Source organism: Pan troglodytes, chromosome 12 (genome assembly GCF_028858775.2).
Source record: "Pan troglodytes isolate AG18354 chromosome 12, NHGRI_mPanTro3-v2.0_pri, whole genome shotgun sequence".
In the NCBI taxonomy this organism is placed as follows: Eukaryota; Metazoa; Chordata; class Mammalia; order Primates; family Hominidae; genus Pan; species Pan troglodytes.
Genome location: NC_072410.2, coordinates 110,955,877 through 111,221,769, shown reverse-complemented (window position 1 = coordinate 111,221,769; position 265,893 = coordinate 110,955,877). Strand labels below are relative to the sequence as shown.

General features: G+C 46.3%; 2 protein-coding genes and 1 long non-coding RNA gene across 40 annotated transcripts; 1 reads left to right on the top strand and 2 right to left on the bottom strand.

The window, feature by feature from the left end:
- Positions 1–4,257: 4,257 nt before the first annotated feature.
- On the bottom strand, positions 4,258–16,316 carry NTSR2 (neurotensin receptor 2). The gene is given in 5 exon segments (XM_003949755.5): positions 4,258–4,645; positions 4,647–4,815; positions 6,136–6,226; positions 8,060–8,333; positions 15,617–16,316. Coding segments are annotated over 5 exon segments (1,233 nt in total). The 5' UTR covers positions 16,241–16,316; the 3' UTR covers positions 4,258–4,570.
- Positions 16,317–23,644: 7,328 nt separating this feature from the next.
- Positions 23,645–174,406, top strand: LPIN1 (lipin 1). 36 transcript variants are annotated; one of them, XM_054678261.2, is made up of 23 exons: positions 23,707–23,828; positions 59,829–59,885; positions 112,529–112,729; positions 114,739–114,834; positions 118,357–118,664; positions 120,596–120,721; positions 123,070–123,174; positions 126,550–126,676; positions 129,225–129,531; positions 130,852–130,945; positions 131,913–132,103; positions 134,101–134,194; positions 135,407–135,476; positions 138,722–138,799; positions 138,928–139,020; positions 142,422–142,501; positions 149,926–150,052; positions 151,442–151,590; positions 152,096–152,182; positions 162,101–162,253; positions 166,467–166,581; positions 167,394–167,497; positions 171,628–174,406. In XM_054678261.2, the coding sequence occupies exons 1-23, from the start codon at positions 23,748–23,750 to the stop codon at positions 171,785–171,787; spliced, it is 3,003 nt and encodes a 1,000-aa protein (XP_054534236.1). In that variant the 5' UTR covers positions 23,707–23,747; the 3' UTR covers positions 171,788–174,406. The 36 variants fall into 36 exon arrangements, with proteins under 36 accessions (XP_001160223.2, XP_063645359.1, XP_009440292.1 ...); XM_009442010.5 differs by having other exon boundaries at positions 123,067–123,174; XM_001160223.7 differs by lacking the exon at positions 138,722–138,799 and having other exon boundaries at positions 23,645–23,828; positions 123,067–123,174.
- Positions 65,933–70,307, bottom strand: LOC104004881 (uncharacterized). 3 transcript variants are annotated; one of them, XR_010149191.1, is made up of 4 exons: positions 69,551–70,284; positions 69,136–69,211; positions 68,384–68,551; positions 66,302–66,907 (listed from the first exon to the last, which is right to left on the bottom strand). It is a non-coding gene; the product is annotated as an uncharacterized LOC104004881 (long non-coding RNA). The 3 variants fall into 3 exon arrangements; XR_001715255.4 differs by having other exon boundaries at positions 66,492–66,907; positions 68,427–68,551; positions 69,551–70,307; XR_008546360.2 differs by lacking the exon at positions 68,384–68,551 and having other exon boundaries at positions 65,933–66,907; positions 69,551–70,307.
- Positions 174,407–265,893: the final 91,487 nt, after the last annotated feature.

Genomic DNA, 265,893 nt, shown 5'->3' with positions numbered 1-265,893 from the left:
ATACAGTGCAATTCCATCACTGTAAGAATCCTTCACATCACATGTTTAAAACAACACCCACCTCTCTCCAGGGCCCCCTCCCCACATCCCAGACACTTGGCAATCACTAATATCTTCCCCATTTCTATAATTTTGACGGCTACTATTTATTGAGTTGTTTTGGGTGCTAGGTAATACAGTAAGGATTTTTTCATATTCCTGATACCAATTGATTCTTAAAACCCAGCAGATAGTTGGCTGGGCGCAGTGGCTCATGCCTGTAATCTCAGCACTTTGGGAGGCCAAGGCGGGCGGATCACGAGGTCAGGAGATTGAGACCATTCTGGCTGACACGGTGAAACCCCGTCTCTACTAAAAATACAAAAAATTAGCTGGGCGTGGCAGCGGGCACCTGCAGTCCCAGCTACTTGGGAGGCTGAGGCGGGAGAATGGCGTGAACCTGGGAGGCGGAGCTTGCAGTGAGCCGAGATCATGCCACTGCACTCCAGCCTGGGCAACACAGTGAGACTCCGTCTCAAAAACAACAACAACAACAACAACAACAACAACAACAACAACAAAACAAAATAAAACCCAGCAGGTTGTTGTGATGACGCCTACTTTACAGAAGTGGAAACAAGGCCCAAGGAAGTGAAGGGATTTGTTTAAGTACTCATCCCTGGGCCCGGCTGACCCCAGGCTCCTGTCTCTTTAATCAAGGCTCAGTGTTACCACCTGGGACAACATCAGGGGAACGAAATTCCTATCTGCAATTTGTTATCTCAAGATTATACAAACAATATTATGTCAACACATGAAAGAAAACTGGTTTAGTGGTTCTTTTTTCTCCATATGTTTCTGCGTCTGCTGCGTGCCCCCAATTATTGTGCCTGGATGGTGTGATGAAGAGGACAGCCACTAGCACTGTTCTGGGGTCACTCATACCTCTTTAGCAAAGCCCCCACTTTTATTTTTAAGTGCTTCATTCTGACCTTCTCTCTGTATCTGTGTGATGTGTACATAATATCATAATTTGTCTTGTTTTCTTTCCTAGTCATATAATCAGAATATGCTTATGTTGCTAAATAAACTTTATAATTTATATTTGTTAAGGACGACCTAATAATTGGGATTTGATTGAACAAGGGCATTGTGATTCACTCAGCTCCATAATGTTGGTCCTCGAATCTCTTGTCATCTTTCTTTTTTGAGATAGGATCTCACTCTGTCGCCCAGGCTGGAGTGCAGCAGTGCAATTACAGCTTGCTGCAGCCTCAACCTCCCAGGCTCAGGTGATTCTCCCACCTCAGCCTACGGAGTAGCTGGGACTGCAGGTGTGCACCACCACGCCTGGCTAATTTTTTGTATTTTTTATACAGGCAGGATCTCGCCACGTTGCGCAGGCTGGTCTTAAACTCCTGGCCTCAAGTGATCCACCTGCTTCATCCTCCCAAAGTGCTGAGATTTCAGGCATAAGCCATGGTATCCAGCCTGTTGACATCTTTTGCCATCCAGCTCCTGGGCAGCAGCATGATGTAGAGGCTGAGCACTGGCTCCCAACTCCCAAGCCTGGGCTCTACTCCTCGAGTTACCAAGTAGCAGGAGAAGAACGTTGCTTAGCTTGTCTTTGCTTCCGTTGCCCCATATGTGAAGTGGTGATAGTAAGAGCAGTTTTTACTGTAGTGGCTGCCGTGAAGATTAGGCAGCGTAAGAGATTTATGTTGTTGAACCAGTGCCTGCTCGTAAAGGCCCAAATGAAGAATGTTGCAATGACTCTGTGTGCACACAGAGAGGACTTTTCTTCTTTAGCAAATTTTATCAAAGTAAATATCCAGGAGTTGAATTACAGGGTCTAAGTTTCCGAGCACTTTATGGCTTTCAAAATATATTGCCAATTTGCTTTCCAAGAAGGTTATTCAGTTTCCTCTCCCTCTAAGACAGGAGCACACTGAGGTCACCCAATATTTGTTCTGGTCATTGACATTTTTGTTAATACATTGCCCATAAAATGTCACGTATTATTGTTTGGGCTGCCATTTCTCCAGGAACTATTGAGGCTGAGCATTTTCCTCTTGTGTGTTTCTTGGCCTTTGGGGTCCTGGTGTTTTGCCTAATGATTTGCATGAAAATTTTGGATAATATATAAAGTAGCTCATCTGTGTTTCTCAGTCTATTATTTACATTTTGTTTCTCTTGCTGCTTACTGTACTTTGGTAACATGTAGCAGAAAAAGTGTCCCTCATTCATATAATCTTTTCGAAGGGACACTACCAGGTTTTACCCAGTTTGGGGTCTAGGATGATGATGACGACAATAATGACAACTAGCATGTATTGAGCATTTACTATGTGCCAGGCACTGTGGTAGGAGCTTAACATTCTTTATCTTATTTAATTATTATAAACTTATTATTAGGTACTACAGATCCACAGTCCCTTATCTGAAACCCTTGGGGCCAGATGTATTTTTCAATTTGGGTTTTCCATGTTTGAGAAAAGTAACATGGGATATATGCCATATATTACGTAACACCCTTAGCAGGGTCTTGGGAGAATACCCCAAATCAAGCGCATTAACATTTCTGTAGACACACACACACACACACACACACACACTCACACACACAAGCAAAAGAGATAAATGAAGATTACAAATTGCTTCAAATTCAGATCCATTCTTGCTGACCTGAATTATTGTTTTTAAATAGCTTAAGAACTTTCTGCCCCCACCAGTTTCGCGGATGAAGACACAGGCTCAGGGAGTTGAACCTGCCCAGGGTTCCCCTGCTCCCAGTGATGAGGTCGAGGAACCGGCTCTCCCGGCCCACGCCCCGGACCTCGCCCAAGCCTGCTTCCCGCGCCGTCTTATCTGCGTTTGGACTGGGAGCTGCTTCTTGCCTTTCCTGCTTCCTGGACGTCTCTGGAGCATTGGCTGGGGAGCCGCAGCCACAGCCTTGACCCAGGGCCTCCGAAGCCGCGGCTTAAACGGAGGTTGCACCATCACCGGCTGCGGGGCCGGGCGTGCTGGGCCTCACCGTTCCCAGTGCGGGTCTGAAGCTGCTTCTTCCTCCATGAACACAGTGAGCCCGTGGCCTGCCCGTCAGAGCCGCCCTCTCTAGGGGTCCCCACGCCAGAGCTGCTGTCGCTCCTCCTTTCCAGGTGGCATGTCCTCGCCCGACGAGGCCCACGTGTGGGTGCCCGTGGTGGTCCTAGCCCGGGATGGCTCCGTGAAGGGGGTATGGTCGTCACCTCTGGCCTCTCCTCAGGGGTTCTGGGGCTGGGGTCTGGAGAACAGTCACCTCCGAGTTGTGCAGAAGCCACTGCCGGCTCGTCTCAGTGTCCCAGCCCAGGAGTGTGTGCATATGACACGTATGCATGTGATGAGTTTACATGTGGTGTGTGTGATGTGCATCTGATATGTGCTGTAGGTGTAATGAGTGTGTATGTGACATGTGTGCACGTGAGGTGTGACAAGAGTGCATGTGCCGTGTGTTTGTGGTATGTCTGCATGTGATGAGTCTGTGCATACTTGTGTGATGGGTGCCTGTGTGATGTGTGTGTGATGAGTGTGTGTAGCGTTCATCATGGGAGTAGGGGGTAGGGGACGGGTCAGGAGGTGGACAGAGTCTAGGGAAGCGTTGACGCAGTTCATCAAAACGAACCTCTCCTTGGTGCTGTGTCCTGCACCCATCTCTCTCCTCCTCCCCTCACAGGCCGGTACCCTCCCCTGTCTTTTGCCACTGCGTCCTCTGCACTCAGGGAAAAGCACCATTGCTCCCCTGGCCTCAGCCTTACCGCCTCGAGGTGCAAGGCTGGCGGTACAAAGTGGGCCTGGCCTGTGCGGGCAGTGCAGGGACTGAGGCCTGCTGTCAGATGGGCAGAGCCTGCCCTGATGAAGAGAATTAAGATTCAACTCTTGTCCAGCATTGCGCTGGCCAGAGCATAACTGGGCTGCATGTGCCTCGTGGCAGAGTGTGCATGGCCGTTTCCCGGCAAGCCACATGGGCTGGCTTGGCCAGAGGCAGGAGGGGACGCCAGCAGCCCACTGGCTTTCCAGAGTCTGCAGAAGCTGCTGTCAGTGTCAACAGCTGCTCCCTGCCTGGGAGAGAATGGAGAATCTTACTACAGCTCACGTGAGGCACTGATTTGGTCAGCTTCTGGGGCACTGCTGATTTGTCATTTGAGGAAATTTATAGGACACCTGAGCATAAAACTACAGAAGAGTGTTGTGGGCTTTCAGGACAGCAGGAAAGCAATGATGATAGCCGTGCAACAACAGTAACAACAGAAATCGTGCCAGCAAAAATTTATTGAGCATCTACTACGCACCAGGCTCTGTGCTAAGCACTTTAGTCTCAGGCAACACTAAGAGATGGGTGCTGTTCTTTATCTCCACTACACAGACGAGGGAGCCTGAGGCTAGGAGGGGTCACGTGGCTTCCCTGCGCTTGATGGTTCTCAGCAGAGCTGGGGTTGACAGAAGTCGCCCCGGCTGCGAAGCTTGAATGATTAGTGATAAGGTTGCTCACCTGCTTTGCCAGGTGACTAAGCAGCTGGTCATTTTGCTTGTTCTGTTCATTCTTGCGTTACATTCAGGTCCGGGTTTCTGGGGGATCCCCAAAGCCTGAAGCTGTATCCATTAGGGTGGGACTCTGGGGCTTCGGGGGGTAACCGCTTCATGGGGTGGTGCTCTCCACACAGGGAGCTGACGGCTTCCAGGAAGAGTTTTCTGAAGGAGGAGGACACGGTGTTGTAGAGAAGAGGAGTCACAGCTGAGCTGACGTAGAAAAGTGTGTTGGTCACCATGTAGAAGTAGTGGTAGAAATTGTACAGTGGGCTGCAAGAGAAACCCGGAAGCCTGGTTAGAGGACCTGTCACCTCCTCGCAGTGTCCACTTCCTACTGGAGAATGCCTCTCCTCCAGAGGGCTGCATGACGAAGCCTATTTTCTGCTATCAGGAAGCACAGTGTTTTTGTTTGTTTGTTTGTTTTTGAGACGGAGTCTTGCTCTGTCTCCCAGGCTGGAGTGCAACGGCATGGCTCGCTGCAACCTCCGCCTTCTGGGCTCAAGCAATTCTCCTGCCTACAGTCCTGAATAGCTGGGACTACAGGCACACACCACCATGCCCAGCCAATTTTTGTATTTTTAGTAGAGACGCGGTTTCACCATGTTGGCCAGACTGGTCTTGAACTCCTGACCTCAGGTGATCCACCTGCCTTAGCCTCCCAAAGTGCTGAGATTACAGGCATGAGCCACCGTGCCCAGCCAGGAAGCACAATGTAAATTCCATAAATGTTTTGTCACCAGCAGCTGACGCCCTCCACCCAGCCTCTATGATCTGCCATCCCTGGCTGTGGTTCCTGGTCACCTCATGGTAAGGTGACACTGCTGACTGACAGGGGCCATCTGTCCAGCCACTGAGGCCCCAGGTGCCCCAGGCTGCTGCATGTGGTCAGGAGATGTGGCTGCACTAAGAGCTGAAGGTCCTTCTGAGGAGCCGCACTTCTTGCTGCAGGTTCTCTGCAGTGGGAAGCGCTTGGCACGAGCTCATGTTGCCTGCGCAAGTGTAAGGGGTGCTGGTGCCTCCTGAGGAGGAGGCATCTGTCACATGGCTCTTTCTGTGGAGGCTTCCTGGGACCTCGATTCTTTTGGATGTTTGATTCCCACTTATGATTGGGGCACAGTGATTTCTGAAAGGCAGATTATGAATTCTCTCATCTTCTCCAACCATGTCATAAAAGGGGGTGCATGTCTTGGTCTCTGCCGAGGGGACCTTTGTTGGCTCCTGGGGTCGCACCTTTGTGTCTTCCTCACACTCTCCTTGGAATAGGAGAGGAAGGAGAGAGAGAGGAAGCCTCAGAAGCATGGCCCGTGCTCCCTTTTCCCAGGCTGAGGCTTCTCTTTCTCCTGTAGTGAGAATCCCACAGTCTTGGCTAGGCCTCTCACGCACACGGCCTTACCAGGTCAGATACAATGTTCTGTTCCCCATCCCTGGCTGGGAGATTTCAAGGCACAGACTGCACGGGACCAGGTGGAATGCGGTCCAGGATTCCAGAGGACCCAGCAATGGAGGGTCCCTCTGGAGAGCAATGGAGACCCCAGGCCTAGCCCAGTTGGGCCCCCTCCCTGTGTGCTAGGGTCTTTCTGCCACACTCACTCAGTCCACGCGTCATCAGGTACGTAGCAGTACATGAGCCTGCGGGCGTGGTACGGCAGCCAGCAGATGACATACATGACCACGATGGCTCCTGCAGAGCATTGGAAAGGGAGAGACAGCGCCAGGAGAAAGCAAACACATTCTCAGTTACACCATTGCAAAGGGAGGCTGATGCCCGAGGGGATAGCAGCATTTCCCTCTAACTTGGTCCTGGAGTCAAGGGTTGGAAGGAGGCTTTGAGGTTATCTGATATATCCCGACCTGAATCTCTTCTCAAACCTCATGTGATCCTGTCCTCTGGATAAGTGTCCACTCTGGCCATGACCAGGACACAGCATGCTTCTAGGACCTCTTCCTGGCCACTAGAATATATTCCCAACCCAGGGCTAGATATCCCTACCAGGTTATCTATCTGCATGTACAACAGAACTGTGTCTTTCTTGGGCCAGGCACGGTGGCTCATGCCTGTAATCCCAGCACTTTGGGAAGCCGAGGCAGGTGGATCAGTTGAGGTCAGGTGTTTGAGACCAGCCTGGCTAACAGGACGAAAATTAGCCAGGCGTGGTGGCAGGTGCCTGTAATCCCAGCTACTTGGGAGGCTGAAGCAGAATTGCTTGAACCTGGAAGGAGGAGGTTGCAGTGAGCTGAGACCACACCACTGCACTCCAGCCTGGGTGACAGAGCAAGACTCCATCTCAAAAAGAAAAAAAAAAAATGAACTTGTGTCTTTCTTGACTTAGAAAGCCTCTTGCTCCTTTAGTCCTTTCTCTGGTTAATTTACAGCACTGCCATTCATCTGGCACTCAAGCCATAAGCCAGAGACTCCTATTTTTCTGTTCCTTTCTATATCCAGTCTATTGAAAAGTTCCTTCTTAGCATCTCTCCTCTGTGCTTTCCCTGCTCTCACTGCTACCTCCCTAAGAGACTCTTACCACCTCTGTACTGGACTATGACGAGTTTCCCAACCTCCCACCCCTTCCCTCTCCTGCTTCTACTCTGCTCTGACTGGCAAAGCCATCATCTAGCCCAGGGTAGCCCCTGGACCAGCAGTGTCAACATCAGTGAGAAGCCTGGTAGAAGTGCAGAATCTTGGGCCCCGCGGCTTGCATTTTACAACTCTCCAGATCATTCTTAACACACACTGAAGTTTGAGAGGCACCGTTTAGCCCATTCTCCAAAGAGCTGAGCGCAATAGGTCTCAAAAGCAAATCTCCCGTCACTCATGGACATCAACTTTTTCAATGACTGACCATCGTCCATAAAATGAAGTCTGACACCTTCATGTGCTGACTTTGTGTTACTTATCACATCACATTGCACTTAGCTCTTGCATCTCTGTCCATACACAAGACTGTGACATTGATGACAGCAGAGGGCCTGTCTTGTACTTGATCCTTCCATACCCTAGCTAGTGCCTGGGTTATGGTGGGTGCTTGGAGAGACCTCTGCTCTCCTGTGCCTTTTGGAGTTTCTCTTACAAGGCCAAATTTTCCCAGAGACTTACAAAACAAGAAAGCAAACAGATCAGTGTTGTAGGAGGGAAAATGGAGTTTGAAGGGACTGGATTTAGGTACCCAGCCCATCTGAGAGTCCACAATTTGCAGCCGCAGTCTTTAACCATAACTGCTCCTCATGTTCATCCACACCGCCAGACTCACTGAAAAGTGGTCAGGTCTCTGTTTGCCTGTGTGTGCTATTCCCTGGAGCAGATTGGAGGCTTCATGTACAGAATTCCTATTCTTTCCTTAATTATAGCACTGAACCCTACAGGAAGTCTGTTGGTTATACAGTTCCCCTGGGGCATAGGGTAAAGGAAGCCTTGAGAGAGGTAGTGACTTGCTGAGGTCACCCGGCCAGGGATTGGTGGAGGCAGCCCTGGAACCTGGGCCCCTTTCTTCTGGGGTGATGTTACAGAGGACTTAACTGAGAACCTGGACGCTGCGCTGGAGGCTGCGGATCTGGCGCACGTCTTTATGTCTCACCAGGCTGACCTGGCCTCCCTGGATAAAGGTCTTCTTCCATACGATGAAGCTGAGGAGACCCTCCTCACTCAGCAGCTCCAGGCGGCTGGGGGTGGAGCTGCCCGGGGTAGAAGTGGACGGCACGTGGGAGCAGAGGGCCAGCAGGTGGCTCACTGTGACCCCATTCAGGAAAGCAGTTAGTGCCAAGGGGAGCACGAAGGACACCAGCACATTCACCTGTGGAGGTAATGCCAAGGGCTATGGGGCAGCGCCAGGGCCCTGCGGCCCTCACCATCTGGCTGTGCCCCAGGCCCGGAATCTGCATCAGCAGAAGGAGCGGCAGAAGGGTTAGAAGATAAGGTTGAGAAAGTTCTCAAAAAGTGAGGAGAGAGAAAATAAAATTTCGGATTAGTGTAGGATGTTCATAATAGGGGTTCCAGGAAGAAAAAAAATAGAGAAAACAGAGGGGAGGAAATTTTATTTAAAAATGCATTCAAGCCGGGCACGGTGACTCACGCCTGTAATCCCAGCACTTTGGGAGGCCGAGGCGGGCGGATCACGAGGTCAGGAGATCGAGACCATCCTGGCTAACATGGTGAAACCCTGTCTCTACTAAAAATACAAAAAATTAGCTGGGCATGGTAGCGGGCACCTGTAGTCCCAGCCACTCGGGAGGCTGAGCCAGGAGAATGGTGTGAACCCAGGAGGCGGAGCTTGCAGTGAGCCGAGATCATGCCACTGCACTCCAGCCTGGGCGACAGAGCAAGACTCCGTCTCAAAAAAAAAATGCATTCAAGAAAATTTTCCCAAAGTTGAGGAATCTGAGCTTCTAGACTGAAAGGCTGCCCGGGTGCCCAGAAGAATCGATGGAAATAGACTCATAGCAAGTCTCATTCTTATGACATTTAGCATCTTAGGTATAAAGAGAAGATCTTGAAAGCTTCCAGACAGATAAAACAGGTCACATAGATAGGATGGAAAACCAGAATGACATTCACTTCTTAAAAGCAATGGTGGAAGCTAGAAAATCATGAGCAGTGCTTTACAATTTGTGAGAAAAATGGCTTCCATCTTAGAATTTTATACCCAGCCATATTATGACAAACATGAGGATAAAAGAAAACAATTTTTGACATGCAAATTCTCAATTTTTTTTTACCCTCTATGGACCCTTCCTCAGGTCTCAGGAGATTAAAAGAACATGTTCTAGACAAATAAGGTTATAAGCCAATAAAGAGGAAGACCTGTCATTCAAAATGGGGTATCCTACAGAGGACCCACCGAGGGATGGAAGGGAGCTCCCAGGGGGCCCCCGTGCAGATGACACTTCCCTATGGTCCCCCTGTGCACCAGAGAGCAACCAGTGGGACTGGAGCAGGAGACCAGAGAGCTCCAGGGAGAACTGAAAAATAAAAGATGAAACTGGTAGATTATCTAATGGATCAGAACATATTGAAAGGGCATTTACGCTTGTGATAGAGAAGCTGAAAATGAACTACAAATAGGTACTTAAAAAACTATGCAAATGAAAAACAAGGCCATACATTATTAACCGCAAAGAAAACAAAAGTCCTTGGATTAGAAAGAAAATACAACACATGGGTCATTTGTGAAGAATGTTTACATAGTCACAATTACATAAATACTGAACATAAATTTAACCCAGCACAGGGATAGAATTACACTGGAAGGAGGATGGGGCCAGTGCGTGTTGAGGTGATGGTGACAGAAGGCAGGGACAGGAATGTGGGAGAGTGAAATGCTCATTTTCTGTAGATATAAGACAGTGGATACAATTTAAAACAGAAATAAAGCTAGTATGCTCTTTAGAAATACGGAGGCAAAGAGGACAAGCGACAAGAACACATGGTATTTGCCTCTCAACTAGAGAAATAGAGAAATGAATGAGAGTATGGAGAATGATGGGATTGCTGTTTTCCATCACACACCTTGGGTTATCATCATTGATACTATGTGACTTAGAAAAATGAATTTATTTATATAACACCCTGTGTTTTAAATGTTTACTTTAAAAAATTCAAAATCAATGTGTTCTAGGGTTTCCCCTCATCAGTTCTAAGGCTCTCTTCCACCTTTCCCTTAGCAAACATTTTAAACACTGAGCATTTTTTTTTTTTTTTTTTGAGACGAGGTTGCCCAGACTAGAGTGCGGTAGTGCAATCACAACTTACTGCAACCTCTGCCTCCTGGGCACAAGTGATCCTCCCACCTCAGCCTCCCGAGTAGCTGGGACTACATGCATGTGCCACTACGCCTGGCTAATTTTTGTATTTTTTGTAGAGATGGGGTTCTCACTATGCTGCCCAGGCTGGTCCTGAACTCCTGAGCTCAAGCAATCTGCCCACCTTGGCTTCGCAAAGTGCTGGGATTACAGGTGTGAGCCACTGTGCCTGGACTAACTGAATGATATTTAATACCACTTTAAAATCAGTATGAACTATCTGAATTGGACCCTGTGCCTTTTTATGGAGTTATCATTCATGCCTTTTTATCTTAATGCTTGCTCACAAATCAGCAACACTGAGGGAAAAATAAAACACTACCTGTGACCATCAATTTAGTTTGTTGAGGAACCAAACAGGTTTATATCAGTAATGACATACTTAATTACTCTCAATTTGTAGCTTTAATACCAGTCAAGACAAAGATCAAAATTAAAAATATATTTATACATTAGTAATTAATCTTTGGGAGTTTTAAAATCTTTCTGGGAAAACTATAGTTTTTCGTGCTTTCAAAAACTGTAAGCAATTTTCTTGGACCAAAAAAACACTGGTTAATATGAACAGTGAATCAACTCACTGATAAAATATTAGAATCAAAATAATCCTAATTTGAGTCTGGTTATTTTGTTGTGTTAACATACACTGTATGTTTCAAGTGAAACATTTTTAAACGCACTATTTGTCAAAAGATGCTGTTAGACTGACAGAATTCATTTCACAGCTTCATTGCCCTGGCCAGGTTGAACCATGTCAAGGAAACTGTGAGCAGCATATTCAAAACACAAACATTGCTTGGCACTTTGGCGCTGGTTTTTTTTTTTTTTTTTTTTTCAAGCTTGTCTCCCAGTTAGGAACAGCCTGGAAGTCACTACTCCGGACTGTGACAAGTGGTGGAACCCGGCTCCCAGGCATTGTGGAAATACGGTTCATTGTCACAGCCACGCCAGGCCTCAGCGGAGAACTGCACAGCCAGGTGTGAGCAGCAATGCGCTGGCTCTTCTGCTGCAGCTGGGAACCGCATGCAGGCAGCTGGGAGGTAGATTCCTGTACCTGCTGCTCTGTGCTTAGTGCTGGCTTGTCATGGGGCTAAAGGTTACTAGTGTGGATGATAAAAAATATTCGTTCTGACATTAGTAGTTCTGCAAATACACACGCTATAGCCCATGTATCAGCAGCTCTGGAATAATGTCTTGCCTCAATAAGTAGCTCTGGGACTCGGAATGTTGCAGCTGCTAGATCCAGATCTGCCCAAGGCTTCAAAGGTGAACAAAAAAATAGAGTGCCACTCATATCAGTGATTTTGACTTGTCTTTACTCAGGATCTTTACTCATAGTTAAAATATTGGCAGGTTCTACATAACCTATGCAACTCCCAGTGGTCATGCAGGCAGCAAACTGCATCTAGGATGGGAGGTGATGATGACCTCACTATCCCCCAAGGTAACTGAGCTGGCTTCTTATTTGTTAGTAGCTCTGCACCACTAGATTATAAGTCAGAGGTCACACAGAAGCCCTACTTCCATGTCAGCATGAGACAGAAAGACTTTCCGAAGAGGGAGGGCCCGTGGGTGCTCAAGCTTGTGAAGGAACCACCTTTCCTCTTGGCTTTGTAGACACGACCCCAAGTGCCTCAGCCTACTTTGTGGTCCTCAGATTCAAACAGGTCCTCAAGCGGCTCCCACTTGCTGGACAGCTTCAGTTTAAAGTCACAGTCCATGGTCACAGCCTCTGAGGCCAAGAAACCAGGTCAAGACTGCAGGAAGGCACGCAGGCGCTTTAGCCCTTGGAATCCTGCTACCCAGCAGCAACAGCAGGACCTGAATCGATGTGGCAAAAGGAGGATGATACCCCTTGGTAGAGCTGAGGTACCAAGTGGCAGTGGGCCAGAGTGTTGGGGAGGCCTGGGAAGATCTCCTGGGCAAAGAGAGCAGAGAGATGAGGTTGTGGGTCTCCAGCTGGTCCTCCCCTTGCCGGTCCTTCCAGCTGCTGCCCCAGAGGCCACAGGGACAGCTACTGTGGGGTTCCTCATCCTAGCAAACTCTCACACCCCTTTGCTTACTCATGCTCAAATTTTTAAAAAATGTACGTATATAACTTTGTTTAAATAGTAAAGATGTTTTCAAAGCAAAAAATAAAATAAAAATAAAATAAAAAACAACAAACAAAAAGTGAATCTAGGCCGGGCGCAGTGGCTCATGGCTATAATCCCAGCACTTTGGGAGGCTGAGATGGGCAGATCACGAGGTCAGGAGATCAAGACTATCCTGGCCAACATGGTGAAACCCCATTTCTACTAAAAATACAAAAATTAGCTGGGCGTGGTGGCACGTGCCTGTAGTCTCAGCTACTCGGGAGGCTGAGGCAGGAGAATCACTTGAACCCAGGAGGCTGAGGTTGCAGTAAGCCGAGAATGTGCCACTGCACTCCAGCCTGGTGACAGAGTGAGACTCCATATCAAAAACAAAACAAAACAAAACAAAAAGTAAATCCAGAGAAGGCAAATGGAGCTGAGTTATTAAGGAGAGGCCAGGGGTGGAGGAAGGAGGGAGCTTGATGATGAGTGAGGAGAGGGAGGGAAGGAGAAGGGCAGAGCAGGCAGGGAGGGAGAGAAGACGGGACAGGTGGAAGGCCCTGATTCTGATTCCTGTGAGCCAGGCACTGTACCAGGTTGGGAAGGGAGAGCTGGAGTTAAACCCTCAGGTGGGAAGAAAAGGCAGGAAAGGAAAGAAGGTGAACGTTTGTTGAGGACCTGCAATATTCTGGGCAATTCCACATGATCTCATTGAATTATCACAGAGGATGCCAGCAGCCATGTTCTTGCCCTGTGGACAGACCTGGGCATGTGAACCCTACCCACAGACACCCAGAGGCCTCTTTCTGAGTCTGGGAAGAGCAGGAGAGAGAGGGGCTCCTGGGAGCCCTGAGCCCCTGACTCTGACCTGAGATCTCGTCTGCCCCAACATCCTTGCTTCAATTTTTTATTTTGGCTGAAGTTGCCTCCAGTTCTGTTTCCATCATTTGCAACATAGAGTTCTGACTACACCCCTCTCCAGCCTCTTTCCCCTTCCACAATGGCTAGATTTTTTATTCAGAAACAGATTATGAACTTTTAATGTTTAATTTTTATTTTTTGAGACAGGGTCTTGCTCTGTCACCCCCGCTGGAGTGCAGTGATGCAATCATGACTCAATGTAACCTCAGACTCCTCGGTTCAAGGGATCTTCCTGCCTCAGGCTCCTCAACAGCTAGGACTACAGGCATGCCACCATGCCCAGCTAACTATTTTATTTTTAGGAGAGACAGGGTTTCACTATGTTGCCCAGGCTGGTCTCGAACTCCTGGCCTCAACTGATCCTCCTGCCTTAGCCTCCCAAAGTGCTGAGATTACAGGCTTGAGCTACTGCACCGAGCCTTATAAACTTTTAAATGCGAAGTTCCATGTAAAATAAACAAGGAAACAAATAAATACATCTTCCTTAGGCATTTGGTCCCTCCATCTTTCTCTCCCTCTCTCCAGGCCAGATCCCACCCTCCATACTCCACATCCACGGGAGACCTGTGTCCTGCTTCCAGGTGAGCATTGGAGCCCCCAGACCCACAGGAAAATCACTGCAGACAGTTGCTCATGGCAGATTCCATGTGATGAGCAAGGGATCTCTGGGCTGAGCCTGTCAGAAAGGAACTAGGGGAGGAAGATGTTGTTTAAAGAAATAAGAGGTGACAAGTTCAGTGGAGAGAAGGCCCTGTTGCCAGGACAGCCACTCCACAGAGGTACACTTCTGAGGATGACTCGGTGGCCTCTGTGGATTCCGGGGGCGGGACTGTGGGGCATGCTCAAGATCTGGAAGGATTCTGGCCATGGAGAGTCCCTCTCCCCTCCACAATGTTTAGATTGAATGGAAACAAAGCGGCTCCACTGAACACCCACAAAATCTTAAGACGTTGCCTGCTCCATGGATTTCTCTTGGTCATGAATGAAAAGCAGGTTGGTGAGTGAACACCTTCCCTGAGGCCCTTCAGTCCTCTACCCCTGCCCAGGGGATGGATGAGCAGACACGAACAAAGGTGGGATCTTCAGGAATGAGGAGAGGGTATAGGAAGAGAGAGGGGACTTTAGCGAGGGCCCTTCGACTGTGTAGGCAGGCTGGGCTTCCATCTGCAGGAGGCAGCTTAACATGAGAGGGAGCCTCACCTGGGGATGTGCCACTAAGAAGCTGCTTAGGAGACTGCTTAGGACGAGTCCCCTAAGCAGCCTCTGCACCCTCCATGTGCCCTGATGAATTCACACAGTAAACTCTCCCACATACCCTCGTGTGCCAGTGTGCAGAGAAGGGGTCCTGGCTCCACCCTGCTTTGTTCCTTTAGGTTTCCTGGAGGCCCAGCAGGGCCTGGAGGGGCCTGTGCTTTCTCAGCCTTTCCCACTTCCCCAATGTGCTGGATACATGAGATCATGGTCTAATGTGACTAGAGCAAGCGACCAGAGGACACTGGCTTGTAGAACGATGCGGAAATGGAGACAGACACTTAAAAAGGTGAGCATCACTTTCAGAAAATGCATTGTGAAGTGCTGCAAATACATCACATGCTGAGAGAATTCAAAAGACAGGGGAGAGTCCCTGGAGTTGGGGAGGAGGTGAGATCAGAGCTGCACTTTGGGGAATAAGAAGTGTTGGAATCAAAAGCAGAAGAATGAGCTTTTGACTTAAAAGCCAGAGGCTGGGCATGGTGTGGGGTTCGGGGAAAGTGGGAGCAAGAGGTGTGGGGGGACAAGTGGCCTGGGGGAGGCAAGGCTGCCAGGGGGAAGGTAACAGCAAATGAGGTTAGAAGCCTGATCAGGCCTCTGGAAGAGAGGACGGGGGTGCCTTCCCCGTCCCCACCCTACCTCCAGGGAGGTCCTCTCCAGAGCCGTCTGGGGAGCTCGTTGGAACACAGACTTCGGGCTACTGAGGCAGGAACCTGGGTGGGTCATGGACTCCGGATTTTCACAGGCTCTGCAGGCAACTTTACGCCCAAATGTCTGAGCACCACTCTCCCAAGAGTGGGAACATTGACTCTGGAGTTAATTTTGAATTGAAATCGGGACTTCTCTCAATGCTTCACTTTGGCCACGCCTCCCTCCTTCTAGTAAAATGGGACGGAGCAACGAGACCCAACTTGCTGGGTGGTGGCGAGCATTAGAGTCGAAAATGTCTGTTCCCCGGGGAGAGAGGGTTCCCTCCTCCCAGCACCGCCCCCCCACCCCCCTCCCCCGACTCCCGCTCTCCACTCCCTTACCTGGATAAAGACTTGGAGCGCGGTGCGGCTCACCAGCACCGTGCACACTCGCGAGGCGGGCTCCGGCTCCCCGTCCGCCGTCTCGAGTTCGTGCTTCTGCCCCATGATGACGGCCATGGGCAGGGCGAGGCCGAGCGAGGCGGCCCACAAGAGCGCCACCAGCCGCCGGGTCCGGCGCGGCGTCAGCAGGCTGCGGGCACGCAGGGGCTGGCACACGGCTAGGCAGCGCTCGGCGCTCAGGCCTGCCACGCTCAGCACCGTGGCGTAGGCGCACAGCTCGCGCACGAAGTAGTAGCCGCGGCAGCCCAGGTCGCCGAAGACCCAGGGGTAGTGGAACCACACGAAGCTGTAGAGCTCCACCGGCACGCCGACCAGCAGCAGCAGCAGGCCCGCGAGCGCCAGGCTCAGCACGTGGTGGCGCAGGCGCCCAGCGCGCCCGGCCCGCGCCTTCAGCACCACGTGCACGGACAGCGCATTGCCCGCCGCGCCCAGCGCCCAGATGAGTGCGTAGAGCGCGGTGAACAGCACCTTGGCCCAGAGGCGAGTGTCCACGCCCAGCCGGGCGTCCAGGCTCAGCCCCGGGTTGGAGCTGGGCCGCGGGGGCCGCGGGCTGCTGGTTTCCATCCCGCTCCCGCGGCCGGCGCTCCCTCCCTCTCACTGCCCGGAGTCTGGGCGAGCTGCCTGGTTAGTGAGCACCTCCTCTTCTCTGAGAACCTCTAGAACTGGGAGGACACGCCCCCGAAAGGGTGTCCCTGAGCCAACGTGGGACCGCTAGTGCCAGCCCGTTAGCGTCGGTCACACGTCTGGGTTCAGTTCAACCCAGGGAAGCGCGTGCTGGTGGAAAGGGGGTTGGGTTCCTTTAGGGGCTGATAGTCCTGAGTTGGGCCGAACTCCACCACTTTCGAACTTTGTGAACTTGGGCAAGTTTTTTAACCTCTCTGAATCTGGTTTTGCAACTTTATTATCGACACTGCAGAATTTCTGGGAAGATGAAATGAGCGAACGTGTGTGTGGAAGTTTCTACCTGCAGCATAAATAGACATGGTGCTTTCGTCTTGCGCCTTGGCCCTTGTGTTGCTTTGTGTGTGTGTGCAGCTCGGGAGAGATCTTGGGAAAGACTTTCCCAGCACTTCAGCATTTTGTTATTGTTCTTGCTAAAGGGCTGTTTCAATGCCATCCTAAGAGCCCCAGGAAGCTCCTTTGTCACTGAGAATACATCCTCATGGTGCCACACTTTCCCAGTCCTTTGAGAGTGTCATTCTCGTGGAGCTAGGGGATGAAGTGAGAAGTGTTTTTAGCATGTTTTAAAACCTTTCACTTTTCTAAATTCATGCAGAACACCCGAACTTTAGAGCTGAAAAGCCCAGAGGCCTTCTCATTTCATCCAAGAACCCCTGGTATTTACTGGGGGGCAGAATTGAAATTGGAACCCAGGGATCCTGACTTTTTTGTCTTCAGCAAAGTTATTATGGCCCGGTGATAATGAGTTTAATCTTCCATGTGGGCATATAACCATATCTACATTGAAATTGAGATTATGTAAATATACTTTTACTCTGCACAATAAATTTATTGAAATTATAAGCATTTATTGAACGACAAGAATCATTAACAACCAGGGCTGGATTCTTAGGCATGTGACTGTGTTTTTGCACAGGGTCCCATGCTTGAAAAGGCCTTGTCCTGAGTCAAATGCTGTTGTCATCTGGGAATTCTGCATCATTTTTGAACAAGGAACCCTGCAATTTCATTTTGTATAGAGTCTTGCAAATTATGTAGCCAGTTGTAACTACAAATGAGAACATCCCACAAAGAAAGTAAATTGAGCAGAAGTGGTTAGACATATATTCAGTCTGATGTGTTTTGCAATTGAGGAACAAAGAAAGGAAGAGGGCTTTCTTTGTCAGAATGTGTGATTTTTTTTAATGGTTTATAGCTCCTTCCTAAATGGTATTTTGAAGTTTTAATTGTATTTATTTATTATTTATTTTGAGACAGAGTCTTGCTGTGCTGCCCAGGCTGGAGTGCAGTGGCACAATTTCTGTTCACGGCAACCTCTGCCTTGAGGGTTCAAGCGATTCTCGTGTCTCAGCCATTCAAGTAGCTGGGATTACAGGTGTACACCACCATGACTGGCTATTTTTTTGTTATTTTTAGTAGAGACAGGGTTTCACCATGTTGGCCAGGCTGGTCTCAAGCTCCTGGCCTCAAGCAATCCACCCGCCTCAGCCTCCCAAAGTGCTGGGATTACAAGTGTGAGCCACTGTGCCTGGCCCTGAAGTTTTAATTTTAAAAGAAAGGTCGTGTCCACTTAATTTCTTGTGATCTTAAGGAAATTAAGGGATGAATCAAGGCCCTAAAACCGTAGGAGAGATGATGAAATTGCTGGGCAGTGGAGAGGCTGTGGTGACGCACAGTGCTCGTTTCTCTGAAATCATTGTTTAGAATAATTTTATATGGGCCGGGCGTGGTGGCTCACGCCTGTAATCCCAGCACTTTGGGAGGCTGAGGCGGGTGGATCATGAGGTCAGGAGTTTGAGATCAGCCTGGCCAACATGGTGAGCCTCTGTCTCTACTAAAAATACAAAAATTAGCCAAGTGTGGTGGTGCGTGCCTGTAATCCCAGCCTCTCGGGAGACTGAGGCAGGAGAATTGCTTGAACCCAGGAGGCGGAGGTTGCAGTGAGCTGAGGTCGTGCCACTGCACTCCAGCCTGGGAAATAGGGCAAGACTCTGTCTCAAAAAAAAAAAAAAGAATAATTTTATATGGTATCTTACAGGTTGAAAAGCTTTTAATGAGTTAATAAACTGCTACAGACCCAACTGTCTTTTCTATATAGAAGTCTCAGTATATGATGTGAAATCTGAGACAAAATAAAAAACATTTGTCACGACCACTGCCCAGCTCTGTCCCTGTTTCAGCTCTGATTGTCCAAAGACTCCTTGGAGGAGAGAGGGAAGCCCATGTGAACAGGCAGCAGAGAAGTTTGTGTACAATATATGATGTTTGGGGTTGATAAATTATTTCATAATAATTTATTTAATATCAAGCAATATATGCCTTTCCTGTCTGCTTCCTCTTTTCTGTTACTCTAAGCGATGAAGTGTATCATGCTTCTCCTTTTGCTTTTGTGCCAGCAACTCAAAATTAAATGTAATATTTACCCTGGTATCCTAAAGGTTAACATTTGTGCTTTTTCTTCTTCACATGCATAAAATCACTTCTGCTGCATATGGAAGTACGATGGTCATTTCAAAGGAAAGCATTACACTTGTCCAAGTCACAAGATGAACTTGCTGCTTTTTCCTTGGAATACTATTTTTACTTGAAAGTATGACTGCCAAACTATGGTTATTTAGGCCTGAGTATTTGGCAGATATTTTCTTAAAAATGAATGAAGTAAGCTGGCACTCAGGGAAAATAACAGAACATATTTTGGTAAATAAATTTGTAACATTTGAGCTTGCAAAAAGAAATTAGAATTTTGGACCATTGTACCTGCCATTATGAACTTGACAGTTTCCCAACATCCAAAGACTTTATTAATGATAACAATGGTGATATGAAATAATGTGATTTTTATATAATGAAATGTATCAACAGTTGGATGATCTGCATGGCTACTAGATGAACTGGTATTTTACAAATAACCAGTGTGTGAGGGTATAAAATTGCGCATGAGTAAAAGATCTATTCAAAAGGGAAAGTAGACCAGTGGATTTTAATGTAACTGATTATGAAAAATTCATCAGTATAGTTTCAGTTTCCATATTGTAACAACCTTTAAGAAACCACTGCTTGTCAAATTTGATGTAATATCAGAGAAGAATATCCACAAGTATCTGAAAGATTATTAAAATATGCCCCCAGTTTTTCAAGTATATGTCTGTGTGAAATTGACTTTTCTTCATATACAAAGTCAACCAGTGCATAATATTGGAACAGATTGAATGCAGAAGCAGGGAATCAGTTGTCTTCAGTTTAGCCAGACATTAATGAGATTTGCAAAAATATGAAGCAATACAATGCAATTTTTTTAACTTGGAAACATGGTTATTTCTAATAAAAATGCATTGTTAGCATGTAATGGTTTTTTTAATGAATTAAAAATATATACTTAAAAATTCTCAGTTTTAATTTTAGAAAGTATAACATTTTTGTCTCAGGACCCTTTTATACTCTTAAAAGTGACTGAGGACCCCAGAGAACTTTTGTTTATGTGGGTTATATCTATCAATAGTTATAGTATTAAAAGTAAAACTGAAAACTAAAACTAAAAAATTTGAAAACTGTGAGATTACACTTAAGTTTCCACATCAAGTTTAAGGATTCCATATGGATGAATGTTAAACAAATTTTTTGAACAAAATAACCAGTACCAATACATTCTTAACTTTTTAATGGGTGTATTAGTTTGTTTTCATGCTGCTGATAAAGACATACCCGAGACTGGGTAATTTATAAAGAAAAGAAGTTTAATGGACTCACAGTTCCACATGGCTGGGGAGACCACACAATCATGGTGGAAGAGCAAGGGATGCCTTACATGGCAGCAGACAAGAGAGAATGAGAGCCAAGTGAAAGGGGAAACCCCTTATAAAACCATCAGACCTCTTGAGACTTATTCACTATCACAAGAACAGTATGGGGGAAATGACCTCCATGATTCAATTATCTCCTGCCAGGTCCCTCCCACAACACATGGGAATTATGGGAGCTACAGTTCAAGATGAGATTTGGGTGAGGACACAGCCAAACTATGTCAGTGGGTTTCATGTAGCTCATTAAGGCCTGTAGGGAAAAGGTAGGTTTCTGCTTCTCTTTGGAAGAATCCTCCAAGTGCTTAGCCTCCCAAGGTCTAGGTTGGTGTGATGCTGGGCTTGCAGTCAGAAGAGGTGAGGACAGGTCTTGGCTCCTGCTGCTCATTTGTCTTATGGCTTGTGCAAGTCACGCAGCTTTTCTCAGCCTTGGTTTACTCATCTGAAATGGAGGGGTGATAAGACTACTATCTGCTTTTCCTACCTCATTGAGTTAGGGCAATGAGCAGATAAGAATCACAGGGATTGCTATAATCCCAGCACTTTGGGAGGCCAAGGCAGGCGGATCACCTGAGGTCAGGAGTTCGAGACCAGGCTGGCCAATATGGCAAAACCCTGTCTCTACTAAAAAATACAAAAATTAGCCAGGCACGGTGGTGCACACCTGTAATCCCAGCTACTCACGAGGCTGAGGCACAAGAATCGCTTGAACCCGGGAGGCAGAGATTTCAGTGAGCCAAGATCACGTCACTCACTCCAGTCTGGGCGACAGAGCAAGATTGTCAAAAAAAAAAAAAAAAAAAAAAATCACAGGAACTGAAGCTCCTTGGCTCCTTGGCTGTTACTTACTTCAGGGAGTTAAACCTTTAATGCCTACACGGGAGGGAAGCCCAAAGATAAAGGGGACAGTCTCTAGTCTTTCATGTGTGGCACTGTTAGGGGTGGCTGCGTTTTCCAGAGGGAGCATCAAAGACATGTATTGATGCCTTCTCAGGACAGCTCTAGGTAAGCATTCTCTATCATGTAGAAAGAGGAGAATTTTCTTTGTATTTTCTGCAAGTGGGCGTCTCCAGACAGGTCAGGGGAGGACTGGAAAACGCAGTGAACGTGGAAGTGAGGGAATTTAGCACCATCGAATTGCCGAGGGGGTCCCCTCAACAGGCGTGTGCAGAAGGCTGAGAATTTCTGTCTTCACTAGGGGATAGGGGCACAATGACTGCTCTGCTCCCTGTTTGTAAATCTCATTCATGGTCACAAGAACTTGACGCCCTTCACAGAGAGTATATCTATGCACAGGTGCTCTGGGACTGGCTCTTGCTTCTACAATACTCATCAGAGCCTAATGTTGCCTCTGAATAAGAATAAAACATCATTTGTGTTTGCACTGATTTCAGCCTGTATTGGAAGACTGACCCTTGATATTTGCCACTTTGTATGCAGAATCAAAGCCTTGGCTTTCCTGTTCAACTGCTGAGCAGGCAGCTACCTTCCTCTGTTTCTAATTCAGCAGAGAATAATTAGAACTACTCAGTGCCGGAGGACTCTAACAGGTGTGGGAAGTTATGGAGAGCAGCAGTTCTGAGTCCAGGGATGTGAGAGCTGCTCTATTTTGGGCAATAGCGTCAAGTATTACAAGGCTTTCTGGCTGGCCAGGGGGTGTCTGGGGCCAGGACCCCGGGTTTCCTATTTGCTTTGTGTGCTCTGGGTCCTGGCCTTCTTGTATTTTGCATGCAACCTTTCATTAAAATAACCTGTTCTATAGATTGAGTTGTGTTCCCCAAATTAGTATGTTAAGGCCCAAACTCCCAGTGTGATTGTATTTGGAGTAAGGGAGTAATTAAGGTTAAATGATGTTGTAAGGGTGGGGCCCTGATCCCATAGGATTAGTGTTCTTAAAGAGGAGACACCAGAGAGCATTCTCTTCCTCCCCTGTCCCCTCTTCACCATGTGAGGACATGGTGAGGAGTCAGCCCCAGGAAGAGGGCCCTCCCCAGCACCCCACCACGCCAGCACCTTGTCCCTGGACTTCCAGCCTCTAGTACAGTGAGAAAATGAATTCCTGTTGCTAACCAGTCTATGGTATTTTGTTACGGCAGCCTGAATTGTCTTTGACAGTTACTAATCCCTATGCAGCTTTTGGTCTGATGCCAACACGTGGACTAGAGAGAATATTTAAAAATGCAGAGGTAATTCCCTCTTTTCCTCACTCCAGGATTGAGTCACAGGAAGATTTTCTGACTCAGAGAAGCAGAGTTTACCTTCATAGGAACAACAGAGATGTGTGTGTGTGTGTGTGTGTGTGTCAGAGAGAGAGAGAGAGCGAGCGTTCTCGATGAGCTCTGGCCTCCACAGAGCTTGGCCGGTGGTGGAAGGTGAGTGAAAGGAGAGAGAGTTCCAGTGTTTGTTCCTCTGACTGGGTCCCTCTGGGCTGATTGCCATGGGTCAGCTGACACCCTTGACACCCAAGGGCCGCAGGGTGATCCTCTCCTCCAGCCACTCTTTGGTGTGTTAGTTTTCTAGGGCTGCTGTAACAAATTGCTGGAAACTTAGTGGCTTAAAACAATACACGTTTATCACCTGATAGTTGAGTAGGGTAGAAGTGCAACCCGGGTTTCACTAGGCTGAAATACAGATGCTGGAAGGATGCGTTCCGTTCTGGGAGCTCTAGGGGAGAATTCATTTCTTGCCTTCTCTGCTTCCTAGAGGCCACCTGCTGGGATTACAGGCGTGAGCATCCGCACCCGGCATGCATCTTCAATGTCTAGCACAGGTCCTGATATGTGAGAGGTATTCACCTGGAGAGCTGTCGTGATGATGGATGGGGCTGAGTGCCTGCAGGTGGCCTTGGGGCCCGCTGGGAAAGAGGGTCCAGAGTGGCGTGCCGTGCTCAGGGCCATGTGGGGAGTGCAGCATCGCGCTGGACCCAGCTCTCCTGATGCTCTGCGGGGTGCTGAGGCGATGCAGAGAAACAGAGAGGACTCCAGAACCTTTCACGTGAGACAGTGGTAGAGTACAAAGTGGAGGAATTATTGTCTAGAAAGCACCATTTCCAGCACTCAGCACGAGAGGTGGTCTTTCCCTCCACACCTGCCACCAATCTCCTCTGGAGACAGAACATCCCAAGACAAAGAGAGGATAAATCTGGAAACAAGTAGAGCAGGAGAAAAGCAACCCGGGAACTGTGTGGCCTCGGGGAAGTTATTCAATCTCCGAGCCCTACTGCCTCTGAGGAGCTGGAGTGGGGAGGGCAGCGTACACAGTGCCCCGCGGCTGGCCGGCAGGGGTCATTCCCCCCTCTCTAGTTTCCCCTTCACAAAGTTGACAGAAACTGGCATCTTCTGGAAGCTTTGCATCCTGGATGTTGTTTGTCAGCTGGTCCCCAGGTAGGAGAGGATTTGCAATTCAACACTCTGCTCTTTTGCTGAGCCTTGTGACTTGGCCGGGGCTCCCGGGACTGGTGTAAAGGGAAGCACCGCCTGCCCAGGCTCCGGTGTCGCCCAGCCCAGCCTCCCAGCTTCTGAGCCGGTGTTGCCGGGGGACATTTCTCTCCTGATGCTGGGTGAGGAGGCAGACAGCACCCCACAGGGCGGGCCATGGGGGAACAGGACGGCATTCACAGCTCCAGCTGGGAGACCTCGCAGGGCAAGAGCTCCCCAGACTCGGCTTGGTCATGGGTAAGGGCCGGCCATGTGGCCATCTGCAAACACAGCCCCTGCTCTTCCTCCTTCCATCCCGAGGTGCCTGCGTACTGATGGGACCCGGGGAACATTTGCGCCCAGAGCGCCTTGTTCGGGATGGGTTTGTGCATTCACGCTTCCCCAGATAGGTGACCGGCCCAGCTTGCTCCTCACAGGCTCCTCTTCAGAAGGCTGCATTTATAGAGGAGGCTGTAGAACTTATTCAAGAATTAAAGGCTTTTTTCTTTTCCTTGGATGGAAAATGCATAGTGATTGCTTAATCTTCAAAATGGGACTTCAGAGCTTCGTGAGTGCCTCCAGCCCATCAGGCACTGTGCTGGAATGCCCTTGTCTGTCCAGTTTGTGTGCAGACCAGGAAGCGAGGTGTGGAGAGTTGAAGGGACCCCTCCAATGTGGTCATTTAACCAGTGCTGTCTCCAATAATATGTTGTGTGTGCTGTGGGGCTCCTGCGGACCCCAAAGCCAGCGGCTGTCCCTACTGCCCTTTTCAGATCTCATCCTAGCAGCCAAGGCTTTTTTGCTGTTGTTGCACAAAAGTAGTTATTTTCACAAAAAAGCCCAAAGCAGGAGTGGAGGGCGTTCGAATAACCCTGAGTGGCAGTGAGTCCCGAGGGTAGGGCCTGGGCTAGAATTCAGAACCCTGCAGTTTCTTCCAGAGGCCAGGGGGTTGGGCTGCAGTGAGGATAATGTGTCAAACCACTGCTCCAAATGGTGCGTCGGGGACACCTGCTGTGGTCCTCAGCTGCAGAGGCTGAGATGGCAGTGAGAGAGGGTTCAGCATGCTTAGGGGGCAGGGAGCCCCGGGGTTTTCTGCATCCTAGGGGGATAGAGTGGCGAGGCAGGCCAATCTCCCGCTGCTGGACCCCAAGCACTTGTCGCCTGTCACTTCAGTCAGCTCCATCCTCAGGGCAGCGCCTTCCTGCAGGGACAAGAGGTCCTTCTGGGGCTGGTGTCCAGGCGGCAATGCAGTGAGGGTTGTCTAGGGAGAAAGGAGGCGTGGATCCTGCTCCCACCTCTGCACTGTTTTGCAGCTTGGCCCTTTGGGCAAGTATTTCCTGAATGGACCGGAGGCCTGCAGGGGAGAGACATCAGGCTGGTCCACAACATCCCTCTACATGATGGGGACAGGAGCAGGACCTTCTCTCGGGGGCCCGGTGCAGGTGAATGACACCCACACTCAGATTAAGTAGACCATTTTTGTGGTTAGTCAGGGATTATAATGGCTTTATCTTGTTTCCTTTGCTGGAATGTCTCTTAAGTTTGCCCGGTGCTGACTGAGAATGGCACTCGCATCTTCCCAGTGGGCAGGTGGGGCTCTTATGAAGCTCTGCCTCATGTCCCGCAGGACTGACTCTCTCACCAGCCTGAGACGCAGGTGTTATTATCATGGCATCTCTCTCACACAAGCCTGGCAGGTGGGGAGCACAGCATTGCTATTCCCATTTGACAGCTGAGAAAACTGAGGCTATGAAGTTGGGACTTTTGCACAGCACCTTGGGAGGGGAGTGGTGGAAGATGGGGAGAGGAACCCAGGCCTCCTGGGGCCCAGCCCAACCCTCGTTCTCTCCTGCACCTCCCTACAGATGTGGAAGTTTGGATTTAATACTGATTTAATATTATGTCTGTTTTCTGCTTATGTTTTATTGGATATTAATTATTTTTCTGATTATAAAAGCATGTTCATTGTAGAATATGTAGGATATACAGGAAAGTTTAAATAACATAAAAGCCTGGGGACTTTGTAAACAGAGGTGGTGCTTCCTTCACCGAAGGCTCCTTGTAATGAAGCTGCAGAGAGGATGTCAAACCTGCCACGTGTCCCCTTGTATTCCATCGCTCTTCCAACCCCACAACCTTCCTGTGTGTTTGATAAACGCTTGTTGACAGATGGACGGGATACTAAGCCCCAGGCTAAAACCCTCAGCAGGCCCCTTGGCTGATCCACCGTGGTCTAGATTCCCCCAACCCCTGCCCCGCGGTCTCTGTGCGGTGCCCATGGCCTTTTGCCTTGGGGGAGGCAGGCCTCCATGGCTCTGAAGGGTGATGGGGGCCGGGGGAGTCTGGCCTGCTTCCTCTCAAGCTGCAGAGCTGGCTTCCTGCAAGGCTCTGCTTCTGAAGGGGCCTGGTGGCTGTGGCCTTGGCTCAGGCTGGTGCTGCACCTGGAGGAATCTGGCCTGCTTGCTGAAGGGTGGCTGCAGAGCCGTGAAACTGGGAGCGTCACTGGGAGTTGCTGCTGGGGACTGAGTCTGGGACTAGTCCTTGGATGGCAGGGAGGGCTGGGCCCAGAGTTGGGGCTTCAGCAAAGAAGAGGAACTGGGACCTAGATCAGGCAGGCCCCCGATGGACTGACAGCAGTCCAGGAATGCTGAGGGGGGATGCAGGAGATGTGGGTGGGAGAGGCGGGAGCTGCGACTGCCCTCGCCAGAAGCCCAGGCAGGGCTGGCTGGCTTCTGGGAAGCATAAAAGTGGCTCAGCCACCATAGGGCTGTTTTCATTCCTGGGGCTGGAAAATGGCAGCTGGCAGCAGCGTGAGCCCTCGGAGGCACCTGCTAAGTTGGCAGCATCACCTGTGCTGTTGGCCATGGCCATTCCCAGAGACTCTGGGCTTGGTCTCTGCGCCACAAGTATTTCTGGGCCCTGAGTGTGTGCAGAGCTCTGTGGTGGGGTAACGGGGCGATCTGGGGGCGGTGTGTGTAAGGCCTGGTCTCTCCCTCCTCTGCAGGAGGTCAAGGTGGAATGGGAATGGGTGGGGCTGCAGCTGGCAAGCCACAGAGTTCACAGGGCACAGGTCAAGAGTGATTCAGCCTGGCAGGGCCGGAGGAGGCCTCTCTGAGAAGCTGGCCTTGGAGGAGGAATAGGATTTCAATAAACAGAGCTGACGGGGGTGGAGCTTTCCAGCTGCGGGGTCAGCTTGAGCAAAGGCTGGGGAATGAGTACAGTGTGTTCCCCTAAAGCTAAGTCTGCCGGGGTTGTTCCTTGGGGCGTTGGGACTTTATTTTTTTCTTAGTTAGGGTGTGTGTGGTGACATTCGTCTTGGTCAGGCACCCTGCCTATGAAAGATAGCAGGCAGTCACGGGCTGAATATGTAAAACCCAGACTGAAGGCCAAGGTTTGGGGGCCACGAGGCCTGGACTCACACCCTAGCATTGTCAGTTACAACTTTTGATTTGCTGAAAATGTAGTTGTCTCATCTATAAAATGAAGCTTATAATACCTAACTATATACTACTCACAGGTACTTGATAAATGGTAGCTATTATTAATACCAGCACTACACCTGAAAGCAGATGGCCTGTGGTGACAGGCTGGACTGCAAATACAATGGTGCCAAGACACTGAATCCCTCTACACTGGCCCAGCGGACTCAGAGAGCACTGTAGGGGAAAATGCATGGAGCCAGGTCCTGCATTCATCTCTGTATGAAGAACTCTGAGTTCAGTTTTCCTTTAGTCACGTAGCTTGGCATTCAAGGCCCCTCAAAGGCTGGCCCCACCTCTCCGCCTGATATGGTTTGGATGTGTGTCCCCCACCCAAAGCTCCTGTTGAATTATAATCCCCAGTGTTGGAGGAGAAGTTTGGTGGGAGGTGATTGGATCATGGTGGACGACTTTCCCTTTCCTGTTCTCATGAGAGATCTGGTTGGTTAAAAGTATGTAGCACCTCCTTCTATTGTCTTCCTCTTCCTCCTGCTCCGGCCATATAGGACGTGCTGGCTTCCCTTTCCCCTTCTGCCATGATTGTAAGTTTCCCGAGGTCTCCCCAGCTATGCTTCCTGTACAGCCTGTGGAACCGTGAGCCATTTAAACCTCTTTTCTTTATAAATTACCCAGGTTCGGGTATTTCTTTATAGCAGTGCGAGAACAGGCTAGTACACCCCCGTCGGCTCTGTTCTTTCCTTCTACCACGTCCCCGTGCTGCCCCTGGGACGTGCTGAGCCAGGCGTGTTAGTTGGGTCTCCAGGGAGGTGACCATTCAGGACCCTGGACCCATTTTGTCACCTCCAGTCCATGTAGGCTTGGGGGTTGGACTTGGGGCCCCATCTACTCAGAGCTTTTGTTTGCCACCTGGGTTCATTTGGCTTCACCAACCAGAGGCCTGAACAGAGGCTGGGCGACGTCCTCTGGGGCCCCTTTCTACAGGGACCTTTGGAGCGCACGCCCCTGACGGTGGCCGGGTGTGGAGACAAACCCAGGGAAAGGGTCCACTTCTCCTATACCGCAGACCCCCTGAAATGCCTGTGTGGGCTGCCCCCTGGTCCTGGGAGGGCTCTCGGGAGGCTGCTACCTCTGGCCGGCCTGAAGGCACTGGCGCCTGGCGTGTTTGTTGTGGGTGAGATGGAAACAGAGAAGAAAGCTGCAGGCCTCCGTGGGGAGCGGGGCTTTGGGCCTCTCTCTCCTCTCAGCGTCCTGGGCTTGCCCCACTCCTCCTGCCGGTGAGCCGTGGGGAGGCCTTGAGCGCCCCCTGGAGGTGACACTCTGCCACTACACATAGGAAACCACCTGGAAACCCAACCACAGTGTCTGATGTGACTGACTTTTCTTAGTGACAAGAAATTAGGATGAGCACGAGCAAAGTCGGTGGTCACAGGGGAGCAGCCAGGCCAGTCCTGCTTAAACTCCTGCTGTTACATGTTTGCGATTGAACTCGTAGCAAGCTGCCGATGGAACACATCCTGCCTCCGGCACAGACGCCGATCTTCAATCCCTTCTCCCCAGCACCGGTCACAGCCCTAGTCATCCTTCAAGGCCCAGTTCAAATGCCTCCATCTCCATACCATTTCAGTTCGTGGTTGGGGATAGGAGCTCCCGTCGCGATCGTCATCTTTCTGCTGCAGACAGATTTTGTTTCCCTCTGTAAAGTTGGAGTGCAGGGGACAAGGCTCTGAACATAGCATTTAAGTGACAGAGATGGTTGTGGTCATGTCCCAGTATGTATTTATCTATCTCCTGCTCCAGTAAATGTCACACTCCCCGGGGCAGCGAGGGTGTCACCATCTCGGTGTCCCCACAGCACCTAGCACAGTCTCCCAGACTGCCCGATCCAGGGCAGACCCTTAGCATGGGAACGCAAGTCCTTGTTTGTCCGGGTCACTCAGGTTTATGCCTATTGTCCTGTAATTATTTATGCACCCTCTTTTGCTGTCATGGGTGTTGGGTTGGAACAGTCACCCTATTTAGCACACACCTATTAAGCCAAAGCACCTCAGTGTGTAGGCTTCCCTCACCCAAACCTGTTCCCAAAGGTCCTTTCTCACCGGCTACTTGGGGGGCCCCAGTAATCTTCCCGACCCCTCTGGTCAGGGCCAGAGTGGGGAGCAAGTGTCTAAAGCAAGGCCTTCAACAAGGTCCCTTCCCTGAGAGACTCAGTTTGTGACGCTTGTGATTGTGAAGCTCAAATGGGTTATGTGACTCCACATAACTCTGCAAACTGTGGTGCGCCCTATTATTGCCGTTTAACTTGTCAGTGTCGGTTCTGCACCCCTGCAGGCTCTGTAGGGGCTGGAGAAGAACACTTGATTTGGAATTTCGGTAATAGCCAGCGAGCTAAGAACCACATAAAATAATACAGATCATATAAAATGCGTCATGTGTCATTTTGTCTTCTGATATTTAAACATGCTCAAGTGTATGGTAGAGAGTGTGAGAGAATGGGCTGAGCTGGGCTGGGTATACTTGAAATGATGACTCCAGACATAGGAGATGGGAGCGGTTGAAGGGAGGCAGCCCATGAGTCGCCCTTTGGGAGCAGATGGCCTGGAGTTGAACGTGAGGGATGGGGATGAGGGACTGAGAAGGAAGAAGAGAAACAGGGAGGTCTGAGATGGCTTTTACTCTGGGAAGTAACGGGTCCGCCCTTCTTTGTCCCTGCCTCCTGCCTCCTCCTGGACTCTATGCAGAGGAGAGAAGATGGGGCGTGGCTTCCCCCCAGTGCTGTGGTCATCGAGGTAAGCAGATTTGCCCTGCCCTGCCCTGCACTGCCTCTCTGTTCCTCCAGGACGGCTGGTGTTTACGTGAACATCCTGCTGCACCTGAGGAAGGGACAGGTGTGGTGAAAGCCAGGCTTTGTCATCCAGGTGCCCTGGCTTGGAATCCCGGCTCTGCTGCTTCTAAACTGAGCTGTGACCTTGCCCAAGTCGCCTTGAGCCTCTCCCAGCCCTGGGCTCATCATCTTTAAACTGGGGCTGATGACACTGCTTTACCAGCCCAGCATGGGGGTGAGTGAGGTGAGCTCGGAAGAGTCTTCTTACTTTTCTCATAGCAGCTGCATGAAAGGTGGATTGGAAGAAGCTGCCAGGCAAAGTATCCATTTACTGAAAATTCAGTGTGAACTGTACAGTCTGTGAACCTCTGGCAGGTATCACGCTGGCTCTTGTGATCCGAATGGCAGCTCTGGGTCTGAGCTGGCTTCTGGAGCTGGAGCCCCCACCCTTCCCAGTGCCAAGGCTGCTTCTGACGTAGTAAGCAGGTGTGTCTGCTAGAGCAAGGGCCAGCCAGGGTGATGGACTCTCTTGTCTCCTGGGCTCAACCAATCCTCCCACCTCATCCTCCCAGGTAGCTGGGACTACAGGTGTGTGCCACTGCAACCAGCTAATTTTTTTTTTTAAAGTTTTTGTAAAAACAAGGTTTCTCTATGTTGCCCAAACTGATCTTGAACTCCTAGCCTCAAATGATCCTCCTGCTTTGGCCTCTCATAGTTCTGGAATTACAGGCATGAGCCACTGTGCCCAACTCTCTTGTTTTTGAAGGAAGAACCAGGGTAACACAGAGCTGGAGGGTGGTTGGCATGGAGTATTGGTGCCAAAGTTTTCACTGACCCGTGGTGAACAAAGAAAATAAGACAATGTTGTGGGGTAGCTATGTTCATGTGACTTGGCCCATTCAAATTCCCTGGGAAAGACTATTATTTATCCTGGGAGAAGGCATTTTCTATTTTGGGGAGGTTAAAGTATCTTTTATGAAAAGAAAAATACTTTTCTTCCCTCCCTCCTTCCATCCCTCCCTCCCTCCCTTCCTTCCATTGTTTTTCATTTTTTAAGATTAAAAGTTGACAACCTTATGTCAGTTACCACGCATGCTCCCTGAAATGAAAATTGTAAAAGATTATTGTCTTTTCACTCATTTGCTTATTCTAGTAATAAATATTCACTAGGCGACACTGTGGCCGGCACTCTTCTAAGCACTGGAAATGAGCCGTGAATAAAACAAACATCCTGCCCTCCTGGAGCTTACAGTCCAGGTGGGGGAGAAAAGAATAAGCAAGTGTCTAAGTAACATGCATGTCAGATGGGGAGAGGGGTTGTGGAGAAAAAGAAAATGGGGAAAGGCAACGGGGAGCCCGAGACGGGAGGATGACATAATTTTCAATGGGGAGGTCACAGAGAAGGTGACACGTGAGCAAAGACTTGAAGGAGCTGAGGAGTGAGCGGAGGCCTCAGGAGGTGTCAAGGGTCCTGAAGCTGAAGCATCTTGGCAGGTTTGAGGAACGCCAAGAGGCCAGTGTGGCCAGAGCTGAGAGGACGGGAAAAGTGGGAGGAGATGGTGTGAGAGCGGTGTGGAGGCTGGCGGAGCACAGGCCAGCATGGAGGCATTGGCCTCGACCCCACCTTGGGGTGTCATGTTAAGGGGACCCACCTCCTGGGCTTTCGGGGCAGGGCAGACCTGATGGACCTGTTGGGAGGCTGTTGCAGTAATCCAAGCGGGAGGGGATGGTGGTTTGAACTAGGTGGTAGCAGAGAAGGGTTTTGAACCATTTACTCGAATAAACTCTTTAGAATTTTATTGTGCCTCAGTTTACCTTTTAACAGAATTCAGATGAGAAATCTAGGCTGGAGATACAACTTCAGTCCCTGAAATACAGAGTTTAAAAACTCCAGATCTGGTGCATCCTTTTGTTTTAGAGACGGGTTACCGAGTCCCCCCAGAGGGTAGCAGGTGTCTTTTCTAGGCATGCCTATGGCAGAGCTAAGACTAACAGTCACTTCCTGATTTCCCATCGAGGAATGTGTGTAAACTCAGGTACCATTTTGAACTTCCCTTTGCATTTAGATTTGGAATACACTTGGTCTTGTTTCTCTTTCCAGAGATTTCCCTCTGTTTCTCTTTTCTCAGCCCTTCACATTCTCCCCGTGCCTCTGCTTATCCAACCCCATTTCTTCTTTTGGGGTTGCACTCAATTGATAGAGCACTTGGACATCCTGGGAGACAGACTGCCACCACCAATGTCCAGTGACCCTTCCAGGCCTTGTGTAAGTGCAGCCTTCTCCAGCCGCCTGGAAACCCCCCAGCTGGTGGGATGCCTACATTCTCAACCACACAGCAGCTCGCTTTTAGAATTTGGCCCCTACTTTCTATTGTGGTTATGTTGGGATGGGCCACTGGCACATAGCAAGCGCCTGGAACTTGCTGAAGAAACAGATGCAGGAATGAAATGACCAGGTGAGCGTGCCTAGGTCTTTGGTGAGCTTTGGCCTGTTCTGGGCTTCATCAATGTGCTGAGGATCCCCGACCCCGCTTTTGGCACTTATCATGTGATCACCCACAGCCCCTGGGCTGTCCCTTTGAGAAAGCCCTGCCCAGTGTGGGTGGGATGTGCCTGGAGAAGGGGGAACCAGAAAGTGGGTGGGCCCAAGGGCAATCAAGAGGTGCTCTGTAGTTAGCCCCCAGGGTGAAACGGCAGAGGAGGGCTAGAACGCTGGGTTGGACGGACTCCGGGAAAGATGGAGGCTGGTGGGGAAGGACGGTGCTGGAGGGTCTGGCACACCTGAGGCCTGTGTGTATTGGCCCTGGACAGAGGTTGTGTGGTGACTTTTGTGGATGGGTTGTCCTGGTTTAAAGGGACACGAACAGGGTGGGTAGCCATGGCCTGGGCACCACGGGCAGAGCACACGCCCACGGGAAAGAGCACTCTCCTTCTCATGCGAGTGAGCAACGAGATGCCTGTGGCTGTGTTCCGAGGGGGTCTGACGCTCACCTTCTGCTCTCATCACCCCTATGTGAGGACCCATGAATACGCCCCTCACAGTGTTTGCAGTTGGAATGTGTGTCCATTAGTGATTAATTGATATGGGTCCTTTTGTGGGTAAGCAGAGCCCAGGCACTCACCTTTCCTCTTCTGCCCCAGCTGCTGGGGGCAGAGTTTTGTTTGGTGCTCAAAGGCAGGATTATCTGTGGTCTAGATTTCAGGAATCATTCTCTCCACTCCCTCCCAGCATTCTGAATCCTGCTCCATGTCATAGCTTTTGATCCTTTTTTTTTTTTTTTTTTTTTTTTGAGATGAGGTCTTGGCGCGTTGCTGAGGCTGGAGTGCGGCGTGATCACAGCTCACTGCAGCCTCGAATTCCTGGGCTCAAGTGGTCCTCCCACCTCAGCCTCCTAAGTAGCCGGGACAACAGGTACACACCACCATGCCCAGCTAAGTTTTAATTTTTTTGTAGAAATGGGGTCTTGCTCTGTTGTCCAGGCTGGTCTTGAACTACTGTCTTCAAGTGATCATCCCAAAGTGTGTGAGCCACTGGGCCTGCTCCTGATCCTGATATGTTTTTAAACAATTCTATTACCCAGTTTTGTTTTTCATCATATGCTTCTTGAGATCCTTCTAGGCCTTGATAAAGTATATAAGAAAATAATACTGAAAGTTTGAAATAAATACGACTGTGAGACTCTTGTAAGCTGCTCTGCGGCTGGGCTCAGGGAGGGGCGGGGGGATGTGATATCTCCTATAGCATGGACAGCAAGGCAGGGACAGGGGGCTTTGTCTCTGAACTTGGGAAGAGTTTGTTATTACTAGGATGAAGAGAATGAGACTCTGTAGAGGGGAGAATTGCATTTAGTAGGAGAGAAATACAGAGAATCTGAACAGTTCAGAGAATCTGGCTCTATCCCTGACCATGTGGTTTTGACCAGGCCTGCAATACATTTGTAGCAATGACACCTTCCCCATAGGGCTGTCCATAGACTGCGTGAGACCCTGTGTGGATGCTGCAAGCACAGGGGTGCCCTCAAAAGTAGCCAAGCTCACCAACACTCACGGGGGAGGCAGCATTGGAGACCAGCCTTATCAGGTGGGTGGCTTGTGACATGCACTTTTGTGAAATGAGGCCATGGCAGGGCCGCAGCTAAGTCTCTGCAGTTTATGGTCTGCATGGAGTGCTGGCCGAGAGGACACTGGGGGCTGAAACCCAACCTGTGCTTGACTCATCACGCCCTCCGGGCTCTGGGACTGAAGCTGGCTGGGACAGTGAAGGGGAAAGGGCACCTTGTTGAAATTTGTCCACCCAGAGGTCCTCTTTGTTAATTCTGCTTGGAGGGACTCTGAGGGTCAGTGGTGGCCCAGGGAGTTGAGCCTCTCCATAGTTCTCAATGCTTCACTCTCCGACGCGGAATTCTTGTTATAGCTGAAAATATCTGCAGGTCCCTGTCTATAAATGGAATAAGAATGGAGCAACTGCTGGAGATGAAAGGACGGAGAGCTTGGAGCCCTCCCTTCTCAAGCTTCCTTTCTTTTTCCTACATCAACCCTGCCACCTCCTTGCCAGCTCCACCCTCCCTCTCCCCACAGTCACCCCAGGGCTCCTCGCAACATCCTTTGAAACTCCTAGAGTTTCAAAATACTTCTGGGAAGTAACCTCCCAGAGCTACCACTCTGGAGTTGCAGGCTAGAATTCTTTTCAGAGCAGCACGGAGTAACAGTCTTCAGACTTCAGGACTGAGACTTTCTGCATGGCGGTGGCTGGGAGGATCCAGTTTCCACGCCCTGCTGTATTTTTCAGGCCCCGCCTGTTCCTCATTTACCCCGTAGAAGTGCAGCCCTTCGCAGAAACATCTTGCGGTCGCTCGGGTCCCGGTGTCCTGGCCCAGAAATACCCTCTAGAGGGCGCTGTCACGCTGAGACCCGGGACAGGACGCACCGGCGCGAATCAGGGCCCCTCGCCACAGGGGAGTGTTGACAAATGGAAAATGAGTTAATACATACAACATTTTCAGCCGATAATAAGAGAGTTTTGTTGAAATTCTTGAGTGAATTCTCTTTATCTAAGGATAAGGTGATTTGAGTTTCAAAACAGTTCAAAATAAAGGAGAAAGGGACTTGGCTAGTCGGTTTCTTCACCTGATTTGACCCAGGCAGAAATTGAGTTATTAATAGCCATTTGATAGGCACTTCGCAGTTAATGGTGAAGCAAGACGGGATCAAGTTCTAGTTTTTACCCAATTAGAAATGCCCACTGGGTGAGAGGTCACCAGATAGAAAGAAAAGGAACAGTAAGTCTTCTATGCTGAACACTGAATTTGAGCAGCCGACTTGTATAATGGTATTTTGCAAACACGACTTATTCCAAATTTATGGATAATTCAAAGTGCTTCGAAAATGAACAATGTCCAGGTTGATTATTGTTTTTGTTTACTGAGTGCTCTCTCTCCATGCCAGGGCCCTATGAGACATTTTCCATATTTTGTCCTACCGATCCTTGTAAGAAACACACAGGTGATTCTTAGCCTCAGTTTACACATGGAGGAGCTTTGAGAGATTAATGAACTGCTCTGGTCGTTTCAAAGTATTCTGATTTTTTCGCATGAATTGCTGATGGCTAAGGCTTTGCCATCTGGAAGTTCTACAATGGACTTTTGAGGCTTAGTATATTTGTCTTCAATATCATCTTGTTGGTTTTAGACCTGACAAGGTCCTTTCAGATTTTGATTTTGTTATCCAACATACTGATTTTGTGACTTTTAAAAATCTGACTGGCTTGCTTTCTTTTCTTGACTTCTGTTGAATTTATAATTTTAAAATATAATTTTTCTATCCTCTTTTCTGTTTTTGCTCAGTTAATTCCATAATCACAGAACAAAATTATATTCTTTTAGTGGTTCTCCTTAGCTTTTGAAAACATACCTATAGGCTGGGCATGGGGGCTCATGCCTGTAATCCCAGCACTTTGGGCCGAGGCAGGCAGATTGTCTGAGGTCAGGAGTTCAAGATCAGCCTGGCCAACATGGCGAAACCCCATCTCTACTAAAAATACAAAAAAATAGCTGAGTGTTGTGGCAGGTGCCTGTATTCCCAGCTACTTGGGAGGCTGAGGAGGGAGAATCTCTTGAACCCGGGAGGTGGAGGTTGCAGTGAGCCAAGATCGTGCCATTGCACTCCAGCCTGGGTGACAGGGTGAGACTCTGTCTCAAAAAGAAAAGAAAAGAAAACATACCTGTATAACAAATATTGTCTAACACAGTTTGAATTTATTTATTACTTCTATACTCCTGCCAAACAGGGCCTAGGCCTCAGCTCACTTTGAAAACCATTGGGTACACCCCTATTTTATTAGTCTTGTCCAGAGTTTTAGTTTTTGTTTTAAAGAAAACCTAAAAATTTCAGTTATTGTTTTCAGTAAAAAAAAGAAAAATGTTAATTATAATATGTCCAACCTCTTGTATCTTTATCTATACTTTTTGCATCCCAAACCTTTTGTCTCAGTTCATGATTTCATGGTTCTTCTAGGGATGGTCTATGGAAGACAAATTCCTTTAGTTTTTGTTTATCTGAAAATGTATTTTTTTTTTTTGCACTTTCTTTTCTTGAATGGTGGTTTAGCTCATTATAAAATTCTAGGTCAACAGTTGCTTTCCCTCAATATTTAAAAAAGCATTAGTCTTCCATGAGACATTTAAATATTATCCTTTGCCATGTGTGCTCTGTGTTTCACTGTAATGTGTAGGTGTAGATTTATTTTTATTTACTCTTCTTAGTGTTCAGAGTCTGCTTTTTTACTCATCACTCGTTCATCAGTTTTGGAAGATTCTCAAACATCTTTTCAACAACTTCTTCTTTGTGATCTCCTTAATTCTCCTTTCTGGCACGATTAGACACAAATTTGAACCTCACTGTATCCTCCATGCCTCCTAGCTGCTGTTTTACTTCTTTCTTAATCTCTTTGACTTGCTGTGCCTGCTGGATGCTTCCTTACTATATTTTACTTCATTAATTCTCTCTTTTATGTTTCCTGTTAGGTTTTATCTACTATATTGATATTTATGTTTTAATTTCAATGACTATGTTTTTCATTTCCAGTATTTCTAATAGATTCTTTTCCTTTATTTCATTGTTTAATTTTTGATATGTTTCTGTTTCATAATTTCTCTTTTTAATGGAGGTTATTCCTTAATCTGTGTCTATATGTATCTCAATTATTCTCATTTAACAGTCATTATCAGATTGTTCAATAACCTGATAATGACTGTTAAATGAAAATAGGATACATCATGATGTAAGTCTATATTCCAAATATTTATTTTGTGTGCTGTCCTTAGCATTAGACATTTTGCTTGAGGGCTCATTTTGAGTGGATTTAAAAATCTTGTTGTGGTTTTTTTTTTTTTTTCTCTCCTTTAATACCCCTCACACCAACTCCTAGTCCTTTGTTCTCTAGCAACAAGGCTGGGTGATTTGAGGGTCCACCCTCAGTCCTGTGGTTTGTAGTTGCCTCCCCAGGTCCCGGGGCACAGTCCAGAGCCAGGCCTTATAACAGCACTTCCAAGCTCCCGTCTTATAGTGATATGGGGAAATCTGGGCTCTGAACGAAGCAGCCTTTGGTTTCCTTCCTGCTTGAAAGGTTGGGTCACTTTCCTCTATTGCCTTGGCCCTAAGCAGTAGGGCTGCAGACATGTTTAAGCCTCTTTTCACCAGCATAGGAAATCCCTTCCCAGGATTACCTTCAGTGTGAAGCCTGGCTCCCGTGTCCCATCTATGCTTTCCTCCTCAGGTGCTGACCTCCAGCCATTACCTCTTTCCAGGCCAGAGACTGTGCCGGGCCTGTGGCTTCAGCTCCATTCACTATGCACACTTCTAATCTGTCTTTGGTTCTTGCACACTGACTGCTGTTGGAGCCCTGCTATGTCATATTTGCTTATCCATTGATATTCTGTGGGCTTGGATCAGAGGGGGTGATTCAAAATACAAGTTCACTATACCATCTTGACCATGAGCCACAAGCATGCTTTCTCTCCCACTTCAATATTGATCAAATGTCTAAGAAGGAAAGAAAGAATAGAGCCAGTGGCCTGGCATGAGAAGCCTCCATCCAAGTTGATTTCCATATTTCTTAGAAATAAGAATGTCTAAATGCTGTGCTTGATACACTATTACCCAACCCAGGTTATCCAACTATCCTTTAGAGCATCATGAAAGATCTTATCAAATGCTTCTCTGAAACCCTGACCTACAATGCGAGTGTGTGTGTGATTCCCTTGATTTGCCAATCTAACTATTCTATGAAAATGGAAAGCCTTTTCCTTAGCAGAGTTGTTACTGTGAGTTCTGGGGGCTGTCACTTTCTTACAGGCTGTTACCCTAACCCTAACCCTTGTTTTCCGATCTGAAGAATGACTCACTTGGGGGAACCCAGGATGAAGTCCACACACTGAACGTACCTTGCTGTGCATCCTAAGGAAATGCTGGCATATGTAAAGCAAAAAGGCATCTGTCCTTACTGCCCCAGGGATTTTGAATATTTTTGCTTTCTGTGAAAATGCCACTAGAAAGTTTGGTCCCCTTTCCTTCTTGCCTTGGCTCTGGCACATACTGGCTGTGTGGCTTCAGTAAGTCACTCTGTACTTGGGTGGCGTCATCTGTAAAATGGGTTGCTGTGCAGATTAAACAAGGCAGTGCAGTGGTTCCCAAATACTAGAAACTCCTGGGAGCTTTGCAATGTTCCGGGTTCTACCCCTGTTGATGTTGACTCAGTAGATTTGAGTGGGGCCTGGGAATATGTAACGCTAGTGAATTCTTCAGTCGAATCTGATCTTGTGGCATAAGTTTCTAAAGTGCTTAGCAAATAGTGCTTAGCAATAAGGAGCACGATACGTGCCCTACACATGCGTCCACCTCCTTCTTTCCTTCCCCACCTGCTGTCTCCTTCTCTGCTTTCCTCCCAGGTACATGGTGCTCTGGGTGTTCCCAGTTTGTGTCACAGGAGAAAACCATAGGACAAAAATCATTTAAATTGCCCTTCTCCAGATGTTTTTGATAAAAATAGTCAGAAAAAAGGACAATGCTTACCTCAAAGTTTTCATTTAAATTCTACCTCCGGATATCAGGCCTATCCTCTTCCCTTTGTTAAGCCCCATGATACAGAGATAAATAGGATTCTGGCTCTGCCCCTGAGATCTTAGGAATATATTTTCAGCCTGAGAAATTTAAGGCATTGAGGCCAGCTGAAGTTGGAGAGAAATATTATTTTTGGGTAGGGACTGGCCAAATCCTACCCTAGAGGCTTTCTCTAGACTTGGGCCCAGTTTTGATTGGAAGGAAGATTCAGGGTCATTGTGACAGACAAGATGGGTCCGATAGGTGGAGCTAGAGAGTCGGAGAAATAGAAAAGGCGGGGCACTCGTCCTCAGGGTCCCAGCAAGGCCAGGTACAGTCGTGGTCCAAAGGTCTGTCAGAATCACCTGAACAACATTTTTTTTTTTTTTTTTTTTTGAGATGATGGAATCCTAGGTCCAACTGAAATTTCTGGCATTGAGCCTTGGGCATGTTTAGCAAATTGCCCATGTGACTCTGATGTTCAGCCAGGCTTGGGAAACACTGATCTACAGATCCCAGAATTTTCTAACGTGACCCGGGCACTCTGTTGAAAGATCTGGTCAGCAGTCTGAGCTGGTCTAAATCTAGAGCCCTGCACTATTCGGAGGAGCTAATGAGAAGTGCTGACTCCCAGGCCCCACCTTGGACCTGCTGAATCAGAATCTGCATTCTCAACAAGCACCCCCTTCAGTGGTTCGTAGTTTCCTCGTGGTGTGAGTGGTCACCTGGCACAGAGCTTCTTGTTTATATCTGAAACTATCCGTACCATGGGCACTCCCTGAGACAGGGATCACATTTTGCCCTTGGCACCTCTCTGAGCCTCAATTTCCTCATCTTCAATGGGGGTGGCAATGATATTTGCTGTACCTCCCTCTCAAAGTTCGTAGGGGTACTAATGTCTGACTCCCACATTAGATTGTGAATTCTTGGGGGCAAGAGCCATATATGTGTGTGTGTGAGTGTATATATATATATATATATATTTTTTTTTTTTTTTTTTTTTTTTTTTTTTGAGATGGAGTCTTGCTCAGTTTCCCAGGCTGGAGTGCAATAGCAAGATCCCGGCTCACTGGAACTTCCGCCTCCTGGGTTCAAGTGATTCTCCTGCCTCAGCCTCCCGAATAGCTGGGATTACAGGCCTGAGCCACCACATCTGGCTAATTTTTGTATTTTAGTAGAGGTGGGGTTTCACCATCTTGGCCAGGCTGGTCTTGAACTCCTGACCTCAGGTGATCCACCTGCCTTGGCCTCCCAAAGTGCTGGGATTACATGCGTGAGCCACCATGCCCGATCAAGAGCCATATATTTTTAAAATTTCTGCATGCCCAATGCCTAGCATTGCATGAATTAGTCATTTTGGCACAGAATGATAGAACCCTTGAAACAGAAAAGACTTCATAGATTGTACAGAATAATCCACTCCAAGAATGTATGAAGAAACTAAGGTGAGGTTTAGGTTGTTATTGTTACTCGAGCCTATCTGAGAGGCTCATGCAAGGATTCAAAGAGCACGCCACCATGGCTTCTAGTCTCCATGATGTCCTTCTTCTTCCTTGACTCTTCAGAGCTCAGCTCTGCTCCAGCATCTTGGTAAAGCTCCTCTGACCCCTCTGGCCACTGCCACTTCCGTGCCCTCTGAACTTCTGCAGCATTGAGTGTCTGTGTCACGTGTTTGCCTGCAAATCCTGGGCTGGTTTCCTTGTACCTTCTGTCCTTGTGTATGTATCTGAAGCTTGCAGTGCTATCTCATAATGCACCTACCAAGTTCTCTGAAGATGAGTCCATGGTCCTTGGTGTACCCCCATCTGCTTCCCAGCCCAGCACCTAGCACAGGGCTGAGCACATGATAGGCATGGCTAAGTTTTAAAATATCTGTTAATTTTATACTCTGGGTTCTCTTCAGATTGCATGCATCTTTTGCCTTTTACTAAACATCTGTTAATTTTGTTAAAATATAAAATCTCTCACACATACAAAAGTTATAAGAAATAATATAAAAAATTCCTGAATCCTCACCACTACGTTAAGAAATATACAAGCAGTATTACAGCCGAGGTTCTCTATGAACCCATTTTCTCCACCCATTTTTCTCAGCATCCATGAATCTCGATGATCATCCATCATCTGGGCTGTCACATGGCTTCTTTGGTGCTCCTGCCCATGAAATAAATACCTGAAAACCAAGGCCCCGGGTGGTCATGAGGCTACAGTTCATTCAATTCAGTCACTGCAGAATATTTATTGAGAGCCTATGATGTGCTGATGACTGTGCTGGGAACTTGGAGTACTTTGGTGAACAAATCTGACAAATATAATATATCGAACAAAACAACTCAAAAGTAAACACCGCCTTCATGGAGTTCACATGGTGGGCAGTTCATAAACAATTAATATAGTAAATATGTAAATGATAGAACATGCCCAAGGCTAAAAGTGCAATGGAAAAAAATGAATCAAGGTACAAGGACCAGGGATTTGGACAGGGAAGGGCCAACCATGGTCGGCAGCTTCAATGAGTAGATGAGATCTGAATGAGACTTGGGAATGAGGGAGCTGGCCATTTGATTTTGGAGGAAAGGAGTTGCAGGGGGAGGAAAAGCCAGTGCAGAGGCCCTAAGGCGGAGTATTTGAGGAATATGAGGAGCTCAGCATGGCTGGAATGGAGGCAAGAGAGGGCATCTGGAGATGCAGTCAGGGTATGAGGGGCAGGGGAGGAGCAGATTGGTTAACTTCAGGTTCTTTCCTCACATGGGTTAAAGCAGAGGGGATCTCCCTATTACGCCAGCTTAGGGTAGCTGGGCCCCTTTTGACTGATTGCTGTGAAATTCTGTTTTTTTGTTTTATTTTTGTTTTTGCGGGTGGCCAGAGGGAAGCTGGCCTGTTTAAGGATTTGGCTATCATCTCTGTCTTGATTTATTGGCAGGTCAGATCTCACAAGGAAACAGCTTAGGTTTTGGTTTGGTGAGTGGAACCTTAGCATGAGTGACTCCATTTTGGGTTGGTCTGTTGGGACCTAGTGCAGGAGCTCAGTCCAAATCAGTATCCTCCCATAGATTTTATTGACCACTATAAATGTGGTCTGAGTTTTGAAGTGTAACTGATAAAACATGTTTCTCCTCTCTACCCAGTGGCCAGGCCCCTTCCCACTGCTGTGAGGTCGGCAGCGTCCTTCACCATCCTATGGCTCTGACAGTTGCTGACTCTCCTTTTTTTTTTTTTTGTTTAATTTTACTTTAAGTTCCGGGATCCATGCGGAGAACATGCAGGTTTGTTACATAGGTATACGTGTGCCATGGGGGTTTGCTGCACCTATTGACCCGTCCTCCAAGTTCCCTCCCCTTACCCCCCCACAAACAAGCCCCAGTGTGTGATGTTCCCCTCCCTGTGTCCATGTGTTCTCATTGTTCAATTCCCACTTATGAGTGAGAACATGTGGTGTTTGGTTTTCTGATGGGGTTGCTGACTCTCGAATGAGCTGCTCGAGGGAAGGATAAGGTGCAGTTCATGCCAGAATCCCCAGCTTCCCATGCAGGCTGGGGACATAGTGGGTGCTCCTGAAATACTGGGTCACTTGAATTTGATACGATGTATATATATTCACCTCTAGTCCATAGGTGCATATAGTCTATATATTAAAAAGACATTGGATTTTGACTTAAACTAGATGTTTCTCAAGCAGCACCAAGACGGTGCTAGAGCCTGGGATTGGTCAGAGAATTGGGTCCCGGTCAGAAGTGAGTGGGGATGGCTGGCGAGCAAGGTGTCTGTAGGGCAGCTCAGGGTGTCTGATGAGCAGACAACAAACTTCTGTCCTGCCCCGAGTGCTGAGGAGCGAGGTGACTGCCTACATGGTGATGCAAAGATTTGGGCACGCTTCCGGCTTTCAGGCCAAACAACTCCTCGCTTGCTCCATGGCACCACTGATCCCAGCAGTGGCCCGAGGGAGCTCCTTCCTGCTGCTTCATGCTCTGACACCTTTGGGGGGGTCATTTCCCCACCACGTGGGTCTCCTGTCAGCCTCGAAGTGTCCTGCACCCCTCCCTGGCTACGCCCAGGCGTGCCTCCCCTGGCTGCACCTCCTCTGCGCTCCTGCCTCTCTCTGTTCTTCTTTAGAGTGGTTCTGCACGTCAGCAGCATCTGTGGTGTGGGCCTGGGACCCTTCAGAACAGGGGCTCCTGCCCAGCCTCTGGGTCCCCCACCTCTGGCCCAGAGAAGGCTCTTTGTTCCTCAGCCCCAAGCTGTATCTGGTGAGAAAAGACGCGTAGTCCCGGAGCTCAAGTTCTGGGAAGGGCAGTGCCCTTTTCTGTGGGGCCCTGGGCTTGTTCTGCATTGTTTCTAAGAGGAGCTGCCACTCAAATAGGCAGCCCTGCAATCGGAGGGCTGCGTGCTCCCCCTGACCAGCCCCCAGCTGCTTCTGGATACAACGGCACTACCCAGATGCTTCCTGGCCTCGCCCAGCTCTTGTGCTCCTGGCAGCCCTGAGCTCTGTCTTTGCTCCAGGCTGGAACAGCAAGCAAGCAGCTCCTGGTGGCCTGTGGCCAGTGCAGGAGGAACAGGAAGCAGCCCCCGTGGGCCACTGTGGGGCTGCACCAGGAGCTGTGCTCGGCTCCTGCTTCTCCCTGGTTTGGCCTAGAAGCTGGAAGCCTGCCCGAATCTGTGTGTCGTGTCTTGGGAATTCATCCCTTCCTCCCTAGCACTTGGGTGCCCAGTGCTTGCTGAACCATGGTGACCTGCTGACTCCTTCCCTCGCCTGCCACTGGTAGTGACCTGACCTGGGGACAGGGAAAGGACTCCCATTCATTGGCAGGGTGAGTGGAGAAGTGCTTGGTGGGCTGGTTTTGCAGCCACTGAAAACCTGAATCACACCTAGTCATCATGTTGGCCTTGCTGGTGTGTGAGTGCTGGCAGAGTCTGGGTACCAAACGCCCCGGGCCTTGTGTCCTTCCCCATTTACAACCCCCTCCTCCCCATCTCACCAGGCCAGGGAACAAGCCCTACCGCACATTGCATGGAAGCGAACGTGCTCAGAAATGCAGGTTCTCCCGAGGGGCAGCCCTCAGTCACAAGCCAGACTAGTCACGCACCCCCGGCTGTGGGTGGCTTCCTGACCCAGAAGTGCCCAGTTTTGCCTGCAGTCCTCGTGGAGCCGGTGGTGGTCAGAGAGTTTCACTGTCTCCAGCGCTGTGTTGTCATTTCTGCCAAGCGATGGGCCCATTTCTGTCTAGAGCCCCTCTCTCAGGTCCTGATCCTGCTGGGATGTTGGTGTCTGTGACCCAGAATAGCTCAGTCAGGGGTGTGCGGGGTGGCTCCGGTGGCCATCCTCACTTGACGTCCTGGCAAGCCCTGACTCAGGCTGTCTGCTGTCCCCTGGCCGGGCCCAGATGAGCCGCACGTGGCCCTCATTCCTGACAGCTTTGCTGCAGGTTGCAGCTGTCTCAGGAGACCAGATGCTTTGGGAGAAGGCACTGGATGTACTTGAAGTCAAGGGGCTGTGTCCGAGTTCTGTATTTAAAAATCCTCTTTAGAGTCAAGGCTTCTGTGACTGGCTGCCACGTCCCATGCCTCTTCCGGGAAAGGCAGGAACAGCACACAGTAGCAGGGACAACACCACGTGGCTCCAACAGTTTCAGAAACAGCTGTTTCTTCATGTTCCTGGTGCTATTTCTGCAGAAGAACCCACTCACGTGTGAGCTGGTGGATCAGGCCCAGGTTGTTAAAAGCTGGTCTTCTAGATTGCCCGACACCATGCCTCTGAACACGGAGTGAATTCCTTTCTTCCGCGTTATGAAATACACAGTGTTTTTATCGGGACTCCCGCTGCTGGGCACTTCTATTTAAACAGAATAAGCTTTGTTGATTAGGGTCCTTCTCATGTGGAATCTCTGGTATTTTGGACAAGGTCAGGGCTTTGCACATTTTGTGAGCAGAAGGTGGGTCAGGGAACTTAGGAGTCTAAATGATGCCTATCAGCTCTCTCTCTGGTGTGTCAGCCTGAGCCAGTGGTTGGCCTTGGGCCCACTGCCTGAGCTCACACCCCTGCCTGTAGAACTTGTGCCTCCTTCAAATCAGCGTCCCCTTTGGGGAAAATATATGGAGGCCATGAATCAAGCTTGGCCAACCAATGGTCCGCGGGCCGTATGCAGCCAGGGATAGCTTTGAATGTGGCCCAACACAAATTCGTAAACGTTCTTAAAATATTATGAGATTTTTTGCAAAGAAACTCAGTTTCTTCAATTAAAAAAAATGCAATTTTATTTTGTTTGTTTAGCTCATCAGCTACTGTTAGTGCATTTTATGTATGGCCCAAGACAATTCTTCTTCCAATGTAGCCCAGGGAAACCAAAAGATGGGACACTCCTGCTATAAATCAGTAACGGGTCCTCAGGAACTATTGAACCCCCATTTACATGCAAAATGTTTGTACCTGTTAAAATAAATCCACATAAGGACCTTTCTAGGGAACACTTTCTTGCTGAGGATAAGTCCTTACATGTAGTTGAAAACAGTGAGATATGTCATAAGTTGATGTCAGGGTCGACCCACAGCTTAGACTTGACCGGCGCCCTGATGTCAGCGGGTATGGGTATGGAGTCCCTGGGGGGGGCGTGCAGAAGAAAGAGCAGCACAGGGAGGAAACAGACACCAGAACGCTCACCTTTTATGGTGCTAGTGTGAGTCATGGGAGCACCTTTCCTTCTCGGTATGGCTTCGACACCTGTTAGATGCAGCCCCTCTCGTGAAGCCATGTCGCCGAGGAAGCATGAAGATGGTCTTGGGTATCGGTTGACTGTGTGCAGTCACGCCAGCCACTCACTGTTTCCTTAGACATTCACCATCGGACGAAGGGTCACTGAGTGACCACCGTGTGCTGGGCTCTGAAGAACAAGAAGCCTGAATCTGGGGCTGCTCTTAGGGAGCTCCCAGCCTAATGGGGCACAGGCAAGCAAAGTGATATAAGCGAGGGCAATAGAAATGACTGATACCGCCTGCAGGAGATGGGCTGGGGGAGGGAGAGGAGCCGGTTGGCTGGACAAACGGTAAGCTGTGTGGCTTTGGGAAAATTACTCAACCTTTCTGAAACTCAGTTTCTTCAATTAAAAAAAAATGGGATGTAATACCCACAGCATTTGGAGAACTAAATGAATTGACTCTGGGAAGCACCTGGCACAGCCCCTGGCACATGGTAGGTGTGTCTTTCTGTGATTGTTATTCTAGGCAGAGGAAGCTGCCTGGTGGCCATCTGTCTGCCTTGGTGCACAGGGTGAAGTCCCTGCAAGTGAGCCCAGTGGCCTCTGATAGCCATCCACGTGTCAGGTATGACTCAGGTTCTGGAAGGCCTGTGTCCATTGTTCATGGTCACCTGCAATCCAAGAACCCACTCTTTCCCAGGTGAAGCCTCAAGAGTCTGCCCAAGTACAGAAACATAGCTTTGCATCCCAGGGTACTCTTAGACTTAAACAACCTCAGTCAGGTGGTGCAATGCCCAGTGCCTATGGGGCATCTCCCATCTGGTGTGAGCTGTGTATTAAGGCTGCCCAGAACACTGGTTTGTGTGACCCTCACAACCTGTCTCATCCTGACCTCTGGTCCATTGCACTATTTTTCATTTTCTCTCTCTCTCTCTCACTCTCTCTCTCTCCGTCTCTCTCCCTCTCCCACTCTCCACCCCTATGGGCCTTAGTGCCAGCCCCAGCGCAGGCCTCCCTGCCTCTCTGGAGGCAGTATCACAGACAAGGAAGGGTGAGGGCCTTGGGGTTGGACAGGCCTGGATTCAGTCTCCACTTGGCCACTTCCACAGTGTGTGGATAGGCTGTATGAAGCCGCTCTGAGCCTCAGCATCTTCATTTCCAAGCTGATGCTAATTAAACGTCCCCCTGGGGAGAGAGAGAGGCTGAAGGAAGGTATAAGTATACATGCCCAGCACAGCACGGAGCACACGATTCGTCCTCGCTCTGTGGCAGCTGTTGTTACCCACATCCCTCCACCTCCCCAGAGCCACTCCATACGCCTAGGCTCCCAGACAGCTCCTCTGCAACCAAGACTTGGGTCCTTTGTCACTGTCCTGGGCGGGATACCTCAGTGGAGCCCTCAGTTCTCAGCTCTTCTCCTGAATCACAGAGTCTAATCTCTGCCCAGCCTCTCCCTTCCTTGGCCCTGCTCCCACTCACTCTGTGTTCTGGTGTCCTCACTGGCTATAAGGCCAAGGTTATTCTTGTCTCCTTGAAGCCTTTGCTTCTTGCCACATGCTCCCTTGTCCTCCTGGTCAACTCTTACCTGAGCTCTTCCCAGATGTCTTCCCTGACCCCTCCCCACCTTTCTCTAGGAGGTTTTTCCCCTCCTGGGTACCTGGCCCTTTGTTTGTGCCTGCATGCAGCACGCATCATGTTGGTTTACAGATGTTAGTTTCTGCATCTGTTTTTCCTGCTTGGCTGTGAGTAACTCAAGTGATCCTGTCTTAGTTATCTTCGTCATTGCCCCACTGATGAACTCAGTGCCTAGCACAGGTCATGACACCTGATAGATGCTCCATGAATGTGTGACTGGACTTGCCTAATCCAGTCCCTGCTGGTCTCTCTGCTCTGAACCGTGACAAACACTCATGCTTGTCACAGTGCTGGCCCAGGTGCACACACAGTAAACTCTCAATACAAACGAGTTAATGCATCATACTGTTGCTATTTAGTTCTATGTTTCAGTAGTAGTAGTAATAAAAATATGACATTACTGAATGCATACTATGTACTAGTTTCTATACTAAGTACTTTACCCTCATTCTCACTTAATCCTTGCGATAACAGTACATCATCATCTCCATTCATGAAAAATGTGAAGCAAAGAAAAGTTAAATGACTAGGTCGAGGTCACACAGATAGTGCCTAGTGGGCCTAGGATTTGAGCTTAACCAGTCCGATTCTAAAGCCTGTGTGTTTAGATTACAGAAAGCTGCTGGTATTATCCGTGGGTGTAGCCAGGGCTGACATGTCCTTTCCTACTGGCTGAGTGTCTGTTTGGTTTGGTCCGTGCCTGTGCAAAAACTCTTCCTGAACTATTCTGTCTAATCCCTCCTGCGTATGTCAACTTTCTGACGTCATCGTGCTCATCTCTGCTGAGTTCTGCCTTCTGGTCTTGTGGCTGTCGGATGCCAAGTGTCTTAAGAGTACTAGAGATTTGTTTTAATTGGGTGTGGGAAGACAGACAGGAAAATGACTTTCACGAAGGAGGAAGTTTGTGGTGCTCACAGGTCCCTAAAGACAGGAGGCACGCCACGTCACACAAGGCCACATGGGGAAGCACTGGGTTGGTCACGAGGCAGAGAGAGCAAAGGGAAAATGTGGACAAGAGTCTTTATTGTGGTTTCTGTGGAAAGGAACAGGTGAGGCAGGGTAAACGGGCTTAGGGCTGGCTAGTCTGAATAATTTCAGTGGGTTCCGGAGTACACAGGCTGTCCCTAGTTGTCTGATCCCAGGCCCTGGGGTGAACAGCACAGTGGATAGTGGCCCAGAGGGTGACGTCCTGACAAAAGAGGTGATTGGGGTCTGGGCTCTGGACTGGTTGGTTTGCATGTGAAAGGTGCACTCACAGACAAGGCCTGGCCCTGGGAAGGTCTGTGGGCCAGCCACACCCTGGATAGCAAAGCATCAAAGTACGGGAGGTAAAAAGACACAGGTAATATGTGAGACAACGCGGATGCTTGAGAAAGGGAAACCTTGACTGACTTGTCATGGCCTAGCTAAGAAGGAAATCTTCATGCATGCCCAGGAGGCTTTTTGCAATAAGGACTGCACAAAGAATATGCACTATGCTAACGGTAATGTTAGCAGGGCAGGCTGGGTCAACCTCCCCTTGCTCTGACCTCAGGTCACTCTCAGTCTCTATCTCTCTGTCTCTGCTTCTCTGTCTCTCTCTGTCTCTCTGCCTCTCCCTGTCTCTCTGTCTCTCCTCACTATGGCACAAGCTACTCTTGTTTGCCAATCATTTTTATTGCCCTTCTTCTCTCCTAACTCTCACATGGATCCTTTTCTGAGTCTCGCCATAGAGACTTGAATATCTCGCAACTACCTTATCTTCCCCGGGGGACAGATGGAGATGGAAGTGTGGATGACCGCCTCCCAGGCTTGGATATTTCTGCAGCAGGATTTCTCCAAAATGAGTTACCTGACATGCAAATACCACTATTTGCTCGGTAAGAAAGGGTTTCAAGATTAGAGGTTTTGGCAAATGCTTCATTCTACATTCCCTGTTAGAGACTGACAATGTAGTGATGTAATAAAGGCATTGAAAAACTACTAGGGAAAAGCCATCTTTATCTCTGTTTTATCTAGTGTCTCCAAATGTACCTGACCCACCATGGAACTGGTTTTTGCATAACACTTACTTCTAACCCATGAGAAATCCTCTGGGAGCTGCTGCCTGCTGGGGGGATTGGAGTAGGGATAGCATGGATCTGAGTTGCCCACTGCCTGGCTCATAGTGACCAATCCTAGGCTTAGAGGGCAGAGGTTCAGGGTGCCCAAGGAGCCTGATGCAACTGCCCTGAGAATCCTGGGGTCCAATCTTAACCTGTTCCTCAGTCATACTTTCTCCTTGTGTAGACACATATACATGTGCATACATCTCTGGTCTGCACTGGCTCTTTTCATAAATAGGCAAGGAGGTGATAAAGCAATAGGATTAGATTTTATACAGAAGGACTTGCCTCATTATTTTGCCATAAATATACACACAAACGGACACGTATCAAACTCATGGAAGTACAAACTGTATAACAGGCAAACTCATAGACACTTGCAAAAATAGACACAACTAGTCTGTCCTCATCATGATACAAATATATAGATGCAGTTATACACAGAAACACACAAACTAGACCTGCCTCCCTTCCTCCTCCCCCCACATATGTGTTCTATTCTAATTATCCCTCCAAAACAAACTGACTCAAGATTTAGTGGCTTAAAACAATAATTATTTTATTATAGCTCATGATTTAATGGGTCAGGAATCTGGGCTCAGCTGGGTGATTTTTCTGTTCCTCATGGCATTGACTGAGATGACTCTGCGGTATGTGACTGGTGGATGGGCTGGCCTGGAAGGGTCAGGATGGCTTCCCTGACCTGACTGCTGCCTTGGTGGGGGTGGCTGGAAGGCTCACCTGGGACCATTGACAGGATTCAGCACACAAAGCCTCTCAGGCTTGGCATCTCATGGTAGTCAGACCTCTTACCTGGTAGCTGGCATCCCCCAGAATGGGGAGGGTGCTTTAGGCTTCTTATGACCTAGCCTCAGAAGATGAAGAATGTCACTTGTCCTGCATGTTATTGGTCAAGCAAGTCACTTAGGTTAGCTCAGATTTAAGGGGAGAGTTATGAGACTTTATCTCTCAATGGAAGGAGTAGCAAAGAATTTGAAGCCATCTTTAATCTAATATATGCACACACATGCATCTCATGTGAAGCTTAAGCCTTCCATATTGAACTCACTTTTGTGGTTGCATCTGGGCCTGAAATAGTGGCAACTGTGAGGCCCCACCCGGGGGAGGCAGAGCTGGGTAGCACATCACCACCCTGGATTGTGACGTGTCCAGTGGGATATGAGGCTTGGGTAGGAGCCCGCACTGGAGGTCACTTCTAATGGGCAGAGATTTCTATACTGGGACTTAAATTCAAGTCCCTTCCACATACTAAATCTAGTTATATCTAGGGTCTCTTCCATGTGGAGTGTCCATGAAGTCTGGAATCAAAGATTGTGCTAGATACTCACTAGAATCACAGAATGTTCTAGCAGGAAGCACCATGCATCCAGCCCCTCATTGTACACTCAGGGACAATGAGGCCAAGACAAGGGGGTAAATGTCTCACAGTCACACAGCTGGGATCCCCAGCCCTGGGTCCTCTATCTCCCCGGGATCCCCTGCAGGGCTCTGCTCCATGGAGTTTCCTCTGCCGGGGATCCTGCTATCTGAATACCTCCAGAGGCCACACACACTTATGTGTCAGATGTCTGGGTGAACACTGGACACTGGGGACTAGATAGTCACCACTGGTCAATGGCGAGGCCTGGAGGAGCTCACCTCTCAAAGTGGCCAGGAGGACATAACCAGGAACAGGGGAGAACTTCCACATGTTACTTGTGGGAACTTCCACTGGTTACTGGCCACAGGATTGATCAGACAAAAGCCCAAGGCATGAGGCCCCTTGAGGGCTGCAGAGATCAATACCACCTTCATCTTTTTCACTGGGAAAATTTGATGAATAAAGCCATCTCCAGCCCCCTCCCATAAATAGTAGCCTGAAATGCAGATGGTGTGGTGTTGTGGCTTTGAAGTCAGTCAAACTTGGGTCAAATCCCAGCTCACCCATCCCCCAACACTTTAGCTGGGTTGCCTCGGCCAAGTCCTTTGACCTTCTGAGCTCAACTGTATATTGAAAAAAAAAAAATCACCTTTATTTTTCCATTCAACAAGTGCTTATTGACTACCGTGTGCCAGCCACTGCTGCAACACAATGATGAGACCAACAGGCACTGTTCCTTTTGAAGGATGCTGTCATCAGCTGAGTACACAAACAAATGTAAATTTGCAAACTGCACTAAGTGCCATGAAGGAGCTACAACAGTGCCCTGTGAGAGGGTGCAGTCAGGATGTGAGCAGGTTGAGGAGGCCAGGGACAGCCCCTATGAGGAAGGGACACTTGGCTGTGGCCTGGGGGGTGAAGAGAGGCTATCCAGTGGAAGCGTGTCTCGGACAGGGAGAGTAGCATGTGCAAAGGCTGTGGGGCTGGATGTAGTAAGCTGAATAGGAGGGGTTGAAATGCTAGTGTGACTGGGCCAGAGAGATCAAAGGGAGCAAGTGGGAAATGAGACTGCAAGTGTGGGTGAAAACTGTTCACCAAGTTCAGGAGGGTTTAGAAAATTGTATGCTTTTTTTATATTTACTTCTAAAAGCAGTGGGAAGTTATATAATGGCTTTAATCATAGAGGTGACGGATAGGGTTTGGCTGTGGTCCTATCCAAATTTCATCTTGAATTGTAACTCCCACAATTCCCACGTGTTGTGGGAGGAACCCGGTGGGAGGTAATTGAATTATGGGGGCAGGTATTTCCTGCACTGTTCTTGTGATAGCGAATGAATCTCGCAAGATCTGATGGTTTTAAAAATGAGAGTTTCCCTGCACAAGCTCTCTCTTTTCCTGTCGCCATCCACTTAAGATGTGACTTGCTCCTCTTTGCCTTCCAACATGATTGTGAGGCCTCCCCAGCCATGTGGAACTGTAAGTTCATTAAACCCCTTTCTTTTGTAAATTGCCCAGTCTTGGGTATGTCTTTATCAGCAGCATGAAAACGGACTAATGCAGTGACATAACCAGATTGTGTTACAAAAAGAAGACTTTGGCTGCAGCAAGGCGAGTGAACTGCAGGGTGGTACAGGGAGGTGTGGGCAAGCCCATTAGGAGGCAGGCAGAATAGTGGTCCCCCAGATGCCCCATCCTCATCCTTGGAACCTGTGAATAAATTACATTGTGTGGTAAAGGAAAGAATGAGGGTTGCAGTTGGAATTAAGGTTACTCATCACTGGCCTTAAAATAGGGAGATTATCCTGGATTACCTGGGGGGGCCCAATGTCATTAGATGAACCTAGAGAGTGGTCAGAGGTGCACACATTAGAAGCATTCAACCTGCTCTTGCTATCTTGGAAGATGGAGGAAGTATTATTAAGCTCATTTTATAACTGAAGAAATGGAACTTCTAAGGCATAAGGTGCTCAAGACCTACTCAAGACCAAGCATTATTAAATATTATAACAAGGGCTTAGATCCAGTTCCCTTGAGTATGAATTCTCTTTCCATTGCCATGATAATCTGGGGAACTCCCACCAGGTTAGAGCTGTGTGACCTTGAGCAAGCACTTACCCTCTTGGAGCGTGGGGTGAGGAGGTGGTCTATATCTGGGGGCTCATTAACTAAAAGATGTTTCTAGGTAATCTGACAGGTTTTTGAACCCCCTAAAATGATGTGCAGGTTTCTGGGTGAATGTGCATTTTGTGGAGAGAGGATTCATAGCTTTTATCAAAATATCAAAAGGGCCAAAAAGAGCTCTTCCTCCCAGCTCTAAAACTTTATGACTGTCATTAAAAAGTGGAAATAGCTTTGGTGAAAGAGCATGGGTACTGACTAAACGTTACCTTTGTAGCAGTTAGCCATACAGCACCTCTTAGAGCCTGTTACACATGAGGCATTATCACAGGTGCTGGGAGTATGGCAGGAGAGAAAGGAAGGTCCTATATTTTAGTAGGAAAAACAGAAAACAAAGAATAATGACCTAACGTCAGATACTGATAAAGTGCTAAGAAGAAAAAGACAGCAGGGTAAGGAGATGGGGGATGATCAGATGGACCAAGGAAGTTCCTTCCAGGAAGGGTCACTGGAACAGAGACCAGCATCAAGTGAGAGAAGGAGGCTTAGGGAGAATCTGCCAGGCGGAGGAACAGCTCATGCACAGTCCCTGAGGTGGAAGAAGCCACCATGGATGATGAAGAGGTGGCAGGAGGTGAGTCCGGAACCGTGGCCAGACCCCCTGAAGCCACTGCAGTGCCCTGGAATTTACTGAGTAGACCGGGGAGCACGGGAAGTTTTGAGCTGAGGAGTGGTGTGATCTAACATTCCAGAAGGTTCCTCTGGCTGCTGTGAGGAGCAGAGCTGATGAGGAGCAGAAACAGACTGGCTGTGGAGCCATTGCTGGAGCTGCAGGAGAGAGCAGCGTGGCTGGGACTGGGTGGTGGGGCATGCACGGGGAGAAGTGGTCGGGGTCCCCCACTGGAGGTGGAGCTGCAGGATTTGCTTGTGACTGGATGTGGCTTGGGAAGGGAGAAAGGGAGTGGCCGGGGCCCGTCCCAGCCAAGCACTGCTGCTTCTGTGAGCACCACAGGTGCTCACCTGCCTGCTGGGATGGACCTTACCATTGAGCCAGGCATGATTACTTCCTTCAAGTGACTCTTCTGACGTGTTTCAATGATGAGTGAGTGGTTTCCGCTAATTATGACTGAGTAAGCCCCTTAGAGAAGCCTGGCTGGACTTCAGGAGTTTCATGTGAGAAGATCCTGGGGAAGTGAACTGAATTGGGCTTGACTGAGAAAGATCCTGAGTGATGATCACAGTTTCACATCAGATCCGCATCCGAGACCAGCTGTGTCAGGCAGTGGGGCAGCAACCTTCACCTAGACCCTTGGAGGTCATCTCTCCTAACTAACAGGACAGAGAAGGAGACTAGGCCCTAAGAGGAGCAGTGACCTGCCTTCAGCCAACCAGGGAAGGGGCATTACCCTTCACTGTCGGCCCCCCCACAGCTGGAATCCAGCAGCTTGACTCTCATCAATTTCACTTTTTGCCTACTGCACTGTGGCCTTCTCTTTGGAATGCTGAGTCAGCACAGAGGAGGGTGATTCTTTGCCAAGGGGGAACTCTGAGAAGGCCCCATGGAGAGCTGGTTTTTGAGTCATGGAAATGACTCCAAGGACAGATTTCGGTGGAGGGTCAACCTTCGACTGGGAGGAAGCAGGGGAGCCTAGTCACTGAGATGGGAGCCCTGTACATGTCCCTGGAGTGGAGAGTGAGGCATGGGAGAGGAGCTGAGGCAAGGGGGCAGGCAGGAGTGGATCACGCAGGGCCATGCATGCCAGACCTGGGCCTTAACTCCTGGGCAATGGGGAGCCTTGAAAGGTTTTCAGCGGGGAATGATGTGGTGTGATGTGCTCAATGGAGCAGGAGGCACAGGAGATGGAGACCAGCTGTGTTGCACTTGGCCAGTTAGGTACCCTTGCTTTGGTATAATCCAGGCATTTGATACGTAAGAAAGCTGACCCAAAGAGGGGGAAAAACTTGCCAAAGTCACCCAGCAAGCCAGGGTTAGAGTTAGAACCCAGTTTATCCACCTCTCAATGGGAGGAAGGGAAGGTGATGATGATGATGGTGGTGATGATGATGACGATGATGATAACGAATATATATTGAGCACTTGACATTAAGTATCTTCTTTAATCCTCACAAGGGCCCTATGATAAAGCTACTACTATTATTATTGTTATTATTGTTCCCCTTTTATAGAGGGGAAATGGAGGCTCAGGAATATTAAATGAATTGCTCAAGACCACACAGATGGTAAGTGGTGAAGCCAGCATTCTACCCTAGATCATTCTACACAGTTTGACTCCAAAACCCATGCTGGGGACCACAAGTGGTTATCTCATCAGATTTGCCAGAACTGTCCCAGGAGAAGTCCTCATACATAAAACATCATCCCTTTCACCCCATCTCCCCCCTACTCAGAGCAAACCTTCCTTTATCCTCTTCCTTTATCTCAACAGAGGGTACCAGGCTACCAAAGAAAGGGGGTATCATTGTTGGAATCATGGTGTAGGAGGGTGTATGCATGTAGATGCAGAATTTTGGAGATGAAAACCCTTAGAAACCACTGAATGTAACTCGAGCCTCTGTTAGATGGAAAAACTGAGACCCAGAGAAGGGCGGTACCTTGTCGATGCCTTGCAACAAGTTAGCGACACCAGCGCTAAAGCCTGGATTGCCTGATCCCCAGGCCAGGGTTCTCCTCTCACATTTTGGACAGTTCCCACACATTCCTGGAATCCTCCATTGGACTGCGAATGGGTTTTCCCATGAAAGCAGACTGTATAAACCAACCATAGTGCTTTTAGGTCCCGAGTTATATGCTGCCATTGTTTCTTCAGTAATGCTATAGTTTTCTCTGCCTCTCTTGTCCTGGAAAAGCTGGCTTTGGTAGTACCATTTCTATGTGAAAATGTTACCCTGCTTTTACAAAAATCTACAAATGAACGTTGGACAACCCATTTGTAAACTGGGAGCAGCCCGCGACTTTGAGCCTGATAATCTGGAAACATTACTCTCTGAATTCTCTCTTTTCCTTCTGTGTTTGTGAGATTTCTGCTGTTTAAATCTTGCCCCATCAATGAAACAGCAGCAAGAGCTTTGGAGTCCCACAGACCTGAATGTGAATTTGGACGTAGGCTCCAGATATGTGACTTCCAGCAAATCATGGCAAGAACGGTAGCAGTGAGCCCAGCTACATGAAGATTACAAGGAACTGTGACCTGGGTCTTAATCTTAATGAGGCTGTGATGGGAATTCAATTTCAACTTCATTGAGTATCTGCCGTGAGCTGGTCACTTTCAGGTACATTTTCCATCTGACTCTCATAGCAGAACTTACATAGCAGAGTGAGATTATCTTTCTCCTACCCTTATAAGGGTAGTAATCCAATTTCTGAAGGCTCCATCTTCATCACCTAATCAGCCCCCACCTTCTGCAAGACCACACCTCCAAATACCATCACCTTAGGGATTACAACTTCAATATATGCATTTATGGTGGCAGGGGTGTGGGTGGGGACACAAATATTTAATCCATAGCAGTCACATAAGTCTATGTTAAATGAGAAAGAAAAGGAAGAAAGAAATCAAGACAAACAATAGAGTTGAGAAGGAGGTTAACACAAGCATGTGTTTCATGGAGTCTGACTCACACCGAGAACAGGAATGTGGCTCTGGCAGCCAATGCACTGAACAAGGACCTGAACAGTCATACAGCTCAAGGTTCAAGCAAGGTGGAAGCAAACCAGCTGCTCTGAAGATGCTCACCTACTTCTGACCTTGAATCTTCCACTTCATGACCTTCATCCAGGAGTAGCCACTGACATCTGTATGGTACGTTACTGTTTTCACAGTATTCTATCTTTTGATTCTCACATCAGTTCTATGAGGTAAGTATTTGATTGTTAGCCTTTCTTTAGAAATGAGAATATTGAGGCTTAGAAAGGTAATTTCTTGCCAAAGGCCACACAGCTCCTAGTAGAAGAACTGGAATTCAAAGCCAGGTTGATTTTTGGCTTCCACCGTGACTGCCAACTGCTTGATGCCAGAATCCAAATGGCTGAGCTTCACACTTTATGTTGGAATTTTGAATTACAACAAATAGTTGTGGGCAGAATGAGCCTATTTTCTACTTTGCTGTGAAAGAAATTATTGTTGAAATATACTGGGTCACCATTTTTGGTGTTCTTGTGTTTATATTTAATCTCTGAATTCAAACCGGACTCTTGGGGGTCAGAGATATTGCTCCTCTGGCAGTGCAAGAATATATCTTGTATTTGATTTAAAACTTCATTTTGAATCAGGGCCAAATCCAAACACTGTGAATTTAAACTGCTGGCAGCCTTCCTAGCCTACCTCGTGAGTGCAAAATCAATCCAACTATTGTACACAAAGAATTCTGGTGCCCGTGTGACTGTGTTGGTGGCCCCTGAAGAATTTGAGTTGGATGGTCCAGAATATCTGTACCCAAGTTGCATGACTTTTTGCAGCATGCTGAAATATGCCACAGGAGCTGAAATAGAAGCAGCAACTGGATTCCAAGAAGTGTTTCAAATGCATTGCTCAGTTGAAATGAGGACTTCATTAGCTGCCATATTAAGCAACATATAGATGAAGAAATCAATGGCCTTACCCCTGCTCCCCAGCAAGGATCCAGATTGGATACAATCCTATAACACACATCTGCCTTCTTTCCCTGGTTCTGTCTTAAAGGAAAATCTATCCTTTTTATTTTGGATGTGGTTCCAGGAGACTAGAATATTCCTCCCTAAATTCATCCCTCTTGCTTTCCTAATTTAGTGAATGATATAATCATCTACCTAGTCACCCAGACTAGAAACTTCAGGCATCCTTGAAAATTCCCTGTACTTCAACCCCCCCAATCCAAGTTGCATATCATTTCCTGGTGATTCCATCATGTGGTTGTGTTCAGAGCTCATCTTCCTCTTTGTCCCACTGTCATCACCTTGGTCCATATCCCAGCCATCCTTTGCTAGAATAACCTTCAAATTCACTTCTCTGCCTCGAATCCATCCTCCATGCGGAGGTCAGTGTGGTCCTTGTAAGACACAGATCTGATCATCCCTCTCCTCCTCTGTAATCCCCAGTGGTGCACAGTGACTGCTCTCACACTGCTCTGAGAGCCTCAGGTTTTCTGTAGCCAAGACTCCAGGCCCCTTCCCCATTTGACCATAGCCATTTCCCTTTTTTCTAATTACATAATGTGCTCCAGCAAGAGTTGTTGTTTGAGGAGGGCATTCTTAAAAAAATGAAACTGGCCGGCTTAGAGCACAAGGCCAGAGGTCCTCCTGGGAGCATGCGAGGCCTTCGCCATGCCGGCCTCACTCACCCCTGCCTCCTTGCCCCCTGATCCCCCCGGCATCCCCTTATGCCCACTGCATGTGCTCAACTACTCTGGAGTCATGAGGGGCACCGTGCTGTTCCCAACACATGTGTGATGACTTTGTTATTTTGAATATGCTCTCTGCTCTGCCTGGAGCGGCCTTTCTTGTCCTCTCCTCTCCCAGAGTTCCCACTCACCCTGCAGAGGCAGTTCAACTGTCCCCTCCTGCAGAAGGCACGAACCTTCCCTACATTCCCCACAGGCAGATGCTTGGCTGCCTCCTCTGTGCTCTCTCTGGACCCTGGGCATATCTTGATGGTAGCCCTGGCCACAGAGATCTTTGTTACTTGTCTTCCTGCCCTCCACTAGCCTATGAGTGACTTACGGACAAGATTTGCATCTCATTTGTTGCTGTGTTCCCAGTACCTAGCGAAGTACATGACCCCTAGAGCTATTCTATGTCATGATGTAAAGCAACACCATTAACTAACAGTCAGTCAACAAATATGTGCTGGAAAAGCTAAGTGGGTAAGATGAATATGAGGTGGGGTGCAGGGCCAAGGAGGGACAGGACAGGGGAAGAGGTTTAGGGGCTTCTGGGGCTGTTTATTCTGGGCTGCTGGCAGTTGAACTCAGAGCACACATGTTTTTGAGTATAATTTTAGTAGAATTTTAGGCCTAGGACAATACATCCCTTAGGAAGACTGGGCCTACTCCCTGTGCCCTTTGCGTAGTTCTAACTGGGACACTTGTGAGAAAGGACTACTGCATATGTCCTACCTGCTAGGATAACGCCACGCCAACAGTCCTAATAGCTAGTACCTGAATTGGGCTTTGCCCTTTTGCCTAAATGAGCTCACTTAATGCTCACAATAACTCCTGTCACTTGGCAGGGCAGGGGTTATTGTTACCCACATTTTACAGGTAAGAAAACAAGCCCTGTGGCTAAGAAACAGCAGAGGCAGCACTTGAGTCATGTCTTCTGCCTTCCAATCCCATCATTTTCTCATGCAGCCTGACCTTCTTATACCTTTGTCAATAGGATCCATGTGCTTTGGGGAGGACATGAAGATGGAGAAAGAGTGAAAGAGTCAGAGAGACAGGGCGTTTCCAACCTCATAACGCACCCTATGTAATTGACACATCATAGTTGAATGTGCTCAAAGAAAAGACACCACATTCTTTGTGTTTGTTTGAGATGGATTTTCACTCTTTTGCTCAGGCTGGAGTGAAGTGGCACTATCTCGGCTCACTGCAACCTCCGCCCCCAGGGTTCAAGTGATTCTCCTGCCTCAGCCTCCTGAATAGCTGGGATTATAGCTGCCCACCACCATGCCAAGCTAATTTTTGTATTTTTAGTAGAGACAGGGTTTTGCCATGTTGGCCAGGCTGATCTCAAACTCCTGACCTCAGGTGATCTGCCTGCTTTGGCCTTCCAAAGTGCTGGGATTACAGGCATGAGCCACTGTGCCCAGTCACACATTCTTCTTATTAATTTAGTTTTTTTTTAAATTGACATATAGCCTACATACCACCAAATTCACCATGTTCAAAATGTAGAGTTCAGTGAGTTTTTAGTATATTGGCAAAGTTATGCAACCATTACCACCACCTAATTCCAGAACATTTCTATTAATTAATTTCTAATGTTTTTGTTTTTCAGATTCCAATAATGAGAGACCCTGGGTGGATTCGAAATGTATGGTCTTCAAACATTAACGTGAGTGCCGCTGTGATAGAATGTCGTTGTTATGCTTTTACATTTTAAGATTAGAGAAAATACTCCATGTCCAACTGTGGTTTGTCGCCATGGCTATCTGCAGTCTCCAAGGCAGGCCTATTCCTTTCCGCTGATGCTTTCAGAGATTGCCCGCAGCACTTGCTGGATGCTTGATTAGCTCCCCATGGAGCTGTGAACATTTTGGCTGGTTTCTAATCTCTTCTTCCTGAGATGAATCCTCCTCCAGGCAGAGAAAGGAGTTTGTCACCTCCCTGATTAAAAAGCCTTCAATGGCTCCCCAGTGCCAAGAGGAAGAGGTCTGCATTCACACTCATGCCATTGGTTGCCTTTACTGGACGATCCTTACCGCAAATGCAGTTGCACATGACTAATGAGAGCCCTTGCCTCACGCCCCGAGCCCCTCAAGGCCCTTCCCCAGATTCTGCCTCTTCCTCCCACCGCAGCCTCTTTGCTTTGCACCTGGTTCTCAGGCTTTGGTGCAGCCCCTTCAGCATCTCTGGGATTGTTTTTCATGCTTTGCTCTCTGTCTGCCCCCGAGGCTGTCTTTTTGGCTCTTCCTAGACCCCATGTTCCACAGCCCAAAGGCCATCACTACCCTCACTCCTCAAACTCTCTGAGCCACTGTTGTTTGGGTGGGGGGATATTTTGTTTACACCCTCCCTCGCCCCACTCCCAGAGGTGGTCCCAAACTCTGTCTCCTGTTCCTTTCTCCTTGGGCCTTCACCCTGCCCTGGAGCTATAGCTGAAGCTTCAGGGGCATCATGTAATTTGCTACAGGCCCACAGATCTTACCCCTGAGATGCTTCCACTGTGGGGAAGAGGCTGGAGGCAGCGTGTATGGATAGGGAGGCTCCAGAGGGGCTGTGGAATGATCCAGGGTAGAAGTGATGACGCTGGAATGCTTAGTGTCCCTACTGTGGCCTGGTCCAAGCCTTGTGGCTACGGAACAAAAGTAACACTTAGTCTCCACCCTCGGGGAGCCCACAGTTAGAAAGGGACACTGAAACAGAGTGTGGACTAAGGATTTGCAGAGGACACCTGAGGCTCAGCGCGGCCGCAGGCAGAGTGAGAGTTCGTCGTTGAGATGAATCCAGAGGCGTCAGTGACATGGATGAAGAAGGCTGCAAGGAAGGCCTGGCCTGGGCACTCTGTGAGGAGCAGAAATTTTATTTCCAAGGGGATTGGCAGGGACTGGGGCCAAATGGAGGCCAGGAATCCTGAGGAGAGAGCAGTTAGTGGCAGTTATGCCTGGAGGGAGAGAAGCTCCGCTCTGTGAGAAGATGCAGGAAATTGAAGTAAGTGACCCCCTTCACCTGTGGGTGGGAGCGCAGGCCACATAGTCATGGAGGCGGCCTCGGGCAGCTTCCCGTGGTTCAGTCCCATTCTCCAGACTGTGGGGCAGGAGCCCATGGCTACCATGTTTCCACCCCAGCTTCTGGCCCCATGTGCAGGACACACGAGAGGCAGGTAAGGAAAGGCAATCCGCTGGCCTCCATCCCCACCCTGCACAGAGCTGGGCTCCCAGCAACACAGGGAGCTCAGGACGGGAGGCGCCAAGCAGGAGGCTCCTGCTTCAAAGGTGAAATTACAGAAAGCGTCCGCCATCCATGGTAGGGGTGTTGGATCAGGAGTGCAAAATCTGGGTCATGGCTCTGCCACTTACAGCATGTGTGACATTGAGCAAGTTACCTGACTTCTCTGAGTTGCATTCCACATGCGTACAGCAGGATTTCAGTGAATCGTGAGCAGAAAGTGCTTGCTGTCCACCATGGGCCTCATGGGAGAGGAGAAGTAGGGCTTGTATCAGCTTGTGTGGGTGGGGGGTTCAGAAGCAATTTCAGAAAAATGCTTCCAAGAGAAGGTGAGTGTTCTGCAGGGTATTGAAAGAGCCATACCAGTTGGCCAAGCACAGAGGTAAGAAACAGCACAGTGTCTTTGAGATTTGGGGGATGTGATTGGAAGAGGGGATGAAAATGGAGGAGGAGGATGGGTACCGATGACCAGGAGGCCTCGTCTGCTTTTCTGAGGACCTTGAACTTTATCCTACAGGTAATGGTATACAGGGGGCCGGGGCAGGTGGATTGAAAGGCCCCAAGCAGGCAATGTCCCCTCCAGATCTGCAGTCTTGTGAGAGTACAGCTATAGGGGTGGACCTGGAGGCAGGGGGGCAGCTTGGGGTCCACTGTTAGCCTGGCTGAGTGTGAACTGCTCATGGAACTTCCCAAGGCAGGTGACCAGCTGGCAGTTGGATGCATGGTCTGGAGCCAAGGGACAAGGTCTGGGCTGGAAACACCGAACTGCAGTCCACAGTGGACGGTGCGGTTCAGGTGTGCAAGGTGGACAGACTCACGCTGGAGGGCGCATGGCATGGGGAGGTGGCTGGGGCATCAGGCAGGCTTCCAACCCACACCTCTCCTTCTATCCCGGCATTGATCATTGTTGTGTCCCGCTGTCCGCAGAAGGTAGGTTCCTAAATTCCAGGAATGTTTAGTAATGAGAAAACCAAAAATGAGGAGGAAGGGCAACAGGGGCGAAAGTAAGACTCAAAGTCTCTCTCTCCTCCTGCTCTCCCTCTCCCTCTCATTCACTCTCTCTCTCCCAGTCTCCTCTCTCTCTCTGTCCCTCTCCCTGACACTGTCCCCCTCTCTCCCTCCTTCCTAGTGACTGTGCCACTGTACTAGGCACTGGGGACACAGTGATGAGTGTGTCATGGTTAGTCTTTTCCTTCTGGAGTTCACCAAGCAGGGGAGGGGGTAGTGGGATCATAATGATGGTGCCGTGTGTCAGGTGCTATGACAGGGTTGCCTGTGGACTTGTGAGTGCAGAGAAGCCAGTGATTAATTCTCCATGGACTGGAGACATGTTTGAGGGAAAGTTTTTCTAAGAGGTCAAGCTCTTGGTTTGAAGAATCTAGCTGTGAAATACAGAAACTCAACGAAATACACACTCACCAACCCACCTCCCCCCGCTCTATCCCCAAACAAGATTCAAGACAGCAAAAGACCTGGAATGCTGGGACAATTTGCTACACCAGAAGCAACACCATTCACGTTGTGCCTCCCTCTTGGCTGATGTGTACTTTGATTGCGACATTTCTAATAAGAACAACAATTCCCAGAATTCTAGCTTATCCTGGCCCAGTTACTGGAAACCATATTTTGCTTATTTCTTTTATTTCTTGTCTTTAGGTTGGGAAAGGACTGGACCTAAATTTTAGTTTTCTTGGAGGGAGCATGTTTTGTCGGGGGAGGAAGTGAAACTTTGTCTAGATTTACATTTATTTTTGAAACATGTGATCAAAGCGATTTATGTGGCTGGTTCTATAGAATCAACTGGGAAATACTGGCTCACAATGAAGGCCACAGTCTCCTGTTCCTACCCAGTTAATTGATGCGTCTTTGCACATTGCCCTGTGGATTCACACCTGATAGAGGAGGGTCTGGCTGATTCTACAGAGCATCATATGCCAATGATTTTCTTTCTCATACTCTAGCATTTATGTGTAATCTCATCATATTTTAGTTTGTTCTATGTTCAGATACTGCCTTACTTGTAAAGAGTTTTCTTGGCGGGGAGAGATATGGGGGGTGTTTTTCCTGGAGGTTATGTTTGCCTCTCTTTTTTATTGTTAGAAGAAATACCACTACCTGCCCATCCCCCCTACCCTCCAAACACAGAATGTCCTTAAACTTTTGACATTAGCCTATCACGTGGAAATCATCGCATTCTTTATTTTTAAGCCTGTAACCTTGTTACCATTGGGATCTATTCCTTCTATTTGGATGACCATATTTTTCATATGGCTTTTAGAATTTTTAAAAAAATTTATTTAGCAAATCTTATATACCACAAATCAGGTGATAGGTTTTTTTTTTTCTAAGAGCATTAGAAATAATAACTCATTTATTCCTCACAACGGCCTTCTAAGTTGGTCCCATTATGATTTCTGTTTGAGAGCTGACAAACCAAGCACAGAGAGGCTGAGTCATTTGCTCAAGGTCACACAGCTAGAAAGTGGCAGGGTTAGAATTCAAACCCACAGATGTCCAGAGACCTTGTTCTTAAGCACTATTCTACCTCTACAAGAAGTTGCTCTCTTTCAGTAGTTTCTAGTTCTTTCCATTGCTTCCTTGCTTTTAGTGCCTTTATCACACTCTCTAGTTTCCCCAGACTGACAGCTCCCTGTGTAGGTAACCCTGTTTTCCCAGGACCTCTCTCCAGGAGATCTCTCTCTTCCTGCTTGCTCCTGAGTCCTCCCACAGAGCTGTCCTCTTGGGAGGTCCTCACTGGAGCCACTGTGACCGGATTGCTATTTTCTTCTTTCTTAGTTTCCTCTTTTACAATAAGCAAAAGCTGGAGTACATTTCCAGGTAACCTCCCAGGAAAAGGGGGTCAGGATATATATATATATATTTGAGATGGAGTCTTGCTCTGTCGCCCAGGCTGGAGTGCAGTGGAGCGATCTCAGCTCACTGCAGACTTCATCTCCTGAGTTCAAGTGATTCACCTGCCTTAGCCTCCCAAGTAGCTGGGATTACAGGTGCCCATTACCATGCCCAGCTAATTTTTTTTGTATTTTTGGTAGAGACAGGGTTTCACCATGTTGGTCAGGCTGGTCTCGAACTCCTGACCTCAAGTGATCTGCCTGCCTCTGCCTCCCAAAGTACTGGGATTACAGGTGTGTGGAGATATACTTTGAATGCTTGCATGTCTTAATCTCTAATTTGGCTTCACATTTGAGTTGGGTTGAATTTAGAATTTGAGGTTGATGTTCAGTTCTCACAGAATTTTGTACACATTGTTCCATTACCTTCTAGCAGCAAATGTTCCTTCTACGCCTGTCTGGCTTTAGTTTCTTTGTAGGTGAGCTTTTATCTTATTTTTTCCTACTGGAAGCTTTTAGGATCTTCTGCTAACTCTTTGTGTTCTGAAACTTCACACTGATGTGCCTTGAGGTAGCCGTTTTTCATTCATCTGCTCAGAACTTAGTCTCTTGGGGGACAATTCCCTTCTCCTCTAATAGATATCAGCTGATGAGATATTCCAAGAGATGAAAGGAAAATGGAAAAACAAGCAAAGGGTGGTGGCTAAGGATGCAAGGAGTGGTTCTCTATCTCTTTTATCTTCTATTGCCCGACTTTTTTGGTCTGTGATTTGGCAGATTTTGTAAATTTCACTTTCTATTGTTATTATTTTCACAATCCAAATTGTTTACTTTTCAAACTTCTTTTTTTGTTCTCTAATTATTTCTTCTTTACAGCATTATTCTGTTTTTGTTTTATGAATGAAATAGCAACCCAAATCTGAGCTTCTGATCTGGGGATTTTTTTTCCTAGTAATTTCTCTTCTGTTCCCTTCATTATTTTTATTTATTCTGGAATTGTTTCCCCTGTTTGTTATTTTTCCTCTTTCACATTGCAGGGTTTCCTCAAATGCCTGGCACTTTGTGGTTGTTTTTATTTAGCATGGACAGGATAAAAAGCTTGCCTGGAAGATCCAACTGGTAGAGTTCATTCTGGAATAAAAAGTCCAGGAGCTGGCTGTTATCTGGGGCTCCTGAGGCCAGTGCCTGCTTGAGTTCTGTAGGCAGATGGGCCTCTCCCTCACTGAAGCCCCCTTTGCAGGAAGTCCAGGGTATAGCTTGCTCTATGTTATTTTAGTCAGACTTTCCCTTTGCTTTCACTTTCCAAATTTGATGAAGTATCTTCTCCATTGAAGATGCCCCTCCTGTTCTTTACATTGCTGTGAGTTTTAAATTCTGAAGTTTCCTTGAAATTTAATGAGTTATCTGGAGTAAACGGAAAATAAATGCATGTTTGTCTCTTGCTCCGTCTGGCATCTGCCCTGGGGTTTTCTTCCTTGCCTAGCATTGTTAATGGAGCTCTTATGCAGGTGCCCCTTAACAGTCACTGAGCTCTTATCTAGAAATGCACTGTGGTGGGCCTTATAACCAATTGCTTCTTTTTTTTTTTCAAAGCATGAATCATTGTGGCATGGATTAGCGACAGGCACTAGCACAATCAGATACAACAATAATGCATTTAATTGGAATCGTATACAGAATGGTCATTTTTTGTTCAGTGAATTCTGAGTTGTGAATAGAAACGTTGTATGAATGGTTCATTTTGGTGTATATTTCCAGTCCTCCCTTTTATCATTCCCTTCTCCCACCCCAGTGGGCAGCTTGCTCCGACTTGCCTGTCCTCCTTTCTCTTGCTGGAGACATTATATATTTACTAGCTCTTGTATTCCTAGACCACAGAAGTCTCTCTTAATTGTTTACCCCTACTGTGCCTTGCATCCTAAAATGGCCCACAATAAAGGCAGTGATACCTTTAACACCAGTATCTGCCTAGTTCATTTATTTTTATGATGATGAGTATATTTTAATTACAGTTTATTATTTTTATTATGATGAATATCTTTTTGCAACCAGACATGACCCATGATATGGTATTTAAGCATTCATTTAAAAATTTTTGTTGAGCACCTATTAAGGGCCAGGCACTGCACTAGATACTTAAGCAGAAAAGGTCTCTTCCCTCCTATAGCATCTGTCTGCTGGGAAGTAATTCTACAATAATTGTATGCACAAATGGAATGCTTTAATATGTAACTACTTTGAATAAAAGATATGTGGAACAGCCAGGGTGTCTAACAGGGAGAACTGACATAGCCGGGGAGGTTGATGATGCTCGAACTAAGGTTGAAGAATGAGTGGCTGTTGACCAGGTGAAGAAGGGGGAAGATCCATGTTGAGGCTGAGCTTGCACAAAGCCCCTGTGGTAGAAGGGAACAGAGCAAGCATGAAGAAATGGAAGCAATGCAGTGCGGCTTAAGCTTAGACCTGGGGAGAAATGGTGGAGCCAGGTCAGCGGTGGCTGCCGACATGTGGTCAGATGTTGGATGCTGGAGCTGGAGCAGTGTGTGTGTCTGGCAGAGTGATGTGTGTCGTTCTGAAGCTCTCTGGCTGATCCAGCTGTCTCCCGAGGATGCTGCAGCTGAGTTGAGCAAAGACCAAGCAGATGTACGGCGTCAGGTTAGGCATATGAAGCAAGGTGCGAGAGAAGAGAATTCAGACTGAGTAATGTTAGGACAGGGCGAGTCCTTGTCTGCCCACGCCCTGCTCTCTGACTGCCTCCCTCTCTTCCATTTGAGATTCCAGAAACTCCCAACTGATTCCTTATCTAGACTGTGCTGTACTCTGCTTAGAACTCCCTCCAATTGGGTTAGCTGTGCCTGAATCTTCACTTCCACGTCCCCAGGGGAGGGAGAGGAGAAAATATTGGGTGGGATGTTACCTATTTTAAAATCAGGTGAATTCGCATTAATTCCTTCTTATGAAATGATATCAATATCCCTTGAGATGAATAGAGATGCGCTGGGGTATCTTGGACCTGAGATTGACAGTTACTGTACTGCATGCGTGTGTGTGTGTGTGTCAGGGGTGAGGATGCAAGATGATCTGTGCCTGTGAAGTCACATCATAGAGATGCTAATTATAGGCCATGGCTAAAATGTGTCCTGGTGGTCCTCTGTTTCCTATTGTGTCACTTTCCAGTGTGAGGACCGAGTTCCCCAGGTGACTTGTGCAGGGTCTCATAGTAAGGGACAGAGAACTAACCAGAACCCAGGTCCCCAGTTCCTCACACCCTGTCCAGCACACCCCAGACTCCAGAAAGACTTGTGGGATTTTTTTTTAACTGGGTCTATATCCTCACTGTTCTAGGAGGAAAAAACATTGAGTTTGGTTGAGGCCCAAGGCAAATTTAATGTGGAGATTGGGGACAGACACTTTTCCTCTGGTGACTTGGGTCACCTCATGGACAGAGCCTGATGTCTGGCCCATGGGCAAATCTACAACTCAGAACCTTCAGACAGAGTCCTCCTGTCCCTTCTCTTCTCATGGGACAGAAGCCCTGGTCATGTAGAAGGGTGACACAAACCTCCAAATGTGGAGAGGATTCTCTAAGCAGGGTGGGGAGGGGAGAGGAGAGGAGCTAATGCCAGCTCAGCACAGAGAAGTTCAATGGCAGCTCTCGGAAGCCAGACTTGCCCATCTCTGCAACAACCATCATTCATCTGTGGTTGCTCAGGGTGGGAGACAGGAAGCTTAACACAGAATTATCCAATTGGTTTTGCAAGAGATACAGTAGTTCAGTTTGGAAGGCAGAGAAAAAGAAGGAGGGAGCTATTTCATTGATTTATGGCTGGATGGAGCATTGAAGGAATCTAGCTCCATTTGCTAAGTCATGTTCAAGACCCCTCCACAGCCCCTTTCCAATTGAGGGTGCAGCTGGGGGCTTCCAGATCACCTCTACGCAGGGCTGACTTACTCATAGGTCCTTTTCATGGTGATCCCAAATCCACCCAGCTCCATCCTTCCTAGCCTTTGAGATTACAGACAAATGTAATTCTTCCCCTGAATGCCAGCCCTTAGACACTAGGCCTCCACATCTCCATCTCCCATTCCTCACACTGGGTTTCCTTTTGCAGATTAAGCAGCTTCAGATATCATACTTAGACCATGGTTTGGTCACCCCTTTTGTCCTGGGTCATTCTCTTCCAAACAGGAGATCCATGATTGTCCCGGCTCTGCAGTGTAATGGCCAGTAGGGACTGCAGTTTGTCAAGGGTGGTATGACCTGCAGAGAAGCCCAGGGGAAATGAATTCCTTTGTTTCAGGCTAATAGGTGTGTATTTGTGCAGCCCAAGATCACAGGGTTGGGAAAATGCAAAGCTACATGATTTTACTCTACTAAGGCTGGCGGGAGTGTTACATAAGCCAGAATCTTGTAGCCCATTGAACATGCAGGCTTCAGTAACACCCCTTTCAGTCTCAGTAGAATACTGTACACTTTTGAGGATGAGAATCATGATTTCAGAAGCAAGTGAATGTTTTTTAGCTCCCAAATTTTAATAAGGAAGATCTGAAAATACTACAGAAGAGCCTAGCATTTAGAACAAATGATTGGTGAATATTTTAGGAACAATCACACTCTCATATAGGACAACTGAATGTGCTAGATTAGCACATGACTTAAAAGGTGCTGTTGCATAATAAAAAGTCAACAAAGCATGTGCAAATCCCACGCTGTTACTAGAACCTACTGCCCTGCCTTTGAACATTAGAGCATGCTTTGTAGGACTCTGCAGTGAACACACATCTATCCAAGGTACCATGAACTAGAGACAAAAGAAAAAAAATCTCTTCCCTGTGAGAATTTACCTTCCAAATGTGGCTTTTCCATCAAAGTTCAAAAGCACTGTTCAAACTGGGGAGAGGCAAGGCAGGTTTTGTATGCCTGGAAGATCAAGAGAGTTGGCTTGACTCTGCATTTTCCCAAAGAGTGAGATGACCCATGGTTCATGAACTGATATTTCTAAGTTGCACCTTCTTTCCTGAATGTAGAGATTTGGTACTAGGCATAGTGATTGTGCCTAAGTCTTGCTAATGAGAAGAAAACCCCCTCGAATCCTAAGCATCTATGTAAAGACTGGGAAGGCGGGCTGGGTGCGGTGGCTCATGCCTGTAATCCCAGCACTTTTGGAGGCTGAGACGGGCAGATCACAAGGTCAGGAGATCGAGATCATCCTGGCTAACATGGTGAAACCCCATCTCTACTAAAAATACAAAAAATTACCTGGGCATGGTGGCCGGCGCCTGTTGTCCCAGCTACTCGGCAGGCTGAGGCAGGAGAATGGCGTGAACCCGGGAGACGGAGCTTGCAGTGAGCTGAGATCTCGCCACTGCACTCCAGCCTGGGCAACACAGCGAGACTCCCTCTAAAAAAAAAAAGAGACTGGGAAGGAGGAGCACAGGGATGTTCCTTGCTGTTCCGTGAAAAGTTTGGGCTCCCAGGGTCACACCTGAGCAGACTTCTGATGCTTAAGTGGCAGTTCCGTCATATTTTAAAGGATTCCATTCTGTTGAATAACTTTCCATTTTAGCATGTTAAAAACTTCTACTTTTAGTTGATTGGACAATAATTCAAAAATTGTGTACTGTAATTATTCTTCATTTTATCCCTCTGATTTAGGCATTTCAAAGAGCTCATATATAGGGGCTTGATGCCTTTTTTATTCAACAACATTTATTACAAAAATCTCAATATCAAACTTAGTAGATACCATCAAATTTCCGTATTCCCTCCCTCAATGTTTTTCTCAGTTTGTTGGAGTGCAGCATTCTGAATTAAAAATCTCTTCTAGTTAGCTTGCTATGAATTCAGAAATCAGTGGAGAAATTTGATTTCGTGAAAGAACCTGCCCCTGCTGTAATCCAAGCCTTCTATCGGCCTCTGGTGTGGACCAGGCTCAAGTCTGAATCCAGGGCTGGTCTCCTGCGTGCCCCCTCCTGAAACCTGGCTCACTCCTCTTCATCTCTTTCTCTCCTCCTCTGAACACCACCAAATGCTGATGTCATAGTCCCCGTGGGGGGCATCAGAATCCTGCCGCCCAACAATGGCCTTTCCCAGGAGAGCCCATGCGCAGGGCATGGATGAAAGCAAGCTGGAGAGGGAGAGAGGATGGGAGGCGAGGAGGCAGCCTGAGGGAAGGAACAGGAGGGAAGAGAGATGAAGGGCAAGACCAGGGCCAGCCATGCCTGTCCTAACAGCAGCCACCCAGCAGTGGCCCAGCCTGCTGAGAACTAGAAAATCAGAAGAAAAAGGAGAATCCACCAGGAGACCCAGGTTCCCATGAGCAGGGGCCTTTATCTGAAGTTAATGGAAGCTGAGCCAGGTCCTGACAATGTGCCTTCTGATGGGGAGATGAGACTTTCCTCTGAAAGCTAAGGTAAAGGGCAGGCAGGGAGGGTGGGGAATCACGATGCTTCCAGAGCTTCCCGGTGACACAGGTCAATGTGTCCCCCATCGGGCTTCTCAGGCCCTGGCTTGCTGAAGGGGGCAGTGACTGGAATTTGGGGAGACTGGAGCTGTGCAACAAGACAGGGAGTTTTGATTCTGTTTGCTGGTTCGCTCTGGGCTTTTAGACAGGTCTTGCCAGCTTTTCAGTGTAACTGGATGCTTTCTCAAGGAATTCTTGTAAGAATGATAAACTATGGTTCACATTTATAAAATTCTAATGTAGACAATAATTTTTTCCCCCAATATTTTATTAACATGGGGAATGCGTGGCCGGGCGCGGTGGCTCACTCCTGTAATCCCAGCACTTAGGGAGGCCAAGACGGGCGGATCACAAGGTCAGGAGATCGAGACCATCTTGGCTAAAACAGTGAAATCCCATCTCTACTAAAAATACAAAAAATTAGCTGGGCGTGTTGGCGGGCGCCTGTAGTCCCAGCTACTTGGGAGGCTGAGGCAGGAGAATGGCGTGAACCCAGGAGGCAGAGCCTGCATTGAGCTGAGATTGTGCCACTGCACTCCAGCCTGGGGGACAGAGCGAGACTCCATCTCAAAAACAAAAACAAAAACAAACAAACAAACAAACGTGGAATGCTAAGGAATTGCCATTAGATGCATGGGCCAGCCTGTGATGTTGAGAGTATTTTCAGGGACAGGGAACTCCCCAAGTTGGATCCTGACAGGAATCCTCAGAGCCTAATTCCTTTTAGAGGGATGAGAACAATAGGTACCGGAACTTCAATTCCCAAACCAGGACTCAGAGAGAGCCCACAGCACGGTTGGAAGTAGGCGACATCTGTCTCTGGGCCCCCTCACCCTTTCCTGACTTGATCCTCTTTCCCTCTCCATGGGAAAGAGGGGTCCCTAGAATTTTATGTAACCCTGGGAACCATTAATCATGTAAAAACAATCAGCAAACACACATTTATAGGAAGCGCAATTCCATTGGGATTTTAAAGTCATGGATTTTTTTGTTTGTTCTGTTTTGTTTCTGAGTTGGGAAAAGGTGGCTGTCAGAGACTTTTCGAAACAGCCAGCCAGTGTGGTCTGACACTCTGAGGCTCCTGGCAGGGAAACACGTGGGCACAATCCCGGAATCACTTTTTTCTCCCTGGATTTCTGGCCCTTCTTTTATGGATGAATGTGGAAACAAATGAAGATTCAGCTTTCCTAAATCCAAGAAGGACATTTAAGAGATAAAGCTACAAGGACTCTCATCTCAAAGGGCGGGATCAGGAGTTAACGCAGGGCAGAGAGGCTACTGTGGCCCCACCTTGAGCCTGTGTGGTGACTGGCGGCGTTATTGCTGGAGTGATCCATTCTCATAGACTCAAGATGATGGAAATGCACTGTCCCTTCATCAGTTCTCCATGGCAATCAATTCACGGTCATAGCTTGACCTGATCGCCAAGCATCTGGACCATCATAGAAGCCCTTTCTACCTCAGCTGCTGCCCGGCATATGAAATGTCCGCCATAGCCAGATTCATTTAATAAAACAGAGGTTTCATAATGTTTTACTTCCTGCTTAAAAGCTTTTAATGGCTCTCCCGGACCTTCAGGACAAAACGCTAACTCCTTAGGCTGCCATCTGAGGCCATGACGAATCGGTCTCCGTCTGTCTTCCCATATTAACACCTCAACAAACCCATAGGGCTGTGTGATAACCTGCAAGTGAATCCTAAACACGTTTTGAACTTTCCCATTACCTAAGGTTTGCTAAACGTGTTGCTCCACTGTTACTCCCAGCCACGCTCTCCCCGGCCCCCCATCTCTTCTCTGCTCATCTGTCCTGGTTGTCGTCCAAAGCTCCTCCAGGTCTGGATCAGATCCCATCTGTTTAAGAGCAGCCTCAGCCTCTCTTCCCACCCCAGCACCCTCTCAGCCCTCCTCCCCCTCCCAAACTCCTCGAGCCTCTGGGACTTTAGCAATCATGTGATAGTAGGCATATGTGGCAATGTTGAGCCAGTTATTATTTTTTTAAAATAAGCCATAGAATTGATTCAAATGTTGCCAGTTTTTCTACTAGCGTAGGTTTTCTGGTCCAAGATCTGATCTACGATCCTCAATGTAGCGAGTTGTCATGCCTCTGCAGTCTCCTCCAAGCTGTGACATTTCCCTGTTCTCTCCTAGTCTTTCATGATCTTGACACTTTTGAATCGTGCTTGTCAGTCATCTTGTTAGAGGGTCCCCCAATTCAGGTTTGTATAATGTTTTCACGATTATGCATTATTGGGATGAAGGCCACAAAGGCACGTGCCCTTTTCAGTGCCTGTTGGGCACATGGTGCAGACATGCCATGCTGGAGTTGTCAACCCTGAACACTTGATTAAAGGGGTGTCTCCCAGGTTTTCCACTGTGATTTCCCTTTTAATCGCTAGAAATGTTTGAGACTATGTTAATATCCCCTCTTTTCTTTACCTTCGTCCATTCGCCTTAGCTTCCCTTAGTGGATCCTGCTGCAGTAGTGATTAATGGGGCATTCTAATGGTGATTTTCTGTTTCCCTCTTTCTTTCTACATGTACTAACTGGAATTCTTCTTTAAGGAAAAGTAGCTTCTTCACCATTCATTGTTTTATTCAGTTATTATTTACATCAGTATGGATTTATATATCTTAAAATTTATTTCGGTTCTAATCTAATCTCCTGTGTTCTTTCAACATCTCTGCTCGCTTGTTTCTTTTCTTTCCTTTTTGGCACCTCCTTACCATAAGATCCTCCAGGCTCATGTGGCGTTTTGTCTACTCTGGCCCTGGAATCAGTCAGTTCTCCAGTGATCCTTTTTATTGGAAAACCAAGACGTGGGGTGCTTGTGTGCTCACTGCTAGTGGGGTGTCACTGTTTCTAGTCCCTCTCAGTGGAAAAGAGAAAATATATTTATTATAGGAACCATGAATACACACATGCACCTCTACTTTATCCATACATCCGTCTTATCTATTATCTTTCTATATTTTAAAGTCCACGAGTTTATATCTGACTCCAATTCAGACCACAAGGTACATTCACTTTCCCACTTTCCTTATTTGCAACTTCTTTCTCCAACAGTGAGAAACTCTGCTTCTATTATCTGAAATTGATTTGCTTATTTTTTCAATCCTAGTACCCAAATAAAGTACAGTTAGCCCTCCATATCCACCAGTTCTACATCCATAGATTCAACCAACTGCAGGTCGACAAATACAGCATTCGTGAGATGCAGAATCTGCGGATGCGGAGGGCCGACTTTTTGTATCCAGGGATTTTGTGGGTTTGCTGTACAGTTTTTTTGTCTTCCGCCTTATGGCACCCAGTTGAAACACTTTTTGCCAGAGTCACTTAGGCCAGCTCCTTTCTACTCTGCTCTCCTTTGTGTAGTTATGAGATTCATGTGTGATACCGAGAGATTCACTTGTCAGTCTGCATGCCATCTTTACTACCACATCCCATTTGGTTTTTAACATTTATATAACAGTAATATTCTTTGTAGTGTAGGGTTCTGTGAGTTTGGACCAATGCATAGAGTCATGTATCCACATCACAGTTCCGTGCTAATATTTAAGGTAGGTTTCCTGTAGACATTATACAGCTGGGTCTTGCTTTTTTATCCAATCTGACAATCTCTGTCTTTTAACTGGTATATTCATTGTGATTTTTGACATAGCTGGATTTAAATCCTCTATCTTACTACTTGTTTTATTAAAAAAAATTTTTAGACAGAGTCTCATTCTGTCATCCAGGCTAGAATGCACTGGCATGATCTTGACCCAGTGTAACCTCCCCCTCCCCAGGTTCCAAGCAAGCCTCCTACCTCAGCCTCCCAAGTAGCTGGGACCACAGATGCATGCCACCCCACCCGGCTAAGTTTTTGTATTTTTGGTAGAGATGGGGTTTCACCATGTTGCCCAGGCTGGTCTTGAACTCCTGAGCTCAAGCCATCTGCCTCCCAAAGTGCTGGGATCACAGGTATGAGCCATTGCGCCTGGCCTAGCTGTTTTATATTTGTGCTATCTGTTCTTTGTTTTTTTTTCTCTTTTTTTCCCTTCACTTGGGTTAACTAAATACTTTTATGATTCTATTTTATCTCCCTGTTGATTTATTCTATATATCTCTTAAATACTTTTTAGTGATTGCTCAAATACCTCTAATTCATATCTTTAATTATAATTTATCTTAAAATATGTATAAGTTCCTTGTAGATTCTGGATATTAGACCTTCGTGAGATGGGTAGCTTGCAAAAATTTTCTCCCATTCTGTAGGTTGCCCGTTCACTCTGATGCCAGTTTCTTTTGCTGTGCAGAAGCTCTTTAGTTTGATTAGATCCCATTTGTCAATTTTGGCTTTTGTTGCAATTGCTTTTGGTGTTTTAGTCATGAAGTCTTTGCCTATGCCTATGTCCAGATCGAACAATAACACATGAACACAGGGAGGGGAACATCATACACCAGGGCCTGTCGGGGAAGGGGGGCAAGAGCAGGGAGAGCATTAGGACAAATACTTAATGCATGTGGGGCTTAAAACCTAGATGATGGGTTGATAGGTGCAGCAAACCACCATGGCACATGTATACCTATGTAACAAACCTGCACGTTCTGCACATGTATCCCAGAACTTAAAGTAAAATTTTAAAGAAGTGGAAAAAAGTATAATTTACCTTAAAATAATACTTATAACACTTTATGTAAAGGGGGAAGACCTTACATTCATATATTCCCAAGTCTTTCCTTCAATCCTGTCTGCTTTTACTTTCACATATGCAGTTAACATACAGAGCATTGCTACTGTTTTTGCTTTAGACCTGGGATTGGTAAACAATGACACATGGGCCATATCTGTTCTGGCACTTGTGTTGTATATCAAGTCTTACTGGAGCAAAGTTATGCCCATTTGGTTATATCTTGTCCACAGCTGCTTTTGCATTATAATTAATGGCAGAGTAGAGTAGGTGCAACAGAGACCATGTGACCTGCAAAGTCTACAACATTTGCAGTCTGGCTCCCTTATGTGGTTTCTGATGAGAAGTCTGTTGTAATTCTAACCTTGTTCCTCTATATAATTTGCCTTTTCTCTGGCTGCCTTCAAGATGTTCTCTTTGCCTTTATTATTTTAATTTCAAATATAAAATTTTGTGTTCATTTAAATTCATTTTAATTTTATTTTAATTTCAAATAGAAAATGCCTCTGTGTGTGTGCATGTGTGATTGTGTGCTGATATTTAACTTACTTGGTTGTTTGGTATTCTCTGGGCTTCTTGGACCTATAGTTTGGTGTCTGTAATTAATTTTAGAAAATTCTAGTCTATTATTTATTTTTAATTTATTTAGGCTATTATTTTAGGCTATTTAATAAGGGTATTAATTATTATTTATTCCACCCTACTCATTCTCTCTTTCTCTTCTTCTCCTTAGATTCCATTTCACGTATGTTGACATCGACCCACAGCTCTTAGATGCCCCATTCCTGTTTGGTTCCTTTTTTTGTTCTCACTCTGTTTTCCTCTGTGTTTCAGTTTGGGTAATTTCTGTTACCTACCTCCAGCTTCAGTGATTCTTTCATCCCTGCACTGAGTTTCCTGAGGAGCCCGCTGAGGCCGTTGCTCACCTTTGTTAGGACAGTTTTGCTTCTGACATTTTGACTTGGTGCTTCCAGTTCTCTCCATGCCTCCTGTGAAGGTTTTCATCTGACCCCATCTACTGCACACCTCATCTCATCTGTTACATTGTATACCTTATGCAATTAGAGACATCAACGTATTAAGCATAATTTTCTTTTAAAAAGTCCATGTCTGATAGTTCCAGCATCTGTGTCATAGCTGAGACTAGTTAGTATTGCTGTCTCTTGGAAGTGTGTTCTTTTTGCCTTTTTCTTCACTTTATAATTTTCTTTTGAAAGCTGGACATCTTGTGTAGAACTGTGGAAATGAACATCATTTTTTCTTCCCTCTGGAAATGGTGCTGTTTCTGCTTTTTCTACGGGTAGGCTTTTGCTGTTGGGGGCTTGAGTTACTCTAGGTAGAAGTTGGGCTAGGTTTGAAGTTCATTGTTGCTATTGCTGCCCTCCGTGCAGCACAGCCGTCACTTCCTGCGGAAGTACCTCATATTTTAGGGTGCAGTTTGGTTTCTCAGAGGAATACCTGCTTGACATCAGCTTTGGACCTACCCTCTGCACCACACCTTGGAGAGTGTCTTTCTGCATGTCACTCTCCTGTTCTGCTGCTCTTGTTCTAGTCAGCTTGATGATGTGGGGTGGGGAGGGGCAGAAATTCTCTGCTGTGCTGATTAAGACTCAGCGGTAGGCAGGCACCCTGCCCTTGGTTTTCAGAGGGCTGACTTCCTCAGTGTTTTTGCTCCTGCAGTAGGTTTAGTAACAAACACAATTAAAAAAAATTATTTTAAGTTCCGGGATACATGTGCAGAATGTGCAGGTTTTTTACATAGGTATACATGGGCTGTGGTGGTTTGCTGTACCTATCAACCCGTTATCTAGGTTTTAAGCCCTGCATGCGTTAAGTGTTTGTCCTAATGCTCTCCCTCCCCTTGTCCCCCACCCCCTGACTGGCCCTGGTGTGTGTTGTTCCCCTCCCTGTGTCCATGTGTTCTCCTTGTTCAACTCCCACTTATGAGTGAGAACATGCAGTGTTTTGTTTTCTGTTCCTGTGTTAGTTTGCTGAGAATGATGGCTTCCAGCTTCATCGATGTCCCTGCAAAGGACATGAGCTCATTCTTTTTTATGGCTGCATAGTATTCCATGGTGTATATGTGCCACTTTTTCTTTATCCAGTCTATCATTGATGGGCATTTGAGTTGGTTCCAAGTCTTTGCTATTGTAAATAGTGCTGCAATAAACATACATGTGCATGTGTCTTTATAGTAGAATGATTTATAATCCTTTGGGTATATACCCAGGAATGAGATTGCTGGGTCAAATGGTATTTCTGGTTGTAGATCCTTGGGGAATCACTACACTCTCTTTCACAATGGTTGAACTAGTTTACCACCAACAGTGTAAAAGCATTCCTATTTCTCCACAGCCTCGCCAGCATCTATTGTTTCCTGACTTTTTAATAATTGCCTTTCCAACTGGCCTGAGATGGTATCTCATTGTGGTTTTGATTTGCATTTCTGTAGTGACCAGTGATGATGAGTTTTTTTTTCATATGTTTGTTGGCTGCATACATGTCTTTTGAGAAGTGTTTATTCATATCCTTTGCCCAGTTTTTGATGGGGTTGTATGGTTTTTTTCTTGCTTGTAAATTTAAGTTCCTTATAGATTTTGGATATTAGACCTTTGTCAGATGGGTAGATTGCAAAAATTTTCTCCCATTCTGTAGGTTGCCTGTTCACTCTGATGGTAGTTTCTTTTGCTGTGCAGAAGCTCTTTAGTTTAATTAGATTCCATTTGTCAATTCTGGCTTTTGTTGCAATTGACAAGCACAATTTTTAAGTAATGATGAGTTTATGTAATATCTTGCAATATGTGCAACAACTTTGATGTGGTGTGAACATATCTGTTATTTTGTTGTTGTTGGAGGTGGTGGTCGTGTGTATCATTAATACTATTGCCATTTGTTATCTATATTTATAACGGAAAGAAATACTGCATTTCAGTTAGAAGTTAGTGAAATTAAGATGTAATTTTCCCACATCCAAGTTCATGCTTCTGCTTTGTATCTGTGGACCCTTTGGACTTCCGGTTCAGAGCTATCTACTCTAGATTATAACATCCTTGAAGTCAGGGACTGACAGACAGACCTGGGCTTTATTCCCAGCTGTCTTTGTTTTCTGTGTGACATGTGTTTCCTCATCAGGTTGTAGAAATAATAATAGTACTTACCTAATGAAGTTGCTGTAGGATCAAAATGGTTAGATAATGTCTGCAAAGGGTTTGGAAATACCTATTCCAAAGCAGTATTCAATTAATAAAGGTAAGCTCCTTTTGTAAATTGCTGTCAGGCCAAAGGACCACCTGATAAATGGCAATGTCATAATAAAATCCTGCTGGTTGGTGTCCAAGATGCATGTGTCTTGTGCCACATTACACTGTGGTGAAATATGCCTTATTACCGATACCTAAATAGATACTCCCTAGTTTAAAAAGAACAAAAGAGCTGGTCGTTGTTCTTGTGTAGAACTTGAATTTCCTGATGGACTGTTCCAAAAACAATAACCAGAATTACAAGTGTCCATTTCTTTCTCTCTCTTTCTGTGTGTGTGTGTGTGTGTGTGTTTGTATGGGGGCCAAACCAAAACTTGTCAGGTCCCTTGGACCAATATTTCCACATATATTTGGAAGGAAAGTCATGGGGGAAAAGACTGGATGGGGGGAATTGCTGGGGTCAATACCTGGCTCTTCTACCTTAACAATTCCATTCCCACTCCCCAGAAATGTTTATTCTCCACTCAGAAAAATGCACCCCATGACCTGTCGGTTTAGCAACCACTTGATCTAATTTGAATATGTGTCCTATGGTTTCTACTCCCTTCCCCCTGCAGCTGATCCAAGTATTCCTTTTGAAACTAGATAGGGTGTTATTTCCAAGCAGGATTATGGGAAATAGATTTTCTATCTTGCTATGTTCCCAGGAATGTTTTAACACCTCATATACATTGGAGCCTGGGCAGATGAATCTGGTTTTAGTGTGGCAATATGAAAGTGTATGGACACAAAGACACACACACACCCCTAACACTAGTTGGCCTACACAATCATGCATTAGTATTGTCCTATACACACATAATAATTGTCCAGTTGCATGACTCTATACTGTGTTTTCTTTCTCTCTCTCTTTTTTTTTTTTTTTTTTTTGACAAAGTCTTGGTTTTGCCCAGGCTGGAGTGCAGTGGCGTGATCTCAGCTCACTGCAACCTCCACCTCCTGGGTTCAAGCAATTCTCCTGCCTTAGCCTCTCAAATAGCTGGGATTACAGGTGTGCACAACGACGCCTGGATAATTTTTGTATTTTTAGTAGAGACAGGGTTTTGCCATGTTGCCCAGGTTGGTCTTGAACTCCTGGCCTCAAGCAATCTTCCCGCCTCGGCCTCCCAAAGTGCTGGGATTACAGGCGTGAGCCACCGCACCCAGCTACTGTGCTTTCTTTCCAAGGACCGGAGGCCCACAGCCTTTTGGCACTCTCCGCAGAGCAGCACATTGTGAGCACCCAAGTTCCATTGTACGAAAAGCAACAATGAAAGGAATCCAAGAGATCTCCTTGACACAATCAAACTGAAATTCAATGCGATTAAATGTCTTGACAAAGTCACACAGCTAGTAAGGGACAGGGCTGGGACACAAAGCCAACCTTTCTGATGTCAAATCCTATGTTCTTTCTCCCGTACCACACTTGATGATTCTACACAGGAAAGAGTATTGTGCATTTGGCCATGAATCAAAACAGACCAGTTCGTATTAAATTAGAGACCTTCATTCACATTGCAGTGTGACATTTCGAAGCTACTGTTAGAGCATGAGGGACTCTAACCAATGACCAACTTTTCTTCTGTCCTCACTCACACCCTTTGAGAACACATAGGATGAGGGATGGATGATAGTAATAATAATGAGCATGAGGGACTCTAACCAATGACCAACTTTTCTTCTGTCCTCACTCACGCCCTTTGAGAACACATAGGATGAGGGATGGATGATAGTAATAATAACGTGACAGAGAGAAACTCACCCTTTTTTATAGCCAAGCAAATACAACCCATTGCTTACATGTTCTGAAGATAAACCATAACTACTCCTCAAGTAAGAGCACTTGACGGCACCCTTTATCCTTCTCAGTTCATCTTGAATTCACCTGGTAATCTGCATTAGCTAATTGCTTTTACCCAAGACCCAAGAGGGAAAAAAAGTCCATCTAGACAGGAGATAGTTTTGCATCTTGGAGCAAGTCTCCTGCCAGATAGGCTCTCTTTTACCTTCTCATGGAAGTTAGGAGATGGGGTGCTGTCTTCCCTAATGTTTACATTTCAAAGAGGCGGCCTCCAGGTCTCTTAGGAAACACTCCTGAGTTTTACAGGTGGCCACAGGCTTATTTAGCTTTTCAAAAGATTTACAACATCTCAAAGGGACAGAGAAAGAATTTACAATGACACGTGTCCTATAGTAAATGCTCTTAGAGAAGGGGGAGGAAGGCAGTTTCTTTCCCTTATTGCATGAGAGAGAATGCAAAACATTTTTTTGATTTGCATTTACCCTTGCGTTAGAAAGGAACAGTTACGCTACAGCTGCACAGCTCCTTTGACGAGACAGAAGGAACAAGGGATGCAGAGACCAGGTTATTCAGAAAGTGTTCCTGGCTGGGCGCGGTGGCTCATGCCTGTAATCCCAGCACTTTGGGAGGCTGAGGCGGGCAGATTACCTGAGGTCAGGAGTTCGAGACCAACCTGGCCAACATGGTGAAACCCCGTCTCTACTAAAAATACAAAAATTAGCCGGGCATGGTGTCACACGCCTGTAATCCCAGCTACTTGGGAGGCTGAGGCAGGAGAATTGCTTGAGCCTGGGAGGCAGAGATTGCAGTGATCTGAGATTGTGCCACTGCACTCCAGCCCGGCCGACAGAGTAAGACTCTGTCTCAAAAAAAAAAAAAAAAAAAAGTGTTCCCATGGTACCCTTGGAGGGGGATAATGTTCCTCTTACATCTTTGATGCTCCTTTTAGGTGTATGTGGTTTTGTTAAGTATTATATTAATGTTATGCTTTAGGTTAAAGGAAAATTCAATTTTGCTTTCCTAAGTACACAGGAACATGTATTTGAATCTAGGAGATTGACAATAACTCTCCTAAGTGTCTTGTCCCTTTCCTGTGATAGCTTAGCTTAGCCAATCAACCCATTAGTCCTTCAACAAGTCTTCTGAGACCTTTCTGTGGGTCTGGCATACACTGGACATTGTCGAATAGGGGAAATGTGAGACGAATGAAGTCCTCAAGAGTATAGTTACTCTCCTCACCAACCCCAGGTTCTAGGTCAACGATGAAAGGGGTTGTGTTAGGCTCTAGGCAACAGGCACGTGCCAAAGTGAATGGCTATAGGCAAACAGCATTTACATTCTTCCCATGAAATGATATGATTTGTTAGCAAATTCAGTCTTTTTCTGCTTTCCTAATTCATTCTTTAGAGCTGATAAATGGTTATATCACTTAGCACTGTAGATTTTATCTTAACAGGGTTCAAAGGTCTATCTGCTGAGGCATTTAGTGGCTGAGCTATGACTCTGGGGGGCTGGCTCAGGTGTCCTAGTACTGTCACAGGTTGCACAGTGTCTTCTTTGCAGAAACCTGATTTTATTTGGAAGTCAGCTTCCCTCACTGAGGCCAGACACTGATCACTCAGCTGACTGACACCTTAGCTTTGGGGTTCCAGTTTCTATGGCTGGTTGGTGAGCTCTGTGTTGGGGCAGCCTGGGGAAGAATTGAGCATTGGGATGCCTTCAGTCTAGGTTGATTCTGTGGATTTGAAACCAATTTGATGCCCTTTGGGATGCGAGCATCTTTTCAGGTCTCTTTAGAATGCTGTCTTAGGTCAGGCTGCTAGAACACATATCATAGGCTGGGTGGCTTAAAAGACAGAAATTTCTATCTCATGGTTCTGGAGGCTGGACCTCTGCCACCGGGGTGCCAGCAGGGTTGGGTTCTGGTGATGTCCACTTTCCTTGGCTTGCAGACAGCTGCCTTCTCCCACTGTCCTCACATGACACAGAGTGAGCTCTGGTCTCCTCCTCCTCTTATAAGGGCACAAATCCCATCATGGAGGTCTTGCCCTCACGAGCTCATCTTAACTTAATCACCTCCCGAAGGCTCCACCTCATCATAGCAGCACAGTGGGGACTAGGGCTTCAACAGATGAATTTTGGGGGGCACAAAGATTCAGTCAATAACAGATGCATTTCTCAGTTGAAGCTAAAAAGCAATTCCAAAAATGTTTTCTTCTTTGGTAGATTCATCCAGTATACACTGCTATGACCTTGCCAATGATTGAAATACTAGAAATTTAGAAATATCCATTGCAGTCACTGTCCCCAGTCCCCTAAGTGGCCTCATTCCTGCCATCTCATTTCTTCTCTTAGATTTGCCCCCTTCCCTTTGCAGCCCTCTCCATAAGCCAGCAGGTCCCTGCTCTGCTGTGGCTGGTGTCTGCTCTGATTGGCTCATGTTCATGGCATGCCTAATAGTTTGAATATCATCCCTGGGACTGGCAAAGGAGGCAGTGTGGACTACAAGGCTGGGGAAAGCTGGGAAGAAGGATGAAGCCTGGAGTGCCAAACACAGATGTGCTGATCTGAAGTGTATGCCAAAGGGCATCACTTTTATAGGGAAGTGGACCAGGAGGAGAGAGCGAGGTAATGTCAGATTAGAAGTGAGGGTGTGACATCTACAACCATCTGATCTTTGACAAACCTGACAAAAACAAGCAATGGGGAAAGGATTCCCTATTAATAAATGGTGCTGGGAAAACTGGCTAGCCATATGCAGAAAACTGAAACTGGACCCCTTCCTTACACTTTATACAAAAATTAACTCAAGAAGGATTAAAGACTTAAACATAAGACCTAAAACCATAAAAACCCTAGAAGAAAACCTAGGCAATACCATTCAGGACATAGGCATGGGCAAAGACTTCATGACTAAAGCACCAAAAGCAATGGCAACAAAAGCCAACATTGACAAATGGGATCTAATTAAACTAAAGAGCTTTTGCACAGCAAAAGAAACTAGCATCAGAGTGAACAGGCAACCTACAGAATGGGAGAAAATTTTTGCAATCTACCCACCTGACAAAGGTCTAATACCCAGAATTTAAAAGGAACTTAAACAAATTTACAAGAAAAAAACCAAACAACCCCATCAAAAAGTGGGCAAAGGATATGAACAGACAGTTCTCAAAAGAAGACATTTATGTGGCCAACAAATGTATGAAAAAAAGCTCTTCATCACTGATCATTAGAGAAATGCAAATCAAAACCACAATGAGATACCATCTCACGCCAGTTAGAATGGCGATCATTAAAAAGTCAGGAAACAACAGATGCTGGAGAGGATGTGGAGAAATAGGAACACTTTTACACTGTTGGTGGGTGTGTAAATTAGTTCAACCATTGTGGAAGACAGTGTAGTGATTCCTAAAGGATCTAGAACCAGAAATACCATTTGACCCAGCAATCCCATTACTGGGTATATACCCAAAGGATTATAAATCATTCTACTATAAAGACACATGCACATGTATGTTTATTGAAGCACTTTTTACAATAGCAAAGACTTGGAACCAACCCAAATGCCCATCAATGATAGACTGGATAAAGAAAAAGTGGCACATATACACCATGGAATACTATGCAGCCATAAAAAAGATGAGTTCATGTCCTTTGTAGGGGCATGGATGAAGCTGGAAGCCATCATTGTCAGCAAATTAACACAGGAACGGAAAACCAAACACCGCATGTGCTCACTCATAAGTAGGAGTTGAATAATGAGAACACATGGACACAGGGAGGGGAACATCACACACTGGGGCCTGTTGGGGAGTGGGGGGCTAGGGGAGGGATAGCATTAGGAGAAACACCTAATGTAGATGATGGGTTGATGGGTGCAGCAAATCACCATGGCATGTGTATACCTATATAACAAACCCGCACGTTCTGCACATGTATCCCAGAACTTAAGGTATAATTAAAAAAAAAAAAAAAAAAAAGAAGAGAGGAGGGTGTGAGTCTCCCCTCTGCTGCATGGCTGCTGACTCATTTTCAGGAGCCAGCACCGCTGCTGGGGAGTCCCACTTCTGGTCCTGATGCAATAACAGGGAGCAGGTTTACCCTCCTGTCTTAAAAACAGCCGGAAAGCTGGACAAGTATCTGAAACAACAGTTAGTGGACACTGGACAATAGGCAGAACAGGACAGGGATTCCTGGGAGAGGGGAAGCAATAAGAGCAGCCTCAGAAGTGTCCAGCTCAGCAGTGCCAGGAGAGGGAGCCCAAACAGAGCCTGAGGGCCTGCCCAGCTCAGGAGATGGAGTGTGGGCTTCCGGGAGGCCAAGGGAGCTAGAATTTGCAGGGCAGAGATCTGCAGAAGAAGGAGCCACAGAGAATGGTTCAGAGATCTGCAAGGAGTGCCTTGAGTCTTCAGCTGAGTACTGGTCTGCACATGAATGTGGGGAAACCACCAAGGAAGGAGCTTGCAGGCAGAACGATCTCCAGAAATCACTCAGACCTGGGGATATTGTGTGTCTGTGAGAGCAGCTTAGAAATAGATCCCTAAATTATCTGATAGTCTTCCTTTCAAAAAGAGGCGCCTACACCTACCTCCCTTGAATGTGGGCCGGGCTTACTAATGTGCTTCTAAAGGACAGAATGTGGTGAAAGTGACGGTGATGGTTTGTGACTTTAGAGACTAGGGTGTGGAAAGCCTTGTGGCTCCTGCTTGCTCTCTCTTGGGTCAGCCCCTCTGGGGAAGCCAGAAGCTGTATTGCTCAATCAGCCTCTGGACAGGTCCATGAGGCAAGAAATGGAGCCCCTGGCTACAGCCACGTGAGTCACCGTCCTGGAGGCAGATCCTTTGGCCCCAGTCAGAGGGCTCCAATCCAGCCATCACCTTGACTGCGACCTCACGAGAGAGCTTGAGTTAGAGCCACCAGCTGGGCCACTCCTGGATTCCTGACACAAGAAACTGCAGGGAATAAATACCTGTTGATTCAAGCTGCTAAGTTTTGAGGTAAATTTTATGCAACAAAAACTACATTTCCATCAGCCAGACTGGGAAGACCCCCTAAAATTCAGGACATTGAGGAGAAAAGTAGAAGAGAATTGCCTCAAAGAGGTGACAAATTAGTCCTAAATCAAAGGCTGTTCTGGATCTGCCGTAACAATGTTGAACATCAAGCCTCAAAAAGATCAAACTAATGGTAAGTAACTTTACTGCATCTCAGAACAAAGCACAACACTGTTTAAAGGAATATAATAAAATCTAGCCACCAACAGTACAAAACTGACAATGTCCCGTGTCCAGACAAAAATACTGGGCTTGCAAAGAAGCAGGATAATATGACCTAGGATCTGGAGAAAAATCAATCAATATAAACAGATCCAGAAATGACATTCATGATAGAATTAGATGAGGGTGTTAAAACAGCTACTATTTATATAACCATATGCGAATGACATTCAATGTAAACCCTTTGTATCAGGATTCTCCAGAGAAACAACCAAAAAAGATAGATACAGATATAGATAAATGAGAGGGGATTTAATTTGGAAATTGGCTCACATGATTATGGAGGCTGAGAAGTCCTATGATTTGCTGTCTACAAGCTAGAGAACCAGGGAAGCTGGTGACATAGCTCAGTCTGAGTGCAAAGGCCTGAGAACCTGAGGGGCCACCGGTGCAGGTCCTGGAGTCCGACGGCTGGAGAGCCTGGAGTGCTGATGTCCAAGCGCGGGAGAAGGAGGGTGTCCCAGCTTCAGAAAAGGGAGTGAATTTGCCTTTCCTCGGCCCTTTTGTTCTATTGAGGAATTCAACTGATTGGATGGAGCCCAGCCTACACAGGTGAGGATGAATCTTCCTTCCTCACTCAGTTCACTGATCCAAATGCCAACCTCTACCAGAAACACACTCAAAGACATCCCCAGAGACAATGCTGTACCAGCTATCTGGGTATCCCTTAACCCAGTCAACTTGACACCAAAAATTAACCATCCCACCCTTCAATTATAACTTCCCAGCACTTTGCAAGGTCGAAGCAGGCAGATCATTTGAGCTCAGGAGTTCCAGACAAGCCTAGGCAACATGGCGAAACCCTGTCTCTATAAAAAAAATACAAAAATTAGCTGGGTGGTGAAACTCTGTCTCTATAAAAAAATACAAAAATTAGCTGGGTGTGGTGGGACTCATCTGTAATCCCAGCTACTTGGGAGGCTGTGGCAGGAGGATTGCTTGAACCTGGTAGGTGGAGGTTGCAGTGAGCCAAGATCACCCCACTGCACTCCAGCCTGGGTGACACAGTGAGGCTCTATCTCAAAAAAAAAAAAAAAAAAAAAGGAAGAAAGAAAGAAAAGAAAGAAAGAAAGAAAGAAAAGATCTTCTTATCAATTGATATGGGGTTAAATAATTGGGGGATAAAAAATTTGAAGCCATCTTCCCAGAGATGACAATAAACAGAAATAAACAAGTGAAAACCCAGAAGATCTGTGGCTGCTAATCAGAGGAAGCAGGTCTGAACAGGGAACCACTTAGCTGTAGATACCAAGCAGTGTCCAACAGGTTGCTTAGCAGAGGCATAAAATCATGACTTTTCTCAGGCACTTCTCATAAATTTCTTCCCAGAGCAATCAGAGATGCTGCATCCAGTTTACTTATTCACAATTTGGGCACGAAAGAGATCTTCCTCAAGCCACGGAGAAGACAGGCTTGATAAGGAGCAGGACGGCCTTCACAGCAGCACAAATGGGAGGCCCTGTGAAATTCTCCCTGGAAGGCAGAGCTAAGAGATGTCAGCCCTGAGGCTTAGCATCCCCATAGAGGGACTGACCAGGAGCCCGGGAGTCCTGCCCCAGCTGTGTCCCTAAGTTGCTGGGTTAACCTCTGTAGAATGTGAGGATGGCCTGGTCATTTTCATTCTCGAGAGACACTGGAGAGAAAAAGAACATTTTGTGAATGATGTCGTGTGTCCACAGGTAACTCTGAAGCGTGAGCTGCCAGAATTCAAGGCCACCTGCTTAACAGAAGACAACTAGAAACCTCATCCATGAGCATAGTAAGCACTGCTGTTCAGTAGTTCTATTACTCTTAAGGTGTTATGACCATTAGATAAATAATATTGTTTGGCAACTGCAAGGAAAAGAACTGCGTAAATTGGTTCCAAACATTGCCACTCGAGCTCAGGAGTTTGAGACCAGCCTGGGCAACATGGTGAAACTCTGTCTCTATAAAAAAAAACACATCCTGGCTAACACAGTGAAACCCTGTCTCTACTAAAAATACAAAAAATGAGCCAGGCAAGGTGGCCGGCGCCTGTAGTCCCAGCTAGTCAGGAGGCTGAGGCAAGAGAATGATGTGAACCTGGGATGCGGAGCTTGCAGTAAGCCGAGATCGTGCCACTGCACTCCAGCCTGGGCAACAGAGTGAGATTCCATCTCAAAAACCAAACCAAACCAAACAAAACAAAAATTAGCTGGGTGAGGATGTTGCCCAGGCTGGTCTCGAACTCCTGAACTCCTGAGTTCATTCGTCAGTGATAAGTCCATACAATCACTGAGTGGTAAGAGCTTGAACTGGTAAAGTGATTTGATATTTTATTGGTTATCTGGATCCCAATATATCTCATTTAATTTCCCCCCAAAGCTGCTGAGATGGGGATGGTTATCTCTGTTTAACAGCTGAGGACGCTGAGATTCAGACAGCGCTCAGCCATGTGGCTGAGCTGGACTTGAATTTGAGCCTGTTGGATTCTGAACCCTAGACTTCGTGCACCTGACCAGGTTGCCTATTATTAATGGAGAAGATCTACAGTCATGTGCCGCATACCAATGTTCTGGTCAACTACAGACTGCGTATACGATGGTGCTCCCATCAGATTCTAATACCGTATTTTTACTGTACCTCTTCTATGTTTAGATAAGTTTAGACACACATACTGACCCATTGTTTGCCTCTCTGGGCCTCAGTTTTCCTATCTAAGGAAAGGGGGACTCTTAAGGGTTTTCTACTTCTGAGCTCTCCTTAGCATTCTGTCTGTGTAGCTGTTTTCTTAGCACTGGAGAATGTGAGACTTGAGATGTGCTGCTTAAGGCTGTGACAGCCCCACACTTGTTTAGCAAGGTCATGGGTCATGGCGACTCAGAGGACTGACTCACGGTGATATGCAGGGTCTTTTTGTTCCTCCTGGAATTAGAGCCCACTGTAACAGTCCACACTTCCCAGCATAGCAGCCACTGTTTCTAAGTAATGGAGTTCTCTCCTCCCGTCCCTGGTCATGTTGAGGTCTCTTTCCCTGTCCGCTCCTCGCACCTTGGTCTCTTTCTTCTTTCCTGCCTCTCTGCTGTTCTGTGTCTTAGCCCCGCTCATTATGAATTGTTCCCACTCTGACCAGAGGAGAAAGGGTGTTCCAGACCCCCTCTGGCTTCATCCAGCGGGAGACAGGCATGGGGCTTGCTGTGAGCTCCCGAGCTCCCCCGCCCACCAGCGGCCAGCCACGGCCTTCTTTCAAGCACCTGTGCGTGCCTGACTGCTGTGCATGTGCTGCTGGCTGGCCCGTGGTTCATTCTGCTCCTTGACACCTGGCCTAGATTTGCCTAGGTCGGTGCCTGCTTAGGCCACCAAGGTCAGGTGAATCCTCTTGCTTGGGGACAGGGCAGGTCAAATCCTGCATCAGTGCATGGCCCTTCAGTTCACAGCGGCCTGAAGCACTGTGACAGTTTTTACGCGATCACAACCCAGACTGTGCACTCCCTGAGGACAGACACTGTGTCTGGTCTGCTCCCCTTTGTAGCCCCCAGTGCTCAGCCTAGGGCCTCCAAGATGCTCCTGTGTGTCCAGCTGTCAGCCTTTATCACTCTGCCACTTCCTATGCCTCAACTCTAATCTGCAGGCCCTGCCCTAACTGTGGAGTGGGCCTCTGGATAGCCCGGGTGACCGTCAAAACCTTCTGTGCTTTGGTTCCAGCTGTTTGCTCTCCGAGGATCACTGTCCTCTCCCTGCGGAACCCAGAACCTTTTACATCTGCCTCTTCCCCATGAAACTTCCCTGCTCAGCCAGCCACAGCACCCAGGGGGCCCCATTCCACCTTGGGTGGATTCCCAGGCTGCTCTGTTCCCTGCCACCAAGGTAGTGAAGCGGCACCAGGTGGCCCCTGGTTCCCACCTGGTTCTTAAGAGAGTGCGCAGGACAAAGTCACCTCGTGAGGGGCCCCCAACCAAGGAGTGGCCTTAGACCCCGAGGAGATGCCCTCCCTTCCCCGGAGCCCCAGGCACTGGTGCCAGGGATAAAAGTCTGCACCTCTAGGGGAAGAATTCATTGTCCTCTCTTTGGGATCCTTTCTGCCCGGGCAGTTACAGAGCTAACCATGCTCAGAGTCCTGGGGGATCAGCCAGTGTTTCTCCTTCCTACAGCAGCTCGCAGGGCACCCGTGAAGAGGGATGCTCATTCTTCCCGCCTACCTTGCCCCAGGTATTCTGGGCCTGTGCAGGTGGTTGATCTGGACAACTTCAGAGTTCTTGGGATACAACAGCTACTGTCACCAGCTGGGCTCAGCAGTGAACAGATCCTTCTGGGAATGGCCACTCCTCAATTTACGGGGTTTTAGAATTGAAAAATCTTCCAACCCCACAACTGTGACAGCAGCTTCCCATGATGCCTTTTTCATCCTCAAAGCAGATCTGTGTCATGTGCACCTGCAGCCCATTTCCTGGATTGTGAAACTGAGCCTCTAGAATCAGGATGCTTGTGCTGGCTTTGCTAAGGCATTACTCAGCCCCTCCTTCCTCCTCCAGTCAGCTAGAGCAAGATTACTCATCCCTGGAGTTCCTTCTCCTCTTCCGAGTGCAGCTAGGTCCTGGGATTGGCCAGGGGGATCGCCTCAGCTCTCCTGGCTGAGTCACTGCTCAGTCAGGCCTGGTTGCTGATAGCACAGCCAAGGGCCCTCCCAGGGGGACTCCAGCCAGTGCCTGATCAAAAGCGCCAGGGCTTTGGAAAGTCCAGTTTCGTTTATTGCCTGGGAGTGCACTGTGATCTAGTGAGTGTTTTCTTCTCATTGCTTGTTTATACAAAAGGCTCCCCCCAACCCTTGACCTTCCCCGAGGTGGTAGGCTGGGCAGCAGCGGGACCTAATTTGCTCTGAATCCAGCCAGACCCTGCTCATCAGAGCTGACCCTAGCCGTGCTGGGCCCCCCAGCTCATCATTTTCAGAATGAGGGCTTTGAGTTGAATTGTCCTATATTTTCAGACCTCCCATCTCCACATTTGAATAATGGACTTATTTTACACAAAAAAATAAACTTAAGTGGCCTGAAGTTGGACTGGCTTCCTGGAAAGCCTTTCCACATAGAGTAGACTTCTTCCCAGGCCAGCTCCTCCCTGGAGGTGGGAGGGGAGGGTGCAGGAGGGCTTCCTTCTGGGGCCTTGCAACCTCAGCAGTTTTGGGCAGCCGTGATGCACTTGAAACTCTGGTCTCTGAGAAAACCCCTGTGGAGGTAGCTCACCTACAAACTGCAAGATTCTCTTTGTGTAGCTCCCACGTCTGCAATGTCAGCATGGGACAGGCTGCCTAGATAGGAGCTGCCCCAAGCCCAGCTGGAGCGTGTCCACACTTGACCAGATGGACGGGAGCCGCGTCCCTGGACAAAGCTCTCCAAGCAGCTGTCCCCAAACATCTATCTCAAGCTGGCTGGCTTATCCAATTCACTAAGCTGCCGCATTCGATGCTGTTTCCAAGCTGGCCTCCTCCCTGGCCCTCTGCATCTCAGCAGAGCAGCGGTTCCATCTCCACACTGAGACTTGCCTTTGAGTATCGCATCACACACCTCCACCGGTTCCATTCATCAGTAAGCCTGTGGGTTTTGCCTCCAAATCTCTCTGAAGTCCTTCCACTTCTTGCTGAGTAGCCCCTGTAATCTGAGCCACCATCATGTCCCCCGGTTTCCTGCAGTGCCACCTGTCTGCTGGCTTCTACTCCTGCAGTCCATTTTCCATGGAGTGGAGGGGTGACTTTTTAAAGAAGTAAATTAGATCATATAATTCCCAGGTTTAAAATTCTTTTTGGACCAGGCGTGGTGGTTCACACCTGTAATCTCAGCACTTTGGGAAGCCAAGGTGGGAAGACTGCTTGAGCCCAGCAGTTTGAGACCAGCCTGGGCAACATAGGGAGACCTGGTCTCTACAAATAATTTGAAAAATTAGCCGGGTGTGGTGGCATGCACCTGTGGTCCCAGCTACTTGAGAGGCTGAGGCAGGAAGATTGCCTGAGGCCAGAAGGTGAAGGCTGCAGTGAACCGAGATTGTGCCACCGCACTGTAGCCTGGGTGACAGAGTGGGACCCTGTCTCAAAAAGAATTGGTTTGGAATAACATTTAAATAATACCTAAACTCCTTGCCTTGGCCTACAAGACCTGAATATTTGGCCCCTGCCTTCCCTCCAGCCCACAGCGCCAGCCCCAGGACCTTTGCACCTGCCATTTCTGCTCTCCAGAAAGCCCTGCCTCCTCCCCATCTTTGTAGTCATAGGTGTTTCTTGTCATTTAGAGTTTCAGTTCAAATATGACACCCTCCCATTGATGGAAATCATTTCACCACCAGACGTTATGTGGCTCATTGTTTACCCGCTGCCTGCCTCCCGGCTGGAGAGGCGCAGGGAGCTGCCTGTCCCTCCTGTTCAGAGCCACCGTTCCGCACCTGGACCACCGCTTGGCAGAGGCGGGAGTGGAGGCTGTCACCATCAGGATGAAGGACAGGGGTGGCCCGGCGTGGAGAAGCTAAGAAGAGATGGCGATAGGTCAACGCGATTGCGCCTTTAAGGTGGAAGAAACGAAGGGCGAGGGTCAGTAAAGTCAAGGACGGGCTCAGATCCCGCCACTGGTGATGAGCGGGACCCATAGGACCGACGTGATCGCGGCCAGGCCCTGGGAGGTTTACCTGGACTTTTACCTGGCTGCCTTTTCTCTGCACCCCTCCGTCCTCACTCCCCCAGTCATCGGCATAGGTCAAGTCAGAGTGTTGAAGAAACACACGAGTTTGGCTCTGGAAAGGAAAATCAGAAAGGCGGCCTAAGGGGCCCCACCCCCAGGAACGCTAAGATAGGCGGCCAGGGGTGAGCGGGCAGGGCCGGCCAGCAGGCCCTGAAAGCAGCCGGGCCACCAGCGCGTCCCGAGTCCCCCTCGCACCGCCCCGCTTGCCCCGCCCCTGCCCTCTGCCCCCGCCCCTGCCCCGCCCCCGAAGGCGAGCTGCGCTGACAGCCGGCGGCGGGCTGGGTGTTTGCATACAAAGGCGGCCACACGCGGCGCAGCTGGGTGAGTAGCCGCCGCCTCCAGCCTCCCGCTGTGGAGCAGGGGCCGCAGCCTCGGGTTAGGCGGGGCGGGGCGCGGCGCCGGGGCGCTGAGGACGCGTGGCGAGGCGGGGGCTCGGCCCCGGGGCCCGAGGACCGACTGCCGGGCTACGTCCCCGCGGCCCTCTACGGGAAGTGGTTCGGGGGAGGGAGGCGGGGAAACAGGCCCCGGAGGCCGGGAGGGCCTCGCGAGCATCCCTCGGGCCTGGCTTTCCTTACGCGCCGCGAGGCCCGGTGTGGGCCCGGCTTGGCTGATCTCGAGCGGCGTAGGGGCCACGGGGGGCTGCCGCGCAGTCCCAGAACCGCGGGGACTAGCTCCAGCCGGCCAGCGCGGGTGCGTCCTGGCTCTGCGCGATCATCCCCAGCTTTGCGCCGGGGACTGGGATGAGAGCCTTTCTTTCCCCCGGAGTTAGGATTCCAGCGCTGCAGTTGAGGAAACTGAGGCTCAGGGAGGTTGACCTCTGTGCCCAAGGTCATACAGTTGCCGGGCGGCAGGGCAGGCTGAGCCCAGGTTGGAATCCCGGTTCTCATATTACAGCTCTCCCCTGCGAGGCCTCTGCACCTTTCTTGCAGCCTAGGAGGTGCTAGGCCTAGTGAGCTCCATCAGCTGCTCCTGCACGTAATGTTATTATGGGGAAGGCCAGGAAAATGCAAGATGAGAAGTAACGTTTTGGGAGTAACTTAAGTGCTGTGGAGCTAGAGTAGGTAATGTGTGTGGTCAGTAGTTGCTGGAGAAAGCAGATGTCAACCCTGTTTTTGATCAGCAAGCAGGAAACCAACTAAGACAACTGGCAGTATTAATTTGGAGATGTTTTAGAACCCGGCAGTTTCCCACAGGATAGAAGTGTTTTGGGAAATCAAAGCTTGTAGCCGTTTTTTTAATTGGGGGTGTTGTGGTATGGTGGTCTAGGGGTAGTGATTGTGAGATTGACTGTTTATCCTTTGTTCCGTAATTTGGGTCTTATTAATGAAAGTAAGCAGTTGAGGAATGTATAGTATTTGAGAAATAAGCACATCCACACATGAACACTTTTCTTGCTCCCAGATTCTTGTTGAAAGGTGTAACAGTTGGATTTATGATTATATACTTTGATAGCACTTCACGTTTGCCAGCATTTGTTATTGAGTGTTTTTGTGCATGGGTTGTGTGTTTTGGCGCTTATTATTCCTGTTTGCATGTGGGGCCCTGTGGTCCTGTGGAGCCAGGCCTGGTTATATAGCCCTGGACTCGGGTCGGGAGGTCTGGGCTCTGCCTGAGCTCTGTGGGACCCTGAGCGAGTTCTTTCACCCACCCAGGTCTCGCTTATCAGCAGTTCCTTTCTTTTAGAAAAGCACAGGGGGACAAGGGGCGGACCTGCTGAGTCTTGTGGTGTGGGAGAGAACCCGAGGGTTCAGGTGAGAGACCGCAGGGATTCCTGGTTGTGGGGGGGACCTTGGAAGTGACTGAGAAGGAGCCTGCCCTGGATTAGGTGGGGACAATTGGCCTGGCCCAGCCAGAAGGAAGTCTGTGGGTCCTGCTCTCCTGCTCTTTGCGTGGTCAGCTGCACAAAGGGCCCAGAACAGACGGCAGGGGAGGGTCAGGAGATGAAAAGATATTTCAGAAGAAGGTCCTGAGGCCACCGTGGTCTGAGATGCGCCGAGGCCGGCACAGAGCACTGGGCTTTGCAGTTGTTGTTCTGACCACTCACAGATGTAGAACTTGGGCAGAAGACTTCAATCTTCTGAGCCTCAGTTTTCCCATCTGTAAAATGAAGGGATAATCATACCCATTCACAGGATTGTTGCAAAAATTAATTGAGATAAAAAAGAGCCCCTGGGACATAATATGGGGTCCACGAATCATTGTGGTTGTTATGATTTTAAAGTGCCACAGGGTGCCAGTGAGGAGGGGCTCTTTGTGGGGTTGGGACAGTCCTGGCTGACGCCGGCCTCTGCTCTGTAAATCATCCCTGTGGGACACCCCCTCCCCCTGCCTGCCACCTCTCTTCCGGTTGGCTTTTCCGGACCATCTGTGTACTGGGTTCAAGGCCTAAAAGGTACCTAAATGAGGTTAATTGATTTGGGCAAGCCTGCCAATGGGGGTAGTCGAGGGGTACAGGCAGCTTTTTCCTTAGGGTGGGAGGGGGCTGTTGCACGGATGGCGGCAGCTTTTGGAGCATTTTGAGAGACATCCAGGTGTTAGGTCCCGCCAGGACACCGAGGCTGGTGGTTTGACCTGTTTGCACTTGCACTTCCTCACTGGTAGCGCGGGCGTGGGATCTCGGAGCTTTTGAGGGGTCCTGAGGAGGAAGTCCCTGGAATCACCCACTAGCAGCTTTGGGGCTTGTTCCTTGAGAAGGGCAAAGTCACAATTTTGACACTTTATTGAACCCTGGACCAACGTATTGTATAATAAGCCCACTCATTTAAAACTGGAACGGGGTGTGTGGGGAAAAAAGAGTTGGGACAAAACCCAAGCAAAGCCGTTCAGTGACGTCACAGGTTCTTCATTCAGAAGAGGCCCAGGTGCCTATCGGATGGCTGTTTCTGAAATGTTCGCTTTCTGAGCTGTGAGTGAGGGTCTGGAGAGAGAGAGGGGCCCGTGCCTGTGTGTGAGGGGACACACCCACACTGGCCCTGCTCCTTGATCAGAGGATGCACCAGCGCCTGAAGGGAATCTGTGCCCCCTAGGAGGCCACACTGGGCCCTGGGGCTGCTGGGGTCCGAAGCAAGTGCCCTGACCTCCCTTCCTGTGGGCTCCCTTCCTCTTCCTCTTTCCACAGCTTTCCCCTCTCTGTCTCCCTACCTGTAATTCACCCCAACAGGCCCTTAGCAGCTGGGGTTGGGGTGGGGTCTGTGCAGCCAGGGATATGTTGAGTAGTGAGTTTCTGCCTGTAGAAAGCTCTGGGTCTGGATGCAGGCTGACACTTTTCACAATGAGGTATGTGGCCCAGGAGTCTTAAAACCTCAGCAGTGTCTGGCCCACAGGCTGTTCTGCACACTGAGGGATGCAGGGCGCGTTGTGCCGCTCCCACTCCCAGCTGAGAGGTTGGGAGGAACCAGATGGACTGGGCTCCATCAGGAGAGAAGCCAGAAGCATTTTCACACCGGTGGTCATGGCTACAGGGTCATGGCTACAGTGGATTTTTCAACCCACTGACCAAATGTTGTGATTCTTGCAACAACTTAAAATTTTCGGCTGATGCTGAATGCTGGGGCTTTCCAGAAATAGCCATAGGCTGTTAGAACAGGCACTTTGCTCTGTAAGGAGGCCTGTTTGTTCCTGAGTGTGAGCTGATTTGCATTGGCTCACAAAGCTGACCACAGACCCTGCATGGGAGACACAACCAACACCCCCATTTGCCTGCTGGCACGCACTTGTGCCCCCCTCCCCTCCCCGGCCTCGCTCCCCGGAAGCCCCCGCGCCTCTCCCCTTGCCCTCTGTCCCCTGGCCACACACACTCACTTTTTGATGCAGTCGTCTTCCGCGTTCATGGATCTCACTAGGCTGTAGGTCTTCAGTTTACAAGACAGGAGACAAGCAACAAGGGTTTTAGGATAATGGGCACCAGACAAGACAGGCGCCCGGACAACTGTTCTGGCAAAAGAATGTCCCACCATTGGACTCTGTGCAATGCCAGAATGCCACCAGTCTTGGGGTGGCCTCTTTGGGCTCAGATTTTGGTCAAATGAGAATGTGGAATGTAGGCATAGCCTTCAAATAGTTCTGTATTCATTTTAACTAGTAATATTCTTTGCCTCTGTCTTTTTGGGAAGGTACTATTTAAATAGGTGATATATACAAAGTCCCCTCTGGCAAGAGACGTTATTCAAAGACCGGATTTTGTCTGGAACCAGTTTGTGGTCACAGAATTAGCACGTGGTTTTTATTTGGTGCATGTGCTTTGAAAAGTACTTTACATTTACTGCCTCACAACAGTCCTATGAGGCGGCTGTGCTGATGTCATCCCTTTTTATAAAATAGATGCGAAACTGCAGTGCAGAGAGCTTAGTAACCTGTCTTTGATCACAGAGTTAGTGGAAGGTGGAGGCAGATTTGAATACCTCCAGAGCCTGCGCTCTTACCTGCTGAGCTATATTGTCTCCTAATAGACAGTGCCCTGGAACACCCAGGTGATATATGCCCACCTCCCAATTGCTGGGGTGTGGTAGGGGTGGGGGGTAATACAGAAATAAAGTTATAAGGGCAGAGCATTCTTTTTGACCAAGACACGAATTTGGACAGAGGGCTCTTGAAAGTGCGTAGAGAGAATGTGCCATTGGGTCTTTGAAGGAAAAGAACGTCCTGTCCTTAATCAGTGAGCTAAATAATTAAGAGCCAAAGGATCGGAGTCAAAGCCTTGGGCTGTTTTGCTCAGCATAGTTGTCATACCATATTTAGATGTCTACACCCACCTTTATCCAGGCCATTTGTATTTCTTGGCAGGAATGTGAGAACAAGCGTCACCTGGGGTTGTAGTATCTGAGGGTTGCAAAGTGTCAGCGCTGGAGGAGCTGAGTGATCACTCATCTGACCTTCCCTCCAAAGCAGGAGTACCCCTGTCCAGCACCCTGTCCTGTCTCAGTGGTTTCAGTGATGGGGAGACCCTGAGACTGAGTGGACCAGAGTTTTCCATCCTTCACTCCCAGTTCTCTGAGGTTACTAATAATTGACATGAAATACATGCAGACATAAAAAACAAAAGCTAGAAAGCAACACTATGGGAAGTACTTATGATAAAAAGTGAAGATCTCTTCCTCCTTTTCCCAGGCTGGTCCCCAGGGGTGAATCTTGTGAATCTTGTTTTGTATGTAGCTCATTCCAGAATTTTTTTATGCATATCAAAATATGTACAAATGTAATTTTTAAAAAATGGGTCCAGCTGGGCGCGGTGGCTCACGCCTGTAATCCCAGCACTTTCGGAGGCCGAGATGGGTGGATTACGAGGTCAGGAGATCGAGACCATCCTGGCTAACATGGTGAAACCCCGTCTCTACTAAAAATACAAAAAAATTAGCCAGGCTGGTGGCAGGCGCTTGTAGTCCCAGCTACTCGGGAGGCTGAGGCAGGAGATTGGCGTGAACCTGGGAGGCGGAGCTTGCAGTGAGCCGAGATCGCGCCACTGCAATCCAGCCTGAGTAACACAGCGAAACTCTGTCTCAAAACAAAACAAAACAAACAAACAAACAAAAAACCACAATGGGTCCATATTATAAGTATTTTTGTACCTGTTTTCATTCTATATATACATTTTCATGTTAATATTTATGGAGCTACCTCTCTACCATTTTATTATCAGCCTCATAATATTCCATTTTACAATGTGGATGGCCCATAATTTATTAAGCCAGAGTCATACAGATATTAAGTTATTTCTAATTTTCCCTATTACAATTAATGCTACAGTTACTGTTTTTGTACATGGATCTTACCGTATTTGTACGATCAGTTCCCAGCGGTATAGTTGCTAGGGTTTGCCAATAGGTGCCCCAAAAGATGGGCATTGCCACATTGCTTACCCCATTTATGACCCTGTTAGTAGTGAGTGACGATGTCTGATTCTCCTACTTTTCATGGGCCCTGGGGTTTTAATGAAATGCTTTGATTTTGGACCATCTGAAAGGCCTCTTTCGATTCCTGTATCTTTAATTATGAATGAGGTTGAATATCTCTCTCATATATTATTGGCCAAATGTGAACTGTCTATATGTTTTGCCCATTTTTTCTTTTGAGCTGTTCCAAGGCCATTTTAAACTGACCTTAATCTTCTAGAGGTGGGTGGTGTTGGCAAAAATTGTGGGGTTAGGAAAGCTGTGGCAGGGGTTTTGAATTTTGGCAGTTCCAAGAAAGCAGCGTTTCTTGGCAATTTGTGAAGCCCGGAGATGGATTCTGCCAATTTTGGAATAAATGTGGAATTTTCTAATTTAATCGTGAGGCAAGAAACCATGTGACCTCTGTCACCTCATCCTGACAGTGTCCGCAGTGCTGTCCTTTCTGGAACTGTATGAAATTGCAGTCGTGAATGCTTTGGAGCGTCTGCTGTGTGCTGGACTTCTACAGATGAGCTTAATTATGGGAACGCCCTTCTGTCCCCGGGCAAGGAGGGGGATGAGCAGGGTGGGGGTGTGCTGGAGGAGGAGACGCCTGCCACTTTGCCACCCTGGAAGCTCACTGCAAGAGCTGCAAAATTTCCCACCTGCCTAACACAGGCAGGGCTTTGGTGGCTTTGGTGGCGGGACCCCAGGGCTGGCTGCTTTTGCTCTTTCATCACTTTTGTCAGGAAGTATTGAAAGACCTTTAAAAGGCCTCTGACTTGCAGGGCCTCTGACCTGCAGGCCTTTTAAAGCATCTCCAGCTTTTCTAGTGAGTTTTTGTATTTTGGACGGGAATGTCTCACGAACCCTGGCATGCCAAGAAAGTCCCCAATTTCCCAGCAGGTAGTGATGGATGCAGAGCTGTGCTCTTCTGTTTAAGAAGCTCCTCAAGGCACTCTGGCCAGGACAGTTTAACCACAGGGACGCTGGTGGACTCAGTCAATCCAGACCTGGCAGAGGGCAGCAGCTGCCTATAAGTGTGTGCCAGTTACAGCAGGGCGTGGGCTGCTGCCCAGGTGGCCTGACTTTCTGTCTGTGTTCCTTTCCCTGTATCACCCTGAGTCTGAGCCAGACTTCCTCTTTTGTCACAGGTAATTCATCACCCTTATCAACCGCCGTAAGTATCAGTCCACAATGCTCTGAAAAGACTTCCTCTTTGACGTAGTGTAAATTACAGGAGGAAGCTAACACTATTTATAAATCAATTTCATTTTCATGCAAGTCTTATTAGTCATGATACCATTTTGGGCACTTCCTAGAAGCTTTTTGTGTTTTTAAATGCTTTGGATGAAAATCCTCATTTGTCTTGTAAACCTCCAAGGTGGATGTGATCTCGGCGAACACCAGTAACAGCGTGATGTTTGTGACTTTATCCAGTGCTGGGCGGACCACAGATAGAGTCCCCAGGTGCTGAGACACTGACTGTAGTGTGCTCAGAGGAGGACGGCTAGGGCAGTGAGCATGAAGCCCCAAAATCGTCCCTGTCAAGCCCAGCTGGGGAGCCGACAGTGCCTTCCCTAGAGGAAGGGTGCCAGGGGTGGTCATTTAGCTGTCCTGACATGATCTGTTGGCCCCACGAGCAGCAGCCAGGTCTGTATCTGAGAGCTGTAATTTCCTGCTGATAACAGGAACACAGATAAGGGGCACCCCATCCCAGAGTGATATTAGGTTGGCTTTTGAATCACCAGGCTCCTTGGATGTGCCTTAAGCCCACAGGTGCCCTTTAAGCACCTGCCGTGAGGGCAGATGTGACAGATCGTGTTTGCTCTCTGGGCAGTGAGTGGGTTTTGGGTAGCTTCTCTCCAGGAAATGATGAATCACTCGGAGCTGAGCAAGTGCCAGAGAAGTCTTCAATCACAGACTGAACCCAGGAGGGTGTTTCGGCCTTTCTAAGTCCTTAAGGGTTGTAGGGAAGGTTTTGAACAATGGCTTTTGACTTTACCTTCTGAGAGGCTCTGTCAGGGAGTGGTGATGCTGCGGGTGAGAGCAGTTTTGAAGGTGTCACATCCAGGGCCAACCCTGAGCCTTGCTTCTGTAGCCACCTCCTATGGGAGGTCATGACAATAATAAGATTTTGCATGTGTTGTCCAGGAGCAAAGACCTTTCCAAACTAGTTGTTGTGTTGACCACTGAGGATGACAGCCTGGTGGGCTCAGTCAGAGCCATTGTGTTAATACCCTACTCCCACACGCATAGCTGGTAAATGCCAGAAGTTAACACTCACAGCCAGGCCTTCCGACCCCTAATTTTGTGTCATTTCTGCTTTTCAGTCTTACCCTTAGGTGTCACAGCTGTTTATTTAAACTGTTTGCAGTGAATTTTGTTTGGGAGCATTGTCTTGTGAAATTTATGCTCTGGCAGAGAACAATTCCTGCTGTCTTCTTCATTTCTTCTAATTTTTTTTTTTGAGACGGAGTCACCCAGGCTGGAGTGCAGTGGCACGATCTTGGCTCACTGCAAGCTCTGCCTCCCGGGTTCACACCATTCTCCTGCCTCAGCCTCCCAAGTAGCTGGGACTACAGGCGCCTGCCACCATGCCCGGCTAATCTTTTTTGTATTTTTAGCAGAGACGGGGTTTCACCATGTTAGCCAGGATGGTCTCGATCTCCTGACCTCGTGATCCGCCCGCCTCGGCCTCCCAAAGTGCGGGGATTACAGGCATGAGCCACCGCGCCCGGCCATTTCTTCTCATTTTTAAATTTTAGTGCTTTTCCCCCTTGTGCCCCGACTTGCCAAGCTACTTTGAGGGTGGTGGGTGCATCTTGCTGTTTTACACTCTGGAATGTCGTGATGGGACCAAAAATAAAAGTTTCTTGCTTGAGATGAAGACTTGATTTCATGAGGTTGCCATCATCAGGTCACAGAATCTCAGCATCAAAGTTAGAGCCTGTCAGATTCTTGAATTACCTCTACAACCTCTTTGCCAAGTGGTGGTTTAGACTTTTTGAATGCACCTTTTGAAGGTGAGCTCACTCCCTCTAGTAAGCCAGTTCTTAGAAGCTTAGATTGTGCCTTCTGCCCTGGATTTGAAACTGCCTCTCTGTAATTCAGACTTCAGTTATAATCTATGATGATCTCTCCAGCACTAGATGCCCTGTAAACACGTGCTAAATATTAATTGACATTTAGAATTAGATGGTTGCCGTCTGCTTTGCTAAAGCCACATGACTGGTTTGTCTTTACCTGGGCTTCACCCATTGATACTGGATTTATCCACCTCAGATGAGGAGGTAGTGCTGTGCAGAGAAGAGCGGTGGAGACTAGGAGTCCAACCTGGGCTCCCCATTCTTCTCTGTTCACTTTCCAGTCATGTTGGAATAAACCTGGTGCCCCTGGCTCCTCATCAGAAATGGGGTGATGATGCTCACCCTGGAGTGCTTCCTGGGTTTGTTTAGAATCGGATCAGATGTGCTTACAACATGTGAAGGAGTTTCATACATTTTATGGAAAGTGGAGGTTCCCGTGGCCTTTCCCCTGGGGCTTAGCAGTAACGTGCTGAGTGTTCTGAGCACAAACAAATAAGGGGCATTGGGAAAGGTCTGTGGGCTTTGGAGGATTCCTGCTTCCCGAGGCTGACTCCTCTAGGCTGGACCTGTGGCTCCCCCAAGAGCCCCAGGAAAACAAGGATCAGTCTCAGGGTCTGTATCGACAGGACAGGCAACACTTTAACTTCAAACAGGCAATAGGATTTGTTTTCTCAGCCCCAAGTTCTGTTTTGTTCTGAGTGTCCTTTCAAAGGTAAGTCAAAGGTTAGCCTGTGCTGAAAGCCGAGTTTGTTTTCAGCAGTTCTCTTTCATTTGCTTCTGGCACAGTTCCTCATTGCTGTTTATGCGATGACCTGCCAACTCCTTCCTCATTAAAACACCAGCGGCTTGCACATGCGCTGCGTGGCCCCCGACAGCCCTAGGCCATCTGTGTCTCTTGGGTAAGTGGAGACCCCAGTCACAAAACACATCCACATCCTCCTGCCTCCCACCGCTTCCATCCTGGTTTTGGCAAAATGGTCACCAGAGGTCAATGAACTTCGCTTGAGCCCTGGTCCTTTGCTCTGGGACACCACACTGGTTTTCAATATTATAAGAGTAGGACTGAGGGAGCTTGGATCCTCTATTTCCATTATACGGGAGGAAAAGTGTTCTGAACCAAGAAAATACTTCCGCTTTTGGAGATCAATCACCATATAGATTTAATGCAATTACATCATTCTAGAAATACCTAGCTTGGTACACAAATACATGGGATTAGACCTGTCAAGTGTTGCAGAATGGCATCAGAGAAGACGTGGGAGGTTGTTAAAGAAAACATGGCCACATAGCCCTGCAGATATCTCCTGGGCCCTGCGATGGGGCAGGTACCGCGTCAGAAATGAGCAAGCCTCGTCCCTGTCCTCAAGGAGAGAAGACTCACTTGGTAGACAGATGTCTGTTCAGCCACTTGACAAATGACAGTAGTATTGATCAAGCTACTGCCCTGGATGGCTGGGCTGGAGGGCTGAGGAGAAGGTTGAGGCTGAAAGATAGAGTTGTGTGGGCATGTTTATGAAGGGGTCATATACCTGGACAGCCGGGGGAGGAAATGGAGGAGGCAGGTGGAAATCCAGATTTGAGGGGTAATTATTGTTCAACTCCTGCAAGACACTTAGTTCTTTTTTTTTTTTTTTTGAGACAGAGTCTCGCTCTGTCGCCCAAGCTGGAGTTCAGTGGTGCCATCTCGGCTCACTGCAAGCTCCGCCTCCTGGGTTCAAGCAACTCTCCTGCCTCAGCCTCCTGAGTAGCTGGGACTACAGGTGCGTGCCACTGTGCCTGGCTTATTTTTTGTATTTTTAGTAGAGACGTGGTTTCACCGTGTTAGCCAGGATGATCTCGGTCTCCTGACCTCATGATCTGCCCGCCTTGGCCTCCCAAAGTGCTGGGATCACAGGCATAAGCCACCACGCCTGGCCACTTAGTTCTTAAAGAAGGGAGAGTAGGAAGAAAAGTACAAGTGAGAAAGATGAACAAAAACGGGGATTGTAAGAGTACATTTATTGAGACAGTTTTGCATTTGCATTTGCTCAGCCAGTCTTGTATATAATTAGATGTTGCTTACCATGACATCATTTCATTTCCAAGGAGCAAACCCACAATGTGAAAATGGACCCACTGTTATGTCCCAGATAACGTGCCTTAGGTAATGTTCTAGTTGAAGGAACTAGAAAGGGAATTAAAATCACTTTTATTTACTTGCATAATAAATGAGTGGAACAGCAGATTCCTGAATTGTCCATTAAGAGGCATGGCCTAAAATAATTCAAATCACTTTATTTATTTATTTATTTTATATTTTTTTGAGATGGAGTCTCACTCTGTCGCCCAGGCTGGAGTACAATGACGTGATCTCAGCCCATTGCAACCTCTGCCTCCTGGGTTCAAGCAATTCTCCTGCCTCAGCCTCTCGAGTAGCTGGGATTACAGGCACTCACCATCATGCTAATTTTTGTATTTTTGTAGAGATGGGGTATTTTGTAGAGAGCCTGACCATGTTGGCCAGGCTGGTCTCGAATTCCTGACCTCAGGTGATCCGCCCTCCTTGGCCTACCAAAGTGCTGGCATTATAGGCGTGAGTGCCCGACCCCTATATTTATTTTTAATAATCGATGCTGTTCGAGTTGAGCATGCTATTTATTATTAATGTCATAGGTAGAATTCTAAGTGGAATATGCTTGTAGATTTTTATGTTCTTTGGTGTATTATCTGTTTGGTTCTAACATAAAACAGTTTCTAACCCAGAGATATCTGGAAAGATGGTATTCCAGTGGGATGTAATAACCTCAGAAAATTTGTATTATTTCAGAAGGTCAAGCTAGACGATGTCACATTGAAAAAACTTACTTGTTTCTTAACCTTAGAGCTTTTCTGAAAATCCACAGTTAGAGAAACCCAGTCTTGCCAAAGGATATTTGTAAGATTTGGCTGAGTTTTCCATCAAAAACATTTGAACTAGGGGTTGTAGAGTCCTGTTTCAAGTGGTAAATAAAATCCTGTCAGGTGAAGCTGCTATTTCTTGCCAAATTTTGAGATTAAAGTCAGTAGGTTTGAAAGGAATTTGGTATGGGGTGAGTGAATAGCAGGCATCTGAAAGCCGTTCCACTGGAAATTGAAGCCTTCCATTTGGTCCTCTGCAGGTTTTGTTTATCGTTTGTCACCCTTGAGGTAATTAAGATACTTTCTTCTTTAAAGCAGATATTCCCCTCACTGCTTGATCACGTGTTTTAGCAGACAGCAGGAAACTGACACCAAAGACAGTCATGAGATTAATGGGCAGGTATGGGGAGGTGGGTTGATTGGCTGGGTTTGTCTGACTTCTTCAGGTAAATTAGCTTCTTCCTCCAGCCTTTTACTCGAAACACAACTGAGAGTAAAATTTGGGAATTTATGCCCAGCTGGTTTATTCTTGTATTCTTTAAACATATGTGCTAGATTTATTTCAAAGAGAGCTTGGAGGAAGGGCAGAGAAAGAAGAGCCTGGCTGCCTCTAACCTGCCTGCACCCCTCCAGGCAACGGGTGCCTGGGGTGACTGGGCCCACCCCGGGCCCTTAAAGGGCATGGTCCCTCCCGTGCCTCCCGGGGGAGGGATTGCCCCCTCCACCCCAAGCTCTCTTTCAAAGAAATTGTTTAACCAAATAATATCCTGGCTTCCTGAAATGAGTTCTGGTTAATACAATTTTCTCTCTCCCCAATTCTTAAAAAAAAATGTTAATTGTGATAAAATACATATAACATAAAATTTGCCATTTTAACCATCTTTAAGTGTGTGGTTCAGTGGCAAAATGGAAACCCTGTACCCATTAAACACACACTGACTCCCTATTTTCCGCTTCTCCCTAGCCCCTGGTAATCAGTCTTTCTGTTTCTATGAGTTTGTCTATCTAAGGTAGCTCATGTAAGTAGAGTCATACAGCATTTGTCCTTTTGTGACTGGCCTATTTCATTTAGCCTACTGTCCTCAAGGTTCATCTACACAGTAGCATGTATCAGAATTTCCTTTCTTTTTAAGGCTCAGTAATAGTCCATGATATGGATGGACCGCATTTTGCTTTTCCATTCATCTGTCACACTGGAGTTGCTGCCTCCTTTTGGCTATTATGAATAATGCTGCCACGACCATGGGTGTGCCAATATCTTTTAGAGACGTGCTTTCAGTTTTTTTTTGATATATACCCGGGACTGGAATGGCTGGATCATAAGCTAATTTTATTTTTATTTTTTTGAGGAATTCAGACTATTTTCTGAAGTGGCTCCACATTTTACATTCCCGCCAACAATGGACAAGAGTTCCAGTTTCTCCATATCCTTGCCAACACTTGTTATATTCTGTCTTTTTTTTTCTTAAATAGTAGCCATCTTAATAGATGTGAGGTGGTGGTATTCACCCTTTTAAAAACTTTCAGTGCTTAGTTTAAGGCAGGCCCAGGGTGTAGATGTTGAGTTCCTAGGAACAGACAAAAGGCTGCCAGGTGGAGCCCATGACCCTGTCACTTGTTGAGAATTATTGAGAAGATTTCCTGCTTTCAAATCCAGGTATTTTCAGATTTGCAAAGAAGTTATTCAATAGAGGGGACAGCTAAAGATATCAAAGCACCACTAATCTAAGCTAAAGCCACAGCTGATATCAAAGCTCCTTCTGATTCTTTGCAGTAGGAAAATACTCCAGACCAATCCAGTGGGAAGGTCACAGAAGAAATTGTAGTCTTGGCTCTGTCTTTGCCATGGGGGGAGCTTCGCTAAGTCACTTCCTGTTTCTGGGCTTACTTTTAAAAAATGAGGTCGTTGGAACAACAACTAAGGATCCCTTAGTTGAGAACAAGAGAGCAGAGCAACGATTCAGTTATTAAAGATGCCTCTTCAGTTGCTAAGAACTAAGGAGTGGAGCCTTTGTCTTGGAGCGGATAGAGCTGGAATTAGACCTTGCAGGTCACTCAGGCCAACGCGCCCCCTTTACAGAGGAGAGGCTAGGATGCAGAGATGTGGTAATGCTATCCAGTTATGAGCTTGCTTGCTTGCTTTCTTTTCTTTCTTTCTTTCTTTCTTTCTTTTCTTTTCTTTCTTTCTTTCTTTATCATTCTTGGGTGTTTCTTGCAGAGGGGGATTTGGCAGGGTCATAGGACAACAGTGGAGGGAAGGTCAGCAGATAAACAAGTGAACAAAGGTCTCTGGTTTTCCTAGGCAGAGGAGCCTGGGGCCTTCCGCAGTGTTTGTGTCCCTGGGTACTTGAGATTAGGGAGTGGTGATGACTCTTAACGAGCCTGCTGCCTTCAAGCATCTGTTTAACAAAGCACATCTTGCACCGCCCTTAATCCATTTTACCCTGAGTGGACACAGCACATGTTTCATAGAGCACCGGGTTGGGGGTAAGGTCATAGATCAACAGCATCCCAAGGCAGAAGAATTTTTCTTAGTACAGAACAAAATGGAGTCTCCTATGTCTACTTCTTTCTACACAGACACAGCAACCATCTGATTTCTCTATCTTTTCCCCACATTTCCCACTTTTCTATTTGACAAAACCGCCATCGTCATCATGGCCCGTTCTCAATGAGCTGTTGGGTACACCTCCCAGACGGGGTGGCGGCTGGGCAGAGGGGCTCCTCACTTCCCAGAAGGGGCAGCCGGGCAGAGGCGCCCCCCACCTCCCTCCCTGATGGGGCGGCTGGCCGGCCGGGGGCTGCCCCCCACCTCCCTCCTGGACAGGGTGGCTGGCCGGGCGGGGGCTGACCCCCACCTCCTGGACGGGGTGGCTGCCGGGCGGAGACGCTCCTCACTTCCCAGACGGGGCGGCTGCCGGGCGGAGGGGCTCCTCACTTCTCAGACGGGGTGGCTGCTGGGCGGAGGGGCTCCTCACTTCTCAGACGGGGCGGCCGGGCAGAGATGCTCCTCACCTCCCAGACGGGGTCGCGGCCGGGCAGAGGCGCTCCTCACATCCCAGACGGGGCGGCGGGGCAGAGGCGCTCCCCACATCTCAGACGATGGGCGGCCGGGCAGAGACGCTCCTCACTTCCTAGACGGGATGGCAGCCGGGAAGAGGCGCTCCTCACTTCCCAGACTGGGCAGCCAGGCAGAGGGGCTCCTCACATCCCAGATGATGGGCGGCCAGGCAGAGACGCTCCTCACTTCCCAGATGGGGTGGCGGCCGGGCAGAGGCTGCAATCTCGGCACTTTGGGAGGCCAAGGCAGGCGGCTGGGAGGTGGAGGTTGTAGCGAGCCGAGATCACGTCACTGCACTCCAGCCTGGGCAACATTGAGCACTGAGTGAACGAGACTCCATCTGCAATCCCGGCACCTCAGGAGGCTGAGGCTGGCAGATCACTCCCGATTAGGAGCTGGAGACCAGCCCGGCCAACACAGCAAAACCCCATCTCCACCAAAAAATACGAAAACCAGTCAGGCGTGGTGGTGCGCGCCTGCAATCGCAGGCACTCGGCAGGTTGAGGCAGGAGAATCAGGCGGGGAGGTTGCAGTGAGCCGAGATGGCGGCAGTGCAGTCCAGCTTCGGCTCAGCATCAGAGGGAGACCGTGGAAAGAGAGGGACAGGGAGACCGTGGGGAGAGGGAGACCGTGGGGAGGGGGAGGGGGAGGGGGAGGTTTCTGTTAATGCTGCCCTTCTGTCTCTCACTTTCTTTTTCTTGTGAGTAAAAAAATACCAACAGTAGTTCGTAGATGTGCTGGCCTGGGGTTGGGGCCTCACTGCTGGGGAGGTGGTCTCATCATTCGGTGACAAACATAGCTCACGTGCAAGGGTGATGAAGGCAAAGAGATGGGGGGGACATGAGAAGGAGCTTCACAGAACCGAAAGAGAGGTCACTTCAAAATCCAAAGACCTGGGTTCCGGTTTGGTGAAATGGGGCGTGTCAATCCAGAGAGCCCCTCTTCACCAGCCCTGTGATCTTCATTGCACTTTGGCTGTCTTCTGGTTTTACCATCTGAAAGGCTGCATTCCTACAGGGTTTTGTGACAGTCAGCATGAGATAATGTATATGAAAGAAATTGTACAAAGATGTTATTAATACTGCTTGCACGTAGTTTTAGAGTTAGAGGGTTACCTCTCTTACCAAACACACGTTAAAATCTAAGTTCAACGTGGAAGGAATAAGAAGTATTAGGGTTACAAAGAATCATTTCTTATATTGTCCATCTTTTCAGGAACCATCCCACCGCACCTTTTTTGCATGAAGTTAAACCTGCCCCACTTGTAAACTTAGAAAAATGTGTGTTTTGATGTTTATATATATGTGATGTATTAGCAGGACAGATCAAGGGGGAGCTGGGCTCTGGTGTTTACTCCCAGGTGAAAAGGAAGGCAGATGTGTGTTCCTCCTTGAGTGTGTTTACTAAGGGCTGGGCTTGTTTCCTCGGTTGAGAGAGGAGGTGTATCAGTACAGAGAGCTTCATTTAAAATTGTAAAATGAACCTGGGAGGGCTTCTTGCATTCTTTGTAGGTATCATTCATGACTTCTGGTTCTCTGGCCTGTTCTAAATTAGAATTAAATCCGCAGTTCTTACCAGCCCCTGCATGCAGGGGATTTGACCACTTTTGAGCCTCATTTGCAAATGGGTGTGCTGATCTCACTTTTGCTTATTTCATAGGGGTTGAGGTAAGATTTACAAAAGGTATATTTTGTTTTTTTAACTTGAAAGACCAAGGCTTTATCCTTGGCCTTAAGAATGTAGCTTATAAAAGAACAAACAAACCATACAGTTTCCTCTACTCTCATACACGCTTCTGACACCAAACGTGTGTGTGTCTCTTGCACGCCAAGCAGTTCTCCAGCTCTCGGAGCACACCAACTGGGTGCCTATAATTCAATTCAATTCTGACACCATCTACCTGGAGTTAGCATCAGATTCCCCAGGTTAAGGGCTCGTTCCCACAAGCTGTCCCTCACTTCAGATGCCAGTTACAGTCTGGGCCTCCTGTGCTTCTACTTGACTGGCTATAAATCGGGGGTCCCCATGACCCCCTCCTCGCGTTCATTCCTTTGTGGATTGGCTCACGGAACTCAGGGAAACAGTTTACTGATTGTCACTGGTTTATTATAAAGGATGCAACTCCGGAGTAGCCAGATGGAAGGGTGCACAGGGCAAGGCGGTGGAGGCGGTGGTGGTGCTTCCATGCCCTCTGTAGCACCCCAGCCTCCCAGCACTGCCACGCGTTCACCAACCTGGAAGTTCTCTGAGCCTCTTTCTTTCGGGTTCTATGGAGGCTTTATTACAAAGGCGAGATTGATTAACTCATCGGCCATTGATTACACTTAATCTCCCTCCCCTCTCCCTCCCTGGAGGTTGGGGGTGGGGTGGTGGGTGGGTGGGGAGTGGCTGAAGGCACCAACTCTCATTACAGATTTGTTCCTCTGGCAGCTGTGGTCCAGCCCCCATCCTCCGAGAGTCCTCTGATTAAACTTTTGTGTGGGTGAAGAGGGCTTATCATGAATGACAGAAGACACTCCTTTCACCTTTATTGCTCTGAAGCTAAGGAGCTATTTCAGGAGCAGGGGAGGAAAATGAAATATCATAACAAAAGACATTCCTATCACTCTGATCACTTAGAAATTATAAGGGGTTTAGGAGTTCTAGCTTGGATCTGGGGATGAAGACCAAAATATATATTTCCTATTACATCATAATATCACAGCGCCACTGAATGATAGGAAAAGCTCCCAGAACCAACCTTTCTACACAGCAGGTTTGTGAGCCACAGGTTCACACACGTGGTGTTTCCTGGAGTCTGTAGGTGACCTGAGGTGGGGGTTTTGTCAGTGTGGTCACATGTGTCCTGGGATAGTTGCCTTGAAGAATGGGAGCAGTGTGGACCAGGAGGAGGGGTGAGGTCTCGGGGTGGACTGGAAGTTACGTCATGCAAATCCTTCCTGTTTGGGCAGTATTTGCAACCACGTGGCTTCACGAGTCCGCCAAACCATCAGGTGAATAAACAGGAGAGGAGAAGAGAGTCTAGGACTCAGCCCTGGAGTATAAGTCAGAGCTGGAAGAGAAGAGGCTCCAGAGACTGGACGGCCACCTAGAGGTGCCACGTCCCTGAAGGGCCTGAGGAGGGTTGATGGCATGAGCCCGTGAAGCCCAGCAAGGAGTGGAGAGAGGAGGGCTGGAGGACTCCCGCCTGCCATGACCCAGTCCAGGGATAAGATGTGAGTGCCATGGGCCAGTCACGACCGCCGGTTAGCACAGCAGGGCACAGTGACGGCAGAAGGCTGGGAGCGGAGAGCCGGGCAGAGTGGACAGTGATGTGGGCAGGTGTGGACTGCACCAGGTGGTCAGGGATCCAGAGCTACGAAAAGAAGGCCATAACACGGCGGCGGCTCGCAGTCCAGCTGCTTGAACCCAGAATATCTCTTGGCCTGTCCCTTTCCCTCTTTTTCGTCTGTCTCTACCTCCTTTCCAGGCGGGGAAGGAATCATTTCTCTCCTAGTCTTCCTGCCGTCAGGTTTTTTTCTTGCCAGTCTTTACATTGTTACGGTGATGCTTTTTCTAAATCTTGGATCAAAGTGTCATTTTGTTCCAGAATCCGATGGCTTCACACAGCAGAGCCCGCATCTCCTGGCACGGTTTTGCACTCTCCATTCTTCCCTTCTGCACATTCTGTGTTCTGGGTACAGCTCCTTCTTCCAGTCTGGTGGTTTTAAGCTTCCATGCTTCTGCATGAACCTCTCGTTGTACCCTGTCCACCTTGTCGTCTGACATCTGAGGGTGTCCCTGTCCTCCTCCAAGCCCGCCTCCAGCGCCAGCTCCTCTGATGCACCTTCTTTCCTTGATCATAACTCCCTTAGTGTTTACTTAAAACAAATTCGGTGACACTGACATATATTTTAGTGTGTATTGTATGTGTGTGTGTGTGTGTATATATATATATATATATATATATATATATATATATTTGGAGATAGGGTCTCTTGTCCAGCCAGAGCAAGATCCTATCTTCAAGTGTGTGTGTGTGTGTGTGTGTGTATATATATATACACACACACAACGACTAAAATATATGTAAGTGTTGCTGACATGCATTTATATATGTCATATATATGGTCTTGCGCTCCGTGGCTGGAGTGCAGTGGCACGATCTCAGCTCACTGCAGCCTCCACCTCCTGGGTTCAAGTGATCTTCCCACCTCAGCCTCCCAAGTAGCTGGGACTACAAGTATGTACCACCACGCACAGCTAATTTTTGTGTTTTTAGTAGAGATGGGATTATGCCATGTTGTTCAGGCCGATCTCGAACTCCTGGGCTCAAGCCATGCACCTGTCTCATTCTCCCAAAGTGCTGGGATTATAGGCATGAGCTACTATGCCCCGCTAGTTCCTTGTATATTACCTGTGTTTCCTTCACGAGCCTGTGAGTCCCTCCAGGGGACAGGACTTTCTTCTTTATCTCTGTGGTGTGGCCCCAGGCCCTGTAGAGGAGAGATGGCCTGAATGTTTGCTAAGTGGATTGCAGTTGACAGCTGGCCAGCAGCCCAGAGCGCTGGTGTTCCCTGGAGCAGTGGAGAGAAGTCAGACAGGCAGGCAAAGGCCACATGGAAATTGTCACAAACAAAAATCATTCATTTCCCTTCTCCAGTAAAAACAGTCATTTGTTTTTCAACTAATATCATCAAGTAGCTACTATGATTGGCATGATGGGGGATCCTAAGCTGTATGAAATAGTCTCTTTCCTCTACAGTCTTGAGATTTAGTGTGCAAAACCTGTCCATCATGACAGAAGAAGGGGCAGGTGGCAGTGGTCCTAAGGACAATATAAACAAGCTTCATGGGACTGCAGAGGAGACAGGGCCTGGGGACGACTGAGATTAGACGTCATGGGGTCAAGGCTCTCTGTGCTGGACTCTGGGAGAGTGGAGACTGGTGGGCTTGCTGTGGGAGTTGGGGTGATAGGCTGTGATGGACCATGATGGGCTGTGATGGGCCGTGATGGACTGTGATGGGCCATGATGGACACTGATGGGCTGTGATGGGCCCTGATGGACCCTGATGGGCCATGGGGGTGGATAGAACACATTCCAGAAATGAGAGGAGCTGAAAGTTGAGTGTGTAATCCACGTTTTTGAAATGGTGAGGAGTTCATTTTGATTGGCTCTTCCTCGGATTAATTGTGTGTCTGTGTGTGTTTTTTTTGTCTGTTTTCCAGGCGCAGACCATGAATTACGTGGGGCAGTTAGCCGGCCAGGTGTTTGTCACCGTGAAGGAGCTCTACAAGGGGCTGAATCCCGCCACACTCTCAGGGTGCATCGACATCATTGTCATCCGCCAGCCCAATGGAAACCTCCAATGCTCCCCTTTCCACGTCCGCTTTGGGAAGATGGGGGTCCTGCGCTCCCGAGAGAAAGTGGTGAGCTCTCAGGGCACGGGGACCTGGCACCGGCTCTCCTTAGAGAATGCCCTTGTACTCTGGTGATGCCACCTGTCTTGAACTCTCAGACCCAGAGTTTTAGGTCTTCGTTGGAAATGGCCAGTCACGGAACTGACAGTGACTAATTGAAATTATTCTAGTTAGTATGGCTGTGTAAATTAAAGTGCCGTGGCACACACCACTGTTTATTAAGCTCCTGTATCTGTGGGTCAGGAATTCAGGCAGAGCACAGTGGGGTGGTTTGTCTCTGCTCTCTGGGGCCTCAGCTGGAAAGCTCAAAGGCTGAGGGCTGGAATCATCTGAACACTCACGTTCTTTGTGACTGGTGGTTGATTCTGGCTCTTGGCTGGGCTCTTCGCTGAGGCTTTGGTCATACCAACTACCCGTGGCCTCTCCACGTGGCCAGGGCACCCCACAACACAGTGGCAGTGGTGAGGTGAGCATCTTGAGAGGGAGGAAGACAGGCAGATGCTGGAGCTTATGGCCTAGCTTTGCAAGCCACATGGCGTCACGTCTGCTGTGCTCTACTGGTTGGGGCCATCACAAGCCTGCCTGGGCTCAAGGGGAGGAGAAATAGGCTTTTCTTGCTGGTGTCAATGGAAGAAGGATAAAGTTCATAAATTTGGAGAGGAGAACTAGGTTGCTGCCTGCAGGGTGGCCAATTCTGACAGGCTGGGAAGTGTAGCCTCCTGCCAGAAGCAGAAACACACTTTGAGGAAGGGGCAAAGAGACCAGGGATTTGTGCTGTCTGGGGTCACAGAATCTACATATTTAATAAGCCACAGGAGAGGTCATGAGTGTTCAGGAGAGGAAAACATGCACACGTGCAACTGAGCTTCTGCCTGTCCATGGGACCCATGTTCAAAACGTGATGGCACTAGCACCAGCCAAGGGTGGAGTTTTCTGGTGTCTAACATCAAAGGGTGGAGCAGAGGAAGGGAAAACCCTCAGGGCACATTCTCCCTAGGTGGGCCAGGACCAGTTCCTGGGCTCTTAGGCTCTTATCAGGCAAAAAAAAAAAAAAAAGCAGAGCAGCTTCTTTTGCTGATACCAGTGCACAGTCTTTTGAAAGGGCTGATTTCTGTTTGGCCCTTAGGGAGGAAAGCGTCATGGTGGTTACTGAGGTGGGATATGAGGAAGCCTGTCCTATCTCCCATTCCATCATGGCCTGGAACTCCGTTCTTAAGGTTTCTCTGGCATCTCCTTGTCCCAGAGGGGGTCCGTTCAGTCAGTTGCGAGCTTAGAATTTTATTTCTAGTTTATTTTCAGGAGTGGCGAAGGTTCTGGAAGAGCAGGTAGGACCAGGATATTGATGTGGCTAGTTTTAGAAGACAATCTGCCACACAAATGGAAAGAAACAAATCCTTGCAAATAGACATTTCATGCCCCCACCTACTGTGGATTTTGGGATGATGTCTCCTGATTGGTCCTTTGAGTTAAGTTCAAGAGGAAGCTCTTCCTTGAGTATGTGTGAAGGATCCCAGCCAATAGTTGATGAGTTTTCCAGGGTGTAATTTCTAATGTCTGGGGCTGGGGAAGCTTTGATTGCAGCTTGAACTCTCACCAGCCATGTGACCCTGGGCTGGTTACTCCTCTTTTCTGGCCTCAGCTCCTCAGCCAAAAAAGGAGGAGCTAGACCAGGTGGTCTCGGAGGAATCTTTCTATTAGCTTGCTGCAAAAATAATTGCAGTTTTTGCCATTATTTTTAATAATTATAATAATGGCCAAAACTGCAGTTATTTTTGCACCAACCTACTGTTTTGGGTTCCATCTTTCCTGGTCAGGGGCCTGCCCTCCCGAACCCAGCACTCCTCCAGTCCTCAAGTGACAGTTCCCTTGGATGGGACTGCCTGACTGAGACTGGGAGTTGTGTGGCACTTCAGGGTGTATGCGATGATAGCGTATCTGTGGAGACTTGGCTGTCCCCGTGAGGTCTCCTGTTCTGGTGAAGGCAGTTCATTCTTTTCTTAACCATGTTTTCCCTTCAGGTTGACATAGAAATCAATGGGGAATCTGTGGATTTGCATATGAAATTGGGAGATAATGGAGAAGCATTTTTTGTTCAAGAAACAGATAATGATCAGGTAAGGAAGCCTGGGTGGTCAGGGTTACTTCCTAGTTTTGAGCTTTGAGTAATGGTTATCTGGAAACATGGCAGAAGTTTGTGCAAAGTAATACCGGCCGTGGCTGTGTGGATGATGGGGCAGAGAAAAGTGGGCGTTGATCTGTGTGGGGGATTTGAGCCAGACGGCCTAGGGGTGTGCTGAGTCCACACAGACTCAGCTCTCCTGGCTGGCTTCAGTTTGCTGACTGCTTCCCAGGAGACAGAGGGATGGACTTCACACATGGGCCTGGACCACTGTCAGAGGTGTATAGATTACATCGGTGTGTCAAATCTCAAATGCCCAATGTTCTTTTATTTAGTGAGTGGCTGAATTACTTTAAAAAATATTTTAAAAGCTTTATTGAGATATACATCACATATACACAATTTACCCATTTCAAGTGTACACGTAGTGGTTTTAGTATATTTACAGATAGGTGCAACTATCACCACAGTCAAATTTAGAACCTTTTCATCACCCCCAAAAGAAACACCATACCCTTTAGGTATCGCCTCCCCTATACTCCACCTTTCAACTGCTGAGCCCTAAGTTACCACAAATATTCCTATCTCTATAGATTTCCTTATTCTGAACTTTTGAATGGAATTACAGTATCTGGTCTTTTGTGCCTGTTTTTTTTTGACTAATGTTTCAAGGTTCATCCAGGTTTTAGTATGTATCAATATTTTATTCCTTTTTATGGCTGAATAGTATTCCATTGTATCTATAGACCGTGTCCATTCATCTGTTCCATTCATCATTACAAACAACTTGGGGCCAGGCATGGTGGCTCACGCCTGTAATCCCAGCACTTTGGGAGGTCGAGGTGGGCGGATCACGAGGTCAGGAGATAGAGACCATCCTGGCTAAGACGGTGAAACCCCATCCCTACTAAAAATACAAAAAATTAGCTGGGCGTGGTGGCGGGTGCCTGTAGTCCCAGCTACTCGGGAGACTGAGGCAGGAGAATGGTGTGAACCCGGGAGGCGGAGCTTGCAGTGAGCCGAGATCGTGCCACTGCGCACCAGCCTGGGTGGCAGAGCGAGACTCTGTCTCAAAAAACAAACAAACAAAAAAACCAAAAAAACCCAAAAAAACCCAACTTGGGTTGTTTCCACCTTGTAGCCATTGTAAACAACACGGCTGTGAACATTTGTATACAAGTTTTTGTGTGGACACGTGTGTTTGATTTTTCTTGGTTACATACCTAGGAATGGCATTGCTGGGCCATGTGGTAACTTTACATTTAACATTTGAGGAACTGCCAGACTGTGTTACAAAGCAGCTGTTCCATTTTGTATTCCTGCCAGCAGTGCACAAAGAGTTCTGATTTGTCTACATCTTTGCCAGTACTTTTCTGATTTTGTGATTCTAGTCATTCTAGTGGGTGTGAAGTGGTATCTCTTTATGGTTATGATTTGCATTTTCCTAATAACCAGCGGTGTCTGACATCTTTTTATGTGCTTATTGGCCATTTCTGAATCTTTGGAGAAATCTCTATTTAGATCCTTTGCTAGTTTTTTTTTTGTGTGTGTGTGTGTGTGTGTTGTTTTTCTTTTTTACTACTGCCTTGTATGCCTTCATTATATATTCTAGATACAAGTCCCTTATCGGGTATATGATTTGTAAATATTTTCTCCCATTGGGTGGGTTCTCTTTTCACTTTCTTGATGATGTTCTTTGCAGCACAATAGTTTTTAGTTTTAATGAAGTCTAATTTCTTTTTTTTTTTAAAGTTTGTGTTTACCTTTTTAATGTATTCTGTTTTTTCTTTTGTTGTGCATGCTTTTGGTGTCATATGCATAAAGAGTCCTTTGCCAAATCCAAGGTCATGATTTATGGTTATGTTTTCTACTAAGACAGACCACTTCCTTAACTCTTTTGTTCACAGATGAAGCACCTTAAAGGGGTCTGATGTAGGGATTCCTGAATGAAATCGACTTGAACTAGTTCCTTTCCAGGAAGACAGCTATGATTAAAAAGGAACGGTTCTTTATAACTCCAGGTTTTAAAGCAAGTGTCCATAATTGCAGCTTCGGGACAGAACAGTCCCAGGCACAGCCTCCATCCTGCCCGCCCAGAATAGTGGTGCCTGGGGAGGATCCAGCATCTCCCCTTCCATGTTCTAGAGCAACCCTGTTGATACTGGGGATCCCTGCATACCTGCTCTTCACTTCTCTTAGATGGGAAGACTCCAAAAATACTAACTGGTTCCTAATGGCCTTTGACAGAAACTCTTTGCACTGCATGTGGACACCTGCATTTTTAATTTCTATTTGTACCTGGCTTTAGATAGATTTTTGGCCATCGGAGCTGAGGAAGCATTTTGGGCCAGCATGCAGCGGGACCTGTATGGGGGCTGCTTGCTGGTCTTGCTGGCCTGACAGGGTGCCTGTGGGTGGGGTGGGGTCTTGGAGGCCAGAGTATGTTCAGCTCCATACAGATGCCTCTTAGGACCCCTGGGATGCTGCTGGAAGCTGGAGAGCCCGTGTCCTTCAGCACTGCTTGGTGCTTCATGTGCCTGTGGGGGTCTGCCTGGCTGCCCATTCCCTTCCAGCCCACGGACAGCAAAGGGCCCTTCTCTGCTCTTGATCTGAGAATCTGTGCTGCTTCTCTAGTTGCTCCAGTCCAGCAGCCGGGTGAGATGACCTCTCACTCCCTTCCAGCCTCAGCTGTGTGTCTCAGGTGTAGACATTCTATTTCAGTATGTCTGATGCTCTCCAAACCTATTTGAATGATCAGCAGCACACTTTTATTTATCCCCTCTGTTTTATGTATATTCTTATTGTCAACGAGTTTCTCATACAAAATGAGGCATTCATTAATAAAATGATTACTAGAGTTTTATTAAAACTGCTGAATCATTACAAACAACTACTAAATGGACAGGTTGTGTTTTTTCCTTTTGTCTTTAAGGAGAGGATCAGTATCTACTTCCTCGATGTTCAGGGCCCTCCTTGGGCCCTGGTGCAGGCAGGTTCTTGGGCGGGGCTGTCGGTTGTTTTATGTGTTTTTGGTTTTTAGATTGTTATTATCTTAATTCATTGCATATAAAAAATACACAATACACATTCTCTGTCTTTCTCTCACACCCACCCATGCACACCCACATCTACACAGAAGTGCAAGAGTGCATCCGATTCCCAGCATAATATGGTGAGTCAAAGCCCATTTTTTTCCTCTGTGCTCTGGATATTTCAGCCAAAGTTGAATTTTGGGGGCTTGAGATCACTGAGAATTACCTCCCATTGTTAAAATTACATAAATGCAGGATTGAGTACAAAGTGGCATTCAATACATTGTTGGCTTTCTGATCTTCTACCAGATTGGGCAGCCACATCTCCAGGTCACCGTGGCTGTGGCCTCTAGCTGGGCCATCTGCTGTGGCCCTCCCCAGGAGGTGCTTGGCCTCTGAAGTGAATCCTGGAGGCCTCTGGCAAGGCCCTGCTTCTTATACCTGAATGAACGAGGCTCTTTTTAGAAAATGTGTTCTTTTCTTAGGAAGTTATTCCTATGCACCTGGCCACCTCCCCCATCCTGTCAGAAGGAGCTTCGAGAATGGAATGCCAGCTGAAAAGGGGCTCTGTGGACAGGATGAGAGGCCTGGACCCCAGCACGCCAGCCCAAGTGATCGCTCCCAGTGAGACGCCGTCAAGCAGCTCTGTAGTAAAGAAGAGAAGAAAAAGGAGGAGAAAGTCACAGCTGGACAGCCTGAAGAGAGATGACAACATGAACACATCTGAGGATGAGGACATGTTCCCCATCGAGATGAGCTCGGATGAGGCCATGGAGCTGCTGGAGAGCAGCAGGTGATAACTGTCCAGGGTGGAGGGGCTGTGCCAGAATCAGACAGTTAACTGTTCAAGATTATTTTTATGAACTTTTTCCCCATAATTCCTTATTCTTTTATGTGTTTTAGACCAGTGGTCCCCAACCTTTTTGGCACTAGGGACCAGTTTTGTGGAAGACAGTGTTTTCATGGACCAGGGGTGGATGGTTTTAGGAGGACTCAAGCATATTACATTTATTGTGCTCTTTATTTCCATTACTATTACATTGTAATATATAATGAAATACAACTCACCATCATGTAGAATCAGTGGGAGCCCTGAGCTTGTTTTCCTGCAACTAGACAGTCCCATCTTGTGGGCGATGGGTGACAGATCATCAGGCATTAGATTCTCACAAGGAGTGCGCAGCCCAGATCCCTCACATGTGCAGTTCACAACAGGGTTCGTGCTCCTATGAGAATCTGATGCTGCCACTCATCTGGCAGGAGGAGGAGCTTAGGTGGTAATGTGAGGGATGGGGAGCGACTGTAAACACAGATGAAGCTTTGCCAGCTTGCCCGCCGCTTACCTCCTGCCATGTGGCCCAGTTTCTAACAGGGGCATGGACCCCAGGGGTTGGGGACCCCTATTTTAGGCTGAATTTTGGAATCATGTGGACCCAATCCTAGAGTGGTATAAAGATTTGCTGTGCTGTAGCCGAGAGACAGTTGGTGATGCTAAACCTCCTTGGCTGATCACTTTAGCAGCCTGGGTTGGAGTCAAGAAACAGGAACTGAGCAAATTAATAGTTCATGACCAAACCCATTTTCTTGGAACCTATTTATTCTTATTTGAGCACCAACTATGCACAATTGGGCTGATTTATAGGCAAGGGCTGATTTCAGACTTAAAAGTGAATGAAGAAAATGCTGTTTTCTCTATAAGCCAACTTTTTCCTTTTTAATTTTGACTTAGGTCCAAAGTTTAATGGAAATTTTGTTTCCTTTTTCTTTGCTTTTAACAGTGTGGTGAAATTCTGTTTGTATGTATTACTATTTTGGTGAAAAATGCCAGTTTTAAAAGATAAAATTCATTTTGAAGGATATTTGATGTTTCAGATTTTTACATAATTCAGTATAATTTTTGATAATTTTGTTAACATAAAGAAGGGATAAGGAGAATCAGGAGTATCTTCCTGTGTCATTATTTGGAATAAAATATATCTTTTTTCTTAGTGAAAAATAAATGTCAACTGGCAACGAATATTGCTTTTCCCAACTACAGCCTCTAACCTGTGACAGGCTTAGAACCAGGGTCATTAGGCTTCCTATAATTGCCTTCTCTGCATGACTGTTAAGTACAAAATTTAGTGGTAGGTGTTCCAGGTAACATCAACATATAGACAGATGGCCTCTGCATGATTGAAATTGTGAATTGTATTTAGTAGTGAGTGTGCTTATACCTGAAACGAGGTCATTTGCAGTTATTCTGTAATCATAAGGCATGTTTGGTTGATGCCATTTATTTCTTCTGCTAGACAAAACGTGATCAGCGTATGGTCATTGAGTTATTCAGCAGTTCTGCCTGTACCTGGCAGGGGTTTTATACCACCCTGGGGCCGGTTTGGGGCCACTCTACCTCCCAGGCTTTTGGAACGTGACCGTGTAGGATAGCAGGAGGTGGCACGATGGGAGGATCCAGCAGTGTGATCACCGCATGTGTGTCTGAGTCCAAATGCTGAAACAAAATCATTTTACAATTAGAATTCGGCCAAAGCATTAGCACATAGACAGGTTTATGGATGCCGGTATCTCACTTTTTCCCCCTCCACTGCCTGGAACAGATCTGGGTGTTTAAAGAGATCATGTTAATTACAAAGCACTTAGAGCTAATCAAGAAAAAATTGGAACTTGATTATGAATCTATCATTAAGAATTCTTTGACTTTAATCTTTTTTTTTTTTCCTCCAGAACTCTTCCTAATGATACACCTCCATTCCAAGATGATATTCCTGAGGAAAACCTCTCCCCGGCTGTGATTTACCCTCAGTCAGCCTCATACCCTAATTCGGATAGAGAGTGGTCGCCCACTCCCAGGTAAGCTGTTCCCTGTTCCCCTGGCCCAGTGCAGAGGCTTAGAAGTCAGTGATAGGAAGCAATTCTAAGAAAAGAATGAAATAGAAATGAAAAGTGAAAATAATTAGGACTAGGAAAAACACGGTGTAGAGTCGGAGGTACAGATTAGGATTAAACACAGAACATGTTCAGATCATACACTTATACCTGGTGTCAGAATCCATCTGCAGATATGGCTGTTAGCTCCCTGGAGGTGAACTTGAAAGGAAAACCATGTAAATTACATCATGCTAATTGTTAATAGGAGAAAACACAGTGGCAGAGCCTTTCTTGATACTTAGCCCTAAGTAAAATTCAAAAACAGACGTTGCTTCAGGAGCCGCTGAGGTCCTTCAGGGCTATTAGAATGGTGCCTCCGCCACACTTAATCCATTCTGCCGAATTCAAGAATATTTATTTCCCTGAAATGAACTCACAAGTTGCCCTAGAGGAAAACTTGGAGAACTAGAGCTGCTCACTGTGCAGATGCCATCCTGATGACCCCAGAGATGTTTACATCTGTGAAACCTCTGGGAATAGTGAGCCCCCTGGCTAGTTTTCAAAGGACTTGGGGAAGAGGGTAGATCTAAATCCTGTGTTCTCAACACAGGAAATAATATAACCCCCATTGGGATGAAAATTCATTCTTGGGTGGCCACAAAATCTTAGACATTATAATGGTTTGTGGTCTCTAAGGGGCCACAGCATTAAAATCTCATGGTGGGTGGAGTTGGGCTATTAATTTCTCAGAATGCTCGGGGGCGTGTTGATAATGAAAAAGAGACTGAGAAACGCTGATCCAAACGCCAGTGACATCCTTGGGTTATTCGTACACCTCATGCTTTAGATTCGCTTCTGGTTCACGGTGGAAGTGTGCCAGCCCTTAGAAACTCTGGGTTCCTACCTGAAGCCAGTCTTATCAAAACGCCACCCCTGGTTCCAGTTTGATCAGGGTAACCTTGTGAATTAGCAAGCAGCAGTCCGCAGTGTGTGCTGACATGGAGGTTGGAGAGAAAATAGCTATGTCCCATGCCTGGTTTCCAGCCAATACTGATGTCGCAGGTTAGTCCAGCAGGCTGAGGCTGAGGCCTGTGACAGAGTCCCTGCATGGAGGTCTTCCTGCGTCAGAGCCTAGCCCTGTTCAATAGAAACGTAATAACTAGCTCCATATGTAATTTTAAGATTTCCAGTAGCCCTGTTTTTAAAAAGTAAAAAAAAAAAAAAAGGTGAAATTAATTTTAAAGCTATATTTCATTTGACCACAGTATTTTCAAAATATCGTTTCAACAAGCAATCAATTTTAAAGAATTATTAATGAGATACATCACATTTCTGTTTTCATACCAAGTCTTTATAAACTCCATTATGTATTTCACATGCGCAGAACATCCGAATTTGGACCAGCCACGTTTCAAGTGCTCAGGAACCACCTGTAGCTGGTGGTTTATTATATTGGACAGTGCAGATATAATACCTTTCTAGATTCTCATTCTTTCTCTAGGTCTGTGGAGATAAAATAGTGGAGGGAAAAATAGTGGTTTAGGAGAAAAATAATGTAGAATATTTAGAACCCAATAATAGACGAAAAAATCTGTTCAAGCACTATATGTTAATTTTAAGGATTTAAAAGAAACACTTTAAACACAACTCTGAGCATGTTTAATGCTCAAAACATCTGTAATGTTTTGCCTCATGAATGCAGCATAATGACTGAGTCAGGTTATGTAGCTCTGACCATCACCAAATGGAATGACAAATTAGGATAAATAGCTACATTTCCACATTTGGAATTAGGTATTTTCTGTAAAGAGACAATCGACAGCACACACGAGCACATTTTTGGATTATGTAGTTTGATTAAGCACGAAAGTGTGACCAGAGATGATCAGTTCTACACATGGGTGAAACAGAAAGTGAAATAGGTCATTTGGCAGTTTCCTGCTTTTGTGTCTCAGAAAATTCACGCTGATTCCTTAGCAATTTCAATATCCGGTGCTCTGCCATTATCAGATGTCTGAGTTTCTTTATTTTCTTAAAAATGTCGTTGTTGAGAGTAGTTAAATACTTTACGTAATCTTATATATAATCTTTATATAAAGTACATATATTTTGTAATTATATATAATCTTATATATAATCTTTACATAAAGTATATATACTTTATATAATCTTATATATAATCTTTAAAGTATATTATATATACTTTATATAATCTTATATATAATCTTTATATAAAGTATATTACATATACTTTATATAATCTCACTTGATGTAATTGACCTCTGATTTTGTCTTTCTTTTAATGTGTATCACGTGGTGGTATCCAGTAGCCTGGTAGATTGCAAAAGGACTGCCCCTCATCTTGCAGTTGCGGCCGAGGGAGGTCTGTCTAGTTCTTGCCCTCCACAGTCTTCCCTGTTCCATCCTTCGGAAAGGTAGAGGAGTTATTTTCCCCACTGGGATATATTCAATAATGAAAAATTTGATCTAACTCTTATTATAAGTCTATTTTACCATTAACCAAATTACTTATGAAGAAAATACCTGTAGATTATATGAAGTGAAAATTTTGATTTAACTCTTACAAATCGATTTCACCAACCAAATTACTTATGAAAAAATATGTATATAGATTACTCTTTTCCTTTCGTTATAAGCATTTGTAGATGATCAGATTTTTTTTTTTTAATTCCTAAATTTGACTCTCTGGAAATTATGGTTAAGCATATAATTTTACCTAATTCTGTGAAGTGCTTTGAAAATGAGAATAATGAAATATAGCTTGGGAATATGATCTTCTGTTTTCTGTCTCGGGTTGTTTGACAAATAAGTTTACAAGATATTTTTGGAATACCACTTTAATTTATTATAAACATTTAAGTAGTTTATTGGGCTGTCTGAATAATGGAGTCAGACGCTTTCCACAGCATTTCTAGAACAGAATCTTGGAGAATGGCCTGGGCTGGGTCTCAGGCTGAGGATCAAAGGTTGGTGTGTTCACTCGATGTAGTCATCTCAGATTTCTGCCTTCATTCCCTCAGTTTTGACCTACCTACTTTGTGGACTTACATGGTTTACTTTGTAAGCCTTAGCAAATGAAGCTACGATTAATTTGTACGTGGAAAACCTTTTTTCTTTTTGATTAAAGATCCAGACCTCAGGATGTACTTCATTCAGAGGCTACATTTGCAGAAGAAAAGTCCATTTAAAATGAGGAAAACAAAGTTGTAAATAGTTAAAACTAATTAGCCTTATTGGGACTGGCAAAAATACTGAAAACTTTGATAAGGCTAATAAATACCTTGTTTATGAACATCAGTCATTGACCTTGTAAGCTTACTTTTTTGAACAACCCTTGATCTTAAAATAATAATATTTCATGACGGAGCACTTTGGAGTCATCTTTCTGATAAATCCCACTTGGCAGTGGGCCCCATTCCTGGGTCCTTTTTGGTCCGTCTGAATTCCCTCAGTGACGGTCGGCAGAAAGCGCATCTGTGTTTGTGCACGAGACCTTCGGAGAAGGGTTGCTGTGGCCTGAACGGGCAGCATTTATGGTGGTGGCCTGTTTGCTGTCGGGGCGGGACTTGCAGCAGACTTTCTCGTAGGGCTGGGCTCCTTATGCATGAGTTACACGCCTGAGTGCCTCTACGGGTTTTGTGGCTTGTGGCTTTTATGAAGGGACCAGAATGTTAGGAACTCTGGAGTTGCGAATTGCTGCAGGAGAACCGTGTTCCGCATTTTGTTCTTCTAGAGCAGAGGTTGGTAAACCACGGCCCATGGGTCAAATCCAGTCCACCATCTGCCTCTGTCAGACTTTCCCAGGCATAGGCAGTTGGTTTACGTACTGGCTGTGGCTGCTTTCACACCACCACAGCAGCGAGTGGTTGCGACAGACGTAAAACCCATAAAGCCCGAGATATCTGCTACTGGGCTCTTTACAGAAAATGTTTAAAACCCATAAAGCCCGAGATATCTGCCACTGGGCTCTTTACAGAAAACGTTTGCCGACCCCTGCTTGGAGCAAGCTTTGTCTAAAGGACTTTATTTCATTTAGTGACAGTGAGATAATTTATTGCTGCAAAGAACTTATAGCCAAATATGTTCTATTTTGTCTGGTAAAACAGAATGGCAAGAGCTTTTTCGACAAATACTTTGAGGTTTGGGAATAGCACCGTTGAGGGTGAGAAGCCGGTTTTGATGGACTTATTCCATGATGATGCTGGAGAAAGAGTGGATTGAGGTCACACTTGTAGGTACCGAGGCCCCTCGCTGGAGGCCACAGCCTGCGCTTTTCCCATTGCAGTGATACCGAACACGTGACTGTAGACGCTTCAGTGCCATCAAAGCGTTGTCTCTTTGGAGAAGTCCAGTTGTGGAACTGGAAGAGCAAGGAGGTTGAAAGGCCAGGAGCCTTTCCCACATGGATGTGTGGGGGCCCCACGTGCCTTCTCATAGGACTGCTCCCTAAAGGGCAGAACTGTGTGTCTGTTGGGAGCAGGGTGTCCCATTGCAGAAGCTCTCCTAATGTGATGTCAGGAGCCTCTTCTCCCCAGGCAGGCGAAAGAGAGCGTGCAGGCTGCCCCGTGGCAGCACGTCGTTAGAAGGGCTGGGAGTCATGGGCACCAAGGGAGCAGGGACCACCCTCTGCCCCTTGGTGTGAGATGAGAGATGGCACTTGGTCTGGCTGCTCTATGCAGCTTGATCAAAGAGATTCAGGATCAGTTTAGCCCACAAGGTCCCTGTTTGTTGGATACAAGTTATGTATCATCATGAACTCACCTTGTATTGACAGGAAAGTTATATTCAATTGGAGTTGAACTCTAGGTAAATGAGACCAGAAGCATTAGTTTCTGAAAAATAGGTAAGGTCTGGGAAGGAAGACGGCAAGGGAAACTGAAAGCTTTATTTCCTGCTTTGTCTGAAAAACCCTGCCGTCTTCCTCTAGAGGAAATGATGTGGGAAAATAAGCAATAATTAACCATGTTATTATGCGGCAATAAATAATTACAAGAATTGCTGCTGTAAATAAGATTTCTCTAAGTTGTTTAGAATATGGTGAGGATCTTGTGGATAAGTTAATGACTTTTGGATGGTTACTTTGGCTGGGCAGAAGTAAGACCTTGTTTGGGTCTTCAGAGTAAAAATTCAGGAAACATGGAGGTGGTTACTGAGCGAGCCTTAGCCAGTTGGTGAGTCCCTTGTGAAATATTCCTGGAAGACATAAGATCTTAGAAAATTTCAACTTGTAGGCTCCTGCCCAACGTTCTCGAGTTTATTTGTGGCATCCAGCATCTTTGGTAAAATTGGCACATCATATAATTTCCCTGTTTCCAGGCCAGTGCAGATGATAAATATTTAAAATATGGACTCTAATGAGTGCCAGCCGGAGCCAACCAAGACCCTTTTGCAGCCCTCTGACAGCAGAGGAACTTGATTTGGAAACAGATTGCAGGAGATGCGAGTACAGAGTGGGGTGGGGAAGGGTGGTCTTTTTGAGGTAAGAACAGACTATTTTTCCCTTTCTCTTTCCATCTCTTTCTTTTGTATTCTGGGCCACTTCTTTTTCTCCTCTCCCCCGCGGTGCACCAGGCGGCAGGGTGGGGCGGGCGACCCACGTGGAGCGCCTTCCATGGGAGGCGCTTCCCTGCCCCCTGGTGGCCGGAGGAGGGATTTGTCATGAGGCTCCGCTCAGAGCGAACGACAGCTGGGGGTGCATTTTCTGGGCTATTTGAGCCATGGAGCTGGGCCCAAAACATTTACAAAAGTTTCTTTTCCCACCTTAATTTTCTCTTTGTGTTTTCCTTAAGTCCTTCCGGTTCCCGACCTTCAACACCTAAAAGTGATTCAGAATTGGTCAGCAAGTCCACGGACAGGACAGGGCAGAAGAACCCAGAAATGCTTTGGCTGTGGGGAGAGCTGCCGCAGGCTGCTAAGGTGAGAGTCTCTTCAGTTCTGCCACGGACCGAAGATTTCTAACTCAGCTTAAATTACATGGAATTAGTATCATAGCATAGCCAAGAAACACAGCTACCGGGAGCCAGAGGTAAACCAAAATATATTAAGGGTTAGCCTTGAATGTTGGAATTACTTTCTTCCACGTTACCAACATTATAGAGAGGTCTCATTGCTTTTGTAGATTTTAAACCTATGGGATTCCTCTTAGGATTTACTTTTTTTTTTTTTTTCTTGAGAGAGAGTCTCACTCTGTCACCCGGGCTGGAGGGCAATGGCTCTATCTCGGCTCACTGCAACCTCTGCCTCCCAGGTTCAAGCGATTCTCCTGCTTCAGCCTCCCGAGTAGCTGGGATTACAGGCGCATGCCACCACGCCCCACTAATTTTTGTATTTTTAGTAGAGACGGGGTTTCACCGTGTTGGCCAGGCTGGTCTTGAACTGCTGACCTCAAGTGACCCGCCTGCCTCTGCCTCCCAAAGTGCTGGGATTATAAGCGTGAGCTGCCGTGCCCAGCCAGGATCTACATTTTCTATCACAGCTAAATGCAAATTAAATTAAAGAAATACAACTTACACACAATCTTGCTGTCTTGAAACTGTAAACAAAAATAGCTTCCAGCTCTTGAGTCTGCTAGGTCAGTGATGAGTGGAGCAAAGCCACAGGGAGAGAGTTGTGGACTCTTGGCCCATTGAAAAAGAAGCTGAGTTGTAAGAGCTGGAATCCACATGTTCTTGTGTCCCTCACACAGAGAGACATCTGGGAGAGCCCTGGGAGAAGGAAAGGCTAATAGAACAGAAATGAAAGATTTCAGCCTAATAGATAAACAAAGTCAGAAAACCTTAAGGTTTTGATTCATCAAGTAGTAAGTATTTCTGGGCCCTCATTGTTGGTGGGACCCTGAATTTGACCCTATGGAGATCTCCAAAATAAATAGAGAAGCAGCTGAGGGTAGCGGAGAGAATGAGGGCCTGGGAGGCAGCAGGTTATTCTGGGTTTGAGTCCTCACTGCACCGCTTGCTAAAAAGGTGACCTTGGGCAAATGAGTAGACTTCCCTGAACCTCAGTGTCTTCATCTGTAAAACTGTGAGAAAATGACAGAATTGTTGTGAGGTTAGAAGGGCTAATGTAGGTATGTGAAGTATCTGGCACCTGTAGGCCCTCTGAATATTTGCATTCTTTCTCTTTGGCTGTGGTTACATGCACGCTGAGCCCCATCTTGGATATGCAGTGGGTTTACATGTAGGTACATAACTGGTTCAGCAAATATGTTTCTAAAAACATGAAATGAACACAATCTTTTCTTTCAAGAAATTTTATTTGGTATGCTAATGTATTATAAGCATCTTGAATTATGTTATTATATCACAAGCTTTAAAAAATATTGTAAGGTCCTTAGAAGATGCTATAGCCTCTTGCATCCCCAATAAATGTTTGTAATATGAATGAATGAGTGAGTGAGTGTGTGAATGACTATTGAAAACATCCCTTATAAAGAGTCAAGATGGGCAGCTTTTTGGAGAGTAGTCTGTTGAGGCCAAAGTTGTGGATCCATTTCCTCTCTAGGTTATATTTAGATTTCATAGAAAATGCTGATTTACCTGTCCACAGCTATGGTGCTGACCCAGCCAACTCTCTTTGCAAGTTTATGTCGTTAGTTGCTGGAGAAACAGCATGGAAGTGCAAATCCATCACTTCTTCTGGCAAAATAGTTGTAACCACAGATTTTCTGTAGCATTGTTTTCATTTGCAATTGAAGCTGTTTGATCAGATAGAGAAGTGAATACTTTCTCCCCTCTTTTTAGCCCATGAATTGCATTTTGGTTTTTGTTTGAATAAATCTTTTCTGTAACTGGAAATCCCTCTGGCGGTAGAATCAGAAATGCTAATTTCTCACTCATGTGAACCAACTGTCACCAAATCTTTACTTATTCACTCATGTTTTGGGAATAAACTTTATTGAAATATACATACAGAGAAATACACACATTGTAAATGTATAGCTCAATACATTTGCACAGCAGGAACAGATCTGTGCAACGTGCACCCAGACCGAGAAGCAGAGCATGACCAGCAGCATGGAAACCCCCACTCTTGGCGGTCACTGCTCAGACTGACCCCTCTGCTCCCTGCAAGGGGAAACTTGATCTTAGCAACAGAGATTAGTTTTGCAAGATTCATTCATGTTGTTGGTGTAGCTGTAATTCATTTATTCTCATGGCCACTGAGAATCGCAGTGTGTGTGAAAAGACTTGTAATCTAACAGCATTTAGGGTGCTCCTGCCTGTTGGCATTGCTAATCTCACTTCTCTTTGGCAGTTGATGTTTCACAGGAAAGTTCATTTGCTTTGGACCTAATATTCTTGGTTTCTGGACTTTTTGGCAGGTATAGAAATCACCAGGTGATTGTTGAGGCTTAAAAGTCCCTGCCTACTTTTGATTACTTGTTCTCCTTGGGTCACTCAGTTTTTCTGGTTGCCTTTGTGCTGACCTTGTCTCTCTCTCTGTCCCTCCCTCCTCTTTGCTCTAGTCTTCTTCTCCACACAAGATGAAAGAGTCCAGCCCATTGAGCAGTAGAAAAATTTGTGATAAAAGTCACTTTCAGGCCATTCACAGCGAATCTTCAGACACTTTTAGTGACCAATCGCCAACTCTGGTCGGTGGGGCACTTTTGGACCAGAACAAGCCTCAGACAGAAATGCAGTTTGTGAATGAAGAAGACCTGGAGACCTTAGGAGCAGCAGCGCCACTCTTGCCCATGATCGAGGAGCTCAAACCCCCCTCTGCCAGTGTAGTCCAGACAGCAAACAAGACGGATTCTCCTTCCAGGAAAAGAGGTACCAAGGCTGGGGCTTCCCGGCTCTTTTTCTGTTCATAGTTTGTGCTCACTCTACACATGACAGGTCCTTTCCAAAGTTCCAAGGAAACTGAGGTAGAAACTGAACCGTGACAATGATCATGTTCAGTCTGAGCTCTTCAGCAGAATATATTAATTATCGGAATTTAGTCATAGGAAATCAGACATGAAGGAGGCCTTGAGGATCATGTAGCAAACTTCATTTTACACACTGAGGCTGCTTGCTGAGGCCTGGGAGAGTTAAGTCCTTTTCAGCACACCATGGGACCCATAAGTGTGACTTTTATAAGGCTGATTATTAGGTTAATCCTGGCCACCTCTCTCCTTGCCCTGCGTTGCTTTCCAGCCCCTTAACACTGTAATTTCTGCATACCATTTATCATGATTTCAAATGATCATTATTTTATTGATTTATTTTTGCCTGACTCCCCCATAGAATATGTGCTGTCTGAGATCAAGAGTCTTTTCTATCTAACTTGCCTTTCTCTCCTCGGCGCTTGGCATAGTGGTTGGCACACAGTGGGCGCTCTGTGTTGGTTTAATGCACTCCTGGCTGTGTGTTAGTATCAACGATGCCAGGCCTGATCTCCATCCACCCAGCAGCTTCGTGTGGTTTTCTAGAATTATATGGACCAATTACATCATTTTCTGCTAGAAGTAAAGAGGACATTTGAAGTCATCATGCCCAGTGTCTGACAGTGCACAGTGTGGGATGCTTTGCCTCGGGGTATCGATGGGGAAGTGCCTAATGAAAGCTTTTATCGTTTCATAATAAGTGTAATAATAATGGTAATAGCCTCAATGCGTTTAGTGCTCAGTACACTTCAGGCACTTTACGGAGGAGGAATGAGGCTCAGCAAGTTAACTAACTTGATCCAGGCCACACGATGGTGGATGACGGCCCTGGTTTGTGGACCTTGGTGGTCTACGGTCACGTTGTACTGCCCACCATTTTCCAATGGGAAAAGTGCAGGCTGTGGCCTCCAGCGAGGGGCCTCGGTACCTACAAGTGTGACCTCAATCTACTCTTTCTCCAGCATCATCATGGAATAAGTCCATCAAAACCACCTCACCCTCAACGGTGCTGTGCCCAGACCTCAAAGTATTTGTCTAAAAAGCTCTTGCCATTCTGTTTTACCAGACAAAATAGAACACACTTGGAACTGTTGTGGTTCTTGGGCAGTTTGAGTACCTGGGAGCAAATCTGCACATAGTGTTTAAATGCTGTTTCTATAGATACAAGGCCGTGAGCTCATTTCTAGAAGAGTGGTTTTCTGACTTGAGCCATTTGCCCTTTTAGATAAACGAAGCCGACATCTTGGTGCTGACGGCGTCTACTTGGATGACCTCACAGACATGGATCCTGAAGTGGCGGCCCTGTATTTTCCCAAAAAGTAAAATTCCTCTTAATTCCTCACATCATTTCCTATAATCTGAATATCATTCTGTGTGAGACCAGTTTTCCCTTATGTTTGATTAGAAAGTGTGCAAGACAGCTGGGCGCGGTGGCTCACGCCTGTAATCCCAGCACTTTGGGAGGCTGAGGTGGGCGGATCACTTGAGGTCAGGAGTTCAAGACCACCCTGGCCAACATGGTGAATCCTCATTCTACTGAAAATACCAAAATTGGCTGCACGTGCTGGCACGCACCTGTAATCCTAGCTACTCGGGAGGCTGAGGCAGGAGAATTACTTGAACCCAGGAGGCGGAGGTTGCATTGAGCCGAGATCATGCCATTGCACACCAGCCTGGGCCACAGAGTGAGACTCCATCTCAAAAAAAAAAAAAAAAAAGTGTGTGAGAGAGAGGCAGTGGGAGGCTCCCATTGCCTTGTGAAATGCGCCTGCTCTGTCTATGGACATAAGGGTGTGGGTACTGGGCGGCGTCCCCACCTCTGGACAGGGGCGCAGCACCAGGCTGCCCTCCCTGCAAAGCCTGAGGTCATGTTGTCCACAGTGGTCGTGGTCCACAGCCCAGTAAGTGGCAGCTGTGCAGCCCCTTCTTCCCCCAGGAGGGTCTCCCGTGATCCTGGGGACCCACCCTCAGTCCCCCTGCGATCTAGGGCAGGGCTGGCGCCTGGAGGGGAAGGGCAGGGAACAGGGAGGACAGCTTAATGCTTCTTCAGTATATTTTAGGGGGATACAGGGAGATGCAGCCAGCTGAGAAGTAATGGTTTTCTCTCCTAAGCTAAGGCGTTTAATGTCTCTTTCCTTGTCGTGGTGCTTTAATAAACATCTGTGCTGAGATGCAGCCGTTTGCGGCTCTGAGGGTGGCCGCGTGCCAGAGCATCACTGGATGGCGATGTAGGACCCTGGACTGGGACAGTCCTCAGCCGGTCTCTGCCGCTTTTCCTCCTTCCAGCGGAGATCCTTCCGGACTCGCAAAACATGCAAGCGACAACGGAGCCCGGTCAGCCAACCAGTCCCCGCAGTCGGTGGGCAGCTCGGGCGTGGACAGTGGCGTGGAGAGCACCTCGGACGGGCTGAGGGACCTCCCTTCCATCGCCATCTCCCTCTGCGGGGGCCTCAGCGACCACCGGGAGATCACGAAAGGTACCGCGGGCCTCGCGCGGGCGCCCTCTGGTGGCCGCCGGTCAGAAGGCGCAGAGGCTTAGGCTTCTCCAAGGAGTGCGTGTCAAGGCAGCTTTTCCCTTGGTTGCGGTTAATGATAGCACAGATGATAGCACCGAACTCATAATCCCGATGTTTCTGGCTTGCAGTTAGTGGGCCTCAGAGTTCTGTGGGTCACACATGGCTCGGGCCATCGTTGTGTGTTTCCTGTGCCCCAGGCTAGCACTGCAGAGATGGCCTCCAGAGGCCTGCAGGCTAGAGGGGGTGTCAGTCTAATTAAATTAGAGGGTGTCGGCAGCGAGAGAGAAGTGCGCCGGCGACTTGGAACAGGGAGGTCTGAGTTTGTCGGAGGAGGGCTGGGAAATTTTCCCAGCTGGATTCAAAGGGCGTTAATCGGGTGGGCTTAGGTGATTCATTCACAGCACCTGCCACATTCGTAGCAATGCACTCCCAGGGCCTCCTGACAGTTCCATGGCAGGGTGTGCCCAAGCCCCCCAGTGGGTGCAGTCAGCAGTTATCAGCTGGGGACTAGACACAGTGGCCCTGCATCCCTCCTGCCCCCTCTCTCACCACTGCCTCTTTTCCATCCCCTCGTAGTATTTCTAGCAGGGAAGGGGCCGAGGCTGTGTACTTCTTCCCTCTACCTCTCAGGAGCCACCCCCATCTCCCCTTCCACCCAGGGCTGCCATGTGAGACTCCTGCCTCCACCCTGGTCCCTTCAAGGCTTTGGGAATTTTTTCTTCCGCAAAGATTGAGACCTTTTTGTTCTCACGCCCGTGCCAGCCAGTCCTTTGAGAGCAGAAACAAGATTGTGTGCTGGGTCCCGCCGGCTCCATTCATTCACTCAGTTTTCCTAGGGCCACACATTAATACCCAGCCTCACTGTGTTTCTGAAGTCATGGGGGCTCTCTGGACACTGGCGTGAGGAGTCCCCTGGGCGTTCCCTCCCTGATATACATGAGCTGGTGGGGGTGGGGTGGCAGCACTGACAAGGCTGGGCACCGTTATCTGAGTGTTATCTCATGGGGCCGGGATCTGCAGCTGTCCAGTCCTTACAGGTGAGGCCAGATCGTCACAGTCAGGAGACCCCAGGAGAGTCCCTGGAGGTCCTGATTAGGGCTCTGAGGGTGCATGTTGAAGCCAGTCAGGCTGGCATCAAGACCCAGGGCCTCTTTTCCTGGACAGAGGAGATTCTCAGTGTCTGATGTCTGCTGGGTTTCGGTTCGGTTCAGGGTAAATAGGAGCTCCCAGGGAAGGAGTGGGCGTGGCTCTGGGCCAGGGAGATGGTCAGAACCGTGGTCAAGGCTTAAGGTACAGCCCAGCTGCCAGAGCCCGTCAAAGAACTGAGGGTCCGGGGCTGAGGTCTGGGCCTCCTGACCCTGCCACCTTCTCCTTTGCTCTGATCCTGGTGGGGCTGCCCCACCATGATGAGAACAGTGCCCTGCCTGCTTCTGATTGTGGTGGAGGCAGCCCCATTTTTGAAAGGGCCCTGTGCTTTCTATTTACGACATTATCAGTCCCCATGACCACCCTAGGAAGCAGATGTGGTTATTATCCCCATGCTAGAAGAGGGAACTGGGGCCTGGGAGGTGAACCGCTTGCCCAGGGTCACCCCAGTAATCGTGACTTCACCCGAGGGAGCCTGGCTTCTGTGCCGTGCGTAGCCATGACTCTGCCTGTGCAGATGCACATATGTGCTGTTTTCACCCCTACTCCCTGTGTGAACGTATGTGCCTCAACTAAGGTACACGTCCCCCAACATCCTCAGACTTGCCCTGGCCTCCCTGCATTGCTGCACAGACGCCGCCTTCCAGGTAAAATGGTGTGGCCTTTACAAATACATTTTATAGGATTGTCTGCACAGTTGGAATGCACAAACTCTCAGAAAACACTTGTGAGTGAGCAAATGAAAGGTAGGCCTAATTTTAAACTGAATTTTCTTTTTCTTTTTCCCTGATCCTCTGCAATTGCTGTCACAGATGCATTCCTGGAGCAAGCTGTGTCATATCAACAGTTTGTGGACAACCCCGCTATTATCGATGACCCCAATCTCGTGGTAAAGATTGGGAGTAAGTAAGTACCTCTTGAAAGTCACTTTGGCAGTAGCATGATACTGTTTCTGTTTCATGTTTTCAAATAGACCTAGACATTAAGCCTTAGAAATATATAAAATAAAGACTTTGCTACACTGCATTATTGCATTATCTTCACTGTGGTCAGAGTTCCATGCCAATAGAATTGGCAATATAGCTGATAGGTTCAGATAGCTCTCAGTCTTGTGAGTTTTCTTTTCTTTTCTTTTCTTTTTTTTTTTTTTGCGACAAGGTGTAGCTCTGTCTCCCAGGCTGGAGTGCAGTGGTGCAGTTGTAGCTCACTGTAGCCTTGAACTTGTGGGCTTAAGAGATCTTCCCACCTTGGCCTCGCAAAGTGCTGGGATTTCAGGTGTGAGCCACTACACCCAGCTCGATGTTCTTATTGAATGTGAATAGTCACACTCTGCAGTACATGGGTATATCAGAGTAGCCTACATCTCTACCCTTTTGAAAAACTTCATTATTGGCTGGGCGCAGTGGCTGGCGCCTGTAAACTCAGCACTTTGGGAGGCCAAGGCAGGCGGATCATGAGGTCAGGAGATCGAGACCATCCTGGCTAACACGGTGAAACCCCGTCTCTACTAAAAATACAAAAAATTAGCTGGGCGCGGTGGCGGGCACCTGTAGTTCCAGCTACTCGGGAGGATGAGGCAGGAGAATGGCATGAACCTGGGAGGCGGAAGTTGCAGTGAGCCGAGATAGCGCCACTGCAGTCCGGCCTGGGTGAAAGAGCGAGACTCTGTCTCAAAAAAAAAAAAAAGAAAAGAAAAACTTCATTATCTGAGGGCAAGGGATGTACAGGTATTTTTGCAGACTGTTAGCAAGCTTTTCTCCCTTAAGCCATGGATGTTTTACACCTAGTTGCCTTTACCTTGACACGTGGCAAGAAATACCCCAAGCACATCGTGGTTTGGTGCAGCAGCTGTACAGTGGGATTTGGGCTGCTGGCATGTCCAACTGTCTGCCCTGCTGGCACGGCTGCTGCTGGGCCCTCAACTGGCTGCTGGGGTGAGGTGGGGGGGAGCCTCTGCCTAGGGGTGATATGGGGGAGGGCTGGGGGCTAGCAAGAGTATTGAGCTCTTTAAGGACCTCGCTGGAGTCCCGAGCTTTCCTTGACTACTTTATATGACATTGGAAAGGTTTTCAGTCTGAGCCTCGGTTTTTTGACATATATTTCATTGTTTTGTGTTAGATATTATAACTGGACAACAGCAGCACCCCTCCTCCTGGCAATGCAGGCCTTCCAGAAACCTTTGCCAAAGGTGAGCTTTAACATGAGAAAGAAAAGGGGATGCTAGAAATGATGGGTAGCTTAATCTGGGGCGGTTGGAATTTCACTTTTATTTTGGAAACTACAGAGTTAATTCCACTGTGCTCTTTTGAAGTTCATGAGCATACAGGCCAGGAGTTTCCGATCTCTCTCCTGCACCTTGCACGTGGTTGCCCCTCTTCCTTATCAAGGCAAAACCTATCAATCATGGTCGAGCGGACCAAAGATTCCTCTCTCAATATCTGCCATGCAAGGGGTACAGGTGGAGGCTGAGCAGACAGGTGCCAGGACCTCAGAGCCCAGTGAGGACAAAGGGAGATGAGTGTCACCCTGGAAGGGTGGAGCAGGCATCAGGGTCAGGTGCAGGTGCCCTGTGTCAAGTGTCAAGTGTCAGTGTCAAGTGCTGCTCAGCCAGGAAGCCAGCCCCATGCCGGATTCTCTGAGGCCAGAGCCAGTACAGGGCCTGGACAGCTCCCAGTCTGCAGGGGAGAGTAGGTAAGTGGCCGTAGGGAGGAGTTAGGAGGGCAGCCATGCCACCTGCCAGTCTGCAGTGTTCTCATCCTACCCCAAACAATTCACTAGACAGCCTGGAGTTGTTAATTTTTTCAATGATAGATCTTCCTGCTAGATTATACGTTCTTTGCTGCAGAGACTGCCTTAGGCTTGTTTGTATCCTTTGTGCGCTTAGCAAGCTTTTGTATGGCTTAGGATGTTGTCGTCAGTCAGCCAGTTCTAACACTTGAGATTCTTGAAGGTCTAATCGGACTTTGTTGAGTCTAGGCTTGCTCCTTCCTGGGTTTGTGTATGTGTGTGTGTGTGCCTGTGCCTGTGTGTCAGTGTGTGCATGTGCGTGTGTGCATACGTGCATGTGTATGCATTTGCATGCGTGTGTGTGCGCATGTATGTGTGTGCATGCGGGTATGTGTGCATGCTTGTGCAGGTGTGTGCCTTATGTGTGTGCGTGTGTGTATGTGCATGTGTATATGTGTGGATGTGCACGTGTGTGCATGTGTGGATGTGCACGTGTGTGCGCGTGTGCATGTATGTGGATGTGCACATGTGTGCGTGCATGTGTGGATGTGGATGTGCACGTGTGTGCGTGCGTGTGTGTGTGTGCATGTGTTGTGTTTTGAGGACTGCAATCTCATCCTGGGTGGTGCTTTATCTGATTATCTTTGTGGACTGGGCTGAGGGCATGTTCTCCAGAGTGGTTTTTATTTTGTCCCTGCCATAGTATCCATGGCCTGGGACACATTTTTATGTCACTGTTCTCAACACTTACAAATCCGTAAGAAAACAGGCCATTGCAATAGCAATATAGCTAAAGGATTTATTTATTCACTGAAGAAGAAATCCACATGGGCTCTGCAACTTAAAAGAAATTAGTCCTTGTGATATGCATGCTAAATCTTTCTACAAGTCAGTAACTTTTGACTCTATATATGGCATTTCTCTAATGTAGAAATTATTTTTAAATGTAGAATTTGCCCATCTTATCTTTTATGGCTGTTGGGTTTTATATCACACGTAAAATGGCCCTGCTTCCCCATTTCCAAAACTTGTGAAGATAGGCCCTATATTTTCTTTTTGTGCTTTCTTGTATATGGGGCATATTTTTACAAGTTTTGGAAATTTCGAAAGATCTTAAAATCTTTCATCCATCTAGATTTTGTTTTGAGTGTAATGAGAGAGGTATTAGGAAGCAAACCAGTTTTTTTCTCAGGAAGTTATTGAATTGGTAAAGATGCTTTTTGTTTTAGGAAACAGAATGACTAAAAGTGGCTTAAGTAATGATCTCATATGATGAGGATCTTAGAGATTGGCAGTTTCAGGCTTGATGAATTTGGGTTAGCTTCTTTGTGATTTTCTCAGCTTTTCCTTGATGGTCACAAGGTGACTGCCGTACACATCGTCTGCTCAGACTGCCGCATCTGAAACGGGAGGGTAGGGGCAGCTCTCTCATAGTTCAAGACTTGGTCACATGATCACCTCTAAAGCACTTCTTGGCAAAGCAATGAAATGACTGAACGGCTTCGACCATTGAGGTGCATCCTCTGGAGTTGAGCCAGCCTTCTCCGCACGCATTGCAGCCTGATTCTTGAACAGGGTTTCAGATCTCTCAGCAAGAAAGGGGAGGCAGATGAGCTGCTCACAGGGTCTGATATGGCCACTGAATTATCCCAGGACCGTGTATTAACTAACCCTATCCTCCACTCAGAGGCAGTTACAACTTCACCCTCTGTTACATGTCTCTGTGAATGTAGATTTATTTCTGGACTTCGTTTTCTGTTCCTGTGATATGTGTCCTTGTATACCAACACTGCATTCTTTTAGTTACCATATATTTTGGTATATTTTAATACCCGGTAGTGCTTGTTCTACTTACTACTCTTCTGCCTGAGAATTTTCTGGGCTATTTTTGTTTGTTTTTCAAATGAACATTAGAATCAGTTTGTGAAGGACTGAAAATACTCCTGTTTGTTTTTTTCCTTTCTTTGGCCTGCTTTCTTTTTTTAAAAAAATTGTGGTTTTGTTACATTTATGAGTGGATTTAGGGGAAATAGGGTCATTCACAGCTTTGTCAATTGTCCTATTTATGAACTAGATGTGAGTGGTTTGCATTTTAGTGCAGTTGGGTTTTCTTTTGTGTCAGATAGGGATCTTTTAAGCTACATAGCAAATTACTTATCTATCTGCTTCCCTTAGACTGAATCTTTCAGCTTAAATCTTTCTTTTGTTACTAGCTGAGGTGTCACCTTCTTGAAAGTTCTGTAAACTGAGGAAGGGACATTACCTAACTTTTACTTTGGTCCTGGAATTAACCTCAAGATAGATAGATATTTTGTTCTTTGGAAAAACGTAGAAAATTATCAATTCATATTTAATCTCCCCATTAAACCCATTTACCTAAAAGTATGAATTTTCTTGTTAATACTCGAGATTTTAAATCAAATGTACCTATTAATGCAAATGTTTAGAAATTTACACTTAGTAAAAATCTTACGCATTTTACCTTTTGTTGAAAACTGTTTTATCCTCTATCCCATATTAATCATTTCATATTTTATTTGATAATCATCATATTGAGAGTAATACTATCTTAACCAGTTAGCCACTTTAATTTGAAAACTTCCAGTCTTACTAATCACTAATGATTTCTAATGCTTTCTTTTTTTGTTGTTGTTGTTGTGTTGTATTTTATTTGTTGTTTGTTTATTCCTTTAACATCTTCTTAAGTCTTCATGCTTAAGTTACCTTCATGTAATTTTGGACGCCATTAGGTTTTGCTTCTCTAAAATTTTTAACGCACAAATAGTATGTTGTGTTTTCTCTGATTTTTTTTTAAATCTTACTTTAATTTGCATGTATGTTTCTTTTGGTTTGAATGTGCTAAGTTGATCTTTTTTTGTTCCATTATTTATGTTACCATCCATTTAAAACAGGCCACTGTGGAATCTATCATGAGGGATAAAATGCCCAAAAAGGGAGGAAGATGGTGGTTTTCATGGAGAGGAAGAAACACCACAATCAAGGAGGTAAGCCCAGAAGACAAAGCAGTGCTCACACTTAGCAAGTTTTGGTTTTGTGTAGTGAGATTGGTTTTCATGTACTTACATCAGAGAAATGAACATAGGCCCTAGTGCTGAGTTTCCATGAGCCAGCTCTGCCATGAAGTAGGGCGAGTGCTCGTGGAATGTGGGGAAGGTGGGGAGGAAGGTCAGGAGCCAGCAGCATAGGCGTCACCTCCTGGCTCTGTAACCATTGGGAGACTGTGGTCCAGTCACTCCCTCATGGTAAGATTTCGTCATCTATAAAAGAAGGGATTCAGCCTGGGAATTCAGTTTCTTAAGAAATTAAATATCTTCCTTCTGCTTGTGGAGACAATTTTTCTTTTTCTTTTTCTCCCCTCCCCTCCCCTCCTTTCTTTTTTGGAGACGGGCTTGCTCAGTCACCCAGGCTGGAGTGCAGTGGTGCAATCTCAGCTCCCTGCAACCTCTGCCTCCTGGGCTCAAGCAATCCTCCCATCTCAGCCTCTAGAATAGCTGGGATTACAGCCATGCACCACCACGCACAGCTAAGTTTTGTATTTTTAGTGGAGACGGGGTTTTGCCATGTTGCCCAGGCTGGTCTCAAACTCCTGGGCTCAAGCGATCTGCCTGCCTAGGCCTCCGAAAGTGTTGGCATTACAGGCGTGAGCCACCACGCCCAGCCTGTGAGGACAATTTTAATGAGGCATACTCACAGCAGTTGACTAATTCTCTGAGTCGTTTCACTGAAATGGCATGTCTAAAGGTCCATGGCTTTGGCGTTCATGTCTATGAGTGCCTGTGATTTCTTTCAGATCTTCGTTGCCCTCTCCTCTATTTCTTGAAGCACTTGCTTTGCTTGGCTCCCAGGCCCCTGTGTCCACCTGGGCCCCCTCCTCCCAGCAGGCTGCTCCTGCTCTGGCTTAGTCACCTCTAGGAGGGTCCTCAAAGCTCATGTTAGGCCACCTTTTCTCCTTTTACTTCTTACTTTTCCCTTCTGCCCATGCGATGACTCCATTTTTGTCTCCAAACCAGACATTCTTTTCTACTCCACATCCACTTATCAAGTAGCCAACTAAGCAGACATCGTCCTGTGGATGCCTCAACGTATTTCAAACTTAACGCTTCCAGAATTGAACTCATGGGATTCTTGTGAGTTCTTCCATCATTGGGGCCATAGTCAGAAAATGGCACCACTGTCCATCTGTGGGTGAGATTCATGCTTTTAGCCTCACTCCCACACCAGGTCCTGTCAGTTTTCCATCTTAAATACTTCTCTGACGTGTCCATGTCTCTCCAGCTGTGCTCCCACAAATCTGCATTACCATCATCTCTCCCAGAGGTGCTTCCAGATGGTCTCTTTGCACCCATCCTCACCCTTGCTTCTTCATTCTCTGTACTGCAGATGCATTGGTCTCTTCAGGGGACTGCTCCTATTTTTGTTGCTCCTTAAAGCCTTACTGTGGTTCCCCAGGGCTCTTATAATGAAGGCTTGTGTCCTTACCACGGCCTACAGTGCTTGTGTGTTCTAGCTCCTGCCTGCCTCTTTAATCTCATCTTTGCTGTTCTCTGCTCTTTGTGCATTAGCTTCAATGGCTGAAGGTACCTTCTACCCTGGGGGCTTTGCACATGCTATTTTCATTACTTAGTATTCTGTGGACCCCTCTCCCCTGCTTCGCTTAGCTAACTAGCAGATCCAGTAGCCCTTTTCCTGCAGATGAGTCTGGTCTGCTGTCCTCTGCCTGTGAACTTTTCCTTCATAAATTTTGTCATAGTTGATAATTACGTAATTACTAGTGTGACTGTTTGAAGAACCTCTCCTTTCCATCTAGACCCGAAACTTCATGAGGCAGAGACCATATATGGCTTTGATTGCTTTGGTGTTCTTGGTCTCCTTATTGGACCCAGAGTAGGGGTTCAGCAAATATTTGTTGAGGGCACGCTGATTACTCTGGGAAAGTAGTATGAAGAAGCCACAGGGACAACAGTCAAGTTGGTTATTTTAATCATAAACTGCCATGAACTCTATTTATGCCATTAGTTGAAAGGGAAAATGTTTGCTGGAAGAGTTTTATCAAGATATAATTGTTCTTTGACATTTTCTGTTAGCATATCTGAGGTCTACTCATCAGTTTTACTAATCTCCAAAGGTTACAGATAAATGAGTGCAAATATATATGCTTTACACTAGAGGCCTTAAAGCATGAAGGGCCTCTCTAGTTTTCTTACTAGAGAGCAGAATGTTCTAGAATTTAAGATGGAAGTATATTTCAGTGACTTCTTTGTAGAATATCCAAATTCTCACCAGTTTGCATTAAGTGGAGTGCCACTATAAAGTAAGGAACAGTTATGAAATTAAATGTTTCTTGAAAAATCTGAAATATACTTATTTCAGTTAGATACATATTTGGGAAATAGTCTAAGAAGAAATTGCTAATAGTGATGGCTAAGTTACATGATAAATAGATAAAACATAACTGGACATATTATATCAATTATTTGTGTGGTTATAAAAAAACCTAAAGGATATTTGAACTTAGTTCATGCTAGTCATATGTTAAGACAGTCAGCCTATTATATAGTTTGTATTGTTCATTTTCTTTATTAAAGGACTGTAGATTTCCTCTCCTGACGAAAGGAGCACAGAGAAAGAGATTTAGTCATTCACCCTTGGTCCCTTGGCATTTCTCTCTGGTCTCTTCTGTCCTTGGGGCCAGTGCCCATCTCCGTCCTCCTTTGCCTGCTATGTGCCTGGCTTTGTGGTTCAGACACAGTCTCCTTTAATCCCCATGGCAGCATTAGGAGATGGAGAATTTCACCCGTTTCACAGATGAGGAGGCGAAGTTCTGAATAGTTAAATGACTTGCCCAAAGTTTGTAAGCAAGAGAAACAAGACTGGGCCCAGGCATTCTCTTAGAAATCCAAGGTTCTTTCCAGTACACCAACAGAGGATTTTCTAGTAAGAGTATGTCATCTTGGAAAAGAAGAAAATGCTTTCACATCTTCCCCAAGCAAAATACGGTACAAAAATATTTTCAAGCGTTTCTATCAGCAATTACAAGAAAATATTTTGAAAGGCCCCCGGAATCCAAGCAGCCCTTGATCAAGCATTTGCATAAGCTACAGTGATGATGGAGTTTGGTTTGGTGCCACAAACACTTATGGATAACAGATTCGTTTCTGTCAAAAATATTTCTTGGTTTAATCGTACACTTCTTAGCAAAGGAGAGATCAGGACCCACCGAAACAAACACAGCCAGAGCCTCCTGGGCGATCGCTAGGGTGGGCGTCATTGGGGAATGGTCTACCTTTAGGGGTCCTGCCTTAAGGAAGCCCATGGGAAAACACCAGCTGTCTGCAAGCCCCTTCTCTGTGGTACTTCTGTGACTCTTTCTTTTCTTCTTTTCTAGGAAAGTAAGCCAGAGCAGTGCTTGGCTGGCAAGGCCCATAGCACCGGAGAGCAACCGCCGCAGCTCAGCTTGGCCACCAGGTGCGGTAGGAGGCTTCTTGGGATGTTTGCAGCCCCTTTCCGCATCCAAGTTCATGGCGTGTGCTGCCTGGATGCAGATAGGGTTCACCACACGGTTCCAACTCTGGCTCTGTGATTCACTTGGTGACCTGGAGCAATTTATTTAACTTGGTTCTCCCATGAGCAAAAGGCATGCAGTTGCTCCCTTAGATAGCTAATTTGCAAAATAAATGTGAGCTTTTAGTGAGATAATATAACTAGAGCATTTCTCATGGTCCTGGCATGCAATAGTCCTTTATACACAGATGATGATGATGACAATAATAACAGTGAGAATAATGACAGTGATGACAGGAATAAATAGTAGCCCTAACAATAACATGGAAATAAGTTTCACTTCTGAAGGAACTTGCCTTTCTCTGTAATTTAAATACTGACCAGGACTTACGTTGATACTTTTAACATGGATTCATATTCACTTGGCATAGGAGAGGTTAGATTTTGATGATACTGATCCGTATTTGTGGTGTTTTGTCTTCAGGTTAATCACTTTGTATGGGATTGGAGGTGACTCTGAGGACAGTCCCGTTATACACTAATTATGATGGTGGTATCATATACTGACACTGAATGATTTGCGCTGTACCATCTTTTACTTATTACTTCATGTTTACAGTATTCCTGTGCTTAAGAAATCCAGGATTCCATTTCTTATTTAGCAGACAGAAAGTGCTAACAGATTAATTGGGGCCAGATCCACATCTTACTGATTTTTGTATCTTGGAGGCCACTGCCCCACAGAGTAGTCGTTTCTAAAGTGTTGCTCAACCGTCACTGAACCACTGAGGTTTTCTCCATGTGTTGTTGATTTATGGGAGAGGCGGGCGTGGATTTCCATTCCTCTGAATCCCGGCCATGGCTCTGTGTCTTAAACAATTTTACATCTAGGATTCTTTGCTACAAACAGAAACCCACGTGGGAGGCAGGTGGGAAACGATCTGATTTCTTTATTGTTCTCTGTGGAGAAGAACGGGGTGGAGACGAGTGTGCGGGACCTGGTAGGGGTGAGTTTGAATGTGACTGTGAATGGCCTGGCTCGCTCTCGCCTGGGATGCTCTTGAAACCTTTCCGTTTCCCCTGGTGGTGTCCCAGGTGCCTCCGCCTGACCCACTGCTGGTCTGTGCTTCACAGGCACAAGAAAGAATGAGAAGGCACCAGGGTATCGATATTTCCCAGCTGGGAATTCTGAGTTTGGCTGTGAGTGTGCTTGGAAGGGAGAAGGCAGGTGTGTTGAGGATGGAGCCCAGGCCAAGAATGTGCCACCCTCTGAGCAGCCAGCATGGAAAGCAGACATTTCAAAATAAGTGGTTGTTTACTGCACAAGCTGTAGCGGAAGCAGTCGACATTGGAGTCAGGCAAGTGTGGTTTGGAATCCCAGCTTTGCTCCTCGGTAACCATTGGACCTTAGGGAAGCTCCCTGACACATCTGAGCAAAGGTGCCAGTGCCACCGTCGGTGCCCAGACAGGCTGGGATGGAGCTGGCCTGGAGGCTGCATGGGAGGCACGCTACCCCAAAAGAGGCATACACAACAAAGATGCGAAACTGCGTGCTCTCAGCAACTTAAACCAACTTAAATAGCTACACTAGAAATGTCCCGCTTTCCTGGAATTCATTTTAACAACCCTCTCTGTCTTGGCAATAATTTCTAAACACAAGAGGTAGCACAGAGCAGGATGTACAGCAGGGACCTTGTCCAACAGCCTTCAGTGTGATCTTTGGCAAATTAATCCACCTCTCAGCGTCTCCATCTGTGAAATGGGGTTAAGAATAACACCGATGCGGTAGACCCCGTCTCACTGGGTCTTCGAGGCAACTTCATGAGAAAATGATCCAGAGTGCAGAAACCAATCGGGGAGGATGGCTCTGTGGTCACCTGGAGGACATGCGTTCAATCCCAAACCATACAGTTTCTGTTGGCTGAATGCAGGATGTCTGCCAAATCCATCCTGCCCTCTGGCAGTGCCCAAGGCTGTGGGAGCCCCCCTCTTGCATTAGCGTGACCTGGATGTGAGACGTGGAGTCAAAGGAGATCATTTTGGAACTTTTAAATTTAATGACTGCCCTATTGGATTTCACACTTGCATGGGGCTTGTAGCCCCTTCGTTTTGGCCAATTTGTCCCAATGGAAACAGGTGTATTTACCCAATGCCTGTACCCCAATTGTATCTAGGAAGCAACTCACTTGCTTTTGATTTTACTGGCTCATAGGCAGAGGGGACCTGTCTCAGATGAGACTTTGGACTGTGGATTTTGAGTTAATGCTGAAATGAGTTAAGACTTTGGGGGACTGTTGGGAAGGCATGTTTGATTTTGAAATGTGAAAAGACATGAGATTTGGGAGGGTCCAGGGGCAGAATGATATGCTTTGGCTCTGTGTCCCCACCCAAATGTCACTTTGAACTGTAATCCCCATAATCCCCAGGTGTCAAGGGTGGGACCAGGTGGAGGGAATTGCATCATGGGGCCTTTTCCCCCATGCCGCTGTTCTCGTGATAGTGAGTTCTCACGAGATCTGATGGTTTTACAAACATCTGGCATTTCTCCGGCTTGCACTCACTCCGTCCTGCTGCCCTGTGAAGAAGGCGCCTGCTTTTCCTTTGCCTTCAGCCATGATTGTAAGTTTCCTGAGGCCTCCCCAGCCATGTGGAACTGTGAGTCAATTAATACCTCTTTCCTTTATAAATTACCCAGTCTTGAGTATTTCTTCATAGCACTGTGAGAACGGACTAATACAGCCAGTCTTAGACCTAGGGGAAGATGGGCCTGAGGGTCAGAGAGTTAGGTTTACAAGGGAGGGAAGAGGACAGCAACTGGGAGGGGCCCGTACACAGTGGGCACAGTGGCATTGCTGGTGCCAGCACTGCTCTTACTCTTACTCCTTCTAGACATAGCAGGCAGGACCCCAGGAGAGTGTGGAGAGCAGCGAGATACTTCTGCAGCTCTTCCCACGTTGGAACCTCAGCTCTTGCAGTTTACTTGGGGTGTCACGGATTTTCTCACTGTCCGATACAATCATATTCAAATGGGGCAAAAAATGCTTTTTCCCATCAAATAGAAACAGCTGGACCATTCGCCATTCTGAGTTAGTCACAGTATGGTTCCTTATCAAACCTGAAAAATTAAGAATTGACTCTTGTGAAAAAGAACTCAGATTTTGAAAAGAATATAAAGTTCTCTTGAAAAATGTAAACCTTTTAATTTATACTGGCATCTCAGACTTTGAGTCTCCTTATTAGAGTCATGCAGTTGACTAAAAAAAAAAAAAGGTGTCAGAATGTTTTCCTAATTGACAGACGTGATTGACAGAATAGTCCCCGAAGTCCCATAATTGAGCAAACAGCTTGTCACCATACAAATAATTAAAATACCATTTGAAAAACGTACACTGACAAGTGCTAACTTAGATGTTGTTCACAGCTACTCTTCTGTGCACACATTTTCAAATGACATGAGCCCTTTTGTTTTGTTTTGTTGCTTCTTGCAGATACTGTAAAGCAAGCAACATTTAATGAGCCATTGTAAGGGGTGGGGTGGGGGCCTCCGAAAAGGAGGCATTTTATTCTGTGCAGGGTGGCGCAATCTGAGACGTGGCAGCCGCAAATGACCGTGTACTTGCCCTAAGCCGAAACCACCAACAGCCAACTGCGCATCTCGCATTTTAGTCTTTGTATCTGTGTTTTCCTTTCTGTGTTCCTTCAAACATGGCATGCTGCACAAATTTAGTGGATTTTTTTTTTTAAAGCAGCAGATGGAAATCACAGCTATTCCGCCTTGCCTCCTCATCCCGCCGGCAGAGGTACACATCAATCTGTTGTCACCAAGAGCTTTGCTTCACATTTGGATCTCATTTCACTCCAAACTGTTTGGTTGGAACATAAACATTTTCCCATTCAATGAGGGGCCTGTAGCCTCGTTCTTCTTCTGCTTGACAAGGAAATCTGCACCACCCTCCCCTCCCCGTTCCCAGCAGCATTTGCCAGGCTGTACCAGCTCCAGGACCACATTTACCCCATCTGAAAACCTCCAGATTGTTGGTTCAGAGGAACCAGCATGGTTCATAGGATCCTTAGGTGTTAGAACTGGAAGGGACTTTGGTTGGATCAGGTCATTTTACAGATGAGCCCACTGAGGCCCAGGGAGGAATTTCCTAGGATGAGGCCTTTGCTGGGGCTTATGTCTGGGTCTCCCAGTCCAGGTCTCTCTAGCCTGTTACCTGCCTCCATCCTGAAGTTTTGGGTGGATGTGATTCAGTTGTTCCTCTGCATTTTAAGATAAAGAAATCAAGGCTGAAAGATAAAGAAATGATTTCTCCAAGGTAATGTAGCCCGAAGTTACCATGGGCTGGAAACCTGTGTTTTTCCGAGTCTAACTGCTGTGCCATCTCCACTCTACCTAGAATCAGGATCAGCCCCCAATGTCATGGCATTGTTCCATCCACGTGTAGCTTAGCTCTGCCACAGACCAACCACAGTTCTAGCCGATGCTCTGTTTTCCTTCAACTCAGCCTCCTGTTCCCATGGCGTATTCCTCCAGGGCTCTGTCCCAGTGATCTCTAAATCTTTGTCTTCAGCCCAGGTCTCTGTGTTGTGATTTAGACACAAGCCCTGCGTGAGTGGGAATAGGTTGTTTGCTGTGCCATCGATGCCTGGCATGGTATGCTTGAGTGTTGGTTGAATGAACTCTGGGCCACCATCCCAAAGCCCACCGACCTCCCTTTCCTGGGGCCCAGGGAGCAGGTGCTTAGGGAGGGGCTGCTCATTCTAGGACTGGAAGGAGCTGGGTCTCCACATAAGTGTGGTAGAAACAACACAGAAGTGGAGGTGCTGTGGGACACTATCCTCCTTCATGTCTCCCCAGTATTGGGCAGTATTGGGTTGTAGGGATCTCTTTTTTTTCTTTTTTGAGACAGGGTCTTACTCTGTCACCCAGGCTGGAGTGCAATGGCGCATTCTTGGCTCACTGCTACCTTCGCCTCCTGGGTTCAAGTGATTCTTTTGCCTCAGCCTCCCAAGTAGCTGGGACTATAGGCACGAACCACCACGCCTGGCTAATTTTTAAATTTTTTGTAGAGACAGGTTTTGCCATGTTGGTGAGGCTGGGGATCACTTCTTAAATGAACACTTATGGGGTCAGAAAGCTGTAGGTTGCATAGGAGATCTTAAGGGAGGCAAGGGCGGGGGAAACAGGAGGCAGTAAGACGAGAGGAAGTTAGCACTGAGAGGAGAGAGTTTATTGAGATAAAAAGATAAGACAACCCTGGTACTTCTTCTCTTATGAAATTCAGATCCTTTCCCCACTTTTAAATGGGATGATTGGTTTCTCTGCTGTTGAGTTGTTTGAGTTCCTTGTATATATACTGGGTATCAGCCCCTTTTTGAATGAGGAGTTTGCACATATCTTCTTCCATTTAACGGGTTGTCTCTTCGATCTGTTGATTGTTTCCTTTGCTGGGAAGTAGCTGTTGAGTGTGATATAGTCCCATTTGCTCAACATCACTAATCAGGAAAGTGCAAATCAAAACCACAGTGAGATAGCATCTCACCCCAGTTAGCATGGCTATTATCAAAAAGACAAAAAATAACGAATGCTCACAAGGATGTGGATAGAAGGGAACTCTTAAACACTGTTGGTGGGAATGTGAATTAGTACAGCTATTATGGAAAACAGTATGGAGATTTCTTAGAAAACTAAAAATAGAACTAGCCTACAATCCAGCAATCCCACTACTGCTTATTTATCCAAAGGAAGGGAAATCAGGATGTCAAAGGGATACCTGCATCTCCATGTTTATCACAGCACTATTCACGGGAGTTGAAATATGGAACCAACCTAAGTGTCCATCAATGGATAAATGAATGAAGAAAATGTGATATATACACAATGGAGTACTATTCAGACAAAAAAGAATGAATCCTGTCATTTGTGGCAACGTGGGTGGAATAGGAGGTCATTATGTTAAGTGAAATAAGCCAGGCACAGAAAGACAAATATCACGTGTTCTTACTCATATGTGGGAGCTAAAAATATTGATTTCATGGAGGTAGAGGGTAGAATGGTGGTTACCAGAGCTGGGAAGGGGAGAGGGGAGAGGAGGATGAAGAGAGGTTGGTTAATGGGTACAAACATACAGTTAGATGAAAGGAATAAGTTCTAGCGTTTGATAGCACAGTAGAATGATTATAATTAACAGCAATTTATTATAAATTTCAAAATAGTTAGAAGAGAAGATTTGGAATGTTCCCAACACAAAGAAATGATAACTGTTTGGGGTGATGGATATGCTAATTACCCTGATTTGATCATGGTATGCATGATATTTTGATAAATGCAAATATATGCGTTTATCAGAATATTACATGCACCCCATAAATATGTATAATTAATATGTCAATAGAAAAATAAAAAATACGAAAGACAGTAAAAAAAAAAAAATAAGCTGGAGCTCTGTGTATACTCTAACCTTGCCTAGAGGAAGGTGCTGAGCCAGAGGCTTTGTAGGAAGGCAAAGTACCGGAGGGCTTGGGATGTGCTGCTTTGGGGGCCACTCAGCCTTTTCCATTTAGTCTAAGGCATTTACTAAGTGATTCATATAGCATTGAGGCATTTTCAAAGATAGTGGTCCTGGGAGGCAGAGCTGATACTACTGGTTTGGGGATTATGTCATAGCAGGATTTTCATTGAGTGAATAGCTAATTACAGATATGCATTATGTGAGCTATTTAAAGAAAACGAGCCTGATTCCCACCCTGCACCTCCCAGCTCCCCACTAAACAAAAAAGTCTAGAAGAGTTAGGGGCACTGACCTGTATATTCTGAGCAGGGAAGTAAGGCGTATTCTTTGCTCATGGGATGACCCTCTGGGGGATCCTGAGAGAAGAATTGGTGAGTCTTTCTTGCTTTCACTGGCACCTGTCCGTAAGTCCTAGAAAGGCCCTAATTGCTTGGAGTTGTATATTTGGCGAGCTTTATATAGGGAACTGATGGATGAGTGTGGACTTGTAGAAACTTGGACTCCTAGCGCTTGGCATGCAGTCTCAGATAGGAAGAGAAGAGAGACAGAGAAGACAGCATCTTCCTAGGCCAAGAGGGAGTTTAACCCTGCTTGTCATGAATAGGAACCTGTTGGCTTAAAATAGTGGTGGTAGCTCATCAATAGGCAAGTGAATGAGGAGAGGCAGCCCCCACACGTGTAATGCAAGAGATGCATGAATGGGGATGTAGTGAGAGTTCATTGATAAATTTAACGTCTTATGGTAAATGACCACCCGAGAGACGGGACTCAGGAGAGACTGGAATGACTTAGTCATTGATTAAAGGCTAATGCATTTTTCATGGCTACCCAGATGCATTTTCTAATTGGTGATGACATCACTGTGTGTTCCAGGGTAAAGCATGAATCATCCTCCAGTGATGAGGAGCGCGCAGCTGCCAAGCCATCAAACGCAGGCCACCTCCCTCTTCTGCCTAATGTCAGCTACAAGAAGACTCTCCGGCTGACTTCCGAGCAGCTTGTGAGTCTCCCATGCTTGCTGCGGCTGTGTTGTGAGCACATGAGGTTTCTGCAGACTCCTAAGGCTGTGTAATGGTTGGGATGTGCCCGTTACTTGTCACCTTTCATCCCAGGGGGCCTGCAATCCCTCACCTGGGTACCCGCTGTTTCCACCCCATCTCCAGCACTATCCAGGCTGGGTCCCCAGTATGACCTTCCCTTTTGTCTTCTCCTTTTGCTGGCCTGGCCCTGGAGGATCTAGTTTACTAGAGTTAGGAGGAAGGCAGCCTGGCGGAGCTAATTTGTCCTAAGGTGTCAATCACAGATAGACTTGAAAATCACTCAAGGGTGTTTTTGCTTCAAGAGAGAGATGTTTGTTAACTCAAATGCATCTCTTAAGTTGGTGGAAATCAAGCAGTTGTGATAGAATTTAGAGAATTTCAGGTAACCAGGGGCATCACCTGGTCATAGTGTCCTTTTATTTTTCTGTGTGTGAGACCAGTTTTAATTAAAAGCCCTTTCTTGGATCCCGTTGGTCATGGCCAGTGAGCACCTGTCCTTGCTTTTTTGTGAATCAAGTCTTGTGCATTTCTCCTAAGAGTTAGTGGGGAGCCTGGCTCAAGTGTGAGGGTGTTTACTAGGAAAAGATAAGGAACAGGCCCAGACACCCACTCAGGCCATGTGTGGGACCCTGCAGCCTGGGGGTCTCTGTGTGACTCACTGCTCCCACTGGCGACACTGGGGACACCTGCAGTCAGGCAGCCTGGGGGTCTGAATGGCCAGCCGGTGTGCACCAGGAGTCCTGGCACAGAGACTCAAAACTGCTCAAAAGTCACTTTGTATTTTGAATTTGGTGTGATTTCTTTGGGTCTAGACTATATTTTTCTGGATATGAGGCATGACTGATAACCGAGACTTTTCTTTTTCCAATTCGTGTCAGTATAATAATAATTTAAAAACATGGTTATTTAGGGAAATGTATTTTCACACTTGGCTTAAATTTGTCTCCCTGAATGATGATCTTCCTATTTAGTCATAGAGTGGTAAGTGTATCCTATTCCAAACTTGTGATTTATTATGCCGTATAGCCCCGTCATTGAATCCTGGCTAATGACTCTAATCTGAAAATACTGGATCAAATTAGCACTATCCTGGGAAGTAGAACAACTCTGTAGCAAGTAGGCAAGTTGCATTACAAGGGGGCCTGAGAGAGCTGAGGTTTCATTTTGCCTGTCCAGCCCCGGAAAGAACCAGAACAAGGAAGGGTGGGGAAAGAAAGAATTATACAAGGGCCCAGGGCAGTCACTTGTTTTTAAAGCCGAATCCTGCTTCTCATAGAACAGAAGCCAAATGCCCATCAATCAGGGCCTTTCCCTCAAGCAGACAAATACTAATGGTTCATGTTTTTCAGAAAAGCTTGAAGTTGAAGAATGGCCCCAACGACGTGGTTTTCAGTGTCACCACGCAGTACCAAGGCACGTGCCGCTGTGAGGGCACCATCTATCTGTGGAACTGGGATGATAAAGTCATCATTTCTGATATTGATGGGACAATTACTAGGTAGGTCCTGCTGACTTGGGGCCCATGGTAGATTTCTTTGCTTCACCGTGGGGTCTCTGGGCCCGGTGTTGGCACCTCTGCTCTCCTCATGGGACTTGCACGGTTCGAATTCTGGTGCAGTTGGAGCTCCTTATGTAGTTTCAGCTCCTTGGTGGCAATCATTGTGTTTAGGGCTTAGTTGTTTCCTTCTGGGGTATTACTATCTCTTCGACTTGGTTGCTTCTGTGGGGGCTTCTCAAGAGCGTCTTTTTGAATGGCCTTTACCTTTGATTGAACAAGCCGGTCACCTCGATGCATGATCAGACTGGAGGCATCCTTCCGTGGATTACCTGTCCCTCCGTCAGCATCAACTTTGATGACTTGAGCCTTGGGCTTTCTATCCAGAAAGAAAGTTGTGGGTCTTGTTTGCGTTTTTTTTTTTTTTTTTTTTTTTTATGAGGCATGAATGGTGCAATGAATCTGAAAGGGATTTTTACTTTATTTTTCTCTTTTTCTCTTCATTTAGATCAGATACTCTTGGCCACATTTTGCCCACCCTTGGGAAGGATTGGACCCATCAGGGCATCGCTAAGCTGTACCATAAAGTGAGCCAGTGAGTACAGAGTTCCTGTTTCCCGCCTCCTGTGAACGCTGGTGTGTGCACCGCACTCTGCATATGGAATCTTTCCTGTCCCAGCACGGGGTGACTTGCAGAGAGGGCTGCACCTCAACCAGGGAGGGGCAGTGGGGGTCAGGGGTAGCAGTGGAGTCCAGAGTGAAAGTGAATCCCAGCAACTCCAAATTTGAATTCAATACCAAGAAACAAGGGGCGAAGAAGTATAGGGGAATTGATTACTAGGAGAACACAGATGGCGGCAGCATTAGGGGTGAGACTGACGTTTAGTTCATCCCGAGGGATGGCAGAGGTAGCGAGTTGAAGAAATAGGAGCTTATATGTTATATATGCCAAGTGATTTTCTGTAGACTAAAAAGTTGCAGACTCCAGGCAAGTTTTGGCGGCGTTGCAGACCCTGCGAGCCAACCAGCAGGGCACATCATGTCCACCTGGTCTGTGGAGTGCTCCAGCAAGTGGCCCAAAACAGAACAGTGCCCACCGTGGGACCCTCAGCCCCAGACATCAGATGGGAGAGGGGTTCTCCGACTGCTCTCCTGTGCTGGGTACATGGGTTACTTCACTTAAATCTTACAGAGATTCTGAAAAGCACATAATATCATTTCTGTATTTAGATGAGTGAAATTAACTAGGAGAACTAAAGTGATTTATCCAAATTCTCATTGCTCTCGTCTGCCTCCAAGGTTCAGAGCCCTGCAGGGATTCTCCATGCCCCGCCCCTTCCGAAACACCCCCATTCTAGCTTGCCAGGCCCAAGCCTCTCTCCCGCTCAGTCATGCCTCCTCCAGCCTTTTGTGGCCTAGAGTCTCCCATGCGAGTGAAATCTCCCCCTCCACAGCATTCTGTTCTCCAGCCAGTTAGAGCTGGAAGGTGCCTCTGCCTGAATCAGGACAGTGCGGTCTCTCCTTGGGTGAGGTGGGTGAGCAAGTTACATTCACACTTAGTGAGTGTCAAGATAGTGTCAAGACGGAAGTCTCAGGCCCATGGTTCCCAACCTTGTTTGCTCATCTCTAGCCCACAATGGTGATGGTAGGGAATGGGCCACCATCCAGAGCTGTTTCTAGAACTCTGTGAACACAGATGAATGAACTGTATTTCCCTGCCCTGCATCCGTTCATCCATCCAGCATTCCTTGAGTGCCTGTTAGTGCCTCATCCTAGGGCAGGTGTCTGGGATTGCTATGAACTAGGTAAGTCTCTGACCTGGGACTTTATGATCCAGTAGAAAAATGGCGGCTTGGAGAGAGAACCTTAATCCTGGTGGGATTAAAAGCTTCAGATTTTGTTGGGCACATGTCGATAGTCCCAGCTATTTGGGAGGCTGAGGCAGGAGGATTGCTTGAACCCAGGAGTTCGAATCCAGCCTGGGCAACATAGTGAGATTTCCCCCCCATCTCTCTAAAAAAATAAGTATGTACATTAATAAAGCTTCAGATGTCATCTTAGATGCCCAAGCTCATTGGTTTGACTTTACTTTTCTAGATTTCGTCTTTAAAAAATTATTAATACAAAAGTTATGCATACTTCTTAAGACATAAAAATACTAATAAAAGAGGCTGAGATTATGGAAACAGTAAAGCGCAGAGGTTGTATCACCCTCCTGCCTGCCCTTGCTGCAAGCTATTCCCTTCCTTAAAAGTAGAACTACTATGAACAGTTTGGTTCTATCTTGCTGAATTTCAAAAACTTATTTACATCCCCACACACATACACTCACATTATTTAATTATTCATCATATCTTTTTTGTTTCATTTTATGTAATATTTACCTTACTCTTTTTGCTACTGGGCAGAATCCTGTCGTCTAGATACACCATACTTTCTTTAACTCGCCTTCTATTGATGAACGTGTAGGTAGTTGCCACTTTTTCCCCTATTGCCAACAGTGATGCAGTAAGCGTTCACAGACAATGCTTATGATATATAATGCATGTATAAATAAATAAAGAAGGCACACACACTTAGGGAAGTCCCGCTGTAAAGTAGATTCCCAGGAGTAGAATTGCTGGGTCAAAGGATGAGCACATTTAAAGCTTTGATCAATATTGCTGAATTGCCCTCTAGAAAGGTTATCCCAGTCTGTGCTGCTGTAGGCGGCGTATGTGCAGCGTCGCCTCCCCGCAGCCTCACCACGGGCTGACCTTTCATTTAGAAGGATTAATCTACTCATGAGGTGCCTTGACTTGTGTGACACTGAAAATTGCATCTATTTTTAGTTGAAGGAAAGAAACCCTCATGGGTCAGGACGTTGAGTAGTGCACAGCTGATTCATTTGGTTTTTGGAACATAAATCTATTTCTGTCCTTACTGTAACATTAACCAAGCCCTGTTGCTTTTTAATTTTTTTTTTTTTTTTTTTGGTCTTGATTTGTCTCTTGGTTTTCTCAGAAGAGAGATCTTCTTGAAAAATAAAGCTGTGTGGCTTACTGAAGAACCCCTGACCATTCTTTTCTTTGATTGGTTGGTTTAGAATGAGTGAAACCTGTTTGTCTGGACCCGCAGATACTGCCCGGAGCATGATGTGACGTGGAGACCCAAACCGTTGCCTGCTCATTGAGTTGGATGTGTGTGTTGTCCGCGGCACCCAGTCAGGCCTGTGTGATTTGCAGGATGGCCAGGGCTTCTGAAAACCCATCTTCAGGGCAGCTTTCTACAACCTTCAGGGCTCCCTGCTCAGCATTGTAGGAGGAGGTGCCAGCTCCTTGGTGTGGCATTTGAAACCTGGCACTTTCAGGTCCCAGTCTTCTGCCAAGCCCTTATTTTCAGCTGCTGTTTCTCAGCCCTTCCTGCTCTAATCCAGCGACTCTGTTCCTCCTCTGCACTCCATTCCCTTCTTCCTGCCTTTGCTCATGTGGTGGCCTCAGCTTGACATGACTTCCCCTTTGATTTTTGCTTCTCAATATTTTTATAGCCTTTAATGCCTGGCTCAAATGCCACAGTCCTCAGGCCACAATCTGTGACCCTAGTCAGCTCTGGCCTCTTCCCTGTCCCCGGACTTGCTGGACTCTATGTGGATATCGGAGGGTTTGGGCCTGGCTTGTTGGCCTCGGTCCCCATCATGGAGGACAGTCTGGACACGATGGCAGCCTCCAGAGCCAACCACTGATGAAAGTAATTCCCATCCTAGCAGGCTCTCTCAAGCCTCCTCACACGAGGGCCTTAGCAGCCACCACTGGGAGACCTGTCAGGCTAAGAATTGACCAAGGCTTGTGACCCACTGTTCTAGTGACTCCCATCATACTTTTGAATCTGTATTGTGATTTCTAGAGAAACAGCGAAATGATTCTCATGCTAGGGTACCAGGGAAAAGATGCCGTTTACATGAGGGTTTGTGGACTTTTTCCTGATTTTGCTTCCCTTAAATTTGGGTATGACTTACATTTTATGCACTGTAGTATTTGTCTAATGAAAAAGCCAGTCTTCAGCTGGGCACAGTGACTAACACGAATAGTCCGAGCACTTTGGGAGTCCGAGGCAGGTGGATCACTTGAGGTCAGGAGTTTGAGACCAGCCTGGCCAACATGCTGAAACCCCATCTCTACTAAAAATACAAAAATTAGCCAGGGATGGTGGTGGGTGCCTGTAATCCCAGCTGCTCGGGAGGCTGAGGCAGAATTGCTTGAACCCTAGAGGCAGAGGTTGCAGTGAGCCGAGATCGCACCATTGCACTCCAGCCTGGGTGACAGAGTGAGACACCATCTCAAAAAAAAAAAAAAAAAGAGAGAGCGAGAGAGAGAGAAAAAGCCAATCTTGCAGTTAGCCACTTGCCTGAAACAACAGTGAATAAGGACAATTTTGTTTTCTGCTGAATTTAATGACTTGTTTGGATCTAGTCAGCCCATGAGGAATGATCCATAAGGCTAATTGTCACCTTGTTCATAGAGAGGGTATAAAGCTGGCTTGAGTATTGATGAAACAGAACAAATGCAAATGGAAGATACAGGAACCCCTTTCAGATTCAGGTGCATTCAAAACTAGAAGGAAAGTCAAGAAGGACTGTTGCCTGAAAGATCTAGATCATTCAGCTAATGGGTCCTTTGAGGCCTAAATTTGGGCAATAATTTTTTTGAATTTTTGACCTTATTTCATACATGCTTTTATATTCATGTAACCAGAAGCCAGTGTCTTTGTGACTTAGAAAAAAGAACACTTACCGTGTTTCCCCAGGTTCGTTAGCTCCGCTGGGGCCTAGGTGTGCAGTGTCCCAAGCCAGTGGACTGAAAATGAGAGGCATCTGTAGCAGACTTGTTAGGGTCTTTTTTTTTTTGGAGATGGAGTTTTGCTCTTGTTGTCCAGGCTGGAGTGCAATGGCATGATCTTGGCTCACTGCAACCTCCGCCTCCCAGGTTCAAGCGATTCTCCTGCCTCAGCCTCCCAAGCAGCTGGGATTACAGGCATGTGCCACCACGCCCGGGTAATTTTGTATTTTTAGTAGAGACGGGGTTTCACCCTGTTGGCCAGGCTGGTTTCGAACTCCTGACCTCAGGTGATCCATCCACCTCAGCCTCCCAAAGTGTGGGGATTACAGGCGTGAGCCACTGCGCCCGGCCTAGATCTTTTTTCCTCTCCTGCCCGCAGCAGTTATTTCTTTCATGTCAGCACTTCTTTGTTTATTGCAGTCATTGCCCTCTGCCAGTAAGAGATAGGATGATGCGAGATGATAAGAGATAGGATGGAAGGTCTGCTCAGGAGTCGGGCCGGGATCCCAGAAGCGGCAGCCATTAGCTCACCCTGGGCCCTGGGACCGAGTACCTTCCCCACTCTGAGCTTTGTTTTCCTCTTCTATAAAATGAGATTAGGCTAGATGACCCCTGAGGTCACTGCTAACCCAGGAATGCTCTGCTCCTGGTTGTGTGGATTGCACAAGGGTGTGTTTTGTTTTTCCAAGCCAAACCTCAGCCCAAACTCAGAGGGAGCCCCTAGACTCTGGTTGCACCAGGAGCTGTCCTAGGTGCCGTCGGGGGTGCTGAGCAGTCTCTCCCTTCAAGAAGCTTGTGGTCTTGTGGGAGGAGACACTTAGGGCTCCCTGTAATAAGGCAGTGAGGGGCAGGTCGAGTGTGAAAGATGTTGGTTTTTGTTGGACATACGTCAGGAAGTTAATTTTGATTGACCAGAGGTGTCAGAGGAGGCCCCTGTGAGAAGGTGGCACTCAGCTGAGTCTCCATGGAGGAGCAGGGTTTCAAAGGAGAGGAAAGCTCACCACAGGTGGAAGTAGGAGCGAGAGGGGAGGCTGGGAGATGAGCAGGTACTGGGTGGGCTCACTGAAAGGGAGACTGCGGTGCAGACGGTGGGGTGGGTAAAAGATGAAGCAGGAAAGTAGGCAGGAGCCAGGTTGCAGAGCGCCTGGGAGGCAACTCACCAAGCCTGAGTGGTGCTGAGCCTTCCTTTCTCAAGGTGGCTTGTGACCCTCTCTCCCCTTAGGATGGCAGATGGGGCCACAGAGTCCTTTTTCTCTATAGCAGTGGCTCTCAACTGACGGACATATGGCAGTGTCCGGAGATGCTTTTGATGGACATAAAGGGGCATGCTGTTGACTCTTAGTGGGTGGACCCGGGATGGTGCTGCATATCCGATGAGGTGGCATCGTGGGGGCCTCAGTCCCCAACAGACACTCCTCCAATCTCAGATGTCAGTGTTGAGAAACTGCAGTCTAGAAGCTTGCAAAATGCTCCCGAAGGTAATCTTTCCAAACTATTTAAATCTCCCCGAGTCAGTGTCTGAAGAGGGATGCAGAGATTAGGCAGAGGAGAAAACTTGTACCAAGCCTGGGCATGGATCCCTCTTTTTTTTTTCCTTCTTCCCATTCTGGTGTTTCTCCAGAGCCCTGTTCCAGTTGCTGAGAATGCTAGAGGAACAGGGGTGATGTGTGTATCGCACCTTTATCCACTGGCACCTCCTATTCCTGGGTCCCACCTGTCCTTCTGGGTATTGTTGGTTTTCCCCAAGCACCCTCTGCTCCTGTGGGGCAGGGCTGTGCCATGCCCTGTGCGTACCCCAAGCCCCGTGTGCAGCCTGGCATAGGAGTACTCAGTGAGTGAGTGTGCACTGAAGGGACCGTGGAAGGAGCCTGCGGGTTGAGCAGGGACTTGGGCTGGGCTGGCCTGTGTGGCATGTCCTGCCACCGGTTGTCCTTCTGAGTGAGGGGTCTTCCCTGTGAGGGGCACCATGGAGACTTAGTGCTGCCTGAGCATTTGGTGGGGCACTTGTTGGCATTGCAGACAGCTTTTGTTGAAGGCAGGAGGGAAGGCTCTTCCACCAGCAAACATTTTCCCCATTAGGTCACTCTTGAGCTGGCTTTCCAGCTAAGTTTAGTCAGGCAAGAAGGCTGGCATGCTGACAGTAACTCAGTGGCATGGCCCAACTGTGAAATATATTTGACAATCCAGTTCTGAGTGAGATTAGTATCTTAGATCTCTGCAGGTGGCAGCTTTTAGGACTTTGATGTGAAGAGCTATACATGGAAATAGTGATTTCTTTTTAAAGATTGTATGAATTAGATGGCTAAAATACAAAGATATTTAGAAATTAAAAAGATTGGCTGGGCGCAGAGGCTCAGGCCTGTAATCCCAGCACTTTGGGAGGCCAAGGCAGGTGGATCATGAGGTCAAGAGATCGAGACCATCCTGGCCGACATGATGAAACCCCGTCTCTACTAAAAATACAAAAATTAGCCGGGCGTGGTAGTGCATGCCTGTAGTCCCAGCTACTCAGGAGGCTGAGGCAGGAGAATCGCTTGAACCCGGGAGGCGGAGGTAGCAGTGAGCTGAGATTGTGTCACTGCACTCCAGCCTGGTGACACAGCGAGACTCCGTCTCAAAAAAAAAAAAAGAAAAAAAAAAGAAATTTTTAATTTTGTTTGATTTTCAGATGCATCCCTGTATTCCAGACAAGCTGACATTTCTAGATTCTTTTTGTCTTAAAACTTTCTCATTTCTTAGTTTTAAAGAACATGTGATTGAGCAATTTTCGAAACAAGTCCATTGGCCATTATAAAATATTCGTGGTAGAACAGTATGTTGGATAGGAAGCGGGTAGTTTATTCACTCATTCAGCAAATATTCGCTAAGTGTCTGCTACATGCCAAGCACTGTTTTTGGCACTGGGGTTGTAGCAAAGAATGGGACAAAGTCCCTGTCCTCATGGAGTTTATGGATGAATGAGAGATACAGTCGAATGAAGGACTATAACGTCATATTAGTGATCAGTGCTAGGAGGAGAGGGAAGGCAGAGCAAGGGCCAGTGCCTGGGTGAGGAGTGAGGGGGTGTGTGTTTCATCGCATGGGGGAGGTCAAGGGAAGGGCCTTCTGGAGAGGTGAGATCCAGCAGAGACCTAGATGAGGTGAGGGTACAAGCAGTCCCTGCAGACTGGGGGAAAGGTGCTCTAGGCAGGAGGAACGGCATGGGCAAGTGCCAGCGCAGATGAGCGTGGCGAGTTGGAGGAAGGATGGGAACACCTGTGTGGTTTGCCAGGAGTGAGGAGTTGGACAGTCATCGCAGATGGGGTTGGGGTTGGAGAGAAAGGTGGGGGCCAGGTCTTGTTGGTCTTACAGGCCACAGTGAAGGGTTTGGACGACGTCTGTGAGAGGTGCAGCCTCAGGAGGGCTCTGAGTGTGAGTGGGCTACGCTTTACATTTTCTTAGAGCACCACGTGGAGTCGGGATAGCAGCAGGGAGGTCATTCAAGATTGTCGCAGCAACGGAGGCCAGGAGGCCATGCGGTGTGGACGTGGTGGGAGCACTGGGTGGTGCCGAGGGTGGAGCAGAGGGGACCTGCTGATTGTGTGGCATGGGGGCTGGGGGTAGGTAGACACCAACGGGGTCCCTGAGGGTTTGACGTCACACCTGGGTTAGGAGAGTGCCACTTGCTACTTGCAGTGCCACTTGCAACAGGGGCCCCCGAGGAGTCTCGGGGTGAGTTGGGGAGGAGCCGCTGTGGTGTGTGTGGTTTTGGAGGTACCCATTTTGGAGTGCGATGAGTACTGTGGGGTCCACGGTGAGCACGTGCTGCACAGTGGGTGTAATGTGGAGTTCATAGTAGCCTGCAGCTTGGGAGAGGGGTCTGGATGGGGTCCATGCATTTGCGAGATATCAGTGTATAGATAGTGTTTAAAATTTTTGAATAATATGTTTTACTTAATCCAACATATTCAAAATGATATCACTTAGACATGTAATCAATATGAAAACGATTAATGAAATGTATCATACCTTCTTTTTTTTTAATTAAAAAGTAAACTTTAATGTCGAAAATGCAAACTTGGGGAAGACAGAAAAGGTCACACACAGGGCTGTCACTTCACACTTGGAAGGTTGCACAGCGGCCAGGCAGAGGTGCTCCTCACTTTCCAGACAGGGCGGCACATACTTTCTTTTTTTTATAATAGACTTTGAAACTTGGTATATATTTTATACTTAGAGCACATTTCATTCTAGACACTAAATTTTTGATAGTTAAAAATAGTGAAATGGGGCCGGGCGTGGTGGCTCATGCCTGTAATCCCAGCATTTTGGGAGGCCGAGGCGGGTGGATCACCTGAGGTCAGGAGTTCAGGACCAGCCTGGCCAACATGGTGAAACTCTGTCTCTATAAAAAATACAAAAATTAGCCGGGCGTGGTGGTGCATGTCTGTAATCCCAGCTACTTGGGAGGCTGAGGCAGGAGAATTGCTTGAACCTGGGAGGCGGAGGTTGCAGTGAGCCAAGATCACGCCACTGCGCTCCATCCTGGGGGACAGAGCAAGACTCTGTCTCGAAAACAAATAAACAAAAAAAAAAGTGAAATGGACCTGCTAACGCAATAAAGTTGTGTTCATAGACTAGTTGTTTTTTCAGTCTAGATATGGCATTTGGAGCTGTGGAAGTGGGTGAGGTTCCCAGGTCCTCTAGGGAGTGTGGGGGGTGTGGAGAAATGAGGCCTGAGACCCTGGGCGCTTGTGTGTTTTGAGGCTGGCAGAGCTGATGGGAGCAGGCGAGCTGCTCTGTCTGGGAAGCGGTGGCCGCTGAGGAGGAGAACACCCGGACACTGTGGAGTCCTGGGAGCTGAGTGACTCAGGTGCTCTGGGAGAAGGAATGAGCCCCCGAGGCAGATGCTACTGGGGAGTCCATTCCTACAAGAATTGAGAGTTGATACCTGGGTTTGGCAAGATGGGCATCAGGGTGACCTGTGCAGGGACAGCAAGGAAGGGAACAAGAGAACAAGAGTCTGCTGGGAGTGTGAGGAGAGGAAGGAAAGTGAAGAAGAGGACTCAATGCTTGTAGTCAGCTTTTTGGAAGAATTTTGCTACAAAAGGGAACAGAGAAATGGTATCTTAGCCAGAGAGAGACTAAGGACGTTTTGGTGTGTGTGCATGTGTGTGTGTGTGGTTGTTTTGGCTTGGCTTGTTTTAAGGATGAAATGAGAGATTGCAGAATATTTATGTGCTGATGTGAATTACCCAAAAGAGAGGAGGAATTTGATGGGGTGTGTGTAGGGGCGAATGAAGCAAATGCTGGAGCAAAGTGTGTGAATTGGCAGGTGGCTGTGGTCTTGTCGCGGGGGCTCTAGCCAAGAGCTGGGACCAGGGGGAGTACAAGGGGCTCAAGCGCAGGCAGGTGAACCAGTTTCATCCATCTGAACCTCAGTTTCCATAGCAGTAAAACCAGGGGAAAATACTCATCCAGCCATGTTCTCCTGAGGATTAAACAAAGTGGGGAATGCAAAAGCACTTAGTGAATTACAGTGAAATGTATTTAAGCCTATTTCTCAATTGCAAGCAAGATTTTGTAGAATGTGGACTTTTGTATGTGGGGGAACTTGAAACAGTGCCATTCTCCACAGAACAGATATGGATCAGGATTTATGAATGCAGAAAGGTTCCATTTTCTGATGCCATGAAATGTGAATGTTTTATGTCTTTCAGGAATGGATATAAATTTCTCTACTGTTCTGCCCGTGCCATCGGGATGGCGGACATGACGCGGGGCTACCTGCACTGGGTCAACGAGAGGGGCACGGTGCTGCCCCAGGGGCCCCTGCTGCTGAGTCCCAGCAGCCTCTTCTCTGCCCTGCACAGGTACCAGGCCTGCTCCCTACACCTACATCTGTGGGCCTGTTCAGACCCTCTCTCTTCCTAACTGCAATTTTTGTAAGAATAGCCTCCTCACTGGTCTTCTGCAGCCAATATCCATGCTCCATAGCAGGCACCAGAAAAATCATTCCAAACACAGGTCTACACCTGCATTGGCTCCTCATGGCTTTCAGGCCAAGTCCAGACTCGGGAGCTTGGCGCTTGGTGGCTCCTCATGGCCTGCGCCTCCCCTCCTCTCCAGGCGTGTTTCTCTCGTCTCTACATCTCAGTCTGTGTCTCCCAGACAATTGTCTCTGCTTGGAGCCTTTGCACATGCTGTTCCGTCTTTTTGGGTCACTCTCCTGCTCCATCTCTTCTTGAGTGGCCTGGCTGAATCTTAATGTCCGTTGGACAATGAGCCTCTATCTCATCTCCTTAGGGATCCTTAAGTGGCCTGTCTACGAACCACCATCATTCACCTGGCCTTTGACACCCATCATACTTGTCATTTTCTGTCTTAGATTTCTGGGAACTGTTCATTTTACGGGTCCTCTAACAGACCACTGGCCAGTTTCTGATTACCTTCCTCCCTTCACCTATGGGGCCATATCAAGGTAGCTAAGCCAGACTAACTCTGGCCCCTTGGAGTTGCAGGAAGAAAACACTGGACGTCCCTGTAGTTGGAGGCCCAGGGCAATTTACTAGACACCTCTCAAAGCAAAAGCTATTGTGGTCAACCATAGGACATTGGTCCCTGCTGAAGGCTGATTGTAAATATCATAAACTTGGTCTTTATGAATGTCATTGACGCGATTCTGCCTGAATTTGAAGACCAGATGAACTGTTTGCTGCTGCTAATCATGCCAACAGTGGAAGAATCTAGATGGGCCCCAAATGCTGTGTTGATTCTTGTGTATTTTCCTTTAGCTCTGTAGGTACCTTTTCCATGACGGCGCTGTTTTGTGTAAGCAGTAGCTTTTTTCCTGTAGTAAAAGATGTCAAATTGAGACATGCACATTCTAGGGGAGAAAAGTCAGGCACAACCTAGTGTATTTCAAGTCCTCAGAGCTATCATAACAGCACTGATCTCAATAGAAATCCTGATATTTTAGTGAAATTGTGTCCCTAAGCTATGCTGACAATTTTCAACAAGCCGTTCATCAGCCGGTGTTAAGTAGTAAGGCTTTGCTAGGCCAAGCAAAAAGTCCACATCGTTACTCCGACATCCTAACACTAACTATGCATTTAAAGTGATCCTTTTCATTTCCTTATTTAAATATCATTGTCCAAGGTGTATTGCTTTTTCCCTGGGAGGAATTATTTTAAAAACCCTAAAGCTCATAGTTGATATGTCCTCTTGGAAGGCCAAGGTGCTCCAGTGGCAGATGGCCACCGGCCTGGTCCTTCTATGGCTGCCATCAAGCCAGAGCTGTTCCATGTGCTAGCTGTCCTGTGGAGTTCTCTAGAATTGCTAGCGAAGGCTGCCCTAACACAAATGACCTTCCTTTTTTTTTTTTTTTAATTTTACTTTAAGTTATGGGATACATTTGCAGAACATGCAGGTTTTTTACATAGGTATACATGTGCCATAGTGGTTTGCTGCACCTATCAGCCCATCATCCAGGTTTTAAGCCCAGCATGCATTAGGTATTTGTCCTAATGCTCTCCCTCCCCTTCCCCTCCAACCCCCTGACTGGCCCTGGTGTGTGATGTTCCCCTCCCTGTGTCCATGTGTTCTCATTGTTCAACTCCCACTTATGAGTGAGAACATGCAGTGTTTGGTTTTCTGTTCCTCTGTTAGTTTTCTGAGAATGATGGCTTCCAGCTTCATCCATGTCCCTGCAAAGGACATGAGCTCATTCTTTTTTATGGCTGCATAGTATTCCGTGGTGTATATGTGCCACATTTTCTTTATGCAGTCTTATCATTGACGGGCACACAAATGACCTTCCTTAGCACAACTCTTTAACTGGGTGCAGTTCTGATTTTACTGCTAGGTTTTGAATTAGGATGAAGGAGGGGAAGGTAGTGGGTGGATATGCGTGTGGTGCAGTTGGCAAAAACAAGCCCTCAGCACAGGATGGCGATCACTTAGCCTTTGTCAGGAGTGCTGCGAATGTCTTTTCCCAGTTCATAGCTTTTAATGAAAATAAACTTAGTTTTATGTCATTGAATGTATTGTTTCCTCTGTAGCTGTGCTTTTTGTGTATTACCAAAGTCTTCTCTGACCTGTGGGCATGAAGACAGTCCTCCTGGATTTTATCTGAAGGTGTTGCTTTCACATTTAGGTCTATAGTCCACTAAGAATGGATTTATTTAGGTAGAATGAAGTAGGGGTGCAGTTTAATTTTTTTTTTTCCTATATGGATATTCATTTGTCCCCACACCACATGCTAAAAAGACTGCCCTGGCTGGGCGCAGTGGCTCACACCTGTAATCCCAGCACTTTGGGAGGCCGAGGCAGGCGGATCACGAGGTCAGGAGATGGAGACCATCTGGCTAACACGGTGAAACCCTGTCTCTACTAAAAATACAAAAAATTAGCCGGGCATGGTGGCGGGCACCTGTAGTCCCAGCTACGCGGGAGGCTGAGGCAGGAGAATGGCATGAACCCAGGAGGCGGAGCTTGCAGTGAGCCGAGATAGCGCCACTGCACTCCAGCCTTGGCGACCAGCGAGACTCTGTCTCAAAAAAAAAAAAAAAAAAGACTGCCCTGCCCTTGCTGCTCCGAGATGCCATTGTGGTCATAAAGCAAGTATCTGTGAACATGTGGTTCTGTTTTGGGGCTTTCTGTTTTGTTCCACTGGCAAAGGCCTGGACGAATTGGCCAAGGCCATAGTGTCCCAGCTCCCACAGCTGCAGAAGCTCCTCACCTTCCCAGCATCGGAAGTGCTAGGCCTGGCTTTCTGCTCGTTTTCGTAGCTTCTAGACTCAAATTTCATCGAAACACCCAAGACTCTGTTATGAGTTTGATTGAAATTGCAGTGAATCTGTAGAGCAATTTAGGAAGAATTAATATCTCAAAATTATATTGGATCTTCCAATTCAAGAGTATAGTCTATTCTTCATTTGTTTAGGTCTTTCCTAATATATTTCAGTAAAGTTTTATAATTTTAGCTGTAAAGGTCTGGCACATCTTCTGTTAGATTTATTTCTAGACATTTTATATTTTAAAATTTGATTTAAAATACCATTTACACAATTACCTTTTCTGCTTGTTTCTAATGCATGAAAATGATGCGATTAATTTTTGTACTTTTTTTTTTTTGATACATTGACTTGTTAACCTTATTAGAGTCTTTTTAATTCTGGTAATTCATGTGTAGGTTCATCTTCTTAATGTGCATATTTGTTTTTTGTGATGACAATTTTTTCCCCTAATTCTTTCTAATATGTATAACTTTTATTTATTTTTCTTACATGATTGCATTTGATAGGACAGGCAATACAGCAGTGAATTGCCACGATGATACAGACCACCCTTATTTCACTGTTAATAAGATGTTCACTGTAGGTTTTTTTAGTATTCCCTTCTATTCCTGGTTGGAGTTCTCATCTGGATTAGATGTTAAATTGTATCAAATCCTCTTTTTACATTTAAATATTTTTAAAAATGAATTTTAATTTGGGAGGTAACTGGTATCAAATACCCTTTTTGTATCTATTGAGATGATCATGTTTTTCTCTTTTAACCTGATAATGTGTTATATTGATTTTAAATATTAAATTACTATTTCATTCCTGGAATAAACCCAGCTTTTATACATTGCTACAATTTGTATACACACACACACACACACACACACGTGTATATATATATTTTAGAATTTTTGCACGTATATTCACAAATGAGATTGGTCCACACTTTGCCCATACTTTCTTTTTTTAGGTTTTGTTTTTAAGGTTATGCTAGCCTCATCGAATTAATTTGGAGATGTTCCTTTTTGTTTTTATGCTCTGTCATTCTTTGTTCCCTGGATGACCAGGATAACTCTTGGTGAAATGGCTCATCCTTGGTGTTTTCTTTGTAGAAAGACTTGAAAGTACGGGTTTACTTTCCATCTCGTGCTTTTCTGGGATGTCTCAGCTGCCTGACACACACTAAACTTTTGAAGATTTGAGTTTTCTCAGTGTTGCGGCAGCTTTGTCAGCTAAAAACAGTTTGATGCTAAAGGAAGCTTAGCCTCTCATGTTAATCTGTTATTTATTTGTTTAACAGAGAAGTGATTGAAAAGAAGCCAGAAAAGTTTAAAGTCCAGTGTTTGACAGACATCAAAAACCTGTTTTTCCCCAACACAGAACCCTTTTATGCTGCTTTTGGAAACCGACCAGCTGTAAGTAGTAGATTGGGTATTGAAGAACCCTTGAAATGACTGCCTTTTCTGGTTGCTGTCATCTGAAAGCCCTATCCGAGAACCATATGTAGAGTCAGATTCTCATCCCAGAAGCAGTAGCCTGGTGAAGAGCCACTTGCCCACATCTAAAGGCAAGGGGATTACAAATTATCTTATGGCCTCCAGGGTTCTTTGAAGGTTGGCAGGTGGGTCAAAGCTTGAGATGTGGGACTTAAAACTCCAGATTTCAAATTACTCATTAAAGCAGTAAAGCAAGAACATTTAATCGGATTAGTTTCTTTCTACCAGAAGGGAACCGCAAAATCAGTCCTAACCATAATGGCGAATTCAGCATCTCACGTTTTAAGTGTCTAGTGTTGTCTCGTATCATGAAAGAAGCGCTTTGAGATTTTGCACGTATTGCCCACATTTACTGGAAAGCTAAGTATTCTAGAGAATGTAGTTGGGTACTAACTGCTCCATCAGAAAGTCCTACTTTTGAAAGTTATGAGCGATTTTCATGAAGTAGGAATATGGGTCAAAGAATAACCTGAAGAAATGTTAGAATTGCGGGGACGTGATAGGTTGTCTTTTCTTCAACTCAGTCCTTGAACAGATGAGGGAATTGAGGCCCAGAGAGCAAAACTAATTGAATAGTTTCCCATCAAAGGATATTCTTTCACTGCACCACTTTGAGGTAGAGCTCTGGTTAATGAAAATTTGATATTTCATCAAATCAGAAATACCATGGACTTGTTTTTACAATGAACTCTTTTCTAACGAACACTTTAAATCACCTTTACCAAATATAGGATGTGTATTCATACAAGCAAGTAGGAGTGTCTTTGAATAGAATATTTACCGTCAACCCTAAAGGAGAGCTGGTACAGGAACATGCAAAGACCAACATCTCTTCGTGAGTATTGTACACATTTTATGTGATTATTAGATCAGTACTATTATCTTAAAACGGTGCTTCCCAGTTTGTGGTGTACCTTTTCCCCTTTGCTGCCTATATGTTAATCTGTAATTCTTATAATGAAAAAGTGTATTTTAACTCCTTGTATTTTGTCCAAAACATAATTTTTAGACAACTGGAATTAAATCAGATCCCTTCTGGGTCTAAAATTTAAACTCGTGGTTAGAGTCTGCTACAGAATGGAAATGAATGAATTTGAAAACTAGTAGTTTAGATTTGCCAAGTTAGGTTTGAAAGCCTAGAATGTGAATGAGAAATATAACCAAACTGAAATATGTGAAGTTATATTTAAAGATGAGGAACTGTATATCTCTTCACATACCAAATGTTTCTTACCAGAGACATTGCTGTGTAATTGTTAAGAATTCCCTTCATATTTTTGGTCAAAGCCCAGTTTTTCTGAGTCGGTGGGCTAAATGGGATTACTCTTTCCAATGAGGCATCCTTGTGTGCTTAGAATCACTCTTGACTTTCTCCTGTCCCCCTCGGGTTCCTAACTTATTAGGATGGAGAGCATTTCCTCATTCCATGTTGTTGGGAGGTTGGCCCACTGGGTGACATCAGCCCAGGCCGACCCTTGTCTTCCTGCCTTGTCCATTTCAGAGACTACACCTCTTCTGGTCTGGTCTGTGCAGACCTGGAAAAGAGCCTCTGGCAGGCCAGGCACGGTGGCTCATGCCTGTAATCCCAGCACTTTGGGAGGCTGAGGCGGGTGGATCACCTGAGGTCAGGAGTTTGAGACCAGCCTGACCAACATGGAGAAACCCCGTCTCTCCTAAAAATAGAAAAATTAGCCAGGTGTGGTGGCGCATGCCTGTAATCCCAGCTACTCAGGAGGCTGAGACAGGAGAATCACTTGAACCCGGGAGGCAGAGGTTGCTGTGAGCCCAGATCGTGCCATTGCACTCCAGCCTGGGCGACAGAGCTAGACTCTGTCTCAAAAAACAAAAGAGCCTCTGGCCTTAGTGGCCCCAGATAGCCTGAGGGGTTCCTCTTTATCTGGAGGAGTTAGACTGGGGGAGTTTGGTTCTAGGAGATTCCTAAGGATTGGTTTTCTCCATGTACCTTCTGTGGTTTTAGATAGAGAGATAAGTTCTCTCTAGGGCAGATTTTTACTTTCAAGATGGTCCTTAAACTAGTTGGATTCTAATTGAGTGTCAATAGGGCAGTTCTAGGCTAACAGGAGTCCTGGGGCTGCCCCACAAGACTCCTCTCACCCTGCAGTCATGCCAGTACCCAAGCAGTCCTCAAGGTTTGTGCAGAGAGAGGGGAGGCTGGAGCCAAGGCCCTGTTCCCTCCTGCAGAAGGCGAGGCAGTGCCAGGCTGCTTCCTGATTGGCAGAAAAACAGCAGGAACTTGATTCCTTTCTTAACCCTTCCTTGCGGTTTCTGCCACCTCCACTGTTCTAAGTGGCTGACTGTGACAATGTCTCATTCCCACTCCCCTCTCATTCCCCAGGCTGGAGAGGACCTACTGGGTTTCTATTTAGGATCTGTGTTATAGTCTGTTTTCATGCTGTTAATAAAGACATGGACCCAGGGCTGGGTAATTTATACAGGAACAAGGATTTAGGCTGGGCACGATGGCTCATGCCTGTAATCCCAGCACTTTGGGAGGCCGAGGTGGGTGGATCACCTGAGGTCAGGAGTTCAAGACCAGCCTGACCAACATGGTGAAACCCTGTCTCTACTAGAAATGCCAAAAAAAAAAAAAAAAAAAAAAAAAAAAAATTAGCCAGGCATGGCAGCTTGCACCTGTAATCCGAACTACTTGGAAGGCTAAGGCAGAAGAATCACTTGAACCCAGGAGACGGAGGTTGCAGTGAGCCAAGATCACACCACTGCCCTCCAGCCTGGGTGACAGAGTAAGACTCCATCTAAAAAAAAAAAAAAACAAAAAAAAAAAAGGGGAGACCTCACGATCATGGTCAAAGGAGGCAAGGAGGATCAAGTCATGTCTTACATGGATGGCAGCAGGCAGAAAGAGAGCTCGTGCAGGGAAACTCCTCCTTATAAAACCATCAGATCTCATGCGACTTTATCACAGGGACAGCATGGGAAAGACCTGCCTCCATGATTCAGTTAACTTCCACTGAGTCCCTCCCACAACACGTGGGAATTCAAGATGAGATTTGGGTGGGGACACAGCCAAACCATATCAGGATCAAAAAGAACTTTGAACCAATGAGACGCTGTCCAGGAATGGGAAAGTGGCAGGTCTTGCCATGCAGTGCATGGAAAGAGGGACTCCAGCATCTGAGAGGGTTTGGCTAGGTGGCCTCTGCGGTCATTGCATTGACTGAGGCTCTAGGGTTAAAATGCACACCTCGCCCATGGCTTGGCCTAGGGTGGAGCTCTGCAGACTTTACTCATTGCCAGGGGATGTTGACATTTTACACCTGGACTGGAGGCGGGGTTGTTCCTGTGAGAGAGTAAATCTCCTCCCCCGGGAAGCTCACATTTCTCTGGCGCTGAACTTGGTATAGCTATTTCTGAGCCAAGTAGATGCTTGTCATTCAGAACTGGGACAGTCATCTGAAATGTCTTCAGAGACTGGGGCCACACAGCGGGAGCAGCTCAGTTCTTTCTCCCTTTCGTTTGCGAGTGTCTGTGCATAAGCTCTGCCTGCTCGGGAGGAGCACTGCGTGTGGAGGTCGGTCTGGGGGAGGCGCGCAGATGGAACTCGGCCTGGCCGCTCAGGGAGTGTGAGAGTGGGTTTGGTTCCAGTGCCCACCGCGGCCTTGTAGTCAAGCCTGCAGGGAGGGGCCCTGCTGCCGCAGCCACAAACCTCAGACAAATAAGCCTTAAAGCCGGGAGGTATTTTAAAAATCTGTCTGTTTGTTTGAATCCCAAGGAAAGACGTAACTCTTGGTTTTGTATTAGGAGACGTCACTTTCCCATTTTGTGCAAGCACACTGTTTCTCATAAGTCCTTTGGAGATCCTTTATTAAATATACACACTCGGCTTCATTTAATACATTATTTTATACCTCAGAACATGCACACTTCTGGAGTCTGGATTTTGAAAGTTCCTTTAGGTTCTTAGCAATTTGGAACTAGACAGTGATCAGTGACTGTCAAGGAGGAATCTGGGGATGGCTGGCAGCGGGCTGGGTGTGCCAGAATCTCAGTTTGGAGGTGCCTGGAGGTCTGAACATGCATATTCAATATAGCAATAGCAACTTTCTTTTCATAGTAGAAGCCACAGAAACTAACATGCAACATATTTTTGGGCATGCAAATAAAAGAGAGCAAGAGAACGTTGTAGGAAGCATTGGGAAGCCCTGCTCTAATTCAGCTCCACAGACTGTAAAGACGAAGGGCTCCAAGAGGGCAAGACAATTGTCCAAGGTTACAGCAAGCAGGAGAGCCCGGGTCTCTTGACCGTCATGCCAACCAGGGCTTTTTTCTCTAAGACGTGTTGATAATTTGTCATTTAGATACATTTGAGCACCCAGTATACATTATTTTAATGTTGCATATGTTATTTTATTTAAATTATCCTTAAAACTGTGGCATAGTTTTTATTTTCCTCCCTTTACAGTGGAAGAAATTGGCTTAGAGAGGTTACGCCATTTGCCCACGATCGCGCAGCTAGTAAATGGCAGAGCTGAACATCAAATTAATGTCTCTTTAACCCCAGGACCCAGCTCCTTTTCACTGTGCAATGAAGCAATCTCTGTCAGGTGCTCCAAAGATGTGCCTTGTCTGTGATTCTTCCCCCGATGTCCCATATGTGACCCCTGCAGCAGGCGCTATCCCATGGCCATGCTGACTTCCTCCTGCCGTCTTTTGCTTGGCTGTATCCCCTTTACCTGTCCTTCAAGTGAAGTCAGGTCCCACCCACCTCTTTCCCAGAGCCTTCTCTGATGCCTCGTTTGCATACTCTTCATTTTCATCTCTCATTTTCAATTAATCGATAACAAATTATTCTAGAATGACTTCAGTCGTGTCGATAAGTAGGCGGTCTGCTCCTTGAGGTTGTAGATCTCTCTTGACTTCTACGTGCAGCCCTGGGTGCATAGCTGGTATCGCTCAGTGCCAGTGACAATGTCCCTTTCCTTCCAGGTATGTGAGACTCTGTGAAGTAGTCGACCACGTTTTCCCGTTGCTGAAAAGAAGCCATTCTTCAGACTTTCCCTGTTCGGATACCTTCAGTAACTTCACCTTTTGGAGAGAGCCACTGCCACCTTTTGAAAACCAGGACATTCATTCTGCCTCAGCGTAAAATGTCCCAAGCAGCCTCTTGCCAGCAGTGCAGAGCCTGGTTGTCACCCATTAAAGGATAGGTCTCCCCGGAGTGCACAGCTCCACCTGGGAGCCTGGCGCGTCATCATTGGCCTGACAGCAGAGAGAATTGAGAAGCATTTCTCCCCTGCCCCACCCCGGGGCTGACATTTCTAAGCAAGATAGGAAGGGAGCACTTTCTAGGCGAGGAGTTGGGCGCATTTGTACCGTGAAAAGCATTCCTCAGTTGTGGCTTAATGCCAGTTACGATGCTGCCTTTCCGGCCTGCTCCAGCAAGTAGCTACTGGTTCACGTGCAGTTTGGGGCTGTGAAACCTAGGCAGAAGGTGGCTGTCTGAGGGCTGTCCCCGCCTAGGACAGGGTCAATCGATGAATGCCAGATGTGCACGGTTTTTGGCAAAGTAGGGGGCACATTTCCATTATAGCAATGTTAGTGCCACCACCTTCTGAACACAGTGGGGAGGGCTGTGAAGGCTCATGTGACCTGGATCTGAGGTGTCTGATAGAAATCCGGACGCCACCGGGTCCAGGCCTGGCCTCAGACTTGGCCTTGTGGATGGGCCCCTTACAGTATTTGCTGACTAGTCTCATTTTTAGGTGATAAGTTTTTCTTTAATTCCTTTGGTTAAAGATAGTCTATTTCATTGGCATATCTCCCCCCAGTTTTTGTGGCTCAAGGCTGGAATATTTATGCCTTAATGTATCTATGGCAGACATTTAAGAATGCGCTTTATCTAGCTCATGGTAACTTTGCAACGCCTTAGATTAAAATGACAGTAAATATGACTAAGGCAGTATTTTGAATGAGTTTGACACTGCCGGCTTCCTTCCATCCAGCAAGGTGGTGCTGACAGTGTGGGCTTGAGCGCACTTATGCCAAATGATAATGATACTGACTTCTGTTGGGAGCTCTCCAAAGAAACTGGTTGGTTTTAAGAAAATAGTTTCAAGAAGTTCAACTATATTCTTTTAGATATTATTTATTGTTTTACTCTGATTAGGTTACTGTGATAGGCATTTATTCATATTCTTTCTATACCACTGTCATTAATATATTAAAAAGATGTATGTGTTAGACTATCGAAAGGGCCTTATTCTCTCTTTCTCATAGACTGACCTTCTTTTGGAATTTCTGAGTCATTTAATTTCCTTAGCTTTTTCCACTCAAATTAAGGGCAAGGGAAAAAGTAATAATTTGAGTGGCATTCTTTAAGCCTACAGAATGTGATTCTTTCACTTGTTTATTACACTGGCTCGTGGACAGAACAATTTGAAAAGTGAAAGAATTATTTTGGTAAAAGATTTTGCTTTACTTTTCGAAGCATTATTTTTTTAAAGAGTGTTTTACTCCAACGATTGAAACATTTTCCTATTTAAATTTCATCGTTAGAATCACAGGAGGCAAAAAATGGAACGGTTGAATGAAATTTTACTCTTTCTGTGAAAGAAAATCCACAGAGTTGTTGCCTCCGTTGTAGTTGGTGGGCCCTGTTAGCATTGGATGCCTTTGCCAAATGGTTCATGTGGACACACAAAGGCAAACAGATCTGCCATCGATCGCAGATTTCTGTAGAAACACGGATGTGCATGTGCAGATTCCCTTTTGCAGGTATTAAAAATAATTAAAAATAGTCCTGCCTGAGGTTGCAGTGAGCTGAGCTTGCACTACTGCACTCCAGCCTGGGTGACAGAGTAAGACTCCATGTCAAAAAAAAAAAAAAAAAAAAAGTCCTGCCTTAACTAACTCCTCTGCGCTTGTTCACTAGTAACCTAAAGAGGCTATATTCATTCTTTATGCAATGAGGGTATTTTTGAGTGAATTTTCACTGCTCTGAACTAAGTATAAGCTCATGGGCCTGCAAAGGTTCACATGGTTTCTCCTTTGCACCCGGGAGGAACTTTGGCTGCGAGAATGGGGGGATGTATCCCTCATGCAGTTCGCATCCAGGCAGCCCTCTGCAGCAGCACACTCTGCAGGCGGAGTTTTCAGAGGATGCAATTTTGGATCCTGAATTTTGATGTACCTTAAACTTCCACATCACTGCACCCTGAAACAGAGCATGCTTTCCAGAAAGTCACACTCTCAGATCTGTGTCAAGTTCAATGTGAGCCCTGGCAAGGCTGGCATATTAATACCTGCCTTCTGGCTTCTGAAAGTGAGATTTGTATATGGGCTGCACTCACGCATATACGAGTTGGTTTATCTTTGTGTACATGACTATAACCCAGTGATGCTGAGGTCATGTGCTGGAATGCTGTGTTTGGGCCACACATTTCAAAGTTGCCCTATGGAAATGAATCCCACTTAGTGACAAGTCATCAAATGTTTGTCACATGTGATGAAGAAAAATATGTATACCTGGCATAGAGAAAAATATATACCTGGTACATTGGAGAAAAATAATTACACTTTCAAAGAGAATTCCCTTTGCAGTTTTATGTTTGGATCACCACTGTAAGCACACTTTATTTACATTTGATCTGTATTTGTATATGCTGGTGCAATGATAAAAATCACTGTAATACTTCATTGTGTTGTACTGGATGCAAAGCTAGAAAATATTGCAATAAATGAGACCGATGAAAGACTTCTCTGAAAATCAGGTGTGTGAATTTTAAATAGTTTTTGGTAAGTTACTAAGTTGTTGATTTTCTGGGGTGTGTTATCAAGCATATTCTAAAAAAAATCTTCAGGCTATGAATTGTTCACTATTTGGAATAAATGTTTTTCCTGATGTTTTAGATTTAAATGGGTAAAAGACCAACCTTCTCTATGCACTTGGTGGGGACAGGAGGGATGAAGAAAGAGAGGAGAAGGCTGCACCCGGGATCCCTCCCGGCCCTGGTGGGATGATTCAGGAGTAGGGAGGTTTCAATCAAGTGAATTTCATGAAGTGCCTCCCAGGGCCTGGCCTAGAATCGGTGTTTAGCACACGGGGGTTCCCCAGCCTCACATCTGCTGTCCTCATTTTTTCGACTCTTCTCTGTTGTAAACCCCAGATTCATTTTTCATTTTGAATGAATCAAAATCCTTGACTAGTGCAATCATAAGCTGAAAACTGTCATAATTCCTATTGATTTTACATGTCAACGTGGCTGGAGGCTTCCTATTGATTTACCTGCATCAGCCTAAGTGTTTTTGGAATAAATGGAAAAGTATTGGCCCCCTAAATGCAACATAGCCGGCCAAGATACTAGGCCGAATTCCTAATGAAGCCCAAATCCAAACGGTTCATCTCTAGGTGCCTGTAGAATTAATGCTTTTGCGTCTTAAAAAACAAAACCTTCTAATTTTGTTGAACACCATCACGGATTTGTTCCAACTCAGACTTCAGTGTGCGGGCTCTTTTATCTATAAAATAAAAATTTGTCTAGACTATTGTCTTTGGCCTGTGGATTCCCACGTGCTGGCGGAGCTCTGCAGGCAGCTCTCACGTGTGCGGGGGAAACGAGCTCGGGGGCTTGGATTTCCCCAGCGTCTCAGCTGTGATCGCCTGAATGTTTAAAAGGCTTTACAGCTTGGTTCTCAAACACTGACACATCAGCACTCTTGCATCGGAAGCCGAGGAAGGTTGACGATGGGGCCATTGACCATCAGCATCGGACCCCAGAGTGCTCTTTCCAGGAAGAGGGAATGCATGTGGCCCTACTACAGCCCTAGAACAGCGGAACTGTCCTGGAGGAAGGTTAAGTCGGCCCCTTCTTAAAAAATTAAAAAGCTGGATCCTAAAGGCTGGGTGCGGTGGCTCACGCCTGTAATCTCAGCACTTTGGGAGGCCAAGGCAGGTGGATCATCTGAGGCCCAGGAGTTTGAGACCGGCCTGGCCAACATGGTGAAACCCCGTCTCTACTAAAAAAAATACAAAAATTAGCTGGGTGTGGTGGCATGTGCCTGTGATCCCAGCTACTCAGGAGGCTGAGGCAGGAGAATCACTTGAACCCGGGAGGTGGAGGTTGCAGTGAGCTGAGATCACACCACTGTACTCCAGCCTGGGCAACAAGAGTGAAACTCCGTCTCAAAAACAAAACAACAAAACTGGCTCTTAGAATAGAAACTTGGTGTGGCCTAATCTACTGCTCCAGGAGAGGTTTGTCCATCTCCACTGACATTCGTCTGCCTCTGCTCTTTATTACTTAAAGACTATTTTATTATTATTTTGGGGGGGAGACAGGGTCTTGCTCTGTTGCCCAGACTGGAGTGCAGTGGTGTGATCATAGCTCACTGTAACGTTGAACTCCTGGGCTCAGGTGATCCCCCGGCTCAGCCTTCAAGTAGCTGGGACCACAGGCACATGCCACCACACCCGGCTAATTTCTGACCACTCCCCTTTGTATTTTATATTTTGTCTTCAGACCTAGTTAGGGGCAGCGCTGTGCCCCATCTCTGCCTTAAACTAAGAGAAAGTGGTGAAAATGCCAGTAGGTTTTCTGCCTTTCTGTTTCCAACCCCTTTTTGAAACTCCTGCTGCATCAAAGGTGGTGATCAGTGTCACTTCTATTGCAAGCCAGGCAGGGAGCTTGGTACCTGAGGGAAACCAAAACATGAGCAGACAGAAGCTGACCTGACCCTGGAAGTCAACGGGCCCAAATGGCCACCGGGGGGCACAATCGCTTTTGGTTTGGCAGCACAGCCTTAAAAAAAAAAAAGTCCCCACTTTGACAAAGGCCCCTTCCCGGGTAGTGCTGGCCTTGGAGACCAGCCAGGCTGTGGATCCAACTTGTGGGCAGAGGGGGGAGTTCCTCAAGGGGACTGTTTTGGTACCAACGTGCCTGCAGTTGGCACAGCCCAAGGTCAACAACACTAACTGGCTGGAAAGGGCGCTGTCTGGCTGTTTGTTCAGGTCTAAAAACCATTTAGATCTGCGATTCTCAAAGTGTAGTCTGCAGTTCCAGCACTAGGGAACTTGTTAGAAATGCAAATGCTTAGGCCCGTACCCTAGACCTGCTGAATCTCACCGTGGGCGTGGGGCCGGGTTATCTGTTTTAAGAAGTCCTTCAGGGGATTCTGCCTTGCGTACAAGTTGGAGAAGCAGGGTCTAGATGATGCAGTGGAGGCCCTGCATGCTGCTCCCAGGTAGCCTCTTCCGTATTGCTCAGCTCACATCTGACTTTAATTTGGCCTGGCCAGAGCAACGCTCACCGCCCAGAGCTCACAAAGATCTGCCACAGGAGAGAAGCCGCTGGAAAGATTGTCTTCCCCCGGCCACTCCTGAAAAGGAGCTTGGAAACCCAGTACAGGCGCTCGCTTGAGTCACAAGGTGTCGTTGTGATCCTTTGCTACACGGCTTCCAGCCTGAGACACCTTCCCAGGGATGTGGGCCGGCCCAGGCTGGGAGGGGATTCCAGGCCGTGCAGTGTGAATGAGTGAGTGTGTGTGAGTGTATGTGTGTGTATGGCGGAGTTTGGAGGGGGTGTCCATGTGAAGGAGCAGGCCTGGGCTGTGCCCAGATTGCTAATGGCTCCCTTCCTCCCCCAAATCGTTGGAGCCTGGAGGTGCCTGTCCTGATGCCAGCGATCTTTTCATTGGTGCAGGAAGTCCATTCAGCCCTGCATTGCTTTTAATGAGTTTTGCAAGCAAGTGGCCTCTTCCTGTGACTCATTCTGCCTTTTGTGCACCGGAGATTGTGGTTTTAAGTTTCACTTTGGAAAGCAACCACCACTTCTGCTGCTTTCTCCCTGTTGGAATCTGAACAAGTTACATTCATTTTGCAACAAAGAAATGTAAATGTAGGAGCCGCCAGTCATATTTCTGCTCTGATTGTAAAAACATCCTTTTCCGAGATGGTTGACAGAGCCAAGCTAAGAAGAAATGGTTTATATTTTCAAGTAACACATTCATTTGGGAACTCCATATTTCCCGCTCCCCCCACCCACCAAGTTTGCTTTTGTTCTTTGTCTTATTGATTCATATTTCAGGGAGTTCCTAAAAAATAAACAGTGCTTGTTGGTTGAGTGAGGCGGTTAACCTCTAATTTATTGAAAGAGACTTCATTCTGGACAAAAGTTTGTGTTCTTCCTTCATGCAGTACTCAGAGGATGACCATAAGGACAATTTCTTGTACAGTAAAATGTTTTTCCTTCGGACCTTCCACACAAATCCGCTTATGGTATCCGAATAGATGAATTTCTTAGGATTAGCGAGTATATGTTAAGTGGACAAATATTATACAATATTTAAATTTAAATAATGTAGGCATATTTAAAATGTTAGTGTTGAACTAAATTTTTTATATAACTTTATTTAAATATGTACAAACATTGAACAGTAGCTCTTACAGCATTATAAAACCAAAATTCATTTAAGTACAGATAAAACTATAGTGCTAATCAGCTGGACACAGTGGTTCATGCCCAGCATGAACTCTCAGCACTTTGGGAGGCCGAGGTGGGTGGATCCCTTGAGATCAGGAGTTTGAGACCAGCCTGGCCAACATGGTGAAACCTTGTCTCTACCAAAAATACAAAAATTAGCCAGGCATGGTGCCAGGTGCCTGTAATCCCAGCTACTTGGGAGGCTGAGGCAGGAGAATTGCTTGAACCCGGGAGGCAGAGGTTGCAGTGAGCCAAGATTGCGCCACTGCACTCCAGCCTGGGCAACAGAGTGAGACTGTGTCTCAAAAACAAAAACCCAAACAAAACTACAGCGCTAATAGAGTTCAAATTAATATTAATGGTACGTAGTGGAAAGTGCTGATGTATTGAAGCTAGTGAAATGATGTTGGATTTGGGCTTATAATAGATGTATCTGTGCTTTTAGTTTCATTTGTCAACTTGATTCTTCTGACATGAGCATAATGGACCACCATTAAAATCATCATTATAACGCTGACTTCTGCAAAACGTGGTAGTGAAAAAGTTCTTATTCCATATTGACATCTACATTGACTGCCAGTGAACTGTTGCAAACTTTTACACCAAGGATGGGATCTCCTTGATCCATTGCCTCACAGGACAAATGTGGCACTGACTTGGATTTGGGGACTTTAAAGTTCAGCCAGAATTCATTGTCCTGATTTTCTCTTTTTGAAGTGCTGTAAAGCCTTGGTTTGGAGGTTACATGATCATTTCGCTTACTCAAATCCTTGGCACACTTAGGGATGTACGGGGAGCGGTCCTGCACTCTGATCCATCCTTGGGCAAAGGCTCAGCGGTCTCATGGGAGAGTAGAGCTGCTCCTTCCATGGGGAGGAGAGAGGAGCAGGTGAAGAGACCTGCAGGAAGCCACTTCCAGACCTGCATGTGCTCTGCCGCCCTCTAAATCACATGGAGAGGCTGGGTGTCTAAAGTAATGGGTGGGTAATCCTATTTTTAGAGAGCCAAAGCAATTTTACAACTTTTCATAATGGTTTTGCTTGCTTTGGGAGCAAGCTGGTGGATGGGCAGGTGATAACGTTTGCATGGATTTTTGGGGGTCCTGGGATGGAAGGCAGCTTTCTTTGGGGATCAGGGACACTGGTCTGGGTACCTCTCATTCCCACAGGCACCTCCTGTTGCAGGAACGGGGTCAGGGTGCGAGGTAGCTAAGCAGTCTCAAAAGCCTGAGGTCTGACCAGATTCGTGAAGTGCCTGGTGAAAAGACGGGGGAAGGGATATTAGCATGACACCTCCAGATGAGTGGGATGGGGGCAAGGGTGGCCTTATGCACCCACCTCTCCACCCCTGAGACACCAGGCTGATCAGAAAGCACCACCCCTTGGGGATTCCGCAGATGCCCTTGACATCCACGGGAGGAGGAAGACTTTGACCTTGACTTGAGTTTGGCTCAGAGGAGGCCTGGCTTTTTCTTTCCACAGCAGCAGCAGCGCCTGGCAGTCTGCATCATTTCGCCACAGTGTGAAACCATTGGCTGATGTATAAAGGTGAATTTCAGACCCAGGGGGTAGTCTAGGGTGTCCATGTACAACGTATGAAAATGTGAGCTTTAAAAAGGGCAAACATTAAAATTGAGGATGTCCTGTGTGTGCCTGGTAGTAGGTAGTATCTCACTATGCTTGTGGATAACACATGGTTTTTTGAGGGCACTCATAACTGGTTGATGTGCTTGTTCTTATGTTCCTTGAAGCAAATCCTCTAGGGACTTCTCTCAACTGGCACAACAGTAGATGGCCTTTACAGTAACGCACCTTCGAACATCTCATCTGGCTGACAGCTTGCACATTCTTTTTTTTTTTTTTTTTTTTTTTTTTTGTGAGATGGAGTGTTGCTCTGTGCTCTGTCACCCAGGCTGTAATGCAATGGCATGATATTGGCTCACTGCAACCTCCGCCTCCCGGGTTCAAGTGATTCTCCTGTCTCAGCCTCCCGAATAGCTGGGACTACACACGTGTGCTGCCGTGCCCAGCTAATTTTTGTATTTTTAGTAGAGATGGGGTTTCACCATATTAGCCAGGCTGGTCTCGAACTCTTGACCTCGTGATCCACCCGTCTCAGCCTTCCAAAGTGCTGGGATTACTGGGGTGAGCTACCGCGCCCAGCCCAGCTTGCACATTCTTTAGCTCGTTGGTCACCCTCCTCTCCCCAGTGGAAGCCCCAGGTACCTCTCAAGGCCCAGCTTCAGCCTCACCTTCCCTGTGGTCTTCTTCAAGCAGACCCATACCAAGCTCTCTGTGCTTTGGAAACTGCCAGGTAAGACATAACTGTTTAGTTTATTATCATTTCTATTTCCAAATCACTGTTTACAGTCATTAACTTCATTTTATTGAGGGGAAAATTGAAATTCAGAGACTTTTGTCTAAGGTCCTCCAACTAGTAAAAGGCAGAACTAGGATTAAAGTCTCCAAATCCAGAATGATCAGAGAGTCATCAGGCTCTGTTTCACTGTTTCCAGTGAGGTGAAGTGGGGAGGCATCAGAGCGACAGCCACGTTGTATGCCTGCTGCACGAGCCAGACCGCAGGACAATACTCAATGAGAGGCACCAACATCCATCCTGGCTGAGCTGATGACGGTGAGAGGCCACAGAGCCATGAAAATGACTTGGAGCAGCCTCCATGTATTCCTCAGGGTTGAATCATTGTGTGCACCACAGAGCATTTGCTTTGTAAAAAAGCTAACACTGTGAAAAATGGGGTAGGCACTTCCTGTTTTGACCAGGAACAAATGCAAACCAGACCCTGCTCCTCTCACCAGGCAGAGCTTGCTCTTTCAATTCAGAGATATCTTCAAGGACCCAATTATGCTGTGGTGTGGAATGGAGCATGTATGTAACTGAGGTTCCTGCCAAAGACACCATCTCCTGGCTGAATGGCAGGACTGGCCAGGACACCAGGAAACTGAGACTGATTGGACACACAAGAGTATGAGCTGGTGAGACAGTGGGACACAGGACTAAGCAAATTATGTTTCTCTTCTGCCTTCTGTTCTTTGTCACTAATGTAACAATAGAGTAATAATATAAAGGAGTGACACGTTCAGTTGCTGAATTCCTGATGTATTATATCCTGGTGGAAATGTTCACTGGGATGGGGCTTCCTGTGTATGTGGGGGTAGGGACAGGGGCTAGGGAACCTCAGGAGATCTGGGAGAGATAGCTGCTTGTCCTCTGAAGAGTTCTGCTTTCCTTGCATATTGTAGTGTAGTGGCTGAAAAGCAGCTGCTTAGCAGGGGCTGTATTTTCCAGCCCCCGCCCCCATAATGGGTGGGGTCATGTCACTCCATCTTGCCAATGGGAACATGAGCAGCAGTGACCTGAATCACTTCTGGGCCAAGGTAGTTAAAAAGCAGGTGTACCTTTGTCACATTCTCTGTCTCTGTCCATCAACTAGAAACAAAGATCTCTAAGGAAGGAAACTGGGTCCCTGAGTCACTCTGTGGAAGGTAGCGTGCCAAGTACTAAAATGGACTTTGTGTGAGTGAGAAGTAAACTTCCAGCATGGTGAAGACTCCAGAATGTCTTTCAGATACTTTTTGCATGCTAAGACAGTTTGGGCACTTAAGATTAGTGACTAAAGCAGTGAACAAAACAATGAAATCCCTGTCCTCACGGTGCTTGCACTCTGCATGACGGACATAGAAACCAATAACATGTCGAGTGGTAATAAGGTCTGCAAATAAAAAAGCAGCAGGGGAGAGAGGAAAGTGGAGTGATGGAAAGGCACCATTTCCCAGAGAACGAAGCAAGGAGTCCACCCCTCTACTGCAGTGACATTAGAGCTGGGGGCACGGGGTGAGGAGATGAGGGGCTGGCATGGCTAGAGCTTAGGTGGTGGAGGTAGCAGGAGCCCAATTGTGAAGGGCCTTGCAGACCACTGTAAGGGGAAAACTGAGAGGAGCTGAACTTGGGGAGAAAACCAAGTTTTCTTTGGACGTGTAGGTTTGAAAGAATGATTAGACATCCAAGAAGACAAGTCAAGTGGGCAATGGATATGCCACTCTGATTTTCATGGGAGAACTCAGGACTGACAGTGGGCATTTGGGCATGATTAGTACACAGATGGTGACGAAAGCCACAGGGCAGGATGAGCCCAGGGAGGGACTGAAGGGAGTAGAGAAAATCCAAGGTCCAAGGACTGTCCAGGCGTCCCTCCTGAGAGGAGACCTTCCCTACCCTGAAAACACCCATCACTTTTACCCCCAGGTAGACCAGACCCTCCCTGCGTGGCACCCTCACAGAACACTGACATTCTATCACTGCACCTGCCCCACTTCTGTGCATGATTTCTTCAATGTCTGTCTCCAACCAGACATAAGCTCCTAGATCCCCTAATGCTTGGCATTGCATCATCCACATAGTAGGCACTGCAATGACTTTTTCTTTCTTCCAGTGCTTTATTGTCAAGTAAAATTCTGAAGTACAAAACACCACTCAGACAGACATAATGGCGACTGTTGCATCAATGCCCACTCCAGGCACTCTTCAAATTGGCCACCAGATGGAATAAGAGGGATTGTCCTTGGAGAATCTGACTAGTGAGAAAACATTATAGAGTGGAGAAGAGAGCAGGCAAGAGCTATGACTGTTGTCCCTACTGGTCAATTTCTCTTTCCCCTTTTCCACCTCTTTCCCCCCTGCCTCTCTTTTTGCCCTTCCTTTCTTTCTTTCTCCCTTTATTTTGCTGGCTTTTTATAGTTTTCAGTCTACTGTTTTTTTTGAAACCAAAATAACATATTCACATAGTTTTAAAAGTTGAAGATTTTTACCAGAAGACACACAAAATCCACATGGCTGCTCCTACTTGCCCCCCTCCCCCACACCCCTCCCGATTCTCATTTTCAACCCTTTCCCCTGTTAATTCTGGAATTTACTTTGATATTTTTAAGTAAAATGAACATACTACAATATTTCGATTAATGAAATTTAGGCATTCCTTATTGACTTACGATGCCAGATGAAGTTTTTGTCTTTCATATGTGCTTTTTCCCATCCCTAAGCCTTGTAGTATAAAAATATCATGTTTTTTTTTTTTATTTCTATAACTTTTGGCCTTTCCTGGAGTTAATATGCTCCATTTTTTATGGCTCATTATTTTTTCAAATTATTACTAACTCCTTCCTCACCCCCCAAAAAATGTTATGGGAAAAAAATCTCTGTAATATTTTCCACATTGTTAAATACATGTCTCCTTTTTTCCTCCTGGAAACCCTCCCACTGAAGTGCTCTCCCCGCACATTCCAGTCTAACAGGGCTGCTCTGACCCCCAACAAGCCATCAATCTGGAGTCTTCTCTGCTTTTCTCCTTAATTGGAGGCCCTGTCTCCAAGATCCCAAATGGATTGTTCTTAATTTTTTTTTGTGGTATCCATCTCTAATTTTATGAGTCTACCCTTCAGTCTACCCTTCTGAAGACATTAGTTATAGTGTCTGTGAAATTTTCTTCTGTTTCCTGAATTATCTCAATAATAATAGTAACTCCTCAAATTTTGCTCGTTTGCTTTGGTTTCTATGGGTGACTTCCCTCAAGTGTCTGGTAATACTTTATATCTGTTTATATGTAAGAGAGATGCACTAAAAAGTTGTGGGGTTGGGAGGTGCCTGTGCAGGATGGCAGGTGTCTGCATCTATCTGTGGGTAGGTGTGGGTATATGAGTGTGGGTCTGTGTCTGTGGGGTGTATATGGCTGTGTGTGTGGGTGTCTGTGTTGTGAACATGGGGGGTGTGGGTGTGTCTTTGTGGGGTGTGCAGGTCCTGTCAGCCATGGGCTCTGCTGCAGGTAGTCTGCATATCCCCCCAACATCAGCACCTGCAGCTTTCCTCTCTGGGGTGGTTTGGTATCTGCAGAGAGGCTGCCTGGCCTCATGGCGGGAGGTGGAGCTTGTGGTGAATGGCCTGTCACATGCCACAGTTGGACCAAGGAAGCAGCCGAGGAGCCCTACTGCTCACTGTGCAAGTGCCTCCAATGCCCACTTTTAGTCTAGCACCTTGTCCTGCCTCTTTTCCCCAACTCCAGGACAATGCACCTGTCATTAGCCACTCCAATGCCTATATCTCAGATTCCCACTGTCTACAGAATCATTCCCATCATCATACAGATCTGCTGTGATGTGTCCCATCAGCGTAAAACCAGCCCCAACTCATATTCCTCTCCATGACCACCCATTTCTCTGCTTCCCTTTATGGCCAAATTCTTGGAAGAGATGACTATATAGTCTGCCCTTCCAATCCATGGGTTTGATATCTGTGGATTCAACCAAACATGGGTCAAAGATATTTGGGAAAAAATCTGTCTTTACTGAACACACACAGACTTTTTTTCTTATCATGATTTCCTAACCCATAGAGTATAGCAACTATTAACATGGCATTTACATTGTATTAGGCATTATAAGCAATCTAGGGATTATTTAAAGTACACAGAAGATGTGCATAGGTTGCATAAAGATACTATGCCATTTTATATCAGGGGCTTGACATCCATGAATTTTGAGATCCACAGGGGTCCCGAAACCAATCCACCATGGACACCAGAAGCTGACTGTCCTTGCTTTTCCCCTTCCTCCCTTTCCTTCCCTCTTGCACCCACTCCAAGCTGACCTTTGGCTCCCACTCCACGGTACCCACTCAATGTCTTCAATGAACTCCAAGGGACAGAGCCAAGCAGTTTAGTCTCCATCTTACTTGGCCCAACAGTCAGGGAGGAATTTGGTTATGATTTGTCTCTTGCTCCTTCCTCAAAGTCTGGAAGACGTTTCCACCCAGGGAACAGGGAAAACAGGGCAATGGACGGGCAGCAGTGTGGCTGGAGGACTGGCTCTGAAGTGCAGCAGGGATGCTGTTAAGGGGTGAGCAGGGCCACATCATGAGCCAGGTGGCCTGGCCTCATTTCCCATGCACTTGGTGGCCACTAAAGGGAGGAGGAGTGGGGAATGGCAGAGTTGGGTGATGCTTTAGAGGGATCACCCAGGTGGTGGTGGTGACAGATGGGAGGGGCTGGGCAGGAGCAAGGAACCTTACCTGAAGACTCCAGGTGGCTCAGAATGGAGAAACTGAAGGGCCAAACTGAGGCAGTGACACAGGCATGAAGGAGGGGAGCCGAGGAGAGCCGGGGAGGAAGCTGGGATCACTTCCAAGTCTCTAGCACAGACACATGAGTGCATGGAGGGCCCATTACAGAGTGCAGCAGCCCAGAAACACAGAGCCGGCTGAGGCCTGCATGGAAGTCCAGAGGTCCACCTGAAGCAGGTTGAGTGGTTGACCCTGAGGAACAGCTAGCGAGGGCCAGTGAGGCAACATGTTCAGTCTGGACATGCCTCATTGTTCCAAACAAGGTGACAGGAGAAAGGCAGCTCCTGCTGGAGAAGCTGCTGGTGAAGGTCCACTCTGCAGAGTTTCAGAATGGTGCCAGCCCTTCCAGGCTGCTCCTTGTCCGTTCCCTGCCCCGTCAGCCAGCCTTGGCTGCCCTTTCAAGGACACATGAAGCCACAGGAACAGGGAGGGCCAGTCTGTGTGGCGAGGTGACCCCTGACACATGCCGAGGTCTCCCCTGTGCTGGGAGGCTGGAGGGCATGCCTCGGCCTCTCTGGGGTCCCCAAAGCACAGCTCTAAGTGCCCATGTGCACCCAGCAGGCTTCTGATCTCTCCCCTCCCCACACCTGGCTGAGTGGGTACCTGGCTGTCTTCATACCTATAGACAGGTAGGTGCAGTGCCTCATTTGGCCTCAGACCCAGGTGTGATCTCCATACCAGCTCTTCTTGTATTTTTCCACAGTGAATAGGGGTTGTTGACAACTTGTCCAGATGAGTGAAACTGACATTTGCTTCCTATGTGCCTGTTTATTCTTTAAAAATTTTTTAATATTTTTAATAAAGGAAAAATGAATATATTTATGGTGTACAACATGATGCTTTGATATTTATATACTTTGAGGACCGTGATAATGTATTATATTCTTTAAAACTGCTAAGCGAGTAGATTTTATTTATTTGTTTATTTATTGAGATGCAGTCTTACTCTGTCACCCAGGCTGGAGTGCAGTGGCGTCATCTCAGTTCACAGCAACCTCTGCCTACCAGGTTCAAGCAATTCTCATGCCTCAGCCTACTGAGTAGCTGGGATTACAGGTGTGTGCCACCACGTGTGGCTAATTTTTGTATTTGTTTTTGTAGAGACAGGGTTTCACTATGTTCACCAGGCTGGTCTGGAACTCCCAACTTCAGGTGATCCACCTGCCTTGGCCTCCTAGAGTGCTGGGATTACAGGCGTGAGCCACCATGCCCAGCCGAGAGTAGATTTTAAATGTTCTCATCACAAAAAAAGGGTAAGTATATGAGGTGAAGGATATATCAATTAACTTAATCATGCTGCAGTGGATACGTTCATCAATGGCTGTTAATTCTCTTATGTTTATATGCATTGCAATTGAGGAATGGAAGAGGAGTAATTGATATTTATGGCACATTTTGGCTGGAAATCTTTGAGAATACCCCTTGTGAGTTTTGCATGAAAAGGAGATTTTCAGGGTGGGGAGCTGAGCCCTGATTTGCAGGATCTCCAGCCTCACTTGTTCTGCACGGGATGCAGCAGCTTGTGTGTCCCATCAGAATGACGGCTGCAGCTGATGCTGGTGAGAGAGATTAAGAACAGAGCACCTTCTGCACATCATCAGCAGGGATTCTTAACCTGGGTTGTAGGCTAAAATTAACTGGGGGAGGGGGCCAATTTAAACAATTACTAATGCCCAAGTCCCAACCCAAACCGATTGAATCTGAGTCTCTATCTACACCCTCCAAGTGGGGTCAACTTGGAGTGTTTACATCATAAACTCTGATTGTCATTGTGGATTTGAAAGACTCAGACTGTGGCTTCAACCACAGCAGCGTGATGGTGGATTTTATCTACAAAAGGATAAAGACCTTTGTGGGCTGGAGGGAAGAGGTTGTTTTACAAGGGATATTCCATCTTCTTGAGTAATGCACGGGAAAACCCACAGTGGAATTATCAGGAAACAAGACGCTAAAAATAAATGTGACATGCTTCTCTGATAGGAGAGTAGGGACAGATCTTGACATTTGCTTCTGCATGGGGGTGCCAGGACCACCCGGGGAGCCAGAAATGAAGAGATTGTAAGAGGCAGAAGAGAGCCTCTAATGAGATGCAGAGACTTCCCATTTCTTGTTTGCTGGAGGACTGAGGCCAGTGTCTGGAGGGCAGGCAATTTGCAACTATCATCATGAGCCTCCTCAAAGATGAAGTCTGTCTGTTGAATTTGTATTTATAGATAAAATATACCAAACAATTGGCAGAACTTGCTGGTATGCTGGTGAAGCTGAAATCATACATACCTAACTTTTCCATATATTTTCCTTCTTTCAAAAATTCCCTAGTTACGGTGTTTGGCTGGGGTCTGAACTGTATTACGAATTGGTCCTGCCATCATGATTTTACTTGTGGTAACTTTTCTAAGGGCTTGAAATTTGCTTGAGTTTTCTAAATTTTATGGGTGAGGGGATGGTAGTGAGAGAATCTTATGGTTGTTACTGGCTTCTTGGAAAAGTGGGGCCCAGGAAGACTTGGGATTAGATTTCCAGTCCTTTGCAGATGCCAAAAGAATCCTGTCCATTGAAAAGTGGTTTGGGAAGCAGTGTCTTCAGGAGAAATCCAACTGAAATCTACTTCCACCAGAAACCCCTCTCTCTAACACTGAGCAGAAAGGGAAATTTGAAAAGAGAATTATTTTTACCTCATTTATTCGGACTTTAATTCCTATGTGGAAATCTAAAAATGAGAAAGAATTGAGTGTCCATATTTGAGATCCTTCTTCATTATATATATGGGTGCACCGTATGATCTCTCCAGGACCATAATAGACCACACTGCTGAACTTACGTACTGTGTGAAATAGAATAGGGGTAAATTTCAGAATAGGGTATAATGTAGCCTTGAAGTTAATTTAATTAATATCCCATTCTTGCTCACTTCAGAGCCTTTGGGGAATCCCATGAAATAGCAGAAGTTGAGGGAGTGGTTTTACAGCTGCTGTCCTACCCTCAGGAGACAGTTAATTCATAGACACACTTGCACGATTAAATCAAGTTCAGTGAGTGTACCCCAGAATCTGATGACAGCAGCCACCCTATTGGTTTCTGTGTGCATTTGATCAAATAGAATGGCCTGGGGGTGTATGGGTGATGCTAAACATCCAAATTCCATTCCAACAATCTACTTAATAACTGACCTTTACGGGGTGGTAAAGTAATCTTCAAAAGGTGTGAAATTTTAGTAAATAATCTTTATTTTTTTTAGTTGCGCAACATTCCAGGCGAATTATGGATTTATACCCCATCATCCCAGACAAAAAAACACTCTAAGGTTTAAGTTTCCTATTTATTTAGCCAAAGATGCAGATACTTATTGGAAGTGAGGTGGCTACACAGAGTAGAAGACAGGTAAAGATACTTCATGTCTCATTGTAGCTTCCTTTGACGCTTCATTTATCTACAGAGTACTAGTCAGGCAAGGTGGATTCTTGCTGGGTCTAAGAAAATACATTTCTTATTACTCCACAACATTCCAGAAAACCCAGTTATGCACAATCCAGCACCCCTGGACTCTGATTTAATACTCTTTCATTTGGAGAAAGAGAGATGTTAAGGAATTGGTGCATGCAGTTGTGGGTGTGCAAGCCTGAAATCTGCAGGGCAGGTTGGCAGCCTGGAGGCCTGGGGAAGAGCTGACATTGTAGCTCAAGTCCAGAGACAGTCAGGAGCAGAATTTCTTCTTCCTCAGGGGACCTCAGTCTTTTTTTCCTAAGGTCTTCAACTGATTGGATGAGTCCCACTCACATTACAGAAGGTCATTTTCTGTGCTCAAAATCTACCAATTTAAATGTTGGTGACATCTAAAAACATCTTCACAGCAACATCTAGACTGTGTTTCTGTGTTTGATCAAACACCTGGCACCTTAATCTAGCTAAGCCGGCAGGTGAAATTAACCATTAGAGATGATAAAGCTGAAACTCAAAAAAGTATTGAGTGATGTAGCTAGGACTTGAGCTGAGAGCTGTCCGACTCCAGAACCTGTCCCATAAGACCATGATCTCATTGTGTTTGTGTGTGTGTGTGTGTGTGTGTGTGTGTGTGTGTGGTAGGGGCAGTGGTGTGGTGGGGACTGGGTCTGTTCACCCAGGGCCTGCTGACTGCAACAGCCATTCTTCCTGCTTTGGAAAACTTCTGGTCACCTTATGGGGAAAAATCCTGAGATTTCTCAGTGTAGTATCCCTGGAAGACCATTCACTAGGACCTGGCATTGTTGGAAGGCAAGCATTCCTGGACAGATGCCAGAGGCTGAGCACGGGTTTAGTTCAATCCAACTCAGTTCAATGCAACCTGCATTATTTAGCCCTGACCATGTGCCAGTTTGCTCTTGGCCACAGTGTAGTTTAGGAGAAACAGATGAAAATACACAGCTCATCCCCTTTGGATCTGGTGAAGTTGGAGGCAGGAAAGCACAGAAAATATTTGGAACAAAAATGACAGATGCATGTTCTAGTAGGAATCCAGGGCTGTCACTGATGGCTGACCTGCCATATTACTCAAGTCAAATCTTACTAATTCAGCCCTTATTAGATAATATGGAAAAATACATTATTGTTTAAAGATCTATTTAAATGTGTATAGCTTTTCAGTTTCAACCAAGGTTAGTTTGCCTTTGACAGAAAGCTTATTGATAAGAGAACTTGTTATGAACAGTGATATGTGTGTGCGTGTGTTTATGTATAATTAACTGGAAAGAACCAACAAACTTGGATTTGAATCCTAACTGGTGTTAAAGTTAAAGGTAAAATCATGACTCTCATGAAAATATATAATGAATGCAAGCCAAGGATTTTATTTAACTTATTAATTGAGGAAACTGGTAAAATGTAAAAACAAGTTCAATGAACACACACATATAGGCAATCAGGTATTGGAAATAAATTTGCATATAGATGCAAAACAAGTTGTGTCCACATGGCAATAATCAACTGTATCTTCAAGGCCCAAAATTGATTTGCATTTCCATGGACAGGAATTATTTGCATTACTTGCATTATCAGTTTTCTTCAACTTATAAAGTTGTAAAATAGCACAAAGATGTTCAGAAAGTGCAGATAGCTTGGAAGGATGCTCTAGAAAGAACACTCACTAGTTTGCTTTTTCCCATTTCAAATCCTTGCACAATCTTTTCCTGACAGTGGTGAATGCCAGGATAATGGCTTTGGGCACGTTGTTTAACCTCTCTGAGTCTCAGTCGCCTTATCTATAAAATAGGGCTGATACTTTTTCACTGGACTGTCCTGCAGATTAAAAGTGATAATGTGGTCATGCACCACATAGTGACGTTTTGGTCAGTGATGGACTGCGTATGTGACAGTGGTCCCATAAGATTATAATACTGTATTTTTACTGTACCTTTTCTATGTTTAGATACCTAAATACTTACCATTGTGTTACAATGGCCAGCTGTATTCAGCACAGTAACATGTACATGTATGTAGCCTAGGAACAATAGGCTATACCATATACCCTTGGTGGGTAGTAAGCTCTACCATCTAGGTCTGTGTTAAGTACACTCTATGATTGTACAATGACGGAATCACCTAACGATGCAGTTCTCAGATCATATCCCTGTTGTTAAGCAATGCATGGCTGTATATACAAACCTCCTGACACAGAGTACATATCCAATCAGTATTAGGTCTCCTTCCTCTGTATTTTTTTTTTTTTTGAAATGGAGTCTCGCTCTGTCGCCCAGGCTGGAGTGCAGTGGCATGATCTTGGCTCACTGTAAGCTCTGCCTCCCAGGTTCACGCCATTCTCCTGCCTCAGCCTCCTGAGTAGCTGGGAATACAGGTGCACGCTGCCATGCCCGCTAATTTTTTGTATTTTTTTATGGTAGCTAATAAAATGTATTATAAAATTTTAAAGAGATGATGGAATCTAATTTATAAAATAATTAAACTGGAAGACATTTACCTACAGAAGGTTAATGCAACTTTGCCTAAACTAAGTTTATTTATTTTATTTTATTTTTTTATATTTCTTACATTTTATTTTTTTATTTTTTTAATATACATATATTTATTATACTTTAAGTTCTAGGGTATGTGTGTACAATGTGCAGGTTTGTTACATATGTATACATGTGCCATGTTGGTGTGCTGCACCCATTAACTCATCATTTACAGTAGTTATATCTCCTAATGCTATGCCTCCCCTCTCACCCGACCCCAGAACAGGGCCCAGTGTGTTGATGTTCCCCTTCCTGTGTCCAAGTGTTCTCATTGTTCAATTCCCACCTATGAGTGAGAACATGCGGTGCTTGGTTTTTTGTCCTTGCGATAATTTGCTGAGAATGATGGTTTCCAGCTTCATCCATGTCCCTACAAAGGACATGAACTCATCCTTTTTTATGGCTGCATGGTATTCCGTGGTGTATATGTGCTACATTTTCTTAATCCAGTCTATCATTGATGGACATTTGGGTTGGTTCCAATTCTTTGCTATTGTGAATAGTGCCACAATAAACATACGTGTGCCTGTGTCTTTATAGCAGTATGATTTATAATCCTTTGGGTATATACCCAGTAATGGGATGGCTGGGTCAAATGGTATTTCTAGTTCTAGATCCCTGAGGAATCGCCACACTGACTTCCACAATGTTTGAACTAGTTTACAGTCCCACCAACAGTGTAAAAGTGTTCCTATTTCTCCACATCCTCTCCAGCACCTGTTGCTTCCTGACTTTTTAATGATCACCATTCTAACTGGTGTGAGATGGTATCTCATTGTGGTTTGGATTTGCATTTCTCTGATGGCCAGTAATGATGAGCATTTTTTCATGTGTCTGTTGGCTGCAGAAATGTCTTCTTTTGAGAAGTGTCTGTTCATATCCTTCACCCACTTGTTGATGGGGTTGTTTTTTTCTTGTAAATTTGTTTGAGTTCTTTGTAGATTCTGGATATTAGCCCTTTGTCAGAGGAGTAGATTGTAAAAATTTTCTCCCATTCTGTAGGTTGCCTGTTCACTCTGATGGTAGTTTCTTTTGCTGTGCAGAAGCTCTTTAGTTTAATTAGATCCCATTTGTCAATTTTGGCTTTTGTTGCCATTGCTTTTGGTGTTTTAGACATGAAGTCCTTGCCCATGCGTATGTCCTGAATGGTATTGCCTAGGTTTTCTTCTAGGGTTTTTATGGTTTTAGGTCTAACATGTAAGTCTTTAATCCATCTTAATTAATTTTTGTATAAGGTGTAAGGAAGGGATCCAGTTTCAGCTTTCTACATATGGCTAGCCAGTTTTCCCAGCACCATTTATTAAATAGGGAATCCTTTCCCCATTTCTTGTTTTTGTCAGGTTTGTCAAAGATCAGATAGTTGTAGATGTGTGGTATTATTTCTGAGGGCTCTGTTCTGTTCCATTGGTCTATATCTCTGTTTTGGTACCAGTACCATGCTGTTTTGGTTACTGTAGCCTTGTAGTATAGTTTGAAGTCAGGTAGCATGATGCCTCCAGCTTTGTTCTTTTGGCTTAGGATTGACTTGGCAATGCAGGCTCTTTTTTGGTTCCATATGAACTTTAGTTTTTTCCAATTCTGTGAAGAAAGTCATTGGTAGCTTGATGGGGGTGGCATTGAATCTATAAATTACCTTGGGCAGTATGGCCATTTTCACGATATTGATTCTTCCTATCCATGATCATGGAATGTTCTTCCATTTGTTTGTACCCTCTTTTATTTCATTGAGCAGTGGTTTGTAGTTCTCCTTGAAGAGGTCCTTTACGTGCCTTGTAAGTTGGATTCCTAGGTATTTTGTTCTCTTTGAAGCAATTGTGAATGGGAGTTCACTCATGATTTGGCTCTGTGTTTGTCTGTTATTGGTGTATAAGAATGCTTGTGATTTTTGCACATTGATTTTGTATCCTGAGACTTTGCTGAAGTTGCTTATCAGCTTAAGGAGATTTTGGGCTGAGATGATGGGGTTTTCTAGATATACAATCATGTCATCTGCAAACAGGGACAATTTGACTTCTTCTTTTCCTAATTGAATACAATGTTGGAAGTTCTGGCCAGGGCAATCAGGCAGGAGAAAGAAATAAAGGGTATTCAATTAGGAAAATTTTTTGTATTTTTAGTAGAGACGGGGTTTCACTGTGTTAGCCAGGATGGTCTCCATCTCCTGACCTTGTGATCGGCCCGCCTTGGCCTCCCAAAGTGCTGGTATTAGAGGCATGAGCCACCATGCCTGACCCTTCCTCTGTATTTTTTTAAAAGCTGATATGAGGACTTGTTTCCAACACATCTCTTCATTCATTGCATTTACTTATTCGACATTTGCTGAGGGCCTGTTATACCAGGCATGTGCTAAGCTAATGCACAGCTAATGACCACACAGTGAGCAAATCACAGACTTTAAGGAGCTTGTAGACAGGTAGTAGGGGTGGTGGAAGAGGCAGGCCAATCAGTAAGTCATTAGTTATGATTTGTTTGGCTCTCAGTGGCGGGAATCCCAGGAGGGGAGCCCCTGGGAGTGTGCATAGTGGTTGAAAGCAGCGACTCAGAAGCCGCACTGCTGTAGCTCATTAACTGCATCCTTGGTCAAGTTACTTAGCCTCTTGGTGCCTCAATTTCTTTGTCTTTGGAATAAAGATGAAACCTGTAGGCTGTGGTGTGGCTGAAATGAGTTAATACACTTGGAAGAGTGCCTGGTGCATGTTAAGCACCATCTAAGTATTTGCTATTATTGCTATTTTTTTTTAGGTGAAGTCTCGCTCTGTGGCTTAGGCTGGAGTGCAGTTGGTGCTTTCTCGGCTCTGCAAACTCCACCTCCTGAATTCAAGCAATTCTCCTGCCTCAGCCTCCCGAGTAGCTGGGATTACAGGCACACGCTGCCACACCTGGCTAATTTTTGTATTTTTAGTATTTTTAGTAGAGACAGGGTTTCACCATGTTGGTCAGGCTGGTGTAGAATTCCTGACCTCCAGTGATCCACCTGCCTCAGCTTCCCAAAGTGCTGGGATTACAGGCATGAGCCACTGTGCTCAGCCCTTACTATTATTATTTAATGAATATAATGTGCCTGCATTGGACAAGGAGTAGTTTCTACATAAAAACCCAAGTTAGAGAAAGACAAAATCATAAAATAAAATGCACACATCCTTGTGGCTAAACTGAACTGTCAGACTATGCTCAGGCGTGAACTTGACTTTTCTGTGCTCTTGTGTTCCCTCTAACAGTTTCCCTCGGCATAGTCTCAGCTCTGAGACGTCTCTTCTCCATCCTAGCTCTCTGGAGATGTTTGAGGAGCCAACTGTTCACCTGTCTTGTCTACCAAGCTCAAAGTTCCTTGTTTTACCTGTTCACTGACTTCTCACTGTTGGGAAACTTCCCTCAAAACAAAGGCTGCCTCCTCTTTATTAGCCCCTGTGTTCTCAGAGAGAAAGATCTTTTAGTCTCATTTTAGACACTTTCAGTCCTTCTACATGCAGTGGGGCCCCCAACACGTATACAGTTTCTTTCATCCTGACCACGGCTGTGAGGGCAGTTGGGCCTTGGTGGCTCAGTGGTGGCCAATTCTGAACGCAGTGGACACGTGACTGCCTGGGTTTAAAACTGACTTCACTGACAAGTCTCCAACAAGCACTCAAGTACCCAGAGGAAGAGTGAAGGCATGAACTCTAACCTGTTGTCTACCCAAATGGGTCTGCTCCTGTCAGATCTGTAGACCTCAGAAGGCATTTTCAGGAGTCTTCGGGTATTAGTCCATTTTCATACTGCTATGAAGAAATACCCAAGACTGGGTAATTTATAAAGAAAAAGAGGTTTAATGGACTCACAGTTCCACATGGCTGGGGAGGCCTCAAAATCATGGCGGAAGGTGAAGGAGGAGCAAAGGCACATCTTACATGGCAGCAGGCAGGAGAGCATGTGCAGGGAAACTGCCCTTTAAAAACCATCAGATCTTAAGAGACTTACTCACTATCATGAGAACAGCATGGAAACAACCCACTCCCATGATTCAATTATCTCCCACTGGGTCCCTCCCATGACATGTGGGGATTATGGGAGCTACAATTCAGGATGAGATTTGTGTGGGGACACAGTTAAGCCACATCACCTTACCTTATTGGAAAAAGTACTGCTGTTTTTCTGTTTGTTCCATGGCCTTCAGTATATAATTAAAAAAAATTGTGGAGGCAGCATCTTGCCCAGGATTAGAACTGTAGGGGAGAAAGATCATCCTTGGGCCAGGGTGAGGTGACGACTGCTATTGTGATAGTGGTTTATTGAGCATCTATTATGTCAGGTACCATGATAGGTACTTTATGCTTCTTACAACTTAATTCTCAAAACTGTCCCCAGGGTAAGCAGAATGAAGGCCCTGGGCATAACTTGAACACCCGAGGAACTTGAACCCAAGGCTGGCACAAAAGCCAGAAGGTCTTACTCTCCACCAGCTCAGGGATTGTGAAGATCTCTGTGCAGACTCCGCCCTGCCGTTGGACAGCATCCCTGAGACATGCATTTTGGGTAAGTGGAGGGGCAGGCGGGACAGAGGCAGGGCATGGCAGGATGAAACTGCCTCCCTCCTCCGAGGCTTTGTGCCCTGTTGCCGGGCCTTAGCGATGCTGCTGCAGGTGATGCGGCTGCTAGAGCAGAGCCTGCGTTTCTGAGATGACGAGGCAGAGTCCCGTACAAGCTGGGCAGCCTCCCTCTCATAGCCCGATGCTCTGCAGATGCTGTGGAAACGGTGTCCAGGCTGTGTGATGTGCACAGTGTGGGGTATTGGCAACCCTGGTTTGGGGTTTTTGGAGCATCCACTACATATCTGGCACCATCACATGATAGAAGCTCATGTTTCTGCCCATCCCCCGCAGCCTGTCCTGTCCCCAGGGCTCTGGCTCAGGGTGTTTCATGCTGGGTCACTGACCAGCCTCTTCCTAGGCACTGGGCTTCCAATCCCTGTCCCTGTGATTTTCTCCCCAGTGCACTCAAACTGATCTTCCTCTCCTTCAGCTGTTCGCTGTTTTCTACACAATAATGCACAGGTCTCAAAGGGCACCTTGTCCCAGACCTTATTGGCCTGCCCCATGGCAGCCACACTGAGCCACCGGACCTCCGGCTCAGCCCACTGTATGCTCTATTTCCTCCATGTGGACCTTCGGGAACTATTTTTTGAAAACGCATCAAAACAGCTTCCAGCTGATGCTTTCTATCTCCCTGCTCGTTCAGTTGGTTTCTGCTATTATTCCTGGTGGTGGAGTGCAGAGACATCAGCATGATCCCGGAGGGTCACAGCAGAAACAAGCTGGAAGGTCTCGGATTGATGGGCTGAGACCTGCCCTGAGTGTCGGGAGGGAGACAGGTTCTCATGCCCGGCGTCCCTTCCGGAAGTCCCTTCTCCTCTCTGGGCTTCTGTTTCTCCCTCCCCATTACACTGAAAGATTGGCCTGGTTGGTAGTTTTTCCCAGGTGGTCTCTGTCCCATCACCTCGGAACTCCTTAGAAGTGCAAATTCTCAGGCGCCACTCCAGACCCATCAGCTCAGAAATGCAGGGCACGGAGCGCAGTAATCTGTGTTTTACTAAACCGGGAGGATAGGGAGGGTGTTCTGGTACCGCCTAAAGTTTGAGAACCACTGGTTAGGTAAATTTTCAGTCCCCTTCTGACTCTGATAGTCTGATTCTCTGCTCTGATCTGTGAAGAGGACAAATTGTGCCTATTCCTGATGACATCTGGGACGACAATGGGCGAGAGAGGGGTTCCCACAAGAAAGTGAAACTCAGGCGGCTACAGAAGTTCCTTTCAAGCAACACCTATTATCACGTTACTCGGATTCCATTTGCTAATTAATTTCAGTGAAAGCTGAAAGGAGCCCCGTGGGAAGGTCTTGATGGCCCTGCAGTGGCCGCATTAGGAACAATTCCTGGCTGTCCCTGAAAGGCCCCTGGAAGGCTCCCTTCGGCAGCACCTGGAGAGGGAGGCTGACAGCAGCTTTGTGCATCTCAGAGTGGATACTGTTTCTCCCATTGGTCCTTCACACAATTGGGCGAGTGTCCGCGGCCCGGCTGGCCTCCAGCTGCGACTGTGTGCCCAGCTCCCCTGGAAGTGTGCCTGCAGCCCGAGAAGGGGCGCTCTGTTTCCGTGGGAGGCATGCCCGGCTCCCGTTGACAGGTCTGCTGCTCACTCATGGAAAGGCCTGCTTTCCGGAGCTGGCCTCGGACTGAGCCAGGAAACAGTTATCTCAGGGCCCAGCATGTGGCTCGGGGGCTGGCGCACAGTAGGTGTGCTGAACAACGGCTGATGCCAACTTGAGGTCTGTTGGATCATTTCTTAAAATTGCTTCGGGGCAATCCCAGAATCAATTTTGGGTAGCTCTTTGGCTCCTAGAGGCTGTCGGCCGTGGGGTGGGGGGCATATTTTATAAGACTCCAGGCTGCGTGCTGTGGCTCACGCCTGTAATCCCAACATTTTGTGAGGCTGAGGCGGGTGCATCACCTGAGGTCAGGAGTTTGAGACCAGCCTGGCCAACACGGTGAAACCCCATCTCTACTAAAAATTCAAAAATTATGCGGGTGTGGTGGTGTGCTCCTGTAATCCCAGCTACTCGGGAGGCTGAGGCAGGAGAATTGCTTGAACCTGGGAGGTGGAGTCTGCAGTGACCCGAGATAGGGCCACTTCACTCCAGCCTGGGCAACAAAGTGAGACTCTGTCTCAAAACAAAACAAAACAAAACAAAACAAACAAAACCTCCTGGACTTCTGCTCTTCAAGCTTCCGACTAATGTGAGTGAGGCAAAGGAAGTTACCCTTGGGCTAGGAGAGTGCCAGGTGGCATGCTAGATGACATTGCATCTATGATAGTGCATTCCATGCATGATGGGATTGCTTGGAGAAGCAGTTTCTAATTTCCAGAGGAAAAATTTAGGGCCCCCAAAATAGGTATCCTGACCAAAGTCACACAAGGAGTAAGTGATAGAGTCAAAATACTAAATTTAGTTTCATTTACTGAATCCTTACCATGTGGCTCAATAATATAGCCACTGTGTGATGGGTTTCTATTTCTAATTCTTCTATTTGTCTAGTTATTCTAATGATTCTAACACATCTGTCTAATCGAATCCTCACACTAATGCCTTACAAGGTATCTTTGTCACCTTTTTACAGATGAGGAAACTGAGGCTCAAGGGGGTAAATTAACTTACCTGCTGTCACCCGTGGCTAGTAAATGGCTAGGCTTGGATTGTACCCCATTGATGTTGGGTGAATGGATGACATCAAAGCCTGTTCTCCACCACATTCCTCCAGGCAGAAAGTTTCAGGGTGGCCTGGAGGAAGCCTGCACCTTGTCAGGGGTTGTGGCGTCTGGATTTTCACCATCTGCAATCTTTAGGATTTAATTGCCCTCAGCCCCCAACTCCAAGTGATGAGTTTACTCTGAGCAGGGCTCTTCCTGGACAGTTGAGCCCCTGGGGAAATCACATGACATTTCTATGAGACCATTAGTGAGGCTTTGACATGATTACAAATCCACACCGTGAGACTACAGTTCATCATACAGACTCTACCTGAGATAGAGGTGCCTTAAGGAGCATGAAAACCACTGTGACTTGGGCAAGAGCTGGGGCATCTAACTGGGTGGTGGGAGGGTTCCAGAAAGAGTGATAGAGGCTGACAAAGAGAACCTTCACTCCACTGGCTCATGAGGGAATATGATCGTCATCTTGCAGATGAAGAAATGGGCCCAGAGATGGTGGGTGAGTGGTTTCGTTACATTGAAGTCATTTTTTCAGGTAGTCACCGACTCCAGCTTCTCTGTGCCAAAAACTTACATGCTCATACACGGGAAGCCAGAGATCAAATTCCATCTCTGGCCCCAAGAAACCCATAGCCTAGTGGCAGAGAGATAAATCATAAGAAGGCATGATACAACAGATCAGGAACTGTATTTTTGGCCGAGTACCCTAATGTTCACAGATATGAGAAGAATGGTGGAGAAAACACCCTTCCTTTTTCCAGAATAACTACAATGAATTGGCAGTCTGTAGATTTTAAAGAATGTTCACATGTCAGCCATGCACATTGAATTCAAGTTTAGTGGGTGTGGTGGCTCACGCCTGTAATCCCAGCACTTTGGGAGGCCGAGGAGGGCGGATCACTTGATGTTAGGAGTTTGAAACCAGCCTGGCCAACATGATGAAACCCTGTCTATACTAAAAATACAAAAAAATTAGCTGGGCATGGTGGGAGGCTGAGGCAGGAGAATTGCTTGAACCCTGGAGGTGGAAGTTTCAGTGAGCTGAGATCACATCACTGCACTCCAGCCTGGGCAACAGGGTGAGACTCCATTTCAAAAACAAACAAACAAAAAATGAATTCAAGCTTAGTGGATAGATGAATACTGCTCTGTGAAGGTACATTTTGTGGATGTGTCTGAGATTGCATAAGCTGTGAGTGGCGGAGCTGGACTTGAACCCAGGTATCTCTCCTGGTTTCCAACATCAAGTTAGGTGAGCGGCGGCAGAGCTGGAATAGTGAAAGTCCTTATTTCCTCAGAATAACAAAGGATAGATGGACGGACATAAAGTAGGGAAGGCTGGAGTGATATCATCCCAAAATGAATCTCCTGAGAGGTTTGTGTGCTGCAGATCAGAACTGAAAGTGGCAGAGAGGCTGAAAAACATCTTCTCAACTGGAACAGTATGTGGCTTTCAAGTTGTATTTAGGGGGAGAGGAAGGAGAACCGCTATTTCAGGGAAGGGACCTGCAGAGACCCAGGCAGGGCCAACTCACAGCAGAGTGTTAGGCAGGCCAGGGAGGGGGAAGGGGAAGAAGGAAGGAACAATGATAGAACCCTGATTGTGTGCCGAATACTTTCCACACGCGATTTCATGTCATTGTCACATAAAACTATGACAAGGGATTCTGCTCTTACTTTTGGGTGAAGGGAAGTGGCTTGCTCCTGCCTGTGTTGTTGAGAAGCAGCAGAGGTAGGTTTGGAACTCTCATCTGCCTGACTCCAAATCCTGTTCTCTTCCCCCTTCCCCACACCATCTTCCCACCCTATTCTTCATGCTTCTGACTGTGGCAGCCTTTTGGCTGTCCCCGGCGGTAACGTTTCCATGCAATGACACAGAGCCAGTAATACATGTCAGCTCTAGTCAGCTCTGAAGAAGAAGGGGTCAGTTTTAGAGAGGTGGGAAAAATAACGGGAACAATCCTGGTTGGGGGCCAAGTCTATACCAAAGCCTAAAAGTGTGGCAGGCAGGTGCCTTGGGTTGTGGGGGCCTGGAGTGCTGCCCACACAAGTGGACCATGGGTCATGAGGCCAGAATGGCAATTGGGGTCAAATATGATGGCCTGGAACCCCCATAGGTGATAAGGTTTATTGGAGGATTTTAGTGAAAAGAGCATAAAGAAACAATGATGAAAACACTTGCGCTGTTTGTGAGGTGGCAAGGGGGACACTCACAGACATGGAGGTCTTTATCTCACCATCTTACCTAGATGCTGAGAGGAAAATGCTTTCCAGGGACAGGGTTGGAGCTGCGTTTCTGGGCATCTCAAGTAGCTGCAATCAGGACAGAAGCCCTTCTTGGTCGCCTGCCCTGAATGGCCTGAATGTTCAGGGCTGAAGCCTTTGGAAGACTACCTGTGCATTTGCCTTGATGATGCAGGGTGAGTGCTTAGACCCACTGCTTCCAGAATGCCTGTGCATTCACCCCAATGATGCAGGGTGAGTGCTTAGACCCACTGCTCCAACCCTGTCCCTGGAAAGCATTTTCCTCTCAGCATCTAGGTAGGATGGTGAGATAAAGACTACCTGTGCATTCGCCCCAATGATGCCGGGTGAGTGCTTAGACCCAGTGCTCCCAGAATGCCTGTGCATTTGCCCCGATGATGCAGGGTGAGTGCTTAGACCCACTGCTCCCAGAATGCCTGTGCATTTGCCCCAATGATGCAGGGTGAGTGCTTAGACCCACTGCTCCCAGACTGCCTGTGCATTCGCCCCAATGATGCAGGGTGAGTGCTTAGACTCAGTGCTCCCAGACTACCTGTGCATTTGCATAGATGATGCAGGGTGAGCGCTTAGACCCAGTGCTCCCAGACTACCTGTGCATTTGCACAGATGATGCAGGGTGAGCGCTTAGACCCAGTGCTCCCAGACTGCCTGTGCATTTGCACAGATGATGCAGGGTGAGTGCTTAGACCCAGTGCTCCCAGACTGCCTGTGCATTTGCACAGATGATGCAGGGTGAGCACTTAGACCCACTGCTCCTATTCCTTTTGCCTTGCTAGGCCTCTGCTGAGCTGTAGCTCATTCATCCATCACCCTGCACCATGGCGACAGGAGACCAAGTCTGTCATCTTGGCATTTCCCTTGCAGTTGGAAGGACAGGCAGTACAATGTCAGCAAGAGAAGGCTCTGAAAAAAGCCAGCAGTGGAGGAGAGGCAGCTACTGCAGGGCCCTGGCTGGGGAGGTGGGTGCTTTAGATAGGTGGTTAAGGGTGGCCTGTGTCTAAGCTAAGTAGTGAGCGTGAGCACAATTCATCCATTGGGTGAGCTGAGAAATGGGCTTCCCAGGCAGGGGAACAGCAAGCACAGAGCCCTGGGAGCTAGAAAGGGCCGACTGTGTCCCCGGCGGGGAAGGATGGGCCAGCGTGACAGCTGCGGAGGAGAGGGGGTGTGACCCATGGCAAAGAAGAAGGCAGGTGGCAGCTTCCTCAGAGTCTGCTCAGCCATGGTGATAAGCTCGAGTGGATTTTATTTTAAGAGTGTGGGGAAGTAACTGAGGTGTTTTAAGGAGGGGGGATGTGGGAAGAATAAACAGCAGAGGGACAATTAAGAAATATTTTGAGGCCAGGCAAGGTGGCTCACGCCTGTAATCCCAGCACTTTAAGAGGCCGAGGCGGGAGGATTGCTTGAGGCCAGGAGTTCGAAACCAGCCTGGGTGAGGTAGAGAGACCTTGTCTCTACACAAACAAATTAAAAAAAAAAATTAGCCAGACGTGGTGGTGCATGCTACTCAGGAGGCTGAGGTGAGAGGATCGCTTGAGCCCAGGAGGTTGAGGCTGCCATGAGCTGTGATCATGCCACCACTGCACTCCAGCCTGGGCAACAGAGCAAGAACCCATCTCAAAAAGAAATACTGTAGAGGTAGAACCATGGGGATTTTTTAATTGTTTCAATATGAGGCTTAAAGGAAAGGGAGAAATCGGGGATGCCTCCTGCATTCTTGGGTTGAACTAGCGAAATAGCGGTGGCAGGACAACTAAGACAAGAGCCCATTGAAGTTCGCTGTAAACATGTTAAATCTGCAATACCTGCTAGGCAGTTGGGGAGATGAGGCCATTAGACTTGAAATCCAGGAAGTCGTTAGAATCTTGATAAGAACAGTTTCAGCAGAATGCAAGTGAGGAAGTAGAAGCAGTGAATGTGGATGACATCTTGAGGAATTCTGCCATGAAGAAGAATACACGGAAGGGGAGGAGGTGAAGGGGATTTTTTAAAAAGCAATTTAAAAGTTTACTGGAATGTCTCATACATATCAAAGAGGATCCAGTGTGAAACCCATGGTAAGATTTCTTAACATTTTTTCCATTGTCATGTATTTCCACTTTTTATTTGGAAAGATTGAAAGTTATAGAAAAGTTGAAAGAATCATACAGTTAAGGCCCATGGACTCTTTATCCAGGTTTTTTCTCTAGCTCTCTCTCTGAAGACAGGAGCAATGGGAACTTGTGTGTTGCTGGAGGTAATGACCCAGGAGAAAGGGAGAGCTTGAGGAAGGAGGGAAGAGAGGAGATTCGAGGGGAGCAGAGTGCTTGAGAAGGCAACAGGTGGCATTCTTCAGTATAAAGGAGGGCCCCACCTTGGATAGGAGCAGAACACTGCCGTTGTAACAGGAGGGAAGACGTGGGAAGGTGAATGTGTTTCTGGTAGCGTCCCCCATGAGAATTGAGGGGTTAAGGGACTTATGTGGGGGAGAAGAAAAGAATTAAACAGCTGTGTTAGAGAGGGGAAATGATATTACAGGACTGCTGGGCAGGGTTGAGTGCCCATCTGAGATTTGTGGTTGTGGGGTTAGAGTGAACCAATAAGTTTTGTTGTGTGGACTTTCTTCAGCAATATTCAGCGACCTGGATAGGCAGGGACAGGGTGATTGGTTGTATTTAACCAGGACTGGGGCTTATCCAGGGGACAGTTCGATGGAGGGACAGCAATGGGGTGGCTGTGGTGAGGGACCAGAGAAGCACACCTGGGTCCAAAGGGGCAGAAACACAGGGCAGGGGGGTGGGACCACCTATGGGAACATAGGGAGCTCAGAGGTTTGGCCTCACTGAAGCATGACACCCCATTCCATGGGGAATACCAGGGCCAGGGATTTAGAGGAAGCAAGGATATGGTGGACAGTTAGGGGCCATTTGAAGTTGAGAGGTCAGAAGTGGTGCAGTCCTTGTCATGTATAGAGTCCAGGATGTACCCTTGGGCATGGATTACCAAGGTTGATGGGACAAAGGTGGTTCACAGTGAGCAGGACAGACACCAGCACAGAGGGCACTGAGTGGGTCATCCTTAGGGACTTCGATGTCATCATGTGTAGTGGCAGGAGCAGAGTTGGGCAGGAACACAGTGGGCCACAGTATTCAAGGAGCAGGGTGAATGATAGGTGGTCGGAAGGTGGCCGTGAGAGAATGGAGGTTGGGAGGAAGCGGGTTTGGGGCTTGAATCACTCTAGGGCATGTGCACCAGAAGGGGTGAGAATCAGGGCTGGCCTGGGAGGTTGGGACTTCTAGGACCGAAGTGTGATGTTATTATCCCTCCTGGCCTCTGCAAGGAACAGGGACAATCACTTTGGACTACTGCGCTGCATGTCTCGCTTCCAGGTACTTGTGAGCAGTAACTGCGGTGATGAGGTGCACGTGTGCTGGAGTCAGAATGTGCTGGCTTCTCTATCACTTTCTAGACGTGTGGACCTGGGCATGGCATTTTACCCCAGTGGCTGCATTTCCTCTTCTGTAAAGTGGCACTCGTGAGGTTGTTTCATTAAATGAGATGTCTTAGTCCATTTTGCATTGCTGTAAAGGAATACCTGAGGCTGGGTAATTTATAAAGAAAAGAGGTTTATTTGGCTCATGGCTCTGCAGGCCATACAGGAGGCACAGCACCAGCATCTGCTTCTGGGGAGGCCTCAAGAAGCTTAAGATTATGGCAGAAGGTGAAGGGGGAGCAGGCATGTCACATGGCAAACAAGGGAGCAAGAGAGCCAGGAGGGAGCCACGTACTTTTTAACAACCAGATCTCATATGAACTCAGAGCGAGAACTCACTCATCACCAAGGGGATGGCCCAAGCCGTGCATGAGGGAATCCACCCCCATGATCCAATCACTTCCCATAGGCCCCACCTCCAACACTGAGAATTCCACCTCAATATGAGATTTGGAGGGGACGAACATTCAAACCATGTCATGAGGTAAGATGGAAAGCACTTTGCTCTCTGCCTCGAGCATATATGGGATCACTAGATATTAAATATTATGATTATTATACGAATAATATTTTTGGAACATTAAGTCACTCTGTTTTCATCCTTGGTAATCCCTTGATCCAAGCCATCCTGTTGTTCCTATGATGAAGCCCTCCATGGGTACCTCAGGCCTGGGGTCTCCACAGTGTAGATAGACTGTGCCTGCCTCAGTAAAGCAGAGGCTTGGAGCCTAGGGAGGCAGGAGAATATGCTTTAGAGCAGCGCTCCCCAATATTTTTGGTACCAGGCAGTGGTTTCATGGAAGACAATTTTTCCATGGACCAGGGGTTGAGGGTATGGTTTCAGGATGAAACTGTTCCACCTCAGATCATCAGGGATTAGATTTTCATAAGGAGCATGCAACCTAGATCCTTTGCATGCACAGTTCACAGTAGGGTTTGTGCTCCTATGAGAATCTAATGCTGCTGCTGATCTGACAAGAGGTGGAGTTCAGGCAGTAATGCTCCCTTGCCTGCTACTCACCTCCTGCTGTGCGGCCTGGTTCCTAACAGACTGCAGACTGTTACCAGTCTGTGGCTCAGGGGCTGGGGACCTCTGCTTAGAGGAAGTTCCTTCCAGAGTGGATGAGAAAGCTGAAAGTCTGCCCCTTCATGTCCAGAAGCACATGAGAAAGAGAAGAGAGGGAGGTGGAGCAGGATGGTGGTTGGCCTATCTTTCCTGACCATGCCCTTTGGGCCAAGGCTGTGGAGTGGGAGGTGCATTGTTTTTGTTGAGATAAAAGATGATACAGAGAAGCTTTGCTGTGCTCCTGGTGGGAACCCTGGAGAAGTCTATAGTCGAGGGTGACCATGCACCAACAAGGGGGGAGAGTGCAGCAGTCACTGAGGGAGGGGCTGTAGGATAAGGTGGAGTTCATGGTCCCAGGTGCACCAATTCACAGACTTCACTGGAACACACCTCCCTGCAGAGAGAGCGTGTGACCCAGAGCAGGCACTTATTTCTTGGCGAGCTAGTTGTTATGTACGGGCTGAACTGTGTCCCTGCAAAATCCACTGGTAGAAGCCTTAACCCTCAGCCTCACAGAATGTGAGTGCATTTGGGGATAAAGCCTTAAAAAAAGGTGATTAAACTAAAAGAAGGACTTTAGGGTGGGTCTTAATCCCATCTGACCCATGACTTGGAAGAGGAGGAAATTGGGACACACAGGGCAACCAGGATGTGAGCAAGAGGGGTGGCCACGTGGGGACATGGAGAAGGTGGCTGTCTGAGCCATTGGCACACCAAGGAGAGAGGCTGTATTAGTCTGTTTTTATGCTGCTGATAAAGATATATCCAAGACTGGGAAGAAATTGGTTTAGGCTGGGTGTGGTGGATCCCAGTAATTGTGCCTGTAATCCCAGCACTTTGGGAGGCCAAGGAAGGTGGATCACTTGAGGTCAGCAGTTCAAGACCAGCCTAGAGGACATGGTGAAACACCATCTCTGCTAAAAATACAACAACAGCAAAAAAATTAGCCATGCATGGTGGTGCATGCCTATAATCCCAGCTACTCAACAGGCTGATGCAGGAGAATCTCTTGAACCTGGGAGGTAGAAGCTGCAGTGAGCCAAGATCACACCACTGCACTCCAGCCTGGGCGACAGAGACTCCATCTCAAAAAAAAAAAAAAAAAAGGGTTTAATGAACTTACAGTTCCACTTGGCTGGGGTGGCTTCAGAATCATGGTGGAAGGCAAGGAGGAGCAAGTCACATCTTACATGGATGGCAGCAGGCAGAGAGAGCTTGTGCAGCAAAACTCCCATTTTTAAACCCATCAGATCTCATGAGACTTATTCACTATCATGAGAACAGCATGGGAAAGACCTGCCCCTATGATTCAATTACCTCCAACTGGGTTCCTTCCATGACACGTGAGAATTGTGGGAGTTACAGTTCAAGATGAGATCTGGGTGGGGACACAGCCCAACCATATCAGAGGCCTTGGAAGGAACCAACCCTGCCAACACCTTGATGTTGGATGTGAACTGTGAGGAAGTAAATAAATCTCTGTTGTTTTAGGCCACCTAGCTTGTGATATTTGTTACAGGAGCCCTAGCAAACTAACACACTAGGCTAGACAATGCTGCCGGGGACTGACATCTGCTCATGGGCACTTATGCCTTTGACTGTGGGCTGAAATGAGCCAGTGCCCCAGGTCTGCTGGCCAACATTGGTTCACAAGCCATCTCCTCCAGGAAGCCTTCCTTTATCCATCCAGGAAGAATATGGGGTCTCTTTCTCTGACTCTTGAACCCTTGTGCAGATTTCCATGAGGGCATCTTGCATCTGCCACTGCTTTTATAAATGGCTCTGACTCAGGTACTATTCAGCAGCTCCTCAGAGGGGACCAGAAGCATGTCTCTCCCATGGTTGTACTCTCTGAGTGCTGCACAGAGCCACCTGCACTTCTTGGCCCTTTTGCCTGCTGTACTACAGCTTCCCCATGGGGCTTATTGTCTTCCTGAGTTGCTTAGGATTTACTTCCTGGTTTTACCTGTCTTCTCCCACTGGCATGTGAGCCATGTGTGGCTGAGACATTTGGTCCATTTTGTCCCTGCTGCAGCTCCAGTGCCTAGGACAGGGCCTGGGACCTGGTAGTCACTCTATGCATTTTTGTTAATGAATAAATAAATGGGAAATAAAGGTGCAAATATCTCTGCTGCTGATGGGGATTCTGCTCTCCCAGAGGGAAGGTCTTGCTGTTTGGATGTGCCAGCTATTCTCTCTATAAGATCCACACTCAGCATTTTTCCTTGCCTCTATGTTCCCCAAATAAGGTGATTTTTGGCTTTTGCAATGAGTGTTTCTGAACGCTTCATGGTAATACTGTTCTGGAAGGCTGAGCAAGGGTTTGCTAGCCTGAAACTTAGTTTCACAGCCAGCAAGATGCGATCTTCTGGCTTTTCTGTCTTTGCCAAGCTCTAGTTAAATCTGGTGGCATGTCTAGTTGCAAGCTTAGTTAGTATTATGTTCCCCAGTTAAGGAGTGGGCTGTGTTGGTTCTCCCATGCTGTGCCAAGGATGGGATGGGCAGAGCCCCGCTGGAGGCAGGCCTTGCATCAACTCTCCACCGGTCCACACCTGGCCCACAGTGGGCCTGCAGCACACGTGCCTGTTGAATGAATAACAATGGGTTCCAGTTCTGCTGTCCTTTCTGCTGTTTCTCTCTCAGTAGATAGAAGTTTCTCTCAAACCCTTTTCAGAGTTGATATCATTCCCACGTGGGATGAGGAGTCGAGAAGGGGTAATTTAGAGAAAAATAACCCAAGGAAGTGAGTAGTCTCTCCTACCTGGTCTCTAGCCCCCTCAGTGTGCAGGGAGAGGCTGTGGAGTGGGCAGGGCACTGGCCTCGATGCCCTCGGAGTGAGCCCTGCTGCCCCACAGACAAGCTGAGTACCCTTGGGCACATTACTTCACCTCTCTGAGCTTGTTTCCTAATCTGTCAGGAAAGGATAACATCTACCCTGAAGCCAAGCTGTGCAGCTACAGTGGCAGAGGCATAGTAGATGCTCAGTAAATGTTGGTGTCCTTCTTCTTCCTGGAGGGATCATTCCAATCCAGAACTTAGGGGCTCGGGACAAGGCTGAAAATCTTGGATGAGTGGATTGACTACTGGTTTTTGGCTATTTTCATGTTCTCATCGAAAAATCATTCATTTAATCAATAGTCACGGTGCATGTCTCTCAGGCAGTCTGGAAGTCATCTTTTCTAGGTAAATACCAAGACAGGTCAGAGCCTGAGAACAAGAAATGAGTGTTCAATGCTGGCCTAAAAGTGTCTGGGGAGATTTGCTGGATGTTGAAACTTTCAGCTCTCAGAGCTTCTGACATGCTGCTGTTTTTTGAAGGTAATTTTTCTCGATGACTAGTTGTGCATTTCCCTCCATTAGTTAGGGGCCTCCCTTTTCCCTCCCACATTGAGAAGGGCAGTCAGTCACATCTATGGAAAGGTGCCAGGTCAGGCCAAGGGGCTGAGAGCTGCCTGGGTCCAAATCTAGAATTGCAGCGGCTGGTGATGGCCAGGTTCCCTTTCCAGTGGGCTCAATTCCTTTTCTTTTTCTTAGAGGATTTTAAGAAACTGTGTTCATTTGTTCATTTATTCATTCAATGAACTCTTACTACTTACCTCAACAGCATGCACACATGAAGACAATGCTTTAAGTGTTATTGTCAACTCCAAACATATTCCCCGGGTAGTCAGAGAAGGGAACACTAAATGGTGATGGGGTAGGGAAAGGTTTCAAAGAGTGGGGTGATGTTGGAGATAGGCCTTGACGGTTGAACGGGAGTTTGCCAGAGGGCGATATTCATCCCAGTCAGAGAGAACGGAGGAATAATGGATAATGGAGGAATTAATTGCAAAGATTCAAAGATGTTACCGATCTCAGCGTTTAGAGATGTTGATGTTTACCGTGTAACAGTTGATGACTGGTGAAGTTTTTGCCTGTGTGTAGGAGTGTTGGTGTGTAGGTATGTTTCTGTGTTTGGGGGAAGGATGTGTGTGTGTGTGTGTCGGGGGGTGGGATTAGGACGGGATGGATGGACATGTTGGTAGAATTCAGCATGAAAAAGCTTGATGTACCTGAATATCACTAGACCTTTGAGAAGAAAAGGGTCCTCCACTGAGACATGAAACAACTGGGTGGCTGGCGAAAAGCTGTCACAATAACAAAGGGTTCTTCAGAACTTCAGTGGTAGCCTGTCACCTGTCACCTTGCACCGGTTTGAGACTCTTTGAAATCTGGTGCCTGCCTATGCAGCTCCATCGTCTTTCTTCCTTCTGTGGCCCCTCCAGGACAGCTAAATGCTACGTTGAGGTCAACAAGGAGTAAAACCTACCCTAGGCTTTGAAGTAGTTTGTAATCTTGTCAGATGAAACAGGAGGCGGGGAGGATGTCACGCACTGGGCGTTTCCGGAGAGCCATCTGCAATCGCAGCCACCACTCTCGGTTTGCATTGACTTTTTCCTATTTTGTTGGGTTCAGACAGGCATAGTACAAAAACACAAGTTACCTCTCAAGCCATATTCAGCCATTCACTCAGCCAGCATTTATGTTCCAGGAACTATTCCAGCCTCTGCGAATGAGTTCAGAACAAGGAATGGTTATTCAATGGCAACCAATTCGTCCATTCTTACCCTTGGTGAAATTAATCACCTCCCTGAACCTCAGTTTCCCATCTGTAAGATGGGCATAGCAACTCTTTCCTAACCAGAAGGTACCTGTGGAAGCCTCTGGCTCAGCAGGTGAGAAGTGTGTTTGTGTTCCTCTCCCTGACGCCCTCCCTCAGTACTTGCTTCCCAAGACATTGCTTTCCTTTGTTGGGTCAGAGGTGGGGTGTCGTTCCCCTTGCCACCAGCAGATGGTGCCCAACAATCCCCTGCAGGGAACCGAGGCTGCCCGCCTCCCCCAGTCTCCCCACCATCCAGCTCCCTTCCACCCCTTCTCTGGGACGCGTCAGTCATTCCAGGTCCCAGGCAGAAAGTTACACAAAACACTTTGTGTCTGTCAGCAGATTCCTGGAAGGTCACGCTGAATGATGAATGCTCCTGGGTAGGATTGGAGGGCTCTTTTTTCTTTCTTTCTTTTTTTTTCCTTTTCTTTCTTTCTTTTTTTTTGTCTCCCATGAATTGCATCACTGGGCAGCCTCTTGGCTGTATTCAGCCGACTCCTGCGGTTTTTAGGCCTTTCCCAATTGTTCTGTGTCTGCTTCCTCTCCAGGACCCTTCTGGCCAAGGCAGGATATTCAGGGTTGGCTGTGGCCAGGGAGCTGGCCATTGTCTAGCACATTCCATACACACGCCCTGCCCAGCCCATCCTCCACTCCCAGAGCCTGGACAGACTGTGGTCCTTGGGACAGAGACCTGGTGCATTGATGTGACCCCAGGTGACAATCTCGCTGCCCTGATTTCCAGATAAGGGGAGCCTGGCCTGGCAGAGAAATGAGCCTAATTTCCAAAGTTGAATTTCCGCCAGGATCAGAGCCTTTATATATCCTGGTCTTCGGTGTCCCCCTTCTTCCTGACCACATATAGACTGCTTATGATATTTTTTAACTTTGCCAGCTCTTTACCCAAATTGAGTAGCCATTTTGCTTTTGTAGATATCCTGAGTTGGCCCCAATTTAACATCCTGACCCATCATCCTGGTGTTAGGTATTAGGACCATGGTCCTGATATTTTGCTTGAGGAAAATGAGCCATACCACTCAGAGGTGTGGCATATGTGGCATGTGAAAGCACCTTTCTCCTCCATCAGTGGCCTTACTGATGCAGGGCAGTGGGAGTGAGTGTATGTACGCAGAGCAATACAAATGAACCCTGCTCTCAAAGTCTGCGCAAAGGGGAGTGAGAAGACAGAGCAGGTGTAGTCCCTGGAGTGAGCCCTGCTGCAGAATAGATGGAAGGGGTGGGTCCAGGAACCCCGAAATGGAAGCAGCAGTGGCTCTGCTCCCCATCACCCCGAGCAATCACGTGGGGATTTGTGTCTGTCTCTGCAACTTTAGGCTCTGAGGATCTAAAGCTCTTGGTGCCCGGAGGGGAAATAATTATTAATACCATCAGGGAATACAGTAAAGAGCCCACTAAAGGTAAAGCTGCAGTTGCTGCCAGGTCATTTTGGGTTCATGTGCCAATAGATCACTGGGCAAGGAAAGGAGTTACTACCTCGGTAGGAGTAATGAACCCAGCAAGGTATGGTAGCTCATGCCTGCAATCCTAGCACTTTGGGAGGCCGAGGCGGGTGGATCACCTGAGGTCAGGAGTTTGAGACCAGCCTGGCCAACATAGTGAAACCTCGTCTCTACTAAAAAGTTAGCTGGGCGTGGTGGTGGGTACCTGTATTCCCAGCTACTCGGGAGGCTGAGGCAGGAGAATCGCTTGAACCTGGGAGATGGAGGTTGCAGTGAGCCGAGATCGTGCCATTGCATTCCAGCCTGGGTGACAGAGTAAGACTCTGTCTCAAAAAGAAAGAAAGAAACAAACAAAATAGAGTAATGAACCGTGCTCATCACGAGGAAACAGTGAGCTGCTGCTTTCATAATGCTTCACAGTGGGGGCAGGAGGAAATGTGTTGGGCATCAGGTGATCCCTTGGGCACCCCCGGCACTCCCACACTCAATTCTAAGAGGAAATGGAAGGTTCCGCAGCTATGGCCTAATAAGAACAAGAAACCCGGGGGCTAGACCCTCCCTGCACCCCGCTGCCCCAGGTGAAGATCTGGGTACCATCTCCCTCAGGAAAATCCACATAGCTCAGCAGACCTCCCAGCTGCTGGGGAGGGAAATGTTGTATCGCTGGTGGAAAAGGGAAATGGTGAGTTTCGGAGACAAACTTGGGACCCACTCAGCAGTGGAGGCGGCAGTTCATCCTAACATCCTTGCTCTTTTATGTTTCTCCAGAAATTGTGATCAACCAGAATCCAGAACACGCTGTGCTTAATGGAGTGAACTGCCTGTGAAGCGCAGGTGTGAGGGGCGGATGATAGGTGACAGTGCCGGTGCCCTCAGCGCCCTTTTACCTGACGGCTCACCCGGCCTACAGCTGCGCCCTTCCCTTTGAATCATCTTGGGTAACGGGTGCTGCTTTGGAAATGCCTGGAAGGTCATGTCCTTTCTCTGGGGATGGCTTCCAGCTGTGGTTGACTGATAGCAGGGGGCACAGAAGGCCAGACACAACTTGCCTCAGGTGGGCCGACTCTGAGGGTTTGTTTGGCCTCCACGTGGACTTCAGCTGAGCCTGTATCTTTGCTTGGCTTTTCCCACTGGCCTATTCTGCTTCCCTCTACTTAAGGGTTCTCCCAGGAGAACTCCCTTAATAAATCACTTGCACAAGGATCCCTGTCTTAGCCTTTGCTTCTAGAAAACCTGACCTAAGATAAATAGGTCGTGGGAACACGAGAGAAAGAGATACTTATTTTATCTGAGGGGTCAGAAGAGTCTTCCCAGGGCAAGTCTTGAAGCTGTGTGTAGGAGTCTGACTGTGCAAAAGGGTGTCCCAAGCAGAGGCGATGGCATAAGTAAGGTACAATCGTCGTGCCTCCTGCCTGAGAATAGCCAGCTGTTTCGTTTGGCTGGAGTGCTGAGCAAATAGGGTGGAGTGGGCTGTGAGTGGCAGGAGAAGCAGATGGGCATGACTATGTGAACATCCAGAGGAGGAGACTAGGCTTTAAGCTTAGATCTCAAATACTTCTGCATTCAATTCTTCTCTGGCTCTGTGGCAATTGACTCAGACCCCAGAGACCACCACTAAGGAAATAAGTTCCTATTAAGTTGGAATAGGAAAAACACCCTATGTCATATTCCAAGTCAATGGCAGAAGTAGGATATGTCTTAGTCCATTTGGGCTGCTGTAAAAAAGTACCATAGACAGGGTGGCTTCAACAAAAGTGCACTTCTCACAGTTCTAGAGGATGAAAGTCTGAGATCAAAGCGCCAGCACAGTTGGGTTCTGATGAGGGCCCTCTTCTGGGTTGTGGACTGCTGACTTCTCATTTTTACTCACGTGGAGAAAAGAGAGTGAATTAGTTCTCTGGCCACTTATAATGGCATGATATGGTTTGGCTGTGTCTCCACCCAAATCTTATCTTGAATTGTAGCTTTCGTAATTCCCACGTGTTGTGGGAGGGACCCGGTGGGAGATACCTGAATCGTTGGGGGAGTTTCCCCAATACTGTTCTTGTAGTGAATGAGTCTTATGAGATCTGATGGTTTTATAATGGGTTTCCCCTTTCACTTAGCTCTCATTCTCTCTTAACTGCTGCCATGTAAGACACGCTTTTCACCTTCTGCCACGATTGTGAGGCCTCCCAAGCCACGTGGAGCTGTGAGTACATTAAACCTCTTTTTCTTTATAAATTACCCTGTCTGGGGTATGACTTTACCAGCAGCATGAAAATGGGCTAATACCGTGCACTAATCCCTTTCATGAAGGTTCCACCCTCATGACCTAATTACATCCCAAAGGCTCCACTTCTAAATACTGTCACATTGGGGATTATATTTTAACATATCAATTTTGAATTAATACAACACTTAGTCCATAACAGGACATAAAACTCAAGCCCCCAAATTCTAGCCCAGGGATTTATCCTTTATTCATTGTTCATAATAAAATTCTAAAAATACTACTATCATATTTTTAACCTACTCCTAAGCTGTGGAGATGGAGATATTTTGATTCCTCTCTTCTTAAGATTTTTAAATGCTTCTTTCTTCCCAATAATTACTGACAATTAAGAGTAATTCAGATTCATGTCATATTTATTTAGCCTTACTGTGTGTCAGCTGCCTTCACGTACATTAACTCATTTGATTCTTCCAACTTCCCAGTGAAGCAAGCAGTGTTATTCCCACATTATAGATAACAGAATGGAGTCACAGGTTAAATAATGTACCCAAAGGAGAAACCCAGGATTTTTCCACTTTACTACTAGAGTACATTTTTCTTTATATAATTTAGTTCTTGTTGCGTAACAAACTGCCCCCAAAATGTTGTGAATTAAAACAACAACAATGTATTTATTTTATAATTTGTGTGTTGCCAGTTTGGGGTTGGGGTCAGCTGGGTGGTTTTCTGCTCATCTAGCTGGGCTCATTCTTGTGTCTGTGTTCAGCTGCTGGTTGGCTAGGCAGCTCTGTTAGTCAGTTTAGGGCTGGGGCAATGAGGGAACTCGGCCATATATCTGTCATCGTCCAACAGATCAGCCCAGGCTCTTTCACACAGGGGTTGGTAGGAGGATTCCAAAAGCAGCAAGTTAAGACAAGCTCCCACAGGTAAGTGCCATCAAGCCTTTGTTTGCATTACAACTGCTCGCAATCCACTGGCCAAAACAAGTCAAGAGGCCAAGCTCAGTGTGGTGTGCCACTGCCCAAGTGCCCAAGGGCATGGATATGGGGAAGTAAATAATATGTGGCAAAATTTTCTGTCTACCACATTGTTTTCAAAAAGTATTTTCTTAATTGTAAAAGTATGTTTGCGTGTATTCATGTATATAAATGTTAGTTTTGAAAATTTGGAAAATACAGAAAAATATAAAGAAGGAAAACAAATTACCTGTAACACACCAGAGACAATCACTGTTAGTGGCTTCTTTCCTTATCTGTTTTATGAGCATTTTAGTGAGTGTATGACTGTGTGTATATATGTTTCAGTAATATTTTCTTTTAAAACAGTGGTATTAGAGTCTGTCTTTTTGATTGACAATATATTTTGAACATTTCCACATGTCATTCAAATAATTCTTGAAAATATGGTACTTTTTAATACTCTATCATTTCTCCCCACCACATTTTATTTAACCCTACCCTGCCTTTTTACTTATATTTTTGTTGGTTTCATTTTTCTTTCTTTCTTTCGATTATAACAAATAACATTATAGTGAATATTCCGGAATAAAAATTTTTCTCCACATTTCTGATGATTTTCCTAGGACAGATTCCCAGAAGTCAATTACAGGATCAAAGGAGATAACATTAGTAGGGCTTTTGATATGTATTGCTAAATTGCTTTCCTGGAATTTACTCTGCCACAGCACCGAGGGAAAGGGCCTACATTATGGTACTCTCAAGGGCACTAAGTATTATCTTAAAAAAATAAAGATCAATTAGGTAAAAAGCAGTACCTTTATTTAATTTGTGTTTCTGGTTGCCAGTAAGGATAAACATTTTAGAAATACTTCTTGACCGTTTATACTTCTGTAAATGTTCTCTTCCTCAGACAAAGGACATATATTTTAAGTTGATTTGTATGATGACCCTGTGTTGAAGTCATTGACATGTTATCCTATACATTAGAAATGTTTTCCCCTTTAGGTTGTCATTGGCCTTATAATTTTGTTTGGGGATTTTTTTCGACATATAGGAATTTAGCATTTTCTATTGTCAAATCTATTTTTTAATTTTTTGTTTTGTAACATTCATTACTTTTATGCTTACAATTTCATTCTTGACCCATCTCTTAAATAATGTAAAACATAATGGCTCTGCCACTGAGAACAAGGTTTGGAAAGGCTGTCTTTGAAACCAGAGTTGACAGGTGGAGCTGATTCTCTATTGTGATGTTTTCTCCCAGCTGGGCCTGGGTAAATGCCTTCAGGGTCCTGTTTACTGGGCACGAGGCTGATCAGCATGGGCCTGTGGAGCCTTGGAGTTTAGCTCTAAGCGCATCAAGGAAACAGCGCCGCTTTCGTACCCATGGCTTTTCTTCTTAGTGGCCCTTTCCTCCTGTCATCCAGACCCTGAGGTGGGTAGAGACTCTTCTTTCTGTATTTTACAATCTGATTTGAGTCGTCACCAGGAACCCCAAAGGCCCATGACCCATAGTGGTTTTTGTCTTTTCAAGTTGTGAATTAGAATCCCAGTGGCTATGAGGCTGTCGGGTGACAAGGAGCTGCTTTGTAGTGAGTGATCAAGGCTATCTTCGTGTGGCACCTGCTTTGTAGTGACTCCTGTAACACTACTTGCAAAGTAGTAAAACTTAATTTTTTCGATGAAGCTTGCTCCTGAAAGAAAACCAAAATCTTGCACCAATGATGAAAACAACTGGTGCCTGAGGTTCGCTTTTGCATTGATGGAGACCTGAGTTTGATTTCTTAGCTGAAGCTAAGAGGGAATATGATTACAGTGGAAAAGGCAGGGATTCAGAGCTGCTTGGAACTGGGTTCAAATTGCTTCTCTGCTACTTGCTGTGTGGCTTTTGACAAGTCATTGAATCTCCGTGAGTTTCTACTTCCTAATCATTAGGAGAGACCCCAGTCCTGCTGTCCCTTTCTTGGAAAACTGGTATGTCTGGAATGAGGCAACACAGGCCAAATTGTTGACACACACGAGGCTCTGAGTGAATGGCAGATAGCATTTTTATCTAGAAAAAGAAAAGCAACCTAAGTAAGAAAGTGATGGAATTAGGGATTGTGGCAATTTGTGAAAATTTCAGGAATAATGTTTTGGAATGTCGGGGATCTGTTACTGAGATTTTCCAGAAACATGAAGTGATGGGTTAGCAGTGAGGGAAAAACACAAGCACCGCACACCTTGCAGAAGCATTGATTTTGATATTAAAACTCACAGTAATACAAAATGGAGTAGGCTGCAAATCCACATGAACTATAGGGTAAAACAAGGCTTTGTGAAATTGCTCACCAGTGGAAGGTCTCTTTGGCACCTAAATTGCCAGGTGGTCTGATTTCTCCTTTCTTTACTGTTAGGGTTACTTTGTGGGAGATGTTTGAGAAGCTGTGGATAATGTGAGGTGCTTCCCCAAAGGGGAGAGGGAACCTGCTGGGCAGCCACACTGACATTGCTCAGAAGGGGATGGTTTCCTCCTGAGGTGGGATTTCCCCTCTCCAGCTCGGCTGTGGCACAGCGTCTCTACAAACTCTTGGTAGTTCTCATGGGTGCTGTTCTCAGAGTATTTCTTGTTCTTCCAGGCACTCGGTAAAATTGCAACTTCCTACTCCCTTGAAATTAGGTACATGTGACCTGTCATGGACTGTAGCGTGTGGACAGAAGCCTCAAAAACTAGTGTTTGATGGGCCATTTTGCTTTCTGTAATCTCAGCCATTGCAGAGACAAGGATTAGAGCTTCCCTCAGCCTGGGTCTCTGAAGAAGGAGGCTCTGTCGGTTATGATGACGTAGCACAAGTGAGCAATAAACCTTTCTTGTCTGAAGTCTTGGGCATTTGGGATTTTTTCTCATTATATCAGCAAAACCCACCTTATTCTGACTGATAGACTTGAGAGCAGTTACCAAAAAATCAATGGCTTTATTTTGTCCACCTGGCCTACACAGTAGTGATTCACAGCTGACACTCAGATCGGCTTTAAATTTCTTTTTTTTTTTTTTTGAGATGGAATTTTGCTCTTGCTGACCGGGCTGGAGTATAATGGCACAATCTTGTCTCACTGCAACCTCCGTCTCCCAGGTTTGAGCAATTCTCCTGCCTTAGCCTCCTAAGTAGCTGGGATTACAGGCACCTGCCGCCACCAGACTTGGCTAATTTTTGTATTTTTAGTAGAGACTTGGGGTAGGGGGGGATTTCACCATGTTGGCCAGGTTGGTCTCAAACTCCTGACCTCAGGTGATCCTCCTGCCTCGACCTCCAAAATTGCTGGGATTACAGGCATAAGCCACTGTGCCCGGCCTCAGATCTGTTTTACTTTAGAGACTTATGAGCATGTCATGTGCCTGGCCAAGAAGATCCAGGTATGAGGGTGGCTGGGCTGTAACACTCCCTCCATACCTGCTCCAGGATACCAGGCTCCAGCCTGGTGCAGCTGATCAGGCTGAAGAGGAGAAAGAAAGGCAAGGACAAGCGTTGGCCCAGGACCTGCCATGTGGCAAGGGATCTGCTCCATGCTTTCTCTACATTACTTCTAATGATCACAGCAATCTATGAGGTGATTATTGTTCTCACTCCTCTTTTATAGATGGGAAAATGGTTTCTTGGAGAAGTTAAGTAACTTATTTGGAGCCACATACCTGGCAAGGGTCCAAGTAGAGATGCAAACTTAGGCTGAGAAAATGATCTTTGAAGGAGGGAAACTGTTTCGTTCCCACCTGTAAGTTCTGTTTTTTGGCAGTGCTGAATCTCATCAAATTAGATCCAGAGAGGCCAGTTGTGGTGGCTCATGACTGAATCCCAGCACTTTAGAGGCCAAGGTGGGAGGTCAGGAGTTTGAGACCAGCCTAGGTAACATAGCAAGAACCCCATCTCTACAAAAAATAATTAGCTGGGTATGGTTGTGTGTACCTGTAGTTCTAGCTACTCAGGAGGCTGAGGAGGGAGGATCGCTTGAGCCCAGGAGGTCAAGGCTGCAGTGAGCTGTGATAGTGCCACTGCACTCCAGCCTGGATGACAGACCCTGTCACAAAAACAAACAAACAAAAAACCAAAAAACCCAGGAAGCATTTTCTGACCACTGAGGCTGAAAGGAGCCTTGTCCTCCACTCTCCATCCTCATTTTTGCTTACTGTGTGTTTTCCTTCATAGCTTTGTTGTTCAGTGCTTGTTTCTTCCACTATTGTAGAAGGACCACATTGTCTCATTAACTCTTGGGTTCCCAGGACCTGTCCAAGGCTGGCATGCAGGAGACATTTAGTAAATAATGATAAATAATGATTGCTTATATCAATAAAGCCTCCTTATGTTGATAGAGGAACCCTTGAAACAGTTTAATGCAGAAGTCCAAAACACAAACTAGAGACAGACAGCCTGGGTTTGCATCTCAACTTTGCTACTTCCTAGCTCTGTGGCTTTCAGGAAGTTACTTAACCCCTCTGTGCCTCATTTTTCCCATCTGTCAAACGAAGATAACACTAGAAACTTTCCTCCTGATTGTTGTGAGGATTGAACAGTGTATAAAGAACCTGGAAATCACCTGGAACAGTGCCAGCCCATACTAAGTGCACAGCGAGAATGAGCTATTTGTATTGTGTGAACATGGTGGACAGTGTCTGTTATGTTTCCAAAATGATTGTTGTTGGAGACCAAGAGAAAATGGATGCAGCTACAGTACTGAGGAGGCTGCAGTGTCTGACCAAATACGAAATAGTTTGGTACAGGAGCTGATCAAAGAACTCGCATTCAGACAGACCTGGAGTTTGACATCAGCTTTGACTTACTAACCTGGTGACCTTGGGCAAACCTCTCTCCTACGCTCAGCTGCATTAGCAAACACATGGACCAACACCACTAGAAGTGAGTGAAAATAAGGCAAATAACCATAAAAATGGGAGTAATATCCCTGCATGGCAGATTTGGTATGTGGATGAGATGAGATTTGGTCTGTGAAACCTCCTGCACAGAGCAAAAATGATTTCTGAACAAATGTACAAATGAAAGTGGATTTTGCTACATGAGTGCAGAGAAGAAATAGGTGGTGCCCATTCAGCTTAGGACTTAAAAAGCCCACGCTGGGTAGGAGAGGTTATGTGAGGGATGAGGATTTCTTAGTGATTGGGTGAAATTCTGGCATTGAGAGTCACATGTTGATAATTTTTCCAGGGACACAGAGAGGGTTAATTTTGCTGTCCCACATGGCATGCGTGTGCGTGAACAGCTCTCTGCTAATGCACTGTCACGTGGATCTATCGCAACACCAAGCCTTCCACTTACCACTGACAATGCAGGAACAAAGACATCAAAACCACTGCTCTTAAAAAACTTCCTAATGACTACAACATTTTGGCTTACTGAACATAACTGAATTAATTCATAGTTTTCCCAGAACAGGAACTGAATTCATCAATTTATGACTTTGTCAGCTTGTTTTGGAGATAGGTCAATCAGTTACATTCATTCTGGGAGAAAATAGCAGTGAGCCAATTTTTTATACCTCACCTGAGCAGCTAAACGTTGGGTGGTCTTTGTCTGCAGTTGAACAGTTTAATCCGTTCCTTGTATACAAGAAACTGTGAGCTGAAACATTACATCAAACTGCTAGTCTGCACCCTGCACCATGAAATATCAGCTTTATTAGTTCCATTCTTGACGACGTTGTGCAATAATGAAAAGCATATTGTGTAACCACGTATGGGAGATTTCAATGCACACATTTCCAAATGGTCTTCTTGGTTTTCTAAGTGTAAACTACTTAGCGGCCATGGAGTTAACTGAAATATTATTCAGTCAAAACAACATTGCTATTATTCACTTAATACAAAGCCCACAAGAGATGCCTCTGGTATATAAAATATACTATGAGTAATTATGTAACTGCTAACCTTCTTTGAATCATTTCCATTGCCATTCAGGAAATGGAAGCATCAGCTACCCTAGATTTTAATTAACTTTGACCATAGCTCTTGGTAAATGGGAGGAGAAAACATTATTTGGTAAACTATAAGGCAAAAGCATAAAAGTTAACAAAGTTTGTAGTTAGTTCTTAGATGCTCTCTCATTTGTAATGTGTGACTCCATTTGAGAGAGACCGTGGGGAAATTATGAATCAAATTTCAGGAGCAAATGTGATACTTCTTGAGGTGATAAAGAATGTGGTCTTCTGAAGTTGTTTGGATTAGAAAATATTTCCTTTCCTGGTCAAGGTCATTCTGTTGTCACAATAAACAGGACAGGTTTCTTAAAAAATCTCAAGTGACTACAAAATTCGGCCTAATCGGAAATTTAACTCTGGTGTCATACTTAATAAGCATTTTCTATGATCTCTCAGGCAAGCTGAATGCAGATATTTAATATGGGAGGAGATTGAGATTGGAGGAAATCTCAATTGTTTAACAACAACAACAAAACTTTTTAATCTCCTTTTTTATAAGATGTTGGGATATCAAGTTAGAAGCAACTTTATAAGTCATTTAAACCAATCTAACATTGGATTTCCTCTAGAGCATTCCTAACTCGGTCATCTTCTAACCTTGACTTGAAATTCAATGGTGGGGAGCCAGTACTCTTTATGCAACCTTATTCTTTCCTAGTTCAACTCTCTTTGACTGTTACTCTTTCTCTTTCCCTCCATCCCTGTCCCTCTGTCCCCGTCCCTACAACCCCATACCCCCCTCCCCCCACCGTCCACTCCCCTCTCTCCCCCCACCGTCCGCTCCCCTCCTCCCCACTCCGGTGCCCTGCCCCGCCTCCAGCACCCTGCCCCCCTGTCCCCTCGCCCCCCCTCCATCCCCTCACCTCCGCCCCCACCCTTCCCCTCCGCCCCCACCCTTCCCCTCCGCCCCCGCCCTTCCCCTCCGCCCCCTGTGCCCCTACCCTTCCCCACCTCTTCCCTTCCTTCCCCTCCTCTTCCCTCCCCTCCACCCTGATTCTTTCCCTCGTCCTCTCCCATTCTCCCTGTGGGTCTCATGCCCATATCTGGTTCTCCCACATGATGGCTGTGTCTGATAACTTCTGTTTGCCTCTCCAGGGTTTCTTTTCATCCTTCTTCACTCCCTTCTCTGTCTTGGGAATCTGACGCATATGGAATTCTTTGTCCTTGGGGTCCTATATACTCTGAGTTTCAGCTAGACCTGGCCAAAGATGTGTCTGTGCAGGAGACTGAAAGGAGGGAGGAGAAGTATTCCAGTTGCATGTATTCCCTGGGGTCCCACGGTGGGTTGCATTGTCTCTGATTGGCTTTGTCCCTGACTGTCACTGTTTCTTCAAGGACAGTTTCTCTCTCCATGACTTTCTTCTGGTTTTGATAACAACTTCCTGTGTGTCCTGCTGTGGCTGGCCATGGTACAGCTTCTCTGCTGCTGGCTCCAGGTTACTGCCTCGTCCTTAGGCTCTCCCACACCTGTAGCATTGTAAATAGTCCCTTTGCTGACAAGCCTTCTTCTAATTAACCCAGTTTGATAAAGCCATATGTTTCCAGCTGGGATGCTGGCTGATACAATAGCCCTTTAGATAATTCTGCAACAGCACTCAATTCTCCTTCTCAACACAAATGATCCAAGACCCTGCACTTTTCCTTAAGGTACCTACCTGGCTTTAAATACTCTCTCCATCCTCTGAAATGTTTCAGGCAGACAGTTTTCCTCGTGAAGTATGGTATCCAGAACTGAAAGCAGTGGTCCTGAGGTGTGACAAAGTTAGACAAAGCCAGACTCTAGGTAAAGTGGTAGGGGCAGATTTTCATCAGTAATGGACCATTGCGACAGGGGGAAGAGTCCAGCATGAAGTGAACTCACCTACGATTTGTACAGAGGTGACGGGGCATGACGAAACGGGAGGGAGGTGACAGTGGTGTGGAGGTGGTGAGTAGGGCTCGGGAGAGTCAGAAGTGAAAATTACAAAAGGTAGGCAGGGTGGTGAGCCCATGTGAAACCCATCGGGGTCTAGGCTTCTGTTCTCGCCGGGGCTGGGAGGCAGGGACCTATCTTTAGGTGTTAACTAGAACACACTGAATTATTTTGGTAGCCTTGAGTTTCCTCAGCCTTGATCATTTTAACGGGGCTAGAGTCATCCTAGGGACGTGGCCTTGAGTTGTGAGAAACTAAGTTTGTGTTTAAGTCTTTAGAGGTCAAGCGTAAGGCCTTGTTGAGAAAGGGCTCAGTGAAGCCTGGCTGGAGTTCGGTCAAGGAGAGAACCTTCCCCACTGGTTGTGGCAGAATACAACAGGCGTGTCCTTGATTGCCTCTGGATTGCTTGCCTTCGGAGACTGTTCAGCCAGGAACATGCTGAGGGCACCTGCACAGAGCTCCTCAGGACACCCCCGGCACGGTGGCAGCATGCTGAGCTTGCGGTCACAGCTGTATGATGGGAGGCTCACTGCCATCAGACCACAATTCCCAACTCTGAGGCCAACTCTGAGTCTGTGAAGGTGGTGAACCTGCCGACCCCTGCTTCCCAGCATGGGGCTGAGTTAAATGAGCCTGTGTGGGCAGAACTTCTCTAAACCATTCAGGACTATGTAGGTATTATTATTACTATTATTATTAGGTGTTGCTTCTGCTCCTCCTCTTCCTCTTTTGATGTCTTCTTTTATTCTTCCTTTTCTCCTTTTATTCTCCCTTTATGCCTCTTTCCCTCTCCCTGCCTCTCTGTTTTCCCTTCCCCTCCCCTTTGGCAGCAGCAGAAGTGGTGGGAATCTTTTCTTTGACGAGAAGGTATCCAGACATCCTCTCTGGACCCATGACCTGTTGGCATCCTCGCCGCTCCTTGAGGCCAGCTCCTGCTCGCTGATTTCCCAGCCCCTTCCCAGACCTGCTGGACGGGAACCCCTCTCCTTATCCTTGCAGGAACATTTGTTTTTCTCCTGGAGCATTTGCTACCCTTAACTTAATCTTAGAAAACTGGAGATAGAAGGCATCTTAGTTAAAATCTGGGTCTACTTAAAATTTTTTCTTAAAATAAATAAGTTGAATCTCAGGGGAAGTGACTTGTCCAAATTTGTAGAGGACTCAGGCCTCCCAGCCTCACATTGCTGGTGGGATGCCCTTGTGCCTCTGGGGACTGCCTGCCCTGCCCTGTCCTGGGGTGGACTGCCTGTCCTTTCCCGATTCAGTGCACACTCTTAAGAGGGCAGAGTCTGTCTCTCACTCTTCTCGGTTCTTCCCTATAGGGACACTTACCCACAACCTGGCGCAGGACAGCTCATGACATAAATGACTGTTGAGTTGAGCCTGGAGAGGAGAAACAAAACCTAGGATTGTCTGCAGTCGAATGCTAGCTAAAGGCTTATCTTCTGGCTTCTTTCTCCCCCCGAGATGATACACTGAGATCCTGCTCTTATCCAGGGCCAAGGTGGGATGCTCACTTTCCCCATTAATATTAAGTGAACATTTTTGAGTATATAACTGGGGAGTTTTGCTGAATAGAGGTTTTGGAACACTGTCTTAAATTAAAAAGCTTGGGAGTACATGAAGGTGGAAATTTCAGTTGCTAGTAAGTGACTTCCTTGGCTTATTGCAGAGAGAAAAGTTAGCTGACAAGAGTGAATCTTCAAAGAATTAATTTACAAAACTACATGTTTAACATTGCAGCCTCAGCTGAAAGAGTCAGAGAGGAGAGAAAGTGCTGAGTGTGGGGAAAGTTACTGATGGCCTTGGTATCTTGCGAGCAAGGCAAGCCAAGTCAGCGTCCCCGGAGTGGGGCATATGGCCCTGAGGGAATGAATCTTTCAAATGAGCTACACTCTGCAAGGTAGCATCTTGCCTTTTCTCTGGGTAGGGCTTCTGGATGACAGGACCAGTGTCCTGGAGCCACCTTCCAGAGCCACAGCAAGTCAAGAAACCAGGCAGATTCTCATCATGCCATCAAGTTCTTCGTGTTCCTCAAGGAGGGCAGGCACTGCTGAAGTAACATTTGTGATAGCTTCATGTAGAAGAGCACATTTGATTTTAAGCCATGGGAGCAGAAACTGATCCAAGACCTGGTCCTCTACTTCTTAATGTGGAATATTCTGTGCTCAGGTGCACCATCATCATGGCAGCATGCAGGGAGAATCAGGGAGAGAATGGGGTATTCTGAAGATGGCTGCAGCTTTGGAGTCAGACAGACTTGTTTTGGGCTGGAGCTCTGCCACTTACTTTCTAGATGACCTTCTATAAATACTTTGCATTGCCAAGGCTCAGTTTCCTCACCTGCGAAATGAGAGCCATTGCATTTAATGGCAGCCAGTATCTCTGCTCATAGGCGTGCTAGTGCCCAGCGTGGTGGTGATGGCGGTCGTCATGGTGGTGGAGGCTTGACCATCAATGGTCCTTTTTCCATTCAGCATTTTGAGGTCAGGCTTCTTCATGGTGATTGGGAAGTAGCACCCAAGCACAACAGACAGAATCATGAGATTTCCTGGCTGGAAGGGATCACAAAGAGCCTCCTGTCCAGCCTTCTACATGGGAGGCTTAAAGAAGCTTAAACTAGTATTTTATCCTCCACTTCAGTGTCTTCCTGATGGGGCATTCACTAACTCACTACTCCTGATGTTGATCAAGTGGTTTTTCTCTGGGCTACAGTTGTGTAACCTGGAAAATAGAGTTGATAAGAGCACGATTGTGGTGGGAGTTAAGAGTTCATGGGTGTCTAGGTCCTGCCTGCTTCAAGACAGGAGCTCAAGACATGTGTTTTCTTATCTCTCTCTTCCCTTTCCCTCCCCTAGAAACTGCAACTGCTTGTTTCATCTTTGGATGGCTCAGGTTTTTTTGTTTTGTTTTGTTTGTTTGTTTGTTTGTTTTTGAGATGGAGTCTTGTTCTGTTGCCCAGGCTGGAGTGCAATGGTGTGATCTCAGTTCACTGCAATCTCCATCTTCCAGGTTCAAGTGATTCCCCTGCCTCAGCCTTCCAAGTAGCTGGGATTACAGGCATGCACTACCATGCCTGGCTAATTTTTTGTATTTTAGTAGAGACGGGGTTTCACCATGTTGGCCAGGATGGTCTCCATCTCCTGATCTCATGATTCACCCGCCTTGGCCTCCCAAGGTGCTGGGATTACAGGTGTGAGCCACTGTGCCTGGGCAGCTGAGTTTTTCAAGCAAGTTCTGATTACCTGAGGCTTTCACCCATTGGCCTTGGTTTCCCTCTCTGTGGCCACACAGGAATTTTGGAGGTGCACACCACTCACGTTCCCCAGTGTCCTCTCTTCTCCAGTTCCTGGTTCCTTTGGCCACCTGTTATCACAATGTGGGGTGCAGCCCCTCACCCTATTTGTTCTTTTCTGAGTGTGTGTCTGCTTCCTTCTTAAACTGCGGTGCCCATGAAGTTCAGAGCTAGACGCAAATTTAGGGAGTATATTACCAGACCCTTTAGTTTACAGTCCCACCAACAGTGTAAAAGTGTTCCTATTTCTCCACATCCTCTTCAGCACCTGTTGTTTCCTGACTTTTTAATGATCACCATTCTAACATGTGTGATAATATCTCATTGTGGTTTGGATTTGCATTTCTCTGATGGCCAGTAATGATGAACATTTTTTCATGTGTCTGTTGGCTGCATGAATGTCTTCTTTTGAGAAGTGTCTGTTCATATCCATCGCTCACCTGGAGAAACAGAGGACCGATAGGAAGAGAGTTAACACAGCAAGTTCTGCCATGGTCAGGGCATGCCCACCAGTAAGTGTATTCTGATTTATGCAGTGATGGCTATGATGTTCTTTTGGCAGCAATTTTTATACTTTTATTAAAAAGTTTTTCTACACCCACCAGAAGAGGATCCAGATGCAGCAAAGGGCTTTTTGAGGGGTTAAAAGAGCATCTGGGTTCTTCCAGAAAATTCTTGTCTGACAGCATTTTACATCCAACACCAGTTGTTTTTCCTTAGCATAACCACACTTGAAACTTGGATGAGAATCCACTCTTTGAAGCCAGTGCAGCTATTATGTAGAGACATGAAGTGGGTTATTTTTATTCTACATGTAACAAGCATGATGAAGGCAGGACTCCCCTATGAGATGGGGCTCAAGTACCCCTCCAGTTATATAGTAGTGAGGCTGTAGACAAATTCTTCCACCTCTCCAAACTTCAGTTTCCTCTCTCTTTATTTATTTATTTTTTTTTTAGACGGAGTCTTGCTCTGTCACCCAGGCTGGAGTGCAGTGGCATGGTCTTGGCTCACTGCAACCTCCACCTCCGCCTCCTGAGTTCGAGCGATTATCCTGCCTCAGCCTCCCGAGTAGCTGGGAATACAGACATGTGCCACCATGCTTGGCTAATTTTTTGTAATTTTAGTAGAGATGGGGTTTTACCATATTAGCCAGGATGGTCTTGATCTCCTGACCTTGTGATCCACCCTCCTCAGCCTCCCAAAGTGCTGCGATTACAGGCATGAGCCACCGCTCCCGGCTTCAGTTTTCTTTTTTTAAAGTGAGGGTAATGATCTCTTCATCGTCGAATACTAAAGGTTGTTTGAAGATTAGGTGAAAATAATGTTCCAAAGAACTTTTTTGAACTATAAAGCATGATACACAAGTATACTTTCCTGCAAACTAGACTGAATTAATTTCCTTCTGCTCAGTTACCTTCAAATTCCCAGCCATCTTGGTTACCTAAGGCAGGTTGAAAGACTGGAGTATATCCAAGTCTATTGTACTGGTGTTTCCTTTTCTCAAAGTCAAGTTCAAGGGCCCAGTTTTCCTGAATGTCTTCTTTTACTACATTTGGTCCTGTCCTTGGAGTCTAGTCCTGTTTTTTTTTTTTTTTTTTTGCAGGTGATAATAAGACTAACATTTATTGAGTGACTCCTGAGTGCCAAGCCTTTTTTCATTTAATATTCACAACAACCCTGTGCATAAAAAGTAGACAGTGCTCATTTCCATTTTTGTAGAATGGAAAACTGTGCTTAGGAGAAGTTAAGTAACTTGACAATGGTTACATAGCCAGTAAGTATTGGAGGCAGGATTTAAACATGTTTAAGAACTATAAGCACTATATTGTCTCCTTAAGCATTACATAGTTATTGCCTTTCCACCTGAGTTCTAAGAAGTTTCTTGAGATGTATCCACCTACACATCTCCCCAGTCTCCCTACCCCAATAAGATTAGCTCCCAACTTCGCTGGTAGCAATTTTATGAGATTTCTTTTTTTTAAAATTATTATTATACTTTAAGTTTTAGGGTACATGTGCACAATGTGCAGGTTTGTTACATATGTATACATGTGCCATGTTGGTGTGCTGCACCCATTAACTTGTCATTTAGCATTAGGTATATCTCCCAATGCTATCCCTCCCCACTCCCCCCACTCCACAACAGTCCCTGGTGTGTGATGTTCCCCTTCCTGTGTCCATGTGTTCTCATTGTTCAATTCCCACCTATAAGTGAGAATATGTGGTGTTTGGTTTTTTGTCCTTGCAATAGTTTGCTGAGAATGATGGTTTCCAGCTTCATCCGTGTCCCTACAAAGGACATGAACTCATCCTTTTTTATGGCTGCATAGTATTCCATGGTGTCTATATGCCACATTTTCTTAATCCATTCTATCATTGTTGGACATTTGGGTTGGTTCCAATTCTTTGCTATTGTGAATAGTGCTGCAATAAACATACATGTACATGCGTCTTTACAGCAGCATGATTTATCATCCTTTGGGTATATACCCAGTAATGGGATGGTTGGATCAAATGGTATTTCTAGTTCTAGATCCCTAAGGAATTGCCACACTGACTTCCACAATGGTTGAACTAGTTTACAGTCCCACCAACAGTGTAAAAGTGTTCCTATTTCTCCACATCCTCTCCAGCACCTGTTGTTTCCTGACTTTTTAATGATCACCATTCTAACTGGTGTGTGATAATATCTCATTGTGGTTTGGATTAGCATTTCTCTGATGGCCAGTGATGATGAGCATTTTTTCATGTGTCTGTTGGCTGCATGAATGTCTTCTTTTGAGAAGTGTCTGTTCATATCCTTCGCTCACTTGTTGATGGGGTTGTTTTTTTCTGGTAAATTTGTTTGAGTTCATTGTAGATTCTGGATATTAGCCCTTTGTCAGATGAGTAGGTTGCAAAAATTTTCTCCCATTCTGTAGGTTGCCTGTTCACTCTGATGGTAGTTTCTTTTGCTGTGCAGAAGCTCTTTAGTTTAATTAGATCCCATTTGTCAATTTTGGCTTTTGTTGCCATTGCTTTTGGTGTTTTAGACATGAAGTCCTTGCCCATGCGTATGTCCTGAATGGTATTGCCTAGGTTTTCTTCTAGGGTTTTTATGGTTTTAGGTCTAACATGTAAGTCTTTAATCCATCTTGAATTAATTTTTGTATAAGGTGTAAGGAAGGGATCCTGTTTCAGCTTTATGGTTAGCCAGTTTTCCCAGCACCATTTATTAAATAGGGAATCCTTTCCCCATTTCTTGTTTTTGTCAGGTTTGTCAAAGATCAGATAGTTGTAGATAAGTGGCATTATTTCTGAGGGCTCTGTTCTGTTCCATTGGTCTATATCTCTGTTTTGGTACCAGTACCATGCTGTTTTGGTTACTGTAGCCTTGTAGTATAGTTTGAAGTCAGGTAGCATGATGCCTCCAGCTTTGTTCTTTTGGCTTAGGATTGACTTGGCAATGCAGGCTCTTTTTTGGTTCCATATGAACTTTAAAGTAGTTTTTTCCAATTCTGTGAAGAAAGTCATTGGTAGCTTGATGGGGATGGCATTGAATCTATAGATTATCTTGGGCAGTATGGCCATTTTTATGATATTGATTCTTCCTACCCATGAGCATGGAATGTTCTTCCATTTGTTTGTATCCTCTTTTATTTCATTGAACAGTGGTTTGTAGTTCTCCTTGAAGAGGTCCTTTACATGCCTTGTAAGTTGGATTCCTAGGTATTTTATTCTCTTTGAAGCAATTGTGAATGGGAGTTCACTCATGATTTGGCTCTCTGTCTGTTATTGGTGTATAAGAATGCTTGTGATTTTTGCACATTGACTTTGTATCCTGAGACTTTGCTGAAGTTGCTTATCAGCTTAAGGAGATTTTGGGCTGAGACGATGAGGTTTTCTAGATATACAATCATGTCATTTGCAAACAGGGACAATTTGACTTCCTCTTTTCCTACCTGAATACCCTTTATTTCCTTCTCCTGCCTGATTGCCCTGGCCAGAACCTCCAGCAGTATGTTGAATAGGAGTGGTGAGAGAGGGCATCCCTGTCTTGTGCCAGTTTTCAAACGGAATGCTTCCAGTTTTTGCCCATTCAGTATCATATTGGCTGTGGGTTTGTCATAGATAGCTCTTATTATTTTGAGATACATCCCATCAATACCTAATTTATTGAGAGTTTTTAGCTTGAAGGGTTGTTGAATTTTGTCAAAGGCCTTTTCTGCATCTATTGAGATAATCATGTGGTTTTTGTCTTTGGTTCTGTTTATATGCTGGATTACGTTTATTGATTTTCGTATGTTGAACCAGCCTTGCATCCCAGGGATGAAGCCCACTTGATCATGGTGGATAAGCTTTTTGATGTGTTGCTGGATTCGGTTTGCCAGTATTTTATTAAAGATTTTTGCATCAATGTTCATCAAGGATATTGGTCTAAAATTCTCTTTTTTTGTTGTGTCTCGGCCCAGCTTTGGTATCAGGATGATGCTGGCCTCATAAAATGAGTTAGGATTCCCTCTTTTTCTTTTGATTGGAATAGTTTCAGAAGGAATGGTACCAGCTCCTCCTTGTACCTCTGATAGATTTCGGCTGTGAATCTATCTGGTCCTGGACTTTTTTTGGTTGGTAAGCTATTAATTATTGCCTCAATTTCAGAGCCTGTTATTGTTCTATTCAGAGATTCAACTTCTTCCTTGTTTAGTCTTGGGAGAGTGTATGTGTCAAGGAATTTATCCATTTTGTCTAGAGTTTCTAGTTTATTTGCATAGAGGTGTTTATAGTATTCTCTGGTGGTAGTTTGTATTTCTGTGGGATCGGTGATGATATCCCCTTTGTCATTTTTTATTGTGTCTGTTTGATTCTTCTCTCTTTTCTTCTTTATTAGTCTTGCTAGTGGTCTATCAATTTTGTTGATCTTTTCAAAAAACCAGCTCCTGGATTGATTGATTTTTTGAAGGGTTTTTTGTGTCTCTATTTCCTTCAGTTCTGCTCTGATCTTAGATATTTCTTGCCTTCTGCTAGCTTTTGAATGTGTTTGCTCTTGCTTTTCTAGTTCTTTTAATTGTGAAGTTAGGGTGTCAATTTTAGATCTTTCCTGCTTTCTCTTGTGGGCATTTAGTGCTATAAATTTCCTCTACACACTGCTTTCTGCTTTGAATGTGTCCCAGAGATTCTGGTATGTTGTGTCTTTGTTCTCATTGGTTTCAAAGAACATCTTTATTTCTGCCTTCATTTCGTTATTTACCCAGTAGTCATTCAGGAGCAGGTTGTTCAGTTTCCATGTAGTTGAGAGGTTTTGAGTGAGTTTCTTAATCCTGAGTTCTAGTTTGATTGCACTGTGGTCTGAGAGACAGTTTGTTATAATTTCTGTTCTTTTACATTTGCTGAGGAGTGCTTTACTTCCAACTATGTGGTCAATTTTGGAATAGGTGTGGTGTGGTGCTGAAAAGAATGTATATTCTGTTGATTTGGGGTGGAGAGTTCTGTAGATGTCTATTAGGTCTGCTTGGTGCAGAGCTGAGTTCAATTCCTGGATATCCTTATTAACTTTCTGTCTCATTGATCTGTCTAATGTTGACAGTGGGATGTTAAAGTCTCCCATTATTATTGTGTGGGAGTCTAAGTCTCTTTGTAAGTCACTAAGGACTTGCTTTATGAATCTTGGTGCTCCTGTATTGGGTGCATATATATTTAGGATAGTTAGTTCTTCTTGTTGAATTGATCCCTTTACCATTATGTAATGGCCTTCTTTGTCTCTTTTGATCTTTGTTGGTTTAATGTCTGTTTTATCAGAGACTAGGATTGCAACCCCTGCCTTTTTTTGTTTTCCATTTGCTTGGTAGATCTTCCTCCATCCCTTTATTTTGAGCCTGTGTGTGTCTCTGCACGTGAGATGAGTTTCCTGAATACAGCACACTGATGGGTCTTGGCTCTTTATCCAATTTGCCAGTCTGTGCCTTTTAATTGGAGAATTTAGCCCATTTACATTTAAGGTTAGTATTGTTATATGTGAATTTGATCCTGTCATTATGATGTTAGCTGGTTATTTTGCTCGTTAGTTGGTGCAGTTTCTTCCTAGCCTTGATGGTCTTTACAATTTGGCATGTTTTTGCAGTGGCTGGTGCCGGTTATTCCTTTCCATGTTTAGTGCTTCCTTCAGGAGCTCTTTTAGGGCAGCTCTGGTGGTGACAAAATCTCTCAGGATTTGCTTGTCTGTAAAGTATTTTATTTCTCCTTCACTTATGAAGCTTAGTTTGGCTGGATATGAAATTCTGGGTTGAAAATTGTTTTCTTTAAGAATGTTGAATATTGACCCCCACTCTCTTCTGGCTTGTAGAGTTTCTGCAGAGAGATCAGCTGTTAGTCTGATGGGCTTCCCTTTGTGGGTAACCCAACCTTTCTCTCTGGCTGTCCTTAACATTTTTTTCCTTCATTTCAACTTTGATGAATCTGACAATCATGTGGCTTGGAGTTGCTCTTCTCAGGGGGTATCTTTGTGGTGTTCTCTGTATTTCCTGAATTTGAATGTTGGCCTGCCTTGCTAGATTGGGGAAGTTCTCCTGGATAATATCCTGCAGAGTGTTTTCCAACTTGGTTCCATTCTCCCCATCACTTTCAGGTACACCATTTAGATGTAGATTTGGTCTTTTCACATAGTCCCATATTTCTTGGAGGCTTTGTTCATTTCTTTTTATTCTTTTTTCTCTAAACTTCTCTTCATGCTTCATTTCATTCATTTTGTCTTCCATCGCTGATACCCTTTCTTCCAGTTGATCGCATCGGTTACTGAGGCTTGTGCATTAGTCACATAGTTCTCGTGCCATGGTTTTCAGCTCCATCAGGTCCTTTAAGGACTTCTCTGCATTGGTTATTCTAGTTATCCATTCATCTAATTTGTTTTCAAAGTTTTTAACTTCTTTGCCATTGGTTCGAACTTCCTCCTTTAGCTCAGAGTAGTTTGATTTTCTGAAGCCTTCCTCTCTCAACTGGTCAAAGTCATTCTCCGTCCAGCTTTGTTCCATTGCTGGTGAGGAGCTGCGTTCCTTTGGAGGTGGAGAGGTGCTCTGATTTTTAGAGTTTCTGGTTTTTCTGCTCTGTTTTTTTCCCCATCTTTGTGGTTTTATCTACCTTTAGTCTTTGATGATGGTGATGTACAGATGGGTTTTTGGTGTGTGTATGTCCTTTCTGTTTGTTAGTTTTCCTTCTAACAGTCAGGAGCCTCAGCTGCAGGTCTGTTGGAGTTTACTGGAGGTCCACTCCAGACCCTGTTTGCCTGGGTATCAGCAGCAGTGGCTGCAGAACAGCGGATATTGGTGAACTGCAAATGCTGCTGCCTGATTGTTCCTCTGGAAGTTTTGTCTCAGAGGAGTACCCAACCATGTGAGGTGTCAGTCCGCCCTTACTGAGTGGTGCCTCCCAGTTAGGCTACTTGGGGGTCAGGGACCCACTTGAGGAGGCAGTCTGCCCATTCTCAGATCTCAAGCTGTGTGCTGGGAGAACCACTACTCTCTTCAAAGCTGTCAGACAAGGACATTTAAGTCTGCAGAGGTTATTGCTATCTTTTGTTTGTCTGCACCCTTCCCCCAGAGGTGGAGCCTACAGAGGCAGGCAGGCCTCCTTGAGCTGTGGTGGGCTCCACCCAGTTCGAGGTTCCCGGCTTTGTTTACATACTCAAGCCTGAGCAATGGCAGGCGCCCCTCCCTCAGCCTCGCTGCTGCCTTGCAGTTTGATCTCAGACTGCTGTGCTAGCAATGAGTGAGGCTCCGTGGGCATAGGACCCTCCGAGCCAGGTGTGGGGTATAATCTCCTGGTGTGTCGTTTGTTAAGCCTGTTGGAAAGGCGCAGTATTAGGGTGGGAGTGACCCAATTTTCCAGGTGCCATCTGTCACCCCTTTCTTTGACCAGGAAAGAGAATTCCCTGACCCCTTGTGCTTCCCGGGTGAGGCAATGCCTTGCCCTGCTTCGGCTCACGCACAGTGTGCTGTACCCACTGTCCTGCACCCACTGTCTGGCACTCCCCAGTGAGATGAACCCAGTACCTCAATTGGAAATGCAGAAATCACCCATCTTCTGCGTCACTGATGCTGGGAGCTGTAGACTGGAGCTGTTCCTATTTGGCCATCTTGGCTCCACCCCCTGTTTTTTTTTTTTTTTTTTTTTTTTTTAAGACGGAGTCTCACTCTGTCTCTATGCTGGAGTGCATTGCATGATCTCAGCTCACTGCAACCTCCAACTCCCTGGTTCAAGTGATTCTCCTGTCTCAGCCTCCTGAGCAGCTGGAATTACAGGCACACACCACTACACCCAGCTAATTTTTGTATTTTTAGTAGAGATGGGGTTTCACCATGTTGGCTGGGATGGTCTCCATCTTCTGACCTTGTGATCCACCCACCTCGGCCTCCCAAAGTGCTGGGATTACAGGTGTGAGCCACTGTACCTGGCCACCTGTTGTATTTTTATTGTTAGGCACAGTTATGTTATTCTAGTTAATGTTATGTCCTCTCTTCACCCATCTCCCTCATGTTCTGCCAACATCTGGTCTTACAAGTCTCTCCGTTCAAGTCTCTCTTTTTCCATCTCACAAATGCATAAAAATAGTCTATGAAGCAAGTGATAAAAGCTGAGAACATATCAAGAGTTTTCTTTAATTTACAGTCATTTGATTATAGTGAGGTTAAAAGTTTTTTGTAAGTTAATTGGGCATTTGTATTTGCTTTATTTTTTCTTGCCCCCCCCCACACCCCTCCCCGTGTGTGTGTGTGTGTGTGTGTGTGTGTGTGTGTGTGTGTGTTTGGTAAATTTTTTATTTGTATCTTTTCCCATTGCTGTGGGTACCTACTTTTCTGGGTGATTTACATAGAGATAAATTTTTGAGATTTTGGCTTCATGCTTTTTGTCTTTGGTGAAATACTTTGAAAGTCCTCTTATTTATCAATATTATATAAATATTTATAACTCTTATTTAAATAATTTTACATATTAAAAAAATGATATCTTTAAAGATCATCTAGAATTCAGGTTATAAAATGTAAGCCAGGGTTCTAGTGTGATATTTTTTTCCTAAATGGTTAGCTAGGAGTTTGATTGCCATTGGTGGAAACCTTTTCCCTCCCAAAATATCTTTTGAAGAATAAACAAAATTATACTGCCCCCTTGATTTGCCTGCCTATCTTGGAAACAGGCAAACACTCTTTCTGTTCTTATTAACTTAGTTTTAAAATTCATTTTAATTTCTTTTATTGCATGGCTTCTTTCCTTTCATTTCTACTGTTTTCTGCTCCCTTCCCCATAATGGCTCATTTAGTCTTTATATGTTTTTTCCTATAGGAAATTTTAGAAGATTTTTTTTAAGTCTCCCATGATATTCCATTATATTTTGATTGAAATTTTATTACCTTTATGGGGAAAAAACAGATTCCAAAAATAAGTTAAGAAAGAAAATAATACCAGAGTAGAAATTTGGAGTCATACAGAACCAAATGGTAGAGGACAAAATCTGAGTGAAAGTTGGATGGAGAAAAAAATGATAGAAGAATAAAAGATCAGAGAAAAGATGACTTAAACATGGACTAGAAAATAAAAGAAAAAATTAGAAACAATATTCAAAATAGTACAGAATAAAATTTTACTGAAACCAAAATAAGTTTTGAACCTTATTGAAAAAAATCTAATTAAATCTGGAAAATATCTTGATGTATTCTCATAAAAGGATTAAGTTCCAAGGATAGCAAAATAATCCTAAAATACTTAAAGAAAAAACAAGTACAGTGGAAAAAAAATCAAGAAGGCCTCATACTTCCTTCTACAATGTTGGATAAAGACAGTTAACAGAACAACATTTATAAAGTTTGGATGAAGGGTTGTTATATAAAAATTCTATACCCAGCCAAACTATCATTTATATTTTTAATAATTAAAGTATATTTTCATATTACAAAAGAAAAACATGTTTATTCTAGGAAATAAAACCATGCTATTAAAAATTTAAAACATCTAAACTCAAAATCCCTGGAATCCAGATTTTTAAAATTCTAATTTCTCCACTGCTGCCTTTTTCTTGCAGCTGCCTACAGTGAGGTTTAGGGATTTTATGTTCACTCTGCTCCTGCAACCTCAAAACAATTACTATAATCTGGCTCTGTGTTCATTCTACCCACCAGGAAGAAAAATTTGATTTTGGTTTTGGTTAAAGAGGAATTGAGAAACAAGTTAGGAATGAACACATAGCATGAAAATGAATAGAATTATGAGCCTGCAGATGTGAGATTCAAGTTCATCCCTAAGCTTCAAATAAAAAACAGGCAAAGCTAAATGTTTTACAAATGAAACAAATCCTTAGTCGTTTATATTCTAGTAAGTCACAATTGTCAAGGGCTTCATTTGAGTTAAGAGTCATTGCTATGGGCAGAATTGGGCAGGCACCAATTTGTATATTTGATTCTTCAGTTAATTTTTGTGACCTTGGCTTCTTAGATCACAGAGCTTACTTTTTTTTTAAAGCAAATGTGGAGTGCTGATAATTATGTCTGTCTTAAGTAGTTGTTTTGAAGGTTAAATGAAATGATGTGTAGAAAATGCTTAGCACAGCAAAACACCCAATATTAACTCATGAATAAATGGTCGTTGTTTGTTAAAAGGATAATTTAGTAAACACACAATAATGCTAGCATTATTTCAATGCTGTATAAAATCAATGGATGCTTCAAACCAAGAGCTCAAGAAATTAAGCATTCCTTCAACATCTTGGCCAAGCAATTAATTCTCATATTCATAAGCTTTGGTGATACATTATCAAGTAATGTCGGCCTCTTGTGAATTCTAACTTTTTAATTAATTCACCTCACAGGTACTGATTAGTACTAATTTATAGCTTAGTTTGCATATACTTGAAAGAGATGGAACTGTGTGTCTTCTGTACGCATATACACACTCACTCCTCAGATTTTGCTCTAGGGCCAGCCCCTGATCCCCCTTCAAGGCTGTCTTGCTCCTCATGCATAAGATTTTCCTGCAGTTTTTAGTGATTGTGACCAAACAGGCAATTTGTATAGTCATCTGTCCCAGTGCGGGCCTTTGGAAATGTCTTGACTCTCTCCTCTTTCTCCTGTATTAGCTCCATTTTCTGCCTCTGGTTGTCTTCATGGGATTGTAGCCAAATGCTATCAATGTAACTTAGTGGAAGCATCTTTAGGCTCAACCCCAAAAAGCCTGGGTTGCAGTCTTGGCACTGCTGGCTATTTACCATTGATCTCATAGGGGCCTATGATTTATCCTCCCAGAACCTCAGTTTTCTCTCTGAGGAAAATGGGTTGCAAAATATTGATGTTGCCAGGTTGTTGTGAGGATTTGAAAAATGGTATATGTTGAAGTGAATAGCTCTGTTTCTGGGTGTTTCAGAGGAGTGGGTAACGCAATGTCAGAAGCAATGAAATCATTTCTTTGAATGGAATGAGAAGAGATCAGCCTCTTTCTTTCCTGACTTGTTTTAGTAAAGGGAGACAAGGATCACTGAGAGGAGTAGAAAGGGTGCCAGGCAGGGAGGTGGGCGTGTGGCTGTCACCCTGCCCTGCGAGTGACTCCTGGTGAGGCTGGTGAGAGCCTGGACGATGCTAGCTTTGTTTGTCCCTGAGAAGAGGTGGGTGGGGTTGAGGTCAAACCCTCACGGTGGAGTATCAAGGGCTGAGTCTGAGTCCTGGCATTGCTACTCTTAGCTGTGTGAGCTTGGGGGATCCGCATAGCCTTTCTGGGCCTCATCTGCCTTAGCTACAGAATTGAAGGTGATGATAACAGTTCTCCTCTTCTTACAAAATAGCTGCAGGGATTAGATAAGAAAATGAACGTGAAAGTGATTTATCAAGTGTAAAGTGCTGTACAGATGGTGGTTTTTATTGTAGATGATCTCAATTATCCCTTTTAGTTCTAAAGATTTGTGATTCTAAATACAGTGGTGTGAGCAAGAGGCGCTTTTTTTTTTTTTCCTCAAGCAGCAGAGAGATTTCCTCTGAGTTTCCAGCTCTTAATGTACAACCAAGGCACTGTGTCTTTCTTAGGAGGAAATGTCCCTCCTTGGGGGACTGTGCCTGCCACACAAGGATACTGGGGTGAGTCCTCATCTTGAACTGGAGGATTTAGAGTAGCAAGATATAATCAGACCTTTTGAGGTTTAAATTCAGTTTTCTTGAGTCAAATTAAGATTTTGCAAAACCCTTTTCTTTAAACCCAAAAGCTCCAAGAGAGCTTAGATGACTTCTTGGATACAAGATAGCCTCATGGGGAGGGAGCAGGGGGCCATTCTCACGAACAAAGTGCAAATGAATCTGGAGCAGATGGATTTGATTTGCCCAAGATATGCACATTTAAGTATTGAGTAGAAAAAGTCTTGGAAATGTGGATTTGGTGTTTTCCTCCTCAACTCTAAACATTTATAAATAGATCAAGATGCACAGGGGAAGGCAGTTGCATTCTTACTGTGGTTGAGAGTGGCCCAGGGGAGCGCAGTCAGACCAGAGCTACTTTCAGGTCTCCTGCTGAGCTCTTTCTCCAGGTCCCTTTGTCTCTGGACAAGGGGTCTCATCTGCACAATTGGCTACCTAAGTTGGGACCTTTACTGCAAAGTGAAAATGCAGGTCTCCATATTCAAAAATTAAGAACTTCAAGACAGTGACAGCAGAGCCCTACAGCAAGTGAGGGGCCCCATGCAACTCACCGATGATGCGGTCATGAAGCTATCTCTGCTTATCTGCCTGGAACACGATTTCTCCTCTCCCTCCAGGTCACCTGCCATGCTTGGCTTTGCTGCTTCCTTCTCACAGAACCTTCCTTGACTCTCCAGGAGGGCAAGGTGCCCCTCCACTGTGCTCCTATAGCATCCTTTTCTCACCTCCATTATTGTACCGATTGACTATAATTGACTGTGTGTATTCATTTATTCACCCAACAAACCATTAATGCCTACAGTCTCATTAATGTTTGTTGACAGTACATATTTGACAATATTCGACAATGCAAATTAGTATATATTTGACAATGCAAATCAAGTCAAATATTGTTGAAAATGTTCAATGAGTTTATCAAAATGGGGTGAATGGGCACTGGGCCAAGTGCTGGCAAACACATTCTGGGAGTCTAAAGGAGTGAACCTAACTCTGGCCCTGGACAGTCTAGAAAAGTTTTCTTTAGGAGGTAATGCTTGAGTTGAGGCTTGAAGGATGAGTGATTGCAAAAAGAAAGTTAGAAGGACATGAACCAACAAGAGCAAAAGATATGGAAGTAAGGATTAGCTTGGTATATGCAGGGTTGATGGTACACGGAGTTTGAGGCAGTGTCTGAAGTTAAGTGGGGCTGGAGCAGTAGGTAGGTATTAAGTTACTGAGGCCCATGTTAAGCCACACAGCTTGCTTTGCCTCATCTGGGAAGTCACTGAAAGTTATAAGCTGAGGAGTAGATAGACTTGCATCTTACGTTAACCACTCTGGTTGCCATGGGGATAACAGATCAATGCACATGGAAGCAATAAGACAAATTAAGTAATTCCAAGAAATAATGGTGACTTCAAATAAAATAGGTAATGGAAAAAAATGGTCCAGGCGCGGTGGCTCACGCCTGTAATCCCAGCACTCTGGGAGGCTGAGACTGGTGGATTGCTTGAGTTCAGAAGTTTGAGACCAGCCTGGGCAACATGGCAAAATCCTATCTACACGAAAAAACAAAACAAAAACAAAGTTAGCCAGGTGTGGTGGTGCATGCCTGTAGTCCCAGCTACTCATAGGAGGCTGAGGTAGGAGGATCGCTTGAGCCCAGGAGGTCAAGGCTGCAGTGAGCCATGATCATGTCACTGTACTCCAGCCTAGGTGACAGAATAAGACTCTCTCAAAAAACCCAAACCAAATAACAAGAACAAGTACAACAAAATCCCTCCAAAATGTATAGATTTAAGAGATGGTTAGGGTGTAGGCTAGCAAGATTGATGGGATGTGGTACCCAAAGGAGGGGAAGAATTTAAAGAGGAATTCTTGTTTCTTACATGGGTAACTTGGTTTATTGTTGTAATTCAAACTGAGAAAGACACTGGAAGGCTGTTTTTGAGGGGCAGATGAAGGAGATAGTGGAAATAAATTTTTGATTTGGACAATTTGAGTCTGAGGCTCCATTGGGTGCCTGTGTGAAAATGTGCACCAGGCAGTGCCCCCTATAGTGTGAAGCTATGGGGAGAGCCAGTCGGAAGCCACAGATTTCAAAGCATGAGTATGTAGGTGGCAGCCCAGCCGCCCCATTTGATAAACTTATTGAGCATTTTCAACAATATTTGACTTGATTTGCATTGTCTTTGGCCATACGTTATTTAAAATAATAAATTATAAAAGCCATGTTGATGGGGATGGGACAGGAAGCAATGAGTTGGGTAAATGGCAGGTGAGGAAGTATAAATAAGATCAGACAATTATTTCAGAAACTTGGATAGGAGGGAAAGTCATGGAATGGTGGGCTAAGGAGGGATTTGGATTCAAGGAGGTGATCTTCAGATGTTTGTTTCCTGTGGCTGCTGCAACAAATTGCAACAAATGTGGTGGCCTTAAACAACACAAATTTATTCTTACAGATATGGAGGGCTTAGGCCCTAAAATCAAGGCATCAGTATGGCTGCATTCTTTGTGACAGCTCTCAGGGAAGAATCCATTTTCTTTCCCTTTTCAGCTACCGGAGGCAGCCTGCATTTCTTAGCCTGTGGTTCCTTCCTTCTGTCCCTCCCACCTCTGCTTCTGTCATCACGTCTTTTCTGACTTGGACCATCCCGCCTCCCTCTTATCAGGATCCTTATGATTACACTGGAGCCTACCTGGTTAATCCAGATAAATCTCCCTGATATGGTTTGGCTGTGTCCCCACCCAAATCTCATCTTGAATTGTAGCTCCCATAATTCCCATGTGTTGTGGGAGGGACATGATGGGATATAATTGAGTCATGGGGGTGGTTCCCCCATACTGTTCTTGTGGTAGTGAATAAGTCTCACGAGATCTGATGGTTTTATAAGGGGTTTCCCCTTTTGCTTGGTTCTCATTCTCTCTTGTCTGCCACCATGTAAGACGTGCCTTTCCCCTTCTGCCATGATTGTGAGGCCTCCCCAGCCATGTGGAACTGTGAGTCCATTAAACCTCTTTTTCTTTATAAATTGCCCAGTCTCAGGTATGTCTTTATCAGCAGCATGAAAACAGACTAATACACTCCCCATCTCACCAATTTCCTAATTTAATCCCATCTGCAAATTACCTTTTTCCATATAAAGTAACAGATGCACAGGCTCTGGGAATGAGGATGTGGGCATCTTTGGGTGGGGACTTTATAGTGTCTGTCATGGGATGGGAGAGGATTGAACATGTTATCTGAGGGTAAGGAGGTGGGAAGGAGACAGAGAAAGCGGTGATAGTGGATATCATGGGCAGGGGGAGGAAGAGGGAGTAAATGAGGAATAAGGCAATGATGGGAGTGGATTGACAGTTTGGATGAGAGACTAGATTGACAGGGAGGCATGAGGTAGTAAGGCCATGAGAGGGGCTTAGTAGTGGGGTGGGGAAAATGGTAAATGTGTGTGGAATAATGGGAGTTTGGGGTGGAAGTAAAGGTAAGTGAAGGATGTGAGGGCTGGTGCTGAGGATCTAGCTGGCATTAGAGAGATACATTTGTAATTGTTTCAGTTCTGATGTCTCTTTCTTTGAGTGGTCTGTCACTTGGGTGTAGAAATGCAGATGTTGGGTCTTACTGGGCAGGGATGGCAGAAGCCATCCCCGTGGTCCGTGTGGTCTGTGATGGTTACTTTTATGTGTCAACTTGACTAGGCCACAGGGTGCCCAGACATTTGGTCAGACAGTACTCTGGGTGTGTTTAGAAGAGAGGTCTAGAAGAGGTTAACATTTGAATCTGGACTGAGTAAAGCAGAGGGCCCTGCCTAATGTGAGTAGCATCATCCAATCCATTGAAGGCCTGAAAAAGGATGGGTAAGAGGGAACTCCACCTGTCTGACTGTGTGAGCTAGGACATAGGTTTTCTCCTGGTTTTGGACAGTACTGGAACTTACACCATTAGCTTTCCTGGTTCTCAGGACTTTGGACTTGGACTGGAATCACCATTGGCTATCCTGTTTTTTTTTTTTTTTTTTTTTTTAGATAGAGTTTTGCTCTTGTTGTCTCAGGTTGGAGTGCAATGGTGTGGTCTTGGCTCAATGCAACCTCCACTTCCCAGGTTCAAGTGATTCTCCTGCCTCAGCCTCCCTAGTAGCTGGGACTACAGGCACCAGCCACCATGCCTGGCTAATTTTTGTATTTTTAGTAGTGACAGGGTTTCACCATGTTGGCCAGGCTGGTCTCGAACTCCTGACCTCAGGTGATCCACTCACCTTGGCTTCCCAAAGTGCTAGGATTACAGGCATGAGCCACCACACCCGGCCTCTCCTGGGTTTTAAGCTTACTGACTGCAGAATGTTGGGACTTCTCAGGCACTATAATCGTGATCATGTGAGCCAATTCCTTGTAATAAATCATATATGTATAAGGATATATACATATACAAACGCATATATATCTTATTGGTTCTCTTTCTGTGGAGAATCCTAAATGTATGGGAAAACTGGGCAGTTCCAGGCTTTAGAGGTCCCTTCAAAGTCAAAGACTGGTGTAGGAAGAAGGAGGATGGGAAAGATATGGAAGAATTGGAGATGGTAGTCAAAAGGCAGCATAATGGCATTTAGTATTTGTGAAATGGCAGGATATAATCCCCAGAGATCCTAATTATGTAGGGCTAGGGTGTATCCAAGAATCTGATTTTAAAATAAAATGATCTTTCACAGATGATGGTGCAATGCACCCAGGGTTGGGAACCTTCCTGCCAGGGAATGACTGTTAGCCAATCTGACCTAATGTGGGAGGGCCAGCCCCTCTGCCCATCATCTGCAAATTCCACCCTTGCCATCTTGACATGGGGAAGTCTTTGTGTATAGGAATCCATATCTTTCTTGTCAATGTATGCACTTGTTCCATTTTCTTTCACTGCAGTCATTTTTCCTGTATTGCTGAACAAGACAGCTTCCTCCAACACTCCATCAGCAACACTGGCTGCCTGCTGTTTTTGTGAATCCCTGCATGGCTTCTCTTTGTGTTCTTAGCTTCCCGCCTCTTCTCTTTCAGTGTTGAGTCCTACTGCTCTGTGGAGAAAGCAGGGATGTTGTGAATTCCTTTTGGTAGGCTCACTTCTTTATTGGTATCTGAGCTGAAAACAGATTTCACTGTCAGATAGAAATGTAGATACCAAGACAATTTCAGTATCACACCATTAAAAGTAATCATGGCTGCAACAGCTGGGAGTTAGGAAGAATATTGCTTTTAAACCATTTCATGTCAAATATCTCCTAGGTTGCATAAACATCCTCCTTTATGTAGCACCTTGCAGAGTCCCTGAATGTACAATGGGCCCTCAATTAATGGCTTTGCTCCCTCAATCAAATGGACAATAAGAATGAGATGATGGAACGCTTAGTACGTGCCAAGCACTGAGACAGTCCCTATATAATCATCTAATTCTTTCAACAATCCTGCGATGCCATTATTACCCTCCTCTTAGAAATCATGAAACAGAAGCTAAGGAAATGATTTGACCTCTTCAAATTTTGGACAACACTCTCATGACTCTTACTATGAAAGAAGTATATTATTAGAGGTATTATTCAGGACTGTGACTTTTCAATAGGACTGATTTCTCCCTCTGTTAATTTGGACTCAGCCTTTCTGTCTATGATGCCTTGGTTTGTCCTTTAATTGTAATGTAAGTCTATCACCATCTGGCTGCCTCTCCTTCCATTCTTTATGGTTAGCTGTTTATGCTCTGGCTATGACAAATTCAAAGTTCAAATCGTATTTCTGGCTAATTCTTTTTTTTTTTTTTTAAACATTTATTTAGGAGGACTTGAGAAGAAAGAGTGGGTACTTTTAAAGTCTAGAGTGGTCAGAACCAGAAGGTGGATCTTACAATATCCTTAACAGTTTGAGATATAGAATCTTCTCTTTTCAAGATGTCACACTATTGTGTTAGCATCATATTCAAAATTTAGAGCCTAAGCACCTCCCTCCTATCTCTCCTACTCAAATATATTAATTTATCCTTTGTTAAATACTGTAAATATTCCAAACCATTGAAAGGCGAACACTTAAATTATCCTGAATTAGGACGCGTTCAGCTTTTTCCTTGGCATCCATCTGAAAAAACAGTATGATTCTGTGGCATCTGAATTTTGCATTTAGATCAGCATTCTTAAGAAAGCAAGATGACCTGATTTTTATTTTCCTTTGTAAGCATATTGTGATGATTCCACAAAATAATTGCACCTTTCCGCCCATGTCTGGTGCATAGCTTCACTGTGGAGTGATTTCCAACAGGGCAGTAGTTGATGGGGAAATATGAATTGTTCTGGCAGGGAATAGGCAGAATCAGAGAAATCAGGAGAAAAAAAATCAGTGAGGCTTGGAAGTAGCTGACTGAGTACGAACTCGAAGTCATGACTTCCCCCATACTAGAGAATAAAAGAGGCAGAGGAGGAGGGATCAGAAGGATAGGGGGAACCGTCTTGGGTAATTTGTTGATGGTGTGAAGCCACTGGCAGGGGGAAAGGTCATTGGATTGGGCTATCAAGAGGACACTGAGACCTCCTGATAGAAAAACCATCACTTTAGGCTGAGCGCGGTGGCTCATGCCTCTAATCTCAGCACTTTGGGAGGCCGAGGCGGGCAGATCAATTGAGGCCAGGAGTTCAAGATGAGCCTGGCCAACATGGTGAGACCTTGTCTCTACTAAAAATACAAAAATTAGCCAGATCTTGTGGTGCATTCCTGTAATCCCAGCTACTCAGGAGGCTGAGGCAGGAGAATCCCTGAACCCGGGAGGTGGCAGAGCAGTGAGCTGAGATTGCGCCACTACACTTCAGCCTGGATGAGACCCTGTATCCAACAAAAAAAAAAAAAAAAAAAAAAGAAGAAGAAAAAACCATGCTTTAACTCAGTTGACAATGTCCCCTGTCTGCACCAGGCACTGCGGCCTCTCCTATGTGTCTCTCCATATAGGCCAAGTTTATGTTATGCTGATTACATTGAAAAACAAAATATTTTGTGCAGAAGCAGAAAGGCTGGGAGGACAAGTGTTAGGGAGAGTGTGTGTGGTGAGGGAGAGAGGCCACAGGGACAGGGGAAGGGGGAGAGGTGGTGAAATGGGGAAGATGGAAGCAGTATGGGCCAGCAGGAGCTGGGATGGGGCTGGAGCCTGATGCCTGAAGGGCAGAAAGGGGTAGTTTGAGGAACCCAAGTACAGCTTGGTACTGTGATGCAATGTCAAAGTAGACGGGCATATTTGGAGATCAAGACACAAGCCTCAAGTCGTTGCACCTCTATGAGCCTCTGTTTCCAAATATATAAAATGGGCACAATTGTAGCCCCTCCCAAGGTTGTGAGAGTTAAATAAGGTGGTGTGTACTGCATAAAGGGTTTAGTCCAGAACCATGGGCCAGGGCCAGGGCTGGAGGGACATTTGTCTGTCCTCTTCCCTTTTGTGGAGTGAGGGGTTAGTTTTGAAGCACAAGAAGAGAGAAGGGGAGGGTCGCAAAGAAGGGTAGCGAGAAGGGGAATCAAGGGAGCTCATGTCAGTGGCTCCCAAACTCAAGCCTATTTGATCGTTAATCCTGATATTTCCATTTCCAATTGAGCACTTTACAGCCTTCTAGTGTGGAAGATATCTAAAATTCATCCAACCAGTACTCTGTCTTCATCCAGGTGAAGTAGGTAAGCTGGATTTCACGAAGTAACTGAATCCCAGAGAGGCTGGGACCTGTCCTGTATCATGCAGCCTGTGAAAGGAGAAACTGGGGTGAGAATATCACAGTGAGGGCTGAATTCTTCCTATTGGTGTTTGGAGGAGAGGTCTATCCCTGGAAGGCTGGGGTCTCCTGGCTGGCCTGACTCCACCTTGCCCAGCCTGGGGCCCATCACCTCCCAGTGAGAGAGCCCAGTGAACCCGCAGTGGGATTAGATGCCGCTCCTGTCCAACCACCCGATGACTTTTACAGCAAAATTTCTCCTTAAATCTGGTTAGAGTTTCTGACTAAGGGAGGAGTGAGTCACCCAACAGCCTTCATCTGAGCAGAACAATGAACGTGTTAAAGTCATCAGGCGTGCGGGCTGGGAGTATAGGATGCTGTTCCTCATCTGGTCTAGGACAGAATGTCCTTAGGAAGGTACGAACAATTTTGCTGGTGAGAACCCCTGATTGAAAAACCATCACTTTACTCAGGCGACAGTGTCCCCCATCTGCCCTGGGTGCTGCTGTCTCTCCTATGTGTCTTTCCATATATACCAAGTTTATGCAATACTGATTACATGGAAAACAAAGTATTTGTACACATACCAACAAAAGCAATGGGTAAATGAGGCTTACTTTTGTTTTAAATGAGCCTTGTTTAAAACAGAAACCTGCTTTCAATCATAGCTCATTTTACATCAGTCACGTCCTGGGCAGAAATCAGTGTGGTGTCTACAGAGCTGAATATCAGGACAGCTGGATTCCAGTTCTGTTGGACTATAACCCCTGTGTGACCCTGGGTGGCTTATTTCCCCTCCCTTTCCCTTAATTTTCCTATTTGTAAGATGAGAGATTTGGACTGCATCTTCGAGAGCATTTCCAAATCCTAGCTCTTGCCATGGATGAGCCGACGCTGGCAGATCCTGCTTTCTCTCCAGTGGTTAGCAACTTTCAGAAGCTCCTCGTGGTTAATTGGGAACAATCTTCATGCTTCAGCTTCTTTCCTCTGCCTAGAACAACTTCTATTCTCCTCCTTCTCTACCAGGAATTCTCTTTTCCATTCTTTAAGACTTGGCTCAGGCCACACTACTTGCAGAAGCCCTCTTTGACCCTGGGGCGAGAGGCTGGGTTCTGTATTAGTTTGTTAGGGCTGCTATAACAAAGTACCATCCACTGGGGATGTTAAACAGCAGAAGGTTCTGGAGGCCAGAAATCAGAGCTCAAACTGTCAGAGGCATTTGAACAAGAGCGACTCCATCTTGAGTAGGGGCTGGGTAAAATAAGGCTGAGACCTACTGGGCTGCATTCCCAGATGGTTAGGCATTCTAAGTCACAGGATGAGATAGGAGGTCAGCGCACGATACAGGTCATAAAGACCTTGCTGATAAAACAGGCTGCAGTAAAGGAGCCAGCTAAAACCCACCAAAACCAAGATGGCCACGAGAGTGACCTCTGGTCATCCTCACTGCTACACTCCCACCAGCGCCGTGGCAGTTTAGAAATGCCGTGGCAGCCTCAGGAAGTTACCCTATATGGTCTAACAAAAAGGAGGCATGAATAACCCACCCCTTGTTTAGCATATAATCAAGAAATAACCATAAAAATGTGCAACCAGTAGCCCTCAGGGCTGCTTTGCCTATGGAGTAGCCATTCTTTATTCCTTTACTTTCCTAATAAACTTGCTTTCACTTTACGGACTCGCCCTGAATTCTTTCTTGCGTGAGATCCAAGAACCCTCTCTTGGGGTCTGGATTGGGACCCCTTTCCTGTAACAAAGCTGTGGGCAGGGTTGGGTTTTTTCTGGGGCTGTGAGGGAGACTGTTGCAGGCCTCTCTCCCAGCTTGTGGGGCTTTGTTCTTGGCCTGCAGAAGCATCACCCAAATCTCTCTCCATCTTCACATGGTTCTTCCCTGTGTGCACATCTGTCTCCCAGCTTCCCCTTTTCACGAGGACACCAGTCATAGTAGGTTAGGACCCATCCTTCTTCAGCATGACCTTGTCTTAACCACTTACTGCCCTATTTCCAAATAATGGCACATGCTGAGCTACACAGGGAGGGGGATTAGGACTTCAACATAGGAGTTTTGGGGGGACACAATTCAGCTCACAACAGGTACCCTTGCTGCGCCCCCTGCACCCCTTCCATGCCAGCTCCATGGTGCTGTGGACCATCTTTCCCAGGGCAGCCTGAGTAGCAGAGGAGGCTGAGCCAGAGCGGACCTTGGAGAGCGGTGAAGAGTTGTCCACAGGTTTGGACTGTGGGTCCAAGAAACAGCAGCCAAAGGGAGCAAACAGCAGCTTCATATAGACCATATAGATGTGAGTTGCAGTTGCTCACATCTGCAACTCACGCACCAGGAGATGAGGGAGGCAGATCGCAGTGGCAGCCCCAAGGCTTGGAGCAGAGACAGGTATGCGTCTGGGGCTGCCTAGAAAGATGGGTGGAGCTACAGAGGAGGTGGGCGTGGTCAGGAGGAGAGGCCCACTCAGGAGACAGGGAAGGCCGCTCAGGCTACGGCTGTCTGGCAAGGATGGTGATTCCTTCTGTCCTGGAGCCCTTTACAGTTTAAACACTCACTCGGTTGGACAATTTCTGTTGGTGTTCAACCCCTGGATGGGTAGGAGTTGTCTTTTGCTTTGACGACATATTCCAAATTTGTGTAAGTGGACCCTCAGCTGCAGTCCAGGGCTCACCCATTTGGCTTCCTGGATCCCCTTATCTAACGGGACGGAACTCCACAGCCCGGTCTTCCCCTGAGTCCTGGCCGCGTTGCTCTCCCTCGTGTCGCTATCTCCTTGTTTCCTCGAATTTCATTTTGGAAAATTCCCATTGCACAGCCCAGTGGCTGGAGTTTTGGTGAAATTTCTTTGGAGTCTTGTGTTGTGTTTTAAAAATCTATGCAGATTTTTGAATTCTATTCTATTTTTCCAAGTTTGCACTAATGTAAATGTATTATTTGAAACGACTTGGCTTTGATCTTGGAGGGAGATGGAGCAAGTCGATCCTGGGGCTTGCTGTAGGCCTGCCCACTCCATACATGTGGGTTCCTGGATTTTTTGACTTGCGATTTCAGTTTTTTTACTTTTTTTTTTTTTTTTTTGACAGAGTCTTGCTCTGTCCCTCAGGCTGGAGTGCAGTGCCATGATCTTGGCTCACTGCAATCTTCGCCTCCTGGGTTCAAGCAGTTCTGTCTCAGCCCCCCAAGTAGCTGGGACTACAGATGCTCATCACCACACCTGGCTAATTTTTGTATTTTTAGTAGAGGTGGGGTTTCACCATGTTGGCCAGGCTGGTCTTGAACTCCTGACCTCAAGTGATCCACCTGCCTCGGCCTCCCAGAGTGCTAGTATTACAGGCGTGAGCCACCACGCCCAGCCTCTTCCCATATTTGGTCTGGCTGGATACCCTAAAGGGTAATGTCCTTCTCAGCTGCTAGACCCAGGCTCCTGGCCCTCCTTCTCCCCAGTGGCACTCTGAGACCAGCCTCATCCATCTCACCTGTCCTGGCTACCAGGGCAGGGCCAGACATGCCTTCCAGAAAGTGCCCTATCTGATGCCTCATTTTCATTCTTGGACAGAGCATACCCACAGTTCCAGTCCTTCACAACTGAGGTCTTTGGGGCTGGACCCCTGGGGTGCTCTGTCTTGGGGGAACTGTGAGCCACCCTTAAGCTGTTCCATTCCTCTGGCTCCATTTCTTCAAGCCACCAAGACCTTTCCAAAGGGGCCAAGAAGGTATCTCCAACCTAGGCCTCTTCTCCCAGCTGAGGAAAAGGCAGAGAAGTGGAGGATGCTTACCCTGCCCCTGCCCCTGCCATTTCTCCCCAGCTTATGGTCTGATTTTGAGGTAGGAGGCAGGACTCAACTCCGGAAGCAGGGCTTGGACACTGGACCAGATTGAGGATTAGCAAAAAACAGGGCAAGGGTAGAAACAGCTTTCAATCAGACACTCCCACCAATGTGCCATGTCGGTCTATCCTTGCCATGGCAACACCCAGGAGTTACTGCCGCTTTCCCTGGCAATGACCCAGTGACCAAAAAGTTACTTCCCCTTCCCTAGAAATTTCTACATAAACCACCCCTTAATCTGCATGCAATTAAAAGTGGGTATACATATGACTGCAAAACTGCCCTGAGCTACTACTCTCCGCCTAGCTCTGCTCTGCAGGGGCAGTCATGGGGCTGTAACACACCTCTTCAATAAAGCCATTTTCTTCTACCTTTGGCTTGCCCTTGAATTCTTTCCTGAGCAAAGCCAAGAATCCTCATGGGCTAAGTGCCACTTTCAGACTCACCTGCACTGTGTCAGTTTCACCTCCTCCGTAAGTCTCAAAGAGCCAGTGCTTAGGTGTCTAAGGACTTGGGTTCACATCTTTCTTCCACTTATTAGGTATGGGATCTTGTGGTAGCCTTATAACTGCTATGAACCTCAGTTTCCTTATTTGTAAAATAGGGATATTCAACTCCAGTTGAAAGAGTTAAGTGGGATAACGAATAATAATATGGTTTGGCTCTGTGTCCCCACCCAAATCTCATCTCTAATTGTAATTCCCATGTGTCAGAGGTGGGCCCTGGTGGGAGGTGATCAAATTATTGGAAAGCACTTCCCCCTTGCTGTTCTTGTGATAGTGAGTTCTCACGAGATCTGATGTTTAAAAATGTGGCGCTTTCCTCTTCTCTCTCTCTCTCCCCTGCTCCACCATGGTAAGACGTGCCTTGCTTCCCCTTCACCTTCTGCCACGATTGTAAGTTTCTTGAGGCCTCCCCAGCCATGTGGAACTGTGAGGCAGTCTCAGGCGTTCTTTATGGCAGTGTGATAGCAGTCTAATACAGATGGTAAAGCACGCACCACAGTGCCTGGCATACAGCCAGCACCCGGTCAATGGGCATTGTCCTTCTCGGCTCCCTTCCACCTCATTTTGTCTATTTTTTCCACTGTTGTACCTGCTGTTCTTTCTGGGGGAGTTCCTTAGTTCCCTTTCTGCATCATCTGCCTGCCCTCTCTGAGCTCCTCCTAGTGGAGGCCCATGTGCAGGGTGGGGTAAGGGGCCAATGGTGGCCTGTGCTGCAAATGAGGAACCTGGGTCCACAGGGGTGGCTCTGCCGGGGCTGCCCTGGAGACTGGGCTTTCTCCAAATCTTAGCTCACCTGGATCACAGCCACATTTGCAGAGGTGCATGGTGACAGGTATGTGACCAGGACCATATTTTAAATTAGATCTGGCTGACATTGCCAGGTTGGTGTCTGAGATGTGAATCTTCTCAGCCTTGCTCATGTCTCATGGGGGACTTACCTTCCCTCCCACTATATTTTCCTATAGCCATATGCATGTGGCCACTCACACCAAAATCTTCTAGCTGTTTGTAACCTGTCTCATAAAAATATTAATTTACTTATTTGTTATCTTATACGATTCTCTTTGTTTCCTCTTTGGAGCTAGGACCCACATCTGCTTTTCTTGTACATCTTTTCAGCTCCTTGCACATTGCTGAGTTTAGGATGGATCCTCAAAATACTGTGTCTGCTTTTCAGTCTACAAAAGCAACAGCAGCTAACATCGCCATAGTTTGCCAAACAAGCTCTATGATTTTATTTAATCTTCTCACCTGCCATAAGAGTTAGCTATTGTGGTAATGGGAGAACCAAAGTTCAGAGAGACTCAGCAACTTGCCCAGGGTTGCATAGACAGTAGGTTATATCAGGGTAAGTGGGACTGCAGGACCCGGATTGAGCAAAGCTGAAGCTACATAGCACAGTCAAGCACATGCTTGGGTTCTGCAGAATTTACTCTTGCTGCTTGGATAGCTCATGGCTTAAGCCTTGTCCTAGTCAAGGGATGTAACCAAAGTGATAAATCTGATCTGTATCCTTAAGATGGCTTAGCTGGTCTTTCATCTCAGACAACAAGGCTCTTTAGGAAATCACCTCCTTACGTTAACTTTAAAAAATGCAGTTCTTGCACTAAATAGCTGTTTTCCATTTTTTAAAAATTGCATGAGCACACAGTATTTATCTCATCGAAAATTACGATAAACCCCCTGAATGTTTTATGTTTTTCACGATTCATATGGAACAAATTAAAAATAACTTTCCATAGTATGAATTGCCCCAGAGCATGGTGCAAAGACCCTTCATCCTGCCTGCTCCTGCCAACTTCACCACATCTGCCTCAAATGTCAACACCTGCCATCAGAGAGAGGCTCTGGTGAAAGTGTCCAGTGAAACACCTGGGCTCACATCTGGAGCCTTTGTCTGACAGGCTGCCATGACTTCCAAGGGAGAAGGTGTCATTTATGATATTTTATTCATACGCACATGCAATTGGGAAGATCGGTAATTTTTATTACTGTGTTTAGATTTAAAGTCTGCCTTGTCAGTTGCTTCTATAAGTATTTTAAAAAAGAAAAATGCAAGCCACCAACGTCTGAGCTTTCATGAGACATGCTGTGCCAGGACAAGTTTGAAAGGCTGTGGATGTCATTGTGTCTGCTGGTTTTGGTCACACTCATCTCTGCTTTAGCATGGCCTGGTCAAGGGCTAAGCAAGTGGTTGGATGTGGCTTTCAACTCATGTTTGTTGGACTAGAAGAACTTTTTATTTCCATGCCTCGACTTTGCAAGATTGGCTCTGAGTGACAGCTCTACCATTCTGTAACAGTGACCTGAAGCAAATCACTTAACTTCTCAGTGAAGTGGGACAATGAAAACCAACTTCAGTGAATTACTGTGAAGAGTGAATATACGAGAAACATCTAGTTGTTCAGTAAAGGGAGGCAAGAAGTTAAAATATCAGGTTAATGGATCTGCCAGTGTAGCTCAGGGAAACCTGGGAGGAGTAGGATCTGGTGGCATCTTCCTCTCCTTCTTACATTCCTTTCACACCCCTAAACCAGGGCATACATAAAAGCATGAGGATCAGGTCTGGACTTCTCTGAAGGGACAGCGGGCAGCATTTGCTCTGCGGATACTTTTCCAACACTGAGCAGAGAGGTCAAAAGGAAGGCAATCCTTTTGCTAAGCTCAGAGAGCTGAGATGGCTCAGCCTTAGGGCTGGCCCTCCAGGTGTGGAGAGGAAACTGGGTCTTCTCTCTGGGATCTTTCCTGTATCCTATGGGCCAGAGAGAGTAAAGGTGGTGAGGTACTCTCTCTGGATATCTCTATTCAGAGAGAGTAAATGTGGTGAGGAGGCCAGGGCAGGAAGTGCTAGGTAGGTCTCAGTGCCCATCTGGCTGGCTGTCCGTCCGTCCATCCATCCATCCATCCATCCATCCATCCATCCATCCTCCTTTCAATATTTTTTTTTTTTTTGAGATGGAGTCTCACTCATCACCCAGGCTGGAGTGCAGTGGCGCGATCTTGGCTCACTGCAAGCTCCGCCTCCCGGGTTCACGCCATTCTCCTGCCTCAGCCTCCCGAGTAGCTAGGACTACAGGCGCCCACCACCACGCCTGGCTAGTTTTTTGTATTTTTAGTAGAGATGAGGTTTCGCCGTGTTAGCCAGGATGGTTTCGATCTCCTAACCTCGTGATCCGCCTGCCTCAGCCTCCCAAAGTGCTGAGATTACAGGCGTGAGCCACCGCGCCCGGCCCTTCCTTTCAATATTTATTGAAGCCTGTTTGGTGTTAGGCACTGGATTTAGGGCTGAGAATATAGACATGATTCTCAAAGTTCAGTGTCCTCCAAGACTATCCCAACACTGCCTCTTTCAAATAATTCTGGTTAATCTCTTTCACATAATTTTTCATGATCTGAAATTATATTATGTATTTTATGTGCATGTCTTCTCCACTGGAATATCAGCTCCTTCAGAGCATGGACCTTGTTTGTCTTGTTCACGGGTCTGTCCCCATTGGCCCCCATAGTTTCTGGCATATACTGACTGAACAAGCTGACTTCAGAAGGATGAAGGGTACGACAAAGCCCGAGGAGTTCAGAAACCTTAACATAAAAGTCATGAGGGGAAGGAGTTCTCCCAGAGGAGGGGTGTGTAGTGTTCTGATAATTGCACTGGCAGCAGCTCAGAGACAAGCTGCTGGTTTTGTAATTGTGAAAGATTTTGCCCTGTCCATACCTTCTTCCCCGTAACTGTGCAGGGTCTTCCTGTTCTGGCTTTTGGCTTGGCCGTGTAGCTGGCTTTGGCCAGTGGGAAGTTAGCAAACAGGATGCAAAGAGGAACTAGAAAAGTCCTTGCTTTGTTGGGCTTCCTGCTCTTGTGCTACATTATCACCATGAGAACAAACCTGGGCTAGTTCATTAAAGGACGAAGGATAAGCACAGCTGAGCTGCCTCGGATGCTCCAACCAGGCCATCCCAGATCAGCCAGCACCTAGCCAACCCAAACATAATATGAGTGAGCCCAGCCTGAATCTCCAATCCCTCAGACTTGTGAGCTAAACAAATGTTTTTTGTTGCATGCTACTGAAGTTTGGAGGTATTTGTTATGTAGCGTTATTGTGGCAACTGATGATCAATACAGGAACCTTCTATGGGGGCTGGCTATATGCATGCCTTCTATTGGCCTCAACTAAAGTGATAGTAATGCTAATCATTAATTACTATTTATTGAATACCTACAGACTGGCCCAGGCACTGTTTAAAGACAGTCTGTGTTTTATTTCTAATCCTCACAATAAACTTTTAAGGTTGGCAAAATGACAATGACCACCCTCATTTCTGCTACTTAATAAGCCACATATACAAGTGGTTATGGCCGCAGATACTGAATTCAGATTGCCCGGGTTCAAATCTGAGTACATTTTCTCCATTGTTTTGTGACCTTGGGCAGGAGAGACAGTATCCTTCACCTTTGTGCCCTTTGGTTTCCTCATATGTAAAATGGGATAATAACAACATCTATTTCATTGAGTTGCCTTGAGGATTGGCTCATTAATTACTGTTTGACACACAGGTGCTTAAGGCAGTGCCCTGGGCACAGTGCTCATAAATGCTGCCCTGATTATTGGTGTCCTGAGGCAATAGGCCCAGGGCTAAGCATTTCCTACATATGATTTCACTGCATTCTCACAGAAACCCAGGAGAAAGAACTTGTTATCTCCATTTTATTGAAGAGGAAACTGAGGGTAGAGGGGATTATACTCGAGACCACCAGCTAAAAAGTAGTGAGTAGGCTGGGTGCAGTGGCTCACACCTATAATCCCAGCACTTTAGGAGGCCAAGGCGGGTGGATCACCTGAGGTCAGGAGTTCAAGACCAGCTTGGCCAACATGGTGAGATCCTCTCTACTAAAAATACAAAATTAGCCAGGAATGGTGGCAGGCACCTGTAATCCCAGCTACTGGGAAGGCTGAGGCAGGGAAATCTGTTGAACCTGGGAGGCAGAGGTTGCAGTGAGCCGAGATTCCCGCTACTGCACTCCACCCTGGGCGACAGAGTGAGACTTCATCTCGGGGAAAAAAGAACAATACAGTGAGTAAACCAGAATAAAATTTAGAGGCTGACCTTGCTTCCCTAGCCACTGCCTCTCCTTGGTCCCAGCCAGTTTTCCTTCCCTCTGCCTGGGAAGGATGGGCAGTGCAGACAGTGATGCTGTCAGGCCCTGTGCTGGAGGCTGCTTTCCCTTGGCTGGTCCCACCTGTCCCCTTCTAGAGGAGGCCTCTAAGGACATGTGTGGGAGGGGATGTGGACCTTGGTGCAAACTCTTGTCTATCCCCAGAGATAGGAGCCCTGCAACAGCTCCCAACCTGCAGCCCCTTTTCTGCGTCCATTCCCATGGCTCTGTAATGAGGATTGTCTCTTCACTGCCTTCCCTACACGGTTACAGGGGACTCAGGACACAGAGCGTTGGTCAGATCTTTCTGAGCTCCAAGCCCTGTCCTGTCCTTGGGTTTCAGCCCTGGCCCTAAGCCCACCTGCAGATGGAAACCGGGTACCTTCCAGGATAGGGGATGAGGGGGACAGAGGGCAGCCCCTGAATGGGCATTCCTGCTGGCCTGCCTGGGGTGTGTCTCTCCCTCCGCTGCACCCTCAGGACTCCCGCGGCACTGGTCACAGGGTAATGTGGTGGCCTCTGTGCACTGCATGCTGTGGGTGCTGTGGTGCAGTGTTTGAGTGTGGTTCTAGCGTCTTGGTTTTTGTCTTTTGGTATAGTCACAGAAACATTTCTGTGTGAATATGTGCCAACGTTTTAACATTTAGGGATGGGATTAGTATGGGGGGGAGCATCGACCTTTACTTCACACTCTTGTTTTGTAATAAGTTGTCTCCCCCTTGGGAACAAGAGTCCCTGGAGGTCAAGGGCTAAATCCTGTCCCTCTTTGGGTCCTCAGACCAACCCTGGCATATAGCAAGCACCCAGGGAATGTTTGCCGGATGAGCTACTGCATGGACATTCATGGACAGAACTCTTCCTTTATTCTCTGTGACCGAGTCTTCCTCATGCTTCCTGTCCAGTGGCTGAGCCTCTGAACTTCCGCAGCAGCTGGTGTGTCTGCCTGTGAGTTGCCTGGAGCACCACTGTCTCCACTTGGACCACCACATGGCCCTATAGCTCACCAGAGCTGCCAGCTGCCACCCACCCATGCATGGGGTTCTCTGCATGCCACGGTGTTCATCACTTGGTCTTGCTATGTGCTATCTCCGGGGGTCCTCCCTGGCAGGGCAAAAGGAGGCCTGGCAAACCTCTCCTGGGAAGAAGGACAAAGAGGCGGCATTCACTGGTAGACCATGACCTTCCAGATCTGAAGAGCGTTGTTCCTAGACACCAGGCCTGCAACCATGTAGGCCATTAGATCCCAGAATCTCAGGTCTGGGACTCACTTACCCCATCTCCTTGTTGGCACCAGTGGTATGACTCTTCAAATGCAAACAACCTGGAATTTCCTCTTCAGAGGTGATGGGGAAGCAAGGTATCCGGGAAGAACTTGACTGCTTCACAGCTGAGCAGGGGGAGGGTGGGGATTGTCCTGGGGGAAGAGGTTCCTCAGGGAACACTGTGGGTGGTGCCAGTTTCTGTGAGGAAAGAGAATCAGTAGAGGCCTCCTGGGGCCTGGAGCTGAGAAGAAACCCATAGTGTGAGAACCAGCCAAGGCCCCAGAAAGGATCCTGGGGCACAGCAGAGAGAAAGTGGTCTCGAAACACATGTCCTGGAATGAGAACATCCTCTTCCCACCTGCCCATCTTTACCTTTGTCCCATGAGCAAAGTCCAGAGGCATGGGATGGATTCTGCTCTCCCACACACAGGTGTCTTCCCCATTATCTGGCCCTTTCCCTGGAAGATGAGCATTGCGGTGCAGCCCCTTTAGCTGGAGGCAGAGTGGCCCTTGGCAGCTCTTGAGCCCCTGGGAACTTTTGCTCCCTCATCCATCCATATACAGGCATGGTCTGGACTGTGAGGAATGATATGTGTGAGGCCCAAACAGTGGGGTTTATGTCTTGGTTTCCAGGCAGGCTATCATTTATGGAATAATGGGCAATAAAGAAGTGGAGAGAGAAAATGGAATCATAGTGTAATAGGATGTTCTCAGGGGATACTGTGTGCCCTGCCTCTCACAGATATTGAAAATGGGGCCGTGATCAATGGCAGCAACATTGCCACACTGATATGTGGGTGACTCCTGGTTGGCTGGGGTCACTGGAGCTGTTAAGATGGACTTGAGCTCAAAAGACAGAGACATTGGGGCGACGGATGGTCTTGGTCCTTTCAAATGAGGCAGAGTTCAGAGATGAGGAGGAACCTGGTAGAACTCTGGAAGGGAAGGAAATGGAACATAATTTCCGTCTGATACTTTATGGACTTCTGATGTCCCTGGGAGTGCCTGGAAGAGCCATAATTGCTTGATGAAGTTAATGTACCTCTTAGACCTGGAAAATGACAGGCCACCCGTGATCAATGACAGTGTGCAGCAGGGACTTTCTCTAAAAGTTTCTTTACGAAACTGCACCAGTAAGTGTAAGTGCTTTCATGACCACTTTTAAATTACACTGCATGACCTGTTTCTTCTCTAGCCTAGGGTTTTAAAAAACTTTAAAAAATCACATTCTTTACACTTTAAAAAAGAAAGAAGGACAGAAAGAAAGATCCAAATGATATTATGACAATAAACAAAATTGTACGAATTTGTAGACAGGTTGGAAGACATATTTGAAGTAGACGTGGGGTTTCTGCTTTCTGAAACTAGGGAAATAACTAGGGCCAGAGTCAGGGAGCTGTTGAACCCACTGTGAGAGGGCCCTGAGTGGAACTCCACTGATCCTCTGCCCTCCATAGGCCCCTACTCTGACTGGTGGGCCAAGCCACTGAACCCACTGTGAAAGGGCCCTGAGTGAAACTCTGCTGATCCTCTGCCCTCCATAGGCCCCTACTCTGACTGGTCGGCCAAGCGACTGAACCCACTGTGAAAGGGCCCTGAGTGAAACTCCGCTGATCCTCTGCCCTCCATAGGCCCCTACTGTGACTGGTGGTCACACTGAAGTTTTGGGTCTCTTGAATTAGTGCGAGTTCAGAGTCAGTGCCTAGTAGTGCCCAAAAGTCTGATTATTTCCTTTCCTCCAATGCATAGTCACTCTGGTAGAAGACTGTAGATCCTTTTGGGGAAGGCTGGGAAAAAGACAGACAGTGTTAATTTTTGGCATTGTGGTGAGGGGCCCTCCTCAAGGGAACTGGCTTTCCCTTCACTCAGGTCATTCCAGGTCTGTAAACTGGCTAAAGTCTGGGAATTGGTGAAAGGATTTCAACTCTGTTTTTGGTAATTCATGGTGGACTTCTCTTTATTCAACCTAGGACTCTTCTGCTTATACAGATCAAGTAAGAATTTAGTGGAATATCCACGTATTTCTCTTCTAAGGACACAATGATCAATTAACCAACACCATAGGTCTCTGAGAGTCACACTTTTCAGATTGCTGCTTTGACTCTGCTGTCCATTACAGTAACCACATCCACCTTGTCTTTGGTGATTAAATGCCATTACTTGGCCCCATTGGCCCATCCTTGCATCCAATTTTCCCCATTGCTTTTAAAGATCACAGTTCAGTGGACACAGTACCTACTGTGATTTCTGGCTTACAGGGAAGAGCAACCCCAGAACTCTCCAAGGATGCTGGGCTCCCCACACAAGTTTACTTCTCACAGTCATAGTCATAGGTATGTCCTTTTGACCCTTCCAGGTTGGATGAGCAGATCTTACATGGTAAATCTGTTCTAACATCCAGTCTAAGTCTTTGGATATCTTCTTTTGTAGTATACCAAAGTAGTTATGGCATTTCAGCTTCATTTAGTGTAGACCACATTTGGTTCATGTTTCAGCCAACAAACCAACCAAATAGAGCCCTTTCTGACCCCCTGAGGTACAACATTAAATCCAGAATCTCTACTTAGTGGTTCCATATCAGTAAATACATCCTGATCCAATTTTGTGTTTCTTCCATTGTTAACCCACTCCCTTAGTATCCATTCCCATGCATAATCTGTCTGGATAAATGGGAAAAAGTTGTAATTATTATCACGGTAGTAGATTGAGGATGGTAGGAATAAGAGTTTCAATTCTTTTTTCCATTTTATCCTTCTTTATCTTGGTCATAGGAGAGTGAATTTAATAGCCTTACTACTTACGGCTACAGTTTAGTCATGGCATGGCTAGTGTTTATTGTGATTGGAAACAAGTAGTGATCTAGAGTGGGAATTAACCAGATCGAAGATGAAACTGGAACTGAATGTAGAGATACCATCTTCATGCAAACTTACTTAAAAATAGTAACTTCATAAAATGTGCCTAAAACCTAACTTGCTTTGCAAATATTCAGGGTGTCTTAATCTGTTTCCTGTTGCTATAACTAAATACTGGAGATTGGGAAATTTATAAAGGAAAGGAGTTTATTTGACTCACAGTTCTGGAGGCTGGGAAGTCCAAGAGCATGACACTGGCATCTGGTGAGGGCCTTCTTGCTGCATCATAACCTGGTGGGGGGCAGTATATGAGGAAGGGCTTGCGTATGCATGTGTGTCAGTTTAGATCTCCCTTTCTCTTATAAAGCCACTAGTCCCATCATGAGGGCCCTACCCTGATGATCTTATCTAATCCTAACACCTCCCAAAGGCCTCACCTCCAATCAACACAGGAATTTGAGGATCAAGCTTCCAACACATAAAATTTGAATGACATGTTTGACTCATAGCACAAGGTAATGTTAAAAGCATGAGTTTTCAAGCAAGTCCATGTTCAAATTCAAGTGTAGCTGTGCAAACTCAAGCCATTTGTTCATCTGAAAAATTGGGAGTTTAAAAATATCGAACCCATGTATTAGTTTGCTAGGCTTGTCATAACAGAATACCGTAGACTGGGTGGTTGAAACAATAGAAATTTGTTCTCTCACAGTTCTGGAGGCCGAATGTCTAAGACCAAAATGCCAGAAGGATTGATTTCCTCTGAGGCCCTTTCCTTGGTTTCAGATGATGCCCTCTTGCTGTCTCTTCACATGGCTGGTTCCCTTGGCATCTCCCCGTGTGTCCTAATCTTCTCTTCTCACAGGGACACCAGTCAGACTGGATTAAGACCTATTCTAAGGTCTGCTTAACTTAATTACCTCTTTGAAGGGCCTGTGTCCAAATGCAATCTCATTCTGATGTATTTGGGGTTTGGGTTTCAGCATATGAATTTGGCATGGGGAGTGTGGGCACGATTCAGTTCATAACAACAATCTACCACACAGGATCATTGCAAGGAGTAACCATGTGAAAAGGACCCCATAGAAACCACTCCAGAAGAAGCAATGGGCATTTTTATTCTTCTAAATAAAAATCCCTCAGGACCTTATTAAGTTTATGTAAGGCATGAATGGTTTGCAAAAGTTCAGTTTAGATTGTTTAGACTCTAATTGTGAGAAGTTTCCAACATGTTCTTTAGCTCAGTTGCCCTCTTCAAAGCTTTCTAGCAAAGAACAGACTCCCCTCAGTTACTCTAGGGATACTTTTATTGAATAAAGTATCCTCACAAAGCTATTCAATGAGGCCCACTCCCTGGGCTCTTCCCAAGCCTATAGAGTATTTAGATTCTACCAAGGACTGGGGACATCAAAGAAAAATGTGACATGAGAGTGGGAAGGACTTTGGCTCCATGTTAAATATGAACTCTTCCCACTAGACTTCTGGGATTGGCTACTCAGAAAGCCTGCTTTGGGGAAGGTAAATGGAACTAACTCATTTAAGGCACTCAGTATGCACTAGTCATGCTCCTATAAACCTTATGAGATAAATAGCATTGCCTCATTCTAGAGGTGAGGAAATTAGGAGCTTAGAGTCTAGTGAGTCACTCAAAGGCCTGGCTCTGGTAAGTTGCTGAGCTGGACCCTAGAACATGGGCTGTGTGAGCCCATATCCTGGACTCTTTCCAGGGTTTTGTGCAAGGCCTCGGGAGGGCCTGGTCTGGCATCTTCATGCCCAGCTGGTTCTTTGCCATGCTTGGCTCGCCTGCCATGGCCGGTATCTACTGTGACCCTGAGAATCCATCATACAACTGCTGTGCTGGCTGAGCGATTGCAGCACGTGGCAATGAGCTTTCTCGGGTTGCTGCATGCTCAGCATTTTGGAGTGGTTTTGTGAGCTTTAAGGAGAGCCCATCCTAACAATTGCAGCAACACCTTCTCTCACAGCATATGCTGTTGGGATGCCAGAATGATTACATGTCTCACACTTGCTAAATTTTCATAAAATAGTCCTTTTAAAAAATATTAACCCATTTTGAATAAACAGCTGTTGCATTTCTTGCTTCCTCTCGAGCCTCACCTCCTCTGTCCTGGCTCAGCATGGTCGCTTCTCTTCTGCTTGTTGGCCTCAATGTCCTCCTTGGCCTCCTCATCTCTGATCTATCTCCATTCTCTCCATTTCTCCCTCAGCAGCCATTATGGCCTATTTATTTATTTGAGACAGGGTCTTGCCCTGTCACCCAGGCTGGAGTGCAGTGGCATAATCATGGCTCACTGCAGCCTGGACCTCCTGGACTCTATCTATCCTCCCACCTCAGCCTCCCTCGTAGCTGGGAGTACAAGTGTGTGCCACCATGCCCAGCTAAGTTTTGTATTTATTTTTGTAGAGATGGGGTCTCACTATGTTGCTCAGACTGGTCTCAAACTCCTGGATTCAAGAAATCCACTCACCTCCGAAAGTGTTGGGATTACAGGCATGAACCACTGTGCCTAGCCATTATGACATTTATATCACGCAGATCCTATGTTCCATGTCGTTGCTCAATTAAAACCCAATACAATTCCCTATCTTCCCAAGGGACTGTTGTAAGCTCCCTGATCTACGAGGTCTTCATGCCTCCTCGCTACACTATCATCTTTCCCTTCTGGCCTCTGTAATCCATGTGCTGCCAACCAGATGCCATGGCCCTTCACAGTGCCTTTCTGTCCTTTATACACAGTGGTTCCCTTGGCTTAAGGGCTCCCTAACCCCGCCCCATTTGTTGTCTAAATTTTTCTTTCCTCTATGAATTGGTTCAAATATCACGTCTCTGCTAGAGCTTTCTTTGATCTACTAGCTCCCTCATGTAATTTTTCTGCCTTCCTGCATTAGGGATGATTCACTATTTTCGCTATTTACACATCTGCTTCCTTGAAGACAAGGACCACCCTTCATCTTTTATAGCTCAGTGTCAGAGTTTATATTTTGATAAACCACACACTTGTCAGTGTTTGTTAATTTCATTGATACTTACTGAATTTTGGACATCTAGAGTATAAGCCAACACGATCTAGTATATCTTTCATTAGATGATGGAAATTTTCTATATCATTATCTAAGATGGTAGCCACTAGCTACTTTTCAATGTGGCTATTGAAATGAAATAAAATGGAAAATTTAATTCCTTTATAGTACTAGCCCCATTTCAAGTGATTCTTAGCCGTATGTTACTAGTAGCTACCATATTCCGTAATGCAAGTAGAGTACACTCAGAGTGAGAAAGAAAATGGGAGATTACTTAGGGTTTTGAGTTCTTCCTGTAATAGCATTACTAGTATTCATTTGATTAGCAAATATTTTATCTATAAATAATGCAAAGGAGAGATTCTCCTTTAATCTCTATCTTTTAAAAGAAAGTTCTTCTAGTTAATGTGCATGAAGTAATGTGGTTTTACAGTGCCTAGATTTGAAGCAAGAGTCTTTAAAATTAAGTAAAAAACTATCTCTAGAGGCAGATGAATGGATTCCATCATGAATGGAAGTTTCATATCAGACTGTGACTCAATAAAACTACCCAGTTTTCATAGTTTAACTTTCAAGGCTTGTTTGCAGTTCACCACGAAGGATCTTCCTGAAAAAACATATTTATTTGGAGACACTCTTCAATCACTATAACAAATTGGCAAACTCTACACATATCTTCTGTAATTATTAGTCTGGTCTTTATGATGCCTTCATTTTGTGGGTGTGTGTAAGTGAAATCGAATAAATCCTGAAATTTTTCATTGGATGACACATTATTTATCCCAAATGTAAATCTCAGGTTTTGTTATCCTTTTCCGTAGTTCCTATTGAACACTACAATTTACTTACCTCCCAACACTTGAGTTTTCATCATTATTCATATTTTACTCATTCACCATACATTTATTTAACATCTACTGGGTCCTCTATGTTGTGGTGTGTGCCAGGGAGACAGGGATGAATCAGGTACTGACTGAGCCCTCTGGGACCCACAGTTTAGCGGGAGAGAAGACAGATAAATACAGGCTCTACAACATTGCTTCAGTGTGATTAGTGCTGAGGCCAGAACAAATTTCTATGGGAGCTTTGAGTAGGGAGCAATTCCTTTTCCTTGAAGCTAGGGAAAGTTTCATAAAACAAATGCCACTTGAATAGAACGTAAGAATTAGCAGAAGCTCAATAGTAGAAGTAGTACATTGCAAAATGAAGGTTCAACTGAAGGAAATGTGGAGGCTTGAAAAATGTGCGATGTGTGGGAGAAGAGAGATCATCAGGGTCTCTGGTCCATTCCATTCATCCTTCTGTTCCAATGCCATCTAAGTTTCTTATTATAGTTATATGATGCATTTTCGTCCCATCTTGTTGATTTTCTTCAAAATGAACTTGGTGATGTGCTAGAAGAATGGACAGGACTCAGAGGCTGTTATATTCAGTTATACTTTATTGCAGGGAAAGGCTGCAGATCAAAGATGAAAGTCAGCAAAGGCAAAGGGGTGTGGAGTAAAGTCTAGGAAAAATAAGGCAGAAGCACTCAGGGAAATCCTCCCAGGGGAGTTTTATAGGGATGTCTAATTTCTTTCTTTTCTCTTTTTCTTTTTTTTCTTTCTCTTCTCCTTTTCTTTTCTTTCTTTTTTCTTTTTTTGAGATGGAGTCATGCTTTTTTTTGCCCAGGCTGAAATGCAGTGGCACGGTCTCAGCTCACTGCAACCTCCACCTCCCGGGTTCAAGCGATTCTCCTGCCTCAGCCTCCTGAGTAGCTGGGATTACAGGCACATGCCACCATGCCTGGCTAATTTTTTTCTATTTTTAGTAGAAACAGGGTTTACCATGTTGGCCAGGCTGGCCTTGAACTCCTGACCTCAAGTGATCCACCCTCCTCAGCCTCCCAAAGTGCTGGGATTACAGGCGTGAGCCACTGCGCCCGGCTGGGACATCTAATTTCTGAGTATCAACATGTGACGACACGCATGGAGTGTGCCCAACCAGGGAGGCTCTGCTGAGTCTTGGTGTCCAAGGCTTTTCTTGTGGGTCAGTTTCATAGTCATGCAGCACCTAATGTGACTGACCTCAGCTTCTCAGATTCTAGACACCACCCCTCCCCACCACCTGCCTGTCCCCAAGGAAAAGCAGGCATTCAGGGCATTTACCATAAATCAGTGTCTGGATAAACTTATCTAGTCAAACTAATACAGCATGACCCAAAGTCTCAGGCATATGAAACACTCTTATTGGGCAGAATATTTCTGGAGTTTAGAGGACATCTCCCCAAAGGTGGCCAAAGGCCAGTTCTGAAGGCAAACTTTGCTTTGGAATGTGCAGGATTTGAGCAACCCAGGGCTGCTCAATTAACCTTTCCTGCCCACTCTTCCTTTAGGATTTTAGGACTGGCTTGTCAATTTCCCCCAAAAAAACTTTGCTGGGATTCATGTGCTGAATATAGATTAATTTAGGGAAAAACGCTTTTTCTATGATAATCTTCATAACTTTTCTTTTGAGACAGAGTCTCACTGTGTCACCCAGGCTGGAGTGCAGTGACGCAATCTCAACTAATTGCAACCCCCTGGGTTCAAGTAATTCTTGTGCCTCAGCCTCCCAAATAGCTGAGACTACAGGCCCAAGCCACCATGCCAGGCTAATTTTTGCATTTTCAGTAGAGACAGAGTTTTGTCAGATTGGCCAGGCTGGTCTCAAACTCCTCACCTCAAGTCATCCACCTGCCTTGGCTTCCCAAAGTGCTGGAATTACAGGCATGAGCCACTGCGCCCAGCCAATCTTCATTACTTTTTATAAATGGCTAATTCCCCATTCATAAAGCCATTTATGTTTTTCAAAATATTTTACAATTTTTTTTTGAGATGAAGTCTTATTCTGTCACCCAGGCTAGAGTGCAGTGGCATGATCTTGGCTCACTGCAACCTCTGCCTCCTAGGTTCAAGTGATTCTCCTGTCTCAGCTTCCCAAGTAGCTGGGATTACAGGCATGTCACCATGCCTGGCTAATTTGTGTATTTTTAGTAGAGACAGGGTTTCACCATGTTGGCCAGGCTGGTCTTGAACTCCTGACCTCAGGTGATCGACTTGCCTCGGCCTCCCAAAGTGCCAGGATTCCAGGTGTGAGCCACCGTGCCTGGCCCAATTTTGTTAAGAAAAGTCTTGTACATATTTTGTTGGGTTACTCTGAGCTCTTTTATGGATTTGTTACTTTTGCACCTGAGAGCTCTTTCGTTTTTGTCATCATGTTGCCTGGTTGATTATTGAAGGTATGTGTGGCTGTTGCTGTTGACTTTGTATGTTGAACTTGTATCCAACAAACTTGCTGATCCTCCTTTTTAGTTTTATTATCTATAAATTCTTTTAGGATCTTCTATTTAAACAGGATATTAGTTTCCAATGGTGGTTGTAACAAGTTACTACAAGCTTGATGGTTTAAAACAACACAAATTTGTCTTCTTACAATTTTGGAGGCCATTTGAAGTAGGTTTCATTGGCTAAAGTCAAAGTGTCAGCAAAGTTGTATTTTTCTGGGGCTTAGGGGAGAATCAGTTTCTTCTGCATTCCTTGGCTCATGGCCCTTCCTCACATGACTCCAACCTCTTGCTTCTGTTGTCACACTTCCTTCTCCTCTTCTGATCTCCTATCAGCCTCTCATAAGGACCCCAATGGTTACATCGTATCCAATCAGATAATCCAGAGTAATGTT

What these genes read in the sequence shown, in the direction of transcription:
- LPIN1 (XM_009442010.5), top strand. Translation starts at nt 23,748, where the DNA reads ATGGGGGAACAGGACGGCATTCACAGCTCCAGCTGGGAGACCTCGCAG. An exon ending in GCCCTGTATTTTCCCAAAAA is followed by an intron (nt 130,946 to 131,912) that starts GTAAAATTCCTC and finishes TCCTCCTTCCAG; the next exon opens with CGGAGATCCTTCCGGACTCG. An exon ending in ATTGATGGGACAATTACTAG is followed by an intron (nt 151,591 to 152,095) that starts GTAGGTCCTGCT and finishes CTCTTCATTTAG; the next exon opens with ATCAGATACTCTTGGCCACA.